At 45.4% G+C, this 288,358-nt stretch overlaps 1 protein-coding gene across 1 annotated transcript; it reads left to right on the top strand.

The window, feature by feature from the left end:
- Positions 1-58,883: 58,883 nt before the first annotated feature.
- ESRRB (estrogen related receptor beta) lies at positions 58,884-227,992 on the top strand. The gene is made up of 8 exons (XM_084827055.1): positions 58,884-58,933; positions 65,529-65,591; positions 166,430-166,839; positions 184,645-184,761; positions 211,663-211,773; positions 213,693-213,854; positions 221,753-222,022; positions 227,748-227,992. The coding sequence occupies exons 1-8, from the start codon at positions 58,884-58,886 to the stop codon at positions 227,990-227,992; spliced, it is 1,428 nt and encodes a 475-aa protein (XP_084683181.1).
- Positions 227,993-288,358: the final 60,366 nt, after the last annotated feature.

Raw genomic sequence — 288,358 nt, 5'->3', positions numbered from 1 at the left:
TCGGTGTTTTTGCTTGCTTCCGGATAGAAGCCAAAGAAGTGGTTAGTACTGGCTCAGTTCATCACATGTAGTTCCTGTCCCTACACCCCATGACTGACATACTTTGGGAATAGACCCAGAACAAAATGTATCAGGTGGAGGCCCTGGGCAGAAAGTTGCTCTGAAACACAAGCTCAGCTCACCTAGTGGTTAGGCTGAAGGGCCTTCCTTGAAGCTGGCTCTAGCATAGAACTGTGATTTCGGCATGAGGTCAGACTTTTCCCTTTGGCTCTAAAAGACCCCAACAGTGCTGCACAGAACTGCGCAGAAGAGGGGCTGAAGGATATGCCCAGGAGCAGCAAGGACTCCATAATTGGACTGTTGTTCTTCCACTTTGCTACGCAGTAGTGAGCAGATTATAGAGCCCACTTGCTATAGATTTCCTGTCAGCCCTCATGAATCAAGTTCCACTGTTTTATTTACTGTTATTTACTGTGAATAACATCACCTGGGGATACGCTCTTATGCACTTGTTCTCTCTGTCTCTGTCTCTGTCTCTGTCTCTCTCTCTCTCTCTCACACACACACACACACACGGTCATCACATACTAGCATTGAGTTTTTAGTCCTTCGTCCTCACTTTCCTCCTCCTCTGTCCTTCTGGAAAGATTTCCTAAAAAGGAAGGCCTCTTTGTTTATCATCTGGGCAACCTGCAAGCAATGCAGTTCAAGACAATTAATAAGCATACCTCCACCCCCAAAAGACCATAGCATCCATTTTAAATAGCATAAACGATGGCCATTGATATTTCATTTTCCTAGTAAGAGAAGTTATCTCTGCCTGTTTCTACCAAAATTCTTATAGATACTACATGTCTACCTACTTATAACAAACCTACTAGGTTTGTGGGGCCCTGGGAATGGGAGGGAGGGTTGGGGAAGCTTCCTCTGCAGCCAGCATGGAAACACAGGATACTAGCTTCTTAGCAAGCTATTAAAAATATTACCTTCTGCCAAGTGGGCTGGTGGAGGAGGGATGGAGATGAAGGATGGGATTCCTTTCCTCTGGCCAGCATGGAAACCAAGCGTATTGGCAGATGAGGGATGGAGAGATTGTATGGAAATCCTGGTCACCTATGGCTTTCCAAGCAAACAGTTAAATAGTACAAGGCTGGGAAACAGTGCTGCACCTTGTGGCAGGAAACATGTTTCCTTTTAGAGCTTCTCTGCATTAGTTTAATTAGATGCTGTCTAGTATTTGTATTATGTGGAAGCATAAACCGCTTTTGCCCCTATGTTCTTTCCCTAACCCTTACACAATTTTATGTGCTCCTGCACTAATCTATTGCGCTCAGCTCTTTTTTTTAACCTGAAGAGACTCTGTAGAGATAATACTTGTTGCTCTGGTATGATTCTGAAGATTGTGTTCTTGGGAAGATTGCTATTTCTGCTGGGTACAACCTATCATTGTTTTTGTTTTGCTTTTGTCAAAAGCGGTGACTTTCTAGGTGGCAGATTTACAAGCTTGTTAGAGCTTTTGGCCTGGTGGATCAGTTTTGTTGTTGTTGCTGGCCAAGCTTTGTAAATGTGTTTGTCTAGACTCCATCTCCGTGTGTGCTGTATGCCCAAGAGAGTGTAACGTGCTGCATGAAAAATGCATGTACTACATTGTGTTCTCTTGCAGAGCTCTCGACCAAAAAGTGAATGTAATTGTTATAATGTGATCACAAAACAGCAGAAGCAACGCAACTCTGCTATTTTGAAGTGCACCTTTCGTTGCAGTGTCTGTCATTTTATATCTCCCAAGATGCACTTAACAAAATATACTTGAGTCCAATACATTCTGTCTCCCACACAGACGCATATCAATTAATTGCTTAATCTGCTCATGTGTCTAACAACCCATGGGCCCCCCAGCCCAGTCCCACAGAGATGCATATCACCTAATTGCATAGGGCTACATATTGGTCCCCTTAACTTATTTGGCATAGAACCTTGATTAGGCAGCCCGTATATGTAAGCTCCCCTTCGTGGATCACTGCCTTGTTGTGGCGAAGGGGCTTGCGTAACTCAGTGAAGCCATAAGCTATGCCGTGCAGGGCCACCCAGGTCATGGCGGAGAGTTCTGACAAAATGTGGTCCACTGGAGAACGAAATGGCAACCCACTCCAGTATTCTTGCCAAGAAAACCCCATGGAACGTATCACAAGGCTAAAAGAGATGATGCTGGTAGATGAGCCCCTCAGGTCGGAAGGTGTCCAATATACTACTGGGGAAGAGCAGAGGGAATTTCCAAGTAGTGCCAGAACGAGTGAAGCGGCTGGGCCAAAGCCGAAAGGACACTCAGCTGTGGATGTGTCTGGTGGTGAAAAGAAAATCCGATGCTGTAAAGAACAATATTGTTTAGGAACCTGGAATGTAAGCTCAATGGATCGAGGTAAGCTGGAGGTGGTCAAATATGAGATGGCAAGATTGAAGATTGACATCTTGGGAATCAGCAAACTAAAATGGACAGGCATGGGCGAATTTAATTCAGGTGACCATTGGGCAAGAATTCCTTAGAAGAAATGGAGTAGTACTCATAGTCAACAAGGGTGGGAAAAGCAGTACTGGGGTACAATCTCAAAAACGGTAGAATGATCTCAGTACGAATCCAAGGCAAACCATTCAACATCACAGTAATTCAAGTCTATGCCCCAACCACTGAGGCCGAAGAAGCTGAGGTTGATCGGTTCTATGAAGACCTACAACACCTTCTAGAACTAACACCAAAAAAAGATGTCCTTTTCATCATAGGGGATTGGAATGCTAAAGTAGGAAGTCAAGAAATCACAAGGATAACAGGCAAGCATGGCCTTGGTGTACAAAATGAAGCAGGACAAAGGCTAATAGAGTTTTGCCAAGAGAACATGCTGATCATAGCAAACACTCTTTTCCAAAAGCACAAGAGGCGACTCTACACATGGACATCACCAGATGGTCAATATCGAAATCAGATGGATTATGTCCTTTGCAGCCAAAGATGGAGAAGCTCTATACAGTCAGTAAGAACAAGACCTGGAGCTGACTGTGGCTCAGATCATGAGCTGCTTATTGCAAATTTCGGCTTAAATTGAAGAACATAGGGAAAACCACTAAACCATTCAGGTATGACCTAAATCATATCCCTTATGAATATACAGTGGAGGTGAGGAATAGATTTCAGGGATTAGACCTGATAGACAGAGTGCCTGAGGAACTATGGACGGAGGTCCATAACATTGTTCAGGAGGCAGCAATATTATTATTATTATTAAATTTTAAAGCCACTAAATCCATCCCAAACAAAAAGAAATGCAAGAAAGCCAAGTGGCTGTCTGATGAGGCTTTACAAGTAGCTGAGGAAAGAAGGGAAGTGAAAAGCAAGGGAGAAAGGGGAAGATATACCCAACTGAATGCAGAGTTCCAGAGAATAGCAAGGAGAGACAAGAAGGCCTTCTTAAATGAACAATGCAAAGAAATTGAAGAAAACAATAGAATGGGAAAGACTAGAGATCTCTTCAAGAAAATCGGAGATCTCAAGGGAACATTTTGTGCAAAGACGGGCATGATAAAGGACAAAGAAGGCAGGGACCGAACAGACGCAGATGAGATTAAGAAAAGGTGGCAAGAATACACAGAAGAACTATACTGGCAAGATCTTAATGTCCCTGATAGCCATGATAGTGTGGTCACTGAACTTGAGCCAAACATCCTCGAGAGTGAAGTCAAGTGGGCCTTAGGAAGCATGACTAACGACAAAGCTAGCGGAGATGACAGTATTCCAGCTGAGCTTTTTAAAATCCTAAAAGATGATGCTGTTAAAGTGCTGCACTCAGTATGCCAACAAATAGGGAACACTCAACAATGGCCACAAGACTGGAAAAGGTCGGTTTACATTCCAGTTCCAAAGAAGGGCAATGCCAAAGAGTGTTCAAACTACCACACAATTGCGCTCATTTCACATGCTAGCAAGGTTACGCTCAAAATCCTACAAGCTAGGCTTCAGCAGTATGTGAACCGAGAACTACTGGAAGTACAAGCTGGGTTTCGAAGAGGCAGAGGAACTAGAGATCAAATCGCCAACATTCGCTGGATCATAGAGAAAGCAAGAGAATTCTGCTTCATTGACTACACTAAAGCCTTTGATTGTGTGGATCACAACAAACTGTGGCAAATTCTGAAAGAGATGGGAGTACCAGACCACCTTACCGGTCTCCTGAGAAACCTGTACGAGGGTCAAGAAACAACAGTAAGAACCGGACATGGAACAAATGATTGGTTCCAAATTGGGAAAGGAGTACAACCAGGCTGTATATTGTCGCCTTGCTTATTTAATTTATATGCAGAGTACATCATGAGAAACGCCGGGTTGGATGAATCACGGGTCGGAATTAAGATTGCTGGGAGAATTTTCAACTACCTCAGATACGCAGACGATACCACCCTAATGGCAGAAAGCGAAGAGGATCTAAAGAGCCTCTTGTTGAGGGTGAAAGTGGAGAGCGCAAAAGCTGGTTTGAAACTCAACATTAAAAAACCGAAGATCATGGCGTCTGGCCCCATCACTTCCTGGCATATAGAAGGGGAAGAAATGGAAGCAGTGACAGATTTTACTTTCTTGGGCTCCAAGATCACCGCAGACGGTGACTGTAGCCATGAAATTAAAAGACGCTTGCTCCTTGGGAGGAAAGCTGTGGCAAACCTAGACAGCATAGTAAGAAGCAGAGACATCACCTTGCCGACAAAGGTTCGTATAATCAAAGCTATGGTTTTCCCAGTAGCAACATATGGCTGTGAGAGCTGGACTATAAGGAAGGCTGAGCACCGAAGAATTGATGCTTTCGAACTGTGGTGCTGGAGAAGACTCTTACGAGTCCCCTGGACTGCAAGGAGGTCAAATCAGTCAATCCTAAAGGAAATCAACCCTGAGTGCTCATTGGTAGGACAGATACTGAAGCTGAAGCTGAAATATTTTGGCCACCTAATGCGAAGAGAAAACTCTCTGGAAAAGACCCTGATGCTGGGAAAGACTGAAGGCAAAAGGAGAAGGGGACGGCAGAGGATGAGATGGCTAGATAGCATCACCGATGCAATGAATATGGACTTGAGCACACTCCAGGAGAGAGCGGAGGACAGGAAGGCCTGTTGTTCATGGGGTCACGAAGAGTTGGACATGACTGAATGACTGAACAACAACAACAATATGTAAGCTAAAGTGAGAACCAAATGCTGCTGATTGTTACTGTGGTAATTGCTTTGGACAGTGAACTTTGGGATAACTCACTTGTTATTCTGTCATTTTTAAAGAGGTAGTTTCTACTGTATATGGCAAAGTTCAAGACTTATGAATTTTGAAAACATGGAAGTTTTACTGATATATAATTGACTTTGTTAAGTGGGGTAGGGTGAAGATGCAAGTAAAATATAAGCTCATTAGAGAGAATGCAGCTGCTCAACAGCTTGCATTCAAGTGTTTGCACATCTGTTAATTGAGTGTTTATAGGGGTGCCGTATTATATTCACAAGGTGCAGGTTTTGCCATTTTAGAATGAAAAGTTGAAAAAGCTGTCAAGTAAGACGTTGAACTGAGGTGAATTCCTGTAGCTTGGGAGACTGTCTGGGAACCCCAGACTATGTAGGAACTGGGATATAAATGTACCAAATAAATAAATGAGACATTTCCATGAGGGCAGAAATCTGTGAGCTGGATGCAAACTGTCCTATGTGGTCTGTAAGGCACCACATAAGGTTGATATCGTAAGGGTTGATGATACATGAGCTGCATACTGCTGTGGGATTCAAGCAGAAAACTGAGGCAATTTCTGGTGTAGTTAGAAATTGTGTAATATGTGTAATATGTGCGTGTGTGTTGGTGGTGGTGGGTGCAGGATCTCATGTGCCTGACCTCCACATCTTGATAAAGCCTGAAAAGAGCCCCTGCATGTATGGCTCTCTCAGCATGATTGGGACCCCTGAAAAAGCAGAGGTCCTGCTCGCACAGAGAAGTCCTATGTGCTTAAATGGATGCATGGGTGGTCTTTTCAGACTTTATTATTTCCTAAAGGATTGCCCCCTCCAATACAGGCAAAGCTGGTGGCTCCAGTTTTGGTGGAGCAGAGATTCCATTCTGGGTTTTAGTTATAACTAGCCAGAAGTCTAAAGGAGATATCCAAGATGCTGGACCCATTTTGGGAATAGGATTCAGCACCTGTAGACTTCTGGCTGGTTGCAACCAAAACCCAAAATGAACTCTCTGCCCCACCGAAAGTGGAGCCACCAGCCTCTCCTGCTCTAATATATACCTACCCAGACTCTATGATCTTTGGAAGTCCTTCTCCAGGTGGCCCTGTCAAATAAGATGAGGTGGGTCCCTGCTAAGCGAGGGCTTTTCCAGTGGTTACAGCCCTGTTATGGAATCCCTGTTATAGAATGCCCTCCCCAGGAAGGCTCGCCTGGCATCTATATTGTGGTCTTTTTGTTGACATTTTTTTTATTTTCCCAGGCCTTTCATTTTAAATTCATTTTGAATTCTTTTAGCGATCTATAGATCTTGTGACATTTTTCGCTTAAGACTTGTGAAATTTCTGATGCTGCTGTAAGTTATATTTATTTTATCCTCTGGTGCTGGTTTGCATGTTGTATTTAGGTTTCATGGTTTTACCTTTTCTGTTATCAGTTCTCTTCACGCCAAGAACTTTTGTTTAGATATGCTGGCTGGGGAATGCTGGGAGTTGCAGGAGTTTTTTGGTCTTAACATGCATAGGATCGCACCCTTATTTAGTATTTAAAATGATTCAAAGGTAGAACTTGCTCTGTAAAAAATAAAAATAAAAATGTGGAGATCTGTTGCCCACATTCCTGCTCCTCTCTCCACTGCATATGTTCATATAATATCTGCAAAAGGCTATTGCAGTGCTGTGATCTCACCTGAGAACACTCAGGTGAGAGATGGGAGGAGGGCTGCCATGAGTGAGATGTATAAGCAGCCAAATGTATATATAGGTTCATTGTGGAGAGCCCCATGATGCCTTCATAGAATGGAGATTGTTCCAGCCTCAGCATATGTTGGGCTGTGTCCAGGCAGGTAAATTGACACTGCAGTCCATACTTTCATGTACATCAATTTTCAACTTTATTGATAACAGAACTTGAACAGCAAATAACTAATAAAGTGCCCCATGATATCCTGATTAGCAAACTAGCTCAAAGTGGGCTAGATGAAACACCTATCAGGTGGATCCACAGCTGGCTACAGGATCGGACTCAAAGAGTGCTTATCAATGGGATCTTCTCAAACTGGGGAGAGGTAACGAGTGGGGTACTGCAGGGCTCAGTCCTGGGCCCAGTGCTCTTCAACATTTTGATTAATGACTTGGAGGAGGAGGTGCAGGGAATGCTGATCACATTTGCAGATGACACAAAATTGGGCAGGATAGCTAATACCTTGGAAGACAGAAATAAAATTCAAAGTGATATTGATAGACTGGAGTGCTGGCAGAAAACAACAGAATGACATTTAATAGGGATAAATGCCAAGTTCTGCACCTAGGAAAAAGAAACCAAATGCACAGTTACAAGATGGGGAATACGTGGCTCAAAAATACTACCACTGAGAAGGATCTTGGAATTGTTGTAGATCACAAGCTGAATATGAGCCAACAATATGATGTGGCTGCAAAAAAGGCAAATGGTGTTTTGGGCTGCATTAATATAAGTATAGCTTCCAAATGCTGTGAAGTACTAGTTCTCTTCTACTCAGCACTGGTTGGGCCTCATCTTGAATACTGTGTCCAGTTCTGGGCACCACACTTTAAAAGGATGCAGACAAGCTGGAGAGAGTTCAGAGGAGGGCAACAAGGATGATCAGGGGACTGGAAACAAAGCCCTTTGAAGAGAGACTGAAAGAACTGGGCATGTTTAGCCTTGAGAAGAGAAGACTGAGGGGAGATATGATAGCGCTCTTCAAGTACTTGAAAGGTTGTCACAGAGAGGAAGGCCAGGATCTCTTCTCGATCATCCCAGTGTGCAGGACACGGAATAATGGGCTCAAGTTACAAGAAGCCAGATTCCGACTGAACATCAGGAAAAACTTCCTGACTGTTAGAGCAATATGACAATGGAACCAATTACCTAGGGAGATGGTGGGCTGTCCCACACTGGAGGCATTCAAGATGAAGCTGGACAGCCATCTGTCAGGGATGCTTTGACTTAGATTCCTGCATTGAGCAGGGGGTTGGACTCGACACTCTTATAGGCCCCTTCCAACCCTACTATTCTATGATTCTATGAATGGAAATTGAAGCAGGTTGAAATAAAATAAATGGTATGGGTGAGGTGAAAAGATAATGCAAGGTCAGGCCTTCCAAGCTGCAACCCAGGACAGCAACAGCGAACCAGGCCAGAGGGAGGCTTCTGTTGAGGAAGAACTGGTTCAAGCAGGATTAGAAGTTTTTCCTAGGAACAACCAATCAGCTCATGATAGTAGACAGTAAGGCCTGATCATTAGTGGCTGATAGATCTAAAGAGGGAAGATTAATTGCATTTATGTATTTAGTACATCTCTAATTCATCCAGTAACTAACATTCTCTGTGCAGATTTCAACCAGTTAGAAAGCAGTTAAAAAGACTAGGGGGCAATATGACAACACAGTGGACCAGTTAGGGCAGAGCACAGGCTTATTTGGTCTTGTAGGCAGATATTTTTATTTCAGTGTTAGGCTTTATTCTCTCTCTTTTTTTAGTTGGTTTAGGTCAGTTTATTTGTATGAGATATTTTTATTATGTCTTTACCTATTAACACTATGGTTATTTGTATGGTTCTTCGTTCCTATAGTTTTTTAAAAAGTGTTTAAGTTATTGCTGTTCATGTGATATGTTGAGAGCCACAAAGCAGAAGTGGCCAGTTTAAGCATGTTTCTTTTTTTTTTTTTTTAAAGTGTAAGTGACTTGTAGTATGACCCAGAGTGAACTGATCACAGATATAGGAGCTTCTGAAGAATTGCCACACCATTGGTTGAAATCGCAATTCTTTGGCACTCTTCTTCTGGATTTGTGCTATCTCAGTTTATATCACTTATTTTCTTAAATATGCAACACAGGCAACAAATCAGCCTAAAGTATTGAGATAATTTCATAACTTGTTCATTCTTATGTTTATGTAGATGTGCATGAACAGGTGTGCCCATCACTTGGTGGCAGACTGAATACAGACAATCTCATCATCATTTTTAAACCACTTGACACATTTTGCAGTTTTTAACTAGTCATTTTAGGGTATCCAGAGATTTTGTTGAAAACATGTAAATTTGTATTTTAAATGCCATGTGTATGTGTGTGTATACATATATAATTTTTTTAACATTGGTCAGATTATAAAACTTATGTATTTATATATAGAGAATTTTAACATTTTTAGGATAGTTTAGCATGTTTTGAAGATTTTAATTAGTCAACACATATTATTCAAGAATTTTGTGGAAACATGTAAAATGTATTTTAAGTGTTTTGCTGTATATTATATATCACTGATGTATTTTATATTTTGTATTCTTCAGTTCCCTTGATAAAGACCAAGTGTTGAAACATGTTGGGAATTCAGGGGGAGTGCGACCCTGTTGATTCTCCTGGACCTCTCAGCGGCTTTCGATACCATCGACCATGGTATCCTTCTGGATAGGTTGTCTGGGTTGGGAGTTGGAGGCACTGCACTACAGTGGTTCCGCTCCTACTTGGATGGCCGATTCCAGAAGGTGGTGCTGGGGGATTATTGCTCTGTGCCATGGCAATTGTGCCATGGGGTTCCACAGGGCTCTATTCTATCCCCCATGCTGTTTAACATCTACATGAAACCGCTGGGGGAGGTTATCCGGAGGTGTGGGCTGAGGTGCCATCAATATGCGGATGACACCCAGCTCTACCTCTCTTTCTCATCAAAACCAGGTGAGGCAGTGGCTGTTCTGAACCAGTGCCTCGGCACGGTAATGGACTGGATGAGGGCCAATAAACTGAAACTCAATCCAGACAAGACGGAGGTACTGTTAGTGGGTGGTTCGTCTGCCCGGCTAGGTGATAATCAACCTGTTCTGGAGGGGGTTGCACTCCCCCTAAAGGATCAGGTTCGTAGTTTGGGGGTGCTCTTGGATCCAGAACTGTCACTTGAGGCACAGGTGAACTCAGTGGCACAGAGCACTTTTTATCAGCTTAGGCTGGTATACCAACTACGCCCTTATCTGGACAGAGATAGCCTAGCTACAGTTATCCATGCTCTGATAACTTCTCGTCTGGATTACTGCAATGCGTTATACGTGGGGCTGCCTTTGAAAACGGTCCGGAAACTTCAGCTGGTCCAAAATAGGGCAGCAAGATTGTTAACAGGGACTGGCCTGCGAGCCCATATTACGCCAGTACTTTTCCAGCTGCACTGGCTGCCGGTCCATTTCCGGGCCTGATTCAAAGTGCTGGTGTTAACATTCAAAGCCCTTAACGTCTTGGGGCCAGGTTACCTGAAGGATCGCCTCCTCCCATATGTGCCTGCCCAGACCTTAAGATCATCAGCAGCAGCCCTTCTCCGTGAGCCCCTGCCAAAGGAAGTGAGGCGGGTGGCTACTAGGAGGAGGGCTTTTTCTGTTGTGGCACCCCGGCTCTGGAATGAGCTCCCTAGTGAGGTTCGCCTGGCGCCTACATTGTACTCCTTTCGGCGCCAGGTGAAGACCTTTTTATTTTCCCAGGCATTTTAGCTTTCTAAATTTTTATCTTTGCTGTTTTAAATCTGTATTTTAAACTCCTGTACTGCTGCTAGGTTTTATTGTGGTTGTATTGTTATATTGTGGTTTCAATGTTCTATATATTTTAAATTGTTTTATTGTGTGTTGTTTGGTTTTAGTTTTTGTGAACCGCCCAGAGAGCTTCGGCTATTGGGCGGTATAGAAATAAATAAATAAATAAATTCAATTGGTGCAGCAAAAACATGGCCCACCCCAAGTCCATGTGGTCTTCTAGGACAGGAGTGAGCAGATTTCAGGCTTGCAGGAACTGCTTTGCTCTTTAGTAGCACGCTGAGAGCCACCAACCATAGCCTGGTACAGAAGAGCCTGGTGCACTTAGAATTAAATAATTCTGAGCCCAAGAATTTGTTTTGAATACCAGACAAGGGAATGGAGCTTACAGTCCTTCTATGCAAAAATCCACATCTCGTTATCCTAAGCATTCTTCATTTCAGCAGCATAATTTAGGGGTGGGAGAAAAGTAATTTTGTTACTGCTATTTTTCAACAATGGGGAGTCAGCAATTCTTGCAGATCCACTGCAAATCAGCCAGAAATCTGCCAAGAGATTCAGATCTACCTTCTGCCCACTTGTGTTCTAGGATACTTCCTGGGGATGAGTGAGGAGCGTAGTTGGGGGAAAAAAATGAGCAAATTACAGTGTGCATCACTGCATGATAATATGGCCTTGGTAGGCATATAGAAACATCATGCAACTGTGAAAATTGATGAGATACAGTTAGGGTGGCCAGATGCAAAAGAGGATCCAGGGCTTCTGCACCTTTAATAGTTTTGCAGAAAAGGGAATTTTAGTAGGCATAGCTTGCATGACCAGCTACACCTGCCGAAATTATCTGTTCCACACAGCTATTAAAATGTAGGATCCCTCTCTTGTTTTGCATCTGGCCACCCCCAGATACAGTTATTCCTGTATATAAAATCCAAAGAAAGGACAGAGGAGATTTTAGTGTATGTCCAAGAGGACATAAATTCCAATGAATTCAAAATACTAAAAGAAATAAAATCACAAGGAGCAGAAATTCCGGGCTAAAAGGAAAATAGTACCGGGTAGAGAATATATTTCTCTTGATGACTCTTTACTGAGCAGTAACTTACTATGGTCTGCATATAACCACTTTGTAAGTTTTCAGTCTGTATCATCCTGCCAAGTGGAAATGATTTTTTAAATAAACATAGATCAGGTGCAGATGCATGGTAAAATGGCCATCTGTCATTGCCACAAGTCACTAAAAATGTACCAGCTTTCAGTGATCTTAAACAATGTACCTCCATTGTTAGGGTATGCTGCTTACGCTGGTTAAGCATTGCTGTGATAGGATGGACAAAAACCGGCCATAGGCACTGTAGTGTAACAGGAATGCTGTTGTGTTGTGTCAAGTGAGGAAATGCCCATTAGCAATTGGGTTGTGTCAACTGGGGAGGTGCCCTTTTCCCTAGGCTTGTTTAGCTAATGGTGTTTTAACGAGCACTGATGGTTTCAAGATGCTTGCTTAAACCAGCATAGATGGCATGTGTTGTCTGGTGGCTACTAGTTACCTGACACACCTCACCTGCTTGGAAGGGGGCTAAAGAAAAAGGTCAGGAGTCACTTGGCAAAGAAGCAGCATCTCTCTCTCTCTCTCTCTCTCTCTCTCTCTCTCTCTCTCTCTCTCTGTCTGTCCATGCTGTTTGATTCTGAGGATTCTGAGGTTGCTTTAGCATTGGTTATCTGGGTGCTTACTGTTCCCCCATCTCCTTCCCTAACCTGGTGCTCTCCAGATGTTTTGGACTACAACTCCCAGCATTCCCAAACATTGACCAGGCTGGCTGGGGCTAATGGGCATTGAAGTCCAAAATATCTGGACGGTAGGCTATGTAAATAAACAGACATTATGAGGGGCACTATAAGTCTTCACCACTTCACTACCTTCACAAGGAAGTGACCCTTAAAAAAGACCCCCCCCCCGAACTTCTCACTGTGTAGGCAAGTGGGTAGCATGAAACAGTCGGTATGGGTTTGCCTGACTGTCCCTCTACAAGACCTCCACATGGGCTCCTTGTGTTGAGGGTGGGGATTCCCCACTGAGTAGGGGAGTCTCCCTTTTTGCAGATCTGCCAAGTGGAAAATGCTTGTTTGCTGCTTTGGATTCTGTATCAAGGTGGAAAGGAAGACTAAAAGTGATTTGGAAATCACCTGACTGAGCAGCAGGCAGGCAGCAGAGGGCAAATGGGACAAAGAGCTCTAGCTTGTGTGGGGTGCAGCTGGAGATGGGGAGGCATAGATGACCAGACTTATTTATTATTAATATTCTAATTTTTCTCTGCTCGTATTTCTCCAACTGCTGGAAATAAGGATTTTCTTAACTGTCTCCATTATTTCGTGACTTGTGAGCGCGCTTTCTCTGACATTGGCTCTCTTTGAGATTGGGACTGCCCTCTAGTGGTCAAGGACATCCCCGCATCTTTCCAGGACTAGCAGGCACCGTTCCAGCAATGCAGATTTAGTGGGTTAGTTTCATCTGGCTTTTAACGTGCAAATACCAGAGTACACTCGGGGGGCTTCTCTAGGTGAAGAAGATGGAGTGGAATCCAAAAGGTAAGAAACTGGAAGAGGAGGTTTGTGGCGTATATTCCTAATCTCTTTTTCATACTTATTGAACGTTGCTTTTAAAGACACCTCATACCAAACTTCATATTGACTTTCGGAAATGTACATTTAGAGCAGTGTATTGTCAGTGTCGTACCACCTGGCAGCAGCTCATGTCCAGAGGTTGTCCATGGGAACATGCAAGATCTTCTTGGGTTATCGTTCACCTGGTGGCCACTTCATACAGGATGAAATCTGCATGAACCCTGAGAAGGTCAACATTTGTGGTGATCCTTCCTACAAATGCATAATTCACTTGTACTCATAGATTCATTCCACACGATCATTTGAATGTGGAGTTCAAGTCACACAAGTTTCTACATGGAAGTGGGTCCAGTTTGTATTTTCTAGGGAGATCTGCTTCTATAATCCCCCCCCCCAATCTTGGCGTTAACAAATGCCTCCCACAAATCTGATTTTAGATCTTTTCGTATACATGGGGAGATCAATCCTATGGCCGCTAGACAGTATCTAATGGCCATAGGAATTTTGGGTTTCTGGGAACTGAGCTCAGAGCCAGGGCTCAAATCTTGGTTCCCAGAAACCACACTCCCTTCCCCCTCCCCCACCGCCTCGTAGGTGACATGGTTCTTCCTGTCTCCGTGCTTGTAACTGCAGTGTGGAGCGGGCAAAAAAAGGGCGTTCCTGGGGGCATGGAGGGGTGGGAGGCTGCGGAAGCATCGTTACAGTATTTCCTGTGCATCGTCCAGCCTCCCACCCCTGCTCCAAAGCCCCCAGCTAGACAGCCAAAATTGGCTGTCTAGCCATAACTGCAGGGTGGCTGGAATGTGGAGGAGAGGATCCCTTCCATGATCTGCCTGCCCTGCATTGGATAGTTGGCCACATCCGAGTTTGGAGGCGGGCGACTATCGACAGGATTGCACCCTAATGTAGTAAAATCCATTACATGGTGTGCAGGAATTCAGCTCAGGTTTCCCTTCTCTTTCTCTTAAGTGGTGTAAGTAGGCTGAGCGAAGTCTTTGTCTGCCTGAATCTTCATTAGTTAACATGTTTCACCAGGTAAAGCCACATCCTGGGGTAGTGAGGGAGGTGTGACTGGAATGGACTCTACTGTCTGCTTCACTGAAATAGCACAGAACGTGGATAGTCTCTTGATCCCATTTCTGCTGTCTTGGGTCTTACACAGTGCCAGGGAATGGAGGGTGATGATGGCCAGGACTGAAGGTCTCTGGGAAGCCAGTAGGGACCTTAAGGCAGAGTTGACTGTCCTGGAGTTCTCCTAGTTAGTGGAGTTCCCCAAGTCCTACTGGAAATGGCCTGAAGGGTAACTGCCCATAGACATCTCTGAATTGGCAGGATCTGAACTGGCAAATGGTTGAACAAAGGAACTGAGTCAACCCCCCAAGACTCTTCATACCCCTAGAGAAGTATGGAGAAGGCAAAAGATGCAAGTTGAGACCATTCAGGGGCATTACGGTGCATGGCTCCAAGCAGGGCTGGCCCTGCCATTAGGCAGAGTGAGGCAGCCACCTCAGGCAGAAGGTGTTTGGTGTCATGATTGTTTGTTTGTTTATTGTTGTTATATTTTACTGCTGGGGAGAAGTGTTTGTAGAATAGCCTTCGGTACAATGTACCATGAAGGGGGGGGGGCATTTGCTGCTCTACCTCATGCAGCAAAATGTCTTGGACCAACTGTGGCTCCAAGCCACAGAACCACCTTTTTGAATTCCTCATAACAGGGGTGGGGAACCTATGGCTCTCTAGATGTTCCTGGACTGCAACTCCCATTGGCCCTAGCCAGCATAGCCAGTGGTGATGCATGATGGGAGTTGCAATCCAACAATGTTTGGAGGTCTACTCTGCCTTATAACTTTGCCTGGAGGTTGGTGTTCTGGCAATCACTGGGCTTGTTTGGAGCAATGTCTGCTAAGCATGGGAGCTCTCCCAGGTACTATAGAATGTTACTCTGACCTGACTAGGAACCAGTTGTCTGTTATCAAATAGCTGTGCTTTGTCCCTTACAGGTTGCGACCTGCTGCCTGTCAGTCCCTACTCCAGGCAGGCCTTGTTCCCCTTGGACATCATTCTGTACCATACGTTGTGAAAAAACGTATGGTACAGTTCAAGAAAAAAAAAATGACTGAGGCCACTTTTGGGGGGGTTTAGATGCAGTTTTGGTTTGATTTGAGAGCCTATCATAATTAGGTGGGTAGATTCCTCTTGCTTTGATTTGGAATCAGCTTGTTATTTATGGGATTTCTCTGTGTTTGGAAAAAGTTCCTCTGTTTTCTAAGCGTCCTCTCCCAGCTCATAATGTTCAGTCCAATTCCAAAAACAAACACATCCAGGAATAAAAGAGATTTATATGTGACTAGTGTCTAGGGGAGCCTTACCCAACCTGGTGCCCTCCAGATGTGTTGGATTTAGAAAACCATCATCCCTCCCTGGAGGGGCTACATAAGCTGGCTGGCTGAGGTGGCCTGGGAGATCCAGGGCCTGCAGGAGAAGCCACCACCACCACCACTGGGGAAGAGGCATGCTTGCTGCCGCTGGGCCTGCTGCTGCCGCCGCTGGGCCTGCTGCTGCCACCGCTGCCACCACCACCAGGCCTCCCTGTGGACCTCTGCCTGGCAGACCGCCAGTCCCTGCAGGACCAGGCCCCCAGGTACTGAGCCAGCTGTGCTGCTCCACCTGCCCTCCCTGGAGGGGCTACATAAGCTGGCTGGCTGAGGTGGCCTGGGAGAGCCAGGGCCTGCGGGAGAGGCCACCACCACCACCGGGGAAGAGGCATGCCTGCTGCTGCTGGGCCTGCTGCCGCTGCTGCTGCCGCCGCTGCCACTGCTGCCGCTGCTGCCACTGCCACCACCACCACCACCAGGCCTTCCCTGTGGACTCCTGCCTGGCATTTTTAAGGGGATTTTAATTGTTTTGTTTGTTTGTTTTATTTTGTTGGGGGGGATTTTGTTGTGTTTTTAGGGGTGGGTAGCCTGCCTGATAGGCGGGAGCGAGGGGGCATGTGTCCACCTGATGGAGGCAGTGGGGGGAGTGTTGGGGGCCAGAACATACCGAGGCTGGGCGGCAGGCGCTGGCGGAGCGCTAGGGGCAGGCCATGCCAGCTAAGGGGAACAAGGGAGAGATGTGTAGTATCTGTCCCCTGCTCCGGGCCTGTCCAGAGCCAAAGGATGGTTGGGGGAGGCATGACCCCATCTTCTGGCCTTCGTTTGCTGCTCTGCAATGCCAGGTCTGTTACCCAGAAAACCTCCCTCATCCATGACATGATCCTGGATGAGGGCGCAGACCTGGCATGTATTACGGAGACCTGGCTGGCCAAGGCTGCTGCTCCAACCCTTGCAGCCATGTGTCCAGCTGGATTTTCGTATGCACAGCAGCCGAGGGCTGGGGATCGGGGAGGGGGAGTGGCTGTTACCTACCGAGAGTCCTTGGTCTTCGCCAGACCCCCTCTCCGGGAGACCAAGGTTGCTGAGTGCATGTACTGGAGGTTGGGCCCGAAGGGCAGTCTGGGGATTCTGCTCGTGTACCGTCCACCCCGCTGCACGACTGACTCCCTGGCCGAGGTGCTTGAGGTGGTCTCTGATGTGCGTGTACAGTCCCCTAACTTATTGGTGTTGGGGGACTTCAACGTACATTCGGAGGCCATCCTCACAGGAGCACCTCGGGACTTCATGGAGACCATGGCCTTCTGGGAGCTGCACCATATTCTAACTGGGCCCACCCATGTAGCTGGTCATGCACTAGACCTTGTGTTTGTTTCTGGAGAAGCGGGGAGTGATCTGGAAGTCGGGGGTATATCCACCACCCCCTTGTCATGGTCAGATCACTATCTGGTGACGTTGGACTTCTCGGTTCCACAACCCCTCCGCAGGGGTGGAGGACCCATTAAAATGGTCCGCCCCAGGCGTCTTATGGATCCAAATGGATTCCTGAACGCGCTTGGGGATTCTCTGGGGCATGCCAACGGCCACTCGGTCGAGACCCTGGTGGGTGGCTGGAATGCCGCAATCACTGGGGCATTAGATCGGGTGGCTCCGAAACGCCCTCTCCCCCTGAACAGGGCTCAGACCGCACCATGGTTCAATCCGTGGTTACGAGCTCTGAAACAGGAGGTGAGACAGCTAGAGCGCCGGTGGCGGAAGTCTCGCTCCAAAGACGATCAGACACGGGCTAGAGCTGTATCTTCAGCCTATCACGTGGCGGTGAAGGCAGCAAAAAAGGAATATTATGCTGCCTCCATCGTGTCTGCAGAGTGCTGTCCCAGGAGGCTGTTCCAAGTGGTCCGGAGCCTGGTCGGTCCTGTGGCTCCGGAACCACTGGAGCATTCTAAGGCCTCCTGTGAGTCTTTGGCAAGGCACTTTGCAGATAAAATTGATCAGATTAGGTGTGTTACTCTGCACGCTGTGGATACAGTTAGTGAGCAAGAGGCGGCCTGTGGCAAACCGGTTTTGTGGGATCGGTTCCAGCTTCCTCCTGATGAAGTGGACAAGGTGCTTTCATCTGTAAGGCCGACCACCTGCTTACTTGATCCTTGCCCATCTTGGCTCATTATGAGCTGCAGAGAGAGACTGGGTGAGGGGATCAAGGCGGTGGTGAATGCCTCCCTTGAGAAGGGAGTGATGCCATCAGCCCTCAAGGAGGCAGTGATAAGACTGCTCTTAAAGAAGCCCTCCTTGGATCCTCAAGTTCTGAACAACTTTCGCCCAGTCTCAAATCTGCCATTTTTGGGCAAGGTGATTGAGCGGGTGGTGGCGGTGCAGTTGAAGGCACGCTTGGAAGAAACTGTTTATCTAGACCCATTTCAATCGGGCTTCAGGCCTGGGCATGGGACAGAAACGGCCTTGGTCGCCTTGGTGGATGATATGAGGAGGGCTCTGGATAGGGGTGAATGCTCCTTCCTTGTTCTCCTCGACCTCTCAGCGGCTTTTGATACCGTTGACCATGGTATCCTCCTGGACCGCCTGGAGGGGTTGGGCATTGGAGACACTGTATTGCGGTTGTTCCGGTCCTTCCTCTCCGGCAGGTACCAAAGGGTAGCACTGGGAGAGGAGGTTTCAGACCCGTGGCCACTTACTTGTGGGGTGCCACAGGGTTCCATCCTCTCCCCGATGCAATTTAACATCTATGTGAAGCCGCTCGGGGCTATCATCAGGAGGTTTGGGGTGCAGTGTCATCAATATGTGGTAGGGGTGGACGAAAGTAACTTACCTGTCCTCGAAGCTTGTTCGCGGTGGGGGGGAGGCGCTTCGTTGTTCCCCCCGCGAAGTTCAGGCTGGGGGGGGGAGGCTTCCCGCCTCGCCCGGCCGAAATTCAGGCTGGGGGGGAGGCTTCCCGCCTCGCCCGGCCAAAATTCAGGCCGGGGAGGAGGCACCTCGCCTCGCCCGGCCGCGAACTCAAAAGTTTTTTTTTTTAAAAAAAATGCCCCCGTGATAGGCTACGTGACGATTAACGTAGCCTATCACGGCTAGATCTGCAAAGTCAGCCGTGATAGGCTACGTTAATCGTCACGTAGCCTATCACGGGTGACTTAAAAAAAAAAAAAGCGCGTACGCAAATGGCGGCCCCCATAGGGAGCCGCCATTCGCGTTCCTTATTTGGTCGCTGTAGTCTACATAAATCTTTACGTAGACTATGGCGAAAATAAGGGCAACGCAAATAGCGTTGCCCTTATTTTCGCTGTAGTCTACGTAAATCTTTACGTAGACTACAGCGACCAAATAAGGAACGGGAATGGCAGCTCCCTATGGGGGCCGCCATTATCTGTACGCACTTTTTTTTTTTTTTAAGTCACCCGTGATAGGCTCCGTGATGATTTACGTAGCCTATCACGGCTGACTTTGCAAATCTAGCCATGATAGGCTACGTTAATCATCACATAGCCTATCACGGGGGCATTTTTTTTTTCTTTTATTGCAATGGCGGCGGCGGCAGCCGGTCGAAAGATTGGCTGCCGCCCCTGCCCCTGGCGAAGACTCGACGAACCGCCGGCCAGACCCGCTGCCGGGAGGGACATTCGGCAAAGGTAAGTCCCGTCCCGGGGGGGGTGCAGGGGGCGGGGGAGTGCGGGGGGCAGGGGAGTGCGGAGAATTTCTCCCCGAAACTTGTTCGGGGGGCCGAACACATTGGCGCTCGGCCCCCCGAAGTTTCGGGGAGAAATTCTCCGCCATCCCTAATATGCGGGTGACACGCAGCTCTACCTCTCATTCAAATCTTCACCAAGGTTGGCCGTAGAATCCCTGTCCAAATGTCTGGAGACGGTGAGTGGCTGGATGGGGAGGAATAAGCTGAACCCTGACAAGACCGAGGTACTTTTGGTGGGAGACAAGAGGAGGCTGGGGGATGTTGACCCGGTGTTGAATGGGGTACGGCTACCCTTGAAAGACCAGTTCCGCAGCCTGGGGGTCATTTTGGACTCCCAGCTGTCCATGGAGGCTCAGGTGTCAGCTGTGAGCCGGACAGCGCTGTATCAACTCCATCTGATACCACGGCTGCGCCCCTTCCTTCCCGACCATCTGCTCCCATCGGTAGTACATGCCCTGGTCTCCTCTCGTTTAGACTACTGTAATGCGCTCTACGTGGGGTTACCCTTGAAGACGGTTTGGAAGCTGCAGCTGGTACAGAACGCGGCGGCTCGCCTGATTAAAGGAAGCCGCCGGTGAAATCACATCACTCCAGTGCTGAAGGAGTTGCACTGGTTACCAGTTGTTTTCCAGGCCAAATTCAAGGTGTTGGTTTTGACCTTTAAAACCCTATATGGTTCCGGCCCAGCCTATCTTAAGGAGTGCCTCCAGCAACACCAGACAGGCCGCTTAACAAGATCAGCCTCGGATGGCCTTCTCTCTGTGCCATCAGCCAGAACAGCTAGACTGGTGGGGACAAGGGAGAGGGCCTTTTCTGTGGTGGCCCCCACTCTGTGGAACTCCCTCCCTAGGGAACTCCGTCATGCCCCCTCTTTAATGAGCTTCCGTCGTGCATTAAAAACGTGGTTGTTCAGGCAGGCATTTGGGGTGGGTTAGGGTATTTTTTTAAAAAAAATTATGGTAGAATTTTATTGTTTTAAATTGTTTTATGGTATGTTGTACATCGCCCAGAGTGGCTGGGTGACCAGCCAGATGGGCGATTAATAAATTTAATAATAAAATAAATAAATAAATCATCCCCAGCCAGCATGGTCAATGGCCATATTGACTGGGAATGATGAGAGGTTCCAACAAATCTGGGGGCATCAGGTTGGGAAAGGCAGGTTTAGGACTTTCAAGGGTGGGGGGAAGAGTTGAAATGTTGAGGGTGAGTTGAAAACTCAGTGTGTGCCAGGTCTTTATTCAGAGCTGGGGAATAACCCACTGGAGAACTAATACTCAATTCGTAATGATCCGAGTATTATCAGTTGGTCAGATTTTGGTTTCCAGATCAAACTAGACACGTTTAATCATAATGACACCCTTACATCTTTTTGACATACTTGTTTTGATAGATGGAATTTGTTTCCCCAGCCCCACCACCTCACCCATATTTTGTGTACCTGTGACACTATGGTGACACCACAGTGAGATGGGAATCACTGTTTCTGTATAATGAGTGTAGAGCAGCCTTTCCCAACCTGGTGCTCTCCAGTTATTTTGGACTACAGCTCTCATCAGCCCCAGCCACCATGGCCAATGGGAGTTGTAACTCAAAACATCTGGAAGGCACCAGTTTGGGAAAGGCTGGTGTAGAGCTAGAGTGCTCTAGGGGTGATGTGACTATGTGGATTCCTTAAAAATAAATAAAAATAAATTATCAACTTATAAAAGTTGCTGATTTGGTTTTCAGCTGATGTCTGCTTTTTTTAGAAAATAACTTCTGATATGCTGATAACTGGGAGAAAGCACTAGAAGTTGCAGAGAATAGCAGAATTATCCAGGGTTAAGAGGATCTAACCCTCTCTGATAGCCACATATACACCCCCTCAGAAACCCGTTACACGTGTGAATGGTTAAGTTTGTCTGGGGTGCAAATAGTTTCTAGCCCTAGCTTCTGAGTAGGCAGAGCAGGTAAACCCAAAACTCTGTTCTGCAACTGTAGGCTGCCTTGAATTGCCCTATTCCATCCTTTTATCTTCCACTCCTGTCCCATCCATGTTATCTCATCAGCCAGTTAAACAGTTTTCCAATCCCTACAGATCTTGCTCTGTATTGAAAAAGGGTTTTTGTTTTGTTTTTGTTTTTAAGAAAGCAAAATCACCAGTGGAACAGCCCTTGCAGACAAGTGCTTCTCCCCAGGAGGAGCTCAGAGTAAAGTATTTGGTCCCTTCCCAGTGTAATTGGCTTGTTTGTTTGTCCCCAGGAGGCCACCCTGATGCTCTCAATAGCCTGTCCTGCCCCTGAGACATTTGTACATTCTCTGTGGCATTATGAACATTCTGAGCATGAACCATACTCACCTCCCGAAGACCTGGGCTGTGGAAATGGGGAGGATTTCAAGCAGCACCTGCCATTGACTCCCCATCCCTCCAAAATCTTTTCTGAGCAGAAAGGGTTGCCCCAGGAGAGGAGGAAGGAGTCCATAAATAACCTCTTCTGTCTTTTTCAACCAATCCAAGGAGCAGTTAGTGGTCCTGGGTGACCTGCTTGTCTTAAAAATGGCTTTTAAGCTAAAGTCATCCTCAGTATGATAATACAGACCTTTCTTCTTTCCCTGGAAGACCAGTTGCATATTTTAGGATCTCTCTCTCTCTCTCTCTCTCTCTCTCTCTCTCTCTCTGCATGTCTTTACTAGGGATGTCAGAGGAATTCATCTGGGGGGTGAAACTCGCTGAGCTTTAGTCAGCTTGGTTCCCTGGACTTCAGCTTGCTTTCCCGCAGATTTCCAGGTTTTAAATTTTTTTGTAAAGTAATTTGCACAAATTGCGCCCACAAATTGCAGCTGCAATTTGCACAACTTCTGGCTGCAATTTGTGCAAACTGTGGCTATATTTCCTACACATTTTGGCCATAATTTGTGTAAATTGCTTTTTACACCCCTGAAAAAGTTCCCAGATTCCAGGAACAAACCCCCAGCTCGCCTTGCAAATGCAAGTCAGGTTGGGGGTGCTGCAGGCATCCATCAGACCCCCGAAGGGCTGGATTTTCCAGCAATGGGCATCCCTAATCTCTACATCTATATCCTTTTTTTAAAGAAAAGAAATCTTGTTATTTGTTTTGACTGGAGATTTCCTGGAAAAGAAGTATGAGTTGCTCCAGTGTAGTGTTTAGAGTGTTGACTAGGGCAGGGAACACCCATGTTCAAATCTCTTTAAAGCCTACTGGCAAGGCGGGTCTTACCATTAGGCAGAATGAGGCGGTCTCCTCAGGCAGCAAATGCTGGGAGGTGACAGCAAGGTGTTGGAGATTGCTGCAGGCCATGCAGCCTGCCATGCACCTCTTATGCTTGCCTGCTGCCTTCAGGTGTGGTAGAGAATCCTGTCCCATTGCCAGTATTGAAGAATGAATGATTCAGCTGCCAGTCCAGTCAGCTTTTGTACATGGAATGGAAGGAGGTGCCATCTTGTCCTTCACGTCAGGCAGCAAAATGTCTTGGGCCAGCCCTGCCTATTGGATAACTTTGGGCCAATAGCCAACTCTCCTCCTAACATACCTCACAGAGTTGTTGTGAGGACAACATCAGAAGAAGAGAGCCTTGTGCATTGTCCTGAGCTTCTTGAAGGAATGGCAGGATAAAAAAGTAACAACTGAGTAAAAGTAACCACCTCAGTGCTGTGGGACGTGGCTGGCCAAAGGCTTTTTGCTGCCCAATTGTGCTGTGCGTTACAAGAGACACACCCAAGACCCTTTTGCGGTGTAGCAATAGATGCTGGAGCAAGTGCTAGTGCATGCGGGGCTTTTGCAACACTGCAAGGGATTCTGGGTACACATCTTGGATTGTACTGTGCTTTGCTGGCTCCCCTAAAAAAATTGCTGATAGAAAAGATTACTTCAGCCAGCCCTGGTCTAAGTCACTCTGTCCAGCTTTCTCTTAGAGTTGAGTCCGTTCTCAATTCTAGCCACACTGATCGGTTTTGATGCTGTGTTCATTGTGGAAGGGGTTTTCATGCTCTTTCTGTCACCCTCCCTTCCTGCCATGTCTTTTGAACATTGTTGCTGCTGCTCTTTGTTCTCTTGCTCCCTCCTCATTCCCTCTCAGTGCTCTCCTGGTGGTCTTGTTCTCTTGGTGACCCTTTGGGGTTTTTATTGAGGCTGGGGACTCGGCAGTGTGCTGTGCTGCTGCAGAAGGGAAGCTGTTCAGGTCAGGCTCAGCCCAGCGGCATCCAGGGAACTGAGAACAGTGTGCTTACATACACGGTGCATATTTCCCTCCCTTAGGGATTTCAGCATGTAACATATATCATCACCCGTCATTCAGAGACAGCTTTACTCACTGTACAAGTATTAATTAATTAACCCTCACCATGTGCGGTGAGGGCAGCATTAAAATGCTCATTTCCCCATGAAGGCAACGAGAGGTTAAGTGACTTGTGTCCTAAACTGTTCATTCAGTAAAATGATAGATCTGGGAAAAGGACAAAAAAGTTCTGAGCCTCCTTACTCTCCTTTCAGTATTATTTATTTAGATACGTAGCTTGCCTTATCTCTAAGGCTTAAGGCAGGTCACATGTGATCCTTATTCTTTTCATGCACACCACAACACTGTGGCCTCGTTGATGTGACTGCTCTTTTGTAGGTGCACAATTAGGGCACTGTAGACACAGTCAGTCAAGGGAGTTCATGCATGAGCTGAGATCTGAACCCACCTTTTGCATATATTTGTACGTATCAAAACAATCTATATGAGGGACCTGGCTGATATATGGAGTGATACATTTAGATTCCCTTGGGATCTGATCTTAAGACATTATTATGCATTGCCTTGTGGGACCAGTAGAAACTTAAGTGCTTGACTGGGAACGGTTTATTTGTTACAAAACTATCTCAAAAATCCAGGACAAACACTTAGGCTGGTGCAATTAAAAAATAACAATTAGCTTGTCTTTCATCCCAGCTTGTTCACTGTGTCCTTGAGACAGTGATACAGCAACTCTGTTTACTGCAGACTAAGCTGCAAATCTGCAGTTTAACTGCTTGAACTCAGAACTGTCATAAAACACTTCTGCTGTTGAAAAGATGGATTATTTTTTTAAACTGTTTTTAGTCACCTCATAAAATGAATTCCCTAGGTGACATACAAATGTAAAACTGATTTCAACATAATAATAATAGTAATAATAATAATCAGATTTAGCATTAAAAATCCTACAAACACAGCACAAGAAAACAGAAGCCAAACACTTACAAAACATTATGCATGTAAGAGTAGCTAAAACCACCTCTAACAAAAATCAAACTGCCATCCAAACTGCAGAAACAAATAGTACCAAGAATCTTTAGCAATATTAACTAGTCTGTGAATGACTTAAAACGTTCCAATGGATTTTTTTTTTAAGGCCTTAATAGGTCAGAATTTCAAATGAGGCTCAGAAACAAACCAGAAGCCAGTGGAAATGAGAAAGGAGAGGTTTAATGTGTTTATAACACCTGGCTCAGTTAGAACTCTCGCTGCCATATTCTGCACCAGCTGATGTTTCCAGACCGTCTTCAGAGGCAGCCCCATGTAGAAGGCATTATAGTAATCCAAACAGGGGAAGGTGAGCTTAACCAGGGCATCAGGGTAAGGCAGGGTTGGGCATCTGCCAAGGCCCCACATCCCAGCATGCACAGGCCCCCTGGCAAGAACCCCCAGGACTTGCTCCTCTTCGTCATCACAACCTGCTTATTCACCTGCCTCTTGCTTTGGCCCAGATAACACAGGTGGCGAGAAGGAGGAGGAATAAGAACATAAGAGCCATGCTGGATCAGGCCATGGGTCTATCTAGTCCAGCATTCTGTTTACACAGTGGCCAACCAGCTACCCATGGGAAACCCACAGGCAGGACACAAGTTCAACAGCACCCTCCCACCCATGCTCTCCAGAAACTTGTGTACAAAGGCATAATGCCTCTGATACTGGAGACAGCCTTCTCCTCCGGGAGCAGTGGCACTGCCTACTTGTTCATTGGCTTTCTGCCTGTCAAGCTAGCACGGGGTAGCTATGATAAGAAAGTGGGTAAGGAGCAGTGGCAGCTGGAGGCAATGGCGGTAAGAAGGTAGACTCGTTGAAGAAGGGGCCTGTTGAGGGTGTCTTGCCAAAGGGCCCATAAAAACCTAGAGCAGGCACTGCTGGGCGTGGGTCACTGAAGCCAGGTCATCCATATCCAGGTAGGGTCATGAATAACATCAGCTGAAACTGGGAAAAGGCACTCCGCCCCACAGAGGCCGGTTGTGCCTCTGGTGGCGGTGATGGATCAGAGATTCAGTCTCACACACATGATCCTTTAGGAGTGCAGCCATCTCCAGGACAGGTTGAACTCCACACATCTGGCCAGAGGAACCACCTACTATTGTATCAGTACCTCTGACTTGTGTGGACTGAGCTTCACTTCATTAGCCCTCATCCAGTCCATTACCACAGCCAGTAAGACAACATACTAGTCAAGTTACTTTCTAATGATAAATGGCATTACGTACAGAAGGCGATGCTTGCCCCAAAGAATATGGAAACTTAATGTTAGCCAGTTCCTGGCAACTTTCCCTTTGTTTCACTGGAACAGGTGATAAAAAGAGGGGAGACCGTATTGTATTGTATGAGCAGGCATTGCCTGTACTCCCACCTTCCCCCTGGGGTTTCTAGCTCCCACCTTAGCTTCTTCACAGCTCAGGAAACTGGAAAGGGAAAGGAGGATAAGGCAGGAGGATGTCTGCCACCTGTTATTATGGCTGCAGCAGTGCGAGCAAGGGGTCACAGTGGGACCAGTTCAAGTGGCAATGGCAGCTGGGGTGGTGGCGGTGGTCCCCTCCTACAATCCTGATGTGCATGTCACTAGTTTAAGGAATTGGCTTCGTTGTTGTTGTTGTTGTTGTCTGCATTGCAATAGAGTATTGGAATGGTGTGTGTTAGATGATCGACTTCTGTACAATATCTAAATGGATTGTACCAAAAATACATGCATAGATGCTGCACAGTTACCATGAGCTGAATATATTAGGGATGCTCATAGGGTACTGACTTGATGTTCTGTTGATTGTTTTACAGCATCTTGCTAGCTAGAACATGTTTGCATTGTTGTGTTGTACTGGAGGAAAATCCCAACTGTGCTTCAGTCCTGGTGGAATATCAGGGGAGCAGCTCATCAAGGCTGTGGGCTTTTCAAGATTACAAGTTTATACTGTGCAACAATTGCCTGTTTATTTCTCATTTACGTTCCACAGTCGACTTCCCGTCCCTCAAGGTTGCACTTCTGTTGCTGATATACTGCATTTTCCCAGCACTAATTTTACCTTTAATGCGGAAAAGGCAAATACTCTTGAGTAGTTGTGAATGTGCTTCTAACAACATCCGAGCCTGTATATTTTGCTGTGGCTCTTCTTTCCATGGTGCCTTGTCTTTCAGTGTATTGTTGGCAACACTTCTGGGACCTTGAGTGGTGCTTGGCATCATGCATACAACAGCCCCCCCCCCCTTCAGATGTGAAAAGTGCATGTTTGAAGCTGCCCAGTGCTTAGAACATTCCTTTGTGTGTGCACATGCAGGGGCAAAGTGATCAGGAACATCAGCATTGAGAAACAAACGCACAATGCAAAATTGGATTTCCTGCATTGCTAGGGGGTTGGAGTAGATGACCTGTGAAATCCCTTTCAACTCTTTAAAGTCTAAATATGGCAAAGCCAGCAGAGAAGCAAAGACGGCACCCAGCCTGGCAACACCAAAACAGTAGGCCCTGCACAAACAAGGACTATTGATTAGCCAGGCTTTTAATTTATTTGTTTTAAATGATGTGATGCGATAACATGTTATCTTATCTTGTAGAGTGCCTTACAAAAGCTATAGTTCACTAGGAAGCAAGCCCCATTGAAATTGCTGCTCTCTTGCACAACACCCATTCATTTCAAAGAGACTTGCACAGCAGACGTTCCTAGCAGACTGCGCCCAAGGTTACCTAAACAGTGGGGAAGAAGAAAATGTGAACTTGAAGAAGTCACACAGTCCTCAAGGAAAAAACTGATTGGCCAGGCCACACTGGAGCAGGCTGCCCACGGGCGCCCTTATGGACCACCCACCCTGGCGATGAAAAGGATGGGGAGGGTCCTCTGCATTGGCAACATTGGCTTGCAGCCAAAGTCAATCAGCTGCGTCTCTTGAAATCTGTGTAAGCAGCTTTCAGGGGATCATTCCCCTTGGTCACCCCTTGAGAGGTGCAGGCACTCCCCCCACCCGTGCTGCCAGTCTGGGGAAAATCTTCTGCGCATGCACAATTAGCCCTACCAAGAGGAGGAGACTGATGGAACACAGAGATACGAACTGGCATGATTGCAGAGACAGTGCTGCGCTGCTTCAAGAGAGTTCATTTGGTCTTTAAATGTCTCCCTCTCTCAGGAGATGAAAAAAGAGCCACCACTGCCAGTCACAATATCTGGAGGGAAATGGTGAAATCATCGTTAGTAAGTCATAGGAATAATCAGTTCTGTGCTTTGCAGTGACCTAAAAAGTACTAGGAACCAAACAAAGGAGGAACACAAATCAAGCCATGTTGTGGAAAGAATGGGGCATGGAACTGCAAGACCTGGGTTCAAGTTTGAGCTCTGTCCTTGAGTGAGCTTGGACCTGTCTTGCAACCCCAGGTCTCCATCCTTTGTTGTTGTTGTTGTTCAGTCGTTCAGTCATGTCTGACTCTTCGTGACCCCATGGACCATAGCACGCCAGGCCTTCCTGTCCTGCGCTCTCTCCCGGAGTGTGCTCAAGTTCATATTCATTGCATCGGTGATGCTATCTAGCCATCTCATCCTCTGTCATCCCCTTCTCCTCTTGCCTTCCATCTTTCCCAGCATCAGGGTCTTTTCCAGAGAGTTTTCTCTTCGCATTAGGTGACCAAAATATTGGAGCTTCAGCTTCAGTATCTGTCCTTCCAATGAGCAGTCAGGGTTGATTTCCTTTAGGATTGACTGATTTGACCTCCTTGCAGTCCAGGAGACTCGTAAGAGTCTTCTCCAGCACCACAGTTCGAAAGCATCAATTCTTCGGCGCTCAGCCTTCCTTATAGTCCAGCTCTCACAGCCATACATTACTACTGGGAAAACCATAGCTTTGATTAGACGGACCTTTGTCGGCAAGGTGATGTCTCTGCTTCTTACTATGCTGTCTAGGTTTGCCATAGCTTTTCTCCCAAGGAGCAAGCGTCTTTTAATTTCATGGCTACAGTCACCGTCTGCGGTGATCTTGGAGCCCAAGAAAGTAAAATCTGTCACTGCTTCCATTTCTTCCCCTTCTACATGCCAGGAAGGGATGGGGCCAGATGCCATGATCTTCGTTTTTTTAATGTTGAGGTTCAAACCAGCTTTTGCACTATCTCCACTTTCACCTTCAACAAGAGGCTCTTTAGATCCTCTTCGCTTTCTGCCGTTAGGGTGGTATCGTCTGCATATTGGAGGTTGTTGATAATTCTCCCGGCAATCTTAATTCCAAGCTGTGATTCATCCAAGCCGGCGTTTCTCATGATGTACTCTGCATTTAAGTTAAATAAGCAGGGTGACAATATCCAGCCTTGTCGTACTCCTTTCCCAATTTTGAACCACTCGGTTGTTCCATGTCTGGTTCTTACTGTTGCTTCTTGACCCTCGTACAGGTTTCCCAGGAGACAGGTAAGGTGGTCTGGTACTCCCATCACTTTAAGAATTTGCCACAGTTTGTTGTGATCCACACAATCAAAGGCTTTAGCGTAGTCAATGAAGCAGAAATAGACATTTTTCTGGAATTCTCTTGCTTTCTCCATGATCCAGCGAATGTTGGCGATTTGATCTCTAGTTCCTTTGCCTCTTCGAAACCCAGCTTGTACTTCCGGTAGTTCTCGGTTTGCATACTGCTGAAGCCTAGCTTGTAGGATTTTGAGCATAACCTTGCTGGCATGTGAAATGAGCGCAATTGTGTGGTAGTTTGAACACTCTTTGGCGTTGCCCTTCTTTGGAATTGGAATGTAAACTGACCTTTTCCAGTCTTGTGGCCATTGTTGAGTGTTCCAAATTTGTTGGCATATTGAATGCAGCACTTTAACAGCATCATCTTTTAGGATTTTAAATAGCTCAGCTGGAATCCTGTCATTTCCGCTAGCTTTGTTGTTACTAATGCTTGCTAAGGCCCACTTGACTTCACTCTCTAGGATGTTCGGCTCAAGTGGCTATCAGGGAATTAAGATCTTTCCTGTATAGTTCTTCTGTGTATTCTTTCCACCTCTTCTTAATCTCATCTGCTTCTGTTAGGTCCCTGCCTTCTTTGTCCTTTATCATGCCCGTCTTTGCACAAAACGTTCCCCTGAGATCTCCAATTTTCTTGAAGAGATCTCTAGTCTTTCCCATTCTGTTGTTTTCCTCGGTTTCTTTGCATTGTTCATTTAAGAAGGCCTTCTTGTCTCTCCTTGCTATTCTCTGGAACTCTGCATTCAGTTGGGTATATCTTCCCCTTTCTCCCTTGCTTTTCACTTCCCTTCTTTCGTCAGCTACTTGTAAAGCCTCATCAGACAGCCACTTGGCTTTCTTGCATTTCTTTTTCTTTGGGATGGATTGAGTTGCTGTCTCCTGAACAATGTTACGGACCTCCGTCCATAGTTCCTCAGGCACTCTTGTCTATCAGGTCTAATCCCTGAAATCTATTCCTCACCTCCACTGTATATTCATAAGGGATGTGATTTAGGTCATACCTGACTGGTTTAGTGGTTTTCCCTACGTTCTTCAATTTAAGCCGAAATTTTGCAATAAGAAGCTCATGATCTGAGCCACAGCCACCTCCAGGTCTTGTTTTTACTGACTGCATAGAGCTTCTCCATCTTTGGCTGCAAAGGACATAATCAATCTGATTTCGATATTGACCATCTGGTGATGTCCATGTGTAGAGTCGCCCCTTGTGCTGTTGGAAAAGAGTGTTTGCTATGATCAGCGTGTTCACTTGGCAAAACTCTATTAGCTTTTGTCCTGCTTCATTTTGTACACCAAGGCCATGCCTTCCTGTTATCCCGGTGATTTCTTGACTTCCTACTTTAGCATTCCAATCCCCTATGATGAAGAGGACATCTTTTTTTGGTGTTAGTTCAACCTCAGCTTCTTCGGCCTCAGTGGTTGGGGCATAGACTTGAATTACTGTGATGTTGAATGGTTTGCCTTGGATTCGTACTGAGATCATTCTATCGTTTTTAAGATTGTACCCCAGTACTGCTTTTCCCACCCTTTTGTTGACTATGAGTGCTACTCCATTTCTTCTAAGGGATTCTTGCCCACAGTAGTAGATATGATGGTCACCTGAATTAAATTCGCCCATGCCTGTCCATTTTAGTTCGCTGATTCCCAAGATGTCAATGTTCAATCTTGCCATCTCATGTTTAACCACCTTGATTCATTGATCTGACATTCCAGGTTCCTAAACAGTATTGTTCTTTACAGCATCGGATTTTCTTTTCACCACCAGACACATCCACAGCTGAGTGTCCTTTTGGCTTTGGCCCAGCCGCTTCACTCTTTCTGGCGCTACTTGGAAATACCCTCTGTCCAATAGTATATTGGACACCTTCCGACCTGAGGGTCTCATCTTCCGGCGTCATCTCTTTTAGCCTTGTGATACGTTCCATGGGGTTTTCTTGGCAAGAATACTGGAGTGGGTTGCCATTTCGTTCTCCAGTGGACCACATTTTGTCAGAACTCTCTGCCATGACCTGTCCGTCTTGGGTGGCCCTGCACGGCATAGCTTATGGCTTCACTGAGTTACGCAAGCCCCTTCGCCACAACAAGGCAGTGATCCATGAAGGGGTCACTGCACTCCATCCTTTACATAGCAGTATTTGCCACCTAGCTCCCAAGGTTATTGTGAAGGCAAGCATAGTAAGAGTACACACAGCTCTTCCCGGTACTGAGTAAATGGGGAAAGACACTGCATAAGTGGACCTCTGTGTGCATGCTGGAATCTCGCAGAACTTTGAACAGCAGTGTGTACCCAAGGTCAATGGCACACTTAGATTATTTTAGGAAGTAGTTGATCTGCATTATTTTCACTGAAAGCATCAAAGTTGTGCTTCATGCACTATTTCTTTACTACACCCACATTTCCATGTAGGATATAGCTCTCAACCCACATCTCAATTGCCATGTGTCATGATTACAAACATGTCTCTGTTTGATTGCACATACCTACCTTGGAAAGGCATGGCAAATCATGGATTTTCAATCTAAGTATATGCAATGGGATATAGTAGGGATGGGGGAGAATTTCTCCCCGAAACTTCGGGGGGCCGAGCGCCAACGCATTCGGTCCTCCGAAAGTTGTTCGGGAACTTCTTTCGCCCCCCTGCCTCCCCCCCCCGGGATGGGACTTTTTTTTCACGAATGTCCCTCCCGGCGGCGGGTCCCGGCGGCAGTTCGGCAGGTCTTCGTCAGGGGCGGGGGTGGCAGCCGGTCTTTCGACTGGCTGCCACCGCCGCCATTACAAGCAAAGTAAAAAACAAACAAACACCCCTGTGATAGGCTACGTAACGATTAACGTAGCCTATCACGGCTAGATTTGCAAAGTCAGCCGTGATAGGCTACATTAATCTTCATGTAGGCTATCACGGGTGACTTAAAAAAAAAAAAGCACGTACGGCTAATGGCGGCCCCCATAGGGAGCTGCCATTCCCGTTCCTTATTTGGTCCCTGTAGTCTACGTAAAGATTTACGTAGACTACGGCGAAAATAAGGACAACGCAAATAGCGTCCTTATTTTCGCCGTAGTCTACGTAAATCTTTACGTAGAGTACAGGGACCAAATAAGGAACGCGAATGGCGGCTCCCTATGGGGGCCGCCATTTGCGTACGCCTTTTTTTTTTCCCCCCAAAGTCACCCGTGATAGGCTACGTGACGATTAACGTAGCCTATCACGGCTGACTTTGCAGATCTAGCCGTGATAGGCTATGTTAATCGTTACGTAGCCTATCACAGGGGTGTTTTTTTTTTCTTCTTTTGAAGTTCGCGGCCGGGGAGACGGGGCGCTTCTCCCCGGCCTGAATTTCGGCCGGGCGAGGCGGGAAGCCTCCCCCCCCCCGGCCTGAACTTCGGGGGGAGCAGCGAAGCACCTCCCTCCCACCGTGAAGCAAGCTGTGAGACCAGGTAAGTGACTTTCATGCACCCCTAGATATATGTGATCATCACGTCTGGTGCTCAACGTGCAGACTGCACAGAATTTCCTACATGGAAGCACTTCCTATGTAGACAAAACATAATGTAGGGACTAAGTGGAGGGACCTCTTCAAAGACTGGATACAAATCTGGCAGGAGGTTGTTCTTGTTCACATCCCATTGAAATGACTGGAGGGTGCACAAGAGGACTATTACATGAGAGATACTACCATTTCAGTGAGGCTTGTAAAGGAGACCTTCCTAGTGGATCGTGCGCCTGTTGAGCTGCATTGATTTGAAAAGAAGCAAATGCTTCTAAAGCCTAACAAGGTACAAAAATGTGTGGAAATTGAATGTCTGAAAGCCATTCTACACATCACACAGAAAGAGGTAATTGGTGCATGTAGAATAATTCAGATTACAAATGGATGGGGGATCAGGGCCGGCATCAAGGGTAGGCAGGGTTGGGCACCTGACGAGGGCCCGCACTTCAGCCAGGGACACTCCTCCTCTCCATCATTGCAACCTGCTTATTCACCTGTCTCTCCCTCTGGCCCAGAAAATGGAGGTGGTGAGGAGGAGCGGCAGATGCCATGGCCTACTTGCTCCCTGGGTCTCTGCCTGTCAAGAAGCAAGTGGTAGAAATGATGAGAAAGTGGGTGAGGAGCAATAGCAGCTGGTGACAATGATGGTGAGAAGATCGACTCACTGAGGGAGGGGGCCCACGGTGGGAGGGTACCGTAGGGAATGTTTATATTTTTGCATGCTTTTCCATTTAAAAAGCTCCTGCATGTAGTAAACTAGCATCAGAGTGAGAGCTATCTGAACATTTCTCACTGATGAGCTACTCTACTACCTGCAGGGGAACTTCAAAAATATGAAACCTCCCACTTGCAGTCTGAAATAGTACAGAAATCAGAATTCTACCATGCTTTGCATAACAGCCCTGAGTTTAGTCCCTTACTTGACTTTTCTGTAAGGTGTTTAGCTTGTCCCTGTGCCTTCCCTTGCCATTCCCACAGCTGTCTCTGCCCATTTTATTTTGCACAACATAAAGGTGATTGGGTACCAGGCAAAGCCATTTTCCACCTTCTTTGCCATGGGTTTTTGTTTTCTTTTTTGTCGATTAAGCCCTTCTGCAGAATGGTGCCATGTTTCCATTACAGCTCTGCCTTTCCTCTGAGAATATTCTGTAAGCTATTAATTGGAGACCTCCCCCGCTCCCCAAGTAGTCCTCTTCAGTCCACTTTCATTCCCTTTATTTGCGTGCAGTATTGTGTTATCAAACGGCGCAATCAGGCCCGCTTGGCATGGATTTCTAGGCTCTCATGTATATTATACCAAATGAAATTTCTGCCAGTCATTCTGTCAGCTCACTGGGAAGCTGGCCATTATTTTATGATAAAAGTAAAAAATTAATCTGTCACAAAATTGCTTAGTCATTAAAGGATGGAGGTGGGGGGAGTGCAAAGTCAATTTCTCAGTCCATCATCTCTGAGAATAGCATAAAGAGGGAGTGTGTGTGTGTGAGAGAGGGAGATGAGAATTTGCTGTTTTACACTGGAGGAGTCGTGTAGTGGAGCTGGGACTCTCGGGGATGCAGCCCTGGCACTTCTTGATTAGCAGGGATGCGGACATCGTCTGTCACCCCCCTTGGAATTCCCTGTCTGCTCCGAACGTAGCTGCAATCCTCACAGTAACTGGGGTGGGGAAGAATTTTATCAGGAACAATATATTGTTGTGAGCTATGCCTGCTGGAATGCAAAAGTATTTGGGGTGGCCTGGTCTTAAATGGGCAATTAACACCCAAAAGCTTTATAAAGGACCTGCTTCTTGTAGAGATGAAAACTGCTAGAATTGGTGTCTTGATATGGATCGATACAACTGCCTGCATTTTGGACTCTCCTTGGGGCATGGCTCCGGGGACTGCCATGGTGAGCGCCTGCACTTCAAAATTAACTACTACACCACTGCAGGAGACCTTGGCCCATTACACTGGGATCCTGTGGCTCATGTGCCTAGGGTGGGCAAAAGGATTCCAATGCCTGTGCAGTGCTGCAGCATATAGTACTTCGTGCTGAGATCCATCCCTATCTAGCGCAACAGCCTCTGCAGGTAGCTGCTTCTCGCTCACAATGGGGCTGTTCGCATGTAATGCTAAGCCACCATGGGTTAATTTCCCTGCAGGGCTTAGCGGACTGCACTGGCCACCATTTTGAATATGCAAGCAGTGGTGGCAATGCGGTCGTAGTTTGCTGTGCTGTGTGAACCCAGCAACGTGGGTTGTCTGAAGGGTTAGACAACCTTCAAATAACCCATAGCATGTTTTGGGGTTATATGAGAGATGTCTATCCCTGCAAACAACTCATGATGCTGGGTTTGCATAACATGGCAACCATGGCAAGCAGGGACACCCGTGGGCACCATTTAAAAAGGATGCCCATGGGTGCCTAGCAGCCTGCACAGCTAAATTATCCCATGGTGGGCTGTTGTGTTGTGTGAACCAGGTCAATATGGTACCGCATTGCCTTCGGGGGGCACTTGTGTTAAGTTCCAGGGGCACAGAAAGGATGGAAGCAGGCCACAGATGTCCCTTATATGCAGAGTCCTGTGGCCCCTTCAGACCCATTGGCTCTGCCAAGGCCAGCTGAATCCTTACTTAGGATTACTTACTTAGGAAATGTTTGGGGCAAGTTTTTGTGCCTTATTGAACTTAAAATGCTGTATACTCAGTCAAGCTATTTGTCCACAGGGATGACTGTCATCAGTAATAAGACTCTCAGTGCCAATGGTCATGCTAGGATGTATTTCATTACTTCCACGTTCCCTTCAAACAGATATGTTAGTAGTGCCATGAGGTAGAAATGAAAGTATATATTTTATCAAAGTGCACTCTTTCCTCATATTCTAGAAGTCTTCTCTGCCAAATGTGGGGAGGTTTTTAAAATCATTATTTATTTATTTATTACATTTCTATCCTGCCTTTTTCCTCCATAAGGAACCCAAGGCAGCATACATAATCCTCCTCCCCTCCATTTTATCCTCACAACAACAACCCTGTGAGGTAGATTGGGCTGAGAGTCTCCCAGTGAGCTTCCATGGCTGAGTGGGGACTAGAACCCGGATCTCCTGACTCCTAGTCGAACACTCTAGCCACTACACCACACTGGCTCATGACCTCTATTCTGATGAAAGCCATAGCTAACCCCTGGGGGAGCTCCCATTAGCACCAATGAGATCTCTCCCCGCCCCCAGGGAACAGCAGTTGCAGGCAGGGTGGACTGGAGTTTTGATGCAGCAGGGAAGAGTTAATCCCTCCTCCCTCTGTTCTATGGGCCCTATAAAAACCACATAGCCCTATTATTAACTATTTTTAAAAAATCAAAGATGCAACTTCAAGTGATACTTTTAACCCTAAGTGTTCCAGATATATAGGCCTTGCCCAACTACCTTAGAGGCTTGCAGAGTTAAACTTGAAAGGGTTGCAGGCAGCCTCCACTTAGCCTACAGTTGTCAGGAAACATTGCAAAGAACTGGGGAAATTCTGGGAAAAGATTGAAGTATATGTAGTAGCAACTCAGGCAGAAGAGAAAACTGATGAAGTTCACGCATCAGTTTTCTTCTGTGTTTTGGGGGAAGAGGCTTTAGATGTATATAACAGCTTCAAGCCTGATGATGATCTAAATATAAAGCTGAGTGCAATACTAACCAGATTTGAAGATTACTGCATGCCAACAGCAAATGACATATTTGAGGGACAGTTTTTGTTTTACATGTATGCAAAACAGTTGATGAAATCACAGAGCAGTATGTCACAGAGTTAAAGACCAGCTGTTTTGGGAAATATGTAGAGCCCGAGTTTAGTGACAGAAATATTTGTAGGATTACAGACAATGTGTTCAGAGAGAGGCTGCTTTGTACAGGAGAATAAATCCTGAAAGACACTTGGAGTCTGCAAGATAGCAGAAATGACCAAAGAATTGAATGCACCTGGAAGTATTGTCAATACACTAAAAACAAAGGAAACACAGCCAAAGAAACTTGACTCATGCCACAATTCTCTACATGTCTACTCAAAAGTAAGTCTAATTGAGTTCAATGGGGCTTACTCCCAGCTAAGTGAAGTGTGTATAGCACTGCAGCCTCAGACTGTAACTGGAGAGAGAGAGAGAGAGAGAGAGAGAGAGAGAGAATATATACAGAGGAGCCTGCCAGAGTTGTGAAATGCATCATGGCTTCAAACAGTGTTTTTAGTGCATTTGGCAAGTTTTGTCATAACTGTTGTAAAATAATCACTTTGCAAAACCTGATAGATCCCCCAAACGAAAAACTGAATTTCCAGCAGTTGGATTGACATGACCTCAGGGAGGAATTGGATCTTGATACGGTAGAAGCAAACAGAGCTGTGAGGGATTAGATAATACCAATGCAGTTGTGTGGAACAACACTTGCATTTAAATTTGACACTGGAGCTCAGGTTAATATTTTCCCAGATTCATGCTATAAACAATTAAAAATTAGGCCAGAAGCACTGCCAACCAACATAGCGGTAAATGGTTATTCAGGAACAAATATACAGGTTGAAGGGAAGTGCATCCCTAGCATGAGGTACAGAAATAACTAAGGTGCATAAACTTCCATTCATTGTACTTCTGAAAAAAGTGGCACCAGCTTGGGTCCTGTGAAAAACTGAACATGGCCAAATGTGTACTTGCAGTGGAAGAACATGTGATGTGGGATGCAGCACACTCACTTGGGAATATTAGGATGCTTTTGACAGACTGGGTTTGTTTTATTTTATTAAATTTGTATCCTACCTTTTCACTAAAAGTAGTGCTCAAGGTGGCTAACAATAGAGATAAAGTCAGTGGATGCTGGTGACTCCAGTGTCGATGGGGTAGTGAATGCATTCTGGGTTTCATTAGGAACCAGCCAGAAGCTACCCAAAGGAACCAGAACTCTAAAGGAGCTGTCCAAAGTGCTGAATATATTTGGGGGATATGGTTCAGAACCTTGGGTAGATCCTTTGGATTTGTGGTTGGTTCTGACTGAAACTCAGAAAGGATGCACGGCCCCACTGAAATCGGAGCCACCACACTCCACTGGATAAAATAACACAGGTATCAAATAACTTAGTGTCAGCAGTTAATGGCATGTAAGCGGGCCTTTTTGGCAGAGGCACCTAACCTCTGGAAGGATCCACCAGAGGTGGAAATTGTGAACTTAAAATGCCTCTTGAAAATGTATTTGTTTACTCAGGCTTTCTCTGACTTGTAATCAGCTGTGACACTGCTCTGTTCTACTCTTGTCGTTGCTGTAACATTTTAAATGTATTTATTATTTTCTCACGTTTTTACATTGGTTATTATATTGTTTTATATGTATTTGATGTAAACCGCTAAAGACACTTTAGGATATCAAGTGGTATAGAAATAGCATGTATGTATGTATAACTAATTAATTAAATAATACATCCCTCAATAAGAAATAACAGCACCCATCATCCAACAAGTCAGTTTATACACCCAAATCCTGTCCGATTAAAAATACCTTGGCTGTTGGCAGAAGGACAACAGAGATACAGCTAGCCTGGCCTCCTTTGACAGGGAGTTCCAGAGCTTGGGAGCAGTCACCAAGAAGACCCCCCCCTCACATTCCCACCAAATGTTGCTTGGCAGTGAGCATGAAATCCAAATATGCAGGCCCTTCCAGGTATTTATCCCTGCAGAAAAGTGCTAGTTGCCCTGTACCTCAAGGCAAAGGTAGCAAGGATGTAAGCTTTACAAGTCATCTAAAGGACTGAAGAACCAACAGAGATGGTGAGCTTTTTTGTCATGATTACGGAGAAACGTGATGGCAGCTTTCTTCAAGCTGGCACCCTCCAGTTGTGCTGGACTGCAAGTCCCATAATTCCCAGCTAGCATTGGTCATGCTGGCTGGGAATTATGGGATATGCCAGGTTGAGGAAGGCTGCATTATGGCCTGTTGCACATTTATTTCAAACCAAGGGATCTCAGCAAAGCTATAAAAAGAGAACATTTCAAACTGGCAACCGAGAAGAAATCGTGGCCCAGACGACCAGTGCCAAATACATCCACAAGTTAGATGCTTCCTTGGGGCGTTGGCACTAAGTCTAACAGGAAAGCTGTAAATCATGTACATTTAACCCTCTGTTTGGAAGGTTGATTTCTGTGGCTCCCTTTTGGTACAGCTTCAACTCCTGAAGTGTATCACAAAATGAAACACCTGATCTAATGGGACATTTATGGTGTGGATGCGTCTATGAATAATCTTCTTCTCTGAGGTTCCACCAAAAAAGTGCATGATCCTAGACCTTAGTGTACTGAAGGGAACATGAGCTGCAAACACAAAAGTGTGTGTTTGGGGTTACTGAGTTGGCTTTTAGAGACAAGAAGAAAGGCCCTTCTGACAAGAAGAAATGATGCTTTTGCCCCAATCATGATACGATGTTCAGCACTTCAGGCAAATGGGGGAACTGGAAACCTTTATGCCAAAACTATCCACAAAATTCGATTGACTGCAGAAACCTCTGGAAAATAAAAAAAATGGAATGGTGCTGGGATGTGTAGCAGCAAGAAATATGGATTGCTGTAATGTGGTAACATGCTCAAGAGCCAGTATGTCACACATCAAAACAGTCTGGATTGGACCAGTGGTTCAGAAGCATGATGGCTGCTGGCAACCAGTAGCATGCATGTCTAAATCAATGACAGATGCAGAGAAAGAGTTGTTGGGCATCTTGTTTTGCTGGTGATCCCATTCATCAAAGTATCTACGGCAAGACAGTTTAGGTAGAAACAGTTTGCAAGCCCCTCATATTGTTTTCTGCAAACTGCTGAATGTCTATACTCATGGACACCAATATGACCCCAGACTTCTTCCTTGATGCCTGCAGAGGTGCCCCACCCCTCCCACTTTATTAAAAAAACAAACTCTTTTAATCAGCAGCTGGGAATGCTTCAAAGTGAAGTGAGGGGTTCGAGCCACTGCCATCTTCATTTCACATGAATGCCTCTGGCCCACACGTGGGGCTTAGAGGCATGGGTCTTAGGAAATTAAGATGGCATGTGGCTGCAGGCCAATGCTTTCTCTGCAGCACCCCCAGCCACCAGGAAAAAGAAGGGGAAAAGGAACAGGGGCTCCTCTCATTTCTGTATGGTAAGCTGGGGGGGGGGATTAAAAAGAGCAGTGCAGCCTAGGGAGAGCAGTGTGTGTGGGGGGGCTAGAAAGAGCAGCAGTAGGTCAGCTTGAGTGGGGGGTGTTCTGTGAAATAGAAACCTATTTCAGTTCTGAAATTAAGGAATTATTTAGTGTGTTGGGGCTCATGCCCCAGCCTTGCATTGTACTTAATCCTTTGGGCAGGTTACTTGACCTTTGTGACCAGCCGCACCTCCCATAGCAGCCATTTTGTGGTGGTGCCCAGGACAGTTTATCAAATTGCCAAATGTGCCCTTGGGCCCCAAAGGGTGGCCTAACCCTAACCTATACTTTAAGACACAGGTGGGGATGCGGCCCGACAGATGTTTGAGACTCCAACTACCATAAGCACCACCCAAGGTCAGGGATGATGGGAGTTGTCCAAAAACATCAGAAGGGCCACCGATTTCCTACCTCTGCCTTAAAGATTTAAATAAATTATTTAAAATATTTCTAACCTACCTATCAATATAAAATGTACAAGATGGCTTACAACACAGTTGTTTTAAACAAACACACAACAATAATAAAATAAACACATAGTGCAGCACTGGAATTTAAAACAGCAATAAAACCATTGAGCATTCAGAGCACCAAGGTCACTAAAAATAATTCAAAACCCTGGGAAAAGTGAACTGCTATTATTATTTATTGCACAAATTTATATACCGCTTTATAAAAGGATACCGGAGTGGTGAACAGCATAGAATTACAATGTAAAATAAAGATAAATCATCATGTGATCAGCAACAGGATAAAAGACTGGGTTAACCCCCAGGGAACACCTGTGTAAAAAGGGATTGTGGCTCAGTGATAGAGCACCTGCTTTGCATGCGGAAGGTCCCAGCTTCAATCCCCAGCATCTCCAGGTAGGGCCAGGATAGAATCCTACAGAAAGCCTGGAGAGCTGCTTCTAGTTAGTGTTGACAATTCTGGGCTAGATGGACCAATGATTTGACTCCGTATAAGGCAACTTTCTTTGCTCCTAAGAGAAGTTGGAAGTAGTTGCCTAAATCTCAGAACTAGAGGTGCTTGCCTGATATCCACAGGGAGTGAATTCCATAGAGCAGGTGCTGCTGTTATGACTTAGCCCAGCCTGCCTCAACCTGGTGCCCTCCAGATGTTTGGGACTACAGCTCACAAGATTCCTGATTATTGCCCATGATGGATGGGGCTGATGGAGTTGAAGGCTAAAACATCTGGAGGGCACCAGGTTGGGGAACACTGACTTAACACCTAAAAATAATTAGATCTGGTGCGAGACATTTGGGTCAAGGGAGGGAGTTCCAAAGATGAGGCACCACCACCAAGAAGCTCTATCCATGATAGCCTTGCTAGAAAAGGTGGGGGCACCGAGTTGGGCCTGTGATGATCAAAGAATGTGGAATGATCAAACTCTGCAGATACGCCATTGGCCTGTAGGCCTTCTATTACGCAGGCCTGTCCCAGAATATAGTTGCCCATGTGCAATGTGAGGAAAGCTTCTACATCTCACCAGGGCAGGAGAAGTTTTGCAAGTGTCTCTTTGAGCATCACAAGGTGTTGCAAGCCTACTGCAAATGTGACTGCACATCTGACTGGCAGAGCTTCTTTTAAAAAGTCCAGAGCTGCTTGGCAAGTTTCCTTATGAGGGCAGAGCCAGTTCTTGTGAGAGGAGAAAGCCCTTGGCACCTCAGTTTTTGTATGTGTTGGAAGGGGTGGATAGGTGGTGCAGAATGTATGCTCCTCCAAGCTGTTGATGTGCTGTTCAATTGAAATGGGAGCCAATGGGACCCCTGCCCCTCATTACACAAAAAAGCAAAGGTAGCCATGTTGGCCAAAAGCAAAATTCCAGAATCCATGTTAGTGTTTTTCTTCTTTCCTTCCAGACTCCTAACCTTCTTCTCTATTCTCAGCCTTCCTATTCTGAAAACTGCCTTTTTGCCTCAGCTTTTTATATATTACAGCTAGCCTGTTCTCTTGTAACTGCGACCAATAAAGAAGGCTCACCTTTACCCTAAATTCCTTCTGCTGAGCTCCTTGAAAACATTTTTGCAAAACCAAATGGACTTCTTGGAAAACTATAGACCCTTTGGCACCACAGTGTAACCCCCCCCAGCCCCCCCCAGATCCTTACCTTGTAACCATCTGCTGAACCTTGTCCTTTTGCTTGCTTTACAGACTTATTGGCAACAAAGCCTAGCAAAACATTAAAGTTTAACTTTTTGATTTTACACTGACCAACACACACAGAGGAGAAATTAACCCCACAACATCCAAACAGGTATATATAAAATTATAAGACAATTCTGTTCCTTCACATCAGGTCTTTATTAGTATATATTTATTACATTTTTATATCGCACAGTAGCCAAAGTTCTCTGGGTAGTTCCCATGGGCCTTGCAATATTCTGCGGTTCTGTCCTGCTGTTTTTTCATGTCTGTCTGTCAACAGACTTGGGGTGAGACTGAGTGCTATTGACTGAATTGTCCAACTTTGCTATGTCTTCAAGCAGATTTTTGTCTTTGAGGCATATGGCTAGGATGAAGTCCCAAAACTATGCTTCTTGTTGGTTAATATGTCTACATTAAGGATGAAAGCATTTGCTGATGAATCGGTATGATCAATTATAAAAGAGATCTAATTTGTCCAAATTAGCTTTCTAGACTTTCCCAGTGCTTATATTAACACTTGGCTTGATTCTCTGTGCTTTGCTTCCTCCTCTTGTGATACACCCACTTTTCCTCTATATTGGCGGATTTTGCTGGAAAATGGGAAGCATGGACTGACAGTTTGGATCAAGAAGACAAACCAGAAAGTAGGGACTAAGGCCCAGAGGACTAAATCCCAGCAGTACTGCCCCACCTGCTGCTGGGTATTTTTGTTTCTGCATGGTAGGGCAGAAATGAGCAAGAACATTGCTGATGGAAGGAACCTCCTGGTGAGAGGAAGGATAGAAGCACTCACTGGCGTTATGTATTTCTTACTTTAGAGCAGTGGTAGGGAAGCTGTGGCCCTCCAAATGTTTTGGACTCCGGCAGTGGTAAGAATATAGGAGTTGTAGTCCTAACAACATTTGGGGAGCCACACGTTCCCCACTCTTCCTTCAGAGAACATCCCTGTACGGGGGAACTGTGGATGGATCTGGTATATGGTAGATGGTGGTCTGATTTGCATGTGTATCTACATCGTTTGATATCCCGTCATTTGGTAACTTCCAGCTGAATGGCCTCTGTGAAGTTTTCTTTCGAAATGATGCAGTACAGAAACTCTGCCCGAGGGCTTTAATTTTTAACAGGTGTTTTACACGTGCAAGTCATTGTTTGATGTTGCAGCTATCAAGTGGTATACATGGAGATGTGAACAACACTTACCTTGCAATCTTATACCCAGTTACCTGGGAGTAAGACCCATTGAACTCAATGGGACTTACATTCTGAGTAGTCATTGATAGGATAACGCTGTTAGTGTGTGTGTCTATCTATTGGTCTCTTCAGTTGGCTTGATACACCCAGGGTAATAGAGCCCTTTTGAAAGTTGCAATGTATCTGAAGTGTAAGTATGTATACTTGCATTGTGAGTTTTGTTTTTTCATGGCTCAGATGCATTCAGATCACCTATGTACCATAAGTTTTATGAGCCTGGGGCTGAGCCCATGATGCTGACAGCATAGTGGAAGAGGACATCAGATGCTAAAATCGCCTTGGGGACCCTATTTGGGCCAAAAGGTGACTCATACATTTATAAATAAATCAAAATAAATAAAACCATTAAGCCTCCCAAGAATCTTCTCCCAAACTTCACATATGGCAATTAAGTGAAAAACCAGGAATGTGAGAAATTGTCAAGCCCTAATGCTTCAACACAAGCTACCTGGATTCCTGCTTCTGACTCTCAGGTTGTTCAAGATGATAAATGTAGTAAGTCCAGACTACTGGTCCTTTCAGCTAATCCAGAAAAAGGAAAAAGTTACATTTGTCCTTTTACACTGACTATAAAGTAATATTAATTTCTCTATCAATAATTGTTCTGTCGAGCCTTTCAGAAATCCTCCTCTGTCTTTTTGCACGGGCATTTCTCTGTCAGCAGGAGTCTATTATCTGAGCACAAACCTCCATTGTGTTACCGTTATCAGTTAATTAGACCACATGAAGTCTGTGCCAGCCAATCCGATGGCTCCATGGCTCACTCTACTAGATCCTGATAAAAGTCAAAACTCCAAATTAAAAATTTCAGCTATTGGAAACCAGCACCTGCCTTCTTGGAGGTTCAGCAAAGTGGCACCAGGTCACATGAACAGTGGAACACAATCTCAAATGTTCCCTCCTGCCCCCCCTCCCATTGCAGGGTCAGTCCTCTTACAGATTGCCATACAGCAGAGATAAACTGGACTACAGCTCCCATGATCCCTTGTCATTGAACTTGCAAGTCAGGGCTGGTGGGAGTTGTATTCCAAACATTTGGAGGGCACCAAATGCGCTCCAATGCCCAAATGCTGCCTGCCCCTGCCATACAGATACATTGTGGGATGATGCGTCCAAGGGAACTGCAACCCAACCATCCTGGAATAGATAGAGGGAATCATTCCTCTAACCTGTGATTCCTTGGGACAGTGGAGGCCTGAGGCTTCCTAGCCTGCAAGGGGTTCCCAATTCACTTCAGTGGAGAGGGAAACTGTGTGTGACACCTCCCCTGGCATGCCTTTAATGCAGAGGTACAGAACCTCAGGCCCAGACACCAAATCCAACCCTCCAGGGCTACCAGTTCAGTCCTCCGGTTCCCTCATCCCCAACCTCCCCTCCCCCAATCATTGGGAGGTTCCCTGGCTTTTGTCCGATTTCCCCCATTCTAAAAGGTTGAAATACTTCTCCTAAGGCTTAGCTACTGGCAGTAAGAGCTTTAAGCTAAAATACGCTGGTATTTTTGGCCCCACTGCTTTTGCTGTTGGCCCTTGAGAGCTTCTCCGAAATGAAATTTGGCTCTCCAGCTCAAAGAGGTTCAACACCCCTGGTTTAGAGGTTATGTTTTCTGGTTGGCTTCTCTGCATTAATCAGGCAGTTTCAAATAGCTTATCCATAGTCTGATGCTCTAGAAACATGTTCTTCTGCTACAGTTATTTTCTTCAGCAGGATGAGGCCAGGACTGTGGGCAGCCATACTTGAGTGTAGTCCTGGAGGGTTCTCCAGCTCAGAAGCCTTCAGCTCAGTGGCTTGTGCCATAAGCTGGAGTCTGATGGGAAACAAGCAGGCAGGAGGTGCAGTTCTGTTGACCAGGCAAAGACAGAAAGGCCAGACTCTTAGTATTCATGCCCGGCCCGGCCAATCCAGAGCCTTCATAGTGCCTGCCAATCACAGGGGCTGATGTTGCATACCCCATTCCCTCCTGCACCTGAAGAGGGCTCTTCTCTGAGCACACACCATCTGCGGTTGCTTGCTAGGCTTGGTTCCAGCTAGGGATGGTGGAGAATTTCTCCCCGAAACTTCGGGGGGCCAAGCGCCAACGTGTTCGGCCCCCCGAACATGTTTCGGGGAGAAATTCTCCGCCCCCCCGCCGGGATGGGACTTACCTTTGGCGAATGTCCCTCCCAGCAGCGGGTCCGGGCGGCGGTTCGTCGGGTCTTCGTCCGGGGTGGGAGCGGCAGCCGGTCTTTTGACCGGCTGCCGCCGCCGCCATTCCAATAAAAGAAAAAAAAACACGCCCCCGTGATAGGCTACGTGACGATTAACGTAGCCTATCACGGCTAGATCTGCAAAGTCAGTCGTGATAGGCTATGTAAATCGTCACGTAGCCTATCACGGGTGACTTAAAAAAAAAAAAAGTGCATACGGATAATGGCGGCCCCCATAGGGAGCCGCCATTCCCGTTCCTTATTTGGTCGCTGTAGTCTATGTAAAGATTACGTAGACTATGGCGAAAATAAGGGCAACGCTATTTGCGTTGCCCTTATTTTCGCCGGTCTACGTAAAGATTTACATAGACTACAGCGACCAAATAAGGAACGCGAATGGCGGCTCCCTATGGGGGCCGCCATTATCCGTACGCGTTTTTTTTTTTTTTTAAAGTCACCCGTGATAGGCTACGTGACGATTTACGTAGCCTATCACGGCTGACTTTGCAGATCTAGCCGTGATAGGCTACGTTAATCGTCACGTAGCCTATCACGGGGGCGTTTTTTTTTTTAACTTTTAATTTCGCGGCTGGGCGAGGCGCCTCCTCCCCGGCCTGAATTTCGGCCGGGCGAGGCGGGAAGCTGCCCCCCTGGCCTGAATTTCGGCCGGGCGAGGCGGGAAGCCTCCCCCCCCCGGCCTGAACTTCGCGGGGGGAGCAGCGAAGCGCCTCCCCCCCACTGCGAAAAGCTGCGAGACCAGGTAAGTGACTTTCGTGCACCCCTAGTTCCAGCATCAGTCTTCTTAGACATAGAGTGGGGAACCCGCGGCCCTTCAGATGATGGACTACAAATCTCATCACCCCTGACCATTAATCATGCTGGCTGGGACTGATGGGAGGTGGAATCCAGCAACTCCCAGCAGCTCAGTGGGCAGGAAACTTCAGTCTGTTTCCTGCCTCCCAGCTGAGCAGAGCAGAGCAGGAGAAGCTGCTCCAGCTGGTCTAGGGACTACAGAATAGGGATGTTAGAGAATTCCACCACGGACTCCAGTGAGGCCAGATTCTTTAGAATCCGGCCCCCCAGAGTCTGTGGCGGAACAGAGCACTCCCCCACGCCACCCTGTAAAATTTTCCTGGGATGGATCCTACCTGGCATCAGCCTGTCCAGTCCGTCTGCTGCCCCAGTCTGCGGCCGCCATTTGCCTCCCTACTTTAGCTGTGATAGGCTACGTAAGTATTTACATAGCCTATCATGGCAAAGAGCAGGGACGCAAATGGCGGCCGCTACGCTGGACGCCCATTTGCGGCCGCAGCCCGGCAGCCGATGGAAGTCCAGCTGTGGGAGGGTCTGGCCGGTGGCTCTGCGGACTTGCCGCGGAGCGGAGCCAGCCGGGGAGGATTCCGGGGGGAGGGATGGATCGCCTCCCTCGCCCAGCAGACACCCCCACCCGGAACGGGGTAAGTAATCCACCCATCCCTACTACAGAAGCAAGCAAGCTCCCAGAGAGCGCATGATCAGAGCGAGAGAACAAGGGGAGCAAACAGGAGTTGGCCAGGGGAGTTCGTCAGGGGAGGTCAAGGGGGAGGCCCCTAACATTTTAAAAAAATTATTTGTCTTGTTAGACACACTTCCATACCAGTGGGACTCTGTTTTTAACCTGTGGTGAGTAGAGGACCAGGCACAGGCTACTCTAGAACAACCAGGAAGCTAGACACAAAAAGGGAAAAGAGACTATGGAAGGACAAGACTCTCCAGTGGTGGTGACCTGCAAGGTATGTGCCATGTTTGTTTTCTTGCCTGAGAACAACATGGCCTACACCTGCAACAAGTGCAAGTTGATCACACTGCTGGAAGAAAAAGTAAGAGGACTAGAGCAGCAAGTGTTGACCCTCCAGGGAATAAGAGAACATGAGGAGTTCTTGGACAGAACGGTGGAACTACAGCAGCAAGGCAAAGAACAGAAGGTAGAAGAGCAACAGCAAGCTGAGGCAGAAGAGGAAACTGCTGAGGTGAGGAAAAATGGAGGATACTGCTTGGAAAAGGGTGACAGGAGCAGAAGAACTAGAAGACACTCTGCACCAGTGGAAGCAGTGGAACTAGGGAACCATTTCCAGATACGTTTCCAAGTATTTGAGGACGAGAATGGAGGCCAGCCTGCAGAGGAAGAATTACAGGGGAACCTAAATGAGAGCGAGCAAGAGACTGAAGGTCAGCCAAGTGAGGCGATGAAACCAAGGCCTACAGCAACAAGAGTAATAGTAGTGGGAGACTCCTTGCTGTGTGGGATCGAAACCCAAGTATGTCGCGAAGACCTGTGGACTCGCCAGGTATGCTGTCTCCTGGGAGGATGGATTAGAGACGTGACTGAAAGGTTGCCAGCACTCATAAAGCCCACTGACAGGTATCCCTTTCTTCTCATCTGTGTGGGAACAAATGATACCGCCAAGCGGAGCTATGAAGAAATCACATCAGACTTTGAAGCTTTGGGAAGGAAACTCAAGAACTTTGGGTCCCAGATAGTTTTCTTATCCATCCTTCCAGTAGTTAGAAGAGGGATAGAAAGGGAAAGAAAAATACTCTGGGTGAATGACTGGCTACAGAGGTGGTGCTGACGAGAGAGATTTGGATTCTGGGACCATGGGCTATACTTCCTGAAGATGGACTGTTGGCAAGGGACGGGTTGCACCTCACAAGGGCTGGGAAGAATGTGTTTGGCCACAGCATGAAGAACTTCATCAGGAGAGCCTTAAACTGAATCCTACGGGGAAGAGAGATGTAAAGTTGGGGGTAACAATGGATGAAGGCTCATGCACTGCAATGGAGAGAACAGCTCTAATAGCACCCAATAATAGTCTTCACAGACATGTAGGAAGAAAGCCAGACTATGAAGCACATGGTCTTCAATGTCTATATACTAATGCTGAGAGTATGGGGAACAAACAGAACGAACTTGAACTCTTAATACAAGAGGGAAATTATGACTTGATAGGTGTAACTGAGACTTGGTGGGATGACTCTCATGACTGGAATACAGCAATTGAAGGATATAACTTGTTCAAAAAGAGCAGGTGGAACAAAAAGGGAGGTGGGGTTGCACTATATGTGAAAAATACATATCTCTGCACAGAAATACAGGAGGATGAGCTTGGTAGCCCCATCAAGAGCATCTGGGGTAGGGATGTACGAAAGTCACTTACCGTTTCGCAGATCTGCTTCATGGTGGGGGGGAGGCGCTCCGTCCCTCCCCCCGGAATCCTCAATGGGGGGGGAGGTGCTCCGTCGCTCCCCCCAGAATCCTGCCTGGCCGGATCCGCTCCGCGGGGATTCTGTGGAGCCACCAGCCGGCTCCGCCGCCAGCCAGACATCCGGCCGCTGGGCAGCAGGGACGCAAATGGCGGCGGCCGTAGCTGCCACCGTTTGCGTCCCTGTACTTAACCGTGATAGGCTATGTAAATATTTACGTAGCCTATCATGGCAAAGTAAAAAAAAACGCATACGCAAATAGCGGCGGCTATGGTGGCCGCCATTTGCATTCGCTATTTTTCGCCGTTCTAGCCTATGTAAATATTTACGTAGGCTAGAATGGCGAAAAATAGCGAATGCAAATGGCGGCTGCTGTAGGCGCTGCCATTTGCGTACACTGCGCCCAGCCGCGGCCGGCCAGGAAACCAGCCGCCCCCGCCGCCGCAACTGCCGCCCCCACCGCCCCTTCTGCCGCCGCCCCTTCTGCCGCCCCTGCACCTCCCGCCGCAAATAGCGTTGCCCTTATTTTCGCCGTAGTCTACGTAAAGATTTACGTAGACTACAGCGACCAAATAAGGAATGGGAATGGCGGCTCCCTATGGGGGCCGCCATTATCCGTATGTGCTTTTTTTTTTTTTTAAAGTCACCCATGATAGGCTACGTGACGATTTACGTAGCCTATCACGGCTGACTTTGCAAATCTAGCCGTGATAGGCTACGTTAATCGTCACGTAGCCTATCACGGGGGCGTTTTTTCTTTTTCTTTTATTGGAATGGCGGCGGCGGCAGCCGGTCGAAAGATCGGCTGCCGCTCCCGCCCCGGACGAAGACCTGCCGAACCGCTGGCCGGACCCGCCGCCGGGAGGGACATTCGGCAAAGGTAAGTCCCGTCCCGGGGTGTGTGTGTGTGGGGTGCGGGGGGGTGCGGAGAATTTCTCCCCGAAACTTGTTCGGGGGGCCAAACACATTGGCGCTCGGCCCCCCGAAGTTTCGGGGAGAAATTCTCCGCCAACCCTAAATACAACAATGGAACCAATTAACTAGGGAGGTGGTGGGCTCTCCCACACTGGAGGTATTCAAGGTGAGGCTGGAGAGCCATCTGTTGGGGATGCTCTGACTTACAGTCAGGGCCAGAAATATTGGAGCAAGGATAACTGTTTTGGCAGTTGGCCTCTGTACACCACCACATTGAAGTTGAAAGGAAACACACCCAGATGGGAGCGAAGTCAGGACTTTCAGCTGTAATTCAAGGGGTTTGACAAAAGTGGGGCACTAACCATTCAGGAAGTACAGCCAGTGGCATACACACACACCCATTGTTGGTGGCTCATAAGTAATGGAACAAACCAACAACATTTCAAACTGAAGGATCACCTTTAATACCTGGATGAAAAATCCTTTGCAGTCAATGACTGCCTGAAGTCTGGAACCTGTGGACATGACCTCCCTCGAGATGCTTTGCCAGGCCTTTACTTCAGCTGCCTTCAGCTGCTGCTTGTTTGTGGGTCTTTCTGCCCTCAGTCTTGTCTTCAGTGAGTGAAAGGCATGCTCTATTGGGTTGAGATCAGGTGACTGACTTGGCCATTGAAGAACATCCCACTTCTTTGCCTTGAGAAACGCTTGGGTAGCTTTTGCTGTATGTTTTGGGTCATTATCTAGACCTATTTCAGTCGGGCTTCAGGACTGGGCATGGGACAGAAACGGCCTTGGTCGCCTTGGTAGATATGAGGAGGGCTCTGGATAGGGGTGAATGCTCCTTCCTTGTTCTCCTCGACCTCTCAGCGGCTTTTGATACCCTTGACCACGGTATCCTCCTGGACCGCCTGGAGGGGTTGGGCATTGGAGACACCGTATTGCGGTGGTTCCGGTCCTTCCTCTCCAGCAGGTACCAGAGGGTAGCACTGGGAGAGGAGGTTTCGGACCTGTGGCCACTTACTTGTGGGGTGCCACAGGGTTCCATCCTCTCCCTGATGCTATTTAACATCTATGTGAAGCCACTGGGGGCTATCATCAGGAGGTTTGGGGTGCAGGGTCATCAATATGTGGATGACACGCAGCTCTACCTCTCGTTTAAATCTTCACCAAGGTTGGCTGTAGAATCCCTGTCCAAATGTCTGGAGATGGTGAGTGGCTGGATGGGGAGGAATAAGCTGAAGCTGAACCCTGACAAGACCGAGGTACTTTTGGTGGGAGACAAGAGGAGGCTAGGGGATGTTGACCTGGTGTTGAATGGGGTACGGCTACCCTTGAAAGACCAGGTCCGCAGCCTGGGGGTCATTTTGGACTCCCAGCTGTCCATGGAGGCTCAGGTGTCAGCTGTGAGCCGGGCAGCGCTGTATCAACTCCATCTGATACGATGGCTGTGCCCCTTCCTTCCCGACCATCTGCTCCCATTGGTAGTACATGCCCTGGTCTCCTCTCGTTTAGACTACTGTAATGCGCTCTATGTGGGGTTACCCTTGAAGACGGTTCGGAAACTGCAGCTGGTACAGAACGCGGCGGCTCGCCTGATTAAAGGCAGCTGCCGGTGAGATCACATCACTCCAGTGCTGAAGGAGTTGCACTGGTTACCAGTTGTTTTCCGGGCCAAATTCAAGGTGTTGGTTTTGACCTTTAAAACCCTATATGGTTCTGGCCCAGCCTATCTTAAGGAGCGCCTCCAGCAGCACCAGACAGGCCGCTTAACAAGATCAGCCTCGGATGGCCTTCTCTCTGTGCCATCAGCCAGGACAGCTAGACTGGTGGGGACGAGGGAGAGGGCCTTTTCTGTGGTGGCCCCCACTCTGGGGAACTCCCTCCCTAGGGAACTCCGTCATGCCCCCTCTTTAATGAGCTTCCGTCATGCATTAAAAAAGGTGGTTGTTCATGCAGGCATTTGGGGTGGGTTAGGGTATTTTAGAAAATGTTTTTATGGTAGAATTTTATTGTTTTAAACTGTTTTATTGTATGCTGTACATCGCTCAGAGTGGCTGGGTGACCAGCCAGATGGGCGATTAATAAATTTAATAATAAATAAATAAATTATCTATCCCCAATATGAAGCGGTGTCCTATCAGTTTGGCAGCATTCAGCTGAATCTGAGCAGAACGTATAGCCCTATACACTTCAGAATTCACCCTGCTGCTTTTATCAGCAGTCAGGTCATCAATAAACACCATTGACCTGGTTCCATTGCCAGCCATGCATGCCCATGCCATAACACTGCCTCCACCATGTTTGACAGATGTTGTGGTATGCTTTGGATCATGAGCTGTTCCTTTCCTTCTCCATACTTTTCTCTTCCCATCGTTCTGGTACACGTTAATCTTGGTCTCCTCAGTCCAAAGAATCTTATTCCAGAACTGGGCAGACTTTTTTAGGTGTTTGCTGGCAAAGGCTAATCTGGCCTGTCTGTTCTTGAGCGTTACCAGTGGTTTGCACCTTGTTGTGAAGCCTCTGTATTTACATTCATAAAGCCATCTCTTGACTGTAGATGTTGACAGTGACATGTCTACCTCCACAAGAGCGTTCTTGACCTGGCTAGATGTTGTGAAAGGGTTCCTCTTCACCATGAGCAGAATTCTGCAGTCATCCACTTTAGTTGTCTCCTGTTGTCTGCCAGGCCTTTTGTTGTTGCTGAGCTTGCCAGTTAATTCCTTCTTTTTCAGGATGTTCCAAACGGTTGTACTGGCCACTCCCACTGTTTTTGCTATCTCTCTGATGGGTGTATTTTGTTTCCTCAGCCTAATGATGGCCTCCTTCACTTACATGGACACCTCTTTGGGCCTCATGTTGGGAGTTGCAGTGAACAGCTACCAAATGCAAATGTAACACTCAGAACCACCTCCAGGCCTTTTATCTGCTTGATTGGTCATGGGGTACCCAGGAAACAGGCCACACCTGGCCATGCAGCTGCTTGTCAGCCATTCTTTCCATTACTTATGAGCCCCCAACAATGGGTGTGTGTGTATGCCACTGGCTGTCCTTCCTGAATGGTTAGTGCCCCACTTTTGTCAAACCCCTTGAATTACAGCTGAAAGTCCTGACTTCGCTCCCATCTGGGTGTGTTCCCTTTCAACTTTAATGTAGTGGTATACAGAGGCCAACTGCCCAAACAGTTATCCTTGTTCCAATATTTCTGGCCCTGACTGTAGATTCCTGCATTGATCAGGGGGTTGGACCGATGGCCTTGTAGGCCCCTTCTACCCCTACTATTCTATGATCCCACAAAAGGAAGTCCTATTAATTTTCTTTCTGAGCCTCAGCCTTAAAATATGTACTTGGCAGAGTGTGTGTAGATGCACTGTGAAATATCAGGGTGGGCAAGAAGATGCTGTTTGCTCTTCTTCCAGTGAGGTCCATTGGCATGAAAAATATGGTGGAGGAGTGTGAGAGGAAGACAATTGCAAAGCGGGTGAGAACAGACGATTGTTGATGGCAACACAACAGAGGTGTTTAGGTGGAGTTTTCAAGTCTGTGGCAGTTCTATTCGCTTTAGAATTGTGTACAACCATTGTCCAGTTGTCACTGCATCCATATCTGAAATCTAGTTACTTGTGTGTTTATCTTCAGTCAGCTGATGGCAGCCATCTTGAAATGCTTTTCCTATTAGGCAATGTAGCATGAGTTGCTGCATCAGTTACTTGAACGTAAATCTTCCTTCTGCAGGTTGACAATTTAAAATAAATTGCTGATCACATGTTTTATTATTTTTAAACTGTTTATGAGAAAAATAAGTAGTTATTCACAGTATACGGTATGTAATAATTCATTACATTAATGCACATGAAACATCAGACCTCTTGCTTTGTTTGGAATGTTAAACTTGTGTTCTTTTAAAGTGAACTGTGAGTAATCAACTTTGAAATTAATACAGTTCGGTCACAGGAAATTGATTTTAAGTGGTTATTAGAATACAATAAAGGTGTTCAAATGACCCCTCCATGCATACCTCCAATGGGTAGAAGGGGGACCGGCCCACCCCCAATATCCATACATTGAAAGGGGAGCTTACATATGCACAGCTGTTTGTGTGTAGGCTAGGGGTGCTGAACCTCAGGCCGGTGAGCCAAATTCAGCCCACTTGGATCCCAATCTTTCTCTGCAGGGTTCCCCCAACGGCCCACATCCCCTTCCCCTGACCCACACTCTTTCCCCCAGCCACCAATTGTTTGGTGGTTTCCCAGCTTTTGTGCAGTTTCCCCCCACCCCCTATTCTAAAAGGTTGAAATGCCTCTCCTAAGGCTTTGTTAGTGGCAGTAAGAGCTTTAAGCTAAAATATGCTGGCATTTTTGGCCCCGCCCTTTTGCCTTCCACCCCGCCAACCACTGGAATGTGGCCCCCAAGAGCTTCTCTGAAAGTGAACGTGGTCCTTGGGCTGAAAGACCATTGACACCCCTGGTGTAGGCTCAAACCCATTGGAATCCCTTAGGACCAGCATACTTAAAGGACAATCTTCTCCTACTTGAACCTGCCTTGCTATTAAGATTGGCCTCAGAGGCCCTGATCTGTGTCCGCCCTCCATCTCAAGTAAGGCAGGTGGTGGCTCAAGAGTCTTTTTGGTTGTAGCATCTGTACTTTGTTTTTCGTGCAAAGTGAAAACTTTTCATTTTATTTTCCCAGGCCTTCTAATACTGTACATGTTTTATCCTGGATTTTAAAACCATTTAGATCTTGAGTGTAAAAGTAGTTTTTATTGTGATTCTTTGCTTTGCTGTTTTATTGATTGCCATGGTTTTATTGCATTATTGGTTTTATGTAAGCCGCTATTGAGAGCTTTGTCAAAAATATTTTAAATAAAATAAAACCCTGTGCGGTTAGGGTTCCTGATGGCATGTGGAGAGCCCGTGCGCATAGAGCTATGCATGTATAGCCCCCATTTCAAGTGCTGCACTGAACGCATGGATTCAGGAGGTGGGGCCAGGGAACACAGTTCCTGCCCCTATGTTGGATGTATGCATGTAGGAAGTAGATTGTTGAACACCACTCATATCTGTTTGGAGTTGTATACATAATTTAGACTGCAGAATATTTTATTATATTTGTCCACATGTGGCACATGCCTTGCTGTGGAATGGGTCTTATGTCCATTTATACGAAAGCTATTCTTTTTGTTATTATCATTTCCTGCAGCAGTAAGTTCCACTGATCAATGTGTTGTACTGTTTACAGTGTTTCTTTGTTTATGCATTCACATATTTTAATTGAGTGTCCTATTAGTTTTCCATCCTGCAAAGTCAGTAAAAGAGGAATTTATTGCATTGTATGGAACAGCAATGAATATAATCTTGCTTCTTTAAAAACCTCAATTATGTAACCATCATAACCTCCCTCTTGTCTTTTAAAAATGTATTTGCCAGTTTATTTGAGGAGAGCAGCTTTTAGACAGACTTAGCACATCAGTCTACATAAGCTAAAGTCAGAGTTATGTGGAAAAAGCTACTCCTGTTTGCTTTTTTCCTCCTGGAATCTGAATATCGTCTGAGTTCACATCAAGGTGGGATAAAAGATAAATAAATAAATGTTTGCACACCAACCTCCATTGGGATCTGCTCTTAATTTTTCTACCATTTTCCCTTTCTTCCCACCTTCTCTCTAACACTCACCAGCTTCCCTCCTCATTCTGTAGTATGTTATATCCTCATAACCATATACATTCATTAACTTCAATGAAGCTGAAATTATTCACATCAGCTGACCAATTGGTCCATTGTTTGTCCAGTTTTTAGCCTCTGGTGACCTAGTGCAGCAGGTTCACATTCCATTTCGCTCTGTGTGTATCTGTGTTCTTCCTAATTAGCTCTCATTTCTACCAGTCTAGTTTAAATTCTGTAAAATCATGTTGACTTTCAACTTTGGATAAAGAGGGTTGTCACTGCTGGTTTTATTCTGGTAAAAAAAACCCAAGGGAGGGGCCAAAGCTCTGTGGCAGAGCACCTGTTTTGCATGCGGAAGGTCCCAGGTTCAATCTCCAGTGTCTCCAGGTAGGGCTGGAAAAACTCCTGCCTGAACCTGGAGCTGCTGCCAGGCAGTGTTGACTGTACTGGCTAGATGGATCCATGATCCAACTCAGTATAAGGCAGCTTCCTTTGTTTCATATCTCCAAATATATGTAATATATCTGTCTAAAATTCTGTATGTGGAAGGTGATGTAGGTGGGTTTGCTAGAGACATTTCTGATGTAATGTTTTGCAGCTATGGGACGGCTTTTGGAAATGCTTTTCCTGAAGCATGTGGAAACTTATTCATCTGCCCAGTTCGCTCAAGATCATTTGGTGAGCCAAAGCTGGATCAGTACAGCAGCTGCTGTTTATAGGATGGCATTTGAGCAATTTGTGAGGTTGACACATTCTGATGGGATTCCTTTCACGTGTGCTACTTTGACAGAAATTCCAAAAGCCAATCCACTGAGATGTCAAACTTCAGGCTAGAACTAGCCCCGTGTGGGAATATCCCCACGTGTGGACGGGGCATCATTTGATCTTACAACTTTGTGGCAGTGTCACACAATCCTATGGATGTAATTCTTAGCAGGACCAGGAAGGCATAGCTCATTTATAGAGTCCATGCTTTACAGGCAGATGGTCCTAGGTTCAATCCTCTGCACCTCCAGGAAGGGCTGGTAAAGTCTGTTGGAGACTTTAGAGTGGCCTTCCCCAACCTGCCCCCCCCAGATGTGTTGGACTTCTGCTCCTATCATTCCCAGTCAGCAAGCCAAATACCATGCTGGCTGGGCATGATGGAAATTTTAGTCCAACACATCTGGAGGACACCAAGTCGGGAAGGCTTCTTTACAGAGCCACTGGCAATCGTCAGTGCCAGTCAGAGTAGACCAGGGGTGCAGAACTGTTTAGGGGTTCATCAGACCCACTGCGGACTAGATGATGTCTATACTGTAGTTAATACCAGTGGTCTGAGTCTGACTTTGTATAAGATAGTTTCTTATGTTCCCTTGAAGGGTTCAATGGGGCTTACTCCCTAGTAAGGATGTTTAAGTGTGCAGCTTGTGGCTGGGTGTGTGATCCAGCCAAAATATAGCACGTTTAAGACAAGTCCCACTAGATCTAAAATTTCATAGGATACAACTGATTATTGCTCCTCATGTTCTCAGAGGTGCACATAGTACTGAGGGTTTGTGCACATAAATTATAATGGCAGCTGCATAGCTGTGCACTCTTTTACTGGGTTTGCATGTTTGCATACAGGGCGGGGGACCTATGGTCTTCCCCAGTTGTTGTTTGATTTACTTACTTATTATTATTACATTTATATCCCACTTCTTTTCCTCTTGCAAGGAACCCTAGGCAGCTGACATAGTCCTTCTGTCCATTTTATCCTCACAACAACCCTGTGAGATGGGCTAGGCTGAGAGTCAGCCATCAACCCAAAGTCAACCAGTGAGCTTAATGGCAGAGTGGGGACTAGAACCTCGATCTCCGGAGTCTCAGTCCAACACTCTAGCCACTAAACAACACTGGCTGCTGTTCAATTACAAGTACAATAATCTCTGACCATTGGCCATGCTAGCTGGGCTAATAGGACTTGCAGTACAACAACAGCTGGAAGGCCCCAGGCCCCTCACTCCTGCTATACACGGGGTTGCATTTTTAGTATATGCAGGCCAATACAATGCCCCTATAAGAGGCTGTCTTTCACTTCATGGTCAAAGCACCAAGCATGTAAACTTTGTAAAACGTAGCAGGAAGTGAGAGAAAAGAAAGCTAAGAGTCTTTTTAGGTTTGTGCTTATTTATCAGTACGTGTTATATATTTAGGCTGAATTAGGTTGCAATCGTATGCATATTTAGTCAGAAAAAGGACTTTTTTCTGTCCAAACATACACATGATCGCACCCTTAGGCATTTAACCTTGCTGTTTAAACAACGAAACAAAATCCAGCTTTCTAAGATGTCTTTTTCTTTCCGCGATCTGCGGCTGACGAGACACCATCTCGAGTCAGGAGCGGACCAGGTAGCGCTTATAAAACGGAGAGGAGAGTTAAGGGGCTGATCATAAAGCGCCGTCAGACTTGCCCACACGCGCCCCAGTTCAATTCAGTCAGACTGACGGGACGGCTTCTGCAAGTGATTTCCGAAAGTTACCGATAAACTGACCTTTTCAGTCCCTTGTCAGCAACCGGGAAAACCCCAGCCAGGCCCAGGCTCTAAGAGGTGAGGGTTTGATCAGCGCTTCTCGGCTCCAGCTGTGATCCGAAGCAGGTCGCTGGGCGGCAAAATGCCAAGCCTCCCCCCTCCCTGTCTTTCTTTTTGCCAGGGTCAGACACGCTTCCGTGCTGTTTATCCGCAGCGCCCCCTCCCCCCACCACCCCGACCGTTTTAGAATTCTTAACCTTTTGAAAGAATTGACGCGACAGACAGACGCACACGACCGAGCGCGCGCCCGCGCGCGCGCAGCCGCTGCCCCCCCCCTTCCTTTTAACGGGCGCCGAAAGGCCCGTTTTGCAGACTTGGCGCCTTTCGAAGCGCGCCGACGCCGAGCGCGCCCCCCCCTCCCCCGCCGCCACGAGGTCCCGCTGTCTCGATATTCAGTGGCGCGTCGCCGGCGCGAGGCTCCGCTGGAACGAGAGCGAAGAAGGGGCCGCTGCGCGCGCGTGTGAAGGTCGCCCGCGCCGCCCCCGGCCCCAGCCGCGAGCCCTCCGGCGGCAGTGCTGCGGCGGCTGTTTAGCCACGTGTGGGAATGTTAGTTAGACTCGCTCGCGCCGGCGCGTGCTCGCCCCCCCCCCCCAGCGCCTTCTCTCCGCCACCCCCCCCGCCGCCGCCGCCGCCGCCGCCGCCGCCGCCGCTCTGTCACTTCAAGTCCAGCCCCTGCGAGACAGCCAATCGCAGCTGTGCCATATTCATCAGTCTCTCAGTCTTCAAGCTACGGGGGGGCGGCGGGGGGGGGGTTCGTGGCGTCTAAATCTCCCGTGCCCGAGCCTCCTCGGCTGTCTCCCTTCTCCCCGCTTGCCTCAGTGTGATTGGATGAGCGGGAGTGTGTGGATGTGCTTCATGCGGATGCCTTCCTCCGTCTCTCTGTCTCTCGCTGCCCCACTCTCTTCCCCTGTTCCCTCTGCCCCTCACTCCATCCCCCTCCTCTCTTCGCCCCCCTCCCCCCCTCCCGGCCATTTCCCCCCTTAATTGCCCGGTGCTCTTTCTGTCCCCCCCCTTTTGCTCTCTTTCTCCTCAGTGTGATCTAGTCGCTTTTCTCTGCCAACTGGGAATGCTAAAACAGAACTGATGGACATTTCCGAACTTTGCATCTCAGACCCTCTCAGCTACCACAACCAGTAGGTGCCCTCCTTGCTTTCGTCTTTTTTTTTGGGTAGGGGGGGATGGCGTTGCGTTTTGCCTGTCACTGAAGTGACAGGCAGGATAGCATCCGATCCAGATGGGCCGCCTGCGGTGTGTGACTTTGAGTTGGAATGGGGGAGAAACACTTCTCTGAACTTTTCCTCTCCTCCTTTATGGGAAGAGAAGACTCACCGTAGCTGCCCCATCTTCTGGGCATAATAGGTGCAAAGGGGTGAGTGCGTGCGTGGGTGATGGGCATCATGGTTCAAAAAGCTTGCTCCGCTCTGAAAAGCAGGAAAGATGCAACTCCCCATTTAAAACAGAGGTAATACCTCGAGAGCGGTGGCTGCACTATTAAAAAAAAGAGGAGGCTTCCAGGGGAAACTCTAGTTTCAGCTGACTTCCGCTTGCTGTACTTTAATGATCATGTAACTTCTTTCTCTCATTTCCCAGGAATGCAAATGGATTAAAATGGGAACACCACATTTTCTGCTTTCAAAAGAAAGCATTTCCTGTTTTTGCTTTATTATAAAAGTTTATATGGATTTATTAAGTCAGAGATGTGTGTATATCAAGGTGTTTCATGGCCATTTACAACAATAGCAAGTTGTTTTTTTAAAGAAGGAAATATGTTTTACGCTCTACACACACACACACACACACACACCTGAAATTCTCTAGAGGAGCGCAACCAGAAGTAGGGATGTTGTGAGTTGAGGACATATCCCAACTTGGGACTGATGACAGTTAGTCCACCTGCTGATGGTTCTTTATATGTGCTGGGGAAGTACCCAGTGGTGATGCTTTGCATGAAATTGTTTTAGTAAGGGAAGGTTGAGCCTTGCATGGAACTTTGGAAAGTGGATGGAATCCACTTGTCATTTGCGTCTGCTCCGCTAGCATGATTTGTTCTCAAGTCAGCTTCTCCTCTTTTGATAAATCAGTTTCTGAGCCAAGTCCCCTTTTATGTGTTGGTGTATTGGTCTGTGTGAAGCTTCTGAAGACGCTGTGTTGTCAACAGATCCAAAACATTTGCCTTGGATGGATATGGTTTAATTCTAATAGCTACACCTTAGTAGGAGTTAAGAAAAAATGAATATAATTTGACTGAAAACAATGGCCATTCTCTTCCCTTTTCTTTTTGACATCTCTCTTTCTGGTGTATTTCTTTCTTTTTTCTGAGTAGCTGTCATTCCTTCTGACGTTTCTCATTCCATCTTACTTTACTCTCCGCTCCCTTTCATGCCAATAAAAGACAGAGAATACAATCTTTGTTGGGTTTTGTTCTCTGGAGTGCTTTGACTTGTGCCAGCTGCCCCCCCCCCCCCCGATTAAAAGTATCATTTTTTATTTTTATTTATAGTTTTCATGAATCAGTGAATTAAAAACAAATAAGAAATCATATACCATTTTGCATTTTACTAAAACTAGGAATTAAGTGAAGTATGATCTTTTCTAATTAATAATAAGGTGTGCATTGTTTGGTGGCCACTGGCTTGGTGTTTTCCCTTTTAACTTCCCTCCTCCCCCTGTTCACATGCAACTTACTTGTAGGTTGGTCATCCACCTCTCCCATTCTACAACAAAACCAAAATGAAGCACTTATCTGATTCTTTTTAATGGCTTGTGTAATTTGATAGTGCTAATAGAAAGTCCCAACTATGTTGTGCCTAAAGCAATTTTCCTGCTTCATTCTTACCTTGGTTTCCAGTTAAAGAAACAAAAAATGGACCAGGGGGATGTGCCATTGAAAGTCCTGATATAGAGTGGATGGGTTGGGTGGAGGTGTAATATTCTTTCAGTTACTAAAAGTGCAGTCTGATGCATGTCCACCCAGAAGTAAGTCCAATTGAGTTCAATGGGGCTTACTTTCAGGTAAGTGTGTATCACAGACTGAATGTGGTTCTACCAAAAAGCTCTTTGAGCAAGTACCTTTTTTGGTAGAGGTGTTTTATCTCAGTTGGCATGGAATTTGCATTTTTTAAAAGAAAGATTGTGTGTTATTATATTAGGTTCAGAAGATTTAAAACAATCTTCAGAATGGATTTAGGATGTGCATAAACTGGTTGCTGGAGAATGTATAGGGTAAAAAGTGTAGGATTCTGAAAAATACTGTCCAATTATTTCAAGGTCCCATTTCTACTTCCAGTTACATTTTTTTTTTGTATAGTGGAGCATAGGTATAAATCAAGGCTAACTACAGTCATGTGAAAAACAACTTATTTATGTACATAGGTGTTTGTAAGTATTTGTGGTACAGAAGAATTTTTAATATTGTCTGAATACATGTATTATTTGTCATGAGTTCCTGTGATACTGGCTATTTTGATAATTTGCTTAATGATTTTAAAACTGCTCCTTTAATTTTCTGTAATGGTTATTATTTTTTTTCTAAGCAAAGCATGTATATTAATTTGTAACATTAATTTGCAACCTTTAAAGGGAGCTTTTTTGGTTTTGGTTTTGAAAACCAGCTTTATTACAAAAATTAGTGTAGCTGCACCTAATAGTTGTGCCTTTTAGGTGTTCTAAACACTTCTTTGGAACCTGAAAAATATGTAATTATTAAGAAAATGGCAGTAAGAGGCAAAGAAGTAATCTATTAATCTATACAGGTCTTGGATCTGAAAGCCAGAACTACACACGCTACTGCGTTCAAATCCTACATTGACAACAAGCATGGTCTGACTGAGTTGAGGATATCATCTTTTGCCCAGAGTCAGGATTTGATACCCTACATTTCACCTTCCTAGGGGAAGGAAAGTTCATTCTTGCCCTCCCCACCCCTCCCCCAATCTCCAGCTCTTCAAATATATCTTGATGTGAGCGCTTTAAAAAGGAACAGAAGAGGGAAGTTGATAATTGCTTCATATTGCTTCCTAAGCATGGGAACTTGCCCCTAAGTAGTTTGACACCAAGCTTTTTCACATCCTTTTATTAATTTGGTCTTTGTAGATACATTTTGGAGTAAGTCCTTGTCATTATTAAGATGGTCTTGGAAAAGTTTACGTGTGTTGTCTGTCATGTGGAGAGCAAGATCCAAACTGAAACCTTTGGTAAGAATAGGATTCACAAGCATGCCTACAGAACAAATGAATCTGCAATTTGTCTTGCAGGTCAAGACAGGTGAAGTGCATAAAATTGGTCAAACTGTATTGACAGTGCTTGACTGCAGTACAGCAGCTATATAATACAGATCTGTATGTATGCATAAATATGTATGTGGTTTGGATATATCTATGAATATATCTATGATTGTATATCATGCCTATATTTGAGGCTGTACGTGTAAACCCATAGAATATCCCTTATAGTGAAATTCAGCACTTTTTGATTGCTTTACCATTAATGTCACAGCTCTAGATGAGAGGTACCCCCCCACACACCTCTTGTTTCCTTTTAGCTGTAGCCTCAGATGTTGTTAGGACTGCAGAAAATTCCTTTTGCCATTTCTAATCAATGGTGTGTATAGAGAACCATAGAACAGACTAAGATTACCCTATTAGGAAACAAATAATGCCACTTTGGTGTACAAAGATATTCTGCCAGACATGCCTGTTGAAAATGCTTTCTGTCTGGTTAAAGAAAGATGCACAAATGTTGGCTCTCTAAATTTGAAAATGAGTAATCAGTTGCAACCCCCCCCTGCATTTGTGAACACGAAAAACCAGTTTCATAGATAACAGTGTGATTCCATTCAGTAAAAAAATAGTCAGTTATCTTTTAATTATAAATTAAAAGATAATTAATTTCTTTTGCTTTTTTGTTGATCTTTATTTACAGTTCACAGAAATGTGACTTGATTTCTGAAGGATAACTAGTGATTTCCTTCTGTGAATGGGGAAAAAAATTATTGTCAGAAAGGATGAATGAAGCTGCTTGAGTTCTAGGCACTCTTGGAAATCTAGAATGAGAAGTGGTATCTCTCACTCTATATCCCCCCCCCCCCGGCCCCCGTGAGTGGGAAGAAATTCTAAACAGAAAGACTGAATGAAGCTGTAAGTGCTCTGAGTGTTCTTGGACATCTAGAATGGGGAGTTTTTTAGTTTCACTGTCTCTGTGTTTTCTTGCTGACAGAAGCATTCAAGAAGAAGCTGTAATGCAAAGGAGCGGGTTTAGTTTGATTCCCTAAAACTGGTTTCCTATTGTGTAGCTGGTCCCTTACCAAGAGTCTGGTCAACCTTGAATGTTAAAGGAAAATGTTAACCTTTCTTCCACCTGTCTTTCAGATTCTACTTTTTTCATAGCAATTATTGAAAATTATGAAAAGATCAATTTATTATTAATATTTTAGCAAAAAAAACCACCCAACAACAACTGGACAGGGATCTTTTCATTGTATTGACTGAAACCAATCAATAGATATTGCATTTAGCCTGAGAGGGAGAAGACTTGGGAGGGCTTGTATCAGAGAAAGTTGCTGTGACAGAAATTTCCAGCAGGTGTGTGTGTGTGTGTTTCCTAGGAGAATATCTTGCTTGAAATCTTCTGTCTTTAATTTACTGACCCCTTCCCACCCTCTTCCCTATTCTGCCATGTTGTCTTTTTTTTTTTTTTAAGTGATGGTACATCTTACAAACAAGCACTTATTTAATGTCTCCAGTGAGAAATTTCACATGTGCCACACAGTTCTGAAGACCTGAAACATTTCTGTTCTGGATACAGTTGCTTCTGATAAATGATAAAAGTGGGAATGAGTGTAGGTTTACTGCACAATCCTAGGCTTGTTTATTCAGAAATAAGCCCCACTGTGTTCAGTGGAGTTTACTCCCTAGTAAATGTGTTTAGGATTGCTACCTTAAGCTGCTCTAGAACCAAAGTTCACTAATGCAGTGATAACTGATCTCTTTTAAGCATGTCTAAACGTTTAGGATGCATTTACTTGGGGAAAGAAACAGCAAAAGTTGGACAAGCCAGGCATCTTAATAGTTTTGCCCATTCAGTTACGTCCAACACCCTGAGGGTAGATGAGTGCTCATGGCAAATGTATTGTGGGTAGAACCTTATGGTACTCTGGAGACACTTGGATGTTCTTCCAGCTTATTTAAAGAGGCTGCAATCCTGAGCAGATTTACTAGGGAGTAAGCCCCATTGATTTCAGTGGGACATATTTCTGAGTAAACATGTTTAGATTCCATTGAAAGTGGGCTTAGATGCTTTTGCTTTTATTTGACAGTTGCAAAATAAGGGGAACATTTATTATTATTTTATTTCTATGCACACGCACATGTAGGAAAATAGTTTCAGTATCTTATCATGTGCCAAACACCCAGCCTAGGGATCCTATGCTATCTTCTTAGAAAGTGTGATAGTAGAATAGATACTAGTCATGAATTTATTGGATGTTTGTTTAGGGATGTCTCAGCATAGTGAAGGTCAGTTGTAACTAACTCTAGCGACTAACTAGAAAGTAATCCTGTTGTATTTCCACTCCTTAGAGTTAGCAGGTGTAGTTGGGATTCCTTTGTAATTTAGGAAAGAGCTTTACATGTTCACAAGGAAATGGCGATGCTCTGGATGGTTGACTTGCAATGTATAAACATTAACAGAGACTTGGAGAAAATGTCTTCATTTATAGAGAATTATATCTGAGGAGGAGCTCTGTTTTCTGTTCTGACTTGGTTCTATGTCTCTAAAGCTCTTTTGTGCCTCCTCTTAGCACGGGGCTGCCCACAAAGTGGCCCTTCGACCTGAAGTACCAGTTATTTTGTCTGTCAAGAAGCACTTGTGTGAGCTTGGAGGCAAACAGTAGTTAGGAAAAGTATGCCTGCTTGAAGTGGAACACACTGTAGAATAATATCTTTGCCGTGTTTGTAATTGCAAATGTAATTAGCAAACAAGCTCTGGGGGATTAAGGATGTGAAACTTTCACTGCACATGACTTGACCCTATGTTAGCCAAACAAGAATGGTGTGCACTGTTTAACCCATGGCAGTGCTACGTTTTTATCCTGGCATGTTTGCTGCTCCTACTTTTCTGTTGTGTAGTGAAGACCTTGCTCTTTTTCTCAGCATTCTATGCTTTGGACTCTCTTCAGAAAAAACAAAAGCAAAAAAACCAGTCTTGCCCTTTATGAAAGAAGAATGTGCTAATACATATTAGCTTGCTAAGCTGTTTGGCACTCATGAGCACCTCAGATGGAATTGCCATTAATTGTCCTGTTGTGTTTCTCAGAGACAAGTTGGAAAAAGCAGGTGGCACCCTGTTGTCACGCAACTCGTGTTGGCTTTGTGGCTTGTTTTCCCCTTGTTCTCTTCTCTTCCCTGTTCAGTTTGGCTTCTTTCCCCTTCACCTCCAAAAGGAAAGATGTCAGTGTTTGGGGGGCACCTTGTCTACATTCCCAAACCTTGTGCTCATTTTATCAGCCTGCACAGAATATTCTTGATCCACGAGTGTCGAGCAAACAATAGACACGGAACCCAGAACCCTTTAAAAAAGTCACAAACTTTTGAGTATGTGTGTGTCCAGGGGGGATGTTTGCTTTCTCATGCAAATTTCATCATGCTAGAGGTTCTTTTCTGCCCCCTTTGTGTGCAGTATTGAAGTTGCAGTAACATGCCATGACCAAGCTATTTTTGTTTTGTTTTTTAGTGTGAAAGGGAATGGATTGAGAATAGAGAGAGGCGGCGTATCTTGTCCGATTCTGCACTGCCGGTGAGGCGTTGATTTCTAGGGGATCTCCATAATTATTACATCCTGTTTATGGGGGAGGAAAGGGAAGTATCATAGGCAGACTACTGACATTCTGACAGTGCTATGTACCCATGTGTTCAGCCAAAATTATTTTCATATGCTTTTTTGGTATGTATCAAATAACAGTTTTCAGGACCTCCAACTGGAAGCATCTTCTGTGGTGACAAAGGAGATTGCCTTATATCTGTTGACTATGTTGAGTTGACTGTATATAGTTTAGCTGAGTAGGTTTAGTGGAAGCCATGATGTTTATATATAATATATATTACCTGAACGCCAAGGTTTCCTTTGCTGTGGATATTTTTCACTTTTCCTTTTCTGTTTAAATTCCACTCTTACTCCCCCACTCTTAAACTTTAAAACACTGTTCTATAGAAATGGGGCTGTCTTTGTGAACAGTCCGTGAGAACATACAGTCTGCTTAGTCAAGGATAGGGTCTTAAGAATGGCTTCAAAAATGTTTACTCTTCTGGTTTGATTTTGCATAGGATAGTTATTGTTTGAAAAGCTGTTGCGTCTTCCTTGTAAAAATGCAGGGAGGGCAAAAATATAATTTTCTGTCACTGCCGTTTATTTGTAAAATAGATCGTATAATATTCTTTAAATGTGCCCCTAGACAGCAGTACATGTCATCCTTTGTATACATATCATTTTGTAGGTCTGGAAAATTTAAATACGTATGTAAACATAAGTTCAGCAAATAGCTTGTTGAGATGGGTTTGATACAAATCAGGTTTTATTCTTTTTGAAATGCAAATAAACACCACTTGCGTACCATTGATTATCATATAAATCCGTGTATATGTAAGTTAAGAACTTGGGTATTCATTTCAGGGCAGAATAATCATTTTAAGAAGATTCTTCACGTTTTCTGTGACAGCTACTGTATCAGTGGTGGAGCTTATTCTTGAGGTATTTTGCAGACCCTCCCTCCCTGCTCCTGGTTCCTAACCCCCCCCCCACAAAAAACACGGTAGAACAAAATAGTTTCTGAGTTATATTTGGTGTTGAGTTCCATATCCATGTTATTCATTCGATATGTGAAAAGTACTTCCTTTAACAGCAACTGGAGATGACAATAAATTGTTTTGATACAACTTAATTCAAAATCCTGCTTATAACCGATGCCCACCCATTTTCTGGGCATTTCTGTCCATTCTCCATTCCTCTCTTCTGACTGCTTCATTCAACTTGTCAAGTGTTTCTATTTTTGCACTGTTTGCTTTTTGGTGGCTGTGGGGTGAGCGTGGGCGGGGAGGAGAAGCAGGGGTATTTGTGCTGCAGTAAGATGCTGAGCAGCAGTTCCTGTGAAACCTAAAACCTTAATGCCCATTGCCTGCCACACTTTAGTAGTCAATTTTGCATTCTTGTCTCTTCTGTCAAAAATAGTATCTGAAGGGAAGAGGACCCCCTGTGCAACTAACTGGCTCATTATGCGTTGACAATTGAGTCAATGTAGTCTGCAATGCAGTCTAACCTGGTACTAGAGCGAGAGGCAAAAGGTACGGCTGCTGTCAAAAGCCAACTTTCAGGCACAAAAATAATCCCAGGATAGGCTTCCTGGGCTGATGTCCTACTCCTAATACCTTTAGAAAGGTTTACTGTGACCTCTCCCGAGTGCCATCTGAATTAACAGGTTGTAGAAACGTATCCTCTTGCCAATGTACATTTGGTACAAATGTCTTCACACATGCATGCATTTTTATAAACCATAGTTGATAATTTAGCTGTAAAATAAATGTATATATGGTTGTATCTTCTTTCTCATACAGAGATCGTATGAATGATAGAACAGAATCTGTTTTAATCATACTCATAAGCCTGTGTAACGTTTATATATGCAAATACGTTTATACAGCTTGCATTTCTGTGCTATGTCTACACACAAATGTGTACTGCACATGACAATCAATATATATGCAAATCAGTACACAATATATGTGTATATTTAGTATATGCAAGTGTGCGTATACACGATGTATTTTCCATATGTCTAGCATGAACGTGCTAATCTGTATCTGAGCAGTCTACTTGTATCCATATCTCTAAGTATATTAATCTGTAGGGGAAAAATAAACTTAATCTTATCTCCCTTGAAACCTAGTTCTGAGTCAGTGCTTGTGGAACATAAAACAACCTTGTGTAAAAGATAACAGAAATGCAAAGCCGTCTAATATGTAAATATAGTGCACATATATAGTTTATTGGTTGATATAGTTTGATATGATATGGAGCAAATATACCAGGGGAGCAGGGAGCATATCTTTGAAGCTTTCAAAAGGTTTTTGGTCTAAAACTGAAGAAGAAAAAAAGATGCCAGAAAACATAAACAAACCACTGTTTTGTTTTGCTAGGAATCAGGTGGGATGATTGAGGATTAAAAATCCAGACATTTTGTTGCTTTGGTATTTTCATTTGGCTCCTTCAAAACCTTTGTGGGAGTGTTTTTTGGGGTTGGGGGTGTGTGAGGGGGGATTGTTGATATTGCTTTTGAATGCATCAAACCACATTTCTCTTTTTAATTAATCAGAAAGCCAGATATAATTTAAAAACAACGATTTCTGTTGGGTTCTAATTCTACTTCTCAGTAATTCTTTAAAAAGAACCATGCTGAGGAAATCAAACCTATGAGTGCTCTGTTAATGAACTCTTCTCAGGGTTCCCCATTCAACCAATATACTTTTCTGTTTTGACAGAAACAGCGTAGTTGAGTTCTATTGGTTCGCTGAATATGTTTGAGCCATATATATTTGGCTGAATATGTTTGAGCCATATATATTTGCTGAGGAATATGTATGAGGAATATAGTTGAGGAATGCCCAAACAACATTGCATTATAGTTGCAATTCATGCATTTTACTTTACAGTTTTCACTTAAGGAATTTAGGGAATATAGACTAAAACCTCTTCAATTGTCGATTGGAGAATGAACCCCGCCCCCCTTCAGGTTTTGGCTGTTCTTCCTCTACCAGCGTGAAGCTTCTTTGCCTCAATCTGTGCAAAATGTTATAGATTCAATTCCCCTGTTGGCCAAGAGTTAAAAATTAATTCATGAATAATAAAAACCAATCAGTCTTGTTGAGTTTAAGAGGGATTAGAGGAGAGGTTTTTGCACAGATGCAGTTATATATCTTGGTGCTGATGTTGTTGGACTATTAGATATTGTATTGGGTCTCGCCCGTTTATCTGATAACAGTGCCTGATTTGCAAAATACAGTTGTTATCCTGATGACTAACGAGCCTAATATTGGATGGATTAGCAAGGGTCACACAGCTAGTGCCTGCTACAAGTTCTCAGCCCCTTCTGAGATAATTCAGCTCATTTGAGAGCTTCTTGAAGGTAAAGCAATTGGGACGAAACATGTTTGTACGAGAGTAGTTCTTGCTACTGTTGCTTATTAGTTAGAAACAGCTTTTCAAAGAGATTTAGATTATTAATTCCCATTGAAATCCATTTGGGGATTTAGATGCTCAGACACCCACAATGTTTTCAGATCCATACACTACACAAATTTATTCACAATAGCTCCTGCCCTGGAGAGGTTACGGTTCAATACGTAAGTACTAAAACCCAAAACACTGGAAAGATTGTAGCAGCAGCAGTAGTTTTTAAGTCAGGCTATTCCAGCTTTTAGAATATTTATTTATTTATTTATTTATTGCATTTATACCCCGCCTTTTTTCCTCTTGCAAGGAACCCAAGGCGGCTTACATAATCCTCCTCCTCTCCATTTTATCCTCACAACAACAACCCTGTGAGGTAGGTTGGGCTGAGAGTCTGTGACTGGCCCAAAGTCACCCAGTGAGCTTCCATGGCTGAGTGGGGACTAGAATCCGGATCTCCCGGCTCCCAGTCCAACACTCTCACCACTACACCACACTGGCTCCCTTTTAGAATATTTTATTTCCTCTTGTACAAGGGATGTTTTCTATAGCAAAGGAGCCCTAACTAGTTTTCTTTTCTTTTGCTGAATTGGTACAGGGGGATTGTATCAGTTCAGGGCAGCCGGGTGGAGGGTGGGGAGGAGCCCTCCTCATGACTCAGTGAACTGGATAGATATGTGATATGTGCCTGTTCAGTTTCCTTATATTATAATCATTTTATTGTTACCTTGTGTTTTATGCTCATAATTGTATACCTCCAGAGAACTTTGGTTTTTAGGAAGTTTAAAATAATAATTAATAAATAAATAATATTATCTGTCATTGCCAAACTGTTACCACTTATCCTGTTTGCTTGCGTACACTCATGTTTATGATGTCACAAGGTGAACAAGCACTGCATTTTTCTATAAGTTTAATCCATCCCAGAACACACGCACAATACTGTAAAACAATTCCCCGGGTTTTGTGTCTTGTGCAGCCTGAGTCTCTGCAGGCTCTGCTAAGATGTGCCACAAGAACATAACAAGAGCCTTGCTGGATCAGACCAAAGGCCTTTCTAGTCCACCATTCCGTTCCCACAGCAGCCAACCAGATGCCAATGGGGAGCCCACAAGCAGGACGTGAGCATGATAACACCAACTGGTGTACAAAGGCATATTGCTTCTGATATTGGATGTAATATGTAGCCAACATGACTAGTAGCCATTGATAGTCTTATCCTCCATGAATTTGCCTAACCCCTTTTAAAGCTGTTCAGATTTGTAGCTATCGCTACATCTTGTGGTAGCGAAGCCCTATTTCCCCTTTGCTTTGTCTCGGGAATATGTGATAGACCTGCTATTTTGAGTGCTTCACAACTGCAAGGTTAGAACTTAGAAGAGATTGGAATCAAAACATGAACACTGCTTTTTCTTTTTAATAGCAGGTCTAACACACACCTCTGCAAATCGGAGCCTTTGGGTTATATCCGACACTACCTGTATGCCAGCAGAATGGGATCTGCTGGCAGAATGGATTCTTCCTTCCCGCTGCATCCCTCTGTGTGCCCCTCAAATCTGCTGTGGAATGTCGGGACCCTCCAGAGCAGATTTGGGGGCCATGAAAGGGTACAAGGGGAGGAGAGAAATGGGAAGTTTCATTGCGTGAGTGGGAATCTGCTCACATGACATTGGATGCAGCCCATTGTGAGAGACCAAGAACAGCAATTAACTTTGGAAAGCTCTGGTATGGAAGGCCAGTTAAACATGTATGCTGATTATTGCAGGGCAACTAATGTTATCATAAAGGGGGAAATCACAATGTATTCTTTTCTATAAGTGATAGGTTCTGATTTGGGATTTATAATCAAGGTTTTCACCCAGTTGACTAATTCTATGTGTTTTTTAAGGCTATACACACTTATATGGGAATACGTCTCATTGAACTTGGTGGGACTTACTTCTGAGTAGGCATGCATGGGATTTCAGTGTTAATCAATCAGTTGATCATGCATGAACATGGAAAAGAATAACATTATTTTTCTGAAGAAAAAAATACATTTGTTGTTTTCAGATGATGTGTGCTTGTAGTCTAGCATGCATTATTTTAGGAGAGGCATTCCTGACTCTCTCTGTGTGAGTGAGCATGTGAGTGTGAGCAAGAGAGAGAAAGGCAGAGAGGGAATATTTTTTCTGAGATATTTGCCACCCATCATTTTTGTGACTACTCATATTAAAAATAAGTAACTATTTTAAAATACTTTCTCAATTATTTGGGGGCACTGTTTTAATTCCCCTTCATGGATCACTGCCTTGTTGTGGCGAAGGGGCTTGCGTAACTCAGTGAAGCCATAAGCTATGCCGTGCAGGGCCACCCAAGACGGACAGGTCATGGCAGAGAGTTCTGACAAAATGTGGTCCACTGGAGAAGGAAATGGCAACCCACTCCAGTATTCTTGCCAAGAAAAACCCATGGAACGTATCACAAGGCTAAAAGAGATGACGCCGGAAGATGAGCCCCTCAGGTCGGAAGGTGTCCAATATGCTACTGGGGAAGAGCAGAGGGTATTTCCAAGTAGCGCCAGAAAGAGTGAAGCGGCTGGGCCAAACCCGAAAGGACACTCAGCTGTGGATGTGTCTGGCGGTGAAAAGAAAATCCGATGCTGTAAAGAACAATATTGTTTAGGAACCTGGAATGTCAGATCAATGAATCAAGGTAAGCTGGAGGTGGTCAAACATGAGATGGCAAGATTGAACATCGACATCTTGGGAGTCAGCGAACTCAAATGGACAGGCATGGGCGAATTTAATTCAGGTGACCATCATATCTACTATTGTGGGCAAGAATCCCTTAGAAGAAATGGAGTAGCACTCATAGTCAACAAAAGGGTGGGAAAAGCAGTACTGGGGTACAATCTTAAAAATGATAGAATGATCTCAGTACGAATCCAAGGCAAACCATTCAACATCACAGTAATTCAAGTCTATGCCCCAACCACTGAGGCCGAAGAAGCTGAGGTTGATCGGTTCTATGAAGACCTACAACACCTTCTAGAACTAACACCAAAAAAAGATGTCCTCTTCATCATAGGGGATTGGAATGCTAAAGTAGGAAGTCAAGAAATCACCGGGATAACAGGCAGGCATGGCCTTGGTGTACAAAATGAAGCAGGACAAAAGCTAATAGAGTTTTGCCAAGAGAACATGCTGATCATAGCAAACACTCTTTTCCAACAGCACAAGAGGCGACTCTACACATGGACGTCACCAGATGGTCAATATCGAAATCAGATTGATTATGTCCTTTGCAGCCAAAGATGGAGAAGCTCCATACAGTCAGTAAAAACAAGACCTGGAGCTGACTGTGGCTCAGATCATGAGCTGCTTCTTGCAAAATTTCGGCTTAAATTGAAGAACGTAGGGAAAGCCACTAAACCTTTCAGGTATGATCTAAATCATATCCCTGATGAATATACAGTGGAGGTGAGGAATAGATTTCAGGGATTAGACCTGATAGACAGAGTGCCTGAGGAACTATGGACGGAGGTCCGTAACATTGTTCAGGAGGCAGCAACGAAATCCGTCCCAAAGAAAAAGAAATGCAAGAAAGCCAAGTGGCTGTCTGATGAGGCTTTACAAGTAGTTCACGAAAGAAGGGAAGCGAAAAGCAAGGGAGAAAGGGGAAGATATACCCAACTGAATGCAGAGTTCCAGAGAATAGCAAGGAGAGACAAGAAGGCCTTCTTAAATGAACAATGCAAAGAAATCGAGGAAAACAACAGAATGGGAAAGACTAGAGATCTCTTCAAGAAAATTGGAGATCTCAAGGGAACGTTTTGTGCAAAGACGGGCATGATAAAGGACAAAGAAGGCAGGGACCTAACAGAAGCAGATGAGATTAAGAAGAGGTGGCAAGAATACACAGAAGAACTATACAGGAAAGATTTGAATGTCCCTGATAGCCATGATAGTGCGGTCACTGAACTTGAGCCGGACATCCTAGAGAGTGAAGTCAAGTGGGCCTTAGGAAGCATTAGTAACAACAAAGCTAGCGGAGATGACAGTATTCCAGCCGAGCTATTTAAAATCCTAAAAGATGATGCTGTTAAAGTGCTGCATTCAATATGCCAACAAATCTGGAACACTCAACAGTGGCCACAAGACTGGAAAAGGTCAGTTTACATTCCAATTCCAAAGAAGGGCAACGCCAAAGAGTGTTCAAACTACCGCACCATTGCGCTCATTTCACATGCCAGCAAGGTGATGCTCAAAATCCTACAAGCTAGGCTTCAGCAGTATGCGAACCGAGAACTACCGGAAGTACAAGCTGGGTTTCGAAGAGGCAGAGGAACTAGAGATCAAATCGCCAACATTCGCTGCATCATGGAGAAAGCAAGAGAATTCCAGAAAAACGTCTATTTCTGCTTCATTGACTACGCTAAAGCCTTTGATTGTGTGGATCACAACAAACTGTGGCAAATTCTTAAAGTGATGGGAGTACCAGACCACCTTACCTGTCTCCTGAGAAACCTGTACGAGGGTCAAGAAGCAACAGTAAGAACCAGACATGGAACAACCGAGTGGTTCAAAATTGGGAAAGGAGTACGACAAGGCTGCATATTGTCACCCTGCTTATTTAACTTATATGCAGAGTACATCATGAGAAATGCCGGGTTGGATGAATCAGAGATCGGAATTAAGATTGCCGGGAGAATTATCAACAACCTCCGATATGCAGACGATACCACCCTAATGGCAGAAAGTGAAGAGGATCTCAAGAGCCTCTTGTTGAGGGTGAAAGAGGAGAGTGCAAAAGCTGGTTTGAAACTCAACATTAAAAAAACTAAGATCATGGCATCTGGCCCTATCACTTCCTGGCATATAGAAGGGGAAGAAATGGAAGCAGTGACAGATTTTACTTTCTTGGGCTCCAAGATCACCGCAGACGGTGACTGTAGCCATGAAATTAAAAGACGCTTGCTCCTTGGGAGGAAAGCTATGGCAAACCTAGACAGCATAGTAAGAAGCAGAGACATCACCTTGCCGACAAAGGTCCGTCTAATCAAAGCTATGGTTTTCCCAGTAGTAATGTATGGCTGTGAGAGCTGGACTATAAGGAAGGCTGAGCGCCGAAGAATTGATGCTTTCGAACTGTGGTGCTGGAGAAGACTCTTACGAGTGCCCTGGACTGCAAGGAGGTCAAATCAGTCCATCCTAAAGGAAATCAACCCTGAGTGCTCTTTGGAAGGACAGATAATGAAGCTGAAGCTGCAATATTTTGGCCACCTAATGCGAAGAGAAAACTCCCTGGAAAAGACCCTGATGCTGGGAAAGACTGAAGGCAAAAGGAGAAGGGGACGGCAGAGGATGAGATGGCTAGATAGCATCACGGATGCAATGAATATGAACTTGAGCACGCTCCGGGAGAGAGCGCAGGACAGGAAGGCCTGGCGTGCTATGGTCCATGGGGTCACGAAGAGTCGGACACGACTGAACGACTGAACAACAACAACAACAACAACAAACTGTTTTAATCAAGCAAACATGTTTTGATTAGTTAATCTGATTAGTTGACTAAACATGGCAATCCTAATTATAATATATAGCATGCCCGCCTACTGAAACTAAGCTTAAGTATGTGTAACTGGACTAATCGTGAATGTCCCACCCGTTTACCCTTGCCTCCCCTTCTCTCCCCTTCCTCTGTTGTTTTGCCTGTGTCAAATGCTAGCTTGTAAGCTGCTCAAGGCAGGGTCCTGTCCTCTTGTATCCTGTAAAGTGCCATGCATATTGATGTGCTATACTTTGCATTTCTATTACTTTGCATAGAAAAAGCTGCAAGTTACAGGAGGTTTAAGGGTTGAGTTAGGACTGTCTGAGATAGTACTGGGGATCAGGATATGAGGATGATCAAGGCAAATTGGAGGCCCTGTTTCATTGTTCATTCATTAATTTATTGCATTTCTATACTGCCCAATAGCCAAAACTCTCTGCCGGTTCACAGTCTTTCATTGCCCAGTCAAAATTGGTTTGTCATCATGAGATGACATTATATAGATTGGGAAAGGAAAGGGAGACAGAATGGGTATGGCACACATAAACAAACTGCAAGATCCACAATAGTTTCTTCTGAGACGAAGGGCATTTTCACAAGTCAGAACACCTTTTAACCTGGTGCATTACTTGCCAATGTTGTTAATGTGAGATGGAAAGTGGAAGAGAGAAATTCCAGTCCATGCACCTTTTTTTTCATTCTGTTTACCTGTTTGGGTAATAATGCAAATGAGGAGAACACCCCACCCCCTGCTGCAATGCTATGCATCTTTACCCAGAGGTTCTTCCCATTGTGTGTTCAATGGAGCTTACTCCCAGGTAGGTGTACATAAGATTGCAGCTTAATACTTTCTTGGATGTAAACCCCATTGAACAGAAGGGGTGGACTTACTTCTGAGTATACATGCGTAGGATTGTGCTGTACATCACTTGTTAATATGGCTTAACAAAGCATCCTGAAGCATAATGTGTGCTCCTTTAAGAAAAATGGAAACTTAAAAAAGAAAACACTTAGCAATTGTAAACATAATGTAAACTTATGAGCCATAATGGGAAACATGCCGTTGCTTAACCAGGGGGATGTATCCAAGCACATATTTACTGTGAAGCAAACTTGGTGTTTTATAGAGGAGGTGTGACAAAAAGTCCTTTGTTTTGGCTGAGGCAGACTAGTTCAGCTAAATATCCTCTGATTGCTTTTTGGGACCATGTGCTGAAACAGCCATAGAATGTGAATGCAGAAGAACTCGACAGCCCCCTACAGGACTTGGCTCACTTAGCGGCGCATGGTTTTCGGCAGAGAAGGAGGTATGGTTGCTGTTGAATTGCATTGGAGGGTCAGTCCTGGTTTTGCTTTTACAGACGTAATCCTGAGAGGTAATGAAATTACACTGTGGTTTGAAAAGTAAAATACAAATTCCTCTGCCATACTTCAATGATTGTTTAATCCCTTTCTCAGGCATAGAATCATAATGCTTGAGATGAGCATACAGATTAGCAGTTCCAACTGGCTTCCTTTTGCCATCTCAGAATTCTGCCCTGCAGGATGTTTTCTCTAATTGGTGCAATCTCATTTTGTCTGATTGGAGCAATGGACATATGATGTAGATGTGGTTACTACCATCTTTCCCAGTTGTTGTCCTGTGTAGGCTGCTGTCCTTGTAGTCTAGCTAGACTTACTTTAAAAGTATCTCCACCAACTTCATTATCCAGACGTAATCCACCCAATCCCGAGCTCAAGTAATCCTATTTTACAAGGGTTTCTTTTTCCTAATATTCAGTCTGCCTCACTATAAAGTTTCACTTTATAACAGGGTGATATACTACCTCCATATGGAGAGAACTCTTCTGTCCTTGCTGCATGGCAAGACCACTCTTTTAGGCAATTTACAGCGCAATCCTATATGTGTTTACTCAGAAGTAAATCTCACTGTATTCAATGGAACTTACTTTCAGGTAAGTGTATATAGGATTGCAACCTTAGATTTCTTTTTTTCTTTGCAGCTGTGCCAAAGTTGCTTGGTTACAGTTAGCTTTTTCTCTTACCTAAATGCTCAGTTTTTGTATCTTATAATTTATTCATTTCATTCTTGGTTTTTTTTTTTAATATTCTGCCTTCTCTGCATTTGGCTGAATCAGGAACACATTTTGCTGTTTAATATGTTACTGATCTCTCAAATTATGTTATTATATTTCTGTATAATGCTAGATAAGTATCACTAGTTATGTGATATTATTCTGTTTAGGTCCTTTTGTTTAATTTTCAGTTTCTCTTTCAGTTAATGCACACTTTCAAGAAAATATTTATTGCTATCCAATGATGTTCGGAATAGTAACTCTTGAAAGTTAAAATATTAAATGTCATTTTCTGTCTCCAATTTGTGGCCCCCAGATTAAAAGACAACAACCCAGGGTAGGTTCCAGCCAAAGTTAATCACTTTTAACTACCACTGATTGATGTATTCCTATGCATGTCTACTCAGAAGTAAGTCCCTTTGTATTAAATGGGGTGCCCTTCTAAGTAAAGGTATATAGGCCTATAGTCTTAGGCATGTGCTTGACAGTGCAATTCTATACATGTCTACTGTGAGTTCAGTGGGACATATTCACAGGTAAGTGAGTATAGGATTGCAGTCTAAGGTAAATCCTATGCATGTTTAGACAGAAAGAAGACCTGCAGTTCCCAGCATGCCCCAGTCAGCCATTTAGATTTGTCTAAACATGTGTAGGATTGTACCCTAAATCTCTCTCATTAAAATCAACGTGACTTGAAAGTGCCACACGTTGCCTGGATCATGCCCTTCTTGCTTTCCCTACATTAATCACTGTGCAGAGCTTTGGTTTTAAAAATTTATGCCAGTTCCAACAATTCATGATGTACCCCCCACAACCAAATGTGCTTAAGAGGGGGCGAGCTGAATGAAGTGGGGAGAGCAATATCAAGAAGAATTCCAGGTAGTTATTTTCATTGGATAGCACTGGATAGAAAAACACATTTATGCTACATGAATGACTGGGACCAGATATCTGCATTTTACAGAAACAGTCAGTGGTATAGCAACTATTGTAAAATCTGTGGCCTGCATTAATTTTTAAATATATTTTTGAATTTCCTAACTTCATTAGCGAGTTCAACAAAATTCCTTTATTTACATTCAGGTATTTTTTTTAACTTTTCCTGTTACACAAAGTTTTTTTTTAAGCTACTGAATGAGTCTGTTATTTCTGTACTGTTGGTTATATAATTAGAATTGGTAGATAATTTCTTTTCCTTAAAAAAAATCCTCATGGAAGGTTCTCTTTTCTTTCAGTTATTTTTCTTTTAAAACAGGAAGGTAAACCTGTAATGTAATACACATACACATACCAGAATGAAACATTTTATTTTAGTTTCAACGTGGCCCAAATGAAAATATGGGGTTTTGTTTTTAATTAATTTTTTTTTCTTGCTACGATATTAAACTTAAATGTGCTTAAGGTAGATCATGCCTAATTCCCATTGATAAGCACTTGAAAGTAGCATTGTTTTCAAGTGACAAAAATGAGGTCTGCAATTAACTCTTTAAGGTCTTCTATTTCTTTCCTAATGTTTGTCATAATTTACAGAGATCGGAGTTGGAATTTGGGCTTTTTGTTCTGCCAGGGGCTGGTAGTAGTGAAACTTGAATGGAATATATGGGATTTTTAGGGCACAATCCTATGCATGTTTAGACAGAAAAAAGTCATACAACTCCCAGCATGTTGGGAATTGTAGGATTTTTTTTCTGTCTAAACATGCATAGGATTGTGCCCTTAGAGGATGTGAAGTGTTTAAGGATAGTACAGTGATGAAAGGCTGGTGATTATAGGGAAGGATACGGTGCCATGTTGCATGAAGAAGCTCCAAACTTCAGTGGAACATACTTATGGAATTCTCCTGATTTTTGGCCCATAATAGAAACCACTCACATATTTTCAAGGTTTTCTCCCCCCCCCCCCCCCGTCACAGCATTAGGGACTAGAACAGGTGTGGGCAGACTTCAGGCTTGCACGATCTACTTTTCTGTTTTTCACTAGAATCCTGAGATCCATGAAATGGAGCCAGGTGCAACATGGTAGCTCAAGGCGATGGAGCCAATGACCTATGGGACTCAGTGAGTCATATACTGGGATGGCCTGCATATACAAGTACAAATCTACATTTGAGCTTCTACAGATCTGAGATTTTAATAGCATCATTTAGAAGGGGAGGGGGAAGCCTTTTTGTTGCTGCTGCTCTTCAAAAAACAGGGTGTTAGAAACCCTTGCTGATCTACTGCAAATCATCTAGTGATCCCAATCTGCCCACCACTGGACTAGAAACTTGCTCTTTCTGAAGCGAAAGCTGACATTCACAGGACTCCCATGAGATTCTGTGCTAGTAAGCTAGTGATGATGTTCATGACGCATTCTCACCTATGCATATTTCTTCTATATAGTCATACCCCTCATTCAGCTACATTATAAGGGTGCTGAATTTGTTGTCTTTTGCAGTAGGAAATTGACTGAGATTAAAATCTTCAATTGTTCATGATAGAACCCCTCATGGTTTTTGACACTGAAGGCAGATGATGGAAAGACATGACTAACCCTGCCATTAGTGGGATGAAGTGAACTGCTTTAGCTGGCATTGTGCAATATGTGTGTGGGATATAGATGAAGGCAGGAACTGGTGTCTGAATGGTGCAGTGAGACACTAACCAGCAGATGGTGCTGGAAGGGGCCCGGTTGGTGCTGGTGGGGATACTGTGGGCAGCCTGCTGAAGAGCCCCTTGCCCTAACCTACAGTCTGGCCTGAAGAATGGTGCAGGAATATTCTAGCAGAGGTTGAGTGGGATAGGAGGGGCCATTTGAGCTCCATTTCAGGCAGCAGACTGTCTTGGGTTGACACTACAGAGAGACTTCAAAGATTCATTCTAATGCTTTTTACTCGTATATAGGAGAAAACTTTTTGCATGCTGTGGAACTTGGTAAAGGGCATCATTTGCTGCAAATAATAGTTACTCTGTAGTTGGTGACTATCTCATATTATTTTATTTATTTATTTATTACATTTATATCCCACCGTTTTTCCTCCCTAAGGAACCCAAGGTGGCATACATACTCCTCCTCCTCCATTTTATCCTCACAACAACAACCCTGTGAGGTGGGTTGGGCTGAGAGCCTGTGACTGGCCCAAAGTCACCCAGTGAGCCATGGCTGAGTAGTAGAACCCGGATCTCTCAACTCCCAGTCGAGCACTCTAGCCACTACACCACACTGGCTCTCTCCACGTATATTATATAAACAACGAAGACCTACAACACCTTCTAGAACTAACACCAAAAAAATGTGTCCTTTTCATCATAGGGGATTGGAATGCTAAAGTAGGAAGTCAAGAAATCACTGGGATAACAGGCAAGCATGGCCTTGGTGTACAAAATGAAGCAGGACAAAGCCTAATAGAGTTTTGCCAAGAGCACACGCTGATCATAGCAAACACTCTTTTCCAACAGCACAAGAGGCAACTCTACACATGGACATCACCAGATGGTCAATATCAAAATCAGATTGATTATGTCCTTTGCAGCCAAAGATGGAGAAGCTCTCTAAAGTCAGTAAAAATGAGACCTGGAGCTGACTGTGGCTCAGATCATGAGCATCTTGTTGCAAAATTTCGGCTTAAATTGAAGAATGTAGGGAAAACCACTAAACCATTCAGGTATGACCTAAATCATATCCCTTATGAATATATAGTGGAGGTGAGGAATAGATTTAAGGGATTAGACCTGATAGAGTGCCTGAGGAATTATGGACAGAGGTCCGTAACATTGTTCAGAAGGCAGCAACGAAATCCATCCCAAAGAAAAAGAAATGCAAGAAAGCCAAGTGGCTGTCTGATGAGGCTTTACAAGTAGCTGATGAAAGAAGGGAAGCAAAAAGCAAGGGAAAAAGGGGAAGATATATCCAACTGAATGCAGAGTTCCAGAGAATAGCAAGGAGAGACAAGAAATTGAGGAAAACAATAGAATGGGAAAGACTAGAGATCTCTTCAAGAAAATTGGAGATCTCAAGGGAACGTTTTGTGCAAAGACGGGCATGATAAAGGACAAAGAAGGCAGGGACCGAACAGACGCAGATGAGATTAAGAAGAGGTGGCAAGAATACACAGAAGAACTATACAGGAAAGATCTGAATGTCCCTGATAGCCATGATAGTGCTGTCACTGAACTTGAGCCAGACATCCTAGAGAGTGAAGTCATGTGGGTCTTAGGAAGCATTACTAACAAGAAAGCTAGCGGAGATGACAGTATTCCAGCTGAGCTATTTAAGATCCTAAAAGATGATGCTGTTAAAGTGCTGCACTCAATATGCCAACAAATTTGGAATACTCAACAGTGGCCACAAGACTGGAAAAGGTCAGTTTACTTTCCAATTCCAAAGAAGGGCAATGCCGAAGAGTGTTCAAACTACCGTACAGTTGTGCTCATTTCACATGCCAGCAAGGTTACGCTCAAAATCCTACAAGCTAGGCTTCAGCAGCATGTGAACCGAGAACTACCGGAAGTACAAGCTGGGTTTCGAAGAGGCAGAGGGACTAGAGATCAAATCGCCAACGTTCGCTGGATCATGGAGAAAGCAAGAGAATTCCAGAAAAGAGTCTATTTCTGCTTCATTGACTACACTAAAGCCTTTGATTGTGTGGATCACAACAAACTGTGGCAAATTCTGAAAGAGATGGGAGTACCAGACCACCTTACCTGTCTCCTGAGAAACCTGTACGAGGGCCAAGAAGCAACAGTAAGAACTGGACATGGAACAACCGATTGGTTCCAAATTGGGAAAGGAGTACGACAAGGCTGGATATTGTCGCCCTGCTTATTTAACTTATATGCAGAGTACATCATGAGAAACGCTGGGTTGGATGAATGACAGGTCGGAATTAAGATTGCCGGGAGAATTTTCAACAACCTCAGATACGCAGACGATACCACCCTAATGGTAGAAAGTGAAGAAGATCTCAAGAGCCTCTTGTTGAGGGTGAAAGTGGAGAGTGCAAAAGCTGGTTTGAAACTCAACATTAAAAAAACGAAGATCATGGCATCTGGCCCCATCACTTCCTGGCATATAGAAGGGGAAGAAATGGAAGCAGTGACAGATTTTGTTTTCTTGAGCACCAAGATCACCACAGACGGTGACTGTAGCCATGAAATTAAAAGACGCTTGCTCCTTGGGAGGAAAGCTATGGCAAACCTAGACAGCATAGTAAGAAGCAGAGACATAGGGATGTCAGAGAATTCCGCCTTGGATCTCGGTGAGGCCGAATGCCAGTGCATTCAGCCCCCCCAAACTCCGTGGCGGAATGGCCTGCCACCCCCCCCGCCCCCCTGCGGATCCCCCCCGGGACAAGACTTACCTGGGGCGGATCTTCTGGGTGGTGGCTGCGGCGGCTGCTATTCCGTCTGGCTGCTGCCGCCGCCGCCGCCATTTCCAGTCTTGTTAAAAAAAAAAAAAGACATGATAGGCTATGTAAAGATTTACGTAGCCTATCATGGCTTGGTTTAAAAAAAAAAAAAAAGACGTGATAGGCTATGTAAATCTTTACGTAGCCTATCATGGCTGAGTGGGTTTAAAAAAAACAAACTGCATACACAAATGGCGGTGGCTACGGCCGCTGCCATTTGCGTTCCTTATTTTTGGCCATCTTAGTCTATGTAAATATTTACGTAGACTATGACGGCAAAAATAAAGGGGAACGCAAATAGCGTAGTGGGCGCTATTTGCGTCCCTTTTTGATTTGCCGTTTTAGCCTACGTAAAGATTTACGTAGGCTAAAACGGTGAATCAAAAAGGGACGCAAATAGTGCCCGTTACACTATTTGTGTTCCCCTTTATTTTCGCTGTCATAGTCTACGTAAATATTTACGTAGATTCAGACGGCCAAAAATAAGGAACGCAAATGGCGGCGGCCATAGCCGCCGCCATTTGCATACGTGTTTCCCCCCCCGAGCCCTCCGCGGCCAGAAAACCAGCTGCAGACTGCTCTGGGCTGGGCTGGGTCTGGCCAGCTGCTCCGCGGAGCTGCTGCGGAGCACAGCCGGTAGGGATGGCAGAGAATTCCGCCATGGATCTCAGGGAGGCTGAATTCCAATGCATTTGGCTCCCCGAAATCTGTGGCGGAATGGCCTGCCCGCCCGCCTCCCCGGGTGGCGGCGCCTGCGATGGCGGCTGTGGCGGTGGCGGCTGCGGCGGCTAGTCTTCCGACCGGCTGCTGCTGCCGCCATTTGCAGTTGTTTTTTTTTTTACACACACGTGATAGGCTACATAAGTTTTTACGTAGCCTAAAACGACTGGGTAAAAAAAAAAGGCGTACGCAAATGGTGGCGGCTACGGCTGCCGCCATTTGCGTTCCTTATTTTGGGCCGTCTTAGTCTACGTAAATAATTACGTAGACTAAGACGGCGAAAATAAGGGGAACGCAAATAGCGTTCACTACGCTATTTGCGTTCCCCTTATTTTCGCCGTCTTAGTCTACGTAAATATTTACGTAGATTAAGACGTCAAAAATAAGGAATGCAAATGGCGGCAGCCATAGCCGCCGCCATTTGCATACGCGGTTCCCCCCCCCCGAGCCCTCCACGGCTGGAAATCCAGCTGCGGACGGCTCTGGCCTGGCTGGGCCTGGCCGGCTGCTCTGCGGAGCTGCCGCAGAGCACAGCCGGCCGTGGAGGATTCTGGGGGGAGGGACGGAACACCTCCCCCCCCCATAAACATAATCCGTGAACAGGTAAGTGATTTTCGTACATCCCTAACAGCTGGCCATCGAGGATTCTGGGGGGGAGGAACGGATCACCTTCCCCCCCATCCAGGATTCCGGGGGGAGGGACGGAACGCCTCCCCCCCACCATCAACATAATCCACGAAAGGTAAGTCACTTTCGTACATCCCTACTGAGAGACATCACCTTGCCGACAAAGGTCCGTATAATCAAAGCTATGGTTTTCCCAGTAGTAACGTATGGCTGTGAGAGCTGGACTGTAAGGAAGGCTGAGCGCCGAAGAATTGATGCTTTCGAACTGTGGTGCTGGAGAAGACTCTTACGAGTCCCCTGAACTGCAAGGAGGTCAAATCAATCAATCCTAAAGGAAATCAACCCTGACTGCTCATTGGAAGGACAGATACTGAAGCTGAAGCTCCAATATTTTGGCCACTTAATGCGAAGAGAAAACTCTCTGGAAAAGACCCTGATGCTGGGAAAGATTGAAGGCAAAAGGAGAAGGGGACGGCAGAGGATGAGATGGCTAGATAGCATCACCGATGCAATGAATATGAACTTGAGCACACTCCGGGAGAGGGCGGAGGACAGGAAGGCCTGGCGTGCTATGGTCCATGGGGTCACGAAGAGTCGGACACGACTTAACGACTGAACAACAACAACAACAAAGGTGATTTTAGTGCTAATATAGCAAAATGTTATGGATAATAATAAGAATGGGATAGTGCATTGCTGAGAATCGTCATGTGAACACCCCATCCCTAAGTCCTTTGACTTCTGATCTCCAGGTCATTTAGAAGATTCTTTATTCCACACAGATTCGGGGATGCTTCTGATATTTCTGGGGAATGGCTGGCTGGGGAATGCTGGGAGTTGTAGGACTTTTTTCTGTCTAAAGATGCACAGATTGTACCCTTACTCTCATTTTGAAAGCATGAGTAGAGAAGGGACAGGAATAAGCCCACCCACAAGGTCTTTGTAACATCAGAGGGGTCAGATGAAATTCTGCCCAACTCTCACATACATACTGATGATACGAAGATACCATTTTTGCCCCTTTCTTTCATCTTCAAAGATATAGATAAGGAAAAATGACACCCAAACCAGCTGTTATGAAAGGCTGACATGCCTCACTTAAGGCTTAGTTACTGGCAGTGAGAGCTTCAAGGGAAAATATGCTGGTATTTTTGGCCCTGCGTCTTTTGCTTTCAGCCCCACCCACTTCTGGAATGCGGCTCCTGAGAGCTTCTCCAAAACTGAATTCGGCCCTAAGCCAAATTTATATTGCCACGCTATGTAAATGCTGAAGGGTTTGTGTGTTAATTTAAATCAAAACATGCAGCAGGTGAGGGAGGAAGCGTCTGTGGGTTGTTAATTATTAGCTTCAGCTCTTGTATGCAAGCCTCGCTTTGTGCTGTACAGGTGAAGCTGAGGATGCTAAGACAAGTTAAAACAATTGGGATAAACTCATAAAGATAAATGATGTCCAAAACAAATTCTGATAATATTACTTTATCTTTGTGCGATAATATCCTATGATACCAAAAATAACCAGTACCAAAACTGACTGAACGTATTTCGTTCAAAGGTCTTCTGCAGTGGTCTAGTATATAAAAAGGTGTGTGTGTATGTGTGTGTGTGTGTGTGTATATATATATATATATACACACACACACATATACATGTACATATACACACAAACACAAAGATATTACAATCCAAGTTTCTCACATCTATAAACAATATAGGACACTGCAGTATCTCTACCTGTAATTGTAAAAACAAATTCATTATTAAAAAATAGTTTAAGGGCGCAATCCTATGGCCACTAGTCAGTGGCTAGACAGCCATAGGATAGCTCGGTTCCCTGAGAACCGACCTCCACCCCCTCCCGCGCTGCCTCATAGGCAGCATGCAACAGCCCTGCGCTCCGCGCTCGGTAGAGGAGCGCAGAGTGGCAAAAACGGGGCGTTCCTGGGGGCGTGTTGGGGCAGGGAAGTCGGAAATGCCAGTACGACACATCCTACACGTCCTGCTGCGGCTTCCCACGCTCCGAGGTCCCATGGCTAGACAGCCGAAATTGGTTATCTAGCCGTAAATGCAGGGCAGCTGAAGCGCGGAGGGGATGATTCCCTCTGCACTTCTCCTGTCCTACATTGGATAGGAGGTCGCCTCTGAATTTGGAGGCGGCCGTCTACCCCGATAGGATTGCGGCCTCCAAATACTACCTAAAAATGTATTAAAACATACAATGTATAAAATGCTCACATAAGTTATGCACTATGTATGCTCACCAATTCAGGCACAAATTCATGGACCTTGCCAGACCTTGGTAATTTTTGGTACTGGTTATTTTTGTATTGTAGGATGTTATTGCACAAAGATAAAGTAATATTATCAGAATTTATTTTGGACATCATTTATCTTTACCAGTTTGTTTGTCCCAATTGTTTTAACTTGTCTTGGTGCTGTGCTGGGATATATTTCCTTTTTGGTTAGAGTTGAGGATGCTATCAAAAGTAAGCGTGCATGAATTCTGATTCCACTAAAGTAATAGTGTGATCCTACTCGTGAAATAAGTTTTACTGATTTCAGTGGGACTGAAATTTTGGAGGCTCATCTGCATGGGCTTTTGGCTCATCACAGAATCCTCAGAATTACGGCTTTCTAGGCCTCATGATTACCAAGCCTGGCACCAGCACCTGGCATACTGGGGCATTTGCCGAGGCCCACGCACTCCAGCAAGGCTGACCAGGGCTGATGCTTCCCCACCCCCCCATCACACACTTGGGGAACCTGGTGCTGCTGCTGCAACTGCCAGCCTCACCCTCAAAAGCGGACTTACCCGGAGGTGGCAGCAATGCTGCAAGCCCATTTGCTCACTTGGGACTGCCACAAGGGTGAAGCTGGTGGCAGCAGCAAGGGGCCCCGCATAATTGCAGTGGATGCTGTGAGGGGCCTGGATGGCCCTGGGAGGAACAGTCAGGGCAGCCAACCCAGGGCTCCTCGCAACCTGGAGCCAGGGCTGATGATTGCAGACAAGTTCAACAATAACTAAAGTATAGCATAGAAGAGAAATTTCAAACTCATTGGTTTTCAGTTTTGGGCATATATACCAAGCCTTTTCTTTTAAAGAGGTGGCTTAAGGGACCAGCAGTGGGTAAAAATATTTTAAATTAAATGCAACAGATTTTTCTAGAATACCATTTTGGGGAAAAGGTGGATGCCAAGTCCTCAAATTCCCACCTACAAAATGGGGGTTGCTGGCAAGTCCTCTTACTACATGCCCTCTCTTTCCACAGCCCTGTTTCACCTCTGGGCAAGCGATGGTGGGAGAGGTGGGGAGGGCAGGTGGCATCCCTCAGTGGCCAGCAATGGCCCAGGAACCACTAATTGCTGACCCCTTATGTGGTGGTGGGGAGCCCAAGAGAATCACTTTTGCAAAACTCTGCCAAGTGCATTTATTGACTCTGATCACCAGCTGCTTCTTTCTGAGTTCAGGTTTCATGCTTCCAGTGCATGAAACGATTCCTTTAGCCCTTCGGGAGTAATTTGGAGTGTGTTTGAGGAAGCTCCAGAGTAGCAACTGGGGAGTAGTTTGCACTGGCAAAATGCACAAAGGACAAAAATGCCAAATGAGGTGTGAGAGGAGATGAAGTGTGAAGTTGCCACAGTTGCAAAGAATATTATTTTGGGGATTTAAAACACACACACACACACACACACATGAGATAAGGAAAGGGCCCAGAAGCTGAATTACACATCAGGCACAGATGAAGACCTGGAAGCAAAGAGGAAATGTGGAGGACAAGTCCATCAAATGCTCCATCAAACTAGCAGAGGGCAAGTCTGTCAAAGGCTCAGGAGAGGTCATTACTGTTGCAGGCAACACAAAACTAGGAAGGAGAGCTAAGACCTCAGAAGACAAAATGATAAGAATGGAAAGCTGGCCTGAAAATAACAAAATGAGATTCAGCAGAGACAAATGCAAATTTTGACATTTAGGGTGCAATCCTATGGGGATAGGTGGCCGCCTCCGAACGTGGAGGCAATCACCTATCCAATGCAGGGCAGGAGAAGCACAGAGGGGATCGTCCCCTCCATGCTTCAGCTACCCTGCATTTGTGGCTAGACAGCCAATTTTGGCTGTCTAGCTGCACTAAGGCAGAGAGGAGGAAGCGGCTGCTGGACGACACATAGGATGTGTCATATCGACATTTCCGCCTTCCCCACCCCGGAACGCCCCCTGGAATGCCCTGTTTTCGCCGCTCTGAGCTGCTCTTCCGAGCGTGGAGTGTGGGGCCTTTCTGAGCTGCCTGCGAGGCAGTGCGGGAGAGGGGGAAAGGTCGGTTCCCGGAAACTGACATATCTACGGCCATCTGGCCTCTGACTAGCGGCTATAGGATTGCTCCCTCCAGCAAATAAATAAATAAAATCAGTGGAGGCTGGTAGCTCCCATGTTATAGTGGGGCGGTGAATCCACTCCAGGTTTCAGTCAGAACCAGTCAGAACTCTAAAGGAGCTAGACTTTGCAAAGCACCTTGGATAGCTCTTTTAGAGTTCTGACTGAAACCTGGAGTGGATTCACTGCCTGACTGCCACCAGCCTCCACTGAATAAAACACACAGCTGTAGGTTGTGGGATACTTCCACTGGCAGTGACTGGTACATGTGAAAAGGATCTTGGGATTGTAGTCAATCACCAGCTGAACCACCAGTAGTATGATGTGGTGGCAAATAAGTTGAATGTGATTTTAGGCTTCATTAATACCATAATTCCCAAGTCATGTTGAATAATAGGTCTTTATTCTGCCCCAGTCAGACCACATCTGGAGTACTGTGTCCAGTCCTGGGTGCTTTATGTTTTAAGAAGCATGTAGGCAAATTGGTGTGGCAATGAAGATGGCCAGGGCTATGGAAAACAAAGCCTGTGAAGAGAAATGCTGGAAGGAATGGTATATGCATCCTGGAGAAATGAAAACTCTCTCTCTCTCTCTCTCTCTCTGTGTGTGTGTGTGTGTGTGTGTGTGCGTGCGCGGGGGGGGGGGGGATAGCACTTTTCAAATGCCTGAAGGGCTGCCACATAGGAGAGGGCAAAGACCTCTTGCCTGCCGCTCCAGAATGCAGGATTTCTGTGAGTTGTCCAGGGAGCTTTGGCTATTGGGTGGTGTATAGAAAAGCAATCAGTAAATAAAGACTATAATGGCTCAATTTAAAGGAGGATAGGTTTTGGTTAAACATTAGGAGAAACTTTGATGGGAAGAGCAGTTTGTCAATGGAACCAATTATCTAGATGGGTATTGGGCTCTCTCTCATTGGAGGTCTTGAGGCAGTCTGGATAGCCATCTGTTGGGGATGCTCTAGCTCTTGATGTCCTGCAATGAACAGGAGGTTGGACCTGGTGGCTTACAGGGCCCCCTCCCACTCTTAAGATTCTATGATTCCAGTGTATTGAACTTCAGTGAAAGATCTAATGGGGTTTTAAAAAAAGACTTCAAATCTAGACCGTAATGCCACCACACTGGGCCTCACATAAAATTGACAATGGTGAAGAAAATGCTGAGGGATGCAGGCTACCTGCCACTTTCATTTTGACCTGCTTTAGAAACACAGGTCCAGCTTCTAATGGCTAATGTAGTCAGCATACAAACCAGATGCGTAGAAGGGAAGGCTCAGGGATGCTTTGCACACAAGATACTGGAGGCTATAAGGGGAGACAGAGATTGGTAAAATGATTGATGGAAGCTGATAATTACTCCTGACATGAGTCTGAAGGAGAATGAAAATTAAAAGGTGTGCATTCCTCGTTTAAGCAATATACCATTAATTGCTTAATTGTGCATTCTTCATTTAAGCAATATAGCATGTTCACTGCTATGGTGTTTGAAGAGAGATGGTGGACTGAGGAATGACCCAAGTATATTGGTTTGCAATCAGATGTTCCTACAGAGGCTGGCTCCCCCTTTTTGAAACCTATGACTATGTGTCCATCATGTCCACCCAGTATTGTCAACACTGACTGGCACCATCTCTCCAGGGTCTTGGTAGAGGTCTTTCACCTGTTACCTGAGATCCTGTTTAACTGGAGAAGCCAGAGATTGGATCTGGGACCTTCTGCAGGCCAAGTATGTGCTCTGCCCTGGACTATGGTCCTTCTCCTGTTTCCCTGAGTTTCTGAGCACAAGGCAAGTCAGAGAGGTCAGGGATTGTGTGGTGTGTGGGGAGCATGAGAAGGAAGAAGATTACAGGTTTGGGAGACCCAGAATGTGCAGTTTCCAGAGGATTTGAATTTGGATGGCTTTAAAAGGGGATTGGACAAATTAATGGAGGAGAAGGCTATTGATGGTTACTAGTCCTGATGGCTATATGCTACCTCTGTCCTCCAGTGCATAGGCAGTATGCTGATGTACACCAGTTGCTGGGGAACATGGGTGGGAGGGTGCTGTTGCACTCATCTCCGGCTTGTGGGTTTCCCGTGGGCAGCTGGTTGGCCACTGCGTGATCAGAACGCAGGACTAGATGCACCCTTGGTCTGATCCATCATGGCTCTTCTTATGAGTTATGTTAGTCTGTTGCTGCAAAAACAGCAAAATCTCATGGCACCTTAAAGACTAACACCTATATTATGGCAAGCGTTAGTGGACTAGAGTCTACTTCATCAGATAAATGAAGTGTTGTCCTAAGTTGGCAGGTATACATGTTATATATACACTTGGGTAGAGAGGGGGAAAAAGGAAGTTGTGAGTTCAGAGGGAAGTCAAATGCAAAAAATATGAACTGCGATAATTATGTTAAAACCTTAAAATGTATGTCAAATAATTATAATGACCATTCACAAAGCAGCGTTGATGTCTTGATGATAACACAAACGTCAAGGCACTGGTAAGCTAATTAACTCCTTTAGTGGGCTTCAGCCATATGATCTTGATTCAGAATATGCAGTACTCTTCTCTTCAGTCTTCACCTAAATTGACTGCTTTAGAAATTATTACAAATCTTCAACGCTTTTAAAACCCAGAATTGATTTGAATTCAGCACATCACTTACAATTCCGGGGCATGCTGCTAGTAAAGAGTTTTTCTTTAGGTCTGGGGAGCTTGGTGTGATCTATTTGTCACAACGTGTAAAAATGGCAGCTGGATCAATCTGAGAATTAAGAGGAGGTTTGGCAGTGCATTACACCATTTGCCACATCTGTTAATCTTTCATAGAGAAACATGAATGTTCTTAGTGTTTGATGGTTCTGATGGTGTCATCATTACTGGCACTGAAAGCTGGAAATGGGAGTAGCTGAAGGTGAAGTGTGGCATTTTGTATCGCACTGTAGAGCTGTAATGGGACGTATAACAGGCAGTGTATCATGATCAGAAAAATAGTTTGGAATATTCTTATGGCCACCTGAATTAATTATTCATTCATTTATTTATTATATTTCTATACTGCCTGAGAGCCGAAGTGCTCTTCGAATGCACTCCATTTCCCAGTTCTCAGAGTTCCACTTCTTGTTGCATATTTAAAATGGCTGAATTAAGGAAGAGCTGTTGGGGCTCATGTACTGGTTATAAGATAGCAAGACTCATGCCTTGAACTGATGTTCCAGAGGCAGTAGGAGGATCAAGCAGGTGCCAAAGAAGCTGCTTTTACCAGTGATGACCTGATTGGAACCATCAAATGCCAAGAACTTTTATATTTCTCAATGAAAGATTAATAGGTGTGGCAAACAGTGTGGTGTGCTGCCAATACATGTGAATGAACTCAGCAAGGGTATGTTTCTGAAACAAGGAGAAATTTCTTGCTCATGTACAACGGGTTTATTTGGGAATATCAGGCCACATATCTCAATTGTCTTGTGCAAAGAAATCCAAAATATAAGACAGGCTTCCCTATGGAGTCATGGGCTGGCTAGAGATGTCTCTCAATCTAGTCCCAATCCAATTTTGGTGTTCTTTGATGGGGGACAGAGAAATTGAATGCAAGCTCGCTCCCCACTCCTTATCAGAGCCAATTCTTGCATACACACAAAGCACATGGTACAGTCTAGGCTGAAATGTATGTGTTCCTTGCGGTTTTTGCAAACATTTTACCTGCTGCAAAAATGCCCTCAATTTGTATGGGGGTTTTTGATCAGAGGGTGAAAGTGTTTGCAGTTCCTTTGCCTCCTGAACATTATTCAGAGTAAGGGCAATGCTTCCTGCCCTCACTCTGAATTGCTGTTGTGGCATTATCACTTAACTAAGTCGGATTAGCTACATAGCAACATGGCATTGTCATGCACGCTGTATGTTGTCTTATCTCCTGGGATCAGGTAGTGAAGGATGGAAAAAAAAATGGCATGGAACGAGCAGCCGGCTGAAAACAGCCATGAACAAGACTGAAATAAAATAACTTTGTTGGATTTTTCTCCCAGGAGGCGTTTCACGTCAAACCCCTCCCCCTATTTTTGCTCCAAAAATGTTCACAAGTGCAGCTTGATTGTATGCGAGATCCCCCTATTTTCATTTTGAAGTGGTACAGTTCTGAAAGGGGTGTACAATGTGCTTCCCCCCCCCCTTTATGTTTGAATCATCTTTTGGTCAATAGAATAGAATAGCTCTGTAAAGTGACTTGGTTACGATACTTTGTTCAACAGCTTGCACATTTTCATATAATTGGAGAAATTTGAGCATGAAGGCAAGGGACATACTACAAACATCAGTGGATTATTTCCCTAAGATACACTGTTGAGGTAAGGTTTAAAAGACTTGTGAAAAGAGCTTTACATTAGCATATATGCATGCATATATATGTATACATACATACATACATAAGTGCATATATACATACATACATACATATATATGTTTACACACACACACACACACACGGATGGAATAGAATACGAGAGGACAGTACACTGTGGAGGCTGGTGAGATCGTTGGTTTCATCCTACCCAGATATCTTAAGACCCTTTCAGACATGCCTTTCTTTTTAGTTTTGTGAATACTTACATTTGCTTGATTATGCAGTGAGCAAGGACAGACCATTTGTTTCCGGCAGCATGCTTAATATCCTTGTGTGACCACAAGGGCCTGTTGGTTTCCAGGAGGCACCAAACAGCAGCACTCAGTAAAATTAATAACAATGGAAGTACATTATATAATTCATCAATCTTTTGTTTCCGGCTTTGGAGCAATGCAGTATGGGCTACTCAGGTCATATAAGGACCAACGCTTTCATTACAAACCCCTCCCCCACCTCTCTTTTTCAGGGATGCTATAGAGCTCACCTTTATAACATTTGAAGGAAGAAGGAGTTTGGAAAATGAGCTTATTTGAGAAGAGAATCATGCAAGGTGTAATAATCCTCCCTCACTTCATGCACACACGTACACTCACATAGACAAGCCCTGTCTTAGAATTTTCCATGGTGCCAGTATAAGCCAGATCTGATTTTTAAAATGAAATGTGGGAACTAATTAATCTGCATCATTGTTTAATGGCCTGTGGTGGGTTATATATATTTGTGTGCGAATTTAGTGCTCATGAAGGTGAGGCTCTGACATCACTATCTAGTAGCAGACACAGGGCAAGTGAGCTGATTCCCTCAAAGTTGGTTACTAGATTTATTTTCAGCCTGCCACAACTTCTGCGACAAAGGAACTCTTGATTATCAAAACTTTATCCAGATCCCAGTGTACCTGAATTCATTTCGTTACGCAGTATGTAAATAGCACAGATTGCCAATGATTTATTCTTTTCCTTATTTGTTTGTTTCTTTTGCTTGGCCTTTTAGTCTGCTCCAACCACAAGTCATAATAAAATATCAAATTAAAAATCAAGCTGAATAAAATATATGCTAAAAAAATATTTTGCTGTCAAAAAGCAAGCCTAAAAATAGGCAAGTCCTGTAATTTTTCTGAAAGAACCATGAAAACCAGTCAGAGATTTAAAACTATGCTGAACAGTGTGGGTACATATTTACAGTTTTCTCAGTGGCTACTCCCAGACTTTGGAACTCCCTTTTGAGGGAGGTTAGGTTGGCTCCCTCTCTGCTGTACCTTCTGCCAGCACGCAAAGATGTTTTTATTCAAGCAGGCCTTTGTCATGTAAGCTGTTGCTGAAATAGGTTCTATTGGGTTGAGTGCTGTTTTATTCTATTGTGTATTTTAATTGTGTATTTCATCTATTTGTTTTTTATGATTATTTTAACTAAGTTTATTTTAATCTTGTTTTTTAATACTCTCAGACATCTTGAGTACCATTTTGTTTGGTGGAACGGCAGGTACAAATCAAACCAATACATAAATACCTTTAGTATATTATTGCTGCTATGATATTCAAATTGAATTAGCTTCCAGTAGTCCCCAAGAAGGATTATGGGCTCTACTGTGCTTCATACTGTTAGAAAAACACAGAAAGAAATCTTCTCTGCCCCAGAGATGAAGTAGTCCAAAGATCCAGCAGTAGCCAAATGGACAGAAAGCAGAAATACAGGGGGAAAACTTTGTGGTTCAGGCTGCCAGCTCCTTTTGAAAATTTTATTCCTTTTCTTTTTTAACTTTGACCAGTCAAAAGAATGAATATTTTTGGACATAAATGTAAGAAAACAAAGTATTTTTCTGAGGGTTTTGCTTTTGATGAAGCAAGATATGCCCTTAGTAGGTACATTTAAAACCTGCAGGTAAAATTCTCTTTTGGTTCCTTTTTCCAGTCTGTGACCAGTGGACGTCCGCACATAATCCATCTGCTTATCTGAGTTTTGGCCAGTTCTGTTTGTTGTCCCTTCAATGCTGTCAGTTGTTAACTTCAATTAAAAAGGCCCTGGATATTCATGTTCTGCTTGCAGTCACATTTGTCCCAGGTAACCTTAAGGGCGCATAAGCATCATGCACTCACAAACATGAAGATGGTTTACTGTGAACGAGGTAAAAGATTGCAAGAATGCATATAGCTTTGTGCCAAATGTTGTGAGAATACATAATGTTTGTTCATTTAAGGGGGACTTAGGTGCAATCCTATGCATGTTTAGACAGAAAAGCGTCCTACAACTCCCAGCATTCCCCAGCCAGCTGTGCTGCCTGGGGACTGCTGAGAGTTGTAGGCCTTTTTTCTGTCTAAACATGCATAGGACTGCACTCTTAAAATATGATTTGTTGAAGGCATGGTGTATTTTGGAATGGGCACCAGAATATTCAGAACTGTCTTGAGACATGAGGGATCTGCCGTAATGGAACTGGCCCTACCATTTGGGAGAGTGAGGGGACTGCTGGAGGGCAGGGAACAGCGGTGTGGTATTGGAGGACAGAGCTGTGTGTGCCCCACTAGTCTGTGGCCCTAAGGTGCAGTGGAGGCCGTTGTCCTGTTACTAGTGCTAACTTAAGATTCAGATGCCAGTCAGGGCTGGCCCAAGACATTTTGTTCCCCCAGACAAAGGACAAGATGGAGCCCCCTCCATTCTGCATACAGAAGCTGATTGGATGGGCCATCCACTCTACTCCGACTAGCAGTGGGATAGCATCCTCCACCACACCTGAGGGCAGAAGGCTAGTTTAGGGGGTGCAGGTCTGGCTTTGTGGCATATACAGCTCTGTCCTACAAGAGAGGGAAGTGGCTAGGGGCTCAGGAAAAATGGCTTGGGGACTGCCACCACTGCCTCCAGCATTTGCTGCCTGAGGCTATAGCCTTACTCTGCCTAATGGGAGGACTGGCCCTGCTGCCATTCCAGTCAGCTCCTCTACATGCAGTGTAGTTGCCATTTTGTCCATCATCTCGGGCAGAAAAATGGCCCTGCCAAATTCCATTAAAACCTCCCAGCAATGTGTAGTTTCATAAAGAGCATATCCTGAGGCTAGCAGCTACTCAGAGCATGAGGGCTTACATATTATGTTACCAGCCTGTACCACTGCCCTTGGTTGAGAGATCTGTTCTGGATTTACTGATGGTGTTGAGATCTCAATCTAACATTCAGGCATGAGATAACATATATGCCACTACTGAATATTTAATTCTGGCAGATCAAATTTAGTGGGCAGCCATTTCAGTTGTGATGCTGCCATTGACTTCATTATGGGGACTTGTGCCAAAGATCCTTTAGAAAGTCAGGGAAAGTTTCTCTAGAACTGAAATAGTGTATTAATGAAATAGAGTATGGGAGAATTAGCTCCCTACCAGCACAAGGGGAGCCACAAAAACAAGCTAAGTGAACATTCGAGGCCTTTGCCAAAGCTATTGGTCATGATGGCTGGATATGGCCTCCACTATCAGGGGCAGTATGCCTCCAAATACCAGTTGCTGGGGAACATGAGCGGGAGGGTGCTATTGTAGCCATGTCCTGCTTGTGGGTTTCGCGTGGCCATCTGGTTGGCTACTGTGGGAAGAGAATGCTGGACCCAATAGGCTTTTGGTCTGATCCAGCATGGCTCTTTTTATGTTCTTTTATTCTGGTAAACAAATAAACACACATGTCCGTTATGGCAAGAAATGGAAATGCCTCATTACCTTTGTGTTTTTATGATGGGTGGGCAGCCCATGGCCTTCCAGATGTAGTTGGACTCCAATTCCCATCAGTCCTATTCAGTATGACAAATACAGATTATGGGATGTGTGGTCCAACAACACCTGGAGGGCCACAGGTTCCTTAGCCCTGTTTTTTGGTATTTGGATTGTTTGCTATTTAGCAGTATAGGAATGTGTGTATTACCCGTAGTTTTATAGGTTCAGTTATGTAAGAGATTTTCTGGAAGCCTTGAGCAAGCACACACATGCGCACACACAGACACACACACACTTCATTTTAAGGAAGCATAGGACAAGGGAACTGCGTTTGTATCTGTTGCACATCTAAATCACCTGTGAAATTTTATTAAAGCAAAAAGGCAACTGAATATTCATTGTGAATATTTAACATTTGAAGCTCAGTGAACTGAATCTCAAATCCCATTAACATCTAATAAGAGGATGGACAAACTAGACTTTGGAATAAATTGTAAGGCACAGGGAGAGCACACTGACTGGTCTGGATACTGTGCTGGAAATTCCAGGTGATTCTGTGAAAACTAGTGAGATAAAGCACGGCAGATTCCCAGGCTGAAAAGGGCCAGCTTTTTCTCCTCAAAGGTAGGGACTGGAGAACCAGCTGTTTTCAAGCTCATCTAATTATCCAAAAACACTTCAAAGCTTGTTTTGGCTTGCTCCCATTTTAATTTTCGACCTGTTTTTCTGCTTGTTTGACTGGGAAAAGTATGCACTTCTGTGCGTATTTTTCAAAAGTGCGTACTTCCCCCATTGACCAAAGTGTAAAAATTCATGGGGGGGGGGGGATGGATGTGTAATTCAAAGTGCGTATTTTCCAAATGCAATCGCAATTGGGGAAATCTGTGAACATTTTTGAAAAACAGTGCTCTTGCTCATGTTTGCATTCAGGATGATGAATGGGACATGTTCTCAGGATTTGCGAACAGAAACAACATTCTCATACAGTCTACTAAAAGGTTGTTTGTTTGAGAAAAACCCCTCATCAGCATTTCTGCTGATTTCAGATGCTCTAAGGGCTGGTGCAGATGTTACATTTGTTGTGCACACAAGCTGTCCAAGCCATCTCCAGGAACACAGTTGCTTATACAAACCTGTCCACCATCCAACACAATAGGCTTAAGTGCACTTAACTCTGTGTTGGATTGTGGCCATTGAGTGTGTCATGATGATTGGCCAGCAGCAGCTTTCATGAACGTAGGGCAGTTTTTCTACCAATCATAGCTCTATTGCCTGTTTTACACACATTACGTTTATATACAATGTTAACATTTTCAACTCTCTTTAATAGCCTCTTCCTTTTGCGTTCATTATTTTTTCCTAATGGAAAATTCTTTTTCATTTCATACATGATTTTGCTCAACAGAGTCCAGTTTGCTATTTTGAGACTTCCAACACAGGAAAAGTTAATAACTAATATTGCTCACGTTTGGTTTCTAATGGATTCAGCCAAAACCATCCTCACAGTTTTGGCTTTGTACAAGATAAACAACTCCTCTTTTATCTATCTTCTTTATAGATTCCTGTAATTTTAATAGAGTTGTGGAGCCCCCAAGCTAAGGCTGCTGGAGAATTTCGTTCAGTCCGCATTTTAAAGCAAACTGATATAATCCACGTTTCCCAGACTAATACACTGATCCGAATGCAGTTATACTTCGGATTGCGCACTCTCCAAATGTTGCAATGCATTTCTTGGTTTTAAAAAAAGTGTACAAAAATTCATGTTTTAGGGAGAAATGCATAGAACTTGAATGCAAAATTTCATGCATTAAATAAGCAGAAAACGGGATGGAATGGATTTGTGATCGAACACATGTGAAACTGACATGAACCAGAAATAGACTGATCTGCCCATCCCTACCCCAAGGGTAGGGGACATGCCCAGGAGGTGAGGGCTGGGGAGGGAGTTGTGCATTCTTGAAGGTTAAACCGGTAGATGAGATAGCATTTGTGATCTAATTTCCCACATGTTTTTTAAGAGGCTACACAAAGTTGCTGACACCACTAATGTGGATGAGGGGCCTGGAACCATGGAAGATGGGCTTTAACTCCTTCATTGAAGCCATTTTCCCACTCTGAATTTGCCCTATGGAGGAAAAAATACAGGCGTCTCCTCCCACAAGTCTTCCCTCCTCTTGTCTAGTTTGGCCATAAAGGGAAGTCTCCCAAGCTCAGCTGAGAGCTGAACAGTTCCTAAATTAGCTCACAAGGGCCAAGCTCAGGGAAGCTCCACAGCCTGATGGAACAAGAGCTCACCCAGTGTCTAAATATTCTAAATACTTCCCCCATTAGCCCATGTAATAGGGGGTGAGGGCAGGCCCAGAGGAGGACACGGTGCTCCTGCTAGCCAAATATGCTGTGTTGAGGACTTGAAGAGGATATATACAGGGAGACAGTAGACATCTCAATAAGTGGGAAATGGAGCTGAGAAGACATTGAGCTATGTTGTATAGCAAGTTAATGTAAGAAGTGGAAGTGTCTGCAGACGTGAACCTCACAGAGCCTTCTGCTCTAGGATTATATTAGTGGGGGCAGCACTTTATAAACATTGATTGGGGATGAGCCTTGAGTTGCATTTATTTAGGGCTCAATTATCCACAGCTCTCTGCTGTGGCAGCCTTCTTTGTCCACACAGCCAATGGAAGAAGGTGCTCTCAGACTCCATGCTATACCTACCAAGCTCTGCTGTGGTTGTATCGTATCCCACCACTTTCCGGGCAGTACAATTTTGGAACTGGAGGAGACCTCTGAGGAGGATCTTGTCAGTGGCTCCAGTGGTTTTGAGAGTCAGGGGAAGTCGGAGTTTGTTGATAGCCCTCCCAAGACCACCACCAGGGGCAATGCCCCATTCTTGCTGTGCTCTCTGCTGGGCAGACCCTCTGCTAACCAATCTGACCTTCCTGATGCTTGAACCACAGGACTGCTCCTTGTAAGGCAGGAATTGGCGTTCCTAGCAGGAATGGGACAGGCTGATAACAGTGCCCTAAATTTTATGGCCATATGCGAGAATGATGGGAATCCATCATCTGCCCCATCCTTAGCTTCATGTTTTCTCCTCACATATCCCTTCTCTAGCATTTATGGATAATGCACTCCTCCCACTGGGGTACATTCCTGGATGCCTTTGTCTGTGGCACAACAGACCAGTGGGCTTTGGCTCAAGCCATCCCTCTTCCCTTGGATCAATAAAAGCATGAGGTTAGGATTGGTAGTGCCTGCTCCTTTCATCCATTCATCCTGCAAATAAAATGACAGTGTGGTCTTGAAACCCCTCCTAAGGATCCCGTTAAAAGCCAAAGGGCTTCTCATCACCATTGTGTCCAAGAAAGCCATCACATTATGCTGTTGGAGAGGCTAATTGCATTGAAAGCTGCCATTGTCTCCAGTGTATAACAGCTGTAAAACTGCACCACAGCAGGCGGCCCAAAACCTGCCTAGAGAGGAGGGATCTTAACTGCTTTGGGCAGAAGCAAATTCAACTCTTGAGTTTTTATTTTTGGTATAAGAATAGATGGGCCCTCTAAACATAACGGAACCAGAAGATAACGCATCTCTATTCCCCCTTATCCCCTTGCCTTATTTCCATGTCATCCTTCCTGTGGTCTTTTCCTGCTTCTTTCCTGCTTTCATTTTATGTCTTTGCAGTCCATTCTTTTGGGGCAGTCCATTCTTTTCTCCCCGCTTCAGGGGATTTATCAGTGAGTGAAAACTCTTACCAACAAAGGTTTGCCGTAGATGCAGCTATATGATCACGTGCAAGCAACAGATTTCCATCACAGATTAATATGAAAATGAAGGCAACCACAAAGAAAGGTATCCTTAGGGCATGTCTTAGATATTTAAACCAGTTTGAGATCAGCTAAGGAACTGTTGAGACTGTAGTCGTATGTATGTAGAGGTCTGTAATGACTGGGTCTTAGCACATTCAGGAAACTGCAGCCCCCACTTCCTTTGAAGGAAGTCCCAAAGATCAGCCAGGTTCAAATCTGTTTACATTTGGAACATAGGCAAGCTGCTAAATCTTAAACTGGTTCCAAATCAATATAATTGCCATGGCTTCTCTGAAGGAACTCTAGGAATTGCAGTCACATAAGGGATCTATGGATGTCTCTGGCAGAAAATTCTCATTATCCTCACAAAACTAACCCCCCCAGTATTTATTTATATTTATCTGATATTATTGCTAACACATGTACCTTGCCTTCCTATCACCATACTTAAGGTAGCCAAGAATGACCTAATAAAAATATTCTGCTAAAACAATAATCTAAATAATATCATGAAAATTAATCTAAAAACAAAACAATAATCCCCCTAATCAGAAGATTAAAAACAACAGCAGTCATGTCTTATTTACTGAATACATTTTGAGAGTACTTTTTTTGTCTTTAGACATAGTGCACAATCCAGGACATAAACACTTTCCACACTCAGTTGTCATTGCTGTCTTGAGACTGGCTTCCCTGTTTCATAGCACTATATACTGGCAGCAGAAGCATTTGGGGCTCTGGAAAATGTCCCTCCTTCTCATAAATCTGTAGAATGGTTGTCAACAATTCCCTGCTCTCTACTTTCCTTTATATTAATAAGCCTTTCCAAGGCTACCTACTACAGAGGCCTACCTACTACAATTCTGGAGATTATGGTGTAGAACCACACTGTATTCTGTGTGCCCTTCTTAAACTATAGACAAAAGGAACGGGACTTGAGGGGGATGCTCTTAGCATCCAGTGGACCTATAATCCACAGTCTGTTGAGAGCTACGCCTCACCACCCCAGTACCCAACACATTCACCTGTAGTCCCGTAAGAGGGAAGGGGGAGAAATTTGTTCAGTCCACATTTTAATGAAAAATTACCTAATTTCACCCATTCGGACCACTACGCAATCCAAAACTCAGCAATCCTTCAAGATTCACCATTCTCCGAGTTTTGCAGTAGAATTTTCCAATCAAAAAATGGATACAAAAATGTTCATGCTAGGGAAAACGACATTAAAATGCAAGAAAAGCGCTTGCAAATAGTATATGTCTTAGACAAAAATGTATGTATTAGGAGAAATGTTCACAAAAATACTGATTGAATTTTCATGTGAATTTTTGTTTTTTAAATTCTCAACGTTTGGGATGAACTGAGGAATGGAAAAATGAGAAACAGTGAAACCGAAGTCGACAGATTCCTCTGTCTCTAGTTGTGAGAGGAGTGGAGCTGATGGTTGTTTTCTTTCGGAATGTGTATCAGAATGCAGAGATCCCAAAGAAAAAGACCCTAGGTTGGGGGTTTCTGGATATACACATATCCTGAGCTGGGGAATGTGGGTTTTGAGTGTATACCCTCTAATATTTCACACACATAAATCAGGGCATGCTTGTGTTTCCTTCTGGTTCCATTATGTTTAGAGGGTCTATCTATAGTTAAACACAAAAATCCACCCATGAACACCCCAAGCTTTCCTCACTTCAGCAATATAGTTTACAGCAGGGTGGGGGGTAGTCATTTCATTGCTGCTATTGTTAAACTATTAGGAGTCAGAAATCCTTGCCAATCTGTTGCAACACACTCAGAGAGCTACCGCTAGATCCAGACCTGCTGCTAGATCCAGATCTGCTTTTTGCCCACACCTGCTCTATCTGCACATATGACATGTTTTTATTTCCTTTCCTTCAAAAGCAAAATAGGGATGAAACAGGGAACAATATCAGGAGCAAGCCCTGGAAAGCAGGGACTCAGTGCCTGGCAGCCATCCCCAACTTGGTGCCCTCCTGGTGTTTTCGATTTCAACTCCCATCAGCCCCAGTGAGCATGGTCAATGGTGAGGAATGCTGGGAGTTGTAGTCCAAAGCATTTGGAGGGCACCAGGTTTGGGAAGGCTGTCCTAAAAGTTCTTAACAAATGCTACAATAACCCAAAATTTGGCAAGGATTGCTATACTGTTTAAAATGCTTGGGGGCGGTGGGATGATGGTCAGCCTATATATGTGGCTAAGCCCTAAAGCCCCTGTTGCCACCCAGCAGATCTAGGTTAATGAAAATGAAATAGTTGCACCAAAACAAAAATAAAAGCTTTCTGTTTAGGTCAAGTCAACTTGATCCTGAAATTTCTGATAAGGTTTTGATGAATCTGTTGGTTGCATGTAGTTTGCTAAAATATTTAAGCCACAGCCTGCATTAAACACTGCAGGGTTTCCAGCTTGAACATTAGAAGGTTGCTGTTTCATGTCAAGTATAAATGGACCCACTTTATTAATTCCCCCTCCCCGAATCAAAGTCCTTCCCTTCTACAGCAACTTATTAAGAAGCCTATAGCTGGTCCCCTTGGAGGCTACTGGCTCCAGCTTGGGTGGGGCTATGAATCCTATGCCCCATAGAGTTCAGCATCTTGGATAGCTCCTTTAGAGTTCTAGCTGGTTCTGACCGAAAACTGAATTGGATTCACAGCCCCACTGAAATCGGAGCTGCCAGCTCCGCTGGCTGGGACACATACCTGTTGCACATGCTTGTGGGTGGACAACAATAATAATTATTTTTCCTTCAAAAATACATGAACTGTGCTTCTATCAGGCAAAAAAACTATTAGTAGTAGTAGTAGTAGTAGTAGTAGTAGTGGTATTTTTAATTTAAAAATAAATCTAGGCCACCTGTAAGGGTGGAACCGTCCCAAGGTAGAGTTGAAGTTAGGTTATTGAAGTTTATTCGACAGAAAGAATAATTAAAAGACATATATCTGGAAATGATCCAGAAATACCAAGTTTCCAGTAATCAAAATAAATGCTAGGTCACTGAGGGGAAGGTTTGGAACACTGCAGGAGTGGGAACAAATCCATATGAGGGCAGTGCTCTCCTCATTCCCCCTCATCTGCAGTATACTCACTATTTTATCCAAGGGATGTGATTTTATTTAGAAGTTTGTTACTGAATGGGTAGAGGAATACTTTTGTGACTAGTCCCTCCACCCACTCCCAAGTAGGCCTGTCTCCTCAGAAATGTTAATGAAGACACCATTCTTGATAAATTGTCAAACCAGAAGTTAAGATCAAAGATTTACATAGGGTCATACCCAATGCTGGATGTCTGCCAGTGCAGTGGAAATTGCTAGTGGGACAGATTTTTTCTCCCCCTTACATGCCCCCTAAATCTTCTCCAGGGTGTTGGAGAACCTCTGGAGTAGATTTGGAGGTACATAGGGAAGGAGAGCTAGGGGAAGTCCCATTGTTCAAACCGATGTCCACACATGCAACATTAGATTTAACCCAATAGTTTGGAGGGATGAGCACCTGGTCAGGTGACCATTTGTGCAAATAGCAGAGATAAAAGTAGGTGCATGGCTTGCTGAGACAGCCAGTACCACACTGGGCTTAATGTAATGCTTTAAGTATGTGCTTAACATACTTTAAGTATGTGCTTGGAAGAAAACTCCCAGAAGTTGAATGGGTGACAATCCAGGGTGCTCACCTCCTGGGGGATGCTGGAGTCAAGGCTGCTTCACAATTTACAGGATTTTCCTTAGGAAAGGCGTTTCTTGCTTGTACTCAGGACCAAATCCGATGTGACCAAACCATCATTTATGTGTCTGTCCTGTTCCTATATAAAGCAGGGGGATGGGTTGTGTCCTGCATAACAGTGAAAGGGAAACATCTGAGAGGTTCTGAATAAAAATGAATAAAAAATAAGCTTCCCTGCAATTTGCTGCTCCAGGCACTTGGCTCTGTTCCCTGCTCCAGTGCTGGAACTGAGCCAGGAACAGAGCATCAGATTGACAGGAGGTCAGCAACCGGGGTGGGGAGGACCCCTCCCCTGTGCGATCCTTTTACTGTTAGAGTAAAATTTTCCCCTGCACTTAATAGGATCAACCTGTGGATACAAACATGTGTACATCACCATCAGATCTAGTTAGAGCTTCAGACTCTCTGTTGGGTCTCACCTGAGAGGGCATCTATACATTCCTGCTCTGTGTTCTGATGGAGCACAAGAACTCTCTGCCACAGTTTGGAATGTGGTATGGGAGGAAGGAGTGGCCTGTCTTCTTCCTCCAGCTAGACTCTGAGCTCTCGGGGATGCAGGCAACAGTCGCAGTGCTTCTGAGCTGGGTGGCATAACAGCCAGTGTGGCAGAGTCATATTCATCAAGGTCCTGTTTCAGTTGGTAAAGCACAGGTGAGCTCAGACAAACTGAAATCTCTTTCAGCAAGGTCCAGACTCAGCTGGTAGGGCAGAATCAGGCTAAAACAAGGCAGAGCTGTTAAGGACTTCGAGTAGATCACTGGCTGAAGACTCCTCTCCTAAAGCAAGGGGAGATGATGCTTCAGCAGGTTGCAAAAGCCTGATAAAGGCTGGCCAGTGCTGTTGACCTTGCCCCCTCTAGGAAGCTACCTAGGATCTTAAAGGACCATTGCCTTATTCAATAGCCCTTGTCTCTTAACTTAGGGGGCGTGAGGGTTGAACCAGGAGAGATGCCTCTGAATCCTGTGAGCCTGGTTAAACCATATCTTCTGGTCTGGAAGGATGCTGAGGGACCCTCCTTGTCCAGGTTGTCCTTTGAGCTTGAGGGAGGGGGGTTGAAGGGGTGAAGGCCATCAAACATGACACACACACACACAGAGAATGATGGCTTATACAGAGACATGGTGGGAGAAACATATTTTCAAGCAAGGCACCTCTATTACTTATTTATCCCAGGTATGCCTTGGTACAACCAGAGAGAGGCCTTAACATATTTAGCTTAATTAACATTGCAAGTACATTCTTCCTTACCATCTTAATCTTAAGTCATTCTTCAGACGGAGACGTAATACACCAGCCCCACCCCACTCAGCCACATTTTTTTCTTTAAAAACATGATTGAACACCCAGCTTGAGGAAGCATTCTGTGTTACTTTTAAGGTCGCACACTGCATTGTGAGCCTTGGTTGACGTTATTACAGATGCTATTTGATGTACCCTGTGAATATTGGAATCGGTATGCCTAAATTTGCTTTAATTCACATACTCTGGATGTATTGTGATTGAGTCTGTCAAGCAGTGGAGGCTGGTGGCTTCGATGACAGTGGGGCTGTGAATCCGGTCTGGGTTTCAGTCAGAACCAGTCAGAACTCTAAAGGAGCTATCGAAGGCGCTGAACCTTATCTCCAAAATGGCTGGTCCTGACTGAAACCCAGAGCGGATTCACAGCCCCACTGACATCGGAGCTACCAGCCTCCACTGCTGTAAAGGAGGAGGGGTAAAATGTCCTAGAGATCTGAATGAAGGACAAAGCTGGTGCATGTATATAAGATGCAGGGAGTGGCGGGGGTGGGGGGAGCCTGGTCAGAATGTTTTGGTGTCAGGAGGGCAATTTGGTGTTTTCTAATGCTTTCCCCATGTGCCTCGGGATCTCGCTGAGGAAGGGAGTAGCAAAGAGCTCTCTCTTTATTACAGTGCATGTTTTATCTCTGCAGTCTTCGTGCAGACTTAGTTTAAAGATCTCGGCTCAATACCATTAGTGTATCTCTGCTGATGGCCCTTTATAAAATTGATTAGAAACTGGGCTTTTGCATGTGTGTGTGTGGGCTCTAATCTGATTTGAGTCCGAGATGGTATCTTTAATTCAGTACATCGTGGCAACTAACTCACGAACTTCACCGAGACTCAGGGTCCCTAATTTGGTTTGAGAATACATTAGCAAAATGAGCTCAGAAAGCCCCTTTGGGGAGGAGGCCTGGTGGGGGAAGTGCAGTTGGGAGTGTGGCGGGGAGGCGGGAGCAGGACAGAGAAGTCTCCTTGATAGAGAACTGCAGATTTAAATGAAGATCCTGGGTGTGATATTCCTGCAATGGTTCCTGGAGTAAAAGAAGGAGCAAAATAAAAGCAGAAGCTTGACTGATGGCCAGCATTGCACAACTAATGGCCAGCAAAGAGATTGACCCTTAGCACCCCAGTCAAATAAGGGGCCTTCAGTGGGCTCTGTCTGTGGACAGCATTTTCTCTGTCTCTTTTACAGTCTGTTCTCTTTATACATGCACACCAGCCTCCCCACTCTATATACTCTCTCTCTCTCTCGCACACGCACACACATGGATATGTAGATAGATGGTGCATTCTCCAAATGAAACATTAATTAAAAGCTGTATTACCACCACAGTGCCCGCACAGATTTTTGTGTGTGGGAGGAATGCTTTGATTTAAAACAAAAAAAATCCTAGGTCACTGATGAACCCATCACTGATGCTGAATGTAAAATAATGTTGTCACTGATGAACCATGGTGAATACAGGCAAGTAGCCTGATACGCCATTATGCAGGCAGATTACTCAGTTCACTTGATCATTCCCATTGTTAAAGTAGTGATGCTCTTTGTGCAGTGGGTGTTGTCCCCGTCCGCTCCCTTTTAAAACTGGTAGTACACTGCTGACAACTACAGTTCCCTGATAAAAGCCCAAGTGAAATTAAAGGCATTCCGACAAAGAACACCAACAGGGCTTGTGCTGGGGAAGGGTGGCATTGTGCGTTTAGTGGAATTGTTGTTATACTTCTTGGACTCAGGTGCTTACCCTGATGATGATTTTTTAAATTGTTTAACCCATAATAGGGAGTTGATGGGGTAGCAGTGCTACAGAGCATCAACTTTTTAAAACACACACACCTCCAAACATGATTGTGGAAAAGGGGAGCATATATCCCTCGAAGAGCACTCCTGGGTTTTTTAGGCCTATGGTGGAGGAGTGTTCCATCTCTTAGGGCTTCCAAACCAAAGTTTCGCTCTTGTGAGGAAGTGCTAGTCCTCTCCTGGCAAAATTCCTGTCCCCCTGGTGTGAGAAAATGACCTGGTTCATATGAAACGACAACCCAGAGTATGCTTTGTTGCCTTGCCTAGTGTGTTTAGCCACTATTTGTCTGCCAGACAATCGTGCAAAGTGTAGGTTCTTTCAGTTCCTGATTTGTTTGATTCCCTCCTCCTTTGCCCACTTCCTCTTTGTATCCCAAATGCTTTTGTGGCGCTGTAAAACTTGCATATAGAGTGACCACTTTTTCTACCATTCTTGTCTGCCACCTCTGTAGCCTGGCAAAACGACCCATTGACAACCCATGGACCTGGGTTCACATGTACCAACATCCCATAGTTAAAATAACCCAGTGGCTAAGGGGACAAACAGTAGTCTTCCAGCACCACCTTCTGGGAATGCTCAGCCAAATAGGACTGGAACCACTGCAACACAGTGCCTCCAATTGCCTTATCAGCCAGGCATCCAAGAAGGATACCATGACTGATGGTATCAAATACTACTGAGAGGTACAGCAGAACCAACAGGGACACAGCCCCCCTGTCTAATGCCTAATGTAGGTCATCAGTGAAGGCAACCAAGGGTATTTTCCATCCCCAAACCAGGTCCGAACTCAGATTGAAAAGGATCCAGACAATCTGTTTTATCCAAGAGAACATGGGAGGCTTCTTCAATAAGTTGGGAGGCTTCTTCAATAAAGGTCTTACCACAGCCTCCTTTAGAGAAGCCAGAATATGGCCCACTTTCAAGGGTGTGTGTGTGTGTGTGTGTGTGTGTGTGTGAATTTCTCTCCTAAATAAAACTTGATTTAAAAAAAAAAAGCTCCTCACAATCACAGTCCTTTACTGTGATATTTTGAAATGATTATCTGAAACGTATCTGAAGAAAAATCAAAATTCTTAAGCAGTATTTAAATGATAGTCATGCAGAAATATATAAGGCAAATCCTGAATGTAGGATTTAAAATAATAGTTCTTCCCAAGTCTTTTAATTTACAAAGCTAGGGGTATCTGAACTCTGAATTTAGGGTTGATGTTTTAGATATTACAGATATTCTTTAGAATCCGGCCCCCCGGAGTCCATGGTGGAACGGACTACCCCCCCGCCACCTCCTGAAATCCCCGCCGGAGCGGACCTACCTGGAGGCGGGGGTGGCAGCAGCAGCGGCTCCGAGTCGTCTTCCGTCCACAGCCGGGCCACAGCCGCAAATGGCGGCGGCTACACCATTTGCGCCCCTGCTCTTTGCCGTAATAGGCTACGTAAGTATCTACGCAGCCTACATGGCAAAAGACAGGGACGCAAATGGCGTAGCGGCCGCCATTTGCGTCCCTGCCTTTTGCCGTGATAGGCTACGTAGATACTTACGTAGCCTATCATGGCTTGGCAGGGATGCAAATGGCGGCCAGCGTAGCAGCTGCCATTTGCGGCCGCAGCAGCCCAGCAGCGGCCAGAAGTCTGGCTGCGGCCAGGGAGGATTCCAGGGGGAGGGACGGAGTGCCTCCCCCCCACTGCGGATGCCCATGAATAGAGCCAGGTAAGGGATTTGTACATCCCTAGGGAGGAGTGCTGCATTCCACCACGGACTCTGGGGGGCCGGATTCTTTAGAAAACTCACAGACTCATTGGAGTCTGTGGCGGAATTCTCTAACATAGAGACTTTATGTGGGATTCTTGCCCTGGTCTCCTCTCATCTAGACTACTGTAATACACTCTACTTGGGGTTATCCTTGAAAACAGTTTGGAAGCCGCAGCTGGTACAAAACGCGGCGGCTCACCTGATTAAAGGCAGTCACCACGTGATCACATCACTCCGGTGCTGAAGGCGTTGCACTGGTTACCAGTTGTTTTCCGGGCCAAATTCAAGGTGTTGGTTTTGACCTTTAAAACCCTATGTTGTTCCAGCCCAGCCTATCTTAAGGAGCGCCTCCAGCAACACCAGACAGGCCATTTAAGAAGATCAGCCTTGGATAGGGATGTCAGTGAATTCTGCCACAGACTCCAGTGAGGCTGGATTCTTTAGAATCTGCCCCCCCGGAATCCGTGCCGGAACGGCCTCCCCCCCGCTACCCCGCGGATTCCCCCTGGGACGGAGCATACGTGGCAGCGGATGCAGCTCCGGCAGCGGCAGATGCGGATGCGGCGGCGGCTCCGGCTGGTCTCCCGGCCACTGCCGGTCTGCTGCGGCCGCAAATGGCGGCCGTCATAGCGGCTGCCATTTGCGTGGCTGGCTTTGTTTGTGATAGGCTACATAAATACTTACGTAGCCTATCACGGCAAAGAGCAGGGCGCAAATGGCAGCCGCTACACCATTTGCGCCCCTGCTCTTTGCCAAAATCGGCTACCTAAGTATTTACGTAGCCTATTATGGCAAAAGCAGCCACGCAAATGGCATAGCGGCTGCCATTTGCGTCCCTGCCTTTTGCCGTGATAGGCTACGTAAATACTTACATAGCCTATCACAGCTTACTGCAAGGACGCAAATGGCGGCCGCAGCAGCCCGGCAGTTTACTGTCTCCTTCCAGTGAGCCTGCTTTCCAGGTGGAGCCAGCCAGTAAAGGAGCACAGTCTTCTCTGTGCAGCGGCTGTTTTGAGTCCCGAATGGGCCTTCTGATATTTTCCCTATCAGAAGGGAGATGTCAGGGTGGAAACTGAGCCCATTGAGCCCCAGAGCAGTTCTGTTTCTGAGGAAGATCAGCAATCTGTGGGAGGGGAGCTCGCTCATCTCTCACAAGCACAGCAGCTGGCAGAGATTCCTCCTGCCAGCATTCTTGAGAGAGATAGTGACCCTGGCAGTGAGGGAGCGGTGGAGCGGGGCTTGCTGGATGCTCGGCGCAGACGCAGGGAGCTGTGACAGATGGAGGGCGCCGAAAGGAGGCACTCGGCTCGTTTGATGCTAAAACAGTGGTCATGTCCCAAGGACCCAAGGGAAAGAGGGAGGATCTCTCCATAGCCCATAAGTTCAGAGTCTTCCCATGGTTCTCCTTCAAATGGGGACCAACTGCCTTACCTGGAGCTTAGGCTACTCTGCTATCAATCCGCAGTGCTGTTCCTTGCTTAGTCGCTAGTGATTAGTATCTGAAAGAGTCATAAAGTAATAAAGGAATAAAGCCTTGGAAAGAATCCTTGTCGTCTGTGTGCTGAGCTGGCTTTTGGAATGGATTGCAAGAGGCAGCTAGGGTGCTCCTGACAGGAGGGAGGGTTTATAGGGTGGTCGCTTGTACATCACCAAAAAAGAGGACAAAAGAGAACACAGATTTGCATGACATTTGCATATGCTAATTTATAGGTACGGATGCAAATTTAGAAATAAAACTACACTTTTAATAAAAATACAGTCCATCTCAACATCGTGAGGAAGACTGACCAGGTGGCCTGTGTGCCTGCTCAGTCTGCTGCCCAGGTGCTAACTGTGGATGGGCAGCTTCAAGTTCCTTCCTCTCCATTCTTATGGTGCAAACTGGACTTGGCCTGGACAGCCTTTCAAAGAAGGGACTGTCCTTTCAGTACCCTTCAAAAAGAGGACTGTCCTCTGTGAAGTAGGACACATGGCCACCCATCTGTACCTTTTGGAGAGGGACCGTTGCTCAGTGGTGGAGCACCTGGTCTGCATACAGAAGGTCCCAGTCTTTGGCATCTCCAGTTAAAAGGGTCCCAGGTAGCAGGTGATGGAGGAGGCCTTTCTCTGGTTGAAACCCCAGGAAGCTGCTGCCAGTCAGAGCAGACAGTACTAAACTGGAGGGACCAGTGGCCTGACTTGTTATAAGTCAGCATCCTGTGCTTAGGAGCTCATCCATAGGCACACAGATATTTGCTGAACACATGCAACTTCCTGTCTAGTATATCACCCTGCGTTTAGTGGATTTTCTTCTTTCCACCTTCCCTGACAAACTGCAGCAGTCAGCTCTTTTACTTCTGTGGATTGCACCAATGAACTTTAGTTGTTCACCTACATCTCTATCCAGTCAGCACCGCACTGCAGAAAAATAATCCAATTTCCCTTGATTATTAATAATTACTCCTTGCTGCTATTTTTTTGAGTCAATTGATTAAAATAAACTGTGATCCGACAGAATACTCTGCACCTCATAACCTAACACTTCACTCCTTCTTGGTTACTCACATTTGCTTTGATTTTCCCGGCGACCCAACAGTCCAGTGAAAGGGGAAATGGACAGTTGGGATAGTACGTCATAGTTTGAAGGATGTGTAATACTTATAGTAGAGGTGGGTGGAAGGTAGATTGGGATCTCCTGGTAGATATCTGGGTGATTTGCAATAGATCAGTGAGGACTTCTAACTCCCATTTTTTAAACAAGAGTAGCAGTGAAATGATGCCCACCATGCTAAATTAGACTGCTGAAATGAAGAAAGTTTGGGGTAACCAAGGGTGGATATTTGTGTGAAAGGAATGTGATCTCCTTTCAGTTCTGGTAGTCAAAACAACTTCTTGTGCTTGGAATTCTTTAATTCTAAGTATACATCTTTTGCATCAAATGCTGCTTGGTGGATCTCATGAGTTCTAGTAAAAAAAACATAGATCCCACAAGCCTGAAGTCTGTCCAGCCCTGACATATAGGAGCTGAATAAACAACAAAAGGTCTTGCAACGCCTTGGAAGCTAAAAAATGTGTGACAGCAGGGGTCTGCAACCAGGGGCCCTCCAGATGTTTTGGACTACAACTCCCATAATCCCTAGGCATTAGCCATGTGGAGGACAGACTTCAAGATCTGTGTAGAGCCCAGAGTTCCATCAAGTGTGGCCAGGTGTAATACACCTAGAATCAGTGAGGCTGTTGGCTCCAATGACAGTGGGGCAGTGAATCTGCTCCAGGTTTCAGTCACAATCAATCAGAACTCTAAGGGAGCTACCCAAGGTGTTTAGAGTTCTGACTGGTTCTGACTGAAAACCGGAGCGGATGCACTGCCCCACTGACATCAGAGCCACCAGCCTCCACTGCCTAGAATGAAAGAACGGGGTGCCCCTGAGAACATTCTGAGCCTAGGATTTATTTTTAAAGTACCAGAACGGAACGGAACTTGCAGCCCTTCCACACAAGAAAACCATTCCTGGTTACCCCAAACTTACTTTATGCATTTCCATAGTCGTTTTGTTCATAAAGAATTTAGGAGTCGGAAATACTTGCTGATCCACTGCAAATCGCTCCAGTAGAATGTGATCTACTTTCTCCTGCTTTAGACTCACTTAAGCTTGAACCTGAACATTTTCTGGAAGTCCTGTAAGATACTTTAATTTGGAATGTCTTTTAATGGCTGTGGTTAGGCAGGTCCTGGCTAATTTTAATCCTGAAAGTGTATTTTAGTGAGTTAATAGGTATTTTGTGTATGAGTTTTACCAAACCTTGATTGTAGTGCTGGCAGCACCCCCCTCCCACAGCCTCACCGCCCAAAGTCAAGCTAAAATCTATTTAATTAGCTGCTTTCCATCTTCCTAGGAGCTGCACTGAAGTCAATGCAAGTGTTTATGTTAATGAATACAAACCTGGTTGCCTCTTCCATCATCTTTCTGAAGGATTTTTAGTGAGTCACACTAAATCAACATACTAAAAGTGCTAGATCAAATTTGTTGAAGTAAGTAGTCAATATAATTTTAGTCCTTCCCTTAAGCAGGGTCTAAAATTCGTTATTCTTCTATGATTTGTGCAGGAGAGAACAACATGGATCTTGCTATCTCTTTCACAGCATATAGGGGAGAGATTTCACTCAATCACAAATCAAAGAGGGTAAACATATTTGCAGTGTTTGCATGTCAATATGACACTCGCAGAATGGCTGTGTGCAAAAGTTCCAGTGACACGATGTGGGAAATGGTTTCTCCACATGTGCTTTGATTTCAAAACGGAGCTGTGTTTGAACGCTAGCAAATGTGCATGCAAAGAGGGTTTGTACCATGTAAAGACCCTTAAGGGGCTGCAGCATATCTTGGTGCACTTTGAGCATATAGACACATTGCACCCTACTTGGGAACACTGGTCAGTGAGGGCCAGGCTATTCAGGAAGGTTTTTTGGGGGGGCAGCTTTGCCATCACTGCAACAGTGTTCCCCCATGCAGCTCTTTACTTTTCACAATATAAGTGAACGGCAACCATATAGGGAGTGAGACATCATGAGGGTGACTGAGAGCTAAACATTCTCCATACACATAGCAACTTCAGTCATTGATAATCTATCCCACTCCTACCTGCATAGCCCCAACCTGGGTTCCTTTTCTTGGTCATGCTAAAGCAACTTTCCCCAACCTGGTGCCCTCCAGATGTTTTGGACCACAACTCCCATAATCCTCAGCCAGCACTCCAGCCATTGGGCATGTAGGCTGGGGATTATGGGAGCTGTAATCTTAACACATCTGGAGAGTGCCAGGTTGGGGAAGGCAGTGCTAAAGCATGATGGAACCTTAGGAACTGGCGTGTTTGTGAATATTGTGTGTGTGTGTGTGTGTGTGTGAGAGAGAGAGACAGAGAGCGATGATGTGTCTTTGTCTTTAACATGCAGGTTTTAAAAAAGTGCAGATAGCATCAGGGAGAGAGGCTGATCATTACTGGGATCACAGCAGGCATGGAGGGGGAATTTCCTCTTTCTTTCCATCCATGCCTGATAATTATCACCTCCCAACTGATGTATTTACATTGAAAAAAATACCTACCCATTGAATATAAAGGTAGAGTCAATGTCATGTCTCATTTGGGCATGTGTGTGTGTGTGTGATATGAGTTATGAACACAGTAGAGAGCCAGGGTGGTGTAGTCGTTAGAATTTTGGACTGGGACTCAGGAGATCCAGGGTCTAGTCCCCACTCAGCCATGAAGCTCACTGGGTAACTTTTAGGGATGGGTAAATCTGTCATTTTCACTTTCTCCTGCATTTGGTTTTTTAAAAATCTCAGCTTTTCTGTCCCAAATATGAATGTTGTAAATTTTGGTAAATCCCTAAACTAAATTCTCACCCATCTGCATCAACCAGATTCAGTAGGTACAGCTATTCCCAGCATGGAGAGGATCATTATGTACCTGCCTGCCATGTAGCTGTTAAAGATAAGGAGTCTGTCAGGGAAAAAGAGGTGGCAACCCTAATTAAACACAGTGGTTGAGTGCACTGGGATTCAAACCCAGACTTTAAAGAGCAAAACACTCAAAGCCCTAGGCTTTGATGAACAAATCTGTTTCTATTTCTTCCACATTTTTTTAAATCTCAAGTTCTTTTTCTCCTGAATATGGAGAATTTTGTGAATTTGGGTAAATTCTTATCAAAACCGAACTGAAATGAAACTCTCATCCATCCCTAGTAGCTTTGGGCCTGTCACTGACTCTCAGCCTAACCTACCTCACAGGGTTGTTGTGAGGATGAAGAGGAGTCATGCAAGTCACCTTGGGTTCCTCGCAAGAGGAAAAAAGGTGGGCTATAAATGTAATAATAAATGATAAACAATATTTGGTGGACTCTTGAATTCCAGAATTCCTATGATATGGTTTGCCTGCCTTAGGGTATTTTGATGCAGTTTGAATTATGTGTGTGTTATTTCTTACCAGTCTGAATCTGGAGCTGGGTGTCATTTCTAAATTGTCATTTTTTTTGTATACAGTACAAAGGTATAGATAGAAACCTGAAGTGCTGAACTGGCATGCTGCAGATGAGGTCAGAACATTACACGGCTCAGATGCAAACTCTGCCCAAAGCAGACGAGGATGAAGGATAACAAGAGAAAGCGTAGGAAGTTGGGGTCAGAAAAGCCTTGAGAGATGTGTAATGGGCACGTGGAGATAGGAATAGAGTAAAGATAATAGAAGAAAAATAACATTGATCCACAGGGTCCCTTCCATCTGTGTGATTCCATGAGCTGTTACATCAAATTCTAGTAGAAATTATCAGCATGATTTATATCCCAACCTTTTGCCTCAAATCCTAGTGTTCATTAGTTTCCAGGGAAATGTGCTTAGGTGGGTCTTTCCAAACAATTATTTTATTTCACAGGGAATGTAGACTTGTTCATTCTGTTAGAGAATCCTAAACTCCATCTCCCAGCTGGCATGACCCATGTGATATCTGTAGCTAACTGTGATCCAAACCTCTCAAACATCCATTGAAGGGACCTCTCATTTTCCTTAGCATTCAAGCGACAGTGCTGCCTTCACTCTGCCCCATGCCTGATCCAGCCAGCACTTCCTTTCTTATTGCACACATTTCTCCAGTGGCTATTGGGTGGTCCCCATGGCATCGGTGGAGGCCCTATTTTACCCCATCTCGTTTTGAGATTCATCTGTTTTGAGAACTTTTCAAACACCTTCCTCTGCCCCATATTTTTACATTCCCTTTTTGAAGCTGGGCTGTACGACTCCAAAACAGACCTTTATGCATGATGTACTATCCATGTAGAGTTGATGCTCCATCACATTGCACAAGAATGCAGAGTATGCTGTGGGAGATGGGGGAGAATAGTGCAATGATGGCTTTAAAAAAGGGCTGCTGCCACTCAGTTAAAGAAATCTTGCAGAGAAATCCTACCAGTGGGGGCAGGGAGCTATGAAGGCAAAGGAACCACCTTATCCAAAACCCTGATGGGTTTACACAGGCAGAAGGAAAGAGTGTCTCCTTCCTTCCTTCCTTCCTTCCTTCCTTCCTTCCTTCCTTCCTTCCTACTGATATCAATGGGAAGGAAATGAGCGATGCAAGATCCAGGGCTGGTGTAGTCCCCCCCTTCCTCCCCATTCAGTGAAGATGTCAGGTGCATGGGAGGACTATGGATCCACAGCTTCTCTGGGATGCCCTGGAGTGTCTCCTTTTTATGCTCTCCAAGGTTGGAGTTCCAGCATCAAGGAAGCACTGGCTCTAGACCTTTCCACAGCCTCATGGAGGGGGTGTGCTTTTGAAGCAGAGATTTTTAAAAAAATCCTATGCACCATGGGACCTCCTCTGAGGGACCATAAGATTGCAGCCCAAGCTGATTAATTATATGAGTTGTAGTCAATTAATCAAATAAATTTTCTTCTGGGTAGGTACAATAGTTCTGAAGCAAGAAGCATGCTTCATTTTGCTTTTAGATGATGCACCTGAGTGCTCTAAGTGGTATCCTCATAGAAGAAGCATCCCCTCCTATGTGAGTGAAGGGGAACAGCCTCTTTCAAGATGGTACTTGCCATCTGCAGTTGTTACAAATCAGCCTTCCCCAACCTGGTGTCCTGCAGATGTGTTGGAATGAAACCCCCATCATTCCCACCCAGTATGGCTATTGCAGTTGCAGCCCATGAACACATCTGGGGGCATCAGTTTAGGGAAGGCCATTATAAATACTTCTATTAAAATATATCTTTTTTAAAAAATCTGCTACCCAGTTAATCAGATGTACCTTTTAGTCAATTAAAGTTTTAAAATCAATTCATCTAATTGATTAATTTTAAGAAACCCTGCATCCCTACTCAATGGTAGAAATAGATGGAAGAGTCAATTTTGGGTCCATGTCAATTTCACCAGTGGAGGCTGGTGGCTCTGATTTTGGTGGGGATGTGAATTAATTCTGGATTCAGTCAGAATGAGGTAGAACTCTGGAGGAGCTATCCAGGGTGCTGAACCCACTTTGGAACTAGGGTTCAGCACTTTGGATAGTTCCTTTAGCGGTCTGGCTGGTTCTGACTGAAACCCAGAATGGATTCACAGCTCCACCAAAATCAGAGCCACCATCCTCCACTGAGTTTCTCGTGTATTCATAAGTTTGCTCCATCCTGTTTCCGCATCAATGTGCATTAAAAAAAGGGATGAAAATCCACATTATTTTGAACATACTTTGTCACAAAATTCACAATTTTTTGTATGGATTTTACCCAAACATAGGCATTTTTTCTATGCATTTCAATCTAAAACACACTCTTTGATATGCATTTTGGTACATTTTTTGAGCCAAGAACTGTATGTCACAAAATTCAGAGAAGTCCAAAACCTGAAGGACAGCTGTCCTTCACAGACATTCACTGGGAAATGCAAATCAGGTTGGTTCACTTAATAAGACAGACTGAACCAATGCTTGAGCATCCTTATCTCAAGCTATATAGCAATGATTCTTGTGTCGAAAAGCGATATAAGACTGAATTGTTCTGACTCTATCCCTCCCCAAAACCTCATGGTTCCATATTTCTCTATTTCCTGCTGCTTTTTAGAGCCCCCTATTCTTCTGCTCATCAACTGCAGACTGGCTTGCGAGTTTTGCTTTGCTTCTCCAGCCCAGTCTATTATCACCATAGATTTGCCCTTATACAAATCTATGGTGCGACCACTCTTGGAATACTGTGTACAGTTCTGGTCCCCACACCTGAAAAAGGATATTGCAGAGCTGTAAAAAGAACAGAAAAGGGCAACTAAAATTATCAAGGGACTGGAGCTTCTCTCCTATAAGGGAAGGTTACAACAGCTGGGATTGTTTAGCTTGGAAAAAGAGAGTAAAGGGAGACATGATAGAGGTGTACAAAATTATGCATGGTGTGGCGAATGTGGTAGGAGACTTTTTCTCTGTCTTGCATAATACTAGAACCCAAGGTCATCCCATGAAACTGATTGGTGGGAGATTCAGGACAGATAAAAGGAAGAACTTCTTCACACAGCACATAGTTAAACTATGGAATTCACTACCACAAGATGTAGTGATGGCCACCAATTTGGATGGCTTTAAAAGGGGTTAGACAAATTCCTGGAGGAGAAGTCTATCAATGGCTGCTAGGCTTGAGTGCTATGTGCTACCTCCAGTAGAGGCGGTATGCCTATATACACCAGTTGCTGGGGAACATGGGCTTGTGGGGTGCTGTTACACTCGTGTTCTGCTTGTTGTTTCCTGGCTGACAGCTGGTTGGCCACTGTGTGAACAGAATGCTGGACTAGATGGACTCTTGGTCAGATCCAGCATGGCTGTTCTTATGTTCTTATGTTCACTGGAAGGCCGCCTTAACCAAGGGCCCCAGCAATGGATTTACTGCCAGTCCTGCCTCTCCTTTTCCTCCCAGTCCATCATGTTACAGCATCTGTCTGAGAAAAGCAAAGGTAAACTTCTGACAGACTCATAGTATTAATCCATTTCCACTCACTTTATTCAACTGATTTGTTTTATTTATTTAAGGCATTTGTATACCGCCCTTCATAATATCTGTTCCACAGGAGTTTACAGTGCAATTAAAACAACATCATCATAAAATATAAAACAGGCCAATTAAAATCACTGAACAAACGGCATGATTAAATATCAATTAAAACAGCAGAGTTAAATATATATATATCAGAAACAGTGTTTAAAGTATAGCACCCCCCACCCCCATATATAAAATACAAACCTTTAAGATGCCTGGGGGAAAGATAGATAATACAGTGGGTACCAGCCGGGTCTTCATGGGGAAGGAGTTCCATAATTGGGATGCCACAGACAAGAAAGCCCTATTTTTGTTGCCACCTGCTGCCTGCTTGACCTCTGATGCTGGTGCTGTCTGTGAAAGATTTCAGTAGAAGATCTCATTATTCAAGCAGGTTGACACGGGAGAAGGTGGACCTTAAGGCTTTAAAGATTAAAAACAGCACTTTGAATTGGGCTCAGAAGTGAACTGGAAACTAGTGTAGATCTCTCAAAAGTGGTGAGATATGTTCCCAGCAAGCTGTCCCAGTCAAAATCCTGGGCGCTATGTTTGGAATTAGTTGCAGCTTCCAAACTATCTTCAAGGGCAGCCCCATGTGTAAGGCATTATAGTAGTTTAAATGGGATGTTATCAGACCATGGATCACTGTTGCCAGACTGTCCCTGTCCAGGAGAGGTCACAGGTGGTGAAGCAGCCTATACTAGTAAAAAGCATTCTGTGCCACCGAGGACACCTATGCCTGAAGTGACAAGGCTGGATCAAGAAGGATTTCCAAGCTGCAAACCTGATATTTCAGAGGGAGTGTAATCCCATCCAAAACAGGTTAGAATAGAATAGAATAGTAGGGTTGGAAGGGGCCTACAAGGCCATCGAGTCCAACCCCCTGCTCAAGGCAGGAATCCAAGTCAGAGCATCCCTGACAAATGGCTGTCCAGCCTCGTCTTGAAGGCCTCCAGTGTGGGAGAGCCCACCACCTCCCCAGGTAATTGGTTCCATTGTTGTATTGCTCTTACAGTCAGGAAGTTTTTCCTGATGTTCAGCTGGAATCTGGCTTCGTATAACTTGAGCCCATTATTCCGTGTCCTGCACTCTGGGATGATCAAGAAGAGATCCTGGCCTTCTTCTCTGTGACAACCTTTCAAGTACTTGAAGAGTGCTATCATATCTCCCCTCAGTCTTCTCTTCTCAAGGCTAAACATGCCCAGTTCTTTCAGTCTCTCTTCATAGGGCTTTGTTTCCAGTCCCCTGATCATCTTTGTTGCCCTCCTCTGAACCCTCTCCAGTTTGTCTGCATCCTTCTTAAAGTTTGGTGCCCAGAACTGGACACAGTACTCCAGATGAGGCCTAACCAGTGCTGAGTAGAGGGGAACTAGTACTTCCCGGGATTTGGAAGCGATGCTTCTATGAATGCAGCCCAAAATAGCATTTGCCTTTTTTGCAGCCACATCACATTGTTGGCTCATATTCAGCTTGTGATCGACAACAATTCCAAGATCCTTCTCGCTTGTCGTATGGTTGAGCCACGTATCCCCCCATCTTGTAACTGTGCATTTGGTTTCTTTTTCCTAGGTGCAGAACTTGGCATTTGTCCCTATTAAATGCCATTCTGTTGTTTTCTGCCCAGCGCTCCAGTCTATCCAGATCACTTTGAATTTTGTTTCTGTCTTCCAAAGTATTAGCTATCCCTCCCAATTTTGTGTCATCTGCAAATGTGATCAGCATTCCCTGCACCTCCTCCTCCAAGTCATTAATCAAAATGTTGAAGGGCACAGGGCCCAGGACTGAGCCCTGCGGTACTCCACTCATTACCTCTCCCCAGTTTGAGACGGTCCCATTGATAAGCACTCTTTGAGTCCGATTCTGTAGCCAACTGTGGATCCACCGGATCATTGTTTCATCTAGCCCACTTTGAGCTAGTTTGCTCATCAGGATATCATGGGGCACTTTGTCGAAAGCTTTGCTGAAGGTTGAATCCTCCTTTCCTGGATTAGGGATCTACTCACCCACAATGCCTCCATTTTAACAGGATTGAGTTTTAGTTGAACCTCATCCTGCCTATTAGTGAGCTCAGAAAATGACTCTGCTGTTCACCGGATCTAGATGACATAAGAGAAACAGAGCTGTATGTCATTATCATACTGATGGCACTTAACCCTAAATCCCTGGATAGTCTCTCTGAGTGGCTTCATATATATGCTAAATCACATTGGGGACAAGATGGGATCTTGTGGGACAAAAGCCATGGGTCCAAGCAATCCCCCTCCCCCAAACGTCCCTCTCATATCAGCCACACAAGTAGGAGGAGAATCACTGTGGTCCTCACTCTCATATAGCCAGTCCAGGAGGGTACCATGATGGAAGGCATCAAAAGCATCCAAGGGGGCCAAAGGAAGCTACATGGAGTTGCACCCTCCCTGTCTCTCTCACATCATAGATTAGGCATGTCAGAGAATTATGCCACGAATCTCGGGGAGGCTGAATGCCAGCGCATTCAGCCCCCTGAAATTGGTGGCGGAACGATCTGCCCCCCTGCCCCCCCGGGACGGGACTTACCTTGGGCAGATCTTCCTGGCAGCGGCGGCTCTGGTGGTAGTGTGGCGGCGGCTGCGGCGGCTGCGGCGGCTGCGGCGGCCGGTCTTCCGACTGGTTGCCGCTGCCGCCATTTCCAGTAAAAAAAACAAACGTGATAGGCTACGTAAAGATTTACGTAGCCTATCACGGCTAGATTTTTAAAAAACACCGTGATAGGCTACGTAAATGTTTACGTAGCCTATCACGGCTGATTTAAAAGAAAAAAAACACGCGCATATGCAAATGGCGGCGCCCATGGCCTCCGCCATTTGCGTTCTTTATTTTGGCACGTCTTAGTCTACGTAAACATTTACGTAGGCTAAGATGGCGAAAATAAGGGGAATTCGCCATCTTAGTCTACGTAAATGTTTACGTAGACTAAGACGTGCCAAAATAAGGAACGCAAATGGCGGCGCCCATGGGCGCTGCCATTTGCGTATGCGCGTGTTTTTTTTTCTTTTAAATCAGCTGTGATAGGCTATGTAAACATTTACGTAGCCTATCACGGCTGACTGCAGGGACGCAAACGGCGGTGGCTATGGCCGCTGCCATTTGCATCCCTGCTAGCCAGCGGCCAGATGTCCGGCCGCTGGCGGAGCCGGCCGGCGGCTCCGCAGAATCCCTGCGGAGCGGAGCTGGCCGGCCAGAATTTCGGGGGGGAGGGACGGAGCACCTCCCCCCCCCGGCCAATATTTCGGGGGGAGGGACAGAGCGTCTCCCCCCCCACCTCGAATCAATTTCGCTAAAAGGTACGTGACTTTCGTACATCCCTAGATCATCCATCAGGAAAACCAAGACAGTTTCTGTGCCAAAACCAGGCTTGAAACCCAATTGAAATGGGTCTAGAAAATAATTTGAGTCCAACCAAGTAAGGATGGGTGGGAATTTTGTTCAGTTAGTTTTTTGATTTGCAAATTTCATAAACAGGATGGAAAGAACGTGAGATTTTAAAAATTTGATTCATCCAATCAGGTGGAGGACTCTGACTGCTTCAGCTCTTAAAAGTTGGAATCCCTGTGTATTCTCCCATGTTTGTAGTGCTGAATTAGGGTTGCCATCTCTTTTTTTCTGTGAGGCTCCTCATCTTTAATAAAAGCTGCATGGCACACAGGTGCAACATGGTCCTCTTCATGCTGGGAATAGCTGTACCTATTGAATTTGCTCAGTTTAGATGGGTGAGAATTTTGTTTGGTCCCTTTCTGATAAACGAACCAAAATTCATGAAGTCCTTCATAAAGGGGATGGAAAGAATTTGAGATTTAAAAAAATTTTGAATATGGGAGAAAGTAACACTGACAAATTCATCCGTCCCTACATCCAAGCCCCCACTTGCTCAAATGCCCTGCCCCAAAAGGAGTTATTTGCAGCTGGCTGATCATTTTTTTATAATCCTCAGGGTCTGTAGAGGTTTTCTTAAAGTATTGAAAAACTTTGTGTAGTTCATTGGTTCTTGTTTTGCCACCACTAGAACAGAATGAATTGTGGAGTGACAGACATAAAACAGGCAGGAGGAAGAGAAACGCAGTATGAAGCTAAGATTCTAAGGGAGCAATCCTATGGGTTATGCTCCCGATCGACAGAGGGCTCTGAGTTTGGAGACCCCCACCTATTATATGCCCCCCTAGCAAGAGCCTGGCAGGGCAAGAGGAGGATGGAGGTGATTTCACCTCTGTTCCTCCATTTAAAATTCAAAAAGTAGCTTGATGGGCCTCTGAGTCTGGCTGTCTGACTTACCTTTCAGTGGGTGGAGAGGGGACTGGGGAGGCCATAGGATACTGTGCAGTCTGGCGTCTCCTCTCCTCTCCCCTCCCCTTCCCCACCCACCACGACGCCCCCTTTTCTACCTCCCCGATGTCTCTTATGAGGTTGCAGTTGAGACCTCGTAAGAGAAGCTTGCCATGGTGGTTGGGAGAGGGCTGGGAGCGGGGAAGGGAAGATCCATGATCGGCTCTCCTCCTCTGTGCTTTTAGCTCTGTCTATGGGAGCAGAGGAGGAGATCTGCAGCATCCTGTGGCATCCCAGATGCTGCCTAGGGGCCATAGGATTGCCCCCTAAATGCACTTGTGGTCTTGTGCCTGCAAGACTCTGCTGGCATAAATACATTTATATAATCTCAGTTTTAGACTCAAGACGTTGGGCTCATGGAACAGATCCTATCAGAGGCAGTTTCAGTTGGGGTCTGTGTGGTAGTCGAGGTTGCTGGGTGTGGGTTTATAGATTCTCTGTCTTCACATATCATATTGATCTGCTCAGTTCAGTGTATTATACTGAGCATTTCATTTATATAATGTGACAATTTTTTCCTATGGCTTTATTTTTAACCCTTTCTCGGCAGTTTACCAGCTTCATTAATCAGAAAGAGACTGACTGGGTCTGGTGGAAAGAAGCTGATACCAGATGTGAATAAGATCTTTCATAAATAGTCATTTTAAATAATCATAAACAGCACCCTGCCCCTTCCCCAAAGATCAGATTTTTCTGGCTGGTGTCAGACCCAATACTTCTCTGTGTTGTTCTTTAGCATCATGACTTGCAGAAACATACAAACTTATATAAAATGAGAGTCAGGGGTAAGTATGTAGTGTGCATTTTGTTTACCATCACATGTGGTAGGCGAGGTTTAAACCTTCCCATTAAGCCAATTCCCCTCACCCCCAATTCTTTTTCCCCCACCACCGGGACTAAAAACTGAGGGGGAAAACTCAACTGTGGTACAAGTTGACCACTAGGGATGTTGGAGAAATCCTCCACGGACCCCAATAAATCCTCCTGAAGTCCATGGAGGATCGGATCTCCTACTTCCGCCTCTGTCACGAAGTCCTCGCTGGCGGATCGTGCCTGCTGCTGGCTCCGAAGCCCCAGCGATACGGCCGCTATTGCCGTATCGCTGGCTGGACTGACTAACTGCGGACGCAAATGGCATCCAGTGTAGCCAAATACGCCATTTGCGTCCCTGTTCCTTTGCGTGATAGGCTACGTAAAGATTTACGTAGCCTATTATGTCAAATAGCAGGGACGCAAATGGCGTATTTGGCTACACTGGACGCCATTTGCGTACGCAGTTAGTCCAGCCAGCGATATGGCAATGGCGGCTGTATTGCTGGGGCTTCGGAGCTGGCCAGCGGCTCCACGGAACTGCTGCTGAGCAGAGCTGGACGGTGAGGATTCTGGGGGGGAGGAACGGATTGCCTCCCCCCCCCCAGTGGACCCCCCGCGGATGGCAAGGTAAGGGATTCGTACATCCCTAAGACGCTGATGCTGAAGTGTCCTTGCTTGTCTCTAGGGCAGGGATGGGAAACCTCTGGCTCGCAGACTAACTCTAGGGGATTGTCTCTCTTGCTTTCCTTTAATGTAGATTCAACCAAATCTCTTAATTTGTAGATTTTATTAGTTGGCCTGTCACTTATTGGTCTGGTTCACATCACATGTCAACAAGTGGGAGTGAGTGAGTGAGTGGTGTCTCCTGGCCAGCTGGCCAGCTGCCCACCCACTTCCGCCAACTTGTGATGTCCAAACCCAGAACTGGAGATTGTTGGGGGGGAAAGCAACCCAGACTTGTAACCCATGGTTTGTTCTTTGCTTACAAGTCTGGGTTGTTCTTCCCCCAACAACTTGGTTTGGATGTCACGATAGACAATCCAGAGATGGTTGTTTAACTCAGCAGGAGTGGACAGGTGGGCCGGAGTTAGCAGGCTCGCTCTATCCTGCTTCAGTATAAACAATCTATGGTTAACAAGCTATGGGTTGTTTTCGATTTGCTAACAGAGCGATTTATTTTATTTATTACATTTATATATCACCTTTTTCCTCCATAAGGAACCCAAGGCGACATACATAATCCTCCTCCTCTCCATTTTATCCTCACAACAACAACCCTGTGAGGTAGGTTGGGCTGAGAATCTGTGACAGGCCCAAAGTCGCCCAGTGAGCTTCCATGGCTGAGTGGGTACTAGAACCCAGATCTCCCGACTTCCAGTCCAACACTGTAGCCACACTGGCTCTCAGGTGTATGTGGCTGATATTCTATTTATATAAGTTGGATTTTCTTTTTAAAGAAATGGGGGTGGGATGTAAACCTCAGCGGCTTCTGATATCAGGCCATGTTTTCAAGAGTATGACATTTCTATATTCCTGTCTCCATATGATGCACCAGGGACCAGAGTCTAAAGATAGTAATCAAATAGCACTCCCCTTTGATGCACCCTAATTACCCTATCCCCAGGACTGTTCTTGAGTAAGCAGCAGCATCTCCCCCATCACTTCAAGGTTGTGAACAGGCCTCTTCTCTCCCAAACTCAAGTGAGATTTCTGTTCTATGGTTTCACAGAAAGTGAGGAGCTTGATCCAGTACAGGAAGCTCAGAAAGAAGGGCAGGGTTTACAGAATGAGAGCGCTGGGGAGTATTGGGGAAGCTGCAGCTTCCAAACTCTCCATCAGCATCGCAATCCTAGATGAAGAAGTACGGATGGGACAGGCAACACGCATTTCTGCTTCATCATATGGTCCCTATCAGTGCTCTGCTGTGCCTTCTTTGAGGAAGCAGTGCAAGGCTATTTATTCTGTTTTGCCTTGCAGGGCTTTCCCGGGTGCCTTATGCCTGGCATTATGTAGGTTGGCTGCATTTATGTATTTTTCTCCATAGGAGTTCCTGTTATTCCATTGATTTTTACGATGTGACCTTTAGTTGTTTTACGCCACGTTCAGTGTGATAAAATAATAATAGATTTTTTTTTAAAAACAAACAAACCCCAAATGAATAAAAATCAATAAAACCTAGAGGGGGAGACAGAGGACATTTGTAGATCCTAGCTGATCAGAGTGCAGTGTGTGATGAGTTAGTGGGTTTCCTTCATGTAGATAGATCTTCTTGGATGTTAAACCACTGAACCATGATGGTCAGTAGAGCAGTTTTCCCCAACTTCATGCTCTCCAGCTGTTTTGGACTACAACTGCTGGGAGTTGTAGTTCAAAACTTCTGGAGGGCACCAGATTGGGGAAGGCTGCAGTAGAGTGTAACATTATGACAGATTTCAGAAGAATGATGCAACTTTTCCTTGCTACCACACTGTGTCTTAAGCCCCCTTACTCTATGTACGTATGGACAGACATGGGGATTTATAGAGTCCTGAACCTTTCCCTGGGAGGGTTGTCTTTGGGAACCTCTTTTCCATAGTTTCCAGCCGGTGTGCCTTGGGTGCCTGGCAGATTTACTTAACTAGTGTCTCTTTTCAAGACTGGTCCTTCAAAGTCACTCACATCGCAACTTAGTTGATTACCAAAATGTTAGTGAGCAGGGTACCTGCCTGCCTCTTCACCTTGCAGTCATTCTCAAGGAACCATGGCAGTCAACCAAGCAATAGCAGACTCAGTTTCAAAGGTCAGGCCCTGACTCTGGTGGGAGAGGCAAATAAAGTTACAATTAAAAAATCTCAGCGTACTTCTCATCCCAAAATAGCATGAAAAGAGGAGCAGTGGCAGCAAGCAGATACCACCCCCTCTGTCTCAGTGTTTACATTGCTGGCCCATAACCACAAATTGATTTCCAGCCCTTATATCATTGGATTCTTGGATGTCGTAACTGACTGGACTCAGTCCAGCTTCAGGACTGACTGTCCATCAAGGATCTAATGAACTCTCAAATTAGGTAAGTGCCAGGGAAAACCTTGCGATGCGTGTGTGTGCGACCTCTCCCTGCAGCCTCGCCTGCTCACACACATGTTCCCTTTCTGTCCACATCTTTCCCCCGTGCTTTGCAGGGGTGTCTTTCCATCTCCCTTCTCTGCATCTAGTGAGGGTGGCAATCCTGTTAGGTGCTTGCAGGAGGCAGCGCTGCCGCCGCCACCGCATTTGCTCACAGCGCCTGTGCCAGGTCGAGTGTCATTGCCAGCAGCGCTCTTGGCGGGATGAAGGTTGCATTAGTGAACAGTAATTGAAATGCAAAATAACATTTTGATCGAGCGAGCAGGCTGTTTATTTATCAGATCAATAGCCAAAGTGCCCCATCTGGAGAAGTCAGTGTGATAATAAGTGATAGCGTTCCAAGGGCAAGCGGAACGCGCACAGCAGGGAGGACATGCGAGGAGGGTGGGAGGTGTGCAGGAGGGTGGGTGTCTCCAAAATGGCTCCCCCTTCTCTTTTCCTTGTTGGAGGTAGCCGTCTTCCTAATAGCTTTCACCAAGGGCACCATGTTCGTTTCCACATTTAGCAACAGGAAAGCAAACATCCCTTAAATAGCCCATCGAATCCAATTCTAGATGGGTGTGTAAAATCATATGAGGGAAATGGTTCCGTTACATCTCCCCAGGGGAGGCAGGGCTCAGGTGTGGGGTGCCATTCGACAAGGATATCCGTTAAGGATTTTCTTTTGCTTGTTAGAAAATTGTTCGAATGTTACAATGCTTTGTAAATAGTCATCGTCCATTTATTGATATCCTGCATTTTCCAAAGAATATATAATCATCATAGTTGGTGACAGATAATAGTGCACTAATTACATATTTTATTTTATTTTTATTACATTTCTATTCTGCCTTTTTTCCTCTTGTAAGGAACCCAAGGCAACTCACATAGTCTTCCTCTTCTCCATATTATCCTCACAACAACCCTGTGAGGAAGGTTAGGCTGAGAGTCAGTGACTGGCCCAAAGTCACCCAGTGAGCTTTGTGGCTGAGTGGGGACTAGAACCCGGATCTCCAGAGACCCAGACCAACACAACCACTACACCACACTAGTTCTCTGTGTGGTAATAGATTCTTTTTTCTTGTTTTTGTGTTCTTCTCCTCAAAAGAGTTTAAATGGTGGATGGTGTGGATTCCAGACTGGTTGGAATTTGCATGATCAAGCTGCCAAAGCAATGGAGAATTGATACAGTCTATCTTCTTCACAGTCTTTTATTTATTAATTAATCTAGAAATGTTTACTTCACCCTTTCAATGCATGTGCTTCACTAAAGGCAGCTTACAATAATTAAATCACAGTACCGGAATAGAAGAACAATATCAGACAAAACACAAAAGAGGCGGGCATAGCACTTATGCCATCCCAAGGTTTGGCCCTTGTTGCATCCTTTATTTCTCACTGTAGAATCATGTCAGATTGTACCCTTTCATTATGTGCTATTGATATCCCATTCTATTAATATCTTCTTTCAAACTTGTCTGATTTGAGACCTCAAACTCACTTTTAGGAAATGCAGTTTAGAAGTCATACTGTCAGCTCAAAGTCAACATGTCGAAGTCAGAATTTCTTATTTTTCCTAAATATTATTCCAACTTCATAGATAATTTATTCAGTTGCTTAGGGATGCAGTTCTGGTATTGTGCACGAGCAAATAGTAGCTCATGGAAGGGGGCATTGGGAAAAGGGATAAAAATACCTTCCGTGTCTTGGCCCTGATCCAAAACAGGCCCCTGCAACTGCTTTTATCCTCCCACCCCCCAGATGACAGGAGATGCATTCCTATAGGTCTGATTCTAGTCTAAATTTGGCCCTCACTCTGTCACTAAAGTGTGTTAGAGGAAATGAATGATTTATAATTGAATTTCCCCTTATTATTTCTGTTGGTAAGGTCCTGGGTTAAGGCTTGAGCCACAATCTAGAAAGTCACTTTAAGCATGAGAAGCAGCATGTACAGGCCCAGAGAGACTTATGGAACCTCTCCAATGCTATATCACTGGATTTCCAACATGGTGCCCATGGGCACGTCCCCTGGCGCCCTCCACACTCCCTGTCTCTCCTGTTTTTTATGTTATTGCTTAAGATTTTTCATTAAAAAAATTTAACCAGGAAGCTAGCATGCTGCAAAGTGAAGTGGTCCCCTCCAGCACCACCTTAACTTGGGTTCAAAAGAGTCATTTATGCTTTGGAGCTCAAAGCCGACCTCTGTGTTATACTTAAGTAGCCTAGGTATGTATGTGAAATTCATTTCAGTTCGTTTTTGATTAGGGTTTAGCCAGTTTGTGCCTTCCAGACCAAGCACGGACTCAGACCTAATCTGTGGTCAAAGCCATTTCTGAGTTTGCAATGTGATTCAAGGACCCCCCAAAATGTGTTCGCAAAACGCACATGAAAAAATTTATACTTTTGAAAAATGCACACCCATACTGTGAAATAAATGGGAAGAGAATGTGTACACTTCAAAGATGCACATGATTGATGCATACAGTTGGAAAAATACACATGAAAATATGCATGGATTTTCATGTGAAAAGAAAGAAATCTTGCAATCTGATACAGAGTCGAGTTAGAATGAGCTTTAAGAAGGAAGCTTGAGTTTTGCTGATTTGCACATCCACATAGTTAGGTTCTTGGGTATGACACTTTTCTTTTACTCTCACCCGTTTGCCTTCTAGGAAATAAATGTTTGGTGACTAGCCATGCCCATCCTGGCAGCCATTTTATGAACGTGAAAGCCCCCCATAGCAGCCATTTTGTAAGAGTGCTCAAAACACTCTTTCAAATTCCAATTGAGACCAGTGGCAGAAAGAGTTTGGGGACCACTGCTGTATTCCAAAACAAAACTGTATTTGAAGGACTAAACTTTTAAAGCAGTTTGGTGGATGGGGTGGAGAGAAAGGGCTGGAGGGGGACAATTAAAGTCTTACTGGACTCAGAACTATCCACACACTGCTCTGGATCAAAGTCTTGATCTTTTCCCATCTTGATTATTGTAATCTTCTTTTCACTGACCTTCCCCATTCCCACCTTGACCTTCTTATCTCCATTTTGAATGCTGTTGCTAGAATAATTTACTTTGCTAGTCATTTTGATCACATCCAGTTCAAATCCAGCATAAACTTCTTGTCCTTGGTGTAAGGGTTCATCACGGCTTTACTTTCACTTACTTATTTTCCTTTCTTTTCTGCTAATTTTCCATATATTCCCATCTCTCAGGCTGAGAATATATCTGGCTGTTTGACGGAGCAATTGGAAAGCTATTTCACTATGCTGCCAGTGTTAATGTACATTGAACTCACTGTGTGTCCAGAGCTGGTTTTCAGTTGTATTGGTTGACCGTTGTGTAGTTTCTGTGAAGAATGGTGCATGGAGAGACTCAGTGTATGAAAGGGAGAAAACGTAAAAACAAAGCTACCAAGTGTAGCTGAGAAAGTAATATGCTGAAGGGGATTTCAGTCACTTTCAGAACTCCTGGACCACTTAACCCTATTTTTCTCCCTACCGCAGCAGGAAGAAAAGACAAGTTGGTATGCCCACAGGTGTCAAGTTGTCATACAGGATAGCATTTTGTCCTTCCTTCCATCCTTCGGTTTATATCCTGCCTATATACAAAATACTACAGCATACAAAGTTAAACAAGAAAATCAACAATAAAAACAATACAACATAGAAAAACAGTATATAACAATCAGCGAAAAGGAATAAGAATTCTAAAAAGGGACAGCCTGCCGGAATACGAGAGTCTAATTCCCACTTAAAAACATTCAAAGAGGTTAGCAGGAGCATTTCAACTGGCAGGTCATTCCACAGCTGAGGGGCGGTACAAGAAAAGGACCTCTTGACGTGTGGCTGCCAATCTCACATTAGGCAGTTGCAACAAATAGCTAGGGATGTACGAATGTCACTTACTGTTTTGTTTCGTGGCATCCACAGTGGGGGGGAGGCGCTCCATCCCTCCCCCCGAATTCTTCACTGGCTGGCTCCGCTCCACAGCAACTCCGCGGAGCTGCTGGCCAGGGCCGCCCGCAGCAACAACCAGCCGCTGCTGGGCTGCGCAGGGAGGGAAATGGCAGTCACCGTAGCCGCTGCCGTTTGCATCCCTGCCTTTTGCCGTGACAGGCTACGTAAATACTTACGTAGCCTATCACAGCAAGGGGCAGGGACGCAAACGGTGGCCGCTACGCCATTTGCGTCCCCACTTTTGCCGTGATAAGCTATGTAAATACTTACATAGCTTATCATGGCAAAAGGCAGGGACGCAAATGGTGTAGCGGCCGCCATTTGCGTTCCTGCCTTTTGCCGTGATAGACTACATAAGTATTTATGTAGCCTATCACAGCCTTTGCAGGGATTCAAATGACGTGTCTGCGTTAGCTGTGATTGGCTATGTAAATACTTATGTAGCCTATCACGGCAAAAGTGGGGAGATGAATGGCGGCCGCAGATGCGGCCGCCATTCGCAAAGCACTAGTGAACGGCAGCAGGTAAGCTCCGTTCCGCGTGCATTTTGCGGGGTGGGGGGGTGGGGGGCTTCGCTCCACCGTGGATTCCAGGGGGCCGAATGCTCTGGCATTCAGCCTCCCTGGAATCTGTGGCGAAATTCTCCGCCATCCCTACAAATAAACCTCAGAGGACCTTAGGTGGCAGACTGGCAACTCATGGTCAAATCATGTGCCAATGTGCTGTGACTGCAAGTGGGATGAATGTAATTCCCTGATCTATTAGGTAAGCTATTTCTAGTAAGGCTAGGGATGTCAGAGAATTCCACGATGGATCTTGGCAAGGCCGAATGCCAGTGCATTTGGCCCCCCGAAAACCATCGCGGAACAAAGCCCCCACCCCCCCACCCCACGAAAGGCACGCGGGACGAAGTGCCCGCCGCCCCCACCCCACGAAAGGCACGCGAAATGGAGCACTTACCTGCTCCCATCCACGCTGCTGTGCGAATGGCGGCTGTCCTGCGGCCACCATTCGCTTCCTACTTCAGCCGTGATAGGCTACATAAATACTTACATAGCCTATCATGGCTAACGCAGGGACGCCATTTGCGTCCCCGCGGAGGCCGTGATAGGCTACGTAAGTATTTACGTAGCTTATCATGGTGGTGGGGGGGAACCCCAGCGTACGCAAATGGTGGTAGCCGCCGCCATTTGCGTACGCTGGAGTTTTTTCCCCCCTGCTGTGATAGGCTACGTAAATATTTACGTAGCCTATCACAGCAAGGGGAAAAAAAACCCAGCCTATGCAAATGGCGGCAGCTACCGCCATTTGCGTACGCTGGGGTTTTCCCCCTGCCGTGATAGGCTACGTAAATATTTATGTAACCTATCACAGCTCACTACAGGGATGCAAATGATGGCGGCTACGACAGCCGCCATTTGTGTCCCTGCAGGGCTGCCCAGCGGCCGGATGTCCGGCTGCGGGCGTCTGGAGCCGGCCGGCGACTCCGCGGCTTGGCCGCGGAGCGGAGCCAGCTGGCCAGGATTCTGGGGGGAGGCACGGAGCGCCTCCCCCCCGCGAGGATTCCGGGGGGAGGGACGGAGCGTTTCCCCCCACCTGCGGAACCCGCCAGAGCCAGGTAAGCGGGGTTTCGTACACCCCTAAGTAAGGCTAGGGTTACACTGAGACTAGAAGAGTGTGGAACCCTCTTGAGAAATTTTATTAGTTTTGTTCATTTATTTACAACAGTTGTATACTGATTTTCATTGTAATTAGAATTACAGGGCAGTGTATGGTCAATTGCATCATAAGATAAATACAATAATAAAACAACAGATAAAGCTCTTAATAATGAAAGCTTTGCAGGTCATTCCATGGCCAATGGAATGTCACCATGTGACATCTTGAAAGCAGGGCCTTCTCAGTAGTGACATCCACCCTCTGGAACACTCTCCCCTGTGCCGTTTGGGAGGAGGCAGAAAAGGGTGTGAGTTTTATACACCTCCTGAAAGCGTACCTGTTTACACAAGCTTTTTCCTGGCTTGTGATTGATTAGCATGATGCTGCTCCATTTCACTGTTTTCTATTGCCAGTGTTTGAATTGTTTCTGTTTGCTTATTTTGCTTTGTTTGTTATAGCTATAATTGTTCATCCATTGAGTATTGGGGAGAGCAATCCTATGCCCTAGACAGAGTCTGAGGGGCTGTAGGATAGTTCGGATTCTTGGATCCGAGGTCAGAGACAGCGCTCGGATCTTGGACCCAGGAGTCTGAGCTCCCTGCCCCCTCGCAGCCGGGACAGAGAGAACTGCTCCAGCTGCCTCTTCGAGATCGCAAAGACAACCTTGGAGGGAAGGGAACAGGGGCGTGCCAGTGGGTGGGGAGGGGATGGCTTGTGCTTCATCTCCAGCCATAGCCAGCATCCTTCCCTCCCCCTCCCCGACTCCTCGGTTAGACAGATGAAAATTCCCGTCTAGCTAAAATACAGAGCGGGAGGTATGGCAGAGGTGAAAAGCCCCTCCGCCGTGCCTCCTGCTCTGCAGTGGATGCGTGTCAGCCTCTGGGTTCGGAGACTGACGAGTATCAAGGGTGGATTGTGATAAGTTTGTGCCTTTAATGGTGATTTATAGTGCTTTGTCATGTAAACCACGTAGAGATTTTGTTATATCAAGCTGTATACAAGTATTATTAATAAAATGCTAAATAAATAAATAAATAAATAAATATACAAGTTAAAATGCCTGGGTAAACACAAATGTTTTAAGCCTGGTGCTGAAAAGAGGGTCATGTGGGTGCAAAGCAAGCCCCTATAGCAGCCTCCCCCAACCTGGTTCCCTCCAGATGTTTGGTGATACAGGCTGTTTATGATGGGAGTTGTAGTCCCAAACATCTGGAGGGAACCAGGTTGAAGAAGGCTGCTCTGTAGGGAAGGGCACTCCATACTGAGAGTGTCCATTGCCAGCCCCCCTTTATTTGTCATCGCCTATCGTACCTCTAAAAAAGACACCTGAAAGAGGGCCCTCAGCAGAAGATCTTAATGCACAGGCAGGCTGATATTGAATCTCTTTTCACTCCCAACAAAATACCTCAAAGGTTTCATCTGGGAGAAGGTCCCCCCTCTGCCCCCAAATTTACTTAGGGTTTTGTGTAAAGCTAAATTCAAACTGGTTTGGCTTCCTTTGAAATTCCCTGCAGGCATCTCCTGAGGGGGAACCTCCAAATTTGTTTCAAATTTACTGAAGGTGAAAAGTTCAGTGGCAATTCTCACTCAAACCCTTTCACTGTAGGGCACATCCATGGGAAGGAACAGGAATGGAAAACTTCAACAGCACAGATGAAGGGAACCTGCTTGTTTAGCTTAGAGAAAGGGGGTGCTCAAGGGATATGATAGCACTCTATAAATATATCAAAAGCATACCCCCAAAGGGATAGGTTAGAGAAAGTGGTGAGTACAAGAATGAGTGGCTGCAAACTAGATATTGACAAACTGAGTCAGTAATCAGAATTTTCTTTAAAATACTAGTGCTGTAACATTCTGGAATGGTCACTATTGAACAGTAGTTGGAGTAAAGATTCAAAACAGAGATGGATAAAGTTATGAAGGATGCATTGTGGGTTTATATTTTGATACCTCGGTTGTGATCTTCTTGGTAGAGCAAGGGTGGGCAACTTGTGCCCTCCAGATGTTTTGGCCTGCAACTTGCATCATCCCTCACCATTGTCTATGCTGGCAAGGGCTGATGGGAGTTGTAGGCCACAAGTTGCCCACCCCTGTGGTAGACGATGTCTTGTGGTTTCCTCCTTTCCTTCTGGAGCATCGCAGATTGCCACAACTAGGGGACAGATGCTGGGTGGCAATTTTGTTTTGAAATGGCTCAGTGAATGGGTTTTGCTCATTCTCAGAATGACACTGATTGCCCTGTGGCAGGCTGGGAAAGTAGTTTCCTCAGATTGGCTAGAGAAGGGGATGGCAGACTTCAGATATGTGGGATCTACTTTGTTTTTTACGAGATCCCCCAAGATACACCTGCCCTCAGCTTGTGGCATGCTCTTATCTGCATTGCATAGGTTGATATTTGAATGAGGGCTGGTAGGTAGGTGGTCATGTCACTTTTTTGATATGCTTCTCACTTGTGGTTACCTTATTTTGTAGCCAGGATTGACTATGGAGGAGGTGAAGTAGTTGCCTAAGTGAGCACTATAGGCCTATATGCCAATATAGTATACTACTGTAAACAGTGCGTACAAACTACCAGGAAATTCTCTTGCACAAGTCCCATTTGAGTGAATGGAGGCTATGCAAGAGCATGGTCATCCATTTCAGTGGCGCTTGTGCTGTATAATGTCTTTGTTAAGTCTTTGTTTACAGTGGTGTGCTACGTTAGCAATAGGCGCATAGTGGAGCGTGGATATGTCTGCTTCACCGTTCCCACATTAAATCCAGGCTGACTCAAGGCAAAACAAAAAAATTGAACCCAAGATGAAAAATAAGTCCCCCAAATGGTTGCGTGGATCAGCCCTTACTAGCAAGGTAGATTTCAAATTCCTGAAAACTAGAACACAGAGTGGATATACTGTATTTCTCTATGCTGTATATTTTATGTATGTTAGCCTTTATGGTGGGGAAAGATAGCCCTGGAAACTACCAGTGAAGGTGAAAATGGTAAAGCAGTGCTTTGGGACAGCTTCTGGCATACAGCTAATTGTTTTGAGAGTGCATTTGTACAAGTAGGTCAAAGGAAGGGGTTGTAGGCATTCTATATTTAATGCACTCTTTTAACTTTCCACAGTGGTCAGGAAGATAAGGAACTAGTCAAAATAGGTGAAAACTCAGTGGAAAGATTACAGGTGCAGTGCATGTATAGTTAAAATTAAATGGTGTCAAGATAATTTCAGTCCTCATATTTCAGCCTGTTCTATAACCATCCAGATGTGAGCACATTCTGCAGATATGCTGATGCATTTCATTCTTGATTCTCTGTTTCAGTGTTCCCTCACTAAACATTTCCATTTGACTTTATTTTTCATCTTTAGTCCTCTGTTACCTCATCCCTTGGTATTTGTGCACAATTGTGATGGTCTCCTGGAATTTGTTTTGAGATGGCTCAGATATATCTGGTGCTATGTAACACAGTCTAACTCAGCCTACATTTTCACACTTCCCAGTATTAATACTTCCAGAAAAATCATGGCTAACAAACCCTAATTGAAAAGAACTAATTGCCTATCATTATTTTCCAAGCCATAATATGCGTGGAATGAGATTACAATTTATCATCCAGGACATGGCTGCTTTTTATTGATCTTACAGATGATGTTGAATTCTAGGGTTGTGCCAAATGTTTGCCTGTTTTGAATACTGGGCTAGAAGTACTCCTTTTGTGGGTGGGGGGAATAGTTCCTGAAGATTCCCCAAAGTAAATGAATGTTTACATTTCTCATTTATTTTCGCTGCTATTGCTTCCCGTCTATACTATTGCTGTTTTGGTGCTGTTGTGTTTGCTTCAGATTACAGTGTCTTCAGATTACAGTGCCTCATTTAATCACATGGGTGATCTCCAGCTCACAGGTGATCACATAGCTAATGGGGTGACATCACAATGCCACAAAGCCAGGGACTCTGCACATATTTCTAGTTCTTGTTTGGGGTTGTGGCACATTATACTAGTATGGATTATGGTAGACTGATAGTGGGGGCCTAGAACTAGAATTCCACCCCTGACACAGAGGGCAAGTTGAAGTCAGTTCAGAGTGGGGGCAATGCTTCTTGGAATAGCACTGTCCTCATTCTGAATGGGCAGTTTTGTCCTCTTTCAGAATACCCCAAATATATAACTGAAAGGAAGGTGTTTTCACTGTGGTTGAGCATGTTTGTGAAAGTGCCCTTTTTGGCTTGGCCTATTGAATTCTAGATTCCTCACAACTCCAGATACAGCACAGTCAAGGCTGCCTACAATGATGGGTGGATTTCCTCGTTTGGGAAAAGGGAACCTGGTGTGTTAACTATTGTCTGTTATCTGGGGTGATTAGGACAAGGTGGAAAGAAGAAAAGAAAAAGAGTCATCAACCCAGGTTGTAATGCTTGACAAATGACAGAAAACAGTGGCCTCTGTCTAAGAATTAGGGTCAATGGGAAAATCAGAATGATGGTTTTCTACTGTTTAGTGAATTTTATGTATTTATTTATTTAAAACATTGGTATCCTGCCCTATCTCAGGGCGGCATACAGATAAAATCAATTTAAGCACTATAAAGCAATAAATAATTTAAACAGCTAAAAACATATTAAACCATTAAACAACCTAATACCAATTAAAATCTAAAACAATAAAACAGTTAAAACAATGTGCTAGTTTAGGGAATGCATTTAGCCCTCAAAGGCTTTGGTAAAAAGCCATGTTTTTACTTGCGCCAAAATGAGATCAATGTCTGAGTCAATCAGGCCTCCAAGGGGAGGGCATTCCACAACCAGGGTGCCACAGCAGAGAAGGCCCTCTCCCACGTAGGGATGGCGGAGAATTTCTCCACGAATCTTTGGGAGGCCGAGCGCTGAGGCATTCGGCCCCCCGAAAGTGTTGGGGAAATTCTCCGCCGCCCCCCCCCGGGATGGGACTTACCGTGGCCGAATGTCCCTCTTGGTGGCGGGTCCCGGCGGCGTTTCGGCGGCGTTTCAGCGGGGGCGGGGGCGGCGGCCGGTCTCCTGACCGGCTGCCACCGCCGCCATAACAAAATAAAAAAGTAAACAAAAAACACACACCCGTGATAGGCTACGTGACGATTTACGTAGCCTATCACGGCTAGATTTCCAAAGTCAGCCGTGATAGGCTACGTAAATCTTCACGTAGCCTATCACGGGTGACTTTGGGGGAAAAAAAAGCACGTACGCAAATGGGCACCGCCATTTGCGTACATGCTTTTTTTTTTCCCCCAAAGTCACCCGTGATAGGCTACGTGACGATTAACGTAGCCTATCACGGCTGACTTTGGAAATCTAGCCGTGATAGGCTACGTTAATCGTTACGTAGCCTATCACGGGTTTTTTTTTTCTTTCACGGCCAGGGAGACGGGGCGTTTCTCCCCCGCCTGAATTTCGGCCGGGCGAGGCGGGGCGCCTCCCCCCCCTCGCCTGAACTTCAGGGGAAGAAGCGAAGCACCTCCCTCCCACCACGAATCACCCCTGCGAAAAGGTAAGTGACTTTCATACATCCCTACTCCCACGTCCCACCATGGTGTATGTCTCGCATTGGTGGGACGCAGAGGAGGGCCCCTCCAACATATCTCAGTCCTCGGACAGGCATATATAGGGAGAGACGCTCCCTCAAATATCAAGGTCCCAAGCTGCTTAGGGCTTTAAATGTCATCACCAAAACCTTGAATTCTGACTGGAAGTGTATTGGGAGCCAGTGCAATTCCTTTAAAACTGGTGTTATATGATTTTTATGAGATGTTCCCATCAGCAGTCTAGCTGCTTCATTTTGTACTAGGTGCAAGTTCTGAGTCATCTTCAAGGGAAGCCCCATGTATACTGCATTGCATTAGTCTAATCAGGAAGTTACCAGCGCATGTACTACTGTGGCTAGGTTATCCCTGTCCAGGAAAGACCATAGCTGGTGGATCACCCAAAGCTGGCCCCAAGTACTCCGGGCCACGGAGTCCACCTGGGGCTCCAGTGACAGGGATGGATCTAGGGGTACTCCCAAGGTACGCATCTGCTCCTTCAGAGGGAGTGCAACCCCTTCCAGGACAAGTTGCTTACCCAATTCCTGAACTCAGGAGCCACCAGTCAACAGAGCTTCCATCTTGTCAGGATTTAGCTTCAGTTTATTGGCCCTCATCTAGCCCATTACAGCCTTCAGGCACTGGTCCAGCACCTTCACTGCCTCAGCCGACTCCGACGACAGGGAGAAATAGAGCTGAGGATCATCAGGATACTGGTGACACCCCACCCCCAAACTCCTAATGACCTCACCCAACAGCTTCATATAGATGTTGAACAGCATGGGGGATAGAATAGAACCTCGTGACACCCCACAGTGTAATAGCCATGGGGTGAAACAGGAATCCCTCAGTACTAGTCTCCCTCAGTACTAGCAGGTAGGAGTGGAACCACTGTAGCACAGTGCCCCCAACTCACATCTCACAGAGCTGCTCCAGTAAGACACCATGATCAGTGGTGCCAAAAGCTACTGAGAGATCCAGAAAGATCAAAAGGGTAGCACTCCCCCTGTCTTTCACCTGGAGTAGGTTGTCAGAGCAACCAAGGCCATTTCATTGCCTGAAACCAGACTGAAATGGGTCCAGATAATCAGTTTCCTCCAAGAATGTCTGAACCTGCCCAGCCACCACAACCTCAAGCACCTTGCCCCAAAAGGGGATATTAGCAATGGGGCGATAGTTCTCACGTACCTCTGGGTCCAGGGAGGTCCTCTTCAGGAGAGTGTGCCCATGCACTACAGCCTCTTTCAAGGGGGCAGGCACCACCCCCTGACAGAGTGAAGCATTTACCACCCCCTGGACCCACCCAGCCCATCCACCCCTGCTAGACCATATTAGCCAAGATGGGCAAGGGTCAAGCTTACATGCGGTGGGACAGACTGATTCAAGCGTCTTGTCCACATCATCAGGCTGCAACAACTGAAACTGATCCCAGGAAACACAACCAGACGGAACTATTCACTTCCCCAGACTCTGCGATAACTGTGGTGTCAAGTTCTGAGCGAATATGAGCGACTTTCTCCTTGAAGTGCCTAGCAAATTTATTACAGCAAATGCCTGAGGGTTCCAATCCCAATTTCTCTGAGCCCGAGTAAGATCCCAACAGGCTGTTCACCACTTGGAACCATTCTGCTGGGCGACACTTCAAGGATGAGATGATAGACATGTAATAAGATTTTTTTTTGCCATCCTCACTGCTGCATAACAGGCACAACAAAGAGTCCTTGCTAAACTTCAACCATACTCGCTCCGAGACCTGTGCCACCCACACTCTAGCTGTTGCGTGGTCTGTTTCATTGCCATTACAGATCTTCTGTAAACCAAGGTGAATTACGGGCTCTGCAGCACTGGAGTGGACGCTCCAGAGTGATTCTATTGATGGCCCTTCCCATCTCACCATTTCACAGTGAGACCAAGGCCTTGACCAAATCGCTATCCCTATCAGCCAGAAAATCCCCCAGAGCATTCAGGAATCCATTGGATTCCAGAAGTCTCCGGGGGTGGACCATCCTGATTGGTCTCCCACCCCTGCAGGGATGATCTGCTACTGCCAAACCAAACTTCACAAAGAAATGATCTGACCATGACAATGGGGTTCTTGGCCCTGCCCCCCAACCAGATCAACCCTCATCCACCCAATAGCAAAACCCAGGTCCAGTGTATGTCCTGCCACATGTTTCGGGCCAGTGATGTACTGAGACAGCCGGGTTGCCATGAAGTCCTGAGCAGGCTCTGTCAGGATAGCCTTGGCATGGATGTTGAAGTCCCCCAGAACCACTGTCCTAGGGGTCTTCAGCACCATGTCCGAGACCATCTCAGCCAGCTCAGGCAGGAAGACGGAACACCAGCAGCATACCTGTTCTGTTGCTTTGGCCCAACACAAGGTACAGACCCTCAAAACTGGTGCTGGGATGGATGGGTTTCCTCGTGAGGGAGATGGAATCCTTACGGATGATGGCAACTCCTCCCCCGCCCCCGGCCCTCTAATCTAGGTTGGTGGTGCACTGAGTACCCAGGTGGACAATGCTGAGACAGATCCACCCCACCCAGCCCATCCACCCAGGTCTCAGTAAGCACACCAGATCAGCCCCTTCGTCCACAGTCAAGTCATAGATAGTAATTATTTTGTTATGGACTGACCTGGCATTCAAAAGCAGCACCAACAGATCAGAGGGTGGGCTGATAGGGCAACCTAGATTTTGAGGTATGGGGGAAGGAAGGAAGGATAGATTTCAAATTTCTGTCCCGCCTTTCCCTTACCTGGCATGTCCAACTTCCACATCAATTTGTTGTTCAGTCGTTCAGTCATGTCCGACTCTTCGTGACCTTATGGACCATAGCACGCCAGGTCTTCCTGTCCTGCGCTCTTTCCCGGAGTGTGCTCAAGTTCATATTCATTGCATCGGTGATGCTATCTAGCCATCTCATCCTCTGTCGTCCCCTTCTCCTTTTGCCTTCAGTCTTTCCCAGCATCAGGGTCTTTTCCAGAGAGTTTTCTCTTCGCATTAGGTGGCCTAAATATTGGAGCTTCAGCTTCAGTATCTGTCCTTCCAATGAGCACTCAGGGTTGATTTCCTTTAGGACTGACTGATTTGACCTCCTTGCAGTCCAGGGGACTCGTAAGAGTCTTCTCCAGCACCACAGTTCGAAAGCATCAATTCTTCGGCGCTCAGCCTTCCTTATAGTCCAGCTCTCACAGCCATACATTACTACTGGGAAAACCATAGCTTTGATTAGACGGACCTTTGTCGGCAAGGTGATGTCTCTGCTTCTTACTATGCTGTCTAGGTTGGCCATAGCTTTCCTCCCAAGGAGCAAGCGTCTTTTAATTTCATGGCTACAGTCACCGTCTGCGGTGATCTTGGAGCCCAAGAAAGTAAAATCTGTCACTGCTTCCATTTCTTCCCCTTCTATATGCCAGGAAGTGATAGGGCCAGATGCCATGATCTTAGTTTTTTTAATGTTGAGTTTCAAACCAGCTTTTGCACTCTCCTCTTTCACCCTCAACAAGAGGCTCTTGAGATCCTCTTCGCTTTCTGCCATTAGGGTGGTATCGTCTGCATATCGGAGGTTGTTGATAATTCTCCTGGCAATCTTAATTCCGAGCTGTGATTCATCCAAGCCGGCGTTTCTCATGATGTACTCTGCATATAAGTTAAATAAGCAGGGTGACAAAATGCAGCCTTGTCATACTCCTTTCCCAATTTGGAACCACTCGGTTGTTCCATGTCTGGTTCTTACTGTTGCTTCTTGACCCTGGTACAGGTTTCTCAGGAGACAGGTAAGGTGGTCTGGTACTCCCATCACTTTAAGAATTTGCCACAGTTTGTTGTGATCCACACAATCAAAGGCTTTAGCATAGTCAATGAAGCAGAAATAGATGTTTTTCTGGAATTCTCTTACTTTCTCCATGATCCAGCAAACGTTGGCGATTTGATCTCTAGTCCCTCTGCCTCTTCGAAACCCAGCTTGTACTTTTGGTAGTTCGCAGTTCGCATACTGCTGAAGCCTAGCTTGTAGGATTTTGAGCATCACCTTGCTGGCATGTGAAATGAGCGCAAATTGTGCGGTAGTTTGAACACTCTTTGGCGTTGCCCTTCTTTGGAATTGGAATGTAAACTGACGTTTTCCAGTCTTGTGGCCACTGTTGAGTATTCCAGATTTGTTGGCATATTGAATGCAGCACTTTAACAGCATCATCTTTTAGGATTTTAAATAGCTCAGCTGGAATACTGTCATCTCCGCTAACTTTGTTGTTAGCAATGCTTCCTAAGGCCCACTTGACTTTACTCTCGAGGATGTCCGGCTCAAGTTCAGTGACCGCACTATCATGGCTATCAGGGACATTCAGATCTTTCCTGTATAGTTCTTCTGTGTATTCTTGCCACCTCTTCTTAATCTCATCTGCTTCTGTTAGGTCCCTGCCTTCTTTGTCCTTTATCATTCCCGTCTTTGCACAAAACATTCCCTTGAGATCTCCAATTTTCTTGACGAGATCTCTAGTCTTTCCCATTCTGTTGTTTTCCTTGATTTCTTTGCATTGTTCATTTAAGAAGGCCTTCTTATCTCTCCTTGCTATTCTCTGGAACTCTGCATTCAGTTGGATATCTCTTCCCCTTTCTCCCATGCTTTTCACTTCCCTTCTTTCTTCAGCTACTTGTAAAGCCTCATCAGACAGCCACTTTGCTTTCTTGCATTTCTTTTTCTTTGGGATGGATTGAGTTGCTGCCTCCTGAACAGTGTTACGGATCTCCGTCCATAGTTCCTCAGGCACTCTGTTTATCAGGTCTAATCCCTTAAATCTATTCCTCACCTCCACTGTATATTCATAAGGGATATGATTGAGGTCATACCTGACTGGTTTAGTGGTTTTCCCTATGTTCTTCAATTTAAGCTGAAATTTTGCAACAAGAAGCTCATGATCTGAGCCACAGTCAGCTCCAGGTCTTGTTTTTACTGACTGTATAGAGCCTCTCCATCTTTGGCTGCAAAGGACATAATCCATCTGATTTCGATATTGACCATCTGGTGATGTCCATGTGTAGAGTCGCCTCTTGTGCTGTTGGAAAAGAGTGTTTGCTATGATCAGCGTGTTCTCTTGGCAAAACTCTATTAGCTTTTGTCCTGCTTCATTTTGTACACCAAGGCCATGCCTGCCTGTTATCCCGGTGATTTCTTGACTTCCTACTTTAGCATTCCAATCCCCTATGATGAAGAGGACATCTTTTTTTGGTGTTAGTTCTAGAAGGTGTTGTAGGTCTTCATGGAACTGATCAACCTCAGCTTCTTCGGCATCAGTGGTTGGGGCATAGACTTGAATTACTGTGATGTTGAATGGTTTGCCTTGGATTCGTACTGAGATCATTCTATCATTTTTCAGATTGTACCCCAGTACTGCTTTTCCCACCCTTTTGTTGACTATGAGTGCTACTCCATTTCTTCTAAGGGATTATTGCCCACAGTAGTAGATATGATGGTCACCTGAATTAAATTCGCTCATGCCTGTCCATTTTAGTTCGCTGATTCCCAAGATGTCGATGTTCAATCTTGTCTTCTCATGTTTGACCACCTCCAGCTTACCCTGATTCATTGATCTGACATTCCAGGTTGCTAAACAGTGTTGTTCTTTACCCCCTTCATGGATCACTGCCTTGTTGTGGCGAAGGGGCTTGCGTAACTCAGTGAAGCCATAAGCTATGCCGTGCAGGGCCACCCAAGACGGACAGGTCATGGCAGAGAGTTCTGACAAAATGTGGTCCACTGGAGAAGGAAATGGCAACCCACTCCAGTATTCTTGCCAAGAAAACCCCATGGAACGTATCACAAGGCTAAAAGAGATGACGCCGGAAGATGAGCCTTCAGGTCGGAAGGTGTCCAATATGCTACTGGGGAAGAGCAGAGGGTATTTCCAAGTAGCGCCAGAAAGAGTGAAGCGGCTGGGCCAAACCCGAAAGGACACTCAGCTGTGGATGTGTCTGGTGGTGAAAAGAAAATCCGATGCTGTAAAGAACAATATTGTTTAGGACCCTGGAATGTCAGATCAATGAATCAAGGTAAGCTGGAGGTGGTCAAACATGAGATGGCAAGATTGAACATTGACATCTTGGGAATCAGCGAACTAAAATGGACAGGCATGGGCGAATTTAATTCAGGTGACCATCATATCTACTATTGTGGGCAAGAATCCCTTAGAAGAAATGGAGTAGCACTCATAGTCAACAAAAGGGTGGGAAAAGCAGTACTGGAGTACAATCTTAAAAATGATAGAATGATCTCAGTACGAATCCAAGGCAAACCATTCAACATCACAGTAATTCAAGTCTATGCCCCAACCACTGAGGCTGAAGAAGCTGAGGTTGATCAGTTCTATGAAGACCTACAACACCTTCTAGAACTAACACCAAAAAAAGACGTCCTCTTCATCATAGGGGATTGGAATGCTAAAGTAGGAAGTCAAGAAATCACCGGGATAACAGGCAGGCATGGCCTTGGTGTACAAAATGAAGCAGGACAAAAGCTAATAGAGTTTTGCCAAGAGAACATGCTGATCATAGCAAACACTCTTTTCCAACAGCACAAGAGGCGACTCTACACATGGACATCACCAGATGGTCAATATCGAAATCAGATTGATTATGTCCTTTGCAGCCAAAGATGGAGAAGCTCCATACAGTCAGTAAAAACAAGACCTGGAGCTGACTGTGGCTCAGATCATGAGCTGCTTCTTGCAAAATTTCGGCTTAAATTGAAGAACGTCGGGAAAACCACTAAACCGTTCAGGTATGACCTAAATCATATCCCTGATGAATATACAGTGGAGGTGAGGAATAGATTTCAGGGATTAGACCTGATAGACAGAGTGCCTGAGGAACTATGGACGGAGGTCCGTAACATTGTTCAGGAGGCAGCAACGAAATCCATCCCAAAGAAAAAGAAATGCAAGAAAGCAAAGTGGCTGTCTGATGAGGCTTTACAAGTAGCTCACGAAAGAAGGGAAGCGAAAAGCAAGGGAGAAAGGGGAAGATATACCCAACTGAATGCAGAGTTCCAGAGAATAGCAAGGAGAGACAAGAAGGCCTTCTTAAGTGAACAATGCAAAGAAATCGAGGAAAACAACAGAATGGGAAAGACTAGAGATCTCTTCAAGAAAATTGGAGATCTCAAGGGAACGTTTTGTGCAAAGATGGGCATGATAAAGGACAAAGAAGGCAGGGACCTAACAGAAGCAGATGAGATAAAGAAGAGGTGGCAAGAATACACAGAAGAACTATACAGGAAAGATCTGAATGTCCCTGATAGCCATGATAGTGCGGTCACTGAACTTGAGCCGGACATCCTAGAGAGTGAAGTCAAGTGGGCCTTAGGAAGCATTAGTAACAATAAAGCTAGCGGAGATGACAGTATTCCAGCTGAGCTATTTAAAATCCTAAAAGATGATGCTGTTAAAGTGCTGCATTCAATATGCCAACAAATCTGGAACACTCAACAGTGGCCACAAGACTGGAAAAGGTCAGTTTACATTCTAATTCCAAAGAAGGGCAACGCCAAAGAGTGTTCAAACTACCGCACCATTGCGCTCATTTCACATGCCAGCAAGGTGATGCTCAAAATCCTACAAGCTAGGCTTCAGCAGTATGCGAACCGAGAACTACCGGAAGTACAAGCTGGGTTTAGAAGAGGCAGAGGAACTAGAGATCAAATCGCCAACATTCGCTGCATCATGGAGAAAGCAAGAGAATTCCAGAAAAACGTCTATTTCTGCTTCATTGACTACGCTAAAGCCTTTGATTGTGTGGATCACAACAAACTGTGGCAAATTCTGAAAGTGATGGGAGTACCAGACCACCTTACCTGTCTCCTGAGAAACCTGTACGAGGGTCAAGAAGCAACAGTAAGAACCAGACATGGAACAACCGAGTGGTTCAAAATTGGGAAAGGAGTACGACAAGGCTGCATATTGTCACCCTGCTTATTTAACTTATATGCAGAGTACATCATGAGAAATGCCGGGTTGGATGAATCAGAGGTCGGAATTAAGATTGCTGGGAGAATTATCAACAACCTCCGATATGCAGACGATACCACCCTAATGGCAGAAAGCGAAGAGGATCTCAAGAGCCTCTTGTTGAGGGTGAAAGAGGAGAGTGCAAAAGCTGGTTTGAAACTCAACATTAAAAAAACTAAGATCATGGCATCTGGCCCCATCACTTCCTGGCATATAGAAGGGGAAGAAATGGAAGCAGTGACAGATTTTACTTTCTTGGGCTCCAAGATCACCGCAGACGGTGACTGTAGCCATGAAATTAAAAGACGCTTGCTCCTTGGGAGGAAAGCTATGGCCAACCTAGACAGCATAGTAAGAAGCAGAGACATCACCTTGCCGACAAAGGTCCGTCTAATCAAAGCTATGGTTTTCCCAGTAGTAATGTATGGATGTGAGAGCTGGACTATAAGGAAGGCTGAGCGCCGAAGAATTGATGCTTTCGAACTGTGGTGCTGGAGAAGACTCCTACGAGTCCCCTGGACTGCAAGGAGGTCAAATCAGTCCATCCTAAAGGAACTCAACCCTGAGTGCTCATTGGAAGGACAGATAATGAAGGTGAAGCTCCAATATTTAGGCCACCTAATGCGAAGAGAAAACTCCCTGGAAAAGACCCTGATGCTGGGAAAGACTGAAGGCCAAAGGAGAAGGGGACGGCAGAGGATGAGATGGCTAGATAGCATCACGGATGCAATGAATATGAACTTGAGCATGCTCCGGGAGAGAGCGCAGGACAGGAAGGCCTGGCGTGCTATGGTCCATGGGGTCACGAAGAGTCGGACACGACTGAACGACTGAACAACAACAATTGTTCTTTACAGCATCGGATTTTCTTTTCACCACCAGACACATCCACAGCTGAGTGTCCTTTCGGCTTTGGCCCAGCCGCTTCACTCTTTCTGGCGCTACTTGGAAATACCCTCTGCTCTTCCCCAGTAGTATATTGGACACCTTCCGACCTGAGGGTCTCATCTTCCGGTGTCATCTCTTTTAGCCTTGTGATACGTTCCATGGGGTTTTCTTGGCAAGAATACCGGAATGGGTTGCCATTTCCTTCTCCAGTGGACCACATTTTGTCAGAACTCTCTGCCATGACCTGTCCATCTTGGGTGGCCCTGCACGGCATAGCTTATGGCTTCACTGAGTTACGCAAGCCCCTTCGCCAAGACCTGCTATAACCCAGTTCTCCTTGGGCAGCAAGCAAGACTGCCCCTTGAAGCCCTGTCTCTGAGATAGGTGTCTCAGGCTGGGGAGCAACTGGGTTGACTGGGCAGTTCAATTGTTTACAGTTTAAATCTGCTTCCTTCTCTTGCTCCAGTGATAAATGTTCCATTCGCCAAGGTAAGGCCTGAAGTAAAATGCTTACAGTGCAGAGAAAGAACAGACAGAACACAGCAGGTGGGACTAGAGTGGATTCATAGTAACACTAGACAAGACAAGAACTGAGTGTTCAGAACTAGAGCCATGCTGAAAAATAGTTCACTGCTTTTAAACCAGGAGTACAAAACATGCAGCAGCCCTTCTGGGGGAAATGACCTATCTATCTATCTATCTATCTATCTATCTATCTATCTATCTATCTATCTATTTATTTTGTTTATATACCACTTTCCCAGTGGTGGCTGGTGCCCATTGGGCCTGGTGGGGCAGAAGGCAGGGCAGCTAATTGTAGGCGGAGGTAAGAGGCCATGGTAGGTGGAGCTGCAAACTTAGGCGTGGAAATTAGCTGCAAGATCATGAGTCAAAGCGGAAGGGTGTGTGTGGTGTTTCTGATCCGTGCTACAACACAAAAACACAAAAGCAGTCCTCTGAGGCCACTCGCACTAGCACAAAAATGGTGCTTTGAATTCACATTTTTCTGCTACAATAGCAACCCATTGCACAGAAAGGACAAACCAAGGCATGGTAATGTTGTGTTCAAGAATGCAAAGCAGAGGGCTGGGCACAGCAACACATAGAAGCAGTCCTTTGAACCAACATTTTTCTGCTCCAGCAGCTACCCATTGCACAAAGAGGGTAAACCAGCTCATGGAAATTAACTTTGAATTCATGAGGGTTGCACATACACACACACTCACCAACAAAATTAAAAGTAAAAAAAAATACAGTCTACCTGCTGGCTGCTGAGGCTTCAGGCTTCTGTCTCTCTCAGTTCACGTCACATAAAACAAGAGACCACACAGTGTCCAAGAAACACACTTTCTCATACAACACCCCCCTCTCTCATTCAGTCTCTCTCTCATATTCAGTCTATTTCTCATTCAGCCTCTCTCTTTCACACACAGACATTCTCTCATTCAGTCTCTCTCTCTCACCTTGACTTTTGTTTTCTTTTAAAGGGCAAATGGCAGAACCATCTGCACATATTAATACCTCCTTTCTATGAGCTTCTGGAATAATCAGACAAAGGCTAACAAATAGTTGGGGCATTCATTCACTACTCCTCTGGACATGCCCCTGCCCACACACACTTCAGATGGATCTTTGGAAAATAGGAGGGGAGATGGATTGTATTTCTTAAGAAGTCCAAGTGGAAAGTAGGTTAATATTTACAGTACTACATTAGGAAATGCACTGAAATACTCCTATCAGTACCAGCCTAGGCACCCCTACTAGGGAGTTAGGCCTTTCTCAGCACTACTCACTGAGATTTACTTTTGAGTAAACACATTTAGGATTACACTGTCAGGCTGTCATCCTATGAGCACTTAATGGGGAGTAAGTTTCATTTACTAAAGAACTTATTTCAGAGTAAATTACCTTGCATAGGATTGGGTTGCATTGGCCTACCAAAGTTTCTGTTTTGTGTGAGTGTCTCTCTCATTCAGTCTCTCTCCCTGACTCTCTCATATTCAGCCAGCCTCAGAGCTAAACTACACGTTGGCTCTATGTTAGTGTAGTTGAGGCTCCTATTTTTCTGTACTCTCGTGTAAGCACCTGCAGCGCCATCTTTATCAGGACCACCGTGCTTTGGGAGAGGGAAGGTTTACGCTTCCTCCCCCCACATTTTTGTCTCAAAATTCCACCCGCGGGGGGAGGGGGGGTAAAAAAGAGAAAAAAATCTTCCATTGATTCCCCTCCAATGAAGCTTTTTCTTTCATTAACCCATGTGCGCGTATGTGTGCACGTGTGAATTTTGGGAAGCATGCAGCTTGTTAACCCCCTCCCCCAAGAGAAACAAAAAGCTTCCATTGAGGGGAATGGAGACTTCTACTCCCTACCATTTTAACCTCTGCAGGAAGGAGGAGGGGGTTGAGAATGGGAAGCAAGCACCTGACAAAGCCTCCCCTGCACACTTGCTGATCCTGATCTTGATCAGGTGCTATGTTTTACTTTAGAGTAAAATCCTCAGAGAAAGCAAGCTGTAAGTAAACACAATTCAGAATTAGGGAAGCAACATGCTGGTCCATTTGTTGCAAAAAACATGACCACTGACTCTGGGGAAGCAAAGCATCTGCTGAGGGGCTGCAGGCCTGCAGAGCACTAGCCAGCCATGTGGCATCATCCACAAGTTTGACTGGCTCAGAGTGAGCCAAGTGATTTAGCCTGGGCACCCTCACTGCCGCCCTTCTGCGCCTCTCCACACACCAGGATGGGGTGGATGGGAGTGACCAATGGTGTCCTCACTCTCTGGCTCACAGCCAGGGTGCGCTATTGAATCTTCTCTGGCTTTCTGGTGAGCATTTAAACGGAGCCCTGCCCCAAATGCATTTCCTCCAGTCAAGGATGATTATGCCCATGTGTGCTGGCTTTTTAAGAAAACAAACAAAAATATTTATATAAAGCATTTATAAAAACATTAAAACCAAAAACTCAAACAAGCCACCATAATGAACAACCAACACAATCAATCAGGGAAGGCCTGGATAAAGAGATAGGTCTTTAATTTGCACCCAAAACACACCACAGTTGGCAGCTCCTGAATACCAGTGGGGCAGGCATTCCATGATGTGTACACCACCACAGAGAAGACCCGCTTCCTGCTTGCTGCAAGGTGGCAACCTGCAAGTCACAGTACAATCAGCAAGGCCTCCTTCAATGACCTTAAAGATGATGTAGATCTGTATTGGGGAAGACAATCTGCCAGGTAACCTGGTCCCAAGCTGGTCCTGTCACAGAAACCTCCGTAAAATATTCCAGTCCAATTTATCACTTCTAAAACCTTGTACCAGTTTGCTGCCAATTTTTGGTGGTGTGGTGGGGGTGCCAGCATGCAGCCCACAGGCCTTGTGTTGCCCACCCCTGGTTTAAAGGTGTAAAATACATTCTTCACTCCTAATGATATCTGTTCTGTACTTGCAGAGTCTTACATGCCATCCTATGCATGCTTACTCCACAGTACACCCTACTGAATTCATTAGAACTTGCTCCTAGGTATGTACTGTATATAGAGGACTGTAGTCTAACTCAGGATCTACACAGAATCTGTCCTTCCTTCCTTCCTTCCTTCCTTCCTTCCTTCATCTTTTTTTTTGGGGGGGGGACGGTGTCAATCACTAGGTGATGGTGTGGAAAGAAAATACACTGGTCTTCTCAAAGCACTCTGCTTTATCCCTTTTTTGTTCTATAAATTTCCGCAATAGGGCATGTTTTCAGAAAATACTAATTCTAACAACCCCAGCTTAGACAATCCTTGCTAATTGATCTGCAGCAAGTCAAACTTGCTGCAAAGCAATTAAGCAATTGCCCATATTGCCAATAATGCATAATCAATTTAATTAATTGATTATTAAGTAAACAGAGGTATCCACAAAAAGTGCAGCAAAAACTAGTTAACACTTCCTATTCACATTATGCCATTTATTTAATGGATTATATAGAGCTCTCAGTTGGAGCTGTCTGTGGTGCTGCAATATACAAAGTAGGATATACATACTTACCAAGTTCTTCATATCTCCTTTGCTTCAAGCATACATGCCATAAACACCAAAGTATAATAATAGCTGTTGTTGCTGTTCTTGCAAGAACTCGAATTGCAACTCCCAATTTTTCTTTTGCTGACCACTCCTTCATTGCTGCATTTCTCCCAGTTTCATTATGTCCACCCTCATTATATGGACGGAGAACTTTCTCAACCTCTGTTTCCCCTTTATTTATCTTTCAAGTTTCCTTTGTATTGTTTCTCTATCCTCATGGGCATTACAATTCAGATCACGTCATCTATAGCCTTCATAAGCATTTAAAATACATCAGATTTGTGACATGGTAGTGAAAGGCATTTCTTTATCCTGAACTGAAACTCTGGGGTTAAACAAATATTTATTTCAATCCTGTGTAGCTTGAAGAGAGTGCAAGTCTATTTTTCAAATGACACATTTGTGATTGGTATGCCGATCTGCATGGTCATCAAAGGCAAAGACTCAATCACCTTTGCCAGCAGAACCCTTAAGCACCCCAAACCACAACGTTTCTTCACACATGGCAATTTTCCTATACAGAGACAATCACTGTTGAGGAAGAAAAATGTGTATGCACAAGCACACAATCATCGAATAAGATATGTGTATTTATTTTGCCATGTTGATGTACCCGCACAGAGTTTATCTCAATATTGGATCCCTATTCAGGTGCTTGGAAAATCTAAACATGGAGAGGAGAGGGGGATGCCTGTTCTACCCCCTCCCCCTAACCTCCCTATGTTGATGGGGCAGATTTGAAGAGAAACTCACCCTGGGGTCTGCAACATGGTGTCTGTGAACACAATTGCACCCAGGGACATCTCTCTTGATGCCTGTCAGTCTCCCTGCCTGTCCCAATCTTTATTAATTAAGATGTTTTTAATTATTATTTTTAACTGAGAGGTTGGTATGCTCCAGCGCCATCTTTATTGGGATTCAAAAGACTGGTTTTGTGTTTTGACTTCACAACCCACCTCTGCCTTGTACTTATGTTCTTGGGCAAATTATTTTTCTTGTAGTTTCACCAGTTTGCCCCCTGAATTCTGTGTGTGTGTGTGTGTGACAAAACACTACGGCAGCCATTTATGAATGTCAGGGTTCCTTCTGCACCTTCTGTGGCAGCCATTTTATGAGAGTGCCCACAACATCCTCTCCGAATTCCAAATGTGCCCACTGACCCAAAAAGGTTGCAGACCCCTGCTGTGGTTACATTTGGCTACAGTGTTCTGCTTGATTGGGAACCCTGACCCCACACCACTTGTGATTGTGCAGAGCCCTGTAACCATGTTTAGCTGAATGTGGATACAGTTTCGTGTCAGACCTTCCCCATCAACATGGGAAGGTTATGGTGGAGGGTGTGAGGCCAGAGCATGTGTCACCTTCTCCCTTCATGGATGGATTTTCCTAATACCTGAAATAGGGCTTGGGAAAACACCACAGGATGTGGCCCTAAGATAGCAATAATTTATTATTAATTTAATAATAATTTATTTAGCAATCCCTAAGAGAGATTGCTAAAAAGATCAATCACACCAGTATATGCTTTTTGAACTGCTGTAGTGTCCTGTGCCTGTTTCTTCCCTTGTATCTGGTTAGTCTGTGAACTATTTAATGACCTGTTACCCGTTTTAACTTATATTTTACTGGACATTGTGGGTTTTGTTTCTGAATACAGAAGCTGCTGAGTTTTAAGGAAATGTAAACCCATTAAATAACAATGCGAAAGAAACCTTTCAAACTGAGCACCCCGTATATTTCCATCTGATGAAAAGTTTTCTGACTTTAAATTTCAAGCAACTGTCTTTGGGTTTTATTACTTTCCTTTTCACCACTTTATTTTCTATTTTCATTTTATTTTTACTGTGAGAGTTGCTGTTATGAGCTGTCATACAATGAAGTCTGTCAGCTGTCCATACATTTCATATTGTATCGGTTCGAGACTAAAAATGCTGCTAACCCATTAAAAGAACTTGTATACTCACCTAAGCCAAGTATAACTTTTATTTTTCCTGATTTTCAGATTTGTCCTTCCCTAATTTTGAGGGGAAATCAATTCAGTTGTTGTAAAATTAGTGAGATTTTTATGGGACATCTCTGGATTGGACAGATTAAGCCCAACTAACAGCATAACAAAGAATCAAAATCAGTAAGTTTATGAAAAACACACAGTGTATATAGCAGATGAATAGCTTTTCTTGATGCAATTAGATAATCAGTGGCCAAAGGGAAAGTAGTGGATAGACTGTTCCTTAGACTTTACTCACACATTCAACACAGAGCTATGTAAATCTTGTTAGAGAGATTAGATCAGCTGGATTTGGATGCAAATCCTGTGAAATGCTCCATACATGGCCTGCTCACAGACCATGATAGGAATGGTGAAATTGGAGAAAAATGTGGGATCAATCTGTAGGAATCAATCATCTGTCTTTGCAAACAGGTTGGCGGAGAAAATATAAAATTAATAGCTACTAGCACAGCACCTGTGTTTTCACTTTCCCCATAAAATTTCTTCCTAGACCTCTGACTGGCCTGCCTCTTTTGCTCTCATTAGCTGAGCTGCTTGGATGCTGTAGTGGGCCCGTGCAAGCAGAGACGTGTCATTGGTTTAGCTGCTTTCTGAGATATCAAAGTAGGACACCTAGTAGCATCAAGATACTTGAATTAGAAGAACCCCAAGCATGGTCCATGAAATTAAACCCTGTATGTATTGCCTTTGCAGATTTTGCAAACTTGAATGTTTACTGAAACATTGTTGTTAATGGTACAACATAAAGTGAATTTTATAATGGTACAATATAAAGTGACCTATTGCGGTACACCCCCGCCAGGTATCCCCTTTCCCATGACCCAAACCCAGCAAATGCAGAGGAAGAGAAAGAGAAGGACAGCAAAAAAAAGAGACAGAGACAAGACAGAGAAGAAGGAGAAGAATAGAAGACAAGGAAGTGTTGCCCTGTACATCAAAGAAGGCATAGTGTTGCGCGGACTAGAACACTTAAAAGGGGTAGGCTGTTCCACAGAAGTGCTATGGGTGACAATACCAGGCTCCAAAAATAATTTAGTGCTAGGAATGTGCTATCGTTCCCCAGACCAGAATGCTCAGAGTGATCTTGAGATGGAAAATGAAATCAGGGAGGCCTCCAAACAAGGAAGTGTTGTAAAAATGGGCGACTTTAATTGCCCCCACATTGACTGGATAAATGCATGTTCCAGTCACGACAAAGAGGTTAAATTTCTCAGTACCCTAAACAATTGTGCCCAAAACAGTTGGTCATGGAACTGACCAGAGGGGAGGTGACTATAGATTTAATCCTGTGGTGTCACCCAGGACCTAGCTAGTACGAGATATAAATGTTGTTGAACCAATTCAAAACAGTGATCACAGTGATATCAGATTTAATATATATTTAAGTGGAAATTCCCCAGGACATCCAACACAGTCACATTTGACTTCAAAAGAGGAAACTTCTCTAAAATGAGGGAACTGGTGAAAGGGAAGCTAAAAGGGAGAGTCAAGAGGATTAAATCCCTTTAAAATGTTTGGAGACTACTCAAAATCACAACAATAGAAGCCCATAAAATGTATACGACAGGTTAGGAAAGGTAGCACCAAGTCCAAGAGGTCGCCGGCATGGTTAACGAGCAGTATTAAGGGAGCTATTAGAAAAGAGAGAGCTTCTTTCAGAAAAAGGAAGTCTTGCCCAAGTGAGGAAAACAAAAGGGAGCACAAGCTTGCACAAAGGCGATGCAAGCAGGCAATAAAAGATGCAAAAAAGCATTTTGAAGAGCATATTGCTAACAACATCAAGGCCAACAATAAAGAATTTTTTTAATACATCAGAAGCAGAAAAACAGCTAGGGAGGCAGTTAGACCATTGGATGACAATGGAGTTAAAGGAGTACTGAAGGAGGACAAGGAGATTTCAGAGAAGCTGAATGAATTCTTTTCATCTGTCTTCACTGTAGAAGGTATAGGACAGATACCTGTGCCTGAACTGATGTTTTCAGGAAGAGAATCTGAGGAACTGAGGCAAATACTGGTGACAAAGATAAAGTTCTCAACCTCATTGATAAATTGAAAGCAAATACATCACCAGGCCCAGATGGTATCCATCCTAGAGTTCTCAAAGAACTCAAATATGAAATTGCTGGTCTTCTAACCAAAATATGCAACATGTCCCTAAGATCAGCCTCTATACCAGAGGACTGGAAGATGGCCAATGTAACACCAATTTTCAAAAAGGGATCTGTGTGTGTGTGGGGGGGGGATCCAGGTAAGTTCAGGCCATTTAGCTTAACAGCATTATTAAAGATAAAATTAGTAAGTATATAGAAGGACAAGCCCTGCTGAAAAAGAATCAACATGGCTTCCACCAAGGTAAGTCCTGTCTCACTAACCTTTCAGAGTTCTTTGAGAGTGTCAATAAACACATAGACAGGGGTGATCCGGTAGACATTGTTTACTTGAACTTCCAAAAGGCTTTTGACAAAGTCCCTCACCAAGGACTCCTGAGAAAACTTAGCAGTCACGGAATAAGAGGACAGGTCCCCTTATGAACCAGTAACTGGTTAAAGAACAGAAAGCAGAGAGTAGGAATAAATGGTAGATTTTCCCAATTGAGGGAAGTAAATAGTAGAGTCCCACAGGGATCTGTATTGGGACCAATGCTTTTCAACCTGTTCATAAATGATCTGGATTTAGGAGTGAGCAGTGAAGTGGCCAAGTTTGTGGATGACACCAAATTATTTAGGGTGATTAAAACAAAAAGGGATTGTGAAGCTCCAAAAGGATCCCTCCAAACTGGGAGAATGGGCACCTAAATGGCAAATGTGGTTCAATGTAAGCAAGTGTAAAGCGATGCACACTGAGGCAAACAATCCCAACTTCAAGTATAACCTGATGGGATCTGAGGTAGCAGTGGCCAAGCAAGAAAGACATCTTAGGGTTGTGGTGGACAGCTCGATGAAAATGTCAGCCCAGTGTGCAGCTGCTGTAAAAAAAAGGCAAACCCTATGTCAGGCATAATTAAAAAAGGAATTGAGAATAAAACTGCCAATATCATACTGCCCCTATACAAATCTATGTGCGACCACACTTGGAGTACTGTGTACAGTTCTGGTACACCACACCTAAAAAGGATACTGTAGAGCTGGAAAAAGTAGGGAAAAGGGCAACTAAAATGATCAAGGGGCTGGAGCATCTCCCCTATGAGAGAAGGTTACAGCAGCTGGGATTGTTTAGGTTGGAAAAAAGGAGGGTAAAGGGAGACATGATAGAGGTCTACAAGATTATGCATGGTGTGGAGAATGTGGACAGGGAGACTTTTTTCTCCCTCTCTCAAGATACTAGAACCCAGGGTCATCCCATGAAGCTGATTGGTGGGAGATTCAGGACAGATAAAAGGAAGTACTTCTTTACACATCGCATAGTTAAACTATGGAACTTACTACCACAGGATGTAGTGATGGGCACCAATTTGGATGGCTTTAAAAGGGGGTTGGATAAATTCCTAGAGGAAAAGGCTATCAGTGGCTACTAGTCCTGATGGCTGTGTGCTACCTCCAGGACCAGAGGCAGTGAGCCTATATACACCAGTTGCTGGGGAATATAAGTGGGAGGGTGCTGTTGTGCTCGTTTCCTGCCTGTGGCTTCCTGGTCGGCCACTATGTGAACAGAATGCTAGACTAGATGGACCCTTGGTCTGATCCAGCTTGTCTCTTCTTATGGCAGGTTACAAGAAACACCCCAAAATGAATAAAATAAAATAAAGTAAGGATTCAAAGAGCTGTAAGAACTGAGGCTAGACACTACTGAATTTAGTGCTAGCGTCAGTATTATTTTTTTCCTTGACTGCCAGGTTCATGCAGGAGCCATGGTTTGTGACATGATGTAATCTCCCATGGAGGTGGTATATATCCCAAAATTAGGTTAGGAGCTGCACATTTGAAGGGGTGAATCAAGAAGAAACACCTTATTGATACAAATCAGTTGAGCAGTCCTGGAGCTTTTTAATAAAGCATCATTGGCCACACTCAGGTACAATATTTGCTGCTTTTAAGGTAGAGCCAGAATCATTTTAGAAGGAGGAAAATTATATATATATATATATATATATATATATATATATATATATGCACACAGACACACACACACATACAGTGGGGGAGAGAAAACACACACTGAGTTAGAGAAGCTCATTATTCGAGATCAAATTTAAAAGGCATGCAATCAGATCCAAAGAGCTCCATGCATATTATTAACATTTATATGCTGCCTTATCAGCTAAAAAGCCATCAAGGTTGTGTACAATAATTTAAAACAATAAGACCTTGCAACAATAAAACAAGAAGATTAAAAACAATAAAAACATTAAAAATAAACTATATATTTTAATTCACACCCTTTCTAAAAGCCAAGGGAGTGGGAGCCAATCCTAATTCTTGAGTGAGCCCATTCTAAAGTTTGAGGGCAACACTGGAGAAAGACCTTTTGTGCATGCCCAGCAAATGGGCCTCTGCAAGTAATGGTGTGCTGAAAAGGGCCTCTCCTCCAGATCTTAACACTTGGGCAGGTTCATAGTGAGACAGGCGGACCCTTAGATGACCAGGTCCTAAGCCATTTAGGGCTTTAATGGTAAAGACCAACACTGTGAATTGAGCCTGGAAAGCAATTGGCAACCAGTGCAGGTCCTTCAGGACAGGTGTAATGTGGTCCTGATTGTTGTTCAGTCATTCAGTCGTGTCCGACTCTTCGTGACCCCATGGACCATAGCACACCAGGCCTTCCTGTCCTGCGCTCTCTCCCGGAGTGTGCTCAAGTTCATATTCATTGCATCGGTGATGCTATCTAGCCATCTCATCCTCTGTCGTCCCCTTCTCCTTTTGCCTTCAGTCTTTCCCAGCATCAGGGTCTTTTCCAGAGAGTTTTCTCTTCGCATTAGGTGGCCAAAATATTTCAGCTTCAGCTTCAGTATCTGTCCTACCAATGAGCACTCAGGGTTGATTTCCTTTAGGACTGACTGATTTGACCTCCTTGCAGTCCAGGGGACTCGTAAGAATCTTCTCCAGCACCACAGTTCGAAAGCATCAATTCTTCGGCACTCAGCCTTCCTTATAGTCCAGCTCTCACAGCCATACATTACTACTGGGAAAACCATAGCTTTGATTAGACGGACCTTTGTCGGCAAGGTGATGTCTCTGCTTCTTAGTATGCTGTCGAGGTTTGCCATAGCTTTCCTTCCAAGGAGCAAGTGTCTTTTAATTTCATGGCTACGGTCACCGTCTGCGGTGATCTTGGAGCCCAAGAAAGTAAAATCTGTCACTGCTTCCATTTCTTCCCCTTCTATATGCCAGGAAGTGATGGGGCCAGATGCCATGATCTTTGTTTTTTTAATGTTGAGTTTCAAACCAGCTTTTGCACTCTCCTCTTTCACCCTCAACAAGAGGCTCTTGAGATCCTCTTCGCTTTCTGCCATTAGGGTGGTATCGTCTGCATATCGGAGGTTGTTGATAATTCTCCTGGCAATCTTAATTCCGAGCTGTGATTCATCCAAGCCGGCGTTTCTCATGATGTACTCTGCATATAAGTTAAATAAGCAGGGTGACAATATGCAGCCTTGTCGTACTCCTTTCCCAATTTGGAACCACTCGGTTGTTCCATGTCTGGTTCTTACTGTTGCTTCTTGACCCTCGTACAGGTTTCTCAGGAGACAGGTAAGGTGGTCTGGTACTCCCATCACTTTAAGAATTTGCCACAGTTTGTTGTGATCCACACAATCAAAGGCTTTAGCATAGTCAATGAAGCAGAAATAGATGTTTTTCTGGAATTCTCTTGCTTTCTCCATGATCCAGCAAATGTTGGCGATTTGATCTCTAGTTCCTCTGCCTCTTCGAAACCCAGCTTGTACTTCTGGTAGTTCTCGGTTCACATACTGCTGAAGCCTAGCTTGTAGGATTTTGAGCATCACCTTGCTGGCATGTGAAATGAGCGCAATTGTGCGGTAGTTTGAACACTCTTTGGCGTTGCCCTTCTTTGGAATTGGAATGTAAACTGACCTTTTCCAGTCTTGCAGCCATTGTTGAGTGTTCCAGATTTGTTGGCATATTGAATTCAGCACTTTAACAGCATCATCTTTTAGGATTTTAAATAGCTCAGCTGGAATACTGTCATCTCCGCTAGCTTTGTTGTTAGTAATGCTTCCTAAGGCCCACTTGACTTCACTGTCGAGGATGTCCGGCTCAAGTTCAGTGACCGCACTATCATGGCTATCAGGGACATTCAGATCTTTCCTGTATAGTTCTTCTGTGTATTCTTGCCACCTCTTCTTAATCTCATCTGCTTCTGTTAGGTCCCTGCCTTCTTTGTCCTTTATCATGCCCGTCTTTGCACAAAACGTTCCTTTGAGATCTCCAATTTTCTTGAAGAGATCTCTAGTCTTTCCCATTCTGTTGTTTTCCTCGATTTCTTTGCATTGTTCACTTAAGAAGGCCTTCTTGTCTCTCCTTGCTATTCTCTGGAACTCTGCATTCAGTTAGATATATCTTCCCCTTTCTCCCTTGCTTTTCGCTTCCCTTCTTTCGTGAGCTACTTGTAAAGCCTCATCAGACAGCCACTTTGCTTTCTTGCATTTCTTTTTCTTTGGGATGGATTTCGTTGCTGCCTCCTGAACAATGTTACGGACCTCCGTCCATAGTTCCTCAGGCACTCTGTCTATCAGGTCTAATCCCTTAAATCTATTCCTCACCTCCACTGTATATTCACAAGGGATATGACTTAGGTCATCCCTGACTGGTTTAGTGGTTTTCCCTACGTTCTTCAATTTAAGCTGAAATGTTGCAACAAGAAGCTCATGATCTGAGCCACAGTCAGCTCCAGGTCTTGTTTTTACTGACTGTATGGAGCTTCTCCATCTTTGGCTGCAAAGGACATAATCAATCTGATTTCGATATTGACCATCTGGTGATGTCCATGTGTAGAGTCGCCTCTTGTGCTGTTGGAAAAGAGTGTTTGCTATGATCAGCGTGTTCTCCTGGCAAAACTCTATTAGCTTTTGTCCTGCTTCATTTTGTGCACCAAGGCCATGCCTGCCTGTTATCCCGGTGATTTCTTGACTTCCTACTTTAGCATTCCAATCCCCTATGATGAAGAGGACATCTTTTTTTGGTGTTAGTTCTAGAAGGTGTTGTAGGTCTTCATAGAACCGATCAACCTCAGCTTCTTCGGCATCAGTGGTTGAGGGATAGACTTGAATTACTGTGATGTTGAATGGTTTGCCTTGGATTCGTACTGAGATCATTCTATCATTTTTGAGATTGTACTCCAGTACTGCTTTTCCCACCCTTTTGTTGACTATGAGTGCTACTCCATTTCTTCTAAGGGATTCTTGCCCACAGTAGTAGATATGATGGTCACCTGAATTAAATTCACCCATGCCTGGCCATTTTAGTTCGCTGATTCCCAAGATGTCGATGTTCAATCTTGCCATCTCATGTTTGACCACCTCTAACTTACTTTGATTCATTGATCTGACATTCCAGGTTGCTAAACAATATTGTTCTTTACAGCATCGGATTTTCTTTTCACCCCCAGACACATCCACAGCTGAGTGTCCTTTCGGCTTTGGCCCAGCCGCTTCACTCTTTCTGGCGCTACTTGGAAATACCCTCTGCTCTTCCCCAGTAGTATATTGGACACCTTCCGACCTGAGGGTCTCATCTTCCGGTGTCATCTCTTTTAGCCTTGTGATACGTTCCATGGGGTTTTCTTGGCAAGAATACTGGAGTGGGTTGCCATTTCCTTCTCCAGTGGACCACATTTTGTCAGAACTCTCTGCCATGACCTGTCCGTCTTGGGTGGCCCTGCACGGCATGGCTTCACTGAGTTACGCAAGCCCCTTTGCCACAACAAGGCAGTGATCCATGAAGGGGGTGGTCCTGATACTGTGCATCCATTAGCAGTCTAGTCGCTTCATTTTGCAGTGATAGAAGCTTCCAGACACTCTTCAGCCCCACATAGAGCGCGTTGAATCAGTCTAAACGTTATGTAACCAAGGCATGGATTGGATAACCTTTGCCAAGTCCAACAGATTCAGGAAGTCCAACAGCTGGTGCATCAAGTGGAATTGTTCTAACGCACCCCTTGCTATTGCTGCCACTTGAAGATCCTGGGATAAATGTAGGGATGTGTGAACCCAGCCCCATCTGGGTTCTCTAGGCACCTGCCCAGCCCCTACCCCTGCTGTCCAGTCCCTGGGCCATGCTCAAGCCCCTCCCATCCTCAGCAAGCAGCCTGCACTCACCCCGGTAGCCTCATTGAGCTCCACGGTCACCATTTTTTGAAAAATAAAAAGGTGATAGCAAAAATGTGCATTTTTGCTTATGCAAAATTGCACATTTTCATGAATGAGCACATTTGCGTTTGCACGAAAATGCACATTTTTGCACACACAAATATGCACATTTGTGAAAATTCGCATTTTTGCACATGCACAATTATGTGCATTTTTGTGATGGCCATTTTATTTTTCAAAAAAATGGTGACTGTGTAGGGATGTACGAAAGTCACTTACCTTTTTGCAGGGGTGCTTCGCGGTGGGGGGGAGGCGCTTTGCTTCTCCCCCTGAAGTTCAGGCGAGGGGGGGGAGGCTTCCCGCCTTGCCCGGACGAAATTCAGGCCGGGGAGAAGCGCCCCGTCTCCCCAGCCGTGAAACAAAAAGTAAACAAAAAACAAAAAAAAACCTGTGATAGGCTATGTAACGATTAATGTAGCCTATGATGGCTAGATTTCCAAAGTCAGCCGTGATAGGCTATGTAAATCGTTACGTAGCCTATCATGGGTGACTTTGAAAAACAACAACCGCGTACGCAAATGGCGGCGCCCTATGGGCGCCGCCATTTGCGTTCCTTATTTGGTCCCGGTAGTCTATGTAAAGATATACAGCGTACGCGCTTTTTTTTTTTTTTCAAAGTCACCCGTGAGTTTGGAAATCTAGCCGTGATAGGCTACGTTAATCATTACGGAGCCTATCACGGGGTTGTTGGGTTTTTTTTACACTTTACTTTGTAATGGTGGTGGTGGCTGCCGCCCCCGCCCCCGACGAAAGGCCGACAAACCGCCGCCGGGACCCGCCGCCAGGAGGGACATTCGCCAAAGGTAAGTCCCATCCCGGGGGGGGCGGGGGGGCCGGAGAATTTCACCGCCAATTTCGGGGGGCCGAATGCGTTGGCGCTCGGCCCCCCAAAGATTCGGGGAGAAATTCTCCGCCATCCCTATGACCGTGGAGCTTGATGAAGCTGCCAGGGTGAGTACGGGCTGCTCACCGAGCACAAGTGGAGGGAGAGGGGGCAGGGTTCCTTGCAAGAGGAAAAAAGGTGTGGTATAAATACAATCAATCAATCAATTTTAATTTTCAAAAAAATGGTGACCGTGGAGCTTGACAAGGCTGCCAGGGTGAGTACGGGCCGCTCGCTGAGCACAGGTGGAGGGAGAGGGGGCAGGGGCTTGGCGAGCGGGGCTCAGGGGTGTGGGCATGGGGGGTACCACTGGATTCCCAGAGAGAACCTGTGCCATCCCTAGATAAGTGTTTCTGTATGTATGTGCACACACTAGAACAGCCCAATTTCCCATTTGAATGGCAGTTCCTACACTGCACTGGAAGCTTTTCTGCATGGTTCCCTGGATTTGGGGAACAGGTTATGTTGATTGCACTTATTTTGGTTGTACTTATTTTGGCTGCCCTGGACTAATTTGTCAGCTTCGCATTCTCCTGCATTGGAATTTTTAAAATCTCAGGTTCTTTCCATCCCAACTATGAAGAAATTTTTGAATCGTGGGAAATTCTTATAAAAGACAAACTGAAACAGAATTTTCATCTGCACTACCCAAATTCGATAGATGCAGCTATTCTCAGCATGGAGAGGACCATGCTGTACCTGCCTGCCACATAGCTATTAAAAGGCAGGAGTCTGTCAGAAAAAGGAGGTGGTGATCCTAATTTGGCACTAACTGATGAATATACAGGGACTGAAACTCAGACTTTTAAGAGGTAGGCATTCAAAGCCCTGGGCCTGGATAGTTGAATCTGTCAGTTTTGGTTTATCTCACATTCGATTTTTTTAAAATCCCAAGTTCTTTCTGTCCTGGATACGAAGAAATCTGTGAATTTTAGTAAATCCTTATTAAAAATGAACTGAAATGAAATTACCACCCATTCCTAGCTGACTATGAAACGTAGCATTCTGTGGACATATACGTAGAAGTTCTGCATACAGCCCTTCAGATGCTACCCATGTGAGTTTGAGAGTAGCAAAAAGGATTGCAGACGCTAATGGGAATAATAGCTGCAAAGAGGCTCATATGCTATGTTGAGAGAAATCTGAGGCGGGGAGAATGGCTATCAAGTGATATCAGTCTGCAACATGATACATGGCTTAGAGAGCAAATGGCATATTTGGCTTTATAGAGAACTGTTCAGACTTCATGTTTAGGACGCAGCCTCTTACTCTGCTGCTCTGTCCCAGCTGCATTTCAGGTTCTGCATTCTTATCTGGGCACCTTGCTACAGGAAACACATAAGACAATTTGGAGAGGATCCAGAGAATGGCAATGCTTAAAGGATTATAGAAAATGATGTATGATTTATAGAAGAAAAAAAAGAAGGAAGAAAAGAACACACTGTTTAGAGCCTCTAAACCTGCTATATGGGGCCAGGAATAGTAATGGAGCTTCCTTTACCTGTTCACAGGAGAATTGGATCAAATCTCTCCCCTTTTATGTCCCTCATAAAATAACCAGAGCCAAGCGAGATGTTTTTTCTTTGTGAAGGTATCATAGGTCAAAGATCTTGGATTTATACGTCTTTTGTACATTTGTGATCATTTTGAATTAGTTTAGCAGTTTGAATTAGTTCAGCCGTTTTCTTTCTTTCTTTCTTTCTTTCTTTCTTTCTTTCTTTCTTTCTTTCTTTTTACAACCTGTGGCAGTTGATGGGAATATTATAGATGAAACTTCAAGGAAGAACATAAGAGCATAAGAGCCTTAATAGAACAGGCCAAAGTTAATCTAGTTTAGTACCACCTAGTACATGCTTTCACAAAGTCTACAGGCTGGCCATGAAGGCAATAGCCCTTGCTTGTTGTTTCCCTCCAGCATCTGTTATTGAAAAGCATACTGCCTCTCATTATGGAGGTTTTATTTAGCTACCAAGGCTAATAGCTGTTGCTAACTCTATCCTCCATAAATGTGTCTAATCCCTTTTTAAAGAAATCTAAGCCAGTGACCATCATATCTCGTGGCAATGATTTTCATATGTTAATTATGGATTGAGTGAAGGAGTATTTTTAATTCATTTAAAGCATTTTTAAAGCCCCTGGAGTGGCTCACAGATCAATAATAACAATAATAAAAATAAAAATAAAAATAAAAAAGACAGTCCCCACCCTCAGGTTTACAGTCTAAAAGACACAACATAAAAGGAAAAGGGGAGGGGGAGGGAGGAGAAAACAAACAAGTTCAGGCACCAGTTCTTAAAGTTGTAGCTCTTACAGCAACCTGCCAGGATGGAAATAGTTCAAGTAGTCAGATGGAATATACATACTGCAGGTGAGGGAGAAGGCAGCCGGTCTCTTAGAAGAGCTGGTGGAATAGCCTTGCTTCCCTTCACTCCCTGTGTTGCAGCTTCATGGGGTTTTGTCTATCCTGAATCTACTGCCAATCAGTTTAATATGGTGAGCCAATTTTACTGATTCTGATGTTATGAGAAACATTTAAAATGTTTCTCCAGTCTCTCTACACAGTTCTTAATTTTATAAATGTATATAATGTCTCATTGTTTTCTAAATTAAGCAGCTCCAAATGCTTTAGCCTTTCCCCATCATGATTTTTCTAATTCTCACTATACTCAGAAAATAAGAACTGTAAACAGTCAGACCAGTGGCTTATAAGGTATCTTTCCAGACCAACTATAGGAAAGTTATCCACATGCTCAGTGTCTGCACAGGGTGGTTCTTCCATCCCTAGTTCTGATTTTCCTGGGTGACTCAATGCCACACTCCCTGCATCATACCCCAGTGGATGCAGCCAACCTCATGTAAAGTCCAAGCATAAAGAGGAGTTGGAAACTGCTCAGTCCACAGTTCATGCAATGATTCTCCTGGCTGCTCAGTTCTTGGTTGGGAGGTTGTATGATTGCTTTGGCTGGTTGCGTAACTCTTTCAGAGCAATGGGTGGATTTACTGACTTGGATTCATCCAGTGGAGGCTGGTGGTAGGGATGCTGGAGAAATTCGAGATGGATTAAAATGAGCTTGGATTTCTAAGAATCTGACCTGCAGAATCTACTGCGGAGCGCCCCCCTCAGGCTGTGCAGAGTCTGTGGACTTTCAGATGATTTCTTTTCTTTCCTGAAATTTATGCATATAACTCTGTGGGAAAATATGTAAGTTTCTGCTGAGGAAACGTTGAATGGAATGGGGGACAATACGCTAAATGTTACATACTAAGGTAAATTATGTAAATACTTAGGTAAACGTTTACGTAATTATCTGCATATTTTTCCACATGATGAAAAAAAAATCGCATCCATCTCTGGGTGGACAACGGAACGAAAGGCGCATGAACATCCACAAAACACAGACAGAGCGGATTGTACACTGTCCGTACATCCCTAGCTGGTGGCTCTGATGTCAGTGGGGTTGTGAATCAGAGACATCTGATCTGACCACCATCAAGCATTCCTTAGTTACATCCCATTTGGACTACGTAACACACTCTGCATAGGGCTGCGTTTGAAACTGTTCAGAAAATTCAGCTAGCCCAGAATGCTGCCACCAGTCTGTTGACCAGGGCTGGTTACTGGGAGCCCACAACTCCCTTGTTATGACAGCTTTACTGGCTACCAGTCTGTTTCCAGGCATAATTCAAAGTCCTAGTTATGACTTATAAAGCCCTATATGGCTTGAGAACAGGCTACCTGAAAGACCGTCTTTTCCCATACATAAGAAGATAAGAAGAGGCATGCTGGATCTGAGCAAGGGTCCATCTAGTCCAGCATTCTGTTCACACAGTGGCCAACCAGCTGCCCATGGGAAACCCAAAAGGATATGAGTGCAACTGCACCCTCCTGCCCATGTTCCCCAGCAACTGGTGTACATGGGCCTCTAATACTGAGGGTGCTTTATAGCCATCAAGACTAGGAGCCACTGATAGTCTTTTTTCCTCCAGGAATTTGTCAAACTCCCTTTTAAAGCCATCCAGGTTGGTGGCCATCACTACATCCTGTGGTAGCGAATTCCATAGTTTAACTATGTGCTGTATGAAGGAGGACTTCCTTTTATCTGTCCTGAATACGAACCTGCCTGATCCTTAAGATCTTCAGAGAGGCCCTTCTTTTGACACTGCCACCATCAGAGGCGCATTTGGTGGTGATGCAAGAGCGGGCCTTTTCAGTGTCTGCTCCCAGGCTGTGGAATTTCCTCCCAAGGGAGGCTAGATTCACTCCCTCTCTACTGTCCTTCTGATGGCAGGCAAAGACTGCTTTATTCAAGAAGGCCTTTGACTTGTAAGTGGTTCTTGGGTTGGGTGCTGTTGTTATCCTGTAATTGCTATGTTTTTACTGTGTTTTATTGTTTTAATCTATTTTAAATTGTTTTTGTAAGCCGTTTAGAGTGCCATTTTTTGGTAAAAAGCTAGGTTATAAATCCAAATAAATAAATAAATAAATACCGTTAGCAACCCTATTTTGCCTGATGCTATAGTAGGGGATCCATAATCTTTTTTGATATTATTATGGTCCTTTCTCATGTCATTCAGCAGGCTTAACCAAGGGATGCCCAAATCTGTCAATTTCAGTTTCTCATTTTTCTAATCTTAAATTTGTTTTAATCCTGTTTCCTCATCAGTTTGCAGGGAAAAAATTGGGAAGTCCACCCTGGAAATTCATATGCATTTTTGTATTTGGGTCTCCTAATATAACATTTTTAATGCAATATTGCCTAATATTACTCATTTGTGTACGCTTTCTGTAATATACACATAGTTGTGTGCACGTCTCCCTAATACATGCATTTTTTTATTGGAGAACCGCATTGTGAGATTCTTAGAAGTGAGAATACTGAATGATAAGTGGCTAACGCATTGGTCTGGAAAGTGCAAATGGGGGAGGTTCATGTTAAAATGTAAACAGAACAAATTTCTCCCCCATTCCTAGGCTTAACACAAAAGTTATCTGGGCTGGACTTGGATATCTGCCAAAGCTGAATGTATGTGCCAATGAGTAGAATAGTAAATCAATTAGCTTTCAGTATATGATTTCCCAAGTCAGAAAGGGCCCTGTTCCAGCTGTGGGTGGTCTTTCGATCAGCTAATGAGTTTTCTGTGCTTCCTACCCACAGGCTGCTAGGCAGAATGTCCACAGATGAGCGGCACCTCACCTCCAGTTGTGGATCCTTTATCAAGACTGAGCCCTCCAGCCCATCCTCTGGCATAGACGCCATCAGCCACCATAGTCCAAGTGGTTCGTCCGATGCCAGTGGTGGTTATGGCATCACCATAGGTGGCCACCCCAATGGCCTGGACTCCCCACCCATGTTCAGCAGTGCAGGGATTGGTGGTGGGCCCTGCCGCAAGCGGTATGACGACTGTGCCAGTGCCATCATGGAAGACTCGCCCACCAAGTGCGAGTATATGCTCAATGCCATCCCCAAGAGGCTGTGTCTAGTGTGCGGGGACATTGCGTCTGGATACCACTATGGTGTGGCCTCCTGTGAAGCATGCAAAGCCTTCTTCAAACGAACAATTCAAGGTATGGGGCCTGGGCGGGGGGATGTAAGTGATGTGCACAGCATGGCCAACTGAGTCCCTTTATTTGCAGGCAAAAGCAATTGCATTGTTTTCCCATAGGAACTGAAATGTATGTGTGCTGAATTTTTGGGGGGTGGGGGTGGGGTGAGAACTGAGACCCTTGGTGAATGTGGACTGCATGGATCCTAGTAAAAAAAAGGAAGAGAAAAATGTTTCAGAATCATTACCACTTCACTAATTCAAACAAGTTTTTATTAACGTTAGCTAACTTTTAGTGGAGGCTGATGGCGCCGATGTCAGTGAGGCTGTGAATCCACTCTGGGTTTCAGTCAGAACCAGTCAGACCTCTAAAGGAGCTATCCAAGGTCCTGAACACTACCCCCAAGCTGGGTTCAGCACCTTGGATAGCTCCTTTAGAGGTCTGACTGAAATCCGGAGTGGATTCACAGCTCCCCTGACATCAGAACCACCAGCCTCGACTGCTAGCTTTACATCTTTCTTATTTTTTTCTTGTAATTTTGCCCAACTTGGTTAATGAACTTCTTGAACCCAGTGCATTCATTTCCAGTTGCTTCTTGTGCATCCAGTAGTTCTACTCCTTTAATTGATTTATTTGTTAGTTCATTCACATAATACAGCAGATTTTTTTCAAAACACAAAATTCTGTTCAGTGATGAAAAAACACTGAACTATAGTTGTTGTGTTTGGAAGGAGCCCAAGATGAATTCCTACTTTGTTCGTTTCAGGAAACATAACACTAAGATTAGATTGAAATGAAAAAAAAGCAGCCAGGAAATGGGAAGTTAATCTCCGGGGGACGAGGGTTTATTCAGAGAATTGTTGGGATGTACCCCCGCCCCAGAGGGGGATCTTGGGAATTTCCTGGGGTACTTATTATTTAAATAGGAATGACATCTTATTTATTTGTTTGTTTGTTCTTATTTAAACAGGAATGACATCTCAACAAAGTTAGCTAAACTCAGATCTCCAATTTATGAGAATTCAAAAGCTTTGGGATTTAGTTTGCAGAAATTAGTTGTGCGTGTGAGTGTGTGTGTGCACACGCACGCTCGCACTCAGCCTGTGCGCTGCTTCGGCCCAAAGTGTGAGCTCCAAGTCAAAGCGAGCCACTTCGGGCTGCTTTGGGCCGCCTCTGAGGCAAGGTGGAGGGGGTACAAAGTGGCACGAAGTGGGACAGGTCGCTCCAAAGCACTTTGGTGTGCTTCAGTGCGATCCGGAAGTCCAGCCCCACCGCTGCGCAGCCCCCAGCTCCTTACCTGAATCCTCTGGATGTGTCCTGGCAGCCATCTTCTTGTTTGGGGGCGGGGCATTTTTTAAATGGCAACTTCCTGTATTTCCAGAAATAGATCCTGCAGGATCTGTTTCTAGAAATACAGGGAGTTGCCATTTAAAAATTTGCACTCTCCCTGGAACTTTAAGTCGCCTGCTGGCAGGCATCCAGAAAGCCCAGGAGCTGGCAGCACCCACCCCCCCGGAACAGCAAGATGTGTGTGGCAGTGCGCGTCCAAGGGCACAGGTAAGTAGCTGGGGGCTGGACAGCACATCGGGGGGGGGGAGCAGGATTTGGATGTCTGAATCCCGCTTCAGCTCTGGAGGCCGAAGCGGTTCCCCCTCGAATCAGGCTGAAGTGAATCAGGCCAGCCTTGGTAGCCCTGAAGCAGCTTCCTAGGCGGATCAGGGGGTCCATGCACAGCCCTAGTGTGCACTGATTCTCAGATTTTGGTAGGAAGAGCTAAATCTTGACAGTGAGACTTGACTATTGCCAAACGCATAACCTACACAAACCATAGCTGCTACTCAAAGATTCATCCTTGAGAGTTAAATGTTGTCATCAGAAATGGATGTTCAAACTTGTTGACCTTGAGGGAGTTGAACTCAAAGTTTGTGCTGCATATTCACTTGGTCTTTCGCTTTTATGTCTGTGAACAATAATAGGAATTCGCTTACCTCTGCCTATATGGGAAAAGGAGACACTCTTGGAAGATCAGGGAAGATTCTTCTTTCCGTAAAGGTCTTCCTATGGTATTAAAAACAGAGTTCTACAAGCTATTCTGTTGCAATACATGAAACCCCTGTTTCAGGATGGGGAAGAAATTTGTTTGGTTTGCATTTTAATGCAAATTTGCCTAATTTTCCACATTCGAACCAAGACGCAAATCAAAACTCAGTTATCTGTAGAAATTCGCACTTCTCTGAATTTTGTAGTGGAGTTCCCCAATCAAAAAAATGTGTACCGAAGTGCATATGTTGGAGGAAAAACTGCACACAAAAATGTGTATATTAATGAAAATAGCACTAAAATGCATTGTATTAAGAAAATTGCTTATAAAAATGTGCATATTCAATAAAATTGCACACAAAAATCCATATATCAGGAGAAGCATGCACAAAAATGTGTTCAAATTTTCATGTGAACCTTAGGAAAACACTCAAAAGTTCAGGACAAACCAAACTTAAGAATCGAAAAATTCTCAAAGTTTAGGATGAACTGAAGTAAAGACTGGAAAAATAAGTAACTAAGAAAAAGCGAAATAGACAAATACATCCATCCCGACTCCTGCTAAACCAGGAAAGTGGAAATATTTTAATTTGTCACAAACATTAGAGCAGTTCAGTTTTGCAAGTTGTATGATGTTAAGAACACGAGTGATACTTCAGATTCAGTGACTGCATGCAACAGATTACAGACATATTTTAATCTAAGCTAATTGATGTTTTAATGCCACTGGTTTGATCTTTTTAAAAGTACAGGACAATGGTTATTTTTCGTAAACTACATAAAATCCTGAAACTATTATACTGAACCTTTTACTTGGAAAGAAAACTCTTTCCTCAAATACTCTCAATGGTGAAGAATCCACCACCTCCCTTTAGTAATGAACCACTTACTGTAAAACTGTATGCCAAATTTTAATTTCTTCTTCTTTAATTTCCAACTACTTGTTCTTACGCATACACATAGATGTAGCCAGATGTCTGTGCACAGCTTTAGACCTCACAAAACATATAAAATGTGATCCAGCAGAGAGGAGTTGGGCGTGGTTCAAATGCCAGCTAAACTGACTTTGGGGGTCATGGACAGATCACTATCTCTTAGCACTCAGTTTAATTTCAGTAACATGGGAACAATACCTAACTCCCGGAATTGCTTTCAGACGGAATAAGTAAGGCACTCTGCACACTAAAAGTGCTAGAATATTTGAACCCACCATTTAAACTGAAGTGATGCTTTAAAACATCACTGTATTTTATTGTTCTTAATGCAATATAATATTGCATCGTTTAATCAGTAAATCGCCATTCTGCCAATGTACCAATCGGCACATTTCAAGACATGCACACACATGTGCAAATACATGTCTGCCTAAATGTTCATTACATGCATACATCAATATGTAGGCATACTATGTGCATTACATTCGTTTGCCCACACTTCTGCAAATGGAAAAGCCCAAGTATATTACTCTGAAAGAGCAAGTGTGTTTCATTCATTCAAAAAGCTCCCTTGACTCCTATGAAGTGTGAATGAAGTAGGCATGTGGGAAGGGGACTTGTTTTATTTTCACTCAGACTTGTTCACTTAGTCCTGATGATTCCTTGTTGCTGAGGATGTCAAAATCTTAACAAGCATTTCAGAGGGAAATCCTGCATGGACATCTGAAGGGTAGAGTGTTCTGCTCTTTAATTTTATTGATTTTAGTCACCTTCCTTTTTGTTATGTAGATCACATTTTCCAGATCCTAGGTAGAAGAAGCTGGGTACTGAGCATTCCTCTATCTGGATCTTCCTCTCTTGTTATATTTGGTAGAAAGCATAGACATGCATATGAGCTTTTCTGCAGCTTATCAGCTGGCTGAGCTACAGGTTACATGTAGATCTGTAATTCATTTCCCTGAGGACTTTCTTTTATCAGGTTAAGACAGTGCCGATGGCTTCTGGTTTATTTATTTATTACATTTCTATACCTCCCAATAGCCGATGCTGTCTGGTTCACAGGTTGAGTGGAAGATCAGTGAGAGAGCATGAAGACAGGGGCTATTTAACCTGTTCCTTCCGAGCCATTTGCAGTGGAGGCAGGGGGCTCCATTTTCGGTGGAGCTGTGAATCCATTCTGGGTTTCAGTCAGAACCAGCCAGAACTCTAAAGGAGCTATCCAAAGTGCTGAACCCTAGCCCCAAAATGGATGCAGCACCTTGGATAGCTCCTTTAGAGTTCTGGCTGATTCTGACTGAAGCCCAGAATGGATTTACAGCCCCACCGAAATCACAGCCACCATCCTCCACTGGCCACAGAAACCCACCTCCCCAGAACTGCTTTTTTCCTGAAGAGATGAGAGGTAGTGGTTTAGGATTGTATCCAACATTGGTATTCTCCTGACAGAACCAGGTCCATTAGCAACTGGGAGGGGCGCCTTTCACTCTTCTCCCCACAGCTCCCTGCACACCCTCAAAATCTGCTCTGGAGGGTTGGGAACCCCTCCGGGGCAGGTTTTTGGATGGCATGGAGGGCTGCACAAGGGAGGAGAGAGGGAGAAAGTCCCATTGTGCTAGCAGACATCCTCTGGCGCTACCCCAATGTTGGATTTAACCTTTAGGGTTTTGTTATACATGAAGCTAGAGACCTAGAGCTTGATTTCTTTTCTTTATCCACTAATTTTGGCAGATGTTATAGAGACACAAGAAGGGAGTGGCATCCAGTTAGTGGAGAATAAGCAAACAAAATACTAGAGAAGTAGAAAGAGAAGATCTCATAGACAATCTCTTGCGAGTGACGTATATTTACATTTCTGAGTACGGTATTTGTTCTTTGAAGCTAATTTTCCCCTGATGATGATTTAGGCTTGAAGAAAGCTTGGTGGTGTGGCATTTTCACAATAAATCTATCTGTAGTAGCAGGAGCAGCTTGTTCCATGATAATTCTGCAGTGGCAGGAGAAGTTGTACTTGGCAAATTTCTTCCTTCTGCAACAATTAAAAGAGCAGCAACCGTGTTCCATACATAATTAGAGAGCCCTTGTTGGGTGGCCTCCACAGCTGCTTTTGTCACATGTGCTTGTTGAACCATGCTAAAGCCCTGCCGGCTGATCCTGTAAACTTAACTTGCTGACTCAGAAGAATAAGCAGCACTGGTTGGTTGGAAGAAGAAGCACTGAGTCTTGGGTTCTTACCATTTCCATCAGCTTGATCTTCATACTTCCTGCTTTTTTTGTAACGATGTCACTCTGCTCTGCTTTAGGCAGGTTCAAACGTTAACACTCTTTGCATCTTAAGAATCTTTTGTCCTTCATTTTGGAGGGGCCACACCTCAAAGAGAAGAGCTTGGATGCTGTGTCTCCTCTACAGTAGCAAAGGTGATTGCAACGGATTAATGGTCATCTTAAGCACTGCACCTATTCACAGGAGCAGGAAAATGTGCACCCACCATATCATTTGAATTAAATGGCCATATTTGTAGGGACTATCATTCAACTTAAAACAGCTGTTACCACATTACATGGTGCATTAACTATATTTACAAGCTCAAAAAGCTTGCCTCGGAGTCTCAGAGATGTTCTTAGGCTGTGACAACGATATGCTGCCGGATTTGCATGAGGCACAATCCATACCACTTTGCTGAACTGCCCTTCCTGGTTTTCTCTTGTGAAATCATGCAGCTCATCAAAGAGATAAAAATATTTTGTGCAATTTGTGCGATGTTGTGCCTCTTCCTGGGTGTTGTGCTCTTTCTCCTTCATTACTGAAGACTAGGGATGGACGGACCCATCTCTCTCTGGTCCCATCAGGTGATTGACGAGCCGTTAGCATTGCTCACCTGTGCGAGCCATGCCATGGGAGCTACAGGACAGCTTGGCAACCGCCCAGGAAGCACTGCAGGATCTTCCGTCGCTTTACCAAGTTGCCACTGTGTACAGAAATTGCTGCTCAGTTACTTCCACAAATCTAATGTTGCATCTATGGCTGCCTTAAAGGGACGATGACTCAACATTACAGGGATAAAGGGCCCTTTACGCCTATGAAGTTGAGTCATTGCCCCTTTAAGGCAGCCATAGATGCAAGATTAGGCTTGCAGAAGTAACTGAGCCGCAATTTTTGCACACAGTGGGAGCTCGGTAAGGTGATGGACGGCCTAACAGCACTTCCTGCTATTCACCAAGTGGGCAAGTGAACCTCCCGCAGCATGGTGAGCGGGGCCTGGGTGGTTGGACCTGGGGGGGGGTCTGTCATACTCCACTTCCTCCTCGGACTCTCGCACCATCCCTACTGAAGACACTTCTTTTAAAAAATACTAGTGAATTTGCTTGATTGTGTCAGGGTTGGATCGGAGCCCAGAGAGCCCCAAAGCAGTTCTGATTCTGAGGAAGAGATAGAAACTGCAGGAGAGGAACCCGTGCGCTGTTCAGAGGAGCAGCCAGGGGGACACCCTCTCCCGGTACACATTCCTGAGAGTGATAGTGACCCTGGCAGGGAGAGGGAGGCGCAACAGCAATTTCTGGACGCTAGGCACCGGCACAGTGTCAAGCGGGAGATGGCAGGTGCTGAGAGGAGGCACTCAGCCCGCTTGGCGTGAGGCAACAGTGGTGCCCCGATGCCCCACAGGAAAAAGGTGGACTCTCTCCTCCTAGCCCATAAGTACAGAGGTTTCCCGCCTTCCCCTCCAAATGGAGATCAACTGATTCTTAAGGCTAGAACCTCCGAGTAGGCAGCTGTCTTAAGTCTCACGCGTAGGATCAAGCAATTAGCATCTGTAAGCGTCATTAGGTTGAATGAGAATAAAGCCTTGGAAAAGCACCCTATTGTCTGCATGTTGATTCTGGCTACCTGAGGATTTCATAAGGCGGAAGGGACGACTGCCCGACAGATTGCATCCATATGCTTGTGAACTCAAACACATTGCTACATTTGTCCACCAATAACAGTTAGTGCCACATGCTGACCAATAACATGGTTGTGCCATTTTTTTATTAAAAAAAAATGTGTGTATGTAGGAAACTGAGGGCCATGAGGACATTGAAGCTGTACAAGCACAGAAATTATATCCTCCGAAGAAGTTAGCAGGTAAAATGATTCAGGCATTTATAATGAATGGATATATTTTCACAAAACCACCTGGCTCTCAGGGTGGACACTGAGCCCATAGAATCCCAGAGTAGTTCTGATTCTGAGGAAGAACAGTCGCTCCTGGGAGAGGAGCGCGCTCCTCTTTCCCAGGACCAACAGCTGACGGAGATTCCTCCCACCAGCATTCCTAGTTTAGTTAGCAGTCCAGGGAGTGACCAGGCACAGATAGCAGACTTGGTGGATGCGCGATGCAGACGCAGAGAGCGGCGCCAGATGGAGGGCGCGGAAAGGAGGTGTAATGCCAGGTTGGCGCGCAAACAACGGCTGCGCCCAGAGGACCCAAGGGAAAAGGGGAGGGACTCTCCCTAGTCCTTAAGTTCAGGGGTCTGCCAGTAATTCACAGGTTCCACAGGGCTCTATTTTATCCCCCATGCTATTTAACATCTACATGAAACCGCTTGGGGAGGTTATCCGGAGGTGTGGGCTGAGGTTCCATCAATATGCAGATGACACCCAGCTCTACCTCTCTTTTACATCAAAACCAGGTGAGGCAGTGACTGTTCTGAATCAGTGCCTGGGCACGGTAATGGACTGGATGAGGGCTAATAAACTGAAACTCAATCCAGACAAGACAGAGGTACTGTTAGTGGGTGGTTCGTCTGCCCAGCTAGGTGATATTCAACCTGTTCTGGAGGGGGTTGCACTCCCCCTGAAGGATCAGGTTCGTAGTTTGGGGGTGCTCTTGGACCCAGAACTGTCACTTGAGGCACAGAGCACTTTTTATCAGCTTAGGCTGGTATACCAACTACGCCCTTATCTGGACAGAGATAGCCTAGCTACAGTTATCCATGCTCTGATAACTTCTCGTCTGGATTACTGCAATGCGTTATACGTGGGGCTGCCTTTGAAAACGGTCCGGAAACTTCAGCTGGTCCAAAATAGGGCAGCAAGATTGTTAACAGGGACTGGCCTGCGAGCTCATATTATGCCAGTACTTTTCCAGCTGCACTGGCTGCCAGTCCATTTCCGGGCCCGATTCAAAGTGCTGGTGTTAACATTCAAAGCCCTTAACGGCTTGGGGCCAGGTTACCTGAAGGATCGCCTCCTCCCTTATGTGCCTGCCCAGACCTTAAGATCATCATCAGCGGCCCTTCTCCATGAGCCCCTGTCAAAGGAAGTGAGGCGGGTGGCTACTAGGAGGAGGGCTTTTTCTGCTGTGGCACCCCGGCTCTGGAATGAGCTCCCTAGTGAGGTTCGCCTGGTGCCTACATTGTATTCTTTTCGGCACCAGGTGAAGACCTTTTTATTTTCCCAGGCATTTTAGCATTTTAGCCTTCTAAATTTTTATCTTTGCTGTTTTAAATCTGTATTTTAAACTTCTGCACTGCTGCTAAGTTTTATTGTGGTTGTATTGTTATATTGTGGTTTTAATGTTCTGTATATTTTAAATTGTTTTATTGTGTGTTGTTTGGATTTAATTTTTGTGAACTGCCCAGAGAGCTTCGGCTATTGGGCGGTATAAAAATGAAATAAATAAATAAATAAATAAATAAATATTTCCCTTTCAAACGGGGACCAACTGTTCCAACGTAGGACATAGGTACTGTGCTGCTCAGATCTAGTTGCAATCAGTATAGTTGTTAAGTTGTAAAAGAAGAATAAAGCTTTGAAAGGAATTCCTTTGTCTGTGTCTGGACTTGGCTACTGGATTAGACGGAGAGAGGCCTCCAAGGAGCCCTTGACACTGGCTGGCTACGGAATACCGGAAGATGTAGCATTTTTTTCTGTCTAAACATGCATAAGATTGTGTCCCTAGGGTGCAATCCTATTCACGTTTAAACAGGAAAAAGTCCTACAACCCCCAGCATGCTATCATGGGAGGCGTGGCAAAGGTCAAGTAACCTGCCTACAAGGCAGTGGTGGGTACTGAGTCCCAATACATTAAACAATTCCCTTGAACCCACAGTTTTCAGCACTACCAAAAACCCATTTCACAGCAAACCCAGCTGCTGGTAAGAAAATGTGTTAAGTAAAAATAGTGGGAGGGGTAGGGCACCAAGAAAGGTGGCGAGAGGTGCATTGGTGCCCATGGGCACCACATTGCCTACCCCGATTTAAAGAAAGTGCATACTCATGCTTTGTTATGTGCAATTGTACAGATTTGTTAAGAGCTAGTGATATTTCTATGGCCTTGTCATGTCTGACAGTTATTGAGAGTCAAACCTTATTTCTGCTTTTTGCTTGTGGCAGTGAGGTCATGCCCAGCAACATTATGGGGAATGGTTGCTGTGGATTTCCATGCTTTCAGCTATTAACATGCTAGCAAGCCTACGATAGGATCGCCAGACATCCTGAAGGTTTACGTTTAAATTTAGTCTATATGCCCCTTTGCACCTACTGTTATTTCAAAACGAGAAACAAATGAAATGACAGAAGATGTATTCATATTGAGTAATGGTAATAATTGGTAATGGTAATAACATGAAGTCACGAAGAGTTGGAAGCAACTGACCGAATAAACAACAACAAAATGGTAATAATATTCATTCAGTGATGCAAGGAGCCAGGAAATACCTCCTAACATTATCTGACAGTCACTTCACTCCAACAGTTGTTGAACATACATCAAAAATAGCTGTGCAGTTGTGCAACTGCAGCCAGGTGCCTTTCAGTCCTGAGTCTGACAGAGAGAGGACCGTTGAATTGGGGGATAGAAAATAGAAGGAGCGAGTAATCCTATGGCCACTAGTCAATAGTTAGACGGCCGTAGGATATCTGTGTGTACTTAAATTAGCAGGTAGCCCCCCAGACGCATCTCTCTGGCATGGGAGGGAGCCTAGGACTGGCATTAGGTGGGTCCTGTTAAGGTGCTGGGTGCTGCTAGCAGTGAGTGCTGCCAAGGTGCTGTGATCCTAGTAGCTGCCTTTGGAGGCCAGGTGCTGATACCAGCCCTATTTCCCCATGCTAGAGTTCCTGTAGTCTGCAGCTAGAGTAGCAGGAAGCAGATTTGTTTTAATTAATTAATTGTTTCTATACCACCTTTCTGTGAAGGCACCCAAGGCAGTTTACAATTTTTTGAATACTGAAACAATTACCAACAAGTCCCCCACCCTGCCCCGCCCAACAAGCACCAGACTCAGGGTTCTCTCAGGGTGGTTGAGGGTCTCTTCAAGAGCAGATGGCATGAACATCAGCTGATGGCCTAGGCTTCCCTTCTTTTGTCTTCCCTTGGGGCTCACAGCTCTTAAGCAGATCTGGGAAAAGTAAGGGAGGGGTTCTTCTCTGTTGGTCATGCAAGGACAGAAGGCCAGGCTCTCAACACTTGTACCAACCTTGGCCAATCCAAGGGCCTCATACTGCCTGCTAATCCATGGGAGTTGGTGTCAAACATCCCTGTTCCCTTCTGTGCCCAAAGAGAGCTCTGGAGCCTGAGCATGTAAAATCCTGGCTTGCTTTCAGGATTAGGTCCCATTCTCATACCACGCGGCACTTAGTTCAAGGGTTCTGAATCTCCTCTTTGAAAAGGCATTTTGTTCACTTGCACATAGACAAACGGGATGACTCACATGCGCAAGGTGTATTCTCATTAGAAGTCTTCCTTGCTGGGAAACCTGGTTCTTTTCTGGCTCAACCAAGTTCTGCGGTGTGTACAACTAGCTTTGCATCTGTGAGCCAAGCTGCAGGTTGTTCCCTGAACTCTAGGACATTTTTTGCACACTTTTTGTGGGGGAAGGTTCTGCAATTTGTGCAAACTTATGTGCAGTTTGTGCAAACTACAGCAACATTTGCACAAATTGTGGCCGTAATTTGTGCAAATTGTGGCCGTAATTGTGCAAACTACAGCCGAATTTGCACAAATTATGCCCAAAATTTTTGCAAATCATGGCTGTAATTTGCACAAATCACCCAAGAATGTGCGCAAATCACCCAGGAATTAGTGCAAATTGCAGAACCTTCTAAAAAAGAAATCTGTGCAAACTTCCCGGAAAATCTGCAAACTGGCCTGACTCACTGCTGATCAAGTTGGGCACCGCAGCGGGAACCAAAACAAAGTCTGGGGGGCCGAGCTTAGGAAAACTCATTGAACTCCATCCCCAAAAGGATTTATCTGACATCCTTAATTCTTATGCACATGTATGAAGAGGCACACATGCATGCACCTTCTTCTGCTGCTGCTCATTGGCATGCACGCAGTTTCCTCCTCTGGCTGCTGACGACACCCTGGAGCACTTTCAGCCGCTGTCTGCCAGATTGCCCCTGGCCCACAGTGACTGAAGTGGCAGTGTGACTGCCAGCTGGTGGAAGGCTGCTGGAATCACGATGAGTTAATCACATCACTTTATCACAGGGCACTTACAGAAATTGCAAGGCCGTGTGAGTGGCTCTGCTCTGCTGGCAGCCAGCCTCAGGACCCATAAACAAAATTGAGAGACTTGGGGGAAGACATGGAACAACAACAACAACAACAATGGAGCAAAGAACTTTGCTAAAGTTTTAGAGACAGGATCTTATCTTGCACTAGTCTTGTTCGACCGTGGCTGTCTGTGTCATTCTCTTCTCTGTGCTTTCTCCTGCATGTTCTTACTTCGTGTAAGGCAGCTTCCTATGCTCCCATGAGAATAGGGAAGATAGGGGAGAAATTTGATCGGTCTGCATTTTAATACGAACTGACCTAATTCATAGTTCCCGAGCAAATATACAAACAGGAATGCAATCATCCTTTGGTTTTCATACTTCTCCAAATTTTTGCAATGCAGTTCCCAGACAAAAAAAAAAAAATGTGTAAGTTAGGGGAAATTTCATACAAAAATGCATGCGTTAGCCTACAAAAAAGACATATATTCATGAAATTTGCTTGCAATAAATGCAGATTTTAGGGGGAGATGTGCACAAAATGCCTGTGATTGTTAAAAAAAATACATTCTAGAATGTTAACAAACTGAAATGGGATGGCATGAAGCTGTGCTTGAAAAAAACGTGAATATTATAAAAGAGAGACAGATTTGTTCATAACTAAAAAAGAGATCTTGCAGTGAAAGCCAACTGCACCTGTTGCAGCCTATTGTCCTTATTATCATGCACAATACTAGGTAGTTCAGTGTTTTTACGTTTTTTTTTAGAGTACTTTCCTAGTTTCTTGCTTTTAAACCAGGAGCATTATGAATCCACTAGAGTTGTTTTCTTTTTTTATCAATATGTGATGATCTTGAGATACAATCTGATGAATAAACATGACACTGCAAAGTTTGATAAAAGGATGTTGAAGTCACCTAGTGACATTGCTGCCTGGTCCTTTGTACCTGATCTTTAAAAAAAAGTTTATTTCCTAACTGAAATGGATAGAGCTATAGGTACACTTTGCAGGAACTGTATCATCATATTTGAAAATGGGGAAATACGAAGGCAGGAATATGAAAAGGGCAAATCTATTATGCTTTCAAAAAGGTGGGTTCTGTTTGCTTGGGTGTGGGACACTGTGGAATGGCAGGGTTTCTTGTTCTCTTAAGTCTGTGGCTGGATGGATGTACATGCCTTGCCATTGCAGTTCATTCATTAACTAGAGATCAAGCTTGAATTTCAATTTCCAGCTTTTAGAGATATTTGATACTTCCCTAGCTATTGAAATTCAGGTGCTGAGCCGTGCCAGGGTGTAGACTGAATGGAAGCAGCTGGTTACAGCTTTCTGCACTTCTGCGCAGAGTCTGTGCCTGGAACTTAACCACGTGATGGCAGGGTTGTGAGCATGCAGAAGGGTATCAGAGAAAGGGAACTGTCTCACATTGGTGATGACCGTCAGGTTGCGGTTCCTGAGGGGGTACAGTTCTGAAGGTGAAACCATTTCGTACAACATGTAGACACGGAGTCGGCACGTCTTGTGCTTAGAAGTGTTCCTAAATATGCCCCATGTTTTATTAGTTCTTTCTGTTGCTTTGGGAGTATGACTCTTGTTCTTTTCAAGAGCAAGTACGTATTTCAGTGTGATTTACAATCCTTATCTCATTTCAGAACTAGAAGCGATGTCTGTCATGCATGGGGCCGCTGCCCAAAATGGCAACCTGTGTCAAGTTTTCCTTCCTCTCCTTATATGTAGTTAATGAAGGTGTGGCATTTCACCATCATGTGTCTCACTGGCTGCTCCAGTGGCAGCCAAGAATGTGGTGCAGGGCTGGGGGAATGTACCGTGTAGTGACATCCCATCACATGTTTCCCTGTCACAGAACAACACAGGGCTGCTGTTTTGGATAGCAGCCGTGTGATCGGAGTCATGTCTCCATTTGGCTTCATTCATCCGTATAAGGTAGAGACTGCCAACAATTTCAGAGACGGTGTAGTAAGCAGTGTAGATAGTGTAGTACGTAGCGTAGACAGCACAGTGATAAACCTATGCAAGGCCATCTAGTAAGTTTTTTTGGTTGGCATGAATAAACTCAGGAACCTGTTGGTGTCCACTGAATCACAGTGATTAGGTTCCTCCTCTTATGTACTTTGAAAAGCCATGGCTGCCTTCTCAGGAGCCACAGTGGTCTCTGTGAGTGTGTGAAAGCATAATGTCAGAACCATGTCTGTAGCAAAGGTTTTCTGGAACCTTCCCTGCTCTTCTTCTGCCACCTCACCTTCCAACTCATCCATACTACTCAGAAATCCCTCGCCCCCTCCTCCCTTCCCTGTGTTTGACTGATGTTGATTGTGAGCCCTCTGGGCAGGGACCACATCGCTTCTATGTTCTTGTCACAAGAAGGAAGCATTAAGCTGTCTCAGGACATTTTTTTATGCACATGAGCTTTACATTGTCTTTGAGCCTCTCGAGCGATTTCTGTGAATGTGTGTTGGATGATAATGTGGCAGAGAGGCATTTTTCCCTGCAGGATCCTGCTCTTTCCCCCTCCATGGTGAGCAAGAAGCGTGAGGGGAGCAATGTTGATTGCAAAGACAGCCATTATGGCAGGGGTGCTGGGCCGGGGGCCAAATTCCATTTCAGAGAAGCTCTCGGGGACCGCATTCCAGTGGTGAGTGGATCTGAAGGCAAAAGGGGAGGCAAAAACAAAAGGGTGCGGGCCAAAACCACCAAAAATGCAAAAAAAAAACAAAAAAAAAACATATTTTAGCTTAAAGCTCTTACTGCCAGTAACAGCCTTAGGAGAGGCATTTCCTCTCCAAAACTCATGGGTATGGTGGGATGCTTCTTTTCAGGCAGATCTAAAACCACCCTACTTCTTTTCAACAGATGCAACGGAATCTGCCCCAATTTGAAATGAAACCATCCCATTTCCTTATTTTGCCCAGTCCTTTTAAAGCCATCTAAATTGGTGGCTATCACTACATATTGTGGTAGAGAATTCCATAGTTTAACTATGCTCTTTGTGAAGAAGTACTTCCTTTTATCTGTCCTTTTATCTGAATCTCCCACCAATCAGCTTCATGGGATGACCCCAGGTTCTAGTATTATCAGAGAGGGAGAAAAATGTGCCCTATCCACTTTCTACACACCATGAATAATTTTGTACACTTTCTTGTTTGGGCTAGAGATGTGTGACACTGGGAATTCTATTCTGTTTGAGCCTGATGGCATTCTGCAGTGTTTCCATTCCTGTAAGTGGCGGCAGACTGTAGCAGATTCTTTCCCCCAATTCTGGAAATACTTTGTGCATTTTTCCCAGGTCCTGGCATTTTTGCAAATGGTAATTCGGACAAATTTTTTTTTGGGGGGGTGTCTTCACATTTGCCCAAATTGGGTCAGGTTTTTTTTAAAGAAAAAAACACAAGTTTTCCCAATCTTCTACAGTTGTGCAAGAGCGCAGATTCAGCTGTCTGTTATGTGTAGTCTTGTCATGTCAATTTACTTGTATGTTTCAAGCTGTCAGCCAGAGCACCAAAGTGGAGTAGGTAACAGACAAGGAAATTGACAAGGCAAGACTGTATATAGGCTAATCTGTGCAAAGTTGCAAAGGATGGCGGGGAAGTGATAGTAAGACAAAGGAGGAAGCCATTTGCGCAATTCTGAGGGACTGAAAAAGAAAAACATCTGAAAAATGAAGTGTGCCAAAGGGCGGGGGGATGGGACAATATCTCCCACTTTGCAATGTAATCTTCATGCTATTAAGTGTTGAACTGACACTTGTCAGTGTCCTCCTCTCTTTTAATACTTCTCTGAGTCTCCAGCTAGTCCAGAAAGGGGAGTTGTTGGCTCCCCTCATTTTCGCAGCTCCTTCTCAGAGCAGCTACTGCTATTGCACAGATTTCCCCTGTATTTACTTCTCAGCTTTTAAATGTGCACTAATTTCCCCTCCCTTTTCTTCCCAAATTTGTACAAGCAGAGGGAAATCGAATGAAATTTGCCAGGGCTGAACCAGAAAAATCCATCATCACTCCACAAATGGAATTCACATACATCCCTAGTTTGGGCTGGTGTTTGCTAGAGTTAATCATGACCAAGATAATATTAACCAGTTTTTATGCAATTTTGTTCAACGGAGCATACTGTGGTGCTGGCGGTGTGTGAGAGGAAATTAAACAGAGTAAGAATCATGTTATTTGGCTCTCAGTGTTACAGTTACATACTGGACATCATGGCCTTCCAGGGGCCATCTCTTTAGATGGCAATGTGTATTACTTCAAAATATGGCCAGGCAGTCCTGCTGTGTTTGAGGACCCTCCTGCTCATCCTGCTGAGTGAGGCCCTGGACTTTGGGTTCAGAGTCCTGCACTGACAGCATCACTGTTTGCCATTTACGCTAAGGACTGGTCTTTCTACTGAAGCAATGCATCTCCAAACTAGTCCTGAGAGCCAGCATGGTAGAGCTTCTGATTACAGAGTGAAGAGACTAGGGATGTCAGAGAATTTTTCCATGAATCTTGGGGAGGCCAAATGCCAGCGCATTCGGCCCCCCGAAATCAGTGGCGAAACAGTCTGCCCCCCCGCCCCCCCCCCCGGGATGGGACTTACCCTGGGCGAATGTTCCTGGCGGCGGCGGCAGCTCCGGCGGCGGTTCGGCGGTGGTTCGGTGGTGGCGGTGGCTGGTCTTCCGACCAGCTGCCGCCGCCGCCATTTCCAGTAAAAAACAAAACAAAACAAAAAACCGTGATAGGCTATGTAAATGTTTACGTAGCCTATCACGGCTGATTTAAAAGAAAAAAAACACGCGTATGCAAATGGCGGCGCCCATGGCTGCCGCCATTTGCGTTCCTTATTTTGACACGTCTTAGTCGACGTAAACATTTACGTAGACTAAGAGGGTGAAAATAAGGGGAACGCAAATAGCGTAGACGCTATGCTATTTGCATTCCCCTTATTTTCGCCGTAGCCTACGTAAATGTTTACGTAGACTAGACGTGCCAAAATAAGGAATGAAAATGGCGGCACCCATGGGCGCCGCCATTTGCATACGCGCGTTTTGTTGTTTTGTTTTTTAATCAGCCGTGTTAGGCTACGGCCGCCGCCATTTGTGGACCCGGCCGGCCAGGATTCGGGGGGGGGAGGGACGGATCACCTCCCCCCCTGGCCTGAATTTTGGGGGGGAGGGACAGAGCACCTCCCCCCCAGCCAGAATTTGGGGGGGAGGGACGGAGCACCTCCCCCCCACGGCCAGAATTTCAGGAGGAGGGACGGAGTGCCTCCCCCCCACCTCGAATCAAATTTCGCTAAAAGGTAAGTGACTTTCGTACATCCCTAGAAGAGACTCAGATTCAGAACCCAGTTCAGCCATGACACTCACCCAGGGTTCGTCACCATCTCTTGCCCCAGCTTACCTCACAATAGTGTCATGAAGATGAAATGGGGGCTTCATAGAGGATGGGTGGGATACACAGACAAAGAATGCTCATTTACACCAGAGGGAGACTGTGTGGCCCTCCAAATGTTGTTGGACTGCAAATCCCATCACCCCTAGCCAGCATGACCAGTGTTGATGGATGATGGAGGTGGTAGTCCAGCAACATCTGGAGGGCTACACATTCCCCATCCCTGATTTACACCATCACGTTTCAACATATTGATCTCAGTTCATGGGATTCTCCAGACAATCTCTTCATCCCGTGGCAAAGACGTGAATAGGGATGTTGTGGGTATCCAGCTGGTGCTTGAGGCCCAGCTAGAAATCGCCTGCCTACTAGCCCCCCGCTTGCCAGTCTGCGGATCCTCATGCTTGCCCAACTCGACACATGCTGAGTCAGGCAAGTGCAGGGATCCCTGATCTCTTGCCGAGCCTCAAAATGGCAGCTCGGCTTTTTCCGTAAAGGCCAATTTTACGCAAATGGCAGCTGTAAAGTGGCCATTTATGCAAGATTACAGGCGTAAATGGCCACTTACGCCTGTAAGCTTGTGTAAATGCCACTTTTGAGTAAAAATGGCCTTTACGAAAAAGACTAAGCCACAATTTTTACGCAAAATGGTGGCTCAGCAAGGGATCGGGTGGTTGCGCACCACTCGTCCAGCGCTCACGGAACACCTGGTGACTTGCCGCATGTGGCGAGCAGGGGCAGGTGGCCAGTGGGGGTCTGGTGAGTGGCGCACGACCCGGACCACGGTGACCTCATCCATTCTTAGAGGTAAACCACAGCATATATGTAGGTGGTGCCTCAGTTCTACTAGCATCCCACGATTCCAGCGGGTAGACTGTACTCTGGTTTACGCAGTGATTCCTTTTTGTTCTCAGAACAAAGCCTACTAAAGTTGCCTTCGCTTCCCTTTCATGGCCAGGCCTTAGTGACTACCTCTCTTTGTATTTGCAGGGAACATTGAATACAGCTGTCCAGCTACCAATGAGTGTGAAATCACAAAACGGAGGCGCAAGTCCTGTCAGGCGTGTCGCTTTATGAAATGCCTCAAAGTGGGGATGCTGAAAGAAGGTAAGGAGAGGCAGGTGTGGGCCTACTGTCTTCTTGCCAGCACCTGGGGAAACATGCTCTCTGACCAGGACCCAGTTATGCTTTGGTGTGGGTAAGTAAGTGGCACAGAGTGGTTAGAATTTGGGGTGACCCAGAGGCGGGGAGCAAAGTGGCATACCACTTTGTGGGAAAGCGGAATTCTGTTCCTAACATGTTAGATACAGGTTAAGTTTAGCCAGTAAATGTCAAAGCAGGCAAAAGTAAGCCTGATGAATGCTCGCTCCATCTTTTCTTTAGAATAGAGCTCTATTGCCATGAATAGGCAAATGAAGATTGAACCTTGGCATTCTTTGGACAGGTACGACAGCAGCCAGCTTATTCTCTAGTAATGGGCAAGATTTTTGGTTTCTGTGGTGGGGAAAGAGTCTCCTAAACATGACTGGTACAAGATGCACTGCCAGCCGAGTCAGGAAGAATGTGCCACCTGCCATCCCCCACTGCCTTGGCTGCCGTCCCCTGCCACAACAGGAAATCAGTTGGCAGGGCTCTCCAGAGAGCCCACCCACCTGTGCCTCACTCTGGGGGGTCCTGAGAGCAAACTGTCAGGTGGGCGGCTCCCCAGAGAATGGCAAGGGAGGCTCTCTGGAGTGTCCATTTGCCCTGATGCCATCAGCCTGGGTGGCAGCAGCAGGTGGTACCGGAGCCCCCAAACCCTCTTGCATTAATCTGTCTCTTTCTGTAACCTGGAGTGAAGCAACATGGCCATCACTGAGTTTTACAGAGGACACATTTGCAAACTGCAACCAAGGCAGTGTTGTATTTTTGCTAAGCAAGGAAAATCAGTTCTTCAGGAAACTCCAAAAGACTGTGCCCACATTCATATCAGCATATATTCATACATTTCTCTACAAAGGCATTTATTTATGTATTTATTTCAGCATTTTAATCCCATCCTTCAACTAAACAGGCTTCGAGAGTGGCTTACAAAGATGAGAAATGACACAAAAGGAAAGGAGATTGGGAGGGAGGAGGAAAAAAACAAATTCAGGCACTAGATTCTTAGTTGCAGTTACACACTTTTGTTCGTTTAAAATATTTCTTGCTCCAGCCTTCAGTTTCACAACTTCTATGTTAGTTTTACAATTAAAACAAGGGAAGCCAGCCAAGCTCCACCTTCATTGTCCTTCCACTGGCAGGCAAAGACAGTTTTATGCAGGCAAGCTTTTGGTTGTTAAGTTGTCCTGTTTGCTGAAGTAGGTTTTTAACTAGTGGCTGCTGTTGTATTGCTTTGTTGTTGTTGCGGCTGTTGTTGTTGTTGTTTTTAAAAAAACCTGTTTAACTGATGTGGTTATTTTAATTATGTAACATTTTATCTGTATTTTATTATTGTTAGCTGCCTTGAGCACTAATTTTAGTGGAAAGGCATGGTATAAATAAATAAAATAAATAAATCCAAAAACAGACTAAAAATAGGAGAATGGCAGGGTGGAAATGGGGGCAGCAGCCTTAAAACAGATCTAGAAGATGTTTGGAAAGAGCTGGGAAAAGAGAAGGTCTATTTTAGCATTGGAAATATATAAGATGCATCATCAGGCAAGCCTCCCACCCTAGTACTAGGTGGTGTACTAGGTTAATAAAACTCAATAGAAGCCAAATTGGGTATCTTTACTTAGCAGCTGGAGAGAAGGAGAATAAGAGTCCATCTTCAGGTGGTATGAACCCTAAGCTGTTTAACTTATTTCCTGATGAAGAGTTTTGGAGAATTTGAAAGTTTGCACACAATTTTGTGACAGTCTGGTTGGCCTAATAAAGGTATTGCCCTAATATGGATTTTGGAATTTTTCTTATGGGTTTGTAGGCTACCTTTGCTTTTTCTGTTCTTTATAGAAACTGGTATTAAAAAATGGTTGAATCTCATTCTCCTCTCCCCAGGTATTTTGTCACATATAATAAACAGAAAGGGTATGCTACAGGTTTCATGTTCCTGTGTATATACCAACAGAACTGTGCACTGAACATTAGAGTGTTTAGTGAAGAAAGTGGGATTATCTGAGAGCTAAACTACATGCTGTGTTAAATGTGTAGCTTGTAGCTGATCCTAACTTCTTTTTTTTTACTTTAGTGTAACCGTGTGGGGTCCTGATCTAGATTTGGTCCACTGTGTGGGGGTAGGAGGGTTCAACTAGGGGTGAGCAGAAAGTAGATCTCCAGATGTTTTGGACTTCAACTCACAACATTCCTGACCATTTGCCATACTGGCAGGGGCTTCTGGGAGTTGAAGTCCAAAACATCTGGAGATTTACCTTCTACCCACTCCTGGGTTAAATGTTTCCACCCAGCCATTTACCCTTCAAAATGTACAGAGACAGAAAGAAACCCTCCATTGGCATCAAATGAGTTTTTCTTTCTTTAGCCCCTGCTTGTGTGTCTATTTAGAATTTAGGGGGGTGAAGCAGCTGGGTGGGAAGGTTTAAACCACCACCACCACATATAGTGAATGTGATCCCGATTCAGATTGGGTCCTCATACACTTACACTGAAATAAACTAAAAAGTTAGGATCAGCTGTACACTGTTCATTTAACATAGTGTAGAGTTTAGCCCTTAGTCTTGGCACAAATGGAAAGAAAGTTTGATAATTCTCTGTCCAGAGCAGAGATAAGTGTCTGTGGGTGGAGAGAGACCTTTCTCCCAGTGCAGGTGGTCTCCTTTGCCCTGCAATGCACAGCCTGTCATCTCACTCAGCCTATTGATCTGCTCAGTGTTGTCTGGATGTTGTTGGCTCATCGCTTTGTGCTCCTTGCCTCCTGCCCCCTTCCCTCATCCATTCAAGGTATGCCATTGGGAATTCAATGGCAATTAAACACATTCTTACAGATTGGCCTCGAAGCTTTGTTTCCTTGGGCCCCCTCCAGAATGGAAGGAAGGGTGCAGGGAGGGGAAGGGAGCACTTGTGACTCTCTCCATCGATGTATTTGGGAAAGCACCACTGTCTCTGCCTCACCCACGTAAAAGCGGTCGGATCAGCTGCAGAGGGCTCCAGCCCTGCACATGTCAGCCAAAGCAGGCAGGCTGTCGCGGTGGGCACCAGAAATGAATTGGAACGCACAGCGCTTTCCTCTGAGGTGTTGCAAGAGTGATAAAAGCCCGTGCTGTTAGTAATGTAGATTTTAAATCCTGTTTTGTCCTTTGACTGACAGGTCATATCTGAGGTTAAATCACTCTCTCTCCCACTCAGCCACAACTCTCCTGACATGGGCAGGGTCAGCCCTGTGACCCCTCATGACCTTGCCTTTAGATTAGGATGGTGATGGATGCAGGGAGAGATATTAGCTTGCTTTGAAGGTGGAGCCTACTGATGTGTTGTCCTCTGGAAACTAGTGGCAGAAATGGTGATCTCTCCCCTACTCCCTTGGATTCTTTCATATTATTTATTCTAATTTGCTCCTTCTCGCTACAACACCAGACCGCATTTATTCCCCAGCATGTCTTAATAAAATCAATTTAGGATCCAATTCTTTGTCCTTTAGGTTTGTGGCCATTTTGTTAGTATCGAAACCTAGAGCTCTGCTGTTTCAGATGCAGACTGCTATAATTTCACATGCAGTAGCACTATATGTGTAACTGGAACAATTGTGGCAGGAGACAATTACCTGATCTAGCAATTCAGTATCTGCCTGTTTCTAGGACTTCTGATTGCTTCTGTTTGTTAAAACACAGAATGATATCTCGTCAGTCCCTAAACTTTCTCTATTTCCACATCTGTAACAGGGGCATCATACTGATTGCAGAGACTGTGGCTAGAACTAGATAGGCATGGCTTGTCTCCTCTTGTAAAACACCTCCAGGGATATCTAATAATGCAGAAATTGTAATGTGGCATCATCGCTTTGTGAGTTTCCCAACTCCCACATATGACAGTCTATAAAGTGAAGCAAGCAAACTCTCAGAGTGGTGACATGATGTTATATGTTATGTATTATCAAACTTAAAGAGGAGGAAGAGAGACAAGACTGCTGCTTTTGGTGGCAGGTATGAATGTGCTGTAATGTAGGGATGTACGATAATTTATTTATTGCATTTATATCCCGCCTTCTTTCTTCTTGCAAGGAGCCCAAGGTGGCGTACAAAATCCTCCTCCTCTCCATTTTATCCTCATAACAACAACCCTGTGAGGTAGGTTGGGCTGAGAGTCTGTGACTGGCCCAAAGTCACCCAGTGAGCTTCCATGGCCAAGTGGGTACTAGAACCCAGCTCTCCCGGCTCCCAGTCCGTCACTCTCACCACTACACTACACTGGCTCTCATAACTTAGTTTGAGTTTGAAAAACAGCAGAACATGCCCCATTTGCCACCCTGAATGTGAACACAGTTGCATTTTCAGGAAAAGATCGCACATTCTTGAGCTTACGATTATATTCCCAAAATGCATCCTTTTTAAAAAAATACACTCTTTAAAATGCTCTTCTTTTTTTAAAAAAGGTGCATTTTCATGCATTAATTGATGGGGAGAAGTGTGCATTTGGGTGCTTACTTTAAAAAATTTGTAGTTTTTGCAATCGAAAATGCACGATTTTCCCATTTGGGGAAAAAAAGATACTCACATTCAGGGACAAGACCAAGGCAAACCAAGCATCAAGGCAGAAATCGGAGAACCTCCACTAGCCTGAGCATTGCTGGTTCTCCCATCACTACCATAATATCTACTTCTAGCCTATGATAACCTTCATATATAACCACTTGGCTGTGAACTGTTGCTACCACTATAAAGACTGTTACTAGTAATAGTGATGGCAACAACAACAATATGGCGATGATGATGATGATGACGTGAATTCAGTCAATACATTTGTACAAAAAATGAAATCCAGCAAAAGGAAGGAATATTGTTTAATAGTATTTGGTCTCTAAGGAGTCAGCGGTTTTCTGGGAAGAACAAATCCATAATTGTTTGACTTTCTGCACAGAGATGCAGAATTAGCTGGGGACTTTAACTTATAAAGGATTCGTTGGCTTTTGTTACCTCTGGTTCCTGTGGTTCTATTAGATCATCCACTCAATCTCCCAGTCAGTGGAGGATAGTTCCCAGTTGCACATTCTTTAGTCCCGTATCTAGGCCAACCTTAAACGTTACAAGTGAAGGTGCTTCCCTTGAGAAGCACATCTTACATTTTCACTGTTCAGAAGTGAGTCTTGATATTCAAGTGAATACTCACATGTTCTCCTTTCCAGAGTCTCATCCATCAAATTGCTTCCAGTAATCACCATTTCCTAATAATTCTTGTCCTTGTTTTGAAAGACATGCAGTGTGCCTACACTACAGAAGTCAGACTGGTGTTCTTGCAGTTATACATGGCTATTCAGGGTTCTTTTTTCCTTTTCTAGTTTTTATCTTGATTCTTTCTGGTGACCTAAGACCAATCACTTATTATAATGTTGTGGTGAAGATGCTAATACCAGTCTTCTTAACAAAGGGATTAAGAACTTTCTGAGTGTATACTTTGGGACACTTTTACAGAGTCTGAATTATAGTAAAATAGAGTAATACTGAGCAAAATTTCATGTTAGAGGAATGGTCAGAAGGAGAGTCCTGCTGGATCAGACCAAAAGCTTATCTAGTTCAGCATTCTGTTCCCATAGTGGCTAACCCGATGCTTAGGGAAAGCACACATGCAGGACATGAGCACAATGGCACCTTTCCACTTGTTTTCCCCCAATCACTTGTATTCAGAGGCATATTGCCTAGCCATTGTGACTAGTAGCTATTGATAGTCTTATCCTCAATGAATTTGTCTAATCCCCCATTAAAGCCATCCAAGTTGGCAGCCATCACTACATTTTGTGGAAGTGATTTCCATAGTTTAACGATGTGCTACAAATTTCATAGGTTATTTGACCAAGTATGCATCCCAGTCATTTCTTTTTCTATATGTCCCTTGGGAAGGAAACACAAATGACATTGCTTCCTTCCCAGGGATATTTGAGGTTTCAGTTCATGCTTGTGACGCAGCAGTGAGCCAACAGCAGCAGCGCTCTTGTTGGCTTGTCTGCTAAATTACTATCTTTTTCTTAAGAAAAGGAAGACGAGCTGCCTCGCCCGCCCCCCAGCAGCAGCACAGCTGATCAGTGGCACTTGTGCTTGGCTCTCTTGCTCCCCCCACAACATGATTTGGGGCCTGGTCCAAAAGATTTGGTTGCAGAAACCCTGCTGGACCACCCACCGCCAACACCCCTTTTAGTGTGCAAGAGCTCACACACTAAAAACACAAAAACGGAACCAATTTGGGTATACCCCAAAGGCAAAATTTACAAGAGAACTAGAATAGAGGGGCTGTCCTTGGTAAATAGGGAAATTTGGAGCTGATGCTTCAGGTGAAGGGGAAAGAAGGCACCAAAGGGATACTTTGAGACTGTGAAAGACTATCCCTGTGATGTACACAGCACGGGGGTTTGTTACGGCAATGCAGAAAGTGAATGAGAAACAGAGGCAGGAAGGGAGCAGAGTGAGCAATCAATAGGTTTCTCAGATATCCTGGCCACTTTGCTTAAGAGAGCCCTAATCAATGCAGTGCAACTCGGGCAATGCATGTGCACTGGGCCATCTCAGTTTCTTCCATCGTGACACTGCAGAGTGGAAATTCACTGAGATGACTACAACATGTGGATAAAACACAATTTGGAAAACTAACCATGTAAAACCTGATATATAAGACAAGAGCAAATGTATTCAGCATGTTGGCTTTCTTACCTGCATCCTTCCCACCACCACAATCCCCAACAAGGATTTGCCTGCTATATCCATTTGGCATCCTAGTTGACTGTCCCAGGAGAGAAGCCTAGGAGTGAGTGGTTTTAGAGCTGGAAGGCTCAACTTGCATATGGAGTCGATGCTGGGGATCTTAAGTTGCACCATACCCATTCTGTATTGGGTGTCATCGTTACCATTTAGAGATGGCTCTGAGGATGATGGCTCATGGCATCCAGGTTAGTCTCTTTATGGGTAAAAGCCATCTTTATCCAGAAGAGAATTGGCACCAACATTTTTGTTTGTTTTTAAACCACTGGTCAGGATGTCTTACAGACACTGTTGTATAGGAGCTGTCTAATCCATGATGCTAGGACCGGTATGGTTTTTTTTGCTTCTAGGAACCAAGAACTATAAACCAGTGATGGGCAGACAAGTTTTTTGGATCTACTTCATTTTTTTTTTACAAGAAACCCAAAGATCACCAACCAGAGACAGGTGCAAAAGTAGAGATGGGTGAATGTGAGATGTTCGTGCACATTGAGGTTCTCAGAATTCTTCCTCAAAGCTCATTTTGATTTGTACATGTTCCCGAATGTGAGCATCATTTTGTTTCTAACAGGAAAAATGTGCATTTTTGATCAGGAAAATGCACAATTTTAAAGGTGTGCATTGTTCCTGATCAAAAATACATATTTTCCCCATAGACTAAAGCATGAAATGTGCAATTTTGAGGTAAATGTATATGTGTGCACTTGTGCAAGTGCGCATACACACAAGTGCACATTTCTGGAAGTGCACGAGTGCACACTTTCAATCGCAAATGCACGTTTAGGTCATTGTGACAATTTTCTGAGAATTGTGTTCCTGCTCATGTTCATATTTGGGGTTGCGACCGGGACATGTCTGTATGATTTGCGAACAGGAATAAAATTCTTGTACATCCTTTAGACATACATGTAGAATTAAAGAGTAGAGTGTGTCTGAGCACATTCTGAGCCTAGGAATTTGTTTTGAAATGATGGAACTTTCATTCCTTTTGCACAAAAGTCCACTCCTGGTTGGCCCAGGTTTTCTTCATTTCAGCAGCCTGATTTAGGTGGGAAAAGACAGTTTATTTTGTCGTTGCCATTGTTGATAATTGGGAGTTGCAAACTTTTGCTGATCTACTGCAAATCACCCGGCGGTCCACCAGCCGAACCATGTCTACCTTCTGCTCACCCCTGCTATAAACTGACCTACGCAATCAGCAACAGCATGTGATGGGCTACATTTCAGATTACAAGCAGGAGATTATATTTTTGAATGTCCCCCATGTTAAAAAAAACCTCACAGCCTCTGTGCATATAGAAAACTAGTGCATCAGGGAGACGGCTAAGCTAGAACTTTTCTCTTTAATGTTTTTTTTAAATTTTGTTTTAATATGCAGAGAAGGGGCTTTCTGCTAGGAACATGCAGGAACAGTCTGAAGTGGTACAGTCATGGAAATACCCTATTACTGTATGTGGTTTTGCTGAACGTATAGTTGTGTTCTCAGAATCCTAAAATACTAAATTCGCCCAGGAAGAAAGATTTAATTCCATTTTCAGGAGGATTGACCTTCGTGTGTGTTGAAAGTTGGAATGTTTGCATGTTGGATGACAATAGAGTTGCTCACCTCTTCAAACACCACTAGTATTTTTTTTTCTGTTGAAAACATTCAGAAGAGAGATTAACTCAGAACAACAATAAGTGAGATCACATTTCAGATATACATTCTTTGAATAAGGCTCTTTCAGCCCTGTCTGCATATTTCTGAACATGTGCTGAGATCATTTTCTTGTGCTTATGACCTTACGGAGCACTGGTGCAGAAAAATGCTGTTTTGTCCATTTTCTCTGCATTAGGCAGTGAGAGGGAAAGTTGCTCCAAAGCCTTTTACAGCAGCTCAGATAGCTTGAGCAGTTAGCAGGCACGGACCAAGTGATGGTATGCGATGCTCAGCGCAGGCAGTTTATGTTTAACATGTACAATGCAGCAGAGTAGTCCTGCTGTCAGCTCTCCCCACCACCCCGGGAAAGCTTTTGTTTGAGAAGGGTTGGAAAGGAGCCTCTTCTGCAAGGACCTCTGGGAAACTTACTGAAAAGAAGCTCAGGCTGCCGAGAAGGAAGTGCTATGCCAGACACGCCATGTTCATGACAAAAAGGATTTATCCAGCCATTTCTCTCCCCCACTCCCTTTTTTGGCTGAGCCTGATGAGCAGAGTGGATCAGGGAAACTCTGAAGCTCCTGTTTGGATAGAGATATAGACTATAGAGCAGGGGTGAGGAACCTCTTTCAGCCTGAGGGCCAAATCCCATTTCAGAGAAGCTCTCAGGGGCCACGTTCCAGGAGTGGGTGGGGCCAAAGGGAAAAGGGGCAGGACCAAAAAACCCTAAAGCAACCCCAAATACCAGCACAGTGTAGATTAAAGCTCTTATTATCAGTAACTAAGAAGAGACATTTCAACCTTTTAGAACGGGAGGGGGGGAAGTGCACCAAAGCTGGGAAACGATCAAATGATCAAAAGTGGTTGGGGAAAAGGGGATCAGGCTAGGGGGAGGGGCTGGAGCCTCCTGGGGAACTATTTGATCCCCCCGGGCCTATCGTATCAAACACTTTATTACGCTTCTATACCATGCAATAGCTGAAGGTTCTGCACATCTGCTATAGACCATATGTGGTTCCAGGTTCTCAGGCCTCCTGGCCTCATCTCAGTTACTCCATGCAGCTTGACCTTGCATGATAGAATGAACCTGCATGAAACTATTAAGACTAAACCATCCAGAGTCGGACCAATGGTCCATCTAGCTCAGTACTGTTTACACTGGCTGGCAGCAGCCTCCCCAGGTTTCAGGGAGGGGCCTTTCCCAGCAATACCCAGCAATACTGTGGACTGAACCTGGGACCTTCTGCATGCAGAACTCTACCACTAAGCGCCTCTCCCTTAGGAGCCTAAGCAGTAATTCCCTTCCTGTGAACTGTGGCCAGTGACATCTTACTTTGGTTTGCAACACTTCACGCAACACTTGATCCCTTCCTGCCTGTGTCCACAGAGATCTCTCCTTGCTTTTCCAGTTCATGCTTACGCACATAAACAGGGAAGTTGTACCAGTAACTAGGGAAAGGAAAGGTATAGAGCACAGGGGTTTTTCACCCCAGGAATTATTTGTATAGGAAATCATATTCCACTTTCCCCCTCCAAATGGAGGTGCCCAAAGCAGCTTACAAAATAAAATGTAAAATGAAGAATTAACAGAATTAAAAATAAAACAATCACTTACAATACAAAAAGGCAGTAAAACATTAAAATGGAAAAAATCCAAAATGAGCCAGGACAATAATTTAAAAAACCCTACACCACAGAGAGTTTGAAAACTTGCTGGTGGAAAACAAAAGTATTTCAGGCTGCAATGGGACACTGGTAACATGGGAGATGAGTTTACCTCCCAGGACAGTATTACACTTTCCTTTCTGATGGCAGCACTTTTATAGACAGTCTGGCAATTTTCAGCCCTTTGGGGTGGACAAGTAGTGCTCAGGGCTAGCTCTGTAGCTTGCAGGTTATGAGTGCACTGAAGCAGCACACCCCAAACATCCCGAAATGCCTGTGTATATGTTGAATTTGTGTATTTCACCTTTTGATCAAAAGATCCTTAAGTTGGATAACAGGTTAAAATACCGTAAAACACAATAAACACATGATAAAACACAGTGAAGCCTAATTACTGTACTCTCCATAGATCTACCTGATCAGGGATACAAGAGAGTAGGCAGCACAAACGTGTTCACCAGGCTCAGTTCCTGCAGCCATTTACTTGCTCTCTGAGAGGCCTCTGCTGTCAGAATGCAAATTGTGAGCTAAACATGAGCTCTAACTAGTTAAAATAGTTCCACTTAAATAAGAGTTTGCACAACTTTAGCAATTTTAGAATGGTTATGTTTCTGTGCAGATTGTAAGGGAAGTGCTTCTTCGAGAGGCTTTTTGAGAACAACTTGCCATCCAACCCCAATCTTAGCACATTTCCACTAAGTAGCAGTGACGGGTGTCTGGATTTAGTATAAAACCAGCAGAATAGACTTCTGGGGGTTCCCATCAGTGTTGTAAGAGGAAACGTTTTGCAGTACATGAGCTGGTGGCTGTAGCCCTGTTCAGACATTCTACATCTGGGGCTAATAAATGTGTGAGGAACATGCTTGCCCCACCCCTCTCCATCACTGAGTTCATTGCTCTGTACTCATGATTTTCCAGCAATCCAATTGTGTGGTGATCCTCCATGAATACAGGAGGCTCTCCTCTCCAGAACGTCACCCTCCCCAAGTGCAGGGCGATGGAAACATGCAAGGGCTCAGGCTAGCATGTTCCCTCTCCTCGCATATTTAGTATACTCAGAATCAGAATGCCTGAGCAGGGCTGGTGTGAGCTCTGTATCATACACCACATATACAACAATGATAACATCCGACTTCGAGTTTTTAGAGTCACCCCTTTTGTAAAGACCAGGGTCTTAAGAAAAGACTCATCCTCTTTTTACCATCACACACCACTTGTCCTCTGCAGTGAGAAGGAAATGTTCACATAAGCATTGCCAACATTTTTTTCTCTGCCAGAGCTCCTCTGTCTTTAACACTGGCATAAAAGGACAATGGGTGATGCTTTCCCACAGACTGCCTTTCCATGCCAGGAAAAGCTTCAGCTGCTGAATCTCTGCATAACATACAGTTGATAACAGCAGACGGAGGACCAACAACATAAAAAAAGGGTGTCAGCCCTTTCTCAGCTCTGCAACTGAACAGGAGATTTGCAAACACCAGTAAACCTAGTTCTATTACAGCCACTGCAATAATCCAGACAAAAAGCTTAAAAAAGTAAAGAGTTCATTTGAATAGTTAAAATAACCCTCCTGATTTTTCTCTTTAAGTATCTTTCAATGGAGCACAGCCATTCTAGAACTCCCCACCACCACTCCCCACCTGTCAGATGTTGCTCCTGGCCCCCTTTCCCTACCCCCAGCATCCATTCCATGTGTTTTCTGAAAGATATTTGATTTCAGTGAAAGCTCTGCTGCCATCCATGCAATATGCTTGCACTTTCTCTTTGTGCTTCCTGGGAAGGATGAGGACTCCTCTGGGGATTCTGGGTAATTGGGTTAGTGGCCAGCTCATGTCAGGAAATTAAAAGGCGGCCCTGATCAGGTTGCTGCTGCATGGGGTTTTAATGGCTTGGTATTTATAGAGTATTCTGCTTCTAGCCCAGGCCAGAAATAACACTTTTCGGCACATTTCAAATGAACAAAGCAAATGGAGGAAAGTTTTCTCACTAAAATGCACAGGCGTCTTAAAAACAAACTGTGTGTATGTTGTAATGATTTTAATATATTTTAAGAGCAAATTTTTAACACAAAGTGAACAAATTGCTAACTTCTCAGGGGCCTAACGTAGGATTTTCTGCATTGCATCCTCTCCAATATAACAGTCTCTCTTTTAGGGCATTCCCAGACAATAGGTGTTTTTGCATCCTGGAAATGGCATGATTGTTTAGACTCCCATATGTGCATTCTCTCTTTATGCTATTATGATGAAAACTCAGTACTGTTCTTGAATAATGTTTTTGTGGGTGCTCAGCATAGTAATGCACATTCTAATAGTGGGAGTAGTCTGGACATTGTGAGTATAGCAGGGTTGGTCCTGCCATGAGATAGAATGAAGCAGCAGATTACGGGCAGCCAATTACTAAGCAACAGGATTCAACTTCATGCCTGCAAGGCTACCAGACATTCCCTTGTATAAAGAGAACAACATTTTAACCACAATGATGAGAATAGGTGATGCAAGATACCAGGGTCTGCCCAAGACATTTTGCTGCTTGAATAAAAGGACAAGGTGGTGCAACCTTGCCATTCCATATTAGGGAAGTATGAAAAACCTACCTGGCTCCGCACCGGGCAATCCGCGGTGGGGGGGGAGGCGAGCCGTCCCTCCCCCTGGAATTCTTGACGGGGGGGGGGGAGGTGATCTGGTCCTCCCCCCCGAAATCCTGCCCGGCCGGCTCCGCTCCACGGCCAAGCCGCAGAGCCGCCAGCCAGATCCAGCCGCCCGCAGCCAGACATCCAGCCGCTGGGCAGCCCTGCAGGGACACAAATGGCGGCTGTCGTAGCCGCCGCCATTTGCGTCCCTGTATTGAGCTGTGATAGGCTACGTAAATATTTATGTAGCCTATCACGGCAGGAGGAAAAAACCCAGCGTACACAAATGGCGGTAGCCTCCGCCATTTGCGTACGCTGGGTTTTTTCCCCCCTGCCGTGATAGGCTACGTAAATACTTACATAGCCTATCACGGCAGGGGGAAAAAACCCAGCGTACGCAAATGGCGGTAGCCACGGCCATTTGGGTACGCTGGGGTTTTCCCCCCCCGTGCCGTGATAGGCTACGTAAATACTTATGTAGCCTATCACGGCCTCCGCAGGGACACAAATGGCATCCCTGCGTTAGCCGTGATAGGCTAAGTAAGTATTTACGTAGCCTATCATGGCTATGAAGAGGAGGAAGCGAATGGTGGCCGCAGGACGGCCACCATTTGCAAAGCAGTGCAGACGGGAGCAGGTAAGTGCTCCGTTTCGTGTGCCTTTTGTGGGTTGGGGGCGGCGGGGACTTTGTCCCGTGCGCCTTTCATGGGTTGGAGGGACGGGGGCTTCGTTCCACGGCGGATTTCGGGGGGGCAAATGCACTGGCATTCGGCCTCACCGAGATCCGTCGCAGAATTCTCTGACATCCCTATTCCACATACAGAAGCCAACCAGACTGGCAGTTGAATTTTACTTCAAACTGATGAGGGGACAGTGCCCTCCACTGTACCAGAAGGCAGCAGACTAGTTTAGGGTGCACAAAGCAGGCCATGTGAAATATGCAGCCCTGGCCTCTAACATCTTGTTGCCACCCCCCAGCATCTGCTGCCTGAGGCGGCTGTCTCACTATAGCTAATGATAGAGCCGGCCCTGCAAGACACAATAAAGTGTAAACAGTTGTGCTGCTCTAGCAGGTTGGAGTAGGGGGGAAGCATGGTAGGGACAACTTAAAATGGTAATGTAGAAAAACTCTTCAACACATACACTTGCATGCAATGTATATATGCACACATGCATAGGTACCAGGTGCACAGTGCCCCAGGGACTACATACAGAATTATAGGTCAGGAGACCTACCGTAGGGACTCAGGCGAGAAGAATGTACATCCTGTAAATTCAATATGACAGCTAATATTGGGCCTAGGCTGTATTTCCCACTATCGAGGGCTTTGCTTCATGGAGCTTTTAAAGGTATTTTTAGTCTCCAGGAAAGAAAAAAAGAAACAAAACTTGATTGCTTGTGCTACCTTCTCTGCACACTCGGCTATTTTTACTTCCAACAGACTGGGACTGAATCCAGCATTTAGAAAGAATGAAAGGGAGGAAAAACAAATGGTGAAATTATTTGACTTCCATTAAGGGGGAAAAAAACACCCAAAGCCTGATATTATTGAGTCAGCAAGGGGACATCTGATCTCAGACTTGTTGGACAGATGTCTCTTGGCAGGGCCACATTGGAGAAATGCGGAAAGCTCACACAGATCAGCAGAAAGGCTCTTGTACTGCAGAGAGTTGGTACTGGCACAGATCTATTTGAAGGACTTCTGGAACATGAGTGGCACCAACAGGATGGTTAGAAAATTGACAGCCTTCTTCAAGGTATGAGGTAATGACAGATCTGAGACAAACACGACTCTTTTTTGTTGTTTTCATTGTTGAGATGTGCGTCACTTTGCTTTTTCCAGGAAGGAACATAAGCAGAAACAAAGCAGAAAGTGAAAGCATTGCAAGGAAAAGGGAATCCCTTCCCTGTTATTTCTGTAAGGGTCAGAAGGCAGGATGGGAAATGGCATACCTTTACTTTACAATTGCCTGCCTTCTACCAATTTGAAAGCCAGGTGGCTGTTCATTCTTTTGATTAATATTAGGAGAAAAAAAACCATAATTTTCTACAATAACATTACCAACACTTTGAAACATATGTAAAAACAACAACTGCCCTGCAGGATGTGAGTTGGTAGATTTCCACTACATGGTGCTTTAGTGCTCATGCGCATGCATTTACTCCACATGTCCACTAGAGACAAGATGCATCCACCACCACCTCTACCCACTCATTCATAGATGTAACTTCTAGACACCTTGACGAGGGAGGGATCTGTACGCTGAAGAATGAGAGCATTACCAGCTCATGTTGATAACATTTTAACATTCCTCCAAAAGCAAAACAAAAAATGGGAAAAGTGATTTACTAAGGACAAGGAGCAGCAAAAAAAAGGCTCTGTCCTTGACAGATAGGGACAATGGTAGCATATGATGGGGATTAGCATAAGCAGGCACCATTTCAAGAGGAAAATATCCCCAAACAGGCATGTTTATTTATTGGACTTACACAATCCAGCTGTCATCTAACGAGCTCAAAGCAGCTCACATACAGTTCCCGGGCATCCTCTCATCCATGCTAGGGATTTGGAGAAATCTGTTTGGTGGGGTGGAGTTTGATGTGCTTTCCTAGGCTAAGGCCCCCGGGCTTCATTTCAGTTCCTGCTGCAGTGCCCAACTCCATCTGCAGCGAGCTGGCCAGTTCATGGATTTTCTGGGAATTTTGCACATTGGGGGGGGAGGTTCTGTAATTTGTGCAAATTTCTGAGAAATTTGTGCAAATTATGACTGAATTTGCACAAATTGCAGAACCTTCAAAAATGTGCAAAACAGTTCTCAGAGTGCAGGGAACAGCCTGCAGTTCTGCTTGCAGATGTAAAGCGAGTCATACACGCTGTGGAACTCAATTGAGCCAAAAAATAAGTGGATTTCCCAGAGACAGACATCCCTAATTCAGGCATCTTATAAGGCCAGAACTTCTAAGTTGCAGCAGTAGAACTGTAATATGGGTTTGCTGGAGACTGTTATCCTGGCCATAGCGGTACAGCCATTATAATCTCAGGAACGTCTGGACCAGTACCCTCATGGCTTACTTTCACATCATTTCATGTCTGATTCAGTCCCCCACCATCCCAGTATTGGCCTTTCTTCCTTTACTATATCTTCCATAAATAAGGCTTCCTCCTCTGAAATCACAGGTTTCGGTTTTTCATTTATTTGTCTCCTCTGATGAAGCCTACATTTGTACAGTGGCAACTAGGCAGACGAGTGGCCAGGAAAAAGGATAGATAGCACAAGGTATCTGTCGGGTCCATCTCCGGGACAGCTTGTACTGCTTCAATGAGGTACAAGCTTTCATGTAAGAATATCAGCACCCAAAATGCACTGCTCTCTCATCACATGGTTTTCTGTAGTAGAACATTTTTAAAAAGGCACCACTCTGGATGAACTGAGTGAAAATGGCCGGCCAAAATTTTCCACCCTATTCATGAGTGACAAAATTGGCAGAGGAAGATTAATTGAATATCCCCCAGGAGACAACATTTATCAACCATTCCTTGAGGGGTGTGTGTCACCATTAGCAGTGGGATGGCTCTTTTTTTCTAAGGTTTTTTTTAAAACCTATCCTGCAATCAACGTCTGAGGCTCTCCTCTGCCTTCTCCAAGGGAGGGTCAGAAGATGGCAATGAGAGGGCCTTTTTGGTGGTGCCTCCTCTGCCACCCTCCCCCCCAACTGCGGAATGGTCTCCCCAGCAAGGCCCATCTGGCACAAACATTGTCATCAAACATTCTATCCCCAGGCATTTGATGGCATATCAAATGCCTTTGGCTCTTTAATTCATCAGTTGAATTGTTTATGGTTGACACTCATATTTTACCTGTTTTATGGGGTGGTGGTATTTTAGAGGATAATTGTTTATCACTGTTATAAGTTTTGTATGTTTTTATTTTGTTGAAAGTCGCCTTGAGTCTTTTTGAAAAAGGCACCTAAGAAATCTAATAAGTACAAAATAAAAATAATAATGGGGAGTAAGGGGTTCTTCTGACAGCAGTGGTGACAACAGAAACAGCTGAGCTCCTGTTGCCAGCCCAGCTGCCACAATGCCTCAGCATTTGTGGGGGGGGGGACATCGTAAGGGAAAATAGCAAACAACAGATAAAATTGGTGGGGAATATTCAACAAAATGGCCGTTCTATGGAGAAGTGCTAAAAAGGAAAATTCTCAGAAATTTTCTCTGAAAAATCTCTTCTGAGAAATTTCACCCCATCTTTTTACTCACTGTTGTTCTGTACAACACACACACACACACACACACACACGAGTTATCTTTCCCAGGGGAAAGGAAAGCACTTTATCTGCACAAGTTAATTCACTTAGATGCATGCAGATTTAATTTTTTACATGAACTACCATCGAGAATGAGTTTTTTTCATTTCATTTTAATCAGGCCAGTAAACTGCTTGGGACAGTTTAAAACAGCTTGGAGGTAGATAACACCCCCCCCCACCCTGATGCCATAGCCCTAAATCAAAATTAGGAACTGCTTTAAGGTTCAGTGGGAGAATTTTTTCTCTTGCTTCTTTGTCTAGAAAATCAATAAAGTGAGTGGGATTTTTTCAGGGCCGGCCCTACCATTAGGCAGAGTGAGGCAATTCCCTCAGGCAGCAGACGCTGGGAGGTGGCAGCAGGGTGTTAGAGGAGAGAGCTGTGGGCTATGCAGCTTACCCTGCAGCCCCTAACCTAGCTTGCCCCATCCCCGGTACTCAAGTAAGATTCAGTTGATACTTTCAACTGGCTTTTGTACGTGAAATGCGAGGGGGCACCATTTTGTTCTTTGCGAAAGGCAGCAACATGTCTTGGGCTGGCCCTGGGGTTTTTACTTCTGTTTACAACTCCCAACTATTCCCATATAGCAGCAACCATTCAGTTGCAGGGTATCTTTAGCTAGGACCTTTAGCTAAACTGAACTGGACAGCATGAATTATGTGGAGTCTTTTGCCTAGTCGTTTTTTGTCTCTCTTCCACAGGGCATTTTCATTTAGTGCTCTCTGTACACTGCTGTCAAACTTCAGAAGCAAAGCAGGCAGCATGAAATGCAGAATAATTAAAAAAAAGGTAAAGGTGTCCCCAACCAGTCGTGTCCGACTCTAGGGTGCGGTGCTCATCCCCGTTTCTAAGCCGAAGAGCCAGCGCTGTCCGAAGACGCTTCCGTGGTCATGTGGCCGGCATGACTGAACACCGAGGTGCACGGAACGCTGTTACCTTTCCCGCCGAGGCGGTACCTATTTATCTACTTGCAATTTCTTGCTTTCGAACTGCTAGGTTGGCAGAAGCTGGGACTGAAGACAGGAGCTCACTCCATCACGCAGCACTCGGGTCTCGAACTGCTGACCTGCTGACCTTCCAGTCTGCAGTTCAGCATCTTAACCACTAAGCCACCGCGGTCCCTACAGTGTAATTTTCAATTGATATCCTCAATGAATCTTGTAAAGCTTAGCATATCCACCATTCTTCCCTTCTTCTTTCTTCTTTCTGTTCAAGCTTCACATCTTTATTTTTATTTTTTTATTATTAAATTTATTAATCGCCCATCTGGCTGGTCACCCAGCCACTCTGGGCGATGTACAGCATACAATAAAACAGTTTAAAACAATAAAATTCTACCATAAAAACATTTTCTAAAATACCCTAACCCACCCCAAATGCCTGCCTGAACAACCACGTTTTTAATGCACGACGGAAGCTCATTAAAGAGGGGGCATGACAGAGTTCCCGAGGGAGGGAGTTCCACAGAGTGGGGGCCACCACAGAAAAGGCCCTCTCCCTCGTCCCCACCAGTCTAGCTGTCCTGGCTGATGGGACAGAGAGAAGGCCATCCGAGGCTGATCTTGTTAAGCGGCCTGTCTGGTGCTGCTGGAGGCGCTCCTTAAGATAGGCTGGGCCGGAACCATATAGGGTTTTAAAGGTCAAAACCAACACCTTGAATTTGGCCCGGAAAACAACTGGTAACCAGTGCAACTCCTTCAGCACTGGAGTGATGTGATCTCGCCGGCGGCTGCCTTTAATCAGGCGAGCTGCCACGTTCTGTACCAGCTGCAGCTTCCAAACCGTCTTCAAGGGTAACCCCACGTAGAGCGCATTACAGTAGTCTAAACGAGAGGAGACCAAGGCATGTACTACCGATGGGAGCAGATGGTCGGGAAGGAAGGGGCGCAGCCGCCGTATCAGATGGAGTTGATACAGCGCTGTCCGGCTCACAGCTGACACCTGAGCCTCCATGGACAGCTGGGAGTCCAAAATGACCCCCAGGCTGTGGACCTGGTCTTTCAAGGGTAGCCGTACCCCATTCAACACCCATTCACATTCAACAACATCTGATTTCTATTTCTGTTCATCTCACCCCAACTATTTCCTCTGTATCGACACAACTCCCACCACCTTCAACTTGTTTAAAAAAATTTTTTTTAGAAGGAAAGTAAGTTGTCCAAATGACACAAGTTTCAAAAATTAGTTCCTGTAAAGCCTTATATGCCCACAGTGTACATTCCAAAAATCCACAAAACATGTCCATTTTTCAGCAATACTAGTTGTTTTTATGAATGCCATTTTTCCTATATATGTATTAAATCAGTTAACTTGTCCAACTTTGCTAAATCCAAATATTTGAGGATTTTTTTCCGGTTTTGACCCCAAACAACCTTTGGAGAGATTCATGAAATCTTTAATAATGAATGTATTGGGTTGGATCTGGATTTAAACTTATGGAAAGGGAGCCCTGCTTCTCCTCCCCGTGGCAGCCCCTTCAGCCCCCTGAAAATACTCTACAAAATGTCAGGAGGCCCTGCTGAATGGGGTGAGCTGTGATGTGGGGGGAGGGGGATCCCCACAAATCAGGCAGAGGGGCCTTCTGCGAGCAGAACCCTTCCTCTTGAGGAATGTCCCTTTCTCTCACGGAAGACAGATCCTGGACCCAACCCATGATATTGGAATTCTTTCTTCCTATCCAATTTTAAAAAATTAACAAAGGGCTTGGTCCCCAATGACCATGCTGGTTGAGAATGATGGGAACTGTACTGTCACATCTGGAGGATATCAAATTGGAGAAGGATGCTGTATTCTATCATTTCTGATATTATATCTATTACGTGCTTTCAAATAATTAAAATCTTATAAAATAGGTCTATGTCTGTGGCTGAACACATCCAGCATTCACTTTTTGTTTCTGAATATGTCTTATTACCCCAGCAAGTGTCAAATACCATTGAAATAGTAATTTATATTAATAACAAATAAACATTTATACTAATAAACTTAGCAATGCCATCCTCACCAACTGATATATTCCATTTCTGCTCCAGAATAATAATTTGGATATCTATTTCTATTGTGATATAAATTTTGGGGACTTTTTTCATCTACTATATATAAACACACACACAAACTCTTCAATCTTTCATAGGAGCCAATATTTCCACACAGATTAAATGCATTTGCCTTGCAGCTTTGAGCAAGGGAGATATGCTGTATCCAAATACACAGATAGGCCACCGGGGCTTGGAAAAGTTAGGCCATTTCCACAGAGTCATTTTTCAGATTCAGCTATACCCATTTGGTGTGTCCCACATCCCTCAAACTACAAAAAAGCAGTCCTATTGCCTAATTGGCTGGGATAACATAGTGAAGAAATGGGGGAAAGCCCTAAAACTGCACTGAAGCAGCAGCAAATCAGGACTGTGAATAGGGATGGTGCTGATGCCCGACTGGGTCCGGGAGTCCATCGGGCTCCCCCCCCCACCTGCACCCCTGGACTGCACCTGCTGAACCCCTGGCCTCGCTCACCCCCGCTCACGCCCTTCTGGACATTCCCAACACTCACCTGGACCCATCTGCGAGCACCCGCCATTTTGCCGAGGTTTTTTTTTTTTAACAAAAGAAGGGAGCGAATGCCTCTAATATTGCACAGATGAAGCTTTCCCAGCCTAAATGTGTGCATTTTTAATTAGCTCCCTTTTTTTGTAAAAATAAGCCTTGGCAAAATGGCAGGTGCTCGCAGATGGGATGCAGGATGATTGTGGGTGGCTTGCCGAGCTCATGGGGGGGCTGCAGTGGCTTAGTGGTTAAGACGCTGAACTGCAGACCGGAATGTCGGCAGGACAGCAGTTCGAGACCTGAGTGCTGCGTGACTGAGTGAGCTCCCGTCTTCAGTCCCAGCTCCTGCCAGCCTAGCAGTTCGAAAGCAAGAAATTGCAAGTAGATAAATAGGTACCGCTTCAGCGGGAAAGGTAACAGCATTCCGTGCACCTCGGTGTTCAGTCATGCTGGCCACATGACCACGGAAGGGTCTTTGGACAGCGTTGGCTTTTCGGCTTAGAAATGGAGATGAGCACCACCCTCTAGAGTTGGACACGACTGGTTGGGGACACCTTTACCTTTATTTTTTTTGCCGAGCTCGTAGGGGCTCGAGCGAGGATCTGGGAGGGCTCGAGGAGGGGTGGTGTTTCAGTGGGTGCCTGCCAATCCCAGATGGGTGTGGGTTCGCACCTCCGTAATGGTGAACAAGTGCACTAAGTAAATAAATAAATAAACACACACACACACACAAGAAAGGCACAAAGGTAGGGATTTGGGGGAGGCTTCTCGCACCCCTCAAACACCATTTTACTGCTCAAGCGCATTCAAGTGCAAACCTTTGGTGCAGCTCTGGTCCAGATTTGACTAGGGATGGCAGAGAATTCCACCACAGATCTCGGTGAGGCCGAATGCCGGTGCATTCGGCCCCCCGAACTCTGTGGTGGAATGGCCTGCCACCCCCCCCCGCCACCCCGTGGATCCCCCCGGGACGAGACTTACCTGGGGCGGATCTTCCGGGTGGCGGCGGAAAAGACGTGATAGGCTACGCAAAGATTTACGTAGCCTATCATGGCTAGGTTTAAAAAAAAAAACACGACATGATAGGCTACGTAAATCTTTACGTAGCCTATCATGGCTGGGTGGGTTTAAAAAACAACGACAACCGCGTACGCAAATGGTGGCAGCTACGGCCGCTGCCATTTGCGTTCCTTATTTTTGGCCGTCTTAGTCTACGTAAATATTTAGTAGGCTAAAACGGTGAATCAAAAAGGGACGCAAATAGCGCCCGCTACGCTATTTGTGTTCCCCTTTATTTTCACCGTCATAGTCTACGTAAATATTTACGTAGATTCAGATGGCCAAAAATAAGGAATGCAAATGGCGGCGGCCATAGCCGCCGCCATTTGCTTACACGGTTTTGTTTTGTTTTTTCCCCAGAGCCCTCCATGGCCGGAAATCCAGCTGCGGACGGCTCTGGGCTGGGCTGGGCTGGGCCTGGCCAGCTGCTCCGCGGAGCTGCCGCAGAGCACAGTCAGCCATCGAGGATTCCAGGGAGGAGGAACGGATCACCTCCCCCCCCCGTCGAGGATTCCGGGGGGAGGGATGGAACGCCTCCCCCCCCACCATCAACATAATCCGTGAAAGGTAAGTCACTTTTGTACATCCCTAGATTTGACACTCTGCCAACCATAATGTCTTCCAGCCCCAAATCATGCCCCAAATCCAACAGGTGCACCACATCTTACAGGGATGGCTCTGGGAAGCCACTCCAGATCTCAAAGTGGTATATGATAGGCCATGAATTTCCTGTCGGGTCTTGGCCATGCTCTAAGTCAGGCCACTGCTGTCAGGCCCAAAGGGCCAGCGGCAGAAAATGTGGTTGAAGATGGGCTGCTGGTGAGGTTCTGGTTCAAGAACATGAGGATCAAAGGGCCAAAAGCTGTTGCAGTAGGTATTTGCTCCTACCCTACATCCAGTGGTGGCTGGGGACTCCAGTTCCATAGGGACTGTGATTCCATTCAGGGTTTTAGTTTCCACCAGCCGGAACCCTAATGGTGCTATCCAAGTTGCTGTCATTTTGGTGATAGGGTTCAGAACCTTGGATAGCACCATCACACTTTTGGCTGGTGGAAACTAAAACCCTGAATGAGATCACAGCCCCTCCGGAACTGGAGTCACCAGCCACCACTGCCTATATGTCGCCTTGAGTGTAAGGATCTACCCCATGCAACCCACGCCCAAGCACAACTGCAAGGCAGGGAAAGCCAAGGACAAGGTGTCTCACCCAGCAAACCTATGATGTCTTCAAACGGAGGGGAAAAAACCTGTCTTATCTCCCACTGAAAGCAGTGACCTATCCAGTCCAGCATTCTGTTTCCAGTGGCCAACCAGATGCCTATGGGAAGCCCACAAGCAGGACATGAGTAGCACCTACTCGTGCTCGCCAGCAACTGTTATTCACAGGCACTCTGCCTCTGACACTGAAGGAAATATATGACTAGTAGCCACTGATATCCTTATCCTCCATGAATTTGTCTAATCCCCTCTTAAAACCATCTGGGTTGGTCACATCTTGTGGTCGCAGACTCCATAGTTTAGCGCTGCATTGTGTGAAAAAGTACTTCGATTTTACTAGGGATGTTAGAGAATTCCGCCATGGATCCCAGGTAGGCTGAATTCCAGTGAATTCGCCCTCCCCGAATCTGTAGCGGAACGGAGCAACCTGCCCCACCACCCCGCAAAAGCCCCGCAAAATGGAGCCTACCTGGCTGCGGTGGCGGCGGCTCCAGCAGCAGCTCCAGCCATTGCCTGGCTCCTGCGGCTGCAAATGGCGGCCGTCGTAGCGGCCGCCATTTGCGTCCCTACGCCAGCCCATGATAGGCTACGTTAATATTTAAGTAGCCTATCACAGCTAAAGCAGGGATGTAAATGGCGTGCCCTACACCATTTGCGTTCCCGCTTTAGCTGTGATAGGCTACGTAAATATATACGTAGCCTATCACAGGCTGGTGTAGGGACGCAAATGGTGTCCCCTACACAGGACACCATTTGTGTCCGCAGCAGCCCGGCAGCGGCTGGAGGCCCTGCTGTGGGTTGGCCCGGCTGGCGGCTCTGCAGACTGGCTGCAGAGAGGAGCCGGCTGGGCAGGATTCCGGGGGGGAGGAATGGATTGCCTCCCCCCCCGTCGAGGATTCCAGGGGGAGGAACGGATCGCCTCCCCCCACCTGCGGACCCCAGCGGAGCCAGGTAAGTGGGGTTTCGTACACCCCTACATTTTACTTGTCCTGATGAAAGTAGCAGCTTCCACTCAGCTCCTGCTTTCCTGCCCCCGCCTTGCTGTCTGCCACTGCTAGTGACGTTAGCCAGGGCCAGGCTTCTTCCTCGTGGTTCTGAGAAGGAGCTTTCACACTCCTGTCCTGCTGTGGGCATTCTATGGGCAGCTGGTTGGCCACTGTCGGAGTACAATGCTGGAGCAGACAGGCCTTTGGTCTAACCCAGCACAGCTCTGCTTATGTTCTTATGCCATGGTCCAGCCAGCAGATCTCATTCCACCTGCCCCGGCCATCCAGCACAACTTCATCCCCAAGTGAGGGTGTATGCACTGCTTCTAAAAAAAGTATACATATTTCTCTCTTTCCCTTCCCAGATGCATTAACAAAATAAGTTTCTGTTTCTCACTATTCTAATAATACCTTAAGGGCGCAATCCTATGGCCACTAGTCATTGGCTAGACAGCCATAGGATAGGTTGGTTCCCAGGAACCGACCTTGGCGTCTGCACTCTGACATTGGTTCCCTGAGAACCGACCTCCACCCCATCCAGCACTGCCTCATAGGCGGTGAGGAATGGCGCCGTGCTCCACGTTCAGGAGAGGAGCATGGAGCGGCAAAAACGGGGCATTCCTGGGGGCGGGGTGGGGAGGGCGGAAGTGCCGTTTGGACGCTTCCTATGTGTCGTCCGGCGTCCGACCCCCCGCTCGCTCCGACTTCCTGCAGCTAGACAGTTGAAATCGGCTGTCTAGCTGCAAATTCAGGGAGGCTGAAGCGTGGAGGGAATAAATCCCTCTGCACTTCTCCTGCCCTGCATTGGAGAGATGGTCGCCTCCGAGTTCGGAGGCAGCCACCTATCCCGATAGGATTGCGCCCTAAGAAACTATATATGTGCTAGCTGAATGTCACTGCTCAGCTGCTGGGTTGCATTTCTGTTCATTTGTGTGAGATTGCCAACTCTTTGGGGCAGGGAACTCACCTTGATGTATCTCTTAAGACATTTGGCTCAGAGGATCATTTCTGTGCCACTGTAGCGCCTAGATATTCCTCTGCACAGTGACCGCACAGCAGGATGGGATGTTCATCACGTGGGTTAATCTGCATGCTGTCTCTTTAATGCTGGCGGTGATGATGACTGAGTTGGGATGAAACAACAACTGTGACCTTATTTAAAGTGCTTGCCTCAAGGAGTGTCAAACAGGATGCAGGGACAGGAGGGGAACAGAGCCTTGTTGGAAATTAACGAGCTAAAGTCCTTGGATGAACAGACATATGCACTCAGCAAGGGAACGAGGGATGCAGCGTAAATCTCTCTCTCTCTCTCTTATCTCTTTTAATGCACTTAAGTCCTTTTGTGTCTCTCTAATCTGATTGAGGATGCCTAATACCTCTGCAACCTGTGCAGCCACCTTCCCCGCCAAGCACTGAGGACAATATGCTCATACATGTGCAAGTCTTCTTGGTTAAAAATTAGTGTGACTCAGTGGAAGCTCTGATGTCAGTGGGGCGGTGAATCCGCTCTGGCTTCAGTCAGAACCAGAACTCTAAAGGAGCATCCAATGTGCTTCTCGGCCATGGATAGCTCCTTTAGAGTTCTGACTGGTTCTGACTGAAACCCAGAGTGGATTCACCGCCCCACTGACATCGGAGCTACCAGCCTCCACTGTTGTGACTCCCTCTGCTGTTTATCCTTTGCCTCTACCTACATCAACTGTAACTGCACACTTTGGGCCTGCATCCTGGACTTGCAACAGGAGGTAGGCTAGTTTGATTGACTAACCACGGTATGCCCTGGGAAGGGTGTGCCATGTTGATCAAGTGATCATGACACTTGACCATAGCCCTGCGCAGACATCTCCCCACCACACACACACACACACACATACACACACACGCTGAACATGTGGTGTGAAGTGGGGCCATGCCTGCTGGCTAAGCCCCCAACACCAGAGTACCTGCTGGCTATGCATGCCTCAAGCAGTTGTACCTTAGGTATTAGTGTGCAAGTGGGCTCTACAATGTGCATAGAATCCCACCTCAAAGCTCATTCCAACTTGTGTTATGAACTTATCAGATTGTGATTTTTTTCTCTTCAAATGAAAATTTGCATGTATTTTTCCAAATGCACACATCAATTGTCCACATTTTTGAAATGTATACATCCTTCTCCCATTTTTAAAGCATGTTTGTGCACAATTTTAAAAAGAATGCATTTTTTTATGCACATTTTTCAAATGCGTGCATATTGTCAAACTCGTTTTTGGTGTCTGCATTCAGGTCCAAATGCGGATTATGCTTGAGTCCTCACTCAGGTTTGGGAGGTGTGAATTGGGTAAATTCTGGTCAAAAATGAAACAAATTTCTCATACATCTGTAGTGTACATATTTGGGCAGGGGGGAGTCTGCATGCCTCTATGACCTTCACCAGTGTTCTCACACTGAATGGCTAGCTTCAGGTACAAATGAGTGCCTAATTCATTGGGTTGGAGAAGTTTGAGATATTTTGTGTTGATGTACACGTCGCCATAAAAACTGGTTCACTTTGGGCACCTTAGCTCAGTTAATCCTGCCTGCTACCCACAGTTCTTGAATTTAAAATAATTAATAATTTATAGCAAGATATATGCTGCCCAGTTAATTGGAATGCACATTCTCAGTTGGTCAAAAGGGTTTAAATGAGTTATTCTTTCTAACCAATTGACTAAGCACTGCAGCCCTTACATATACCTACATGTGAGAGAAAGAGCTACATCTGGCTTCCCCAACCTAGTGCCCTCCAGACGTTTTAGACTACAAATCCCATCAGCCTTCATCAGGGTAGCAAATGATGGGAGTTGAAGTCCAAAACATCTGGAGGGTGCGAGGTTATCTACATAATCTTAGAATCCATTAGTCATATTTTCACACAGTTGTACTATTAGGAATAGAAATACTTACCTGTTTCTATTCTTCCTATGTAATATCAGTGTTTCAATCTACCCTTGTTATACAACGCAGCAAAAACATTGTGTGTGTGTGTGTGTGTGTCCCACCATACTTGCTTCTGGATCTCGTACAAGATCCTTAGGATCTTCTTCCTCTTTTGCCCACAGGAGTGCGTCTGGATCGAGTTCGTGGAGGCCGCCAAAAGTATAAAAGAAGACTGGACTCAGAGAGCAGCACTTACCTGAGCTTACAAATTCCGCCTCCGGCCAAAAAGCCATGTAGGTTCCGGCATCGCACTCTGCTATGTGGGCCAAACTCATACATTTCCTTTCTCCAAGGTAGCCCTGCGGGGGAGACTGTGCTGCTCTCCTTGAGTGCTCCTCAGGAAACAAGTTCTCAGCAGTCCTCACTGGGTAGAGAAGTACGGCTTAAGCAGGGCCATCTGAGACTGAAGGCTTCAACCCTCCTTCCTCACAATCACAATTTTCTGAAAGAGAGGATAATAGTACAAATATGAGAGCATCTGGCCTTTCCCAGCTTCCATGATCTACTCGAGATCAGCTTCCATCCCGGAGATGGTGGTCTACTGTCTTGCTGAGCCAGTTCTCCCATTTTTCACTCCCTCTTGCTCACTTTGCGATAGCCCTCTTAAGGTATTTTGGATGTTGGGGGTAATAACATGCTGCAAACACATTCTACCATAGGAGCATTTCGCACATTATCCAGAGGCAACCTGAGCTTGCCACTGAGTGTGCACTCAACAGGGAACTGCAGCCACCCGGTCAGATTTGCTGGTCTCTGTACCTGTATGATACATGTGGTTGTTGCTTTGAGACTTTACACTTAAATCACCTTAGGCGTGTACCTAAAAAATGCAGTGGCCCTCCTTTGGAAAGCCTTGCTTCATTGCTGGTGGATCTAGTATAAGCGTGTCCACCCAGCAGCTTCTTGCATTGTTGGTTTGATAATATTGTGCAGTATCCTATTAGGCGCTAGCGCTAATGTGAACTATGTTGCGCTACCATAAGCGGCCTCTAACGCAACGGCAATAGCATCTGCTGGGCAATGGGTTTTCCCGTCATACCAGGAAACACAGCTGGCATTGCACTAGAGGGTGTTTACGCTAGTGCAACGTAATTGTCAGGAGCACCCTTGCTGCCTTAAAGCACCTCTCCCAGCAGGATTACCCTCTTTCGGAGTGAGGCCAAGCCATGTAGGCTGTACAGTCTGTGCTAGCCCTGCAGTGTCAGCGGTCACCTGCATGGATAGACAGAGAAACAGGCTGAGCTACCTCCTCCATGTGCATAGCAGTGGGATCAAATGCACTAAGGACCACTTCACATTACAATCACTCACACCAATAGTTTGAAAAATCTTTGAAGCAGAAATTAGGAATGAATCATAGTTCATTTGCATTGCCTTATGGCTGCTGCCTCAAGCCATTTTTTCCTGCACTTTTTTTTAAAAAAGTCCCCATTTACTTAATCCAGAAAATGCCCAGATGTGAAGCTTCCTATCAATACTAATTAGGCCCCAAATGCATGTTAGAACAATTATCAGTTACAATATGCAGCATTTTCAGACAGGAAACATACATCCTTGCACAGGTTACTGAGATGGATCAGTAATGAACACATGTAAATATCTCTGATAGGATCATGAAGACATCATAGCTCAATGGTAGAGCACATGCTTTGTATGCAGTAGGTTGCAGGTTCAATCCCTGGGGTCTCCATTTTAAAAGGATCAGGTAGGCGATGGGAAAAACCTCTGCTGGAGAACTGCTGACAGAGGAAACAATACTGAACTAGATGAACAAATAATTTGACCTGGCATTAGGCAGTTTCCTTTGTTTCTAGGATACTCAAGGAAGCAGAAATACAAAAATAGTCTAAGTATTATTTCAGAAGTGAAGGGCAGTATCCAATGATGTCATTCCGCTAATGCAAAGTATGTTGCACTAGCATTAGGGACATCTAGCGCAATGCCAACAGCATTGGTTGTGCAACAGTATTCCCCGGAAAACCCATTGCGTAAGCTGCCACTTTTAGCATTGCGCTAACGGCCCTTATGCTAGTGCAACTTAATTGGCAATCGCAGAATGGCATAGTTGGATACTGCCCAAAGTTTCAAGTAATGTTTTTAATTGCACAGATTTATCACAAGTATGTGCTAACTTTGGCTTTGGAATTTGCAGTGACTAAGATTGTCTCCCACTTGCTGGTGGCAGAGCCAGAGAAGATTTATGCTATGCCTGATCCTACCATGCCGGAGAGCGACATAAAAGCACTGACCACACTCTGCGACTTGGCAGACCGAGAGCTAGTTGTGATAATTGGCTGGGCAAAGCACATCCCAGGTAAGAAGGGGGAGCTAAGATGGATGGCAAAAGGTGGCTGTAGTTACTTGCCACAGTAGGCACTGGTTTATTATTTTCAGTAATGAAATTGATACTGCTTGATGAATGGATCTGAATTTCTGTGTTAAAAAATATCCCAGATCTTGAAATGTCAATCCCCACATTTTGCAAATGGAATAAAAATGCTGTGGGGATCTTTGGCCAGTGAGCAATCTAGGAGTAGGGTGGCCACTTGTAAATCACTAAAAAAGAAGACAAAAGAGAGCACAAATTTGTTTGCATCTGCTAATTTATCTGTAAAGATGCAAATTTAGAAACTGTTATTATAATTTCAATAGAAATACAGGACATCTCACCTTAGTGAAATGGGCTGTGACCAGGTTACCTGTGTGCCTCCTGTTCAGTCTGCTGTTCAGGTGCCAACTGTGGGTGGGCAACAGTTGTTATGGTTTCCTTATCTTTAAACTGGAATTGGACAGAGCAGCCCTTCAAATAGAGGACCATCCTCTGGTAAAAGAGGACCCATGGCCACCCTCTTGTTGCACATTATGAGAAGCATGAACAGGTGGATGGGCAACAACGTTCTGTATTGCTCCTTTTGACATGTGCAAAGGGGAACTTGTGTATTTTCCCCATAGAAAAATACGCGAGTTCCTCTTTCATACATTACAAGACGGAGCAGGAAATGAAAGCGGAGCTTGCTCACATATGTCTGCTTCTTGCATGCAAAGAGGCCTCAAGGAGAACCAGTGTTCAACAGAAAACAGAGGTTATGAGAGGACTCCTGCAAGTTTACAGCAGTCTCCTTGCTCTCAAACTGAATTCCAGAGCAGTTATTGATTTATTTGTGTAAATTAATGTATCCTTAGATGCTTGTGAGCTTTAGCTTTGACCTGAAAAACTCAAGCAGATAGGTACTCAGAGAAGGAGGTCAGTCTTTGGATACTGCTTCTCAGCAAATCTTAATCCCAGGGGTGTCCTTCTTGAAGGAGGCCGGTTGTGTCAGGGTTTACACCACTCACTAGCTGCACAATCTGCCAGGGCCTGATTCAGCATAAACAGTGTTATGGTGCAGATTAAGGGAACTCAGTCTGGATTGCTCCACTAACCCAACAGCTGAAGAGAATTAACAGGAAGGATAATAAGCTACAGCAGACAATGGCTTAATTAATTCTCTAGTGAAGTGCAAGCACAGTCCACACTGTAACCACAAAAGCAATGAATACACGACCTACGGAAGGTTTCATATCTTCCTATATCATACTTTCCCAGCCACTTAATAAATGTGTTATCTCCACAACAAGAGCTCTGCCTGGGCAAAAAGTGTCTGGATTGTGCACTACAAATGGGAAACATAGGCCCACTGACCTCACAAATTCTCATCCTGAAAGGATCTCAGTGATATGGAGATGGTAGCCAGTATTTATACCACATGTATTAAGTGGCTGGGAAATGTAAGATGGAGGAAGATATGAAACCTTCCCCAGGTAGTACATGCATTGCTTTTGTGGTTACAGTGTGGGCTGTGCTTGCATTTCACTGGAGAGTGCCTGTCTGACTGCCTCCTGCCCTATAGTTGGTAAAGCAAAGGGTGACATTTTGTGAAATGCTTTCCATTGTTTGGAAGCTGTGCATATTGGGTAGTATCCAATATGCTTATGGGACTCACCACTTGCCCAGCGGGGCTTTGGGGCATCTAGTGGAAACACTCATTTCTGGAACGGGGCATGTCAGTGGGGCTCTCAGAAGGGAGATCTGCTGACTGTCCAATCTGAAATGAGCATTTCTGCTTGTTTCCAGAGTTGTTTTTAGAAGTGCCAAAGCCCCATTGCGCAAGTGCTGGGTCCTGCGAGCGCAACAGAACTAGCAGAGGTAAAGTGGCTCTGTTGGCCACCGCCATTTACTTGCATGCACAAGTGCTTGAGCAGCTGAAGAGAACCCCCGCCCCAGTCTCCCTAACTAATTGGAGCATAAATTCTGTGTTCCTTTCTGAATTTGATGCTAAAACTCCTGCACACACCATCCACTTGCTACATAATGATGTGGACAGAATAATAAAGATGGCTTCTTTGGACTTTGGCAGATGTATGTGTGAGCATAGTGAAATGGGTAGAGTTGAACTGGAGTTGAACTGGAGAATGCTTGGATGATCATGAGATGATGCTGCACTCCACAGATGGATTTCTCTAGGAGCAGCAGATATTGGGCAATACCCAGTGCTGCTCTTGTGCTAGCGGGAATGACTGTTAAAGCAGATGAAAACTAGCACTTGATAGCACAATCAGAAACTAGCCCAAACTAGCACTTTTGGAATGGGGCAACTTAGTGGAGCTCACAGAAAGGAGTTCCGTTGACATGTCCCATTCTGGAAACACTAGTTGGAGCTAGTTTCCAGGGTTGTGCTATGAAGCACTAGGTTCCCATCGCACTAGTGGTCATTCCCACTAATGTCACATGGTTGGCGATGTTGGACTGCTCGTGTTGGATACTGCCCTCAGTCCATATCCTTTGACATGTATCTTGTTGACATGCATCTACTCAATGACAGCCTCACCGATCTATCATGAACCCCTTCTTCTCCATCACTTTCCACCACTGCCATTTCTAAGTTTAAATCAGGAAAGTAGAGTACATTTATGCAAATATTACCTGCATTGTATAAGTCATTCTCATAATAGAACCTAAGTGTCTGGATACTGACTTGATTGTTTTAATGCAAAAATGTGGATCACCTCTTTATATAGAGCTATATATGCAAGGATAACATCAAATGCTGTTTTAACTCTAGAAAGCAAATGATCAGAGTGAGCGGAGAGCATGACAGGAAAGGGAAGACTGGGCTAAGAGTAACAATGTATTTAGGCCCTGAGAAGATCCTGAATGTTGGGGAGATTCATTGCTTTGTTACAGTGAAATCACCAGATTTGTTTGCCCAGATATCATTTGCATTTTCAAATATATATTTAAGACATTCAAAGCAGTCCATGTGTGTGTGCGCACACACGCGTGCATGTGTGTGTACGCACAGGTGTGTGCATGCACGCACCAAAAAAATCACAGCTTTCAGGTTTGCATTAATTCCAAAACTTGCCTCAGATGAGTAAACGTGTCTGCAAGGTCCTTAAAAAGGTAAAGGTGTCCCCAACCAGTCGTGTCCGACTCTAGGGTGCAGTGCTCATCTCCATTTCTAAGCTGAAGAGCCAGCACTGTCCGAAGACACTTCCGTGGTCATGTGGCCGGCATGACTGAACACCGAGGTGCATGGAACGCTGTTACCTTTCCCACTGAAGCGGTACCTATTTATCTACTTGCATTGTCTTGCTTTCCAACTGCTAGGTTGGCAGAAGCTGGGACTGAAGACAGGAGCTCACTCCGTCACGCAGCACTTGGGTCTCGAACTGCTGTCCTGCCGACCTTCCGGTCTGCAGTTCAGCGTCTTAACCAAATTCCCTCTCAGTTGTGTCGGCAAACAAGACCAATTAAGCTTAAAGCCACTCCTGCAATTGGGTAGAGAAAAAGATGTCTTCATAGTGTTCAGCAAATATTATTACCCCAATATCCTCCCCAGCAAGGTTGTAGTCCTTCCTGCCTGGATAGGACTCCCATTCCTTCATGCTTTACACCCCCCCCCCCTGCATTAATCACCTGTGCATTGCTTCCGCCTTCCCAGTGTGTCCCAGCAGGAAGAGGAGACTTCTGCTGAGGGGTGACGACAGGGGCTCTCCCAGGGTGTCTGTTTTGCTGCTCTTCTTGCTGGGAAGATGAAAGCCCAGCACAGGATGAAATATGGCCAGTGGAGTGACAGCAGCTGTGTCTAGAGTGGCCTCAGATCCTATAATTACATCTCTCTTTATTACAGCTGCTAATGGCCCTCCAGGATGACAGAAATGATAATAAATTAACAGATTATGAACTCCACTTGCCACAAATTATGTGTTTTCTCTCTCAGTCCCCCCCCCCACTCCCTTTAAATTCTGAAAGCTCCTGCTGCCAAATGTCTGAAAATGAATATGAGGTTACTACAGCCACAGGTGCAAATACCACAGGTTTCAGAGGGCATGTTTGAGGCTCAGCTGGAGATACTGCCAAGAGAAGCTTACGTTTGAATGTATTTTGGTCTAGATACAATTAGGGCTGGAGAACTCTTTCCATTTCTGTTTCTCTTAGTTTCTCATCTTTCCAGTCAAGTTCAGTTAATCTTTGAGGATTTCTACAGTCTTAAGTTTGTTTTGTCCCAGACTTTGAAATATTCTTTAAGAAAAGTTCACATGAAAATTCAAAGGTTTTTCTGTGCAGATTTATCCAATACATGCGTCTCTGTAAGCATTTTGCATGTTTTGTAACTATGCCTGGCCATATCTAGTCTCGCTTCTTTCCATCTGCAGACTTGCCTGGCCAGGGTCAGATTTGGAGTTCATCTCCCTGGTGTCCCAGACTCCTCTTCAGCTGTTCCCTTATTTCTTCCGGCACTCCTCCCCAATGCTTTATCGATCCCTCCTTCCTACCCATCAGACCTCACACACGCACACATAACATGTGACAGCTGATTGGTATCTGTTAATTAATGTGGCCCGCGGCCTCTTTTCTATTCAGTGGCCTGATAAGGGAAATTGGATGTCCAAGGACTGCTGTGCCATTATCACCCCTTACCTCCTCTGGCAACACAAACACAAAACATGGTGTAGTGATAAATAAATACCACTAACCCATCTCTCTGCCCTCACTTCCTTGGGCTGAGATAGCTGAGATAGAAAAATAGAACTCCCGACCAGTCAATACAGCAATCACCAGCTCTTTTGTTAATTGCCAAGTTGATAACAAGAGACATCAAAGGATCCTTGCAGAGACTGGCTCCCTTGGCCCAGATGCAGGCATACAGCTGCACACGCAGAGGGCTCTGGGAATAAAGGCGTCCTGCTGAGCATCAGTCACAGCTGGCAGGACTGGTGCGTCTCTGAGTCAAAGGTTAATGAGCGCAGAAGGACCTGTGGGGGCAGCTGTGGAGCACTTGCACAAAAGGAAGAAAAGCAGAGGCGGAGGATCTCTTATTGCACGTGGCCAGAGGTCCCATCTTGCATGTAACTCACTTGCTACCAAGGGGTGAGAACGAACCAGCCTCTATAGCAGGAGCGGGCACACTTTTCAGCTAGGCCGAGTCATGCTCTCTGTCTAGACATTGATCCCCTAATATTTGCATGTGCTGTGTTGGTCCAGGAGAATAGTGGGCATGGCCACAGTCGCCAGTAGTGTTTCTGCCCTCTCTTCCCCCCTCCCCCACCAGCCAGGACAACGTCTCCTGTTTCTTTGAGATGAGGACTCTTGTGTGATTCTTGCTCCTTTTGAAAGAGTACCCCAAGCGTGGAAACTGAAATGTGCATCTTGCAAGAGTGAAAATTGTAAGGCATTCAGTAAAATTGTCCCATAGGAAAGATTTATACCTGTGTCTGTTTGTGACTCAGATACCCATATGCCAGACTGTTTCTAGTGCCTTACTTGTGTCTGAATTACTAGTGTAATCCTTGGTCCATTAAGATTTTTGAATGAAATTTGTAATATGGGAAGTGGAAGGGATGGGTGAACAAGCAATGTTTGCGAACACCAGGATTCTCCAAACATCATCTCGTCTCTCTTCTCATGCCCAATTCCTGTGTGTGGTTGTGATTGCTGCTTGCTCTGCGCAAACAGGAAAATTGCGCAAATCGAGAGGCCATCAAATGTGACATTTGTGCAAATTTTCTCCATAGGCTGAAGCAGGGCTGATTCAGTCTACAGTAGAAAGTTGTACAAAGTAGGAATTTGCACAAAATAGAACTGGGAAAGTTGCACAAATTGAACACGAGCACATGTCCTGCAATTTGTAGACATTTTCGGTGTACACATACTTGTACTCCTGTTCAGGGCTTCGACCGAAGCATGCTTGCATGTTTTCTGAGCAAAAACGAAATTCTCATACATCCCTAGGAAGTGGCCTTTTCCCACACTTGCTTGGGTTCCACAGTGGAACAAACTCCCTTTCCTTGCCTCCACTCCCACATTGGCTATAATGCCTGAATTTATTTTTCCAGTGTGGACTGTGTATTGTTCTTCTCCCAGTTTCCTTTTGACCTTTTCCCAATTTTGCAGGTGGAGAGCATGTGCATTACCTTTGCTAGTTTGCAAGGATAGTCATTCTCTGCTGTGAGTGTCAGCAGTTCAATGTGTTACTGGTTCTGATCTGTTCAGTTCCCATTCATGCATTTTTAGTGTTTGGTCTGGTACCCACATTGGTGTTCATGTCAGGGTGCGTACCATTTTTCTTCTGGTCTTAAGGTTATAGTAATGATGCTCTGCTTGGTGAGAGCAATATATGCAACTGGATTGTACTCCATTATGATTTAATGTTTGATTTCCTGAAGTGAAATACTGCTGGTTTGATTGAGATGATTTTTCACAAACACTGTTACAGGCACAAAGCAAAGCATATTAGTGGCAGTGTGCTGTTGAATATCAGTTGCTGGTAAATATGGGCAGGAGGGTGCTGTTGCACTCATGTCCTGCTTGTGGACTTCTCAGTGGGGCAGCTGGTTGGCCACTGTGAGAACAGAATGCTGGACTAGATGGGCCTCTGGCCTGATCCAGCAGAGCTCTTCTTACATTCTTATGTTCATTCTGTCAATCAAGTGTGTGCATGGCTGTATGAAACACAAATGCATGAGAGACAGTAGTTTGTGGGAATGGTTCCACATGGGTTTGTGTGATCTTCCATCCTGTTACAGACTCCTCTCCCACCCCCCGCCCCACTTTTTTGTAATGGTGTTGTTAAAATGGCCCAAACTACTATGAAATGGCTTACCATGGAAGCTGCCTTTCAAATAGTCATGGCTGAGAATTTCATCCACAAATTTCATTTCTAAATGTGCAAATTTCTTCATAAATGGTACAGAAAGAACTTGAGCTTAAAAAAAAAAATGCAAATGTGAGAGAAAGCAAACTCACAGTTTTGTCCATCCAGGCTTTGAGTACGTAGCTCTTAAAAGTCTGGGTTTGAAACCCTGTGTATTCAACCAGGTTTGTGGCAGTGAGCTACATGGCAGGCAAGTACAACATGGTCCTTTCCATGCTGGGAATAGCTGCACATATTGAACTGGGGCGGTGCAGATGGGTGAGAATTTCGTTTGGTTCTCTTTTCACTAAGAACTTAATGAAATTCACAAATATCTTCATAAATGGGGCAGAAAGGACCTGAGTTTTTTTAAAAAATTGAATGTGTGAGAAATTGAAACTGACAGACTTGTCCATCCCTACTTTCAAATGGCTGCCCCTTGAACATATCCGTAAGAGTCAGTGCTACAGAGGGAAAAACAGGTGTGGCTGGCTCTTAAAATTAAGGTCATGACTGAGGTAGGAACGTATGAACTTTTTGTTTCTGCTTGCAAAGCATGTGAACATGTCCCATTCACAATCCCAAATGCAAGCAGGAGAGCTTTTCTCGACAAATATTTGCACGTTCCTGAATTTGCAATCATGTTCGAAAAATGCTTTGTTGTTTTTTAAATGTACATTTTTTTAAAAAAACAAAAATGCATTTTCACACTTTAGTCAATGGGTGCGGAAGTGTGTGGTATTGAAGAATATGCACAGAAATGCACTCTTTTCCTGTTCAAAATGCACACTTTTCCCATTTGAACAAGCCAAAAAATGAGTGGAAAATGAAAATGGGAGTGAACTGCAATGCGCTTGATTCTGTGGTTAGTGTTATGCCAAAGAAGTTCCACGTGGGAAGGTGGTTGCTTCCAGAGTTGGGTGAGTTTGCAGACCCCTACCACTTTTCTAGGCTTCTTTGCTTGGGGTTGGCAGTGCCAATGCAGTGTGTTCTATTGGTGTATCTGAGTTGACCTTCTGTTCTCTTGTCCTGCCAGGCTTCTCTAACCTTTCCTTGGGGGACCAGATGAGCCTATTGCAGAGTGCCTGGATGGAGATCCTCATCCTGGGCATTGTATACCGCTCGTTACCCTATGAGGATAAATTGGTCTATGCTGAAGATTACATCATGGATGAGGAACACTCTCGCTTGACGGGGCTACTGGAGCTCTACCTGGCCATCCTGCAGCTGGTGCGCCGGTACAAGAAGCTGAAGGTGGAGAAGGAAGAGTTTGTCACACTCAAGGCCCTGGCTCTTGCCAATTCAGGTAAGATTATGGTCTGGAATGGGCATAAGGGTCTGGTCACCAAGGAATGCACATTTATTTATATGGAATGCACATTTATTTATTATTTATTATTAACATTTATATATTGCCTTATTTAAAATGATCAAGGCAGTGTTAGGTAGGGCTGTGCACCACTTCGGCCCAAGGCCCAAAGCCTAAGTCGAAGCCGGCTGCTTTGGGTCTCTTTGAGCTAGAGATGGCAGAGAAATCCGCCACGGACTCAAATGAGGCCGGATTCTTTGGAGTCCGGCCCCCTGGAGTCCATGGTGGAACAGGCTACTCCCCTGCCACCCCCCAAAATCCCCCTGGGATGGAACCTACCTGGCGGCGGCTGGTGCGGTCGCTGTCTTCGTTCCGCAGCCATCCACTGCCAGGCTGCGGAACAAAATGGTGTCCGGCGTAGGGGACGCCATTTGCATCCTTGCTGTTGGCCGTGATTGGCTATGTAAATATTTATGTAGCCTATCACGGCAAAGAGCAGGGATGCAAATGGCGTCCCCTACGCTGGACGCCATTTGCGTCCGCAGACCTGCTGTGGCCAGAAGTCCGGCAGCGGCTGGAGCTGGCCGGCGGCTCCATGGACTCCCCGCGGAGCGGAGCTGGCCACAGAGGATTCCAGGGGGAGGACTGGATCGCCTCCCCCCGCCTGCAGACCCCTCCACGGACCCCAGGTAAGGGGATCTGTACATCCCTACTTTGAGCCCCTTCTGAGGTGAAGGAGAGGAGGCGCAAAGTGACCCGGAGTGGGTCGGGCGCTCTCCGAAGCGCCTGGTGCGCTTCGGAGCTTCGGCACCCCCGACCCAGCCACGCCGGTGCCTCCAGGTCCTTACCTGACCTGCCCACCTCCACCACCGTCACCTCCGCCACCGCCCCCTCTGTTGCCGCTGCCTCCACCACCACCTCTGTCGCCACTGCCGTCATTGCTGTCACTGCCACAGCTGGCTCTGCTGCCGCCTCCACCTTCTCCTCCGCCACCGCTGCCTTCTTCTCCCCCTCCTCCTCCACCATCCTTGCTGCCACCGGCTCCTGAGGCCTGGGCGTATGCCAGCTCTTATTGCAGGAAGACGTCATTTTTGAAATGGAAACTTCCTGGAAGTTCCTTGAAGTTGCCATTTTAAAAATGGCGACTCCCTGCAATAAGACCAGCGTGCACCCAGGCCTCAGGAGCCCCCGCTGCTGGCAATGACAGTGGAGGAGGAGAAGGTGGCGGCGGCGGTGAGGAGAAGGCAGCAGTGGAGGTGGCAGCAGCGGAGGAAAGGGCAGCAGTGGAAGAGGCGGCACAGGAGGAGGAGAATGCAGCAGTGGAGGAAGAGGAGGCGGTGGCGACAAGGTAAAGAGCCGGAGGTTTGCACAGGGGCGTCGGGGGACACACGAAGCAGGGCTCGGCCATCCGAATCCTGCTTCTGGTTTGGGACTGAGTCAGGTCGGGCGGCGCGAATCAGCCCGACCCAAATTGGGTCGGTGTAGTGTGGTGTAGTGGCAAAAGTGTGGTGTAGTGGCAAAAGTGTTGGTCTAGGAGCTGGGAGATCCGGGTTCTAGTCCCCACTCGGCCATGGAAGCTCACTGGGTGACTTTGGGCCAGTCACACACTCTCAGCCCAACCCACCTCACAGGGTTGTTGTTGTGAGGATAAAATGGAGAGGAGGAGGATAATGTAAGCCGCCTTGGGTTCCTTACAAGAGGAAAAAAGGCAGGATATAAGTGCAATCAATCAATCAAATTGGGCTGACCTCCGAAGCCACGAAGCAGCTTCTGAGTCAGATCGATGGGTCCCTGCATAGCCCTAGTGTTAGGCTATGAAAGACAAATTGAAATCAGTGGTGCAGCTAGGGCTGGAACTCAGGACCAAATTCCGGAAAGTTCCATGACCCTCTAGAACAGTTTTTGAGGGTGCATGGGGGGGTTGCAGGGGGAAGAGAGGATGTGGAAGTCCCGTTCCACAAGTGGTGCCTTTCCACTCGTAGACTTAAGGATCTGGATCCAACCCCATATAAACATGTACCTTAAGACCATTCAGTAACTTTATGATTGAATAGAAGATTTTTCAGAATGGTCTATTTGTGTGTGTGTGTGTGTGTGTGTGTGTGTGTGTGTGTGTATAATTTTAACATTATTATCATGGATTTAACCTAGGCCTCCCATTCCCCCATCCCATATTTAATCCAGTGGATTAGTGTGGCACATAAACAATTGGATTAATTAGTTTAATGAATCTTTCGCATGTGGCATTGCATATAGGGATGTATGAAAGTCACCTACCTTTTCGAAGGGTGACATTCACGGTGGGGGGGAGGCGCTCCGTACCTCCCCCCAAAATTCTACCCCGGCCAGCTCCGCTCCGCAGCTACTCTGCAGAGCCGCTGGCCGGGTGCATCCACACAGCAGGTCTGTGGACGCAAATGGCAGCCGGTGTAGCGGCCGCCATTTGTGTCCCTTCGCTGAGCCATGATAGGCTACATAAATATCTACGTAGCCTATCACGGCTCAGTGAAGGGACACAAATGCTGTAGCAGCTGCCATTTGCGCCTCCGCTTTTGCCGTGATAGGCTACGTAAATATTTACGTAGCCTATCACAGCAAAAGCGAGGACACAAATGGTGGCTGCTGCGCCATTTCCATCCCTGCTCTGAGCCGTGATAGGCTACGTAGATACTTATGTAGCCTATCACGGCTTGCCAGGGACGCAAATGGCGGCCGGCGTAGTGGCTGCCATTTGCGGCCACAGCCCGGCAGCAGCTGGAGCTGCCGGTGCTGCTGCCGCGGCCGCAGCCAGGTAAGCTCCGTTTTGCGGGGCTTTCGCGGGGTGGTGGGGCGGGTTGCTCCGTTTGGCCATGGATTCCGGGGGGCCGAATTCAATGGAATTCGGCTTCCCTGGGATCCATGGCGGAATTCTCTAAGATCCCTAATTGTATGGGCTGCATTTCTAAAGACCAGTCAACCTGAACTAGGGGTGAACAAAAGTCGCTTACCTTTTCTCGCAGCTTTTTCGCGGTGGGGGGGAGCGCTTCGCTGCTCCCCCCGCGAAGTTCAGGCCGGGGGGGGGAGGCTTCCCGCCTTGCCCGGCCGAAATTCAGGCCGGGGGGGGAGGCTTCCCGCCTCGCCCGGCCGAAATTCAGGCCGGGGAGGAGGCTTCCCGCCTCGCCCGGCCGCGAACACGAAAGTAAAAAAAAAAAAAAAAAAAGTCCCCTGATAGGCTACGTGACGATTCACGTCGCCTATCACGGCTAGATCTGGAAAGTCAGCCGTGATAGGCTACGTGAATCGTCACGTAGCCTATCACGGGTGACTTAAAAAAAAAAAAAAAGCGCGTACGCGAATGGCGGCCCCCATAGGGAGCCGCCATTCGCATTCCTTATTTAGTTGCTGTAGTCTACGTCAATGTTTACGTAGACTACGGCAAAAATAAGGGCAACGCAAATAGCGTTGCCCTTATTTTCGCCGTAGTCTATGTAAACATTGACGTAACCCACCACGTTGAAACCCACCACGTTGCCCAGTTGGTCTGGCAAATGATTCTAAGAGCCTGCTTAGAATCACAGTATCGTAGATTTGGAAGGAACCCCCAAAACATGGAGTCCAACATCCTGCTGGGTGGTGGAACGGTCCCCCAGACACCAAAGATCTAGAAAAATGAGCTTAGCTTCCACTTGTTTCCATGGTGCTTAGATTCTTGGGTTAATAGAGAGAGTCATTTGTCCTGTTTTGTGCAGGAGGAAGAAGTCCTGATGCTTTATTGAGAAAGGGAGTGACCTGCAACCTTTAACTGGAACCTTTTCTTCCTTTAGTCCCTGACCATGCTGCCTTTGTGAAAGATGCAGGACTCAGTTGTGGAGGAAATCCTCCTACTTCATATAATTCGTAGCCTCCAGGACAAACCTTGGTAGTTTCCCCCTACCCCTCCCAATGCTCTTGGCAGCTGGAAAAGAATCATAGTAATTGATTTTGTAATTAACAGTTTATCGGTACTACTGATACCCGTTCAATAATGGATTGCAGGAAAATTAATCCCACAATGCTGGTTTATTTTTTATGGTCAGTTGTCAAATTTAGGTCTCCCTGTGCACTTGAGGGAGCAAGGAACAGGGTCTTGATGAGAGGGCAGTTGAAAGGAGCCTACTTTTGCTAGTCCTTTTGGACTGTGCAGATGCTTATAAGCATACATTATACATTGTGTAGAAATTATACATTGTGTAGAACATGCAGTATAGGGTGCTCATTATATGTCCTATGTTAGGAATGTATGAGAAATTCATTTCAGTCCATTTTTCATCAGGATTTACCCAGTTTGCACCTTCTGGACTGAACACGGACTCAGATGCAATCTGCAGTCAAAGTCCATACGTTTCCGAGTTTGTAATGTGACTGACGGACCCCCCCCCCCAAGTGTTTGACAGAATGCATACATTTGAAAAATGTGCATGAAAAAATGTGTACTTTTGAAAAATGCATACAAGCATGCTTTGATCAATGGTGGAAGAATGCGAACATTTCAAAGATGCGCACAAGTGACGTGTACAGTTGGAAAAATGCACACGAAAATGTGCATGGATTTCATGCGAAAAGAAAAAAAACAAAGCTCACAATCTGATACAAACTCGAGTCAGAACGAGCTCTGAGATTTTATTTATTTCATTTCTATACCGCCCAATAGCTGAAGCTCTCTGGGCGGTTCACAAAAATTCGGAGAAGTTTTCAGAGTTCACAAAAATTCAGAGAACTTCAGTGAGCTTGAGTTTTGCTGATTCACATATCCCTAATTACAATGCTGTCCTCGCTCCTTCCCTTCCTCTGTCTCCTCCTGTCATACACACATACACACACTGACCAAGCCTGAGATTTTTAAGAACACAAATGCATGAGTATAGGCTAATGATTGGTATTAGGAGTTGGTTGGTAATATGCAGGCCATGTGTTTCATGCAGTTGCCAAGGCATGAAACTTGTGTGGCCCACATTATTGTTACTATTATTCATTTATTATATTTTTAGTCCACTGAGTAACAAAACGTTACCTGGGTAGATTGCATGATAAAAGAAAGGTAATAATAATCAGCACAGGAAATATAAAATATATAAAAGCAGCCATTCCGGCACTCTACAGGCAAATCTAAACTGTAGGATCAAGAATCTAAAATGTCTGAGAGAAAAGCGATGTCTTTGCCTGTGGGGAAAACATTACAGTGTGGGTGCCAGGTAAGCCTCTGTGGGGGGGATTCCATAAATGGGGTGCCACCGCTCCAGATGTTTTGACCTACAACTCCCATCAGCCTCCATCAGTATAACCAATGGTCAGGGATTGAGAAGCAACAGAACTCTCAAAAAAGTTTCATAATTTAGAGGTTAGAAGTTTAGTTAGAATATAAACGTCAGGAAGTTTGCTCAGGAAGCAGGAAATTATAAAGTTCAACACAGAGAGAAAAGTTTTAACTCAGGAAATAGAAACCTAGTTGGCTGAAACTGACCTGCACACACACACAAATATTTAACCCCATAATATCCTAAACCAAATTCAATGCCAAAAATAGAGGACAGCTTTATTGATTCTCATTCCCTGACCATTAGCTATACTGGTTGAGGCTGATGGGAATTGTAGGCCAAAACATCTGGAGGGCGCTAAGTTGGGGAAGGCTATTCTGAGGTTAAATACTTTCCCTGCCTGTTTAGACAGCTTTGTCCTCTCACTGTTTTTGCTTTTCTCTTTACAGACTCAATGCACATAGAGGACATGGAGGCTGTGCAGAAACTCCAAGACCTTCTCCATGAAGCCCTTCAGGACTACGAGCTGAGTCAACGTCACGAGGAGCCACGGCGTGCTGGGAAGCTGCTGCTGACCCTGCCCCTCCTGCGGCAAACAGCTGCCAAGGCTGTGCAGCACTTTTACAGCATCAAACTGCAGGGCAAGGTCCCCATGCACAAACTCTTCCTAGAAATGCTCGAGGCCAAGGTCTGACAGGCCCAGCGCCACCCACAGAGCCCAGGAAGCAAACTGGACACAGAGATGCAGCCGTGGAGCAAACCAAACAGAGGGGGCAGCTGGCTTTTCTCTCCAATCATTTATTATGGAAGAATTATTTAACGTCCATCTGGCAGCCCGCCAGCCTGGACGTCCGTCTGAAGATTATTGTGTACAGAAGGGAAACTCTTTTAATCAACAGCACTCTTTATTTTGTTTTGTTTTTCTTCTTTCTTTCTGGGAGATTCTAGAAGAAGCTGTTGCACTTGCAGAGGGAGCCCAGGGAAATGTGGACCCCCTGAGCAGCGATGCTCTTTGCACTATCCAGGGCAGTCGATGCCTGTCTCTTTCCACCTTCTAGAGAAGGGATGCGGGGACTTGAGGCAGGGAGTGGTGGGAAAATTAAGCATTTATAAAATTCAGAGCATGGTGGTGTGAGAGGAGATGAATGAAAATGTGGGCATCAGTGGGTCTGCAGCGTGACACCTTTTTGCAAAGCACAGGCCCGTGTTGACAGTTGCTTCTTTGGAGAGGAGCATCGTGGAACCTCTCCAGTCCAAAATAGCCTCCTCTTATGCTCAAGCTACTCATAAAATATGTACATAGAGGCCCTGCTTCTTATTGGGAAAGACAGGCCCGACCGTGTAAGATATTCTGTGACTCTGAACAGTGTCTTTGCACCTGGCTCCCTCCCCCGCCCCCCGTACCCCCGAGTGCAATCATAACATTCCCAGTGGTGGTTGCTATAGGGGCTGTCCTTGAGAGAGGAAGGTCTCATTGGTTCAGAGCATGCAGAGAGAAGGAGCCTGACACCCTTTTGTTCCAAGGCTGTATTCACTCAATCATCCCATCCTCCCCCTGTATGTGGTGCTATTTACAACCCCTCTACCTCCTTTCTTCCTTTCCCACTTGGCACAAGTCCAAGGCCTCCAGAATCTCTCCACAGTGCGCAGGCTGAAGTAAAAACATATCCCAAACTAGGGCATTTCCCAGGCTCTCAACCGATGGATGTCTTGATCTAAATCCTGTTATTGGATATATGTTCCACAAGGGGTGGTGGGGAAACAAATAACCTAAGAAAGGCTTCTGGGCGCATGCCATATTAAGAGAACCAAACATCTTCAGGGGAGCTATTCAGTCCTTGCTTCCTGAATACTTCCTTTTTCCTCTGCAGCTCTCTCATCTAGGCCAGTTGTTTGAGTCCAGCCCAGGTCAGTGGCTTAGGACAGGGGTGGAGAACCTTCTTTCTTTCAAGGGCCATATTCCCTCGGGGTAACCTATCAGGGGCCACATCCTGATGGTGGGTGTGGCTGAAGCCACTGGTGGAGGGGCCACCCTTTTTCTCTCTCGTTTTCTGCCCCTTCTCTCTCTCTCTCTCTTTCTCTCTGTCTCTCATCCTCCCTCTTCCTTCACCTTCAGTAGGTTGCCAGGGGAGGAACAGATCACTCTTGCCGGATGTCTGAGCTGATCACTTGCAGAGAGCTTATGAAATTAGACCGAGGGCCACAAATTTCCCACCCTGGTTTAGGGGAAGGGCAGCAGCAGGCCTTAAATTTGAGCCAGGGCCTGTTTTGAATGCAGGGCTTGAAGCATGTGAAGTGAAAAGTAAGAGAGTGTCTCTGAGAATGGGGGGTGCATTTCCCTCACCTCTGAAGGATTGGGGAGGAGGTAGGGTTTTAAGGTCATTTAAAAAACTGGCTTTGAAGTTAGCTTGGGCCCGGATGATCATCTGTTTAAAGAATAATCACTTTTCTTTAAGTTGGCCCCATCTTGAAGTGCAGTTGGCCCCAACTGACTGATTTGTGGCATTTCAGTGAGGTGGTGCGTGTGTGTTTTTACAGTCCTTTTGGGATTCAACAGTGAGTTAAGGAGTTTATTCCACTAAGGAGAGGCAGCATTGAACCAAGATGACCAGATAAGTGAATATCACTTTAGAAGGGAGTAGTGAAATGTGAAAAACAGAACCAGCCAAAGCAATAAAAGGCATGGATGGCAAAAACCACTTGCCAGGTAGGTGCTGTGCATTCTCATCCCCAAAGATAATGAGAAAAGAGGGCTTGTCCTTTTTGTTTTGAACGAATTTCTTGTGCTGGTTCCTCCAGACTCCAGCCCAAAGGACTCTTTTTTGATGAGAGAAAGATGGGGGTAAAGGTAGAGTCACCCAACTGTGTAAAACGGTCTTCTGTGGCTCTGATGGGAGAGATGAAAACCAACTTTGTAGCAGTGTGTGGATGCGTGCCATTGTCAGCTGGTTGCAGACCAAACTACACTTACAGAGCAGATAATTTAATAGTCTCCTGGCAAGCCTCACATAACCCATGGTCTGTTTTAGGGTTCTGTGAGGGTTGTTTAACGCTTGCATAACCCACACCAGCTAGGTTCGCACAACACAACAACCCCAAGCAGGAATTGCATATGACAAGCTGCAGCATGTCATCCGAACTCGGTCACTGACAGAGTAGCCTTCCTGCCAGAACTCCCTTCCTTGCCCTACCAGGAGCCACCCTTGATGTTCTCCAAGACAGCAGTCACATGTAGGGGAGAAACCACAGCTCAGAGCACATGCTTTGTGTGCGGAAGGTCCCTGGCATATTCCTTGGCATCTCATGTTTGAAAGGATTGGATAGAAGGTGATGTGAGTGACCGCTGCCTGAGCGCCAATTGCCAAAGAACATAATACCGGGCTAGGAGAATGAACGGTCTGATTTGGTATAAGGCAACTTCCTATGTTCCTACATCTCTTTATTTGCAAAGCAAAGCTCTGGGAATTCTCTGCTAATGGCCTGGGAAAGACCTGCTGCCTTGGCCACGGGTGCCTAGCGGGAGAAGCGCTTTCATTGTCATTTACGGATGGGAATCTTCCTCCTTTGACACTTTGGGGCAGTAAGTGAAGAATACTGTGTCAAACAGGACGTGATAAAGGCCAAAGCAGGAAATCATCCTTCTGGTTTCCAGCCTAGTGGGGCTACTAGTTTTACTTAGACAGAGGGCCTAAGGCAGATTTCCCCAGCCTCGGGCTCTCCAGATATTTTGGACTTCAGCTCCCATCAGCCTCAACCAACATGGCCAATGGTCACAAATGCTGGGAGTTGTAGCCCAGAAACATCTGGAGGGCACTGGGTTGGGCGAGGCTGGTCAGAGGTCATTCTTATCCTGGCAGACTGTAGAAATATCAGACCTGCCGTACTGAGTCACATCCATTGAATCCAGCAGTCTGTCTCCAACAGTGGGAATTCAGGTGTCTCTGGTAAGGCATTGCCCACATTGTGGAGTAATCAACAGTATATTGTACTAGTTTCTGAACTGGGAGGCAATGTGGATCCTGTTTCTCCAGTACTCTCTGTGCCCTTTTAGGGTCACTGAAATGTGCAGCTGTATCGCTCTGAACTAAATGAATGGGTGTAGACTAGGGATGGAGGAGAATTCTGCCACGGACCCCAATGAGGCTGGATTCCAAAGAATCCAGCCTCTGGAGTCCATGGTGGAATGGAGCACTTACCTCTGCCTTCCTCTGGAATCCGGTGTGAGCCAGCTCCTCCACATGGCGATCTTGCAGAGCCGGCTGCCAGCTCCGCGGGATCATCGCAGAGCAGAGCTGGCTCCTGAGGATTCGGGGGGGGAGGGACGGATCGCCTCTCCCTGCAGGCAGATTCCCACCTGGACCAGCAGTTAGGAAATCCATTCATCCCTAGTATAGACTACCTAACCTTCTGTTAGGTAGATGCCCAAAAAAATGCAGCAAATTGCACTGTTTTTTATATATGTAAGAGATACAATCTATTACTAGAGGCTGTGAGGGGCTGTGTCTGCATGTTCTAATTTAACTTGATAGAACATGCAGTTAAGGGGGGCTGTAATAATCTGCTGCAACAGCAGCTTGGCAATACGTAGAGTTCTTATTGGCAGAGAGGGTGCCGCGGACCAGCAATAGGTTTTTTAGCAAGATGGGGAGAGCCTTTGCTCCATGCATTTGGAACTAGAAAGTGTGTTTGTGTGTGCATGCAAAGGTATGTTTTCTGCTTTACAGCAATCGTCACAATCTCGGACATACAAAGACCTTCTAAGGAATAAACTCTTAAGTTCAAGAATGATTCTGACAACTGCAAGTCCTTTTACAATTACGGCATCCATAGAGTAGGCAATGTTGAAATCAAGTCCCTAAGGGCTAACCCCAGAATTACACTGGGAGAAGGCACGTAAGTAAGTGCCTCCATTAGAACAGGAGTGGGCAGATTTCGGTCTTGTTGGTCTGCTTTGTTGTTGTTTTTCACTAGAAACCCAAGATCCACCAATCAGATCTAGGTAAAAAAGACATACACTGAGAATTAAAGAACAGAGCGCCTCTGACCACCTTTTGAGCCTAGGAATTTGTTTTGGAAAGACGGAGTTCTCAGTCCTTTTGCACGAAAGTCCACTCCTGGTCACCCCAAGCTTTTTTTTTTTCATTTTGGTAACCTAATTTAGGTGGGGAAAACCATTTGGTTCTTGCCATTGTTGAGTCAGAAACTTGCCGGTCTACTGCGAATCACCCAGAGATCTGTCAGTAGATCCTGATCTACCTTCTGCCTACACCTGTATTAGAATGTAAGCATGACGCTAGTCAACCCAGCCCTTTCAAGGGAGTTGTAGCATCCCACGTCTGCGTACCTCCTGTAACTCACAGTGTGTGCTCTCTCCCACCCAGAGCTTTGCATATACACACACGCGCTACCTGTCTTCTGCTGTGAAACACAATTCTCCCTATGAGCCTTGGAGGCAACCAATGCTGCTCATATTAACATTCCTCTCTGGGAACAGAGGTCTCTGGCCTTTCCTGCAACCCTGCCCCCCCCCCCAAGTTGATGGGAATCAATCCAGATCAATGTTGAGAAATCCACTCCACTTGTATGTGAGAAAACATGGGCATTATTTTGAAGTGAAAATGTGAAGAAACTGAAAAACCACAACCAAAACAGTATTGTTCATGCCAGATAAGAGGGTGTCATTTTTTTCTCTTCATAAACCAGACCAACTCATGCATTTAGAACAGTTTAACGCATCTTTTGCAATCATGCTAGAACAACTGTCAAAAAAAAATTTTTTTTTTTAAAGCAAAGTAGTGGTGAAAGACCGAAGAATGTAAACGGCTGAGTTTTCTGCCAGTTAGAACTAAGTGAGAGAGAATGTTTGCCTTGTAGCCACCAGCTACAGCTAATCGAGTGGTCAAAAGCCAGCCCTGCTTCTGTGGCTTGAGAGAAGCCAAAAAAATAAATTGGAAAGCCTGTGCAAACTACACAGGGTGTCATAGTCCAAGAGTGAAATAAATAGTATCTACTCAACTATTATCTGCTCCTGAAAACAAAACCTGTTAAATAACTAATGAAATAAATCGTATTCTTGTGGTACAGGTCATTTGAACAATCTGAGAAATAAAACAAATGTACAAACAAATCCTGTTGAGATGGCATTTATTGAGTATTCTGAAGCATCTTTTCACACATTGCACTGGCAAAATTTTCTTTATCCCATATCCCTGTCCAATGTATTATACACTATAAATAATAGCAAGGTTGATGAGTTAGGCATTAACATGACTCAGGTCAGTATAACAAAACCAGAAATGTTCAGATCCAGGCTGGTATCATGCTTATGAAGCATCCAGACGATTATTTACTTTGGCAGTGTTCCCCTCCCATGATTTTTACAACCTGGTTTGTGGTAAAAAAATTTTTTTAATAAAATGCCATTGCAGATTGAGCTTGTTCAGTCTGGTCAGACAAAGCACTAAGGCTTTTTAGGGCTGCTGTGCCTTTGTTTGTTTGTTACATTTATATTCCACCTTTTCCTCCAAGGAGCCCAAAGCGGTGTACATGACCCTCCTCTTCCTCTCCATTTTATCCTCACAACAGCCCTGTGAGGTAGGTTAAACTGAGAGTCAGCCCAAAGTCACCCAGTAAGCATCATGGCCAAGTGGGGACTTGAACCTGGGTCTCCGCAGTCCAGCACTCTAACCAAGACATCACATTGGCTTTCACTTCGCTCTTTGTGGATTCAGCTTCTTTTATTACTTTGTCTTGATCCCAGCTGGGAGATTTAGTGAGTAATTTCCCCTTGAATAGTCACTGTGTGAATTGCTCCAAGCCAGTTTTCTACCCCCATGGGGTATGTGTTTAATTGCTGACTTCCACTCATTTTTAAATGTTTTTAACACAGCAAAATAGCATCATTTAAATAATGTTTGGAGGAAATCAGTAATTAAATACACCTCCTTCAATGGGAAAAGAACTAATATGGGGCAATTCACAGGCTATTTCAGCTGGGGTCACAACTGAAGCAAGAAAATCAGCTGAACATGCAAGTAATAATGTTTGAAGTTGCCAGGGAACTTTGCTTAATGGAACTTACTTGTTTGTATATATTATAGAAGGATCTTGGCCATGGGGAAGGGCAGTGCTAGTAAATATAGAAACATATTTGATGCTGAATGGAATCCCCATTTTCATTCTGCTTCTGCCTAATTGCAGAAAAGCAATGTCTCAGCAGCACTTAAGGGTTCTAGTGCGGAAGCATCTGAAGTGCTGATTTTGTTAACACATTAAGTTTAGTCCTCTCTTTGAAACAAAGTTTAGATTTTATCCCTGGGACCCAAGTTCCCATTTTGCAGAGTGACAACAACAAATGGAACAGCAAAGAAATACCAATATGCAAATGGAGGTCTGTGGACAATGCAGGCACTTTCCCTTGTAGTAAGAGAATGGAGAAATGGTGACAGTTTCCAAGGCACCTGTTCAGCTTGGTGGGACCTGCAACACCTGGCCAGTCATCTTTGGTGAACCTTCATGGGTCCTGCCCCGGTGTGCCCCTCCAGAGTGCTCACTGGGGCAATTTGCAAGCTTGGGCAACTCAGAGACTGTAAATAACCTGATCTGGAGGCAACTAGTTCCCCATTTTGCCAGAGGGTTCATTTGGTGGTCTCTGGGGGCAGGGGGATCTCTCTTGGAGAGCCATTAGACTACCAGTTTTTCATGGTTTTAAAAATGAACATGCGCAGTATGGGTGCATGCACTGTTTTTCTTGCAACTGGAACTGTGTTTGGTGATGGTTCGTAAGTGTTTTTAAGGGGTGGGAAAATGTTTGCAACAACCTTAATTTTGGCATAGGTGTAAGGTCTCTGCTTCACACAGAGGTTCAACAATTCATGTGACGTCTGACCCAGTCAAGTCCTCTAGCTATGCATCTGCAAGAGCGGCAAGGTGGGGGGTGTATTATTAATATATACGAGTAGGACCTGTAACACAAAATTGCAGTGTGATGTGCGCCTGTTTAGGCTGCCAGCCATACCTCCTTTGAGGACAGTCCATTCCCCCGATCCTGTCAGGGGGTTTTCCCATGTAAAGATTTTTCTTCATTTCAACTTTTGCAAACCTTGGCCTTTCCCTGAGCCTGTTGATCTCTCTCTGTTGTGCATGGATTGCTCGGTTTTGGCTACATAAGGATCCACAGTCAGGAATGAGCTCACTCTTTGTATATAGGATAGACTAGCCTTCCCCAACCTGGTGCCCTCTGGATGTGTTAGTCTACAACCCCCATCATCCCCAGCCATGAGAGATGTAGCCCAGCACACCTGGAGGGCTCCAGGTTGGGGGGAAAGCTGGGGTAGACAGCATGCCACATCTCAGCAGAGTTATAAACAGAATAAGGTAAGTTGTGCAGGAGAGCTGTGTGGCTCATTCATGTCCTTGCTGTAAGCAGTGAACCAGCCTTCCCCAGCCTGTTGCTCTTTAAATATATTGGGCTGCAACTCCCATCATTCCCAGACAGCTGCAGGGCACCAGGTTGGGGAAGGAGGCAGCAGAGTCATGTAAGCGTCTATTGCTTTGGCGTGCCATCTCTCTCCTGCCAAGGAAATCACATCCACGTGTTGATACTGATTCGCAGCATTTAGTACATTTTGTTGCATTTGTATTTGGCCCTTCCTCAAGGAGCTCAGTGGGTCGCGGTGGCTTAGTGGTTAAGACGCTGAACTGCAGACTGGAAGGTCGGCAGGACAGCAGTTCGAGACCTGAGTGCTGCGTGTCGGAGTGAGCTCCCGTCTTCAGTCCCAGCTCCTGCCAACCTAGCAGACCGAAAGCAAGAAATTGCAAGTAGATAAATAGGTACCACTTCGGCGGGAAAGGTGACAGCGTTCCATGCACCTCGGTGTTGGGTCATGCCGGCCGCATGACCACGGAAGCGTCTTCAGACAGTGCTGGCTCTTCAACTTAGAAACGGAGATGAGCACCATCCCCTAGACTCGCACACGACTGGTTGGGGACACCTTTACCTTTACCAAGGAGCTCAGAGCCATGCACACGCCAGACGGTGTCCCACGCACACATTGGCCTGGCCTAAATCTGCTGGGGCTTCTGAGAGATGGAATGTCAAGACAACCTCAGGCCAATCTCATCCTGGGACCATTAATCTGGCCGTTTCCAGTTGAAACGGACCTCAGGTCTGGTCCTGATCCAGCTAACTTTATTGTGATTGGGCTCCATGTTTAAATACTCTTGTCTCTGTAGGGAAGCTATTGCTCAACCCACTGGCAAAGAAGGTTTTGGCGGGGAAAGAGTGATGGGTGGTGAAAGGCAGTCTCTGCTAGGTGTAGAACGGAGAGCCAAAGCAGGCAAGGGTGGGACACAGGCAAAAACCATTATCTTGGGTCCTAAGATAAGTTAACTCAAGGAAGGTCACAGAAGGAAAGTTTCCCATCCTTTCCTTGCCCCTGCACCCGCCTGTGATCCACAAAAAGTCTCTCTGGAGTGTCGGGGGGACTTCCTGAACAATGTGCAAGGCTGGAGGGGGAGTGCTGGGGGAAGCAGGGATGGGAAGCTTTCCTTCCATGAACTTCCTTAAGTTAAATTATGTTAGGATCCCAGCCCAGTTAGGGGTGGTTCTCCCTCCTTCCTTTGATGGGGGCAACTTCCCCACCAGAAACTGCAGTATGTGGAAGGGAAGAGGCTAGGATATGGTGCCAGGACATTCAGCTGAATGGAAAAACCTTGAGCTCTGCTTAGGCCTGGCTCATCTTCACAATGAGACATCAAGGTTTGTGTGTGTGGATAGTGTCATTAGAGTCATGTTTCAGTGGATAACCTCAGAAACCACGTTTAGCCCCTAGGTGGCACCACTGAACTTAGTTGCATTTGGGTGGAGACCAGAGTTTCCTATCAGTGTCCTTGGAGACAGGCAATAACATTCTTGTCCAGCTTCCTGACTGGTGTGTCTTCTAAGCCTTCCATGACATGAGCCTTGTTCAGGCATTATGCCTGAACAAGGTACATTAATGCATTTACACTGGTGCCACTCCCAGCATCCTGTGCACACTGGTCCTTCCCCTCAGTTCCTGACCCTGCCATATTGAGAGGCAAGGTCTGAAGAGGAGATCTACTCATGTTCACTTGAACCCAAGTAGAAACCATGGCACAATCAAGGCCACTGATTATGCGAAGGGTTCTACTTGCATTCAGCTGGCATGCAATAGATGCAATGGGCAGGCCAGCATGCATGGCTCCATTCCTCTACACAGCCAGAGCTGCCTCCTAAGGCCACTACAACCATCTCCCCTCAGTGTTGCCATGCTTGGGGGGGGGGAGGGGGCTTGCAGTGACAATAAAGAGGTGGACACCATATTGGATTAAATGCTGCAGCAACAGCATGATGTTGACTGGGAATGGTGGAGGATTGGGGGTGAAGGAGAGCCCCCCAATCTCTACTTTCTGTACCCAAGGGACTGGACTGGTTGTCTATGCTGCATGTTTCTGACAGCTCACACTTGAGCCTAAAGCCTGTATGAGAAACTTCTAGTGTTGTGCAACATTTAGGCTGCAAGCAGCTTCCGCCTCCATTAGTTCCCAACATTAGCTGGTCAGTTCTTGCTAGGGATGTCTGTCATTTGCAAATCTGGCCCTTCTGGGGCCCAACAAATTCCACTGCCTGCCTGGCTCAGCTTGTATTTGCAAGCCGAGCTGTGGGTTTTTCCTGAAATCCAGAAATGTTTGGGGGGTTTTCCCCCCCCCATAAATATAAATTTGCCCAAATTGTGTAATTTGCATTATTTGGGCAAATTTCAGCCAGAATTTGCACAAATTCTGGCTGTAATTTGTGCAAATTAAGCAAATTCTGGCTGAAATATGCGCAAATTGCTATTTATGGGCGGGGGGGAACCACCTGGGAAATCCATGAGCTGGCCTGACTCAATGCAGGTTGAGTCCAGGGGGCCGAGCTGATGAAAGCTTGGCAAGGTTCACGCCCCAGATGGATTCTTCCGACATCCTTAGTTCTTGCCCCACTGCTCCATCCACCTGCAGAGTACAGGTGACTCCTCCCTTCCTGTCCTTTGGTTACTAAGACAGGAATTTCTCACATGACTGTGATGTCAGATGTCCAGTTTTGAAGCCACAGATTCCAAAGACAATGAAAATGGCACAATTCCCCATACTAGAAGCCTTCAGCTTCTAACACCGTGGCCTGAATGGAAAGAAATCATTGCTTGCTTTCTTCTGGCCACAAAACTCCACAAGTGTGAAGGAGTAGTAAAAGTAAGTTCATGTCTTTATGCTACATGGAAAGAAGCCAGCAACGTTTATAAATGATACTTTACCTCTGCTGAAAAGGCCATAAGCACAACTATGAGAGTTTTCTGGCCAGATGTGATGCCCATTCATCCCCAAGACAAATGTGGTTTGTGAGAAGGCCTGCTTTTATCAAGGAGCTCAGAAGTCTGGAAAAATGGCTGAGTGATTTCTTAGGGTCTTGTATCAACAGGAGGCTGAATACTATGAGTTTACTGATTCAAAAGAAAAGAAAAGAGGAACATCCTAGAGATAGAATGGCTTCTCGGAATTCCAGACCAAGGGCTTTCCAAAAGAATGCCGCTAATAAAGGACTCAACCCTTTGCAAAGATGGCAAGACAATCAGAGTCGACTAAAACCCCGAAGAGGGAGAAAAGACAACTTGGGAGTGACTTTGAAGGAGGACCCTCTACTCCACAGAAGGCTAGAAGCATCAACAGCAGCCATTTGAAAAGGGCACAATCACTCCTCATGTCTCTGCAAAAGCAGCACAAAAGAAAAGCAGTCCAGCCATTTTTAAAGCACCCTTTGACATAGATGCACAAGAAGTGGAAATGTTCATTATATAAGTTAGGTTTGCAGAAGGTACAGAAGCAGAGTACAGGAAGTCTTGAAAAAAATAAGGCATTTGCTACCACAAGTCATGCCCAGATGGTCCAAGAACTGACCACAGTGGGGGATAGCCAATTTTCTTTTGTAAAGACACTCACCCTCCCTGACTGTTTTGCAGTTTCCTGACTTTTGCATAGTTGTCTGCCTCTTTTAAAAGGTTAAAATGCCTCCCCTAAAGCTTAGCTACTGGCAGGAAGAGCCTTCAGCCAAAATGTCCTGGTCTTTTTGGTATGTTGGCCCTGTCCTGCTTGCCTTCAGTCACCCCCTCCACACACACACACACACACACACACACACACTGGGATGCGGCCCCCGAGACCTTCTCCAAAATTGCATTTTGCCCCCCTCAAGCTGAAAGAGGTTCAACATCCCTTTTATATAGGTTTTAAGAAATTTATAAGATAATAGTGGGTGTGCTGCTTCACAATCAAACTTTTGCTGCTTTACAATCTATGGGGGAGAAGGCAAACATGGTTGATTCCCCCTCCATCTGCAGTCCTCTATGCCCCCCCCAAAAAATCTGCTCTGGAGGGTTGTGGGAACCTTTCATAGCAGTGGAAGAGGTGGTACTGGGGGCTGCAGAGGGAGGAGATATCATCAAAAATGCCCCCTCCCCTTCTGCCAGCAGGAGCATTCCCAGCGGAACTCCACTTTGGGACATGGATGCCAGCAGATTAAAAACTCTGGATCCAAACTGATGTTTCTATGCTGACAAGCCCACTTTGCCAAAGTTAGCCATGGGCGTAGCCCAGGGATGGGGTACATGTGGCCTCCAGATGTTGTTGAACTGCAGCTCCCATCATCCCTCTCAACAGGCCATGCTGGCTGGGGCTTATGGGAGTTGCAGTACAACAACATCAGAAAGGCCAGGCATTCTCCTCTTCTGGCTTAATGTCTTGGTCCTGACAATGCCCTGCAATCAAGTCTTTGCTTCCTCTCCCACTTATTTGGGTTGCCAAAAAAAGTTTGTCACTTTTCTCTTTGAACATTTCCATCTTACTGACAGCCTCTTAATCCTCACAAAGCTGTATACTATGCCCCACCTACAAGAAAGCTTTCCACTGTAATGAGAAGATGGGGGGCTGAGCTGGATGACCTCAAGGTCCACAGGGATGTCGGAGGAATCTGGTTGGGGGGTGGACCTCAATGAGTTTTCATTAGTTTGGCCCCCCAGACTCCATTCCATTCTCCACTAGCTGGCCTGACTCAGCCTGCAGTGAGTCGGGCCAGCTAGTGAATTTTTGAACTTGTGCAAATTATGGCTGCAAACTGTGCAAATTTGTGTAATTTGCGCAATTTGCAGCCATAATTTGCGCAAAATTCTATTTGCACAAATTACGGCTGAGACCAAAACAGAAATATATTAGAAGTCCCTGGAATTTGGGGAAACCATGTAGCTTGCAAAAGCAAGCTGAGATGGGCATGCTATAAAATTCCGGTGAGCCCCCAAAGGGCCAAATTTCCCAGTGAAAGACATCCCTAAAAATCTCTTCCCTTCTAACTCAGAGATTCTATGGTTGTAAGTTTGGGGTCTGGACAATAGATGGTTAAAAAAGAGGTGGAGAATAGGGTGGTGCAGGGACCCCCCAACCTGCTCTGGAGGCTGAGTTGGAGCTTCCAAATCGGCCTTGACTTGCCTTGGGCTGATCTGGAGCTGGGCCAGTCTGTTTCAGTCTCTGGATCACACTTCACATCCAGCCAGCCAAAGTGCCCCCCCTGCAGCCTCGCAAAGCCCACAGTCCCCCCCCCCCGCCAAGCCACATGAGCCCTCTGCTCCTCCTTTCTTGGGCCCATGGGTAGCACCTGCAGCTGCTGCCATCTTGGAGGGAGTTGCTATCTTGTTTTAAAATGGAGACACTTTTTCTTCCAGTGATTAAGCGGTGCATAGACTGCGGCTGTAATGGGGCCATCTATGCAATATTTCAGGGTCTATCCACAGGTCTAGATAAGCAGCAGAGGGCTTGCATGGCTGGGCAGGCAGCTGCTCAGATTGGGCCGAAGTGGCCTGAAGTACTTCAGGAGTGGTCCAACCTGCTTCGGATCCTCCGAACCCACTCCGGAACTGGACTGCTTCGGCCAAAATCACCCCGATCAACTTCAGGATTGGGAGTACTCCTAGATCTATCCCTGTCACTGGAGCCCCAGGTGGACTCCGTGGCCTGGAGTACTTGGGCCCAGCTTCGGCTGATCTGCCAGCTACGGCCTTTCCTGGACAGGGATAACAGCCACAGTAGTACATGTGCTAGTAACTTCCCGATTAAACTACTGCAATGCACTTTACGTGGGGCTGCCCTTGAAGACGACTTGGAAGTTGCAGCCACTGCAAAATGCAGCAGCTTGACTGCTGACCAGAACATCTTGTAAAAATCATGTAACACCAGTTTTAAAGGAATTGCACTGGCTGCCAATATGCTTCTGGTCAAAATTAACAGTTTTGGTGATGACATTTAAAGCCCTAAGTGGCTTGGGACCTCGATATTTGAGGGAGCGCCTCTCCCTATATATGCCTGCCCAAGGACTGAAATCTGTTGGAGGGGCCCTCCTCTGTGTCCCATCAGTATGACACATACACTGTGGTGGGACGTGGGAGAGGGCCTTCTCTGCTGTGGCACCCTGGTTGTGGAATGCCCTCCCCTTAGAGGCCCGTTTTCCACAGACATTGGTTTCATTTCGGTGCCAAGTAAAAACATGGCTTCTTACAAAAGCCTTTGAGGGCTAAATGTGTTCCCTAAAGTAGCACACTGTTTTAACTGTTTTATTGTTTTAGATTTTAATTAGTATTAGCTCGTTCAATGTTTAATATGTTTTTAGCTGTTTAAGTTTTTTATTGGTTTATACTATTTAAATTTATTTTATCTGTACGCCGCCCTGAGTTCTTAATGATATAGGGCAGGACATAAATGTTTTAAATAAATAAAAATAAATAATTAAATTTCAACCTTTCTGAATGGGGGAAAACTCCACAAAAGCTGGAAAACCTCGAAACGACAGGTAGCTGTCAGAAAGTTTGGGATCTGCAATCTCTCTCTCTCTCTTTCTCTTTCTCTCTCTCTCTCTCTCTCTCTCTCTCTCCACACACACAGACACTAATTTGAGTCATTTTTCAATGTATTTTTGAGAACATATGCATTTTTTACACATTTAACCCTAAAATATGCTTTTTGTACACATTTTAATTGAAAATATCAATTTTAATACACATTTTGATATATCTTTTGAGCTGAGAACTGTATCATGAAATGCTGAGAAGTACAAAAACTTCTCTGCAATATCACTGTGTTCCAGTCATTGTATTATTCCTCTTTAATATTTAGCATTGAAAAAGGTGGATGGGGGGGCGGGGACACAAATCTAGAGTATTCTAGTAGCATTTATGTCTTTCATTAAGCTTATTTTTAGGAACATCATCCTACTGATTCTAGAAGCCAAGTATCTTTTAAAATGTTTTCCTTTTTAAGGAAGGAACGCTACTTCTGTGCAAAATTTCTCTATGCCACAAACATGGGTTTGTTGACAGCACTTATTTCACATTTTCAGGGCTTTAACATAGGGCCCAAATCTGTTCCAAATATACAGAGTAAAAAAAGCAGAACAATGGTCAGATAAGGAGGAGCAAAGCTAGAGGAAAACCACTTTAGCTAAACTGTCCAGGACAGATATAAACTAAAGCCTGTGTTTAATAGCTGAGTTAAAAACCAAATCACATAAATGTTGTTTTCATGGGGAGATGAGGGGGGTAATTTACACAGCCTGTCAATTAAATCGAGTGCAATGTGCTGGTTATGAATAATCTTATTGGGATGAAGAATGTTATTTTTGGACAGAAAATGATCTAAAGCCAGATTATATCATCTTGAACAATTCAATTTCCAGAGTTGTAAATTCACTTCAATTTTAATATTGAAGCCAGTCAATCCTGCAAATAATGTTTATTGCCATTTACATTATTAAAACCACACCCATTAACCCAAACATAACAACATGCCTGGAAGCATGACAAGGATCTGGCCATTTTAGCACCAGCAAAAAAGCCATTGTGATTATGATTTTGCAATTACAATTTCATCGGTATGTTTCCTGAGCAATACGTTGTGTGTAACCTGGCTGACAAGAGGTAATGAGGCCACACGCACACAAGCATGCATGCACACACACTATTCCCTGGTGTCCTCAGAACTCCTAAAATCCCAGCCTACCCAGCCACTTATGGAAATAACCAGAGCCAAACACACCAGTTATATAAAGGGTGGCCAGCTAGTATTTCTGTTCAAAGGTTGTTCATACTGCCAAGAGGCTTCACTTTAGGATGCTGCGCCTCACAACATCCCTGAAAAATAGATAGGTCAGATAGGCTGCTATTTGCCCTCACACCCCATTTCGCTGTTAGGCCATTAAGGCCACTTTAGTGCCAAATTACATGTTATGCTAATCACGGACTGTGTAGCTGAGGGTTCACTTTTTCTTTACTCTGGTGCAAGCATGCATGACACCAATTCAGATTGGGACCACTGTCCCTGGGAGGGGAGAATTAAGCCTTCCCCCAGTGTTTTCATCCCCAAATGCCTCCACCATGGGGTTGGGGGCTAACCAAAGGAAAAAGTCTCCTTTGAGTCTAACCCTCAGCTACACGTGACTAGGGATGTTAGAGAATTCCACCACGGACTCCAGTGAGGCTGGATTCTTTAGAATCCGGCCCCCCGGAGTCTGTGGCAGAACGGAGCAATCCCCACCACCACCCTGCGGAATCCCCCCGGGACAGAGACTACCTTTGTGGGCCATCCACTGCCCTGCAAATGGCTGCCCTGGTCTGTGGCCGCCATTATCATTCCACTTTAGCCGTGATAGGCTACTTAGGTATTTACGTAGCCTATCACGGCTAACGCAGGGATGCCATTTGCGTCCCTGCGGTAGCTGTGATAGGCTACGTAAATATATACGTAGCCTATCACGGCAAAAGGCAGGAACGCAAATGGCGGCCGCTACGCCATTTGCGTCCCTGCGGTAGCCGTGATATGCTATGTATATATTTATGTTAGGGATGGCAGAGAATTCCGCCATGGATTTCAGTGAGGCCGAATGCACTGGCATTCGGCCCCCTGAAACCCATGGTGGAACGGCCTCCCGCCTCCCGCCACCCCTGGGACTTAGCTTACCTGGGGCGGATGCGGAGGCGGCGGCTGTCGTAGTGGCCGCCATTTGCATCCTTCCAGGCTGCCATGATAGGCTATGTAAGTATTTATGTAGCCTATGATGGTAAAGGTAGCCATGCAAATGGCGTAGCGGCCGCCATTTGCGTTCCTGCCTTTTGCCAAGATAGGCTATGTAAATATATACGTAGCCTATCACAGCTACTGCAGGGACACAAATGGCGGCTGCTACAGGGGCCACCATTTGCGGCCGCAGCCCAGCAGTGGATAGAAGTCTACTGGCCAGGAGCTGGCCAGGAAGGAGGTACAGATCGCCTCCCCCCGCCAGCAGACAGCCTCAGTGGAACGGGGTAAGTCATTCATACACCCCTACACATGATATGGTTAGCATAACCAGTGGAAGATGGTGGCTCCAGTGTCAGTGGAGCAGCGCATCTGCTCCGGGTTTCAGTCAGAACCAAAGCCTCCATTGAGGTGAACCATCAGCTACACATGACATGATCAGTGTAACCCATGGAGGCTGGTAGCACCGATGTCAGTGGGGCGGTGAATCCACCCCAAGTTTCAGTCAGAGCGGACACAAATGGTGTCCTGTGTAGGGCCCGTGATAGGCTACATAAATATTTACGTAGCCTATCACGTCCCCTACGCCATTTGCATTCCCGCTTTAGCCGTGATAGGCTACGTAAATATTTACATAGCCTATCATGGCAAAAAAAAACGGAACGCAAATGGCGGCGGCTACAGCCGCTGCCATTTGCATTCCCTTTTTTAGCTGTGATAGGCTACATAAATATTTACATAGCCTATCACTGTGAAAAAGGGAATGCAAATGGCGGCCGCCGTAGCCCCCACTATTTGCGTTCCCTTTTTTTGCCGTGATAGGCTACGTAAATACTTACGTAGCCTATCACAGCCTCCGCAGGGACGCAAATGGCGTCCCTGCATTAGCCATGATAGGCTACGTAAGTATTTACGTAGAAGCAGATTACACAAACAGTACATCAAGTATGGCTGCAACCCTAAACACACTTATCTGGAAGTAGGTATGTTGAAGAAATCTGCAACCGAGTCAAATCAGGTTGATTTCTATGAATCTGACCCATGGATTCCACAGTGAACCGTCTTTGTAATCCAAAGCAGAAGCAGGACCGGGAAAACCCAGTTGTAAGGTACTGGGAGCTGAAATAAAGTTGCTGTTCCAGTTCTAGTGGATCTGGACTGAAGGCCCAGTCTCTCAGCCCACACCCAATACAGCCGCAATCCATTAGTCTAAGCCTCCCTACTTTTGAGGAGACCCTTGCCCTTGAGAAGACCTTTAATCTCGAGGAGCCTGGTTGTTCTGGGTCTTGAGGCACACACTTTGCCTCGGGATAACGGCCTGTGCCTGCACCTTTTGGTGCTGCCACAGTCTCAGAGTGGGCTGTTGCTCAGCCTCCTTCTCTAACACCACAGGTGGGGCGCTTTCCTCAGAGGTTCCTCTGGGTTCACCACTGTTGAAGTGCCCAGTGTAGCATCCCTACAGGGCCCAGAGAGGCTTGGGGTAGCACTAGCGTCAGGGGGTTCCACAACTGGGATACACAACAGCCATCAGTTAAACTCGCTGGAAGGAAGGGAAAATAACTGGTTGAAAAGCCACTGAAAAGCCACTAAAGGTGCAATCCTATGCATGTTTAGACATAGTTTTTTTGGTGGCTGGGGATGCTGGGAGTTGTAGGACTTTTTCTGTCTAAACATGTATAGGATTGCACCCTAAATGGTTATTGCATGTAGGGAGTTAGGATGCTGGTTTTGGCTTTTCTTTCTTGCCTACTTACTTTGTCTGCTTTTAGTTGTAAAAAGAAATTGCCTGCTAGCATTAAGTAAAGGTCCTGTTTAAAGCATGCAGTTGTCTTCTGTCTCAAGTGTGGTCAGACAAAATTTACTCTGCAGCATCTTCAAGCTCCGCAGTGTCCAGCTGTTCATCTGAAGAGTCAAATTGGGCTTGTGCCAGGAGAAGACAAAGACAATTCAGCACACCATCACCGAGAATATTGGGTTTGGGTTCAAAGTTGGAGCAAGTGCTCACCATCCCATCCACATGTCTCTCTGTGAACCAAGTCCTTTTCTCCTTTTGCTGGTGCCCCTGCCCCTCCAGTGACCCTATTTGTCCCCCCCCCCCGATTGGGAGGTGCTACTTCTTCCCCCAGAGAGAAGGTGCATTTTTAGTAATATTGCTAATGCAAATGTTCACAAATAAACCCATTCCCAGATTACACAAACAGTACATCAAGTATGGCTGCAACCCTAAACACGCTTATCCGGAAGTAGGTATGTTGAAGAAATCTGCAACCGAGTCAAATCAGTTTCATTTCTATGAATCTGACCCATGGATTCCACAGTGTACCGTCTTTTCCCAAGTCGCACGGACTTCTGGGCTGGTTTTTGTTTTTTGTTTTTTAACTTTCCAGAATTTTACGCAAATTTAGTGGTAGAAAAGTATGTAAAATTTAAAAAAAAACACCAGCCCAAAATGCATATTTCCTTCATAGGCTAGAGCATGAAAATGCACATTTTGTGGGGGATTTGTGCATTTGGAGGGATTTGTGCATTTTTGCAAGTGCAAATTTGTGCAAATGCAAATTTGTGCAAATTTGGAAAATTGGAAAAAATCCAATTTTGTCAATGAAAGGGACCTGACAATTCGCAAAGTGCAGATGGAATAGATTTTACAAAACCCATACATCCCCACCTGGAAGTAAGACCCATTGAACTCAATGGAACTTACTTTGTCTAGAAATGTATAGGATTGGGCTGTCAATCACTTACAATCTACCTTCCAAATGGGACCTCACTAAAACTTAATTTCAGGCCAGATTTCAAGATGCTGATGAATGCAAATGTCAGATGCAGCCAGCTTCATGTTTACACCAGATAAACTGCTCAGATCAGCTGCTGTTCTTGCAGCATTAGTAGGGATGTACGAAAGTCACTTACCTTTTCGAAGGGTGACATTCGCGGTGGGAGGGAGGTGCACCATCCCTCCCCCGAAATTCTCTCCGGCCGGCTCCGCTCAGCAGAGATTCCATGGAGCCGCCAGCCGGGGCCGCCCTCAGCCAGACATCTGGCGGCTGGGCAGCCTGCAGGGATGCAAATGGCGGCTGCCGCCGCTGCCGCCATTTGCGTCCCTGTATTTTGCTGTGATAGGCTATGTAAATATTTACGTAGCCTATCACGGCAAAAAAAGAGAAAAAAAACAGCGGACGCAAATGGTGGCGGGTACGGGGCCTGCCATTTGCATTCCTTTTTTTTTTTTTTGCCGTTTTAGCCTACGTAAATATTTATGTAGGCTTTTACGGCAAAAAAAAAAAGGGAACGCAAATGGCATAGTGGCCGCCGTTTGCGTTCCTTTTTTTTTGCCGTAATAGCCTACGTAAATATTTACGTAGGCTAAAGCGGCAAAAAAATAAATGGAACGCAAATGGCGGCTGCCGTAGCCACCGCCATTTGCGTCCACTGTTTTTTACTTTTTTTTGCTGTGATAGGCTATGTAAATATTTACGTAGCCTATCACGGCCTCTGCAGGGACGCAAATGGCGTCCCTGCGTTAGCTGTGATAGGCTATGTAAGTATTTATTAGGGATGGGGGAGAATTTCTGCCCGAAACTTTGGGGGGCCGAGTGCCAATGTGTTCGGCCACCCGAAGTAGTTTCGGGGAGAAATTCTCCGCACCCCCCCGCCCCCGCACCCCCCCTGGGATGGGACTTACCTTTCCCGAATGTCCCTCCCGGCGGCGGGTCCCGGCGGCGGTTCGTCAGGTCTTCGACAGGGGCAGAGGCGGCAGCCAGTCTCTCGACCGGCTGCCGCCGCCGCCATTCCAATAAAAGTAAAAAAAAAACACGCCCCCGTGATAGGCTATGTGATGATTAACGTAGCCTATCACGGCTAGATATGCAAAGTCAGCCGTGATAGGCTACGTAAATTGTCACGTAGCCTATCACGGGTGACTTAAAAAAAAAAAAAGTGTGTACGGCTAATGGCGGCCCCCATAGGGAGCCACCATTCGCGTTCCTTATTTGGTCGCTGTAGTCTACGTAAAGATTACAAAGACTACAGCGAAAATAAAGGCAACGCTATTTGCAGATCTAGCCATGATAGGCTACGTTAATCGTCACGTAGCCTATCACGGGGGCATTTTTTTTAACTTTTTATTTCGCGGCCGGGCGAGGCGAGGCGCCTCCTCCCCGGCCTGAATTTCGGCCGGGCGAGGTGGGAAGCCTCCCCCCCCGGCCTGAATTTCGGGGGGAGCAGCGAAGCGCCTCCCCCCCACTGCGAACAAGCTGCGATACCAGGTAAGTGGCTTTCGTGCACCCCTAGTATTTATGTAGCCTATCATGGCAATAATGAGGAAGCGAATGGTGGCCGCAGATGCGTCCGCCATTCGCAAAGCAGCGCAAACGGCAGCAGGTAAGTGCTCCGTTTCACACACCTTTCATGGGGTGAGGGGGTGGGGGGCTTCGTTCCGCCACAGATTTTGGGGGCCGAATGCACTGGCATTCGGCCTCACTGAGATCCGTGTCGGAATTCTCTGACATCCCTAAGCATTAGCAAACCAGTGTAGCATCCACCTGAGCCATAGATCCCTACTGTGTGCATACGCAAGGTGACCCAGGTTAAACAAGATGCCAGTGACATGGAACACTGCACTGGGATTGTTGTTGTTATTTTTACATGCATGACATCCCATTTAAATCAGGCTGTAGTCTTTTGCGCATGATATGCTATATTACAGTCATTTGCAAATGCTTGGGGGGAAGCTAAAGAATGTTCCTATAGTCACTTGTGAAAACACACTATAAATTTCCTTTGATGCAGAATGGCAGGATTGGTAAACAAGTGGTAGCATAGAGCACCACTTCCCAGCCTGAGTGCAGCAGCGTCATGTGTGAACAGTGAAATGGTGGTGAGGAGCAAAATGACTGAGAGTGCATTTGAAGGGTACAGAGATACAGAGAGCTTCTGCAGGGGGATTCAGGCAGGGGGATTCAGTCACCCTAGACCAGGGATGAGGAATCTGGTCTGTCAGGCCAGCCCATCTGGCCTATGGGGCCTTAGGAGAGCCCCTACTTGCCCCCAAAGCCATGCTCCACAGGGCTCGTAGGAAAGCAGATCCCCAATGTTATCTCTGTTCACTGAGATAACTGATAAAATTCAGTTATGGGGGGCTGGGGGAGATACGTCACTTTCGGATTAACCATGTTTCTCGTATTCTTGGCTGTAAGTTCGTTTCTGCATCAATCTGCAAATTCGGCAAAAAAAATTGTTGTACAACACTCCAATAGCTTTTGATGTGGAGTGATTTATCAATTCTGAAATGAATGAATGAATGAATGAATGAATGTCTGCATGAAGGTTTGTATGTATTTTTGTGCACATTTTTCCTAATATACCCATTGTACGCACTTTTCCAAGTGTGCAGACCTTTTGCAAGCAATTTCTCCCTAATATAATGCTTACTTTCCTGAAAGATATGCATTTTCTGCACACAGTTCCTTAATATAGGCCCAGCTCAGTGGCTCTTATAGCACTGCTCAGTGTTATAAAAGCCACTCCACAAAAATGCATTTTGGCGTACATTTTCCGAGTTGTGAACTGCATTACAAAATTCTGAGAAATGCGGATTTTTGCTGCACAAGTGCATTCCACTTCATGTACAGTTTCAGGAGGTGCAAATTGGACAACTTCATATACAAATTCTGAACCAATGAATTTCTCTTCCATCCCCAATTCACACTTCAGCACTCTCTAAGTGGGTCTTCCAAGGATTTTTAAACCCATGCAGGCTGTTCATCGAGTCCACACCTGCCCTGTGATGGCCTGTGGCTAGGAATTATTCTTAGGGCTCGGGTTCCATGACACCTGGCAAGCTCAGAAGGTCCTGCAGCACCCCTCTGAGCAATTACACAGGATGTAGCTCATCCCAGGTGCTTCTAAAGAAGGATGGAGAGCTGACTGCTGCTATGTCAGGAGATGGAATTGCTGTGTGTAATGTATGCTGTCAGAACTGTCACAGTGGCAGCAAAAATGTATGAGCACATTGAAAAATATGCTTTGCTTTATATATGGCTGTCCACATTTTGCTCATTTCCCTTAAGTCTTTGCTTCAAAGCAGCAATGGGCCACCTACGGGGAGTGCAGTACACAAGCAAAGACTTCAGAAGGCACATAGAGGAAGAGAGAAATGGGTGCTGTTTCTGAAAGTATATAAACTGGCAATGACCCTTGAGTTCCAGACAAAGAATCACCCAGTAACTGAAGACAGTTTCAAGGACTTCTCCTCTGCTTGATGACACATAAGCAAATGATTTGGAACAAGGTATATAACCATCTACATGAACATGATAAAAGCATCTTCAGGAATATGGGGCAAGATAGAAAAAGAAACACATGCATTAATTCACCTGATAAGTAATGGATGGAGAAATCAATAGTTTCCGCCTGCATATTCCCAATATAAGCATACCCTTTCAATGATTTTATGAGTAATCAGGTGGGGATGAAAAGTAGCACTTCCCACTGTGATGAAGAGAATGCTGGAAGGGGCTTGTGATGAAGGGCACCTTGGCAAAGTGAAGGCAAAGCAAATAGTAGGCATGCTGCTCAGCACCAGTATTGATTACGTTGTAGGGTGCTGTGCAGCCTGCTAGATGCAAGGAGATGGAAAGCACCCTTCCAACTTGTTCAAGAATGGAGCTCGGCCTCCTTTCAGGCCATGTCCCAACCCATATAGAGTTTAGTAAGAGCAGTCCTTTAGGGACAAAGCTTTAAAAAGAGAGAGGACAGAGCAAAAACAAGCACACCTGATGCATGATGGCACCCCATCCATCTGACACAGAAGACCAGACCCAAGTGTCAAAGCTGACATCGGCTGATGTTAGTCACCTCTTCCAAGTGGTACATCTTTGCGCATAGTAAGATGCATACATGCTAAGTATTATGATTTTTCATTCAGGGCCAGAATCTCTAACCAAAACAGCTCATATGTTTTCAGGAAGGTTTCTCTCTTTCTCTGCACCATGACGACTGGCAACTTGCACTTTTAAAAAAAAAAAATGAACCCTCTTTCTGCCTTTAAATATATGCTTTCTCACATGACAAAACATGCTTTGCTTTAGGGAAGATATTATTTAAGAATAAGTTAAGGAAAAGAATTTTGATATTTTTGTTCAATGGGTCAAGACTTCTGAACATTTGGAAGACTTTTTCATGGCAGGTAGATTAACTAGGAACTTTACCTTAGAATGTTTTGCTAAAGCCTCTACCCTGTGTGATCAATAAGATAATAGATGCAAGAAGAATGATTGTGGCTTGTCTCCCTGCCCACAAGCCCTGGTCATTAGTCAGGTGGCTTCTTCACACGCTGCAACCATGGTGTCCTTGGTGGCAAAAAGATTATCTGGCAGATTTAGAATATTCTTTTCAACAGTGACAAGGGAGGGAGAAGAAGAGAAGCAGCCTCGACTATTTGTATGTATCAAAGAGATTATGACAAGATACGCCCAGGCTGAGCCAGGCCAGACGGGACCACCTCAGTAAAGCAGCTCTACAGGATGAACTATCCCGTCTGGTTGCCCTTCAGGAAGGAGTTTGGCTTCCCTCTCAGAGGCGATTGAGAAATGAGATAGTTGCCTTGTAACACTGCCAGCAGGTTACAAGGAACAAAGTCTTGAACAAAAGCAAGAGCCACATACAGCAGTTCCGTGTGCGCAGTGGCACGGAAGGAGCTTCCAGCCTCTCCCCGGGAGTTCGGGATCCATTCCCACATTAACGTTGTGTTCTTAAAATGTGTATCGCAATGTAGCCAGGAAATAGCTGCAGACGGTTGTCTTTGCGATGGTGCTGATGCAAACGCTGAGAACCGTGCCTGTTCACCAATGATGGAAACACTACATCCAGCATCAAATCAGTAAATTATAGAGAATTCCAATATAACACAAGAAACAGCCCGTGCTGTTCACTCTGCTTTCAGTTTTGTGATTTGTTCCAACTAGGGATGTTAGAGAAATCCGCTGCAGGAATCCGGCCTCCAGAGTCCACGGCGGAATGGCCCCACTTACCTCTGATACAGGAGGATTCTTGCCGGACTGGCATGCCTGATCCGGATCGTTCGATGGTACAGTAATGGCGGCCGCCATTACCATTTTCCTTTGAGAAAGACAGCTGCAAATGGCATAGTGGATGCCACTTGCGGCCGTAGAGCCCTGAGTTTTACCTAATCGTAGCCGTTTATGGCTCTATTTACATAAAACTCAGGGCTTTACGGCCACAAGTGGTGTCCACTATGCCATTTGTGGCTGTCTTTCACAAAGCAAAATGGTAATGGCGGCCGCCATTGCTGTATCACCGAAGGATCCAGAGCAGGCGTGCCGGTCCGTGGAATCCAGCGGATGCGGAGCTGCTCCAGAGGATCCTGGGGGGGAGGAACAGCTCACCTCCCCCCCATGGAACCCCCCCCCCCAGGAATGAAAGATTCTGCACATTCCTAGTTCCAGCCTTTACAATGGTAGCCTATTGTCATAGACCAGGGATGCCTGTTCTGTTGTGGAAGGGAACCCAGGCAAAATACAGTGGCCCTCTCCTTTCTGCCCTTCCCCTTTTAAGGCCTTTTCTTCTGCCACCATGTGGCACTCTTTCCCCCCTTTGTCTGCTTCCACCAAACCAGCCTTAAAACTTCTTGAGTCTCCAGCGTACACTTTTAGGTAGTGTGGGGGCTGGCTATTAGACACGGGGTGGGTAACCCAACAAAAAAAATGTTTCACACAACAAAGTTTAAACGTTTACTAAAAAAAAAATGTAAATAGTAAAAAGTTTTTTTAAATTTCTGAATAGATGCACATGTGAGCAATGGAGTAATAAAATAACCAGAGATAAATGCATCCAGCTAATATAACTTGAGTGTAACCTTAGTTTCTCCAGATCTCTTCCCAGCAATATCTAACTGTCATAGTTCCAGCATTCTCTTCCATTTCTCAAGTTTGCAGCAACTAGGGATGTTGGAGGAATCTGGCTGCGGGTAGGGGTGTGTGGAGCTCGATGAGATTTCATTGGCTTGTCCTCCGGACTCTGTTCCATCTTCTACGAGCTGGTTCAACTTGGTGCACCACAAATTGGACCAGCTGGCCGAATTTCTGTTTTTGTGTGTGTAAAAAGAATTCTGAAAATTCTGGCTGTAAATTGCACAACTTTGCATAATTTGCACAAATTAGAGCCATAATTTGCACAAATTACAGCCATAACTTGAATAAATTACAGTCCAAATGTGTGCAAATTATGCAAATGGTTCCGGCCCAGCCTATCTTAAGGAGCGCCTCCAGCAACACCAGACAGGCTGTTCAACAAGATCAGCCTCGGATGGCCTTCTCTCTGTCCCATCAGCCAGGACAGCTAGACTGGTGGGGATGAGGGAGAGGGCCTTTTCTGTGGTGGCCCCCACTCTGTGGAACTCCCTCCCTAGGGAACTCCGCCATGCCCCCTCTTTAATGAGCTTCCACCGTGCATTAAAAATGTGGTTGTTCAGACAGGCATTTGGGGTGGGTTAGGTTATTTTAGAAAATGTTTTTATTGTAGAATTTTATTGTTTTAAACTGTTTTATTATATGCTGTACATTGCCCAGAGTGGATGGGTGACCAGCCAGATGGGCGATTAATAAATGTAATAGTAATAATAATAATAACAACAACAACAACAACAACCTACTGCAACCGCTCATTATTTTCCTGTATGCACAGACATGCTGACTCCAATAATCCAATTAAAGCCTTTTGCAGCCTTCTGGCTGAAACTGACCACGTGTGCATGTGCACACACACACACACATACACACGTATGATTTAACCCCATAATATTCAAAAAGCAAACAAAAATGCATGACAGTTCTGGTCCTTTACACCATGTGATGGGATAAAGATTGTTGACTTCCTCTCTTCCACTATTTCACCGATATCCTTTCTCTACAAAAAATACATGTGGGGATTTCAGTTCAGGCCTATTCAGACAGATCCCACATGCCTGATTAGAAACAGAGAGGTTTCTTTCCACCTCATAGGCTGGGCCAGGAAGCCAGGGTTGCCATTTGGAATTGAGGACATGTCCATGGGTTCTTGAATGTCTCCGAGGCTTTTTAAAGCATGTCTGGAAAGTTCTGCTCCACCTAAATGCTAAGGGCAACAGCAGAACCAGAGTGGCCATTTATGCATAATAAAAAAGAGGAAACAAATCAGCAAAAGAACAGGATAAAAGTGGACACAGATTTGCATAAAATGTAGGGCTGTGCACCACTTCAGTTCAGCCCAAGCCTGAACTCCGAGCCAAAGTGGGGCACTTCAGGCCTCTTTGTGCCACTTCTGAGGTGAGGCAGAGGGAGCACGAAGTGGCATGAAGCAGGCTGGGTCGCTCCACTTCGATACACTTCGGAGCAATCCTAGAAGCCCAGCTGTGCCGCCACTGCTGCTGCTGCTGTCACCTGGGCCCCAGTTCCTCACCTGGGACTGCCGTCTTCTTGTTCCAGGGAGATGCCATTTTTAAAATAGCGACTCCCTATATTTCCGGTCATATTCTGCGCAAATGACAGCTGTCAAGCACCAGCATTGATGAAGCGTACTTGATGGCTTGATGGCTGGCATTTGTGCAGGATCTATGACCAGAAATACAGGGCGTAGCCATTTTAAAAATGGAGTCTCCCTGGAACAAGAAGACAACTATTGCTGCACATCTGAAGACCCAGGTAAGGTGCTGGGGGCTGGGGGGCACGGTGGGGGCATCCCCCCCCCCGGAATGGGATTCAGCCATCTGAATTCTGCTTCGGCTCTGGGGTGGAAACACATCACCCCCCCCAATCAGCCCGAAATGGATCAGGCCTGGCTCGGAAGTCCCAAAGCAGCTTCCGAGGCGGATTGGGGGGCCCTTGCACAGCCCTAATAAAATGTGCATATGCTAGTTAATATGTATAGATGCACCATTAGAAGTAATTGCTATAATCTATAAATTAATAGAGTAGGTCTCATTTTAGGGTGGAAGACGGTGTCCAAGGGAGCTGTGCGGCTGCCTGCTCAGCCTACTGCCTAGGTGCTACCTGCCAATGGGCGACCTCAAGACCCAGCTCCCCCTCTTTCAGTTCTTCAGCTTTGAACCAGACTTGGGATTGGATCCTACAGAAGCCTCCCACAGGCAGAAAGGCTGCATCCATTGCTGGGAGGGTTTTTATCCAGTTCAGCTTTTCTGATGGCTGCATGGAAGAGGAGGCAATCTTTGCCAATCCCCCCTGTATTTCCTATGCCCCCCAAATTCTGCTCCAGAGGGTTTGAGGGACCTCCTGGAAAAATAGGGGGAGGTGGCTCTGGAGGCAGCAGAGGGAGGGGGTTGGGAGAGGCGCCCCCCCCCTTTCTGCTAGCAGGAGCTTTCTGAGCAAAACTCCACTTGGAGATGCTCCTGCCAGCAGGATTAAAAATTCTGGATTTGACCTTTGCACTGGACTGCCCTCCTGGTCCAGGCTGCTCTGCAACGTAGGACACATGGCCACCCCAAGCAGAGCACTGAATATTACATTGGTAGGACTGTAGCATGGTGCACTGAGACTGAGAAGAGAGGCAGGCAGAGGAAGAGAGAAGAGTGAAGGGAGGAAGAACAGCGCACTCCTCTGCAGTGGCGGCTGGTGACTCCAGTTCTGGAGGGGCAGTGATTCCATCAAGGATTCAGGTACAACCCATCAAAACTCTAAAGGTGCTTAGACTGTAATTTATCAAGTTATGGCTGTAATTTGTGCAATCCAAGGTGCTGAGCCCATTTTGGGGATAATGTTCAGCACCTTGGATACCATTTTAGAGTTTGGCTGGTGGTAACTCAAACCCAGAATGGAATCACTGCCCCTCTGGAACTGGAGACACCAGCTGCCACTGCTTCCCAGAGTCTTCCAGAGACTGCCTGTGCCCAGTCGTTGGCCGCCCTGAATTCCACCTGGAGGAAATTAAACTCCAGCTTCACTGCAAAGAATCATGTGTGAGGAGAATGCCCCTCAGGGACAAATGATAAATGTCACTTGCCATGACACATTCTTTATTGGAGCTTTGTCACTGTGCTGCTTTGTGGATAATGCAATACAAATTACTATTATCATTACTTAGCCCTGTCAGCACTCCGCAGGCTGCAGAGACAGAGGCCTTTTGAAAGAGCTCATCTCTGTCCCACAATTGACCAGAATACACACGGATGCCCTGCATGGCTTTTGGCCACTGATCAAAAACCGCACCTTTGCAGCCAGTGCTGAATTTTGTCATTCTGTCTTTTTTAAAAAAACGAAGCTCTGGAACATTTAAAAAAGGATTAAAAGGGGGGGGGGAGACTGGAAAAAAGAAGGAGGAACAGTTGTCACCAGATCTCCATTTTCATAGGTGCCCTTTAGATCAGGGGTGGGGAACAACTGCTCACAAGCCAGATATGGGAAATAGCGGGGGTGGGGGAGGGAGAGGAGGAGGAGAAAAAGAAAGTAATATGGAGAGAAAGGGAGAGCGAGAGACAGAGAGGAGGAGGAGAGGAGGAGAGAGAGAGAGAGAAAGGGAGAGAAAGAGCAGAAGGGGAGGGGGAGGGGAAGAGAAAAAGAAACTATGGAGAGAAAGAGAGGAGGAGGAGGAGAGAAAGAGAGGAGGGGAGAGAGAGAGACAGAGAGGAGGAGGAAAAAAGAAAGAGAAATATGGAGAGAAAGAAAGAGAGGAGGACGGGGGAGGAAGAACAAGAAGAAATAAATATGGAGAGAAAGAGAGGAGGTGAGAAAGGGAGAGGAGGAAGAGAAAAAGAAAGAGAAATGTGGAGAGAAAGAGGAGGAGGAGAGGGAGAGAGAGACAAAGGGGGAGAGTAAGGGGAGGAGGAGGAGACAGAGAGAGAGAAGGGGAGAGAAAGAAAGGCAAAGAGAGGACAGTGGCAGTTGGTTGTCCACTGTGTGAACAGAATGCTGGACTAGATGGACCTTTGATCTGATCCAGCATGGCTCTACTTATGTTCTTATGTTGTTATGGGAATGGGAGGAAGAGGAAGAGAAAGGGGGAGAGAAAGAGGAAGAGAAAGGGGTACAGAAAGAGGCAAGGGGATAAAGAGAGTGAAAGGAGGGGAGAGAAAGAGGAAGAGGAAGAGAAAGAGAGGAAGAGAAAGGGGGAGAGAAAGAGGGGAGGGGAGAAAGAGAGTGAGAGAAGGGGAGAGAGAAAGAGAGAGAAAGAGAAGGGGTGAGAGAGATAAGGGGAAAAGAGAAGAGGGAGGGAGGGAGAGAGAGATAAAGGGAGTAAAAGAGAGAGGGGAGAGAAAAGGGATGGCAGAGAGAAAGAGGTGTCAGAAAGAAAATGGGTAGCCCACCACCAGCTCTGGTCCCACCCATCATGGACTTTGGACCTGCCCACCACTGACTTCCCCCCCCCCCGCCCTTGGTATGTGATCCTTGAGAGATTTTGCCTGAGCGAATGTAGCCCTGGACATTAAGAGGGTTCACTGCCTGTGTTTTAGCCCTATCTCTAGTCCTAAGAAGTCTGCTCTCCCATGAGTTCATATCATGTAGCTGGGGACTGCATGTGGCAGTGCATTCCTATGCAGGTTTACTCAGAAGTAAATCCCACTGAGTTCAACGGGGCTGCCTCTGATTGCTGCCCCTCTGATTCGAGCTCCTGGGGGAGGCTATTCATGTGGCTGTTTTACATGGTTACATGGGTTTGACTCACCCCCTTGGACCCCACCTGTGTGGTGGTGTCATTCTGATGCTCCACTTAGCCATGTCGGGTCAACTCTGGAAGAGCAGCTCTCATGGGCTGGGAGCTGTGTCTAAAGGCATCTCTCGCAGAACATGCATGAGCACCAGTTTTCTGTCTCCGGATATGGTCATCTCCTCTGATCGTCTCAGATTTTGATCAATAGTTTCAAGCTGAAATCTGCTGGGGTGATCCTGAATATCTAATAGGCCCACCAGCTATTCATCTCCTTGATTTCAACGAGCCTCTGGAAAGGACCACACACACACATGCACAGGGGAAACTTAGGTAACACCCCAAGGGAACTCTTCCAGCTTTTCTGAGTTGTCTGGTTGTAAATCCAGGCTTTGTTGGCTGCAACATAACCCTTAATCTAAAATCCAGGTTCATGGCATGTGTCGTCTTCATCGATCCACAAATGGTTTTAAGAAATGGATATTATTTCCCCAGAAAGTAGAAGTTATTTAGAACTAGCGCCCCTAAAGTCAGGTTCATAGTAATAGTGCTATTGCAGGACATGTCCCTCTCCAACAGTGGTGGGATTAGGTCATTTTAGACCTGGAATTTAATGGTCTCATCCCTCTCACCCCTCTTTAGATAGCAACGTGTATTACTTCATTTGTTCCAATATGTGGTAAGTCAACCCTGCTGCATTTGGGAACCCTCCTCCTTCTCATTCTACTGAGCTGGGTCCTGCTTCTCACACCTTTGAGAACTCCATGGCAAACTTATCAGAACATCACCATATGAAATGGCTTTGCATTGCCATTTCTGGACCCTCGCCATGCGAACGATCCAGTCCCTCTTCAGAATGGAGGGAAAATCCCTTCAGGAAAGGAAGGCTGGGGCAAACCAAAGTCTCTTCTCCTGATTGACAGAGAGCAGTTCTGCTGCAATAGCTTTGTTTAAAATGCAAAATGTAGATGTGTTTAGAGGACACATCAGCATCAATCACTACATGCAAATGCCTACCGTAGGGAAGAGATTTCCTTCTAAGCTGCTCTTTGCTGCCCTAATCAAGTTAATGCCTGTGACTGAGGATATCCTTAACACTGATGGGCTGGTGATAGCAATTCCCCAGGAAAGATTAATATAAGGTGGCATGAAATCAGTTGGAAGTGGGATACTTGGAGCTGCATGTGTTAGGGACAGATGAAAAGTTTGTTTTAGTTCGTTTTTCATCAGGATTTATCCAGTTCACAACTCCAGGACTAAACATGGACTTGAACACAAACTGCAGTGAAATGCGATTTGCGGACCCTTCCCCCACCCCCATGCATGAATTTTAAAAATATGCATGGAAAAATGCATACATTTGAAAAATCAGCACAAACATGCTTTAATCAAAGAGAGAGGAATGCATACGTTTCAAGGATGGGCACAACTGATGGATGCATTTGGGAAAATATGCATGAAAATACATAAGAATTTTCCCAGAAAAAGAAAAAAAATGATTGCGATGTGATGTGGACAGGAGACATAATGCGCTTCAAGGTAGAATTTGGAGAACTTCTATGAACTCGAGTTTCATTTGTGCACACAGCCCTAGCATGTGTGTGCATGCACAAAAACACACATAAATGTGTGTATGCTTTCTGTTCTGTAGGAATAATTTCTTTCAATTCCAGAAGCTAGTTCTGCAGATACAAAGGGAAACATTACAAGCACTCATACACAAATTCTGTGCTTGAAGAAGAATAGAAGTGGTGAGAAAAGTGATTGAATGAAGCAAATGAGGCTGTTTCTATACAAGGAATTTATTGTGTGCTCATGATTGTTCACTCACAGAAATTTACAGGCCCTTTTCACAATGTTGTCAACCTCCAATGCCTTTCCCATTGTTTTCAAGAAGGAATCTGCTATTTTATAAATCACCAAAAAGGCGGTAATAAAACTAAGTTGCACAGTGTAGCAGCGCCATCTGCTGGCAGTATGAATGCAAGAAACAGCAAGAAACTGGCAAAAGCAAAGGGTGGGGGAAAGCACGTGTATTGTGCTGATTGTAAATCTGCAAAGACTCTGGAAGATGAAGCCCTGGTAAGGCTGCAGGATTTTTGCTTAATGTAGAGAAGCCCTGAGTGGAAAATTTTGAAGGCGCCCAATGACATCTTATTCCCACTGATTTACAATGGGTGTCATGTCCTAATTATCACTAAGGGTAATCTGGGAAAGTTCTAAATAGATTTTACAAGAGAGCTCAGACCTACGACAAATAGTGGGAGCCCCTGACTTTACATGCATTTGTTCATTATTATTGAAAATTTGACCTACCAACCCTGCTACCAATCCTGTGTTATCGCTTAACATTAAAAAAAAAAAAAAATCCACATGAACTAAGTAAGGATGGGTGAGAATATTATTTGGTGCATTTTTTTTATAAGAACTTGTAAATTTCTTCGTAAATGGAATGGAAAGAACTTGAGATTAGGGAGAAATCCACAAAAGACCAAAATGAGTTTGGATTTTCATGAATTCAACCTGTGGATCCCACAGGTGACCAGCTTTCCCCCTGTCAGGTGGATTCCACAGACTTGCAGACCAGTTTTCTAATTTTCCTGAATTTTGCACAAATTTCGTGGTAGGAAAATGCACAAAATTAACCCACCCCCCCAAGCCAAAAAGGTACATTTCCTCCATAGGCTAAAGCGTGAAAATGTGCATTTGGGGGGAATTTGCATATTTTTGCACATGTGAAATTGCGCAGATGCCATTTTCAGCATGCAACTCCTTTGCTGAGGGAACTGCTGCTGCTGCTGTTCAGTCGTTCAGTCGTGTCCGACTCTTCGTGACCCCATGGACCATAGCATGCCAGGCCTTCCTGTCCTGCACTCTCTCCCGGAGCGTGCTCAAGTTCATATTCATTGCATCCGTGATGCTATCTAGCCATCTCATCCTCTGCCGTCCCCTTCTCCTTTGGCCTTCAGTCTTTCCCAGCATCAGGGTCTTTTCCAGGGAGTTTTCTCTTCGCATTAGGTGGCCAAAATATTGGAGCTTCAGCTTCATTATCTGTCCTTCCAATGAGCACTCAGGGTTGATTTCCTTTAGGATGGACTGATTTGACCTCCTTGCAGTCCAGGGGACTCGTAAGAATCTTCTCCAGCACCACAGTTCGAAAGCATCAATTCTTCGGCGCTCAGCCTTCCTTATAGTCCAGCTCTCACAGCCATACATTACTACTGGGAAAACCATAGCTTTGATTAGACGGACCTTTGTCGGCAAGGTGATGTCTCTGCTTCTTACTATGCTGTCTAGGTTGGCCATAGCTTTCCTCCCAAGGAGCAAGCGTCTTTTAATTTCATGGCTACAGTCACCGTCTGCGGTGATCTTGGAGCCCAAGAAAGTAAAATCTGTCACTGCTTCCATTTCTTCCCCTTCTATATGCCAGGAAGTGATGGGGCCAGATGCCATGATCTTCGTTTTTTTAATGTTGAGTTTCAAACCAGCTTTTGCACTCTCCTCTTTCACCCTCAACAAGAGGCTCTTGAGATCCTCTTCACTTTCTGCCATTAGGGTGGTATCGTCTGCATATCAGAGGTTGTTGATAATTCTCCCAGCAATCTTAATTCCGACCTCTGATTCATCCAACCCGGCATTTCTCATGATGTACTCTGCATATAAGTTAAATAAGCAGGGTGACAATATGCAGCCTTGTCGTACTCCTTTCCCAATTTTGAACCAATCGGTTGTTCCATGTCTGGTTCTGACTGTTGCTTCTTGACCCTCATACAGATTTCTCAGGAGACAGGTAAGGTGGTCTGGTACTCCCATCACTTTAAGAATTTGCCACAGTTTGTTGTGATTCACACAATCAAAGGCTTTAGCGTAGTCAATGAAGCAGAAATAGACGTTTTTCTGGAATTCTCTTGCTTTCTCCATGATGCAGCGAATGTTGGCGATTTGATCTCTAGTTCCTCTGCCTCTTCTAAACCCAGCTTGTACTTCCGGTAGTTCTCGGTTCACATACTGCTGAAGCCTAGCTTGTAGGATTTTGAGCATCACCTTGCTGGCATGTGAAATGAGCGCAATTGTGCAGTAGTTTGAACACTCTTTGGCGTTGCCCTTCTTTGGAATTGGAATGTAAACTGACCTTTTCCAGTCTTGTGGCCACTGTTGAGTGTTCCAGATTTGTTGGCATATTGAATGCAGCACTTTAACAGCATCATCTTTTAGGATTTTAAATAGCTCGGCTGGAATACTGTCATCTCCGCTAGCTTTGTTGTTACTAATGCTTCCTAAGGCCCACTTGACTTCACTCTCTAGGATGTCCGGCTCAAGTTCAGTGACCGCACTATCATGGTTTTCAGGGACATTCAGATCTTTCCTGTATAGTTCTTCTGTGTATTCTTGCCACCTCTTCTTAATCTCATCTGCTTCTGTTAGGTCCCTGCCTTCTTTGTCCTTTATCATGCCCGTCTTTGCACAAAACGTTCCCTTGAGATCTCCAATTTTCTTGAAGAGATCTCTAGTCTTTCCCATTCTGTTGTTTTCCTCGATTTCTTTGCATTGTTCATTTAAGAAGGCCTTCTTGTCTCTCCTTGCTATTCTCTGGAACTCTGCATTCAGTTGGCTATATCTTCCCCTTTCTCCCTTACTTTTCGCTTCCCTTCTTTCGTGAGCTACTTGTAAAGCCCCATCAGACAGCCACTTTGCTTTCTTGCATTTCTTTTTCTTTGGGATGGATTTCGTTGCTGCCTCCTGAACAATGTTACGGACCTCCGTCCATAGTTCCTCAGGCACTCTGTCTATCAGGTCTAATCCCTGAAATCTATTCCTCACCTCCACTGTATATTCATCAGGGATATGATTTAGGTCATACCTGAACAGTTTAGTGGTTTTCCCGACGTTCTTCAATTTAAGCCGAAATTTTGCAAGAAGCAGCTCATGATCTGAGCCACAGTCATCTCCAGGTCTTGTTTTTACTGACTGTATGGAGCTTCTCCATCTTTGGCTGCAAAGGACATAATCTGGCTGCCTATTCATTACCAGGCCAGGTTTAAGGTATTAGTACTACTGTACAAAGCCCTAAACAACTTGGGACCAGGATACCTGAGAGAGCACCTTCTCCCTTATCAACCCGTCTGGTCACTGAGGTCATTGTACGGCATGTTCCTGGTGGTTCCACATGGACCCATGTCCCGGCTGGAGTCCACCAAGAAAAGAGCCTTCAGTGTAGTGGCCCCCTTCCTGTGGAACTCCCAGCCTTTGGAGGTCAGGTAGGTGCCAACATTGTGTTCTTTCCGGCGCCTTCAGAAGACGTTATTTCGAGAGGCCTTCCTTGTGTGACCACTGCCACAGCTTATTAAATTCGACCATATTGGAATTTGCCTTTTAAGAAATGTTTTAATTGTTTTAACCTGGTATTTTATCCTTTTACCTTGTTGTTGTTGTCATTTTGAAAATACTTCTTATTTTATTTTTGTCTTTATAAATGAAATAAACAGTACCAACAACCTAATCGGTAACTACAGTTTCCCAACAATACAATATTCTTAGGAGGACACAGCAATAACGAAAAGGAGAAGAAAAGAAAAGAATTTTGTTTTAAGGATTAAATTTAAACTCCAATACACATGGGTTTCAGATCCCATTCTAGTTAAAAATTCTACCTTTTACATTGGCAATATTACAATCCAATACAGCATAAATAATCAACCTTACATTTCAATATATATCATCAGTCTTATAGCAAGGAAGCAGGCCTACAATTCATTCCCAGTAACCATATATTGCCCTTAAGTTAAAATATAATAGTAAAGCTTAACAATTTAACCAGCCAAAAATCTTACTAACCAGTCTTATAGTAGTGATAATGATAGTGATAATAATAATAATAAAAGGAGATTAAAAAGGATAAATAATAACACATCACTAATAAATCTTATAATGTTATATAATAATACAGCTTAGAAGCAACTTTACAACAATCAGTAATATATTTTATACTAGATATATAAATGAGCGTGCACATTTCTATACACCCTCAAATAGTATATTTAAGTTCAGTATATCCTTTTACCTTGTTGTTCACCGCTCTGAAATCTTCTGAGGTGGAGCGGTGTATAAATATTATAAATAAATAAACAAAAATAAATAAATTTGGTAACAAAAAAATAATCCAGTTCCAGCAATGGAACGAAATGGCACCTGACAATCTGTGAAACACAGATGGAATGGGTTTTACACAAACTGTACATCTCTAGCTCAGATAAAAGAAATTTTAATGTTGGAGAAAGTAAACCAGTGAAGCCACACAGGGGGCTTCAGCCTTTGAGAAGGCTCTTAAAAGTCTGGCTTTAAATCCCTGCGTATTCAGCCATGTTTGTGGTGCTGAATTAGGGTTGCCACCTATTTGTTCTGACAGGCTCCTCCTCTTTAACAGCTTCATGGCAGGCAGGTACAATCCGGTCCTCTCTCCATGCTGGGAATAGCTGTACCTATTGAATTTTACTGGTGCAAATGGGATAGAATTTTGTTCAGGTGTTTTGTTTCGTTTTGCCTTTTGGTTTTTTCCCCCTTTTGTATAAGAACTTACCAAAATTCACAAATTTCTTCATAAACAGGTTGGAAATAATTTGAGATTTTAAAAAGTTTGAATGTTGGAGAAAGTGAGTTGGACAGACTTGTCCATCCCTGGGCACTACGCATGTTTTTAAACAGGAGTAATAAGCTCCAGCCTTTGGCACTGGCATAGTGGGAAGCAGGCTCACAGGCTGAAGGGCCAGGATGTTTTGTTTAGCAGGGACAATGACATCATCTGTGACACACACACACCCTTCCCTGTCCCCCCTGCACTTAGCTACAATCCTCACAATAGCTGGGGGGATAATGGATTTTTCCCAGCAATAATATATTGTTGTGAGGTATCGCTGTTGCAATGCAACATTATTTTGGGGTGGCTTGGCCTTGACTGGACAGTGAAGACTCATTAGCTTTACCAGTGACCTACTCCTGATGGAGACAACTACTGCTAGAACTGGTTTGTCTCCTTTGAGAGAAAATGTTTCTCTCTGACTCTGGGAAAAGAAACTCCTGGAAAAACTTGAGCTGGTGGTCTTATGCTGTTTGGAGACACATTGTTCCCCTCTCTTTCCCTTTCTCATGCAATCTCAGGTCTTATCAGCCAGAGTCCAGTATGCTAACCACTACACTACACTATCCATGCTCTGACTGGGATTCCTGCATTGAGCAGGGGGTTGGACTCAATGGTCTTGTAGGCCCCTCCCAACCCTACTATTCTATGATTCTATGATACACTGCCCTTTGCCAGCTCACTGTTCTATGTCTGTCCGCTGATCCTAAGAAATGGGATATTGTGCTATACTGCTGCTCTTTGGATGTGTGTGTGTGTTTGTGTGCGCATGCATACACACACATATGTACATATAGATCAACATAGCTGCCTACATTTTTGGACTCTCTTTCTGAGGTGTAGCTATGGGGGCTGTCATGATGAGAACCTGCACTTAAACATTTACCATAACACCACAGATCATTGGGCTGTTATTAACATTTTAAAAACTGCATTAAAAACACTTTTTTTAACACCACCACTCTTATTTTCAACACTACTTATAAAAATGATCTTTCTTCATGATCAATGAGCGTGCTCCATACTTAATAGGTGCTGTAATATTCCCAGAAGCCCCATTCCTCCACTAACAGCAGTGCATTACTTTTAGGCCACCTTTAAGGTTGGGATTCACATGTGATGGGCGGTGAGGGAGGGGACAGTAAACAGCCGCACTTGCAACTTAAGAAAAAATAATTGCTGAATGAACATGCTAATGCATGGTTTGCATTGCTTTTTTTTTATTTATTAAAATCTAGGAAGTGTTTGACTCCCTAAAAAGTCATTAGTCTTATAACAAAATGGCATTGGCATTCCTCAGAATTCCTCAGTTGTTTTACCTAAGGGAAACATCCAAATTTACTTCAGATTTTGCCTTAAGTGAAAGCCAATGGCAATCCTAGAGTTTGCAAAACACCTCCCACCCCAACCCAACCCAACCCAACCCACAAAAAATGTCAGTAAACCTGTGTTGAAAAGATTAAGGCTTCTTTCAACATTCCTCAGATATTTCACCTTAGGGGGAACCCACAAATTCGCTTTAAATGTTCACTTAAGGATTTTTTATTTTTATTTTTTTGCTGGCAACAAATACTTTGTTGTTATTTTTTTAAAGGAACACACAAACTGTTTACATATGTGAACTGTAATTAGGTGCCTGTGACTAGGGATGTCTGGATTTTGTGGAAAACCTTTTTCGTTATGTTGGAAAACTCACAAATAATTCTGTAAAAGGGTTTGCAACAATTTACATAATTTACGTTAGTATGTAACATTTAGCATATTGTCCCCCATTCCATTCAACTTTTCCCCGCATATATTTACCAGTCTCAGCAGAAACTTGCATATTCTCCTATGAATAAATTTGCATAAATATGAGGAACGTTAAAAAAAAAAATCCCAAAGTTCACGGACTCCATGTGGCCTGAGGAGGCCAGTCTGCAGTGGATTCTGCAGGTCGGATTCTTAGAAATCCAAACTTATTTTAGTCCATCTCAAATTTCTCCAGCATCCCTACCTGTGACACACACACATTTCACACAGCAGTCAAGTTAACAATGGAGTATGGAGGGAGAAATATGTACAAAATATAAGAACTAGGGATGTGCACTGTCCCCCCCCCCACTTTCAATTTGGACCACGAGAGACAATGCCTTGTAAAATGGCTTGTTTCTACTTGGAGTGACTTGGAGTTAGTCTGTTTTGACTTGGTACTGATTCATATGTCCAGACTACAAACCTGTGAAAATTATTTTATCTCAATAATGATCCTTAGTTCACCTCTAATGGGGACAAATATGCCCCAAATGGTATCCAGGTATGTACGTTGTTACTGTATATTTCCTCCAATTTCCCCTTCCTTGCCCTTTCATCAGGGATAGACCCATCCAATTGTTCATTCATCACCTTCTACTACTCCATATCCTTTGGGCACACAGCACCTCTTTGCTGAGATTGTTCCCAGTTTTCATGGGTCCAAAGGATTTGGATTTTCCTCTCCTCCATTGATGCTTCTTTACAAAACACTACTCAAGTGCAAAGACTCCACGTAGTGTATTGCCCATCAACCCCATCACGTTGAATTATTGTCCCGCTCTATCTTGTATGTCTGAGTTACACTGTCATCTCCTCTGAGAGCAGGAATCTTGTCTTTTATGTGTCTGTAAAGTGCTCTGAATGTTTATGGCACCCTATAAATAAGGCTAATAAGAAGCTGTTACCAGCAGCCCCAGAAGCAAAGGAAAGAAGTTGGCATCTGGTTCAGAAGACAAACGATGCTTTTGGTAGTCACTTTTTCCAAGTGACACTTCCAATGAAGGCAGGCCCATTATGGCCAGCTGTGTGTCTGGCACTGCCCAATCTGCTTATTATCCAGAGCATGTACTCTTTGGAAATCTACTACAAGCAGACCTTGTGTTCTTTGGGACTTGTTGTAAGCTGCCTTGAGCTTATGGAGTGGCTGCATGATAGACAGATATGAGAGAGAGAGAGAAAGAAAGAGAGAGAGAGAGAGAGAGGTAGATGATAGATAGATAGATAGATAGATAGATAGACAGACAGACAGACAGATGATAAATCTTCAAGCAGCCAATGATGTAGGCAACTCTCTTGCATAACATTGCTGCTATGCAAGAGAGGTGCAGATGGTTGATATGCATTGGAATAACATGCCCTTCTGTCCCATCTTGCTGTCCTTCTCCCCAAGGCCCTATTGACATTACAGTGCTTGGTGGTGCACAGCCACAGGAGTCTGCTAGCTTTTGCATCTCTTTTGGAAGGCATTAAGAGAAGTGGAAAGCAGGGACATTAAAAAAAAATGTTTCAGAGATGTGCAGGGAATATGTCCACATGCATCATATGAAGCAGATAAGTCAGATGAAACAGATGCGTATGGGCAGTATTCTACACTATCTCCTGCATTAGTGGAACAGACTGCTAGTGCAACTAGCAGTTCCCGAAACAACCAGAAACAAGCAGCAGTGCTAATTTCTGGAATGAGGCAGATCAGCGGAGCTCTCAGAAGGGAGCTCAGCTGACCTTTCCCATTCTGGAAATGGTTATTTCAGGAAGTGCTGGTTACTGTTGTGCTAGCAGTCCATTCCCCTGGTGCAATAGAACTCGCAGAGGCACAGCAGCAGCATAGGATACTGCCCAATGTTGTGCCATGGTGATGCAATGTGCCTCCTTCAGATAAGAAAATACTGTATCAGCTTCCTTATAAATAAGACACCGATCCCAAGCACTTTTATTTGGAAGCAAGACAAAGGCCGAGTTGGTTACTATTTCCTAGTTCTTTATTTCTAATTCCCACGAAAGTTCAAAACACAGTTGAATGAGCAACCTCAATACGGAACTGAGGTTTATATGCCTCTGCACCCCAAAATAAGTGTTGGGCTACCCCAATATTGTACATCTCTATGGCCCAGAGACTGACCTCTTGAAGACCCATATGAACTTCCTCCCATGAAAACTGTTGGATTTGTATAACGCTCATTAACACATGATGAAGCCTCTTGTAGAATGAATATAGGAGTTCCGACTATACTTAAATGCAGCATGCTAAGTCCGGGCTTGTAAAGTGGGTAGTTGGGTTCTTACTAAGTGGATTCGTACTAAGTAAGAATCTGGTTGCTGCAGATTCTTACTTAGTGAAGCACAAAACACATCAAGGGGGTGCAGCATCAGAGAGAAATAGGGTTAAGGGAGCATCTGCAGGCAATGGTGCAGGAAACCCCATTTTACGGGGCTTAGCCATACAAGAACAATGCTCCTCGGGATATTTTCTTGATCTTTGGAGTTCTCATTTTGCTGCTAATGGGATACACAAAGCAAAATGGACATTGCTATGTGCCAAAACAGTCTTTCCATATATGCCAGTGAGGTGTCTTTGCTTCCTGGGTATAAAACACCTCAATGGAAAAGTGAGGAGAGGTGAACATTAAACTGGTGGGGAGCAAGCCGAAGGTTTTGGCTTTACAAGAGGATGATGAATGGCAACAGCAGCAGGAACAAAACCAAGCATCCTTCATGCTGTCAGAACAATGAAGTTGGGACATAACAAGATGTGGTTCCAGGACAGTGCTGCATTTCAGAGGAGCTCAAAATATCAAGTCACTTTTGGTCAACACATCAATTCATCTTCTGCTGTCTTCCATGAAGTTGTAGAGCGAGGTGGGAGGTGGATACTGACAACCATTTACTATGCGGAAACAACTTTGTAAATTCACCATGGGGCACATGTGGGCATCTGTCTGGCAGATCTAGACATCTGGCCACCTAGCGAGGCCCACAACCAATGTGAGATACACTGGATGTGATAAAAATGTGTCTCACCATGTGGCTGGGCTCTTCACATGACCAGCCCCCCAAGTGGTTGTGTGTGCCTCTCAGTCAATGTACAGGCAGCCACCACATGGTCATCAATTGTCTGTTTCTACCTAGAGATCAGGGAATTAATTCAGAACATCTACAGCTTGCTAGATAAGTCATCTCTTTGTCAGGTCAGATTAAGTCCTGGGACTTCAGGAAACGCAGAGAACCTCACTACCCATGCCTTAGCATCCTTATATACTGTATGCGTCTAGCTCAATTTCCCCTCTAAGCTGTACCAGGTGCTGAGTGCATCTGGTACAGGTTAGAGGGAGATGCACAGCTCTCGAAGAAGCACACACGGCGCTCACATCTGGAGCTTGCACATCTACACTGGCTGCACATTGAGAAGGGTTGTGGCTCCATGGTGGACTGCTTGCTTTGCATGCAAAAGGCTCCATGGTTCAGTCCCCAGCATCTCCAGATATGGGACACCCTGGAAAGCCACTGCCAGTCAGTGTAGGCAATACTGAGCTAGATGGCCCGAGTATATGCTATCTCTGAAGTCCAAAAACCAGGTAAAAAGCAGACAATCAATTAAATCATGCATCCACTTCCTGTTTGAAGCCACCTTGTATATTTATGAGAGAGAGAGAGAGAGAGAGAGAGGTGTAGTCTATTATAATGCCTGCATATATAATATATATTTCCCACCATGACTGGGTTTGTCCTCACTATAGCCTTGTCAGGCAGGTCACTTGTATTCCTAGTTTTACAGATAAAGAATAGAGATGAAGAGATAGTGACTTCCCCAAATCCATATTAAGTCTGCAATCCTATAGCTGCTTACCTGGGAGTAAGCCCTACTGAATTCAATGGGACATACTTCTGAGTAGACAGGTATAGGATTGCTCTGTCAGGCCATGGCTTAGGTAGGATTGGAGCCTAGATCTTCCAGATCCAAATCAGTCCTTAGCTGTTGGATCACATGGCCTTTCTCTCTCAAACATTCACCATTTTACTGAATTCTGGGTTTTTTTTAGGTCTCTTGGGAAGCCATCACTTCAGGGACTGAACTTATCACTGCTGGTGCTAACTGTAAGAGTTGCTAGAGGTGAAGGCTGCATTCAGTTCAGGTATGGCAAATAGCTTAAGCCCCACCACCTTCTTATTTTATTTATAGATATCTGCTATAATAACATTTAAACAAGCATGGTTCTGCATGGACCTATGGCCTGATTGGAGTCCATCCAGAGAAGACTCTTCAGTGCAGTGGCTCCCTTCCTATGGAACTCCCTGACTCTGGAGGTCAGGCAGGTGCCAACACTGTGCTGATTCCGGTGCCTCCTGAAAACAGCTTTATTCCAGGAAGCCTCCCTTGACTGATCAGCCATGGTTGTTATCGGTACTCTGTTGTTGTTGTTTTTAATTAAATATGGTGTTTTATTTCTGTTATCATGTTATCTTTAATGTTCACTGCTCCAGAATCTGTTTAGATCTGGAGTGGTATATACATGCTGTAAAAATCAATCAATTAATCAATCAACCAATCAATAAATCATGCTACCTAAGGCACAGAACAAGACAGCACCCCATCCTGTTCTATGTACAAAAACTGACTGGACTGCCATCTCCTAGCATCTGCTACATGAAGTGGCTGCCAGAGGTGTAGTCGTGCCAGGTCTCACTGAGCTGTTGTCCCGGTACTTTTTCTGGAGTGAGATACCAGCTGGGCCCCAGCCCACTGCTGTGGGGCAGGAAGCTGGAAGTGCCCGAGAAGCTGTAGCCAGTCCTAGTGCAGCTTCTGCTGCTGCTATTGCAGGTTGTGGCTGCTTTCATAAAGCGGGAGCACACAGGGCAGGAAGAGCAACAAATTGCACCACCCCCGCCCCGCCCTGCCCCTGCCTAGAGAGCCCGCCTGGGCAAGGCAGCCTTACCCTGGCAAGGAGGGCACCCCAGCCTAGCCTGCAAAGGGTTACTTTACCCTTTTGCAGCCTCCCTTCCCTCTGAGCTGGAGGAGGTGCCTGCCTCTCAGACGCCTTTGCCCAGCATTGCTGCTAATGCTGTTCCTGCGCCTGAGATTGTGCCCTCCACATCGCTGTCTGCTTGTGGGAAAGGAACCACGTGGGCCAGGCTGCGAGGGCTTGGTGGCTGCCTTCTCAAAGCTGCTGCTGGAGACGCTGATGCTTTGCTGGAGAGTGGTGCTCTCCTGCCTGCTGACCAGCAGCCTCTTCAGCCTCCTCGAGCCCGGCTCCCTCAGCAAGCCCAGATGGTTCTGGAGCGACGTGGCAACCGAGGACATCAGACTCAGGTAAGTTAGCAGCTCAGTCAGTTTGGTGGTGGTGGCGGCCGTCCAAAAAGGCTCATGCGGGGGGGGCAGGAGTGTCTGGGAGGGTAGAGAGAAAAAGGAGGGGAATCTATGAGTGAAAAACAAGTTAAAACAAATTGTAAAAGTTAAATTGAAATGATGAAAAAAAACCTGGAATGAAGCACCATTGAAATCTATATGCCTTACTTCTGAGGAGAGATATTGGGAGGCCCGATGCAGAAGCCACCTCGCCTGCCTCTGCATGGCCCTGGGCTGGGGCACAGAACTTCTCCATCACATCTCTCAGCCACCCTTTCCTAACCTGGTGCCCTCCCTGTATCATCCCCCCCCTCCAGCCAGCATGGCCATATGCTGCCTGGAGCCAATGGGAGTTGTCATCCAACAAATCTGGAGGGCACCAGGTTAGGGAAGGCTGCAGCCTACTGCTTTACTTCCTGCAGAGGGTGAGGGACTAAAGTGCACATTCAAAGCAACCCTAATGGCCTTTAAATAAAAGTCTTAAGTAAAATAGCTTTTCTCTTGTTCTCCCTCTCCACACACATGAAAACACAGCTTTGCCCTTACTTGAGAGTAAGCCCCCGTACTTGAGAGTAATCCCCATGGGGCTTTCTTCTATCCATATGATAGGGTCACTATTTTATCTGAGGTAGAAAAAACATTACGTCATTATTGTTGTCCATATTTGATGTATTACTTATTTAATTAATTGACTGGATGTGTAGCCTACTTCATCCCAAAGGCTCAGGGCTGGTTACAATATGCTAATCAATCTACCTTATCTTTCCTTCTTGCTGGCCACCAAAAGACAGTTTGAATAAAACATGTCTTCAGCTGCTTCTGGAAGATAAACAGACTTTGGTGTTTACAATATATGTGGTATTTTACAGAGAATTACAAGCAAAAAAGTCAGGTCCCTGCCCCTAGAAGCTTATAATCTAAATTTAATTAATTAATGTGTAATCTGAAGTTACATAGCTGTTTGAAACTTAATTTTGATTATAAAATTATTATTACTATTATTATTATGTTCTCATTTTTCCTCAAACCTTTTAGATATAATGTGCCTTTAGGAAGTAAGAGCATGGAGATGTGAATGGCTTAGACCCCTGTGCTCCTCTTGGAAATATGCCCCCATTGTTTTGAACCTTTTATTAAAAGAACACAGAGGGCTGATTTACATACCCTTAACTGAGGTCTGTTTGTGGTGGGGGACCTCATTACTGCGTCACCCATAAAACTCCTGATGCTTAAACTTGTTTTGGCAGTTCTCCAAACTATACTCCAGCATCAACAGCCAGAGCCAGCCAGCTAGTACACCCTTCTATCCCAGGGCAGGAAAGGGGAACAGCGCCACAGCAACACACCAGCTCCCTCAGTAAGTGTGTTTAGGATTGGTGCCTTATGGTGCTTTGCAGTGCAGGGGTGGAGGGTGGACTGGTATTTTATAGCAAAGTTCCTTTCACATCTTGATGATCATGAAAAAGGTGGAGGCAGATGGGTGGTGCAAATGAGAAGTAAGGTGATGTCTTGTTTAGCTATTGAATTATTAATATTCATTGTAAGAGTTGGCTTGTGCCATTTTATTTTAGGATTTATCACACATTCCTATGCATGTTTACTCAGAAGTCAGTCCCACTATGTTTAATTGCCAGTTGGGAATTATCCTAGGTAAGTGTACATAGGACTGCAGCCTTAGCTGCCTTACCAGGATCTCTGTAAATTTAATTCGAAATAAACACACATTGGATTGCACAGTTAATTCTTGGACATTACTTTCTACAGTAAGTGGAATTGCCAAATGCAACCTGCTTTGTCAGCTACAATTTTTGGTACAAAATGTGTGAGTGAATGAGTGAGTGAGTGAGTGAAAGAGATTTCAACACCCCTGCATTTTTTCTCAGAAGTCCAATTGAAATACCACTGCCTAATTCTCAGCTGCACTGTTTTTGGATCCCAGCTGAAGTACTTGAAAGGTACTTAAAGAAATATTAAGTACCGTATTTTCCGGCGTATAAGACGACTGGGCGTATAAGACGACCCCCAACTTTTCCAGTTAAAATATCACGGCAAGCGATGTACCTTACTGGCAATTGGCTGGTTGTTGTATACAAAGCCTGCTTGGATTGGTCAGCTCTCCCTGCCTGCCCAGCCCTCCCTGTCTCCAAGACTATCAGAGCGGTAGCGCAAACACGCCTCTTTTTTCCATACCCCGGGCGTCCCGGACGCCTGCAGCTTGCTCCGCCCTTCACTTACACCTTCCCAGTGAGGCGCCCCCTCACCTCATCATCGGGACCGTGTTAAGTCACTTCTTTCCACGAATCCTGGTGAGTGGATTTTCTTCTACCATACTTGTACAGCTCCGCCCTTGCTGCTTTCATACGGTCACCGCATACGGCGGGGATGCGGCCGCGGCCGTTTTTGAGCTCCCCCCACCACATGCGGCGACCGCAGATTCTCCAGTCCGGCTCGGAAGTTTCAGCACCCGCCCTATAAGACGACACCCGGCGTATAAGACGACCCCCGACTTTTGAGAAGATTTTCCTGGGTTAAAAAGTCGTCTTATACGCCGGAAAATACGGTATTTTAATAATGGTTAATTTACATTTTTATCCTACTTGTCCTCCAAGGAGCTCAGCATAGCTTAAAGTTCTTCCCTTTGCCCATTTTATCTTTGAAACAGTCCTAGGAGGTAGGTAAGTGAGAAGTGAGCTTCATGGCAAAGTACCTTGGTCTCCCAAATCCTAGTCCCACACTTAGCTGTCATTTCAAAATAGGGATGTCAGAGAATTCCGCCACGGATCTCGGGGAGGCCGAATGCCAGTGCATTCGGCCCCCTGAAATCGGTGGCGGAATGGTCTGCCCCCCCCCCGCCCCGCCGGGACTTACCTTGGGCGGATCTTCCTGGCGGCAGTGGTTTGGCGGCGGTTCGGCGATGGTTCAGCAGCGGTTCGGTGGCGGTTCGGCGGTGGTGCGGTGGTGGCGGCGGCGGCCAGTCTTCTGATCGGCTGCCACCGCCGCCATTTCCAGTTAAAAAACAAAACAAAACAAAAAAACGTGATAGGCTACATAAAGATTTACGTAGCCTATCACGGCTAGATTTTAAAAAAACACCGTAATAGGCTACATAAATGTTTACATAGCCGATCAAGGCTGATTTAAAAGAAAGAAAAAAAATGCGCGTATGCAAATGACGGCGCCCATGGGCGCCGCCATTTGCGTTCCTTATTTTGGCACGTCTTAGTCTACATAAACATTTACGTAGACTAAGATGGTGAAAATAAGGGGAACGCAAATAGCGTAGCCTATCACGGCTGACTGCAGGGATGCAAATGGCGGCAGCTACGGCCGCCACCATTTGCGTCCCTGCTAGCCAGCCGGCGGCTCCGCAGAATCCCTGCGGAGCGGAGCCAGCCGGCCGGCCAGGATTCGGGGGGGAGGGATGGAGCGCCTCCCCTCCCGGCCAGAATTTCAGGGGGAGGGACGGAGCGCCTCCCCCCCCCACAAATGTCACCCTTCAAAAAGGTAAGTGACTTTCGTACATCCCTATTTCAAAATTTTTAAAACTGGAACTTCTGGAAGCTATCAATGTCTCCTTCTTGCTGATCCTCAAAAAGACATGCCCTCATCCTGTATTCAACAGAACTGCAAACAAAGTAAGTGTGACGGAGGGAGCAATCCTATGGCTGCTAGTCGGTGGCTAAACAGCCATAGGATATCTTGTTTTCCGGGAACCGACCTCGGATCCCGGGCTCCGAGTTCAGTTCCTGGAGGACCAACCTTCCCCCCCGCTTCCACGCTGCCTCGCAGGCAGCGTGGAGAAGTCCCGTGCTCCGCGCTTGCGAGAGGAGCATGGAGCCACCAAAATGGGGCATTCTGTGGGGCATTCCAGGGCAGAGAGGGCGGAAGTGCCTGTACGACACATCCTATGTGTCATATGGCAGCCTCCTCCCCCAATCTGCCCTCCCACAGCTAGACAGTTGAAAGCGGCTGTCTAGCCTCAAATGCAGAGCAGGAGGAGCATGGAGGGAGTGATCTCCTCCGTGCTTCTCCTGCCCTGCACTGGATAGGCGGTTGCCTCCGGGTTTGGAGGCAGCTGCCTATCTGATAGGATTGCACCCTAAAAGCTCATTTTATGGTATAATCTTAGAAGGGGGCGTGTCTGTGACTATCATGAAGGGACCCTGCACTTCTGAATTTGCCACTAAGCTACTGGTGACTGCTTCACTCTGCCTAATGCTAGGCCCAGGCCTGTGTGTGTCTGCATTAAAAGTGCACAGGAGTGCCCCTTTATTTAAGGTGAGTTGCAAAAAAAAAAAAAGGTTCCACCATTATAAGCATCAAAATTCTACTGCTTATAAAAAATGACACCTGTGGAGGTAATAACTTGAATCTTGGCTACCTGATGAATTCTGCAGTTGTGCAATTGCAATGGATACATTATTAGTACTAACTCAAGCTGCAGCTCAGCATATCATATATTTCTTTCAAATTCTGGGGGAAAGTACTGATGTCCTTTATTCAGGCTTGCTGAGGAGGTGTGCCTTTCATTGCTTTGGGGAAATTCTGAGCAGCGGTTTAAAAATCATCAAGGATTCTCTGTCCCAGAAAACCTAAGGCAGCAACTGCTGGCAAAGTTATATTGTGCATGCTCAGTTTCACTCTGAAGCTAGAATGCTGCCAGTACTCCAGTGATGTGAATTCTACTGTCCTGTCAGCATTCTGACAGTGGGGGGGGGGGTAGCAGGGAACTGTCAACCAAGACAAGAGTGAGGTAATTCTGAAGGCTGAGGGAATCACTCTCACTGATGAAGAGAGGGAGGAAAGGGGGAAAACGTGGTGTAGTGGTGAGAGTGTTGGCCTGGGAGCCGGGAGATCCGGGTTCTAGTCCCCACTCAGCCATGGAAGCTCACTGGGTGACTTTGGGGCAGTCACAGACTCTCAGCCCAACCTACCTCACAGGGTTGTTGTTGTGAGGATAAAATGGAGGAGGAGGAGAATGTAAGCCGCCTTGGGTTCCTTGCAAGAGGAAAAAAGGCGGGATACAAATGCAATAAATAAAAAAATAAAAAGTGATGCTGGGATGCTGTGCAGGCTTACTCAGAAGTAAGTCATTCTGAACATTCAGAACCTGCCTATTCATTTGTACACATCTACTCAGGTAATGACCTGTTTGTGTTTTGTTTTTTAGTTTTAGGCTTTTTCAGAACACTGTAATAATAAATGTCCTTTTGAAAAACCAGGGAAGGTTTAAAAACCAGGGAAGGATCAACAAACTGGCTGGATGAAGACCAGAGCCAACGTAAGGCTATTTCATGTTGGCTCAGGCTCCACAAAGCCAGGAACTGGGAAGCTTAGGCCGATGCCTTAACGGACATGCCCCGTGATCAGTAAAGATGTTATGCAATATCACAAACTGTGCTTGCTTGCAAGCAGGGACGGCCCTAGGACCAATAGCGCCGTGGGTGAGGAGTGCCTTTGGTGCCTCCCCTCCCCGTCAGTTTTGCAGGGCCACCCAGGGGATTTACGGGGCCTGGTGCAGGTGTGATGTCCATCAAGAATGACATTGCTCCGAACCTTGACCTCTCAGCCACTGTGCCACAGGTTGCACAAGCCAAAGTAAGTTCGAAAAGCCACATTCCAAGCAGTAGCAGTGCACTATGCAACACAGCAGAATTATCACAGGTTTTACTTATAATTTTTGTTTTGTCTTGTAGCAGTTCCTATCTTTTGGTAAGCATTCTTTATTTTAGAATATCCATTATTTTTATCTTTAAAAATAATAAAGAAAAAGTATAAATAAAAAAAGGTATCCAGCTGACCTCTTACAGCCTGTGGCTTTATTTTATTATTATTATTTATATGGTGCTTATAGTGTTTCCAGTATTTGAAATGATAAGTGGTTGGTAACGTTGCCTCATAGTAAAGCTGTGTTCCACTGACTTTTACCTAGTGCAAATGACATCAAAGTAGAAATTGAAAAAGAAACATACTTTAAAGCTAATTGAAGGAAGATCATTTTTGTAAAACAATACAGGATCAGGACAATGTGAGGCATCTTTGCTGGTCCCAGGCACTCCATCTCCCATCTGGATTTGGGCCTGAAGGACCAAGGAAAGGTGTGGATGCACGGAGGGTAAGTTTTAAGCAAGCACAATTTGTAACATTGCGCAACATCATTACTGATCGTGGGGCACGGCTTTGTGGAGCTTGAGCCAACATGAGATAATTTTTACTCTGTTCTTAAACCAGCACTTCTTGATAACTTGTTCCAACAGTAAACATACACAGCTTCCCATGTGGTGAACAGAGGGCCACAGAAAGGTTAGGAAGTGGCATGCCATGGGTGCTTGGTATTGCAGCATTGGAAAATGGCACTTTTAGAAAACACATCCAAAGGGGGTTCTCCTGTACCAAAGGCTCTCAAGATAACTCCCTGCCTCCTTTCCTGTTGCAAAGGGTTGGTTTGTGGGAGAAAAAAGGAGGATCAAATATCAAGGCTAAAAGCTTGCTCTGCTCATATGAAATGGGAGAGCTCATGAATATTAAATGAAAATAGGCTTTGAAAGGCTGAAAAATCACTATTGTTAAATGGCCACCCCACCCCCCGCCCCCGCGCTGACAATTCACAAAGGCATGTTAAAGATGAAAGGAACCTTCTTCTAGCCAATGAAAGCCAAATGTGTATGTTGGAGGAAGCTGCTGTACAGTATTCACTGGACTCCCAGTAATCAGGGCCGTACACTTTGGTGTTTGCAGTGCAGAAGCAGGGGTGATAACCGTCTGGTGAGATTGAAGGTATCCATCAGTGGATTATCAAGCAGAGCCATTTGTGGGAAATTCCCTTCCTTTCTGTAGGTCCCTACTCCAGAGGAAATCTGCTCTCGACGATTGGGGGAACCTGCAGAATGGTATGGGAGATGGTGAATGGGGCTGCAGGAGGAGGGAAATCGCCCCCTCCCTGAACTGCTGATGGATGCCTTCCATCAGTGGAGGGACACCAGTTGGATACCACCCATATTCCGTATCCACAGGATCTTGTCTGTATCTCAACAGGAAATCCAATCCTTCACAGAGATTGGGCCAGAGAGGGAAGAAATGGTCAGTAAAAGGGATGGGGAAGAAATTCATTTCGTTCACATTTTAATGCAAACTTGCCTAATGCACACTTCCTGAACTGATATGCAAACCAAAACACAGTCTTCGATATTTACACTGTACTGAATTTTGCAATGTAATTCTCTGATTAAAAAAATGCATACAAAAATGTGTATGTTAGGGGAAAGCATGCTCAAAGATGGGTATATTCGTCAAAATAACACATCAAAAAGGCATTTTATTAGGGAGAATTTCTTGAAAACATGTATATATTATGGGAACGTGCATAAAAAGTGCTTGTAGTAGGAGAAATGTGCATGAATATGAATATGAATTTTTAGGTGGACTTTAAAAAAAATTGCAAACTGATGGGGGAAAATGAACAAAAAAATGAACGATTGAAAAAAAGAGAGAAAGAGAGAAACCGAGACAAACCAAAACTGGCAGATTCACCCATCCTTAGTAGGTAAAGTGACTATTAGAAATGGATAGGTGTCAAGGAGCATGATCGAAGCATGGGTTATAAAGCAGCCTGGACAGGTACTTGTCCGTCTGGGAGGTGTGTTAGGAGGTTCTGGAATTAATTTGAGCATTTTAGGCTATGACCTGATGTGTTTAGTGCTGTTGTTGGTTGGTCTGTTCTTTTTTAAAATGGGGCAGTATCCAATTATAACATTCTGCTAGCACAAATGATGTTGAGCTACCAGAAGCTAGGTTCCAAACTATGCGGAAGGGGAGAATCCAACTAAAGTTACATTTGTGCAAGTAGTTGGGCAACCAGTTGTGCAAGAGGCTGCGCAACCGGTTGTGCAACCAGTTGTCTGCACAGCCAGCTTCGCAAGCGTAATGCACGCACACTTGCAGAATGGAAAGTTTCCCAAACTTTTATTTATTCATAAACAAATACCATAGCTACCCTGCACCTTAACCGAGGGTTAAGGATCACAGTCATGCAGCCAGTAATGGAGCAATGCCAACTCCTGCCATTTTTTGGCTAGTGTAACAGTGGATATGACCCCATGACTTTATAAGGCACTCTTGTGTCAAGGTCTTTACTTGCAATGAGTCTTGCTTCTACTATGACATTTAATGCTAATGTAGTAGATGGGGTTATTGGTGAAATTCAGGTGCCTCACCTTGCACAAGTGAAAGTGCTTTCTGCTAGATGAAAGCCACCATTGGATACAACTCTGAGGAAAACCTTATAATCAAATATTTGTGAATTAAAATCTACTCAAGACACATAGCATGCAGTGGCTGCAGACAGATGCTTTATTGCCACAAAAAGAGGATGAACCTCACCAGAAATCCACTCTGCTCTCACACAGCTCCTGTGAATTTCGATGGGGCCATGGATTAAGCCCAGAGTTGTAGTATAAATCTTCCAGTATAGAAATGAATTAATTTCTGCCTCGCATACTAGAATGCCACTTTTTATGTAAATTAGACAGCAGTGCCTTTTGCTTTAGTTGGACATATAGAAGCAACACTTTCAGTCCCATTATTCTTCATTAGTCCTAATTAGCATTCTGAAAATGATTGTATTATTTCTACATTTCCAGTAATGATTAAGAATAATGGGAATCCATACCGGGCTTGGCCTTTTGCTCTCTTTACTCACTGTCATACCAGCTAAACTTCCTTGATGTAGACCATGACACACCCATAGACACATCCAGGCTCCGGTGTCACCATAATATTTGCAGATCTCTTCAAAGAAAGCACAGAAGTAATAGTATCCTTGAAATGTTCCTTTAGCTCAGGGGTGGGCAACCTTTTTTGCCCTTGAGGGCAGCATGCAGCTATGGGCAGTGGGTTGGGGGAGTGCATACCAGGAATGGGCCTGACTGAAGGTGGCGTGTGCAGTGTGTGTGTGTATGTGTGTGTGTGTTCGTCGGCTGACAATGGATGCGGCCAGGACTGGCATCCCTCTCATACACAAGCCTTTGTACTCTCTCTCACTCTTTCACACACACAGCCTTTCCCTTCTCTCAGACATATAGATTTTCCCCATACGCACACGCGCGCACACACACACACACACGCACACGGACTGACCCAAGACATTTTACTGCCTGAGGCAAAGAACAAGATGGCACTCCCCTGATTCCATGTACAAAAGCCAACTGGTGCCTGAGGCAACTGCTTTACTCTACCTAATAGTAGGGCCAGCCCCCCCCACACACAATTTCCCAACCAAGAGAGACAGGCAGGCAGATAGACAAACACACACACACCTTAGGATGTGGTAAGGACACTTGCCAGTAGGATTGGCAGATTCCAACTCCAGAAAATGCACCAATAATACAGCAAGTGACAACAAAGCCATGGTTGCTCCCCGCACCCCTTTCCTTCTTGACCTCATCTTCTGCATTTGCTTACTCTAAATGTTGGCCTACAATCAAGGCTGGGCCATGGGCAGCAGATGACCCGTAGGACAAAGCGAGTAGTCAAGCAAGCCAGAACCTGAGGACAAACATGGGGCTGAAGTCCATGGGGCTGAGCTGATTAAAGCTCAGCTAGCTTCACCCCCAGGATGGATTCCTCCAACATCCCTAACAGGAACACACCAGAGCTCAGGAAGACTCTGCTACTCAAGCAAGGCTCAACAGGAACAGGAAACCCTCTTCTAGTCCTTCCTGTTCAGGAGGATCCCATAGTCAGCCTCTTTGGGCCCACAGATCCCTGCAGCTCCTGACACCTTCAGAGTCTGTTGTGTTATTTCTGTGATAACTATATCGTATTTCTAACTAGCCAGCATGCAATGGCTTAATGTAATCCCCTTGATTCTAGGGCTTGGGACTATGCAATATCTATAGACATCGCCTAGCTTCCTTACAAAGGATCTGTGCATTGAAAAGATGCATGATAGGCAAAACAGATGTGCAGCCTCCACAAGCTACATCCAAGCATCTGGGTTACATGTGTAAGCTAATGCACTGTGGAAAAGTAATCTCCATGGCTAATGAGTCTACCAAAGTGAAGGGATGGTCAAGGCACCTGCAACTCTCTTTTGCATACCTCAACCAGTATGCGAGGAACAGAAGCCAACTGACAGAGAAAGCAAAGACACTGGGCATTCTTAGCTCATGGAGTGCATGCTAGTCCAGATCAGCTGGAGCCTGGTCAACAATGAATGCCTGACCCCACGTGAGGTGCACACCTTCGTTCCAGGGATGCACATACAGGGTTAAATTCCTTGAATTCCTGCCCTGAGACAAATGGATTGTGTTTAGGCACTGCTGCTGGAAAGGAAAGGGGGGAGGCCCCCTTTTTATTATTCCGAGGTGCATTTTAATTTGCACAAGCGACATTGTGTCTGTGATGGATTGCGTGGAAGGAAACATTACAGCCCAGCAAGCTTGGCAAGGGGGAAAAATAAGGGAGATATGGGGAGGATTAAAAACAGCTTTTTGCAATGCTGAATTCTGATAAGGGGTCTGTGAGGTGCTTTCAGAACTGGAGCAGGTGGAATTCAGAGTGCAGGAAATGGGAGAGGGGCAGGCCTCAGGCAGATGAGGGAGGAGAATGCCACCCTCCTTTGCTTTCCCTTGCATTGCCTGAGTGAAGGGTTCTTTCCAGTAGCCTTGCTGTATAGTCTGCCGCTAAAGATCTTATAGGGTAGGAAGCAGGCATGAATTAGTCCTTATAGTCAAACTGTGAAGTAGCTCAGTGGTTCCCCTCCTTGTTACAGAGGGAGAATTTAAATTCAGTGATGAGAATTTAAACTCAGATCATGAAATGTTGTAAGCCTGGGCAGCAATGATGGAGTCATGTCCTCTCGTCTCAGAGCCCGTCCAGTTGCCTGTTAGGTTGGCCTTACAGTTGTCACGTATCTCCTTTACAAAGACTCTGTGCATTTAAGAGATTCATGATAGGCAAAACATTAACAGGTGCAGCGTTCACCACCACTATCACCATGCAGGGGGAATTGTATCTGTTGAACTTCTGCTTTCTCCTGCAAGTGCCGGATGAGTATACAGCTGCTGTTCCTCAAGGGGAATCTCCTTGTTATCTCCAAGCTGTGATCAAATATAACAAGGGGATTCTCCATTGGGTGGGGGAGCAGCACACAGGGGAGACCCTTGTTATCTCCAATCACAGTTCAGAGATAACAAGGGGATTCCTCTCCCTGCCTCTTCCCAAAGGCCTCAGTAGCCTCCAGGACACTGGGGGGACGGGGACGTAGGGAAGGGCTCGCAGGTGGAAATGGGCAGACCCATGGAGCGAGTCCAAGCCTTCATGGTTGAGATGGGCAACCTACATGGACCAGACGTTGCCCACCCATGTGTTAGAGAAATAGAGGTTCTGTCAAACAAGGGTTACCTATAAATCTATGGCACATTGTGTGAAGTTCTGATCTTAGAGTGCTTAGGGTGCTTCCAGATGTGGCTGTTATCATGCCATCACCTTGCCTTTTTCAAATAATTTTATAGGGGTTCAGACATGTTTTCTCACTGTTGCTTCTGTCTTTTGTCAGAGAATCCATTGAGGAAGGAATGACGGGATAGCTGCACAAAGCCTTCTAACTGGTAATGCTAGGACCCATCCGTCTGGAGCACCCTTGGAGAATATGTTAGAGAGATGAAGAAGATGCAGAAAAGGGCAACATGCAGCCTTCTCTTATCCATGATTGCTCAGAAGTAAATTCCATTGAGTTAAATGGGACCTACTTTTGGAGGCTCATGAGGGGAGGGATTGTTCATACCTCAGTGCTGATGACATAACTGGGGATACATCAGAGCTGAAGTGAGCTCAGAATAAATAAGTATTTCCCAAGTTTAGAGGAATATTGTTAGGGATGGACAAGTCTGTCAGTTTAACTTTCTCCTACATTCAATTTAAAAAACAAAACAAAACTCAATTTCTTTCCATTTATGAAGAAATGTGCAAATGTTGGTAAATCTTTATTTAACCCCCCCCACCCCCTGAGATTCTCACCCAACTGTACTGGCCGAATTTAGTAGGTACAGCTATTCCCACCACAGAGAGAACCATGCAGTACCTGCCTCCCATGTAAAAAATGTAGAGCCTGTCGGGGAAAAAAGAGGTGACAACCCTAATTCAGCCCCACAAACATGGCTGAATTCACAGTTTTAAACTCAGACTTTAAAGAGCTAAGCACTCAAAACTATGAGACTGGATGAATCTGACAGTTTCTTCCACATTTGATTTTTTAAAAATTCATGATCTTTCCATCTTGTTTATGAAGAAATGTGCAAATGTTGATAAGTTCTTACCTAAAAAATGAACCAAAAATTTCTCACTTAGCCCTAATATCATTTGGTTTTCCAAACCTGACCAAAGCAGGGCAGTTTTTTGTTCCTTCACCAATTCCTCATCCTGCTATCTAAGACAGCGGTCCCCAACCCTTTTTTGCATCAGGCACTGGTTTCGTGGAAGGCAATTTTTCCACAGACCGGGGGGGGGGGGCATTTCTGTCCATGTTCTTTGCAGTAATAGGCTACATAAAGATTTACGTAGCCTATTACTTGAAGAACAGGGACAGAAATGGCTTCCGCTACGCGGATGCCATTTGCATCCCAGTGGCTGGGAGTCCACCACCAGCCGGAGCCAGCCGGCAGCTCCGCAGACTTGCCGCGGAGCAGAGTCAGCCGGGGCCAGCGAGGATTCCGGGGGAGAGGGACGGATCGCCTACCTGCCGCGGACCCCCGCGGGTCCAAGGTAAGGGGGTTTCGCACACCCCTATGCTCACCTCCTGCTGTATGGCCCGGTCCCTAACAGGCCACGGACCGGTACTGGTCCATGGCCTGGGGGTTGGGGACCCCTGATCTAAGATGCCTTATCTGGAGATACCAAGGACAGACCCTAGGACTGTGTGCATGCAAAGTATGTGCTCTACCAATGACATATGGCCATTCCTGTGAAAAATAAGTGTCCACAAAAAGAAGTATGAGTACTCTCATAAGAACATAAGAAGAGCCTTGCTGGATCAGATCAAGGGTCCATCTAGTCCAGCATTCTGTTCACATAATGGTCAACCAGCTGTCGATGAGGAACCCACAAGCAGGATATGAGTGCAACAGCACCCTCCACCCCCCACCCATGTTCCCCAGCAACTGATGTACACAGGTATACTGCCTCTGATACCAGAGGTAGTACATAGCCATCAGGACTAGTAGCCATTGATAGTCTTATGCTTCATGAATTTGTCTAACCTCTTTTTAAAGTCATTCAAATTGGTGGCCATCATTACATCCTGTGGCAGCGAATTCCATAGTTTAACTATGCACTGGGTGAAGCAGTACTTCCTTTTATCTGTCCTGAATCTCCCACCAATCAGCTTCATAGGATGACCCCAGGTTCTAGTATTATGAGAAAAAGAGAAAAATATCTCCCTATTCACATTCTCCTCACCATGCATAATTTTGTACACCTCTATCATGTCTCACTCACGTTTTTTTTCCAAGCTAAACAATCCCAGCTGTTGTAATCTTCCCTCATAGGGGAGTTGCTCCAGGCCCTTGATCATTTTAGAGATACACCATTACAGAGTTCTTAAATTCTGAGTGTTTTTGAAAAACTCAACTAAGTTTTTGGAGAGGTACGTCAGAATACAGTTTGATTTCCAGTTTGAACATTTACCACAACTTTTTTTTTTTTAAAGGATTACTCTGTATTCTCTAACTGGCAAGAGAAAAAAAATATAACTTTAGGATGTAAATTTAATTTGTTATACTTGTTGATAAACCAGCCCAACACATTATTTGTTCTGTGAAAAGCACAGAGTGTCAGAAATAAAGATTTATGTTTTAATTTATACAATGCATCTCATTATAAAAACTTACCACATGTGCACACAATTTGATTTAAAACAAAACACCACTCTCAGTTCTACCATTCATAATAAAAAAGCATAAATAAATGGAAAAGACAGTTCTTCCCTTCCTGAAAGGCACATGGTCCATGCCTAATCCATATCAGCAGCTCTGGTTTCCCCTACATACTGTATATGCTTATAGGGACAAACAGAAGTGCTCTAACCCCGGCGCCAGCTTGTCTGGCTGAAAGGGGGAGGCCTTTGCAAGCGGGTGGAGTGAGATGACGTAGGGGCCTCTCATTGGTGCACCCCGGTGGCACCACCATGCAAGGAGGGGCAGGCTCAGTTGCCTTAAACTCAGCCCCCCTCCGAATCTCAGCTCTCTGGCTCAACGCAGCTAGAGAGACTGACCTGGAAGTGACGAATTCCTCCTCGAGGAAGACCTGCTCCGTCACTCCCAACTGCCTGATACCAACGTGCCGATCTATTTTTGCTCCTGTGTCCCGGCGGGCGCGTCTCCTCTCCCCGCTGGCACTGCCGCGGCCCCGCAGTCACCGGCGCTTGCGGCGGGGGCACACGCGCTCGAGCGCGGCTCCTTCTTGATCAGGGCTTGTTGCACCTGTGGGAGCACCGGCGCTTGTGGCGGTGGCACACACGTTCGGGTGCGGCGGCTGTTGCCGCCAGCGCTTACCGCCCTTCAAGGGCGTCGGCGCCTGCCCCCCTGCCTCCATGCTTGCTGGCATTTGTGGCTCCCCTTCGCCTCCGCCTGCCGCTGCTCCGGGGTCGTGGGTGCTCTCGGTGGGGGCTCCCGTGGCCACGGGCGCTTGCCGCGCCTCTCGGGGCACCGGTGCTGGCGGCGGCGGCACACGCGCAACTCGCCTCTCTGTTCCTCACCCCTGGGATAGCCTAGTGTGGGGGGGCGCCTGGCTGCAGAGCCAGAGTCTGGGAGCTCAGATCCCCAGTGTGGCTTGTGGTCTTTTAACAGCGGCGCTTGCCGCTGCGGGGCGGCGGCCTTTCCCAGCTGGCACCCTCACTTCACCCTCGGCCTTGAACCTCTGGCCCACGGGCTTGAGTGCTGGAGGTGCTGCCTCCGTTGCCCCAGGAGCCCAGTGGAATAGCCCTCACAGGCGCCTCCGGCAGTGGTTTCTGACCCCTGCCACTTTTACTTATCTGGTAGTGGTTTGAGCGTTGGACTGGGACCAGTGATCCTGGCCCTTGCTTCTTTATTTTCGACTGCTGTGCCAACTTAACTCAGTTTCTGCTACATCATGCCCCCCAAGAAGGGCCAGGGTGGAAAGAAAGGGAAAGGTAGGGCCCTGCCTCCCCTCCCCAAGAGGCCGCTCCCAAGGCCCGATTCCGAGTCTGAGGAGGAAGCAGGCCCAGTACTGGCAGCTATTCTTGCTCGCCTGGAAGCTGCTGAGCGTTCCTCGGGGATCCCTCCCCCTCTCCCGGCCAGGCCTAAAAAAAACCATGGTGGTCCAACCCAAACGAATGCGACAGCAGACCCAACGCTCGCTACTACTTTCTACTTCAGCTCATCTGGACACCGTTGAAGCTTCCACCTCCTCTTCGGCAGCTCTTCTTGATAGCGCACCGCCCCTGGAGGAGCTCACCCCTTCCGCGGCCTCCTCTTCCCTGAGGGCACAAGCAACAACATCCGCTTTTCCGGTTGGCGATCAGAGCACGGCCACACTGGGTGCTGGTGAGACCGCCTGGGCACCTCAATTCGCCTGGCCGGTCATGGGGCATGTCAACCCCTGGGGTTGGATGCCTTGGTTTACCCCTCAGGGCTGCCCATTCCCCCCTCTCCCACTGCCTCCAGTCACTCCAGCCCCCGCAGCCAGTAATCCTCAGCCCATCGCCCCTGTTTCAACTCCCAGTTCAACTGCCCAAGTAGCCAACTCCCCTATTTCAGGGGGTCTTAGCGCCTCATCCCCCTTACTGGAATCTGCGGGAGACGCCTTCCTTAAACCCACGCCGCCACTCCAGTCTCAGCCGCTTAACTTCGCTTGTGCCAGCGTTTGGCAGGGTTCCGCCGGATCGGTTCAGGACCCCCAATCTCCCCTGCCACCCCCCCTATCAGCACCACAAATGCCCTTGGCTGATCCATGCGCTAAGCTTGGAAGAGGAGCCAAGCCCACAGGTGCTACCTCTTCCCCTATTGGCTTCCACTTGACCGTCACCACCAGGGAAAAGATTTTGTGGGGAGAATTTATAGATGCCTTCTCCCTGCTCTTTCGGGAGCCCGAGGCCTATGACAAGGATAAGAACCGTGACAGGGAATCTGATCGGAGTAAGGGTCGTAAGGTGCCGCACACATGGGCAAACTGGCTTCCGGGTTTCTTAATTTACGCTGGCATCCTCCAACAGAGATTCCCCGAGAGGGCTTGGGTCTTCACCAAGTATCTCGACATAATATACAGGGCTTACACTGAATATGGAGCGCATGGCTGGCCTACGATGAGGCCTTCCTAGGGATGTACGAAAGGCACTTACCTTTCGCGGATTATGCTGATGATGGGGGGGAGGCGCTCCGTCCCTCCCCCCGGAATCCTGGCTGGCCGGCTGTGCTCCGCAGGGATTCTGCAGAGCCGCCGGCCGGCTCCGCCAGCAGCCAGACATCCGGCTGCTGGCTAGCAGGGACGCAAATGGCGGCGGCCGTAGCCGC

This window comes from Heloderma suspectum, chromosome 1 (genome assembly GCF_057233095.1).
Source record: "Heloderma suspectum isolate Gila_16-S chromosome 1, 16-S_ref, whole genome shotgun sequence".
Classification (NCBI taxonomy): Eukaryota; Metazoa; Chordata; class Lepidosauria; order Squamata; family Helodermatidae; genus Heloderma; species Heloderma suspectum.
The sequence above is the reverse complement of the archived record's forward strand: the minus strand, read 5'-3'. Positions and strand labels throughout refer to the sequence as shown.

What these genes read in the sequence shown, in the direction of transcription:
- ESRRB (XM_084827055.1), top strand. Translation starts at nt 58,884, where the DNA reads ATGGACATTTCCGAACTTTGCATCTCAGACCCTCTCAGCTACCACAAC. An exon ending in CCTCTCAGCTACCACAACCA is followed by an intron (nt 58,934 to 65,528) that starts GTAGGTGCCCTC and finishes TTTGTTTTTTAG; the next exon opens with TGTGAAAGGGAATGGATTGA. An exon ending in CCTGGCTCTTGCCAATTCAG is followed by an intron (nt 222,023 to 227,747) that starts GTAAGATTATGG and finishes TTCTCTTTACAG; the next exon opens with ACTCAATGCACATAGAGGAC.